This window comes from Salminus brasiliensis, chromosome 25, assembly GCF_030463535.1.
Source record: "Salminus brasiliensis chromosome 25, fSalBra1.hap2, whole genome shotgun sequence".
Taxonomy (NCBI): domain Eukaryota; kingdom Metazoa; phylum Chordata; class Actinopteri; order Characiformes; family Bryconidae; genus Salminus; species Salminus brasiliensis.
In genome coordinates, this window is record NC_132902.1 from 2,028,431 (window position 1) to 2,255,730 (window position 227,300).

A 227,300-nucleotide genomic window follows, 5' to 3' on the forward strand; every position below is an offset into this window, starting at 1 on the left:
CGCACTATGGTATCTACTTGGTGACCCATTTTCCACACATCCAACGAGACCCTCACTGCACTGTACCAACTATTCTCAAAGTATGAGTCCCATCACTCACCCCACAGGTATTTATAGCCTCATCATCCTCATGCAGGAGCCTGAAGTTACTACGCAAGGAGCTCATTTTTGTCCAGGGAGCTTATATTATATCCACTCATTCAGACTTACAGCAGTAGGGCTTGTTTTTGAATGAGGCATGATGCAGTGCAGTATAATTATTTATTATTATCAATTATTATAAATGATACAATTATAATAATTTAATAATTATTTTTACATGTTATTTATCATAGTATTTTTTGTTTGCAAAAATACATAAAAAATATAGTTATATATAAGATGCTATCATCAAATGCTTGCAAGTCAACTGTGATCTTACTTATATTAATTAAAATTATAATAATGAATTAATGTTTTGAATATTTCATAAATGAATTTATATTAAATGTACTTTTCGTTCTAAGTTTGTTGAATTAAACATAAATACTTGTTTTTAAACACACTTTTATACATTTTGCAAAGTGTATTAAAAACAACGGCCAGTAGGCCTTCTTAACAGATACTGTATATTCATGACCTCGTCGTTTTTGCTGACTTTGATAATAGACATTGTGTTTACTTAACAGGGAGAGTCCCTTAATGTAAACAAGCCTGTATGCCAACTTTTATTTTATTTATTTACTTAGAATATTTATTTATATTCCTATTCCAATATTCTGAATTCCTGATTATTCTGATTAATTAATAGTTAATTATTCTTTAAAAGGGTGTAATTGCATTATTATATTATTATATAATTGTTACATCAGTGACATAAAATTTCTTAAAATGACAATAATGTCATTAGTAATACACTGCATCACAGACCCACCAAGACCCTGACCAGGAAGAAACAGATAAATTAATAAAAAATATTTTTAATATCTAATATATGTATAAAAATAATATGTTCAATGTATACAATGTTGTAATTTCATATTTGTGGACATTTTTTGTCACACCAAAGGATGTTTCTTTTGTGTGAGTTAATGATGACTCATTAATTATGTAGTTTAACATCCAGTTAAATAAATCAATGAAATTAAATAATTTATTAATAACTTATTAATACAAAAAAATAACAATAGTTCTAAATTAGATTTCTAAAATGTAGTATTGTATTTATTTATTAATTATTCATTTTTAATAAACTTATAATAATTCCACATTTTATTTCTAAATTAATAAATATTTGAGCAATTCTGAGACGAGCACTTACCATGTGCACATGTCATGGGCCTCACCGGGGAGGGGGGCTTCGGTAACATGACCTTGAATGACCTTCAGCTAATTGCTGAATTGCATGATTTGGCGTAAAAACAAAACGGTGCCCTAAATATGAGTTATATGTTTGATATTATATATTATTATAAATCTGATTGTCGTTTACAAAAACAGGCCTGCTGTGTATGATTTTCTTTAATATTTAGTTACAGATGACACGGCAGGCCCGTCGCACCACAGGACAATTCAGAGACTCTACAGCATAGCTAGCCCAGCAGCCCAGCAGCAACGCTAACAGCAGCGCAGAACAGTCAGCAGTAGTACAGCCATCAGCAGCATCATGGCTGCAGCATTAGCGTAGCACTGGACAATACCGGAGAGAGAGAGAGAGAGGGAGAGGGCGGGAGAAGGGAGGGTAGTGGGATGTTGTTGTGGCCCCCTAACACGGCACATGCAGCGGGGCACAATAGTTTTTGGGGTTTTGAAGGGTGGGGTCGAGGGGGACCGGCCTGCACCATCTGCCATAAAGCTGGTGTGCATGGGGCGGGCCTGTAGAGGAGGAGGGGGGAGGGGTGACCCAGGACGTGTTAGCGTTGAAGATGGAGTGAGTACCCCCCCACCTCCCCCCAAATTACACACGACCCCCTGGGGTGATAGCTGGAGGAGCCAGCCAATTCCTGCCTGCTCTGCGCTGTTCGCTCAGCGGCGGGGCAATTAGCGAAATTAGAGATTCTATGTAGCGAAAAACACAACGAGCGTCTTCCTCCTCCCTTCCTTTACATCTTACTGCACCCATGAAGCCCCTAACACTGGACCGGGAACAGTCGACTGAGCAGCTGGAGGGTGTGGGCACTGCCCTCTGCTGTAGCTTCAGCCGAGCTGCCCAGGTGCAGGGGTGGAGGCAGTGGGAATGCTAGTTAACCTAATGTAGTGATAATTACTGCTAGTACTGACAGTAATTACCTCTAGTACTGACAGTAATTACATCGGGTACTAACAGTAATTACCTCTGGTACTGACAGTAATTACATCGGGTACTAACAGTAATTACCTCTGGTATTGACAGTAATTACCTCTGGTACTGACAGTAATTACATCTGGTATTAACAGTAAGTACCTTTACCACAAACAGTGACTATCTCTAGTACTACTGGTCTTAGCAGTAATTACCTTTGTAATTACTTTTGGTACTAACAGCAATTACATCTGATACTAACAGTAATTACTTCTTGTACTGAAAGTAATTCATTTTGGCGCTGACAGCAATTACATCTGGTTCTTACGGTATGTACCTCGGTTCCAAAAAAGAATTACTTTTGGTACTAACAGCAATTACACCTGATACTAAAAGTAATTACTTTTTGCACTGACAGTAATTGCCTCTGGTACTACCAGTAAGTACCTTTGTTACAAACAATGAGTACCTCTGTAACTAAAAAGTATTACCTTTGGTACTAACAGCAATTACATCTGGCACTAACAGTAGTTACCTTCGGTACTACTGGTATTTGCAGTAATTACCTTTGTAATTACTTTTGGTACTAACTGTAATTACACCTGGTACTAACAGCAATTACATCTGGTACTAATTGCAATTACCTCTGGTACTAACAGTAATTACTTCTTGTACTGACAGTAATTAATTTTGGCGCTGACAGTAATTACATCTGGTTCTAACAGTATGTACCTCTGTTACAAAAAGTAATTACATCTGGCACTAACAGTAGTTACCTTTGGTACTACTAGTATTAACGGTAATTACCTTTATAATTACCTTTGGTACTAACAGTAATTACTTCTGGCACTCTGGTACTTTGGTGAGTATCTCTAGTACTACTGGTCTTCGCAGTAATTACCTTTGTAATTACTTTTGATACTAACAGCAATTACATCTGGTACTAATGGCAATTACCTCTGGTAGTAAGAGCAATTACTTTTGGTACTAATGGCAGTTACTTTTGGTAAGTAGTAACGATGTTGGAGGATAACCACCATGCCACCTCATCCCCAAAGTACTGGATGGAGCTCCACCACCACCATCATTCCAGAGAACACAGTTCTTCCACTGCTCCACAGCTCCTCAATGCTGGGGGGCTTTATACCCCTCTAGCCCACGCCTGGCATTATTAGGCAGCATGGAGCCAATAGGGTCATGATGTTGATCTGCTCCAGAGGGTCCTATTCTATTGGCAGTACTTCTTCTCTACAGGGACTAGACAAGCTGTGTGTGTGCATTTGCACATCTGTGTCAGCAATGGGTGCAGCTTTTGATTGCACACTTTTGAAACCAAAACTACACACACACACACACACACACACACACACACACACACACACTAGCAGGTGTTTCTGTGGCACTGCTGAGTTTTCCCAGCTGTTGAAGCTTCAGTCTCCTCCCTGCTGAACTGCTTCTCAGCATCGCCACCTGCTGGACAAAGAACAAACGACCTGTATAAACAGCAGTGAAAACACTCATGTTTTAATAAGTAAAAATATAAATATAAAAAGATTATATAATCAAATTACTACAGAAATTAATATTCCATCTATGTATGAAAAAATTAAAAAAATCAAATTATTAAAAAAAATCAAAATAAAATGAAATACAACGATAATGAAAAAATATACAATAATAAAATCATTATAAAATAATTATTAAAAAATATATTAATGTTCTCTAAACAAAATATCATATCTCCTAAATGTCTCCTAAACCTTTGAATGGAATCACTGTAACAAGATATTATTGGTAGTAATTTCAGAGCATTTCTATTGGTCCATTAATCATAGAATAATATGATATTATAATATATAATAATATAGATGCTAATAAAAATGATATATATCATTTATTAATCATCCATTATTTTATTATTATTATTATTATTATTATTATTATTATTAAGCATTGTACACTGTATGTCCAAATGTTTGTGGACACTCCTTCTTATGAACGTATTCAGCTACTTGAAGTTGCTCCCATTGCTAGCCCCTGTTGAAAGAAATACTGCCAATAGAATAGGACCTAACCCCCCCCCCCCCCTTGTGTTCTCCATCCAGTACTTTTTGGGTGAGGTGGGATGATGATCTTCATCCTGACAGCATCCTGACCTCACTAACATGCGCTCTTGTGGCTGAATGCCATCAAATCTTCACAGCAGTGCTCCTCCAAACAACAATGAAGAAGTAGGTGTCCCAATACTTTTGTCCATATTGTGCCCTAGCAGTATTTCTGATGCTGTCGCCGCCGGGAAGGCCGCTGTGCTTCTGGCCCAGTTACTCCTCGACTCGGCAAACTACGCCCATCCAGTGTGTGTGTGTGTGTGTGTGTGTGTGTGTGTGTGTGTTATGCATATACCTACTTCTGATCTAAATCAGGGCTGTAAATCCATCTCCTCAGCATAAACATCAGATATCAGATATTCGCTGAGAAGGTGGAAAAGCTCTGAATGTGACCTCCATCCCACAACATAAGCAGAAACCAGCGTAAATAGACGGACGGACAGACAGACAGACAGACAGACGGGCAGACAGACAGACGCAGGGGGCTGGGTGTGTGTGTGTGTGTGTGAAGGTGCCTGTTTATGCTCTTAGCTCAGTCTTCTTTGAGCCCGATGTCATCTGGTGCTGGTCAATAACATGGCCTCCTGCTGAGCTCACATCAGCTCAACTGTGACAACATGTCTGGAGCTCGCAGCGGAAAAAAACAGCAGCGTCTGAAGGGCTACTGGTCAGCGCGTCCAACTGGAAACTGGTCCAGTATCAGATCTTTGGGGTCAGGATTACTTTAAGAATTATAACCAGAGTATCTCTGTGATTCTGGCTGTACGGCCCAGTGCACCGGTTCTGTAACTGCTTCCCCTGCTGGGTGTGCTGGTTTCCAAAGGTCCAGGCCGGTCTTTGATGGTCAAGGTGGTTGAAAAGCTGCTCGTCCAGACAGAAACAAACATACCCCATGCTGGTTAACCAGCTCTGACCAGTGTGTAGTGTGTGTGTTGTATTTGGGTCTTTCGGTCATGGTGGTTGACCAACTTGGTGATGCAAGTTGACCAGTTTTGTAATGATGGTCATGCTGGTCAACCTGCTTGGTGATGCAAGTTGACCAGCTTGGCTATTCAGGTCATGCAAGTTGACCAGTTTGGTCATGCTGGTCATGCTGGTTGACCAGTTTGGTAATGATGATCATGCTGGTCGACCAGCTTGGTGATGCAAGTTGACCAGTTTGGTCATGCTGGGCGTGCTGGTCGACCATCTTGGCCATACAGGTCATGCTGGTCGACCAGCTTGGTGATGCAAGTTGACCAGTTTGGTCATGCTGGTCATGCTGGTCGACCAGCTTGTCTATGCAGGTCATGCTGGTTGACCAGCTTGGCTATTCAGGTCATGCTGGTTGACCAGCTTGGTGATGCAAGTTGACCAGTTTGGTCATGCTGGTCATGCTGGTCAACCAGCTTGGAGATGCAAGTTGACCAGCTTGGCTATTCAGGTCATGGTGGTCGACCAGCTTGGTGATGCAAGTTGACCAGTTTGGTCATGCTGGTCATGCTGGTTGACCAGTTTGGTCATGCTGGTCATGCTGGTCGACCAGCTTGGTGATGCAAGGTGTAGACCAGCTAAACCATCAATCTCAAACCAAAACATACCTAGTGCTGGTAGTGCAAGAGCTAAACTGGTCATGCTGGACATGTAAACAGAATTTTACCTCAGACCTCACTAAAGCTGAAAACAAGATAAGCTGTGGCTAGCAGGTGCCCGCTGTGACCCAGAATGACCACTAGAGGGCACACAGCCGTAGTTTTGAAGAGGACATCCCAGATTTCCTTCCAAAACTCCCAGACGACTGAAAGCCAGCGCCAAGGCCTGCTGTCCAATAATTACTGGGCCTCCGCCGTCAGATGATGGCTGACAAGTCCAGGCTCGCCGAGTGCTTGTGCTCCGAGTGTCCGAATACAGAGATGGACGAGGGAAATGTACAATCTGCCATACTGCTCTTTCCACCCCATCCGTCAGGCCTCTCCAAGGTCAAGAGAGAGAGAGACAGGCCTAGAGGAAGGACAAGGATATGACGGTGTGGTTGTGTACCTCACGTGGGATCCCATGTTCACTCCTCAGGCGTTGAGAAACATTTATACAGTAGGCATAGGGGTCAGTCATTCAGACTCTACTGTTGACCCAAATGGTTCTGAGCATGAAGGGTAACTGTCCCAGTGCAATTTCCCACAGCAGTTCCTTATTTTGCTCCTTATTTTGCTCCAAATGCTTTAAATTCTAAAGTCTAATGATTCAAATTCTAGTTCACTGCTGTGCATTTAGTCTAATACTATACATTCATAGTCTAGGAATGAAGATTTTGGTCTAGGGCCATAAATTCCTAGTTTACAAACCTCCTAGTCTATAAATTCTTAGTATAATTATAACTTTTTATATTTTTTTTAGTTTAGTGTTATTAATTATTTGCCTAGTTTTAGGAATTCTTGGTCAAATTCTATAAATTTAGTATAATTATATATCTTTAGTTTATATACATTCTAAGTTTAGTGCTATAATTTGTCTAGTTCTATACAGTCAAATTCTAAAAAATTCTTAGTAGTATTATATAAAATCTTTTAGTGCTATTAATTATATGTGTAGTTCTATAGATGTTACTCAAATTCTTAGTATCATTTAAATTCTTAGTATAATTATATATCTTTAGTTTATATACATTCTAAGTTTAGTGCTATCATTTGTCTAGTTCATTATATAAAGTTCTTATAGTGCTATTAATTGTCTCGTACTATAAATTTTTGTCAAATTCTATACATTTGGTAGTATTATATAAAATCTTATAGTGCTATTAATTGTCTCGTACTATAAATCTGAGTCAAATTCTATAAATTTGAAAGTATTATATAAATTCTTATAGTGCTATTAATTATATGTGTAGTTCTATAGATTGTACTCAAATTCTTAGTATCATTTAAATTCTTAGTATAATTATATATCTTTAGTTTATATACATTCTATGTTTAGTGCTATCATTTGTCTAGTTCTATACAGTCAAATTCTAAAAAAATCTTAGTAGTATTATATAAATTCTTATAGTGCTATTAATTGTCTTGTACTATAAATTTGAGTCAAATTCTATAAATCTGGTAGTATTATATAAAATCTTATAGTGCTATTAATTATATGTGTAGTTCTATAGATTTTACTCAAATTCTTAGTAGCATTATATATCTTTAGTTTATATACTTTCTAAGTTTAGTGCTATCGTTTGTCTAGTTCATTATATAAATTCTTATAGTGCTATTAATTGTCTCGTACTATAAATCTGAGTCAAATTCTATAAATTTGAAAGTATTATATAAAATCTTATAGTGCTATTAATTATATGTGCAGTTCTATAGATTATACTCAAATTCTTAGTATCATTTAAATTCTTAGTATAATTATATATCTTTAGTTTATATACTTTCTAAGTTTAGTGGTATAATTTGTCTAGTTCTATACAGTCAAATTCTAAAAAATTCTTAGTAGTATTATATATATGCTTAATACATATATATAATAAAAAATGATTATAGTGCTATTAATTATTCTTTTATGAAGTTGTTGTCAAATTTCATAAATTCTTTGTTACATTATATATCAATTCTTATAGTGCTATTAATTATGTCTCATACTATATATTTTAGTCAATTTCTATACATTTTGTAGTATCAGTATATAAAATCTTATAGTGCTTAATTAATTTTATGTGTAGTTCTATAGTTTTTACTCAAATTTGGTGAATTCTTAGTATCATTCTATAACTTGGTTTAGTTTAGTGCTATTCATTATTTATCTAGTTCTATAAATGTTTTGTAAAAATGAAAAAAGAAATTTTAGGATCATTATATAAATTCTAATAGTGCTATTAATTATTTGTCTAGTTCTATACATTTTTAGTCAAAATTTACAATTCTTAGTACCATTGCATAATTTATTATAGTGGTATTAATTCTTTTCTTTTCTTGTCTTTTTACTAATTACTGTTTGTGTAAAGCTGCTTTGTGTCAACACCAGTTGTAAAAAGCGCTATAAAAAATACATTTGATTTGATATTATTTTTTTATGGTTTAAGTTTTATATGTGTAGTTCTATCATTTTTATTTTTAATTTTGTGATTGTAAAGTATCATTAGATAAATTCTCAGTTTACGGCTATTAAATATTTGTCTATAAATTATTAGTAAAATTCTAGAAATTCATAGTTATATAAATAATTATATAAACTCGTATAGTGCTATTAATTATTTGTGTAGTTTTATTTTACTCAAATTCTGTACAATTTCAAATATCATATACATTTTGTCAAATTCTATGAATTTTTTTGTAAAATTCTAGAAATTCTTAGTTTCATTATATCAGTTTTTAGTTTACTGCTATATTTTGTCTAGTTATATAATTTATTAGTAAAATATTTTAAATTCTTAGTCTCATTATATAATTTTTTTGCTTTATGTTATTATATGTCTAGTTTTAAAGTCTATTTAAAGTTCTTGTTCGTTTAATTGTATGTATTATTAGTTTAATGCTGTATAATTTTACATTCTTTACATTCTACTTTACAATCTATGTAGCATCTAACTGTCAGAAATATCATTCAGTGGAGTCTTCATTCAGCCTGAACGGGGTAATGGAGTATGTAGTGTATATGTGCTCCTGCCCTTGACCCCGCCATCAATATACAGGCTATAGGGATCGATCAATACTGCTTTGACTGTGTCATGTTAGCTTTACGAGATTCAGTGGATTAATTGCTTTCTGTCCTGTGGGGCCTTCAGTGATCGGAGTTATGACTGCGGTCTGATCCATATAAGGTCCGATCTTCTGCCTTCTGTCCCTGTCTGACCTCAGACTCACACACACACACACACACACACACACACACACACACACACACACAGTGTTCAGACACTATTCAGGGCCTGTCCGGTATTACACACCCCACATTCCTCCCATACCCCTGATATCACCCACCCTAAAAAGGGACCTCTGTCTTCATAGTAGTAATATCACCCTAGCAACCATCTGAGGCACAATCATCATTGCACCCACTTAGCTTAGCAATACCTTACCAACCACCTGGGGCTAAGCAACAGCCTAAAAATTGCAATACAACTGCCATAGCAGTCGCCTGGAACACCGTAACAACCACCTGAAATACCTTACCAACCACCAAGAATCACTGTATCAATAACATTGTATCCGCTTAGCAACCACCTGAAATACCTTACCAACCACCAAGAATCACTGTATCAATAACATTGTATCCGCTTAGCAACCACCTGAAATACCTTACCAACCACCAAGAATCACTGTATCAATAACATTGTATCCGCTTAGCAACCACCTGAAATACCTTACCAACCGCCTAGCACTCCCCTAGAAACATTCCAGCAACACCATAGCAACCACTTGGGACACCTTACTGAAATAGCATATCCACCACCATAGCAACCACCTGGAATACATTAGCAATCACCCAAGCAACCCCATGGCTTACCATAGCAGCCATTTACAACAACACCTTAGCAACACTTCGTGCACCCATCTGTTTCACACAGACAAAAAACAAAATGAATCGAAAACGACTTGAGACACCATGGCAACACCTTAGCAACCACCAAAGCAACCACCAGAAATACCTTAGCAACAGCCTCATTAACCACCCGGTATACCATAGCAGCCACTTAACACAATAACCTAGGAGCAACCTAGGGCACCTTAGCAACCAACCACCTGGCAACACCAAAGCAACCACCTAGCAAGTACCCAGCAACCCCATAGCAACAGCCTAGAAGTGGGAACTTTAGCCTAGAACTGGGTTATCTTTGTTATGCATATTTTATTTGCATATGGCATATTTTGAGCGTCATTAATATGCATGAACGATGCGAATTATTATCAATAATATTAATAATAGTGTTATTGTTAATAATAATATTAGTATGCTCACGGTTGTTAATTATAAGTCTAATAATAATAACAAAATATTCTAAATTTAAATTCTAATTAAAGTCATGTGTGAGGGGCGGTCCCGGACACGCCCACGTCGCAGTCCCAGCGTGTGCGGGGGCGTGGTTTCGCCTGAGCGGAGACAGCGAGCCGCTCGCTCTGAGGATCAGTACCGTGCGAGGCTTTCGGGGCTTATTTCGGGAGGTCGCAACAGGTTTACAGAAGACGGTCAGCGGAACACACACACACACACACACACACACACACATATAAACACATCCTACAGTGGGAATATTAGGGGTGGGGGGACGGTTCGAGGAGCTCCAGCTCCAGCTCCAGCTCCGGGGATCTGCAAGATAAGAAGCCTCCAGTATGATGCCGGTGAGTTTATCTGGTTACAATGGGGGGAGGTGCTTTTAAGGGGGGGTATTTTGATGGTGGTCGTGTTTTATATCGTGTAAATGTTGCCTAGATGTTTAAAATTGAGATTTTGATGAAGTTAGCTTGGTTTTCTGAATTTGTCCGTTCCACCTTAAATGGTGCAGCAGTTACACTCTAGCGCCCTGTGGGCGCTAGAGTGTAACTGCTGCACCATTTAAGGTGGAACGGACAAATTCAGAAAACCAAGCTGCGGAAAATGCTGAGCACAACGTGGAAATTAAAGAAGGTAGACAGGAAATTCTTTTCGGCACTCGTTCATCGTCTTTATCTCTTTCATAATCCATCTTCCTACTCATCCTAACTACTCACACCGAAGAGCCACAGGCTCGTATGTCCGCCGCGTCGCCGTGCACGCCAGCGCCAAGCTGTCAATGCACAGGTGCATGCACACGGTTTCGGCGAAATGTCACACACCTTGAAATGTGCGGTTATTAGAGATGGATCAGACCCTTAGAAGCATGCAAACAGCCATTCAAGGAAGGCTGATGCATCTAAGCTAAGCCTGTCCAGCAAATGAACAAATGGGCTAGCACTGTCTAGGCTTGTCTGGCTATGGGTGCAGTGCATGCTCACCTGCAAAGCTGTGTTGTGCATACATAAAATGTCTGAGAAGACCCCCAGAGTATCAGACCAGATCCAGTGCATGGCTTTAGGATCCAAATTGCTGGTAGCACATGATGTATTTGCAAGAAAATGGGTGCATTTCTTTCTTTTTTTTCCTATTCTGGAGGTCTGAGACCTCCAGCATATTTCAATGACCATCAGTGGGGACGCCCACGCGTCAAAGTCTGGACGTATCCCTGCTCAAATACGGCTAAATTTGGGTTAATTTAGGTCGGATGATGTAGAACATCAGGTTTTATGGAGAGTTCCCGGGTATGCAGTGGTCAGGACAGGACGCCCAGGGGTCAGCGATGCTCATGGAGGCCTGATTTTGGCTGATTGGTGTAGTCTGTGTCTGAGAAATGAACCAGATAGAGATAGCCGAGTTAACGTACAGCCTTTAAACATGGTGGAGGTAGTTTCACACACTGCTACAGCTGACAGTGAAAGATAGCCGAGTAAATGTACAGCCTTTAAACATGGTGGAGGTAGTTTTACACACTGCTACAGCTCACAGTAAGAGCTAGGCAGGCTAACGTACAGCCTTCGAACATGGTGGAGGTAGTTTCACACACTTCTACAGCTCACAGTAAAAGCTAGGCAGGCTAACGTACAGCCTTTAAACATGGTGGAGGTAGTTTCACACACTTCTACAGCTCACAGTGAGAGATAGCCAAGTTAACATACAGCCTTCAAACATGGTGGAGGTAGTTTCACACACTTCTACAGCTCACAGTGAGAGATAGCCAAGTTAAAGTACAGCCTTCAAACATGGTGGAGGTAGTTTCACACACTTCTACAGCTCACAGTGAGAGATAGCCAAGTTAACATACAGCCTTCAAACATGGTGAAGGTAGTGTTAAATGTAGATGTTATTTTAGGATAAGATGTAATTGGACGCTTCTGTTTTATTATGCATATAGGTCGGGATACTCTTCTGGTTTCAAACAACATTGAACTTATTTTAAAATAAAACAAACATTCAGATAATTATTGACTATTTTTGTCAGGTGCTTTGCCATGACGATAAGGCCACTGGAGAACCTAAAATTAGAAGCCTAAAAAGTCCTATGCATTCGAATCTATACGCAGACATCGGCAACCAAACACGCTAGGTCAGATTAGCTCAAGTGTGCTTGCTCAAATAGCCCCAGATATTCAAATGAGTGCGAGGGAAATGCAAATGGCGGCATTACATGACATGCCTACACATGGGCTACTGCAGTAGCCAGCCTGTGAGGCTCATTTGGGTATCTTATCTCGGATATTCAGCGCTAAGTAATGGTTTCCGCTTGGTGTTTGTTCCTCATGCTTCTGCCACATTCCGTCGCGCTCAGCCTAGAGCTGGGTGGTGTAACGGTCATAAGGAATATTGTGGTATTGTCAATAGCGAACTAGTTGAGTCATTCCGAATAAACAATGCAGAGCAAGCTAACCTGGACGGACCAGTCTGCAAGGTTTACCTGAAGGGATGGCTAGTCAGGGATGGAAACACATTAACGACGTTCCTAATTAAAAATTAATCACCCTTTTATCTCCTCATAGTTGCCAAGAACGTGCCCTGCCAGTTAACGTAAATGCTATGGTGGCTCAGTGCATGATTAGTGCCTCAGTTAGCTTAGCAGGAACACAAAAACACCTGTGCGTGGTGTTTGGTCTGAGCTAATCTGAGCTAAGCTAAGCTAAGCTAAGATAAACTCTGTGGCTAACGTAGTGCAGCGGTTAGCCAAAAGCACATCAGAATCCATCACTCGATCTGTAGCCGGGCTAGCTGAGCAAAGGTTAGCATAGCGGGGTTTGATTTCAGCTTTCTAGCTAGCGCAGCGGCTAGTCAGAATTGCAACTCCTTGGACTTGTAGCAAAGCTTAGCGAGGGAGCTACGCGATTCATAGCAGTTATTGTGAGATTTATGATTTAACAATTATTAAATGACGCAAACTTAAGTTTTTATAGTCAATGTTTGTGTCAGTAATCAAAGCGATTAGTCAGATTTGCCTCAGAATCCCTCTCTCGATTTGTAGCCAGGCTAGCTGAGCGGAGATTAGCTTAGCGAGGATTCTTTTGAGCTTCTTTCCAGGCAACGCAAGTTTCTCAACTTCAGTTGTTGTGAGATTGATGGTTTAATATTTATTAAATGAAGCAAACGTACGTTTTTATCGCTCATTTTTCTGTCAGTAATCGCAGCGATTAGTCAGATTTGCCTCAGAATTGCTCACTGGAACTGTAGCTAAGCTAACTGAGCAGAGATTAGCTTAGCAAGGTTTAATTTCAGCTTTCTGTCCTTTCAATACCAAACTTTAGATTTTATCCTTCATGTTTAACTGTTTATAATCTACATAGTAAAGTTTCAGTCATCCGGAATTTACCGTGTTCTGTGGTAAACAGTATGTTAAGCTAGCTGAGGTAATGCTAGGTTCTCGCTCCCATTTCTTAGCACAGTTTACCTGTTAGCAGTTGTTGTCATCAGATTGATGGTTTAATATATATAATAAATTAACGTTAACAAACGTTAAAAAGGTTTGAACGGCAAATTTTCGGTCAGTAATTGCTGCAATTAGTCAGATTTGCCTCAGAATGTAGCCAGGCTAGCTGTGTAAACAGAATTTTACCATGATGGCTATAAGCTAACTTAGTGACTAGCGACTCTCTCCTGATGTGTAGCACAGTTTAACTGTTAGCAGTTGTTGTCATATTGATGGTTTAATATTTATTGAATGATATTTTTCAAATTGATTGGATTTGGTTTTGTAATAATGAAGGATGAGATGAGAATTGGCGTAAATGTAGGTGCTATGCCCCATCGCTGCTAACATTTGGAGTAAGTGGTCTGTTTATTAGGGAGCTAGTCTGGACTTTCAGATAAGCTGCTTTGGGACAGTGCTAAAAACAGCACTATAAAGACTGAACTTGGACTTGTGGGTGTCCACTGCGCTGTCCACATAGCATTTTCACCTTTATAGCAGTTTGCTCTAAGGGTGTTGTGTTTCTGCTATGGACACAGTTTGCTTTCTATAATTAGCATAGACATGCAGGGACATGTACAACAATGATCACACCCTAGATTGGGAATCAGACACAATGCGGAACACTGGAAACCAGTATTAGCTTGCTTCTAGATGAGCAATAAAAAGTTATATGTTACCATTTACTATTAAGTCATAAAGTATTTTGCTAATAATAAGGTATATTGTATTTAGATATGACAGTTTTTATAAAATTGGTGACTTTCTTGTTGTGGGGATTGGACCTAATGACCTCCTGACAACAGAACAACAATTTAGAGAATTTTCTAACAATTTAGAAAATCTAAAATGAGAACCCAAAGCTCTCTAATCCTTAAATCAGGTGTTTTTTGTTGGCAGCTTTGCCAAGATTGGACCTCACAACCTCCTGACAACCAAAAAAAAAAACCTGAGACAGCTGTGCCACTAGAGAACCCAAACATTCCTATTACTGAAAGCAAGTGGATTTTTTGTTTCTGGTTTTGCCGAGGTTGGACCTCACAACCTTCTGATGATAAAACAAAAAAGACAGTTGTGCAGCTATGGGCCATGTTTATTCCTGTTTGTATTAGAGCTTGAAGAATATACTGGTATTGTCGATATTGACAACCCTCAGTTTAATAAATGTATTTTTGTTGGCAGCATTGTTGGGATTGGACCTCACAACCTCATGACGATAAGGAAAAATGACAACATTAACTCGGCATACATGAAGTCTACTACATAACATAAAACATTAGGTCAATTTTTTAAAATATCAGTACAGTTATGGTCCATTGTCAGGATTGGACCTCACAACCTCATGACGATAAAGAAAAATGACAGCAATTTACATGAACTCTGCATTAAACATTATGCTTAATTTTTTAAATCTCTTCAATTTAGTACGTAAATAGGAATTGTGATACATTGTTGGGATTGGAGCTCACAACCTCCTGTAGAGGATTGGTTTATATATATATATATATATATATATATATATATATATATCTCACCACTGACCCGTTCCCGTTTTTTAAGCCTATATAAGGCAGTGACGGCTATTCACAGCCTCACATCATTTGCTAGCTTGTTTGTATTCATCCGGTGCTTCTGTTCGTCTGAAAGGAAGAATACATTGTTTGGGCTGTAAATTACTCAGAGGGCCATTGTGGTGAGAAAGCAGAAGCAGGGGTTTCCCTCCTCGCTGACATTAGAGAACTGACCTTGCATTGTCTGAGCCCGGCACATTGTTCAAAATCGCATTTGTAGGGACTGAGTATTGTGAAGCACTTCCCTGGGGGGAGTGGAACAGCTGGGCCGCACCAGTCAGGATAGGGACATCCTGTGCCCTTTCGGTGCCGCCTCCGCCTGGGCTGGCTCCCTCAGAGAGGGCCACTTAGGCAGTCAGTCACCAGGGTTGATTTGACGGCTAAATGGACGAGCGTCGCCAGCAGGCTACTCTAATGTTGTTAGTGTGGCATAACTCAATTTTCAGAGCCACTTCGGTTCAAAGGCCTCTCATTTATTTTCATTTACTCTGAGATATATATATATATATATATATATATATATATATATATATATATAAATATAAATATCCACAGAAGTCTGGGGGTAGCACTTCCTTTGAAGGGTACATTCGTAGGGACTTCATAACACATGCATAAGCATGGATTAACGTTTTGAAAAAGCAATACTTAAACTGCTTATGTCACTATTCTCAAGAGGACACATAAGATTGGTCATGTCCGATCCAGTGGATCAGGATTAGCGATTAGAGATCCAGTTCCGATCCTTTGTTTTTACCGCAGTGTTCTAACAGCACAGCCTCTGATAATATCCGATCCAGTATTAGCAAATTATGGTATTGCCAATCATCTTCTGTGAAAGCATCACATCACATCATATAACGCGTCTAAAAATGAGTATCTTTTATAGGCGGCTTGGACAAAAGTATTGGGACACCTGCTCATTCATTGTTTCTTCTGAATTCAAGGGTACTGAAAAGAGCCTATCCTGCTTTTGCTGGAGTGACTGTCTCTCTAAAGCTTTCTGTTAGATGTTGGAGGAGGAGGAGCACTGCTGCGAGGACAGAGTTAGCAACACTGCTCAGCGACAGGAGTAATTGGATGGAGCACCAACCATCGTTGCAGACAGCTCAATGCTGGGGGGCTTTATACCCCTCCAGCCACGCCTGGCATTAGGCAACATGGTGCCAATAGGTTCATTAGGTTTATCTGCTCCAGAGAGTCCTATTCTATTGGCAATACTTCTTCTTCTCTACAGGGACTAGACAAACTGTGTGTGTGTGTGTTTGTGTGTGTGTGTCTGTCTATGCATTTGCACATCTGTGTCAGCAGTGGGTGCAACCTAAAGCAGCTGAATGCATTCATTAGAAGGGGTGTCCACAAACATTTGGCCATTTTCCTATTCATAAATATTCCAGTACATAGCGCTATATAAAGGCTTATGCAGGCATTATGGACTGGTGCGGGTATAGCCTTTATGTAAATATTGATAGTTTATTATTATTATTATTATTATTATTAATAATTATTATTATAATAATAAACACAGAGATTAGTGTCACACCCTAACACTGGCTCAAAATCCCCCAGATTCATTCACTACAGGCCTGTTCGCCCACCGGTCTTCTCCTGTTCAGAGGAGTCCTCCGCAGCAGCGTAAGTGACGGCAGAAGGCAGGGTTGCCATAGTTACTGTTGCCACGACGACGCCGCACACAACAACACTGCAGCCCTTCTGGCGCTGTTGCTCGGGAGCGAGTTACGTTTCATTATGAGGCTCTTTGTCATGTTCTGCGGGGCACGGGCGGAACCATTAAGGGGCTTGACCACGGCGTCCGGTCAGAACCGGACCGGCTGTGGTGTTCTAGGCTGGACAGACGGCGGTTCTAGACTGGCCCGTCTCAGTGGTCTCAGGGTGGGGTTTTCAGAGTCAGCATTTCTTGCATCTCTCTCTCTCGCGCTCTCTCGTTATCTCTCCCTCGGACGGTAGTCCTTGAGAGGTCAGCAGTGGACAAGGGTAAGCCCTTATCCTTACGTCATGTGACCTATGTTTCGTGTGGGAGCCATATGGTCAGGCCCACACACACACACACACACACACACACACACACACACACAGTAAAGTGACAGCAGGCACGCTCCTCAATCCAGCTCAGCTTTTCCTGTTATTCGCTCAGAGTGCTCCAGTAATGATATTGAGGTGCTGCTCGCCCAGAGAGAGAGAGCGAGCGAGAGACAGTGCAAGAGAGAGAGAGAGAGAGAGACACTGGGTTGTAATCAGGCCTGTGTGTTGAGTTACTGGACCCCTGTCTCCACCTGCCCTGGTTAGCCATAACATTAAAAACACCCTCAGGTACCGTGAATAGCACTGATGACCTGCTTCCAGTGGTCAGTATCCATATGGAGAAAGAAACTCAGCATAGGAGGAAGGCTGCCAAAGGGCTCAGAGAGGAGCTGGATGACCAGTCTCTGGACAAACAACCCCCCCCCGTCTCTCCGAGGTGATCTCATTACAGAAGACACTGATCTCATATCTGCTCTTAAGGAGCCCTGTTCCTAACGTCTGCCGGACCTTCTCAAACATCAGCATCGTTCCCTTTAGAGAGGCGAGTGATCCCGAAAATTCGTTGGCTGATCAGACAGTCCGCTGTCTGACTCCAGAGGTGTCTGGGATTTCACAAGGAAGGTTCACGCACAATACCCAGTGACCATGTGATGGTCTATGAAGAACCCCCACCCGGCCCTAAATTGGCCCATTGACCAAAATAGAGTTGGCGGGGAGGCAGGTCAGGTATCTCGGCTGCCGGGCTCACCGGGCTCATCTGGAACGTGTGAGGGTCGCTCATCTTGTTCACGTAGTGCAAAATGGAAATCCTCTTGAACTTAACAGAGCGGTCATTTGCATGCGCTGACCTTTTGCAGTGCCGTAATGCAGGAGCCAATAAGGCACGAGTGATGGACTGCTGTTTGGAGCCACTCGGTTTAATTGAGTGGAATTTGATCCTTCGCTTCAACTGCAGCACTTTTTACACCCGATTCTGTGTGTCAGGACTCTAAACCCCAAACATGAGGAAGAACCACCGAAAGGAACCGGGACCAAATGGAAGAACCTCCCTAAGAGGATGAAAACTAAAAATTAAGATAAATCAAGATGAAAATGGGAAACCTTCCCAAGAACATGAGGAAGACCCCCTCAGAGGAACCAAGACTCAAAAGGAGACACTCTCTAAGAGCTTGGGGAAGAACCAGCACCTGGAATAACCACTAGAAGGAACCAAGACTCAAAATGATGACTGGAAGAACCAGTGAGAAATTGGGACTCAAAAGTAGAATCTCCCTTAGAGCATGACCGGAACCAGGACTCAAAAAGGAACTTGAGAGGAACCAAACTTGTGAAGAACATGAAGAAGAACCATGATTCCAAACGAAACTAAAAAAACCAAACCAGGACCAGGACCAAATAAAGAACCTTCCCAAGATCATGAGGAGGAACCATGAAGAGGAACCAAGACTCAAAAGGAGACACTCTCTAAGAGCTTGGGGCAGAACCAACGAGAAGAACCAGGGCCAACTGGAAGACCCTCCCTACGAGTACAAGGAAGAACCACTAGAAGGAACCAAGACTCAAGAGGAAAAAAATTCTTAGAAGCATTAGAAGAGAGGAAATTGAAAGGAACCAAACTCTTGAAGAACATGAAGAAGAACCATTAAGAGGAACCATGATTCAAAATGACTGAAACTAAAAAACAATGACAGGAACCAGGACCAAATGAATAACGTCCCTAAGATCATGAGGAGGAACCATGAAGAGGAACCAAGACTCAAAAGGAGACACTCTCTAAGAGCTTGGGGAAGAACCAGAGCCAAATGGAAGACCCTCCCTACAAGCACCCGGAAGAACCACTAGAAGGAACCAAGACTCAAAAAAGACAAGCTCCCGAAGGGCATGAGGAAGAACCAGAGAGGAAATGGGACTCAAAAGTAGAACCTCCCTTAGAGCATGACCAGAACCAAGACTCAAAAGGGAAACATCTTGAGGAACTTGAGAGGAACCAAACTCTTGAAGAACATGAAGAAGAAGAAGAACGTCCCTAAGATCATGAGGAGGAACCAAGGCTCAAAAGGAGACACTCTCTAGGAGCTTGGGGAAGAACCAATGAGAAGAACCAGGACCAAATGAAGAACGTCCCTAAGATCATGAGGAGGAACCAAGACTACGAAAGACTGAGAAGACCTGAGAATCAAAGTCTTGGAAAACTCTTGAAGATCATGAAGCAGAACCACTGAAAGAACCAAGATTCAAGTCAGAACCAGACGGAAATTGGGTCAGGGGGCGTTTCTCTTCATTAGACCGAAATGCTCGTTTCTAAGGGGAAGAAGGACGTGACGGTAGACGTCTAAATCTGTGGACTTTCAACTGCTAAATCTGATTTGAGTGCGCTAGCTCCGTCTTTAGCGCTGAACCGGTTTATAATTACATCACATCCTGGAGCTTTGTTCCCAGTGAACGCAGCCTGCGGACAAAAGACTAGCTCAGGGGCCATTAGTTATTTCACCGCTGCTTGATAGATGAAGTGATGCAGTGGGTTATACAACAGTCTGGAGTGTCTGAGCTGCTGCTTTCTCAATGTCCTCTCAGAGTGGGCTAATGAACAGAGGCCCGAAAGTGGAAGCAGGGTCCGTTTAGCCTGGATTAAGCTAAGTGGGGGAGGAGGTTATGTGATCTGATGGAGTTGGTTGGAACTGTTTCATAACATAAATGCTGGCTAAGCTCTTTTAAACACATGTTGTCAGACACTACTTGACTTGATTTACTACATTTAGCTTAGAACCATTTAGCTTAGACAGTAGTTAGAACCAGTCACAGACAGGGGGAGGTCTCAGAACGAACGGGGTGGTGATTAGAACCAATCACAGTCAGAGCGAAACCTCTGATCAAATGAGGTGGTGATTAGAACCCATCACAGTGAGTCTCAGAACAGATTGGGTTGTGATTAGAGCCAATCACAGTCAGGGGAGGTCTCTGATCAAATGAGGTGATGATTAGAACCAATCACAGTCAGGAAAAGATCTTAGAACAGATTGGGTTATGATAAGAACCAATTACACTCGAGGGAACGTCTCAGAACAAACGAGGTGGTGATTAGAACCAATCACAGTCAGCAGGAGGTCAAACAGGGAGGGGGGGTTGGAACCTATCACAGTTAGAGAAAGATCTCAGAACAGATGAGGTTATGATTAGAACCAATCACAGTCAGCAGGAGGTCTCAGAACAAACTGGGTGGGGGGGTGGGGTGATTGGAACCAATCACAGTCAGAGAAAGATCTCAGAACAGATGAGGTTATGATTAGAACCAATCACAGTCAGGGGGAGTTCTCAGAACAAACTAGGTGGTCATCAGAACCAACCATAGTCATGGCGAGGCATCTGATCAGATGAGGTAGTGTTTAGAACCAATCACAGTCAAGGGAAAGTCTCAGAACAGATTGGATTGGGATTAGAACCAATTACAGCCAGGCGGAGGTTTACAATTCCAGTTTACAAATTCCGATAAAATCAGATAAAAGACTCCAGATGCTTTCCACCTGACCTGTGCTTCCTTAGTCCAGGACATGAGATGCTAGGCTAAAGTTGCTAACAAACACTCCAGTCTCTAGACTGTCACCAATCTCATCTCCATTCATGTGTACAGCTTGTTGTTGTGTCCATTTTTGAAGCAAGCGAATGCAGATTTTGGGTGTGTTTTTTACCGAGATGCGATTGGTGACAGTCTAAGCCCAGTGTTTCTTAGCAACGTTAGCCTAGCATCTCTCGTTCTGAACCAAAGCAGCACACGTCAGATATCAGCCATGTCTGGGCTGGTTGACTGAATCTGGGGTCAGGGATTAATCACGTTCATTGGATTTTCCTCCAGACTATTCCTTTAAGACGTGAAGAAGCTAATGAGGTGAGTCCTGAAGATCGCTGGGTAAATACTGAAGGGCCTCGTGCTCTGTCGATTCAGGCTGATTCCGCCCGAAGAGGAAAAGGCGGCGGCGCCGAGTTTGACTATTCAAACACACTGTAATGCCACTTTGTTTTACCCTGGCCACCATGTCAACAGTGTCCGGTTACACCTGTGACTCAGCGCTGAAGGCGTCTTCCTGCCAAGGGTTTGTTCAGAGGAACGTCTTCAGACCACAAGGCTCATGTGTCATAGGTCACATCCGTTTATTTATTTATTTATTTTTTAAAACATCGGCCGGATTTGTGTATTTATACACGCTCGTCTGTGGGAACCTAGAAGTTGTCCCTGCTGTCCATCTGTTTTTAAGCTATGCTAATGTACGTTAGCCACGTTTGGAGATAACACTGAGTCTTCCTGTGTTAGAAACCACATAAGCACGGCTATAAGATGTCAGAGATTAGCACTTGCTCAACACCTCCACATGGTCCTAGCGCAATGCTAACTGCTACACATAATCCACCATTAGTATTCACAACATTAGCCTGGTAGCTCCGGTGCTAAACGTTCCTTGGCTGATCTGCTGCACTGGCTTTGCCGAATCGTCATCGTCTGAAGGGCCGTAAGCAGAAGGAGCGGACGCTAAAAGCAGACTGACCCTCAGGCTTGTCCAGCTCGACAATCCCTTTTGTGGATTTCCAGAGCTTTCCACTGCACAGAAAGCCCCAGCTTTGTCCGGCAATGCTGGGGAGATTTTCATGCAGCTGGCCTTTGACCCATATGTCCTACTTAAAAGTGTCAGGACGTGGGTGGGTGAGTTGGGGGGGTGGTGGGCTGAAACTCGGACACGCTCAATCGTCTTTAAATTTGAAAGGTCTTGCTTCGGACTTTTGCAATGTTTTTGTCCTTTTTAATGAGTGGATCAATCACAGTCCAAGAGAAGGTTTTGAAAAAACTTAGGTGGGGATTAGAACCAATCACAGCAAGAGGAAGGTCTCAAAATAAACATGGTGGTGATTAGAACCAATCACAGTCAGAGGGAGGTGTCAGATCAAACAAGGTGCAGTCAGGGAGAGGTCTCAGACCCCTAAATCAAGGTGGAGATTAGACCCAATCACAGACAGGGAGGGCTCAAAATAAACATGGTGGTGATTAGAACCAGTCACAGTCAGGGAGGGCTCAAAAACAATGTGATGATTAGAACTAATCACAATCAGGAGGAAGGCTGAGAACAAACAAGGTGGTAATTAGAACCAATCACAGTCAGAGGGAGGTTTCAGATCAGACAAGGTGCAGTCAGGGGAAGGTCTCAAAACAAACATGGTGGTGATTAGAACCAATCACAGTCTGTGGTGATCTTCAAACAATCTTGGTCGTGATTAGAATCAATCTCAGGAGGCTCAGAACAAACAATGTTGTGATTAGACCCAATCACAGTCAGGGGGAGGTCTTAAAACAAACATGGTGGTGATTAGACCCAATCACAGTCAGGGGAAGGTTTCAGATCAGACAAGGTGCAGTCAGGAGGTATCTCAGAACATACATGGTGGTGATTAGACCCAATCACAGTCAGGGGGAGGTTTCAGATCAGACAGGGTGCAATCAGGGTAAGGTCTCAAAACAAACATGGTGGTGATTAGAACCAATCACAGTCTGTGGTGATCTTCAAACAATCTTGGTCGTGATTAGAATCAATCTCAGAAGGCTCAGAACAAACAATGTTGTGATTAGACCCAATCACAGTCAGGAGGAGGTCTTATAACAAACATGGTGGTGATTAGACCCAATCACAGTCAGGTGGAGGTCTCCAAATAAACAAGGTGGTGATTAGACCCAATCACAGTCAGGGGAAGGTTTCGGATCAGACAAGGTGCAGTCAGGTGGAGGTGTCAGATCTCTAACCAAGGTGGTGATTAGACCCAATCACAGTCAGGACAAGGTCTGAGAACAGAAGTCTCGGTCAGAAGTTAGCACGCCGATGGGCCGCAGTGGAACTGTGGGAAGGGCTGTGGAGGATTAGGCTCTCTGGGAAGCCAAGTCTAAGTCACTCTCCATCCATTATAACCTAAAGCTCCGAGGCTGAGAGATAAAGTCTGTGGGAAAGAGGATGAGAGCTGAATCACTCGGGCGACTCCTAATGCGGTCGTTTATCTGTGTTCGGCTCGAACTCGAAACTCTCTGAGATTTGAAGGACCTGTGAATGTTCTGAATGGGCCGTGGTGATCCAGCGGGGCTTTGGTCAAGACAAGTCCCTGCCCCTACCCCTTTTCAGTATATGATTGGCTAATCAGTAGCAATTGATAATCATGGCTTGTGTTTACACTTTGTTTGGTGGAAAATCTAATGAACACAACTGATCACTGACCCCAGATTCTGCCGATCAGCCAGGACATGTTTGGTATCTGACATGTGCTTCTCCGGTTCCGAACCGGCGATGCTAGGCTAACGTTGCTAACAAGCACTGGGCCCGGACTGTCACCAAATCTCATGCCGGTAAATACAAGCCTAAATCTTCGTAACCTGAATTTCATTATTTGCAAATCATGAAGGAAATAAGTAGGCGTGTTTTAATGTGGTGGTTTGAGGAGCTGGTGTTGTTATTTGGTAGCACTAGCGTTTAGCATTAGCCTTACTTTGCATCTAAGCTAGCTTGCCGTTGCTGGATGTAGCCTTGTTCAGATTTGACCTCCTTAATGACCACGAGATTCCGAGTGTTCGGTCTCGTTCGAGGGGGGAAAAGTACACCCGGACATTTTTATTTACCTCAGGAAGTACCATGAACTTTCCCACAGAGTTTCTGATACTATAGCTCGCCTGTCTGTAGCAGGGAAGGACCTTTTCATGATTTCAGAGGAAAATGAATTATGAATAATGACCAGTGTTACCTGACTTTCACAGTTTCGGCATTATCTCAATATTTGCCTGTAGTAAGTACTAATATTTTTGGTTGATTATGGGCTGTTTGATCAATTATCTGGATGGGTCTCAGTGTTAGTGGAGGGAAGCAGTACGAGGCATTATGTCCTCCCTCGGGCCATCTGTTGTGCCAGCCCACGCATCCACACACACACACACACACACACACACACTGCTGCGCGCCTTCACACTCAATCAGCAGTGATAATAACTCGGTTTGTGGTGTGTGTGTGTGTGTGTGTGTGTGTGTGTGTGTGTATAGGAAAACCCACGCTGACAGCATCTGATCGATCCTGCTTTCCGTCAATAACGCCAATGTTTACTTCCCCTGTGCCGAGGACATTTCACTTAAGGGTGAATCCTCAATTCATTAAAGCTCCCATATCAGGAAGAGCTCAAATGAATGTGGCCTATGGTGTCGACATCGTTAGAGTTCAATAAACTCCACACCCAGCTGGCCACAAACGTTGCTAGATGTTGACGGACGTTGTTATGTAGTTGAATGTACCAACCAAGGCAAAATACCAACGTTTAGTTGTGAGGTACGGAGACCCAAACCCAACGTCTGCCAACGTCACACTGAGGCAAAATACCAACGCTTAGTTGTGAGGTACAGAGACCCAAACCCAACGTCTACCAAACATCACGTCAACATCATACTAAAGCAAAATACCAACGTTTAGTTGTGAGGTACGGAGACCCAAACCCAACGTCTACCAAACGTCACATGCCAACGTCACACTGAGGCACAATACCAACGCTTAGTTGTGAGGTACGGAGACCCAAACCCAACATCTACCAAACGTCACATGCCAACATCATACTGAGGCACAATACCAACGCTTAGTTGTGAGGTACGGAGACCCAAACCCAACATCTACCAAACGTCACATGCCAACGTCATACTGAGGCAAAATACCAACGCTTAGTTGTGAGGTATATAGACCCAAACCCAACGTCTGCCAAATGTCACGTCAACGTCATACTGAGACAAAATACCAACTTTTAGTTGTGAGGTACGGAGACCCAAACCCAACGTCTACCAAACGTCACATGCCAACGTAATACTGAGACAAAATACCAATGTTTAGTTGTGAGGTACGGAGACCCAAACCCAACGTCTGCCAAACATCACGTCAACATCATACTGAGACAAAATACCAACGTTTAGTTGTGAGGTACGGAGACCCAAACCCAACGTTTGCCAAACCTCATAATGTGAACATCTACACAACGTGGAATGTCAACGCTTAACGAAGTTAATGTGTCGTTGGGGTTAAGTAACCAAGATTCAACATCTGTCAAATGTTAGGACTTAATTTCCAACCAGAATTTGACGTCTGCACAACGACGTCATTTAATTGTTGAATTGTACATATGACGTTTATTCTCTGAGGATGGCGTCTAAACCAAAACAGCTTGTTCTGTATAGGTATTTTTGAACTGAGCACAGTACAGAACCAATCGGAGCAGAGCTCATTTGCATATACATGAATAATTACAAGGGGTAAAGTGAAGCTAGATCGATCCCTGGTGATGCCATAGCCATCCATGGTCAGGAGTACAGAACTCCACAGCTGACTTCGCTCTGTCTGGGTGGGTAGGATGGCCCTCCACCCCTCCACCCCTCCACCGGCTTTTTCAAACGATGTAGTGGAGCTTCACGTGACTTAGTGGAAGCTCACACTAGCCTCTTAGTGCTGGTAGCATCGTGTGGTAGCTAATTTGCATTGGTATACTCCTAAACTCCGCCTCAGTCTGGTCTCCCGTCACCACCACCGCTCCAACTGTACATCGCACAATCAATTATGACCTCCTTATGTCTCCACTGACAAATCACACCCCATCCCATCCACCCCCCCATGCTGCTCGTGGTTTATTTTTGGGTCTAAAACCTCTCAACATGCCGGCCATCTGTGTTAGCCTGAGCCCGAGCCAAGAGAGGAACCTGCCACGCTTCCAGGCCTATTTTAACACAGAGAGCTGATGGTGCGATACAGCAGAACCACAGTGAGTTTTGGACAAAAGTATTGGGACACCTGCTCAGTCATTGTTTCTTCTGTTAAAATCAAGGGTATTAAAAAGAGTTTCTAATGGAGGATTTGATTGCATTTAGCAACAAGAGCATTCCACCTCATCATCCCTTAACTCTGCAACTCATCCCAAAAATACTGGATGGAGCACCGCCATCATTCCAGAGAATACCGCTAGTTCCACTGCTCCACAGCTCAATGCTGGGGGGCTTTATACCCCTCTAGCCCACGCCTGACATTATTAGGGAGCATGGTGGGTTTATCTGCTCCAGAGAGTCCTATTCTATTGGTAGTACTTCTCTACAGGGACTAGACGGTTTCCAGTGGCATTCATTAGAAGAGGTGTCCACAAACTTTTGGATTTTGGATTTTGCGTTACTCTGGGATACTGATCCAGATTGAGTCCCAATCTCTACAGCTCAACTGCGTTTGTAAATCGTCAACGGCCCACCTTTCCCAACAGTGATGACTTCTGGGGGCTTCGACCTTGAAGATCGACCTCATTACAGCTTGAGCCCTTATCTCCAGGGGTACGAAAGTAGGTCAGATCCAGACCAGGTACTCCATGTGCCAAATGTACTGTAGGGACTCTGACAACGGCCCTAAACCTCCACCACCGTCTGCTCCCATCCACACCACTGCTCCTACTGTGCGATCAATACGACCTCCTGCTGTCTCCAATGACAAGACCCCCAGGATCTCGCCAGGATTTTACTCAATCCCTCCCGCAGTCCGTCACTCCATCACTCAATGTCTCTCACCAAGAGGGTTCTCTGGAATGATGGTGGTGGAGCTCCATCCAGTACTTTTCGGGATGAGTTGGGGAGTCTGGGTTGATGAGGTGGGGTGGTGGTGGTGATCATCATCCAACATCCTGACCACACTAACGCTCTTGTCGGTCAATCACAGTCCTCTTAAACCTGGGTTACACTGCGATTGTTACCCCGATTGTAGCCCCGATTCCTAGTCTGCAGATCTTTTCTTGACTCGGAGTCGACAGGTGGAGGAAGAATCGAGTAGCTTGTGAGGGGTAGCTAAATCAATTCAGCTTGAATTTTCCCGTCAGACTCTGAGCAAGATCTAGTAGTGTAGACTGGTCAACGACTCAATCTGAAGGGGTCTCGTAGATAGCCAGCGAAAATTGAGCACGTAAAGGTGTTTTTTGGCGAATTTAGGGTTTTTATTTTGGTCCAACTGCAGACCGACGTCCAGCTGTTTCTAACATTGTTGTCGATGTGAAGGAATTGTATAAATGGTCAGAATTGGTATGATTCGGTGTAAAACTCTTTCGTGTTTTGTGTACGACAGATGTTTCTGACCGTGTACCTCAGCAACAGCGACAAGCACTTCACAGAGGTGCCCGTTACCCCAGAGACGCTGTGCAGGGACGTGGTGGACCTGTGTAAGGAGCCCGGAGAGACTGACTGCTACCTGGCTGAATCCTGGAGAGGATCAGGTGAGTGTTCCTTACCATTCCCTTACCATTACCTGTAGTGTTCAGGGAGCCCACTGGCCTCCTACAGTAGTGACCGCATTCTTTCCATATCTGCACCTAAATTAATACCTTTAGTCCATACCCTTGATATACCAAGTGGATTGTAGGAGGCTTGCCAGTTCGTACCCTCCTATGTGGCATACAGGCCTACCTTTAGGCCACGCAGACCGCCGGCCTGAGCAGGACTGCTTTGACTCCACAAACACTCCGATCGTTTTCAGCTGGAACTGTTCAAACTGTTCATTTTCATCATAAAGCTTCCCTGATATTTATCCCGGCTTTGATTGGCTGCCTCTTCTTCTAACAGAGCGTATGATTGGTGACAGCGAGAGGATAATTGAGGTGCTGCAACGTTGGGGGCAGCAGAGGGTTGATGTTCGGTTCGTCCTCCGCCACGACAGAGCACCCATCCATGAGACAGGTGAGAGGCAGAGAGCAGGAGCAGAAACAAGAGAACCAATTGTGACAGCACCACCAACTCACCCCACCTAAGCAGGGGGTTCGTTTGGCGGTTAGGTTGGCTGGTTGTATTTGGGGAGGGTTGAGTTTTGGGGGTGAGTTTGGCTGGTTGAGTTTTGGGGTGAGTTTGTCTGGTTGTATTTGGGAGGTTGAGTTTTGGGGTGAGTTTGTCTGGTTGTATTTGGGAGGTTGAGTTTTGGGGGTGAGTTTGGCTGGTTGTATTTGGGAGGTTGAGTTTTGGGGTGAGTTTGTCTGGTTGTATTTGTGAGGGGGTTGAGTTTTGGGGTGAGTTTGGCTGGTTGTATTTGGGAGGTTGAGTTTTGGGGTGAATTTGGCAGAATGGTTTTGGGGATTTGAGTTTTAGGGGTAAGTTTGGCAGGTTGAGTTTTGTTTAATAGGTTAGATTGATTTTTAGGAGGGTAGTGTTTGACAGGTTGAGTTTGGGAAGTTGAGTTTTGGTTTATGAGTTTGGAGCCAAGATTAAGCTTGAGTTTTGGGTTGGGGTTGAATTTGAGAAGAGAATTGAGTTAAGGGGTAAATTTAGGGTCAAGGTTTGAGAGCTGAGCAGGCTTTAGTTAGAGGTTTTGGGTGTTGAGTGGGCTTGAGTTACAGGTATTGGGTTGAGCTTTAGAGAGCAAAAAAGGGGGAATTGAATTTGGGGAAGCTAGATTTGGGGAATTGAGTCTGGAGCTTAATTTTGAAGTGGGTTTGAGGAACGGTGTTTGAGGGTGGGTTTAGTGTTGAATTTGAGCTTGGAGTGGAGTTTAAAAGTGGGTTTGTGTGATTAAGGGGTTGAGTATTGTAAGTTGAATTTGTGTTTGAGTGTTGGGGAATTAAGATCAGGAGTTGAGCCAGGATTACGCTTGAGAGGCTGAATTCGGAAGTTCAGTCTGGGTGATTGCATTCAGGGAAGGGACTTGGGGGGGCTTAGTGGAATTGAATTTGGAGGTTGTTCTGGAAGGGTTGAGTTTGGAACCAAAGTTTCTAGAGTACTTCATCTTGAGGCTTCAGACTGGCTCTGACTGAAGAATCTTCGTTGGCATTGCTTTTATGTCCAAGCAAGACCAGCCTTGAAAAATGTTCTTCTTTAATCTGTCAAAATCCAGGTGATTAGCCGTGGTCATGGGATATTTAATTACAGGCATGTCTGCAAGCTCTAAGTCCAGTGGACGACAAACAATCAGCCCTCAGTGGAGCGTTAGCACGGCCGTTTAATAAAAGAGGATTTGGCTTTGTGTGGGTACCTTCAGCCTGTGTTTAACCAGGAAACATCTACTGAGCACACGCTCTCGTTCAGACCCACGGCGTACAGCCATACAGAGAGTTGGCGGCATCCGGACACAGCTCTATGCCAAGTCGGTCATCCGTTCAGTCACACACACTTTCCGCAGACAGAGCGGAGTCAATACAGGCAGAGCTATTTAACCAGGAAGGCCACAGAGAGCGGGGGTTTCCTCTCAGATTCTGGAGGAGCATTGCTGTGAAGGTCTGATTGCACTCAGCAGCAAGAGCTTTAGTGAGGTCAGGATGTTATTGGATGATCACCACCCCACCTCATCATCTCCAACTCCCTAATTCATCCCAAACGTACTGGATGGAGCTCCACCACCATCATCCCAGAGAGCACAGTTAGTTCCACTGCTCCACAGCTCCTCAATGCTGGGGGGCTTTATTACACCCCTCTACCAGCCCACGCCTGGCATTAGGCAGCGTTTTGCCAATAGGTTCATTAGGTGTGTCCTATTCTATTGGCAGTGCTTCTCGACGGGGACTAGACAAGCTGTTTGTTTGTGCGTCAGTAGCTGAATGCATTAATTAGCAAGGGTGTCCACAAACATTTGGACGTTTAGTGATGAATGGTTGGCTAACACACACACACACACAGAGGACGTGTCCTCGTACCACCGGGGTCATTCGAGGGTAATGAGCACAGGCTCAGCCGAGTGAGTGTGTGCCAGCCCACGCCACCCTCTTGTGCCAAGCACTAGGATGCACGCTACACACACACACACACACACACACACACACACACACACACACACACACAGCTGGATGGGTCAGAGCTTCCATTAAATTTCCTCAGAAGCATTTCTTCTGAAGTCAAGGGTATTAATCGGGCATCCTCAGGGCTCCGCTTTGCTGCAGTAACAGCAGCCTCGACAGTTCTTGGAAGGCTTTGCTGCGAGGGTGTGATTGCATTCAGCCACTTCAGCTCATCGTGGAGGTAATGGGTGGAGCTCAGTACGTCCTGCCCTGGTGGTCAGTGCTCGGACAACTGTGTCAGCAATGGGTGCACTTTAAAGTAGCTGAAGTACCAATTGGAAGGGGTGTCTGGATACTTTTGGACATATTGTGCCTAGACACGTTCAGTGTCTGACAAGGCTAATGTGGCTAGCTAACTAGCGGTTGGAGGTTATAGGTTTTTAGTTTTATTAGTTTTAGTTTTTATTTACTAGTATTAGTATTATTTATAATTATTAGCTTTATTTTCTTATTACATGTTTATTATTTGATTATTAAAAAAGTATGCTAGTTATTATGCTAGCTAGTAGGGGTGCAACGATACGTGTATTTGCATCAAACTATCATCACTTTTACCGACATTCTGGCCTTTTTTACATTTTATTTATAAGATTCGACTCGTATACCTCCGTCGGATCGGACGAGGACGTTGTGTCGGTGTAGTTGGACGGTTGTAGGCTGTGTGGTGTGGAAATACATTGAATATAGCTAGCTAACGCTTACAGGCTACACTGATTACCTCATGCTACACCACACCTGGTGGAACAAACTGTACCTTAAATGACCGTCTGTTCAAATAAATAATAGATTAATAGGTAATAGGTTATATAATAGGTTATATCTTTGTGGTTTTTTAGTTTGTTTGTAGCTACCAGACCGTGGCATTTGTGTACCATTACTATTACCCCTGCTAGCTAGCTGTCTAGCCTACTCGCTATCGATTCGCTGTTTTTACCTCTTTTAAACACTGTTTTTACCTCATGTTTTGCTTGGTTCTGAGCTTCAGGCTAAAGTTTTTGTCTTCTGTGATGAATACCTCATTAATCGAAGCTGTACTGAAGCTAGCTAATGATAAAACACCCACAGATCAGCTGTTCTTAGCGTTCCTGCTAACTCTGAGGTAACATCACTTTTTTGTGCACTTTTTAGGGCCATACATTTATTACAATGTTTTTAATTATTATTTTTATCAGGAGTATAACAAATCAAGCTGAAATTTCATTAAATGATTATTTTGAGTATGCTAGTTAGCTAGATTAGCTTTTATGCTAGCTAGTAGGGGTGTGTATTTTTTATCAGACTATAATTCTTAGATGTTCTGGCCTTTTTTACATTTTATTTATAAGATTTCAGGCGTTTAACTCGATTGTTTCCTGTTGTACCAAACTGCGAGGTATAAACCGTGGTGTTTGTGTACCATTACTATTACCCCTGCTAGCTAGCTAGCTGTCTAGCCTCCTTACATTTTTTTTTTTTTAAGAAAGAACCATATTTATTACATTTATTACAGATTTTTCTATAATTACATGTTTTCCATGATCATTTTTGTCTGGAATTTCATTAAACGTTTCTGAATATGCTAGCTAGCTAGATTAGCTATTATGCTAGCTAGTAGAGGTGCAACGATATATGTATTTGTCTCAAACTACCATGATTTTTACTGACTTTCTGGCTTTTTTTATATTTTATTTTTTAGATTTAACTCATAATATCACTGTTTAATCACTTACTAACTTACTAGCTAGCTACATTAGCCTCGTAGCTCCAGTAAGGTGAGGTAAGGTCTACGTTCGAGCTGAAAGGGAAATTAGTGTAAAGTTTGCGTAAAGTTTTTTTTTTTATTATTTTTTTTTTTTTACTGTTGTTACCTCACAGAATAGCATTAGCGGTTGAGCTAATTCCTTTACGTAATGAGAACAAGCTAAAGGCCTATTTCTTTGGAGGGTTGTGTGGATGTGTGGTGTCAAGTTTCCATTAGGCCGCAAAGCTCCAGTGTTACACAACAGTGAAAGCGATAGCGCTCTCGCACACTTAGCACAGCAACAGCACTTCATTTCTTCTGTCCAGCAGATTTACGGACAATTACAGTAATCCCGGGTTCGGGCGGTACGGCTCCGAACGGCCTGGTGTTGTGTAATCAGCCAATCAGTGATTAGCCCCCCTGCGGGCTGGGATAGCGGCCTGTTTATCTAGTAGCCCATATTAGCGGTTGGGCTAACCATGCTGGTGTGGGGGTTACGTAACCGGGGCTTTCCTTTTGTTTGGTGTTCGGCTCAGCCTCATTGTTGTCGTTACGTAATCCGCTCTCTGACCACTCCTCTCCCGGTCGGTGAGCCGTACAGTGTCATTTGGTCAGCGGAAATCCATCAGGGCCTGACCCCTGCTGACCTTGCCCTTGTTGCCGTGGGTGGGTGAAAAGATAATCCCATGCTAACTTCAGCTTTAGCGGCGTCACCGTGACGCCTTTTCTGCTGGAACACCTGATACCTTGTGCTTCCGCTCACTGGCCACTTTATCGGAAACACCTACTGTATGCTTCCACACACTGGCCACTTTATTAGAAACACCTACTGTATGCTTCCTCTCCCTGGCCACTTTATTAGAAACACCTACTGTATGCTTCCTCTCCCTGGCCACTTTATTAGAAACGCCTACTCCCCTGTGCGTCCACTAACTGGCCACTCTATCGGAAACACCTACTACACCTTGTGCTTCCTCTTAATGGCCACTTTATCGGAAACACCTACTGTATGCTTCCGCTCCCTGGCCACTTTATTAGAAACACCTACTACACCCTGTGCTTCCACTCACTGGCCTCTTTATTGGAAACGCCTACTCCCCTGTGCGTCCACTAACTGGCCACTCTATCGGAAACACCTACTACACCTTGTGCTTCCTCTTAATGGCCACTTTATCGGAAACACCTACCGTATGCTTCCGCTCCCTGGCCACTTTATTAGAAACACCTACTACCCTGCGATTCCACTCACTGGCCACTTTATAGGAAACGCCTGCTACCCTGTGCTTCCGCTCACTGGCCACTTTATAGGAAACGCCTACTACCCTGTGCTTCCGCTCACTGGCCACTTTATAGGAAACGCCTACTACCCTGTGCTTCCGCTCACTGGCCACTTTATCGGAAATGCCTACTACCCTGTGCTTCCGCTCACAGGCCACTTTATCGGAAACGCCTACTACCCTGTGCTTCCACTCACTGGCCACTTTATCGGAAACGCCTACTACCCTGTGCTTCCACTCACTGGCCACTTTATCGGAAACGCCTACTACCCTGTGCTTCCACTCACTGGCCACTCTCTGTCTCTCTCTCTGCAGGTGGTCCCAGGGGTCCAGAGCTACTACTGAAGAGGACCACAGTGAAAACAGAAAGACACCTTGAGAATGGGGTGAGTGTGAAACCGTCCTCGGATTACCTCCACCTCTCAGTACTGACCACGTGAAGACCCACTGCTTCTCCCTGTATGACGTTTTGTCGGATTTCGTTGTAGATGGTTCCTCCTCGTTTGGACCTCACTCTGTCAGAGTTGCAGGAGATGGCATCACGGCAGCAGCAGCAGATAAACGTCCAGCAGGAGCTCCTGGCAAACAAGGTACAAGGCACTACTAGCCCTCCGTACATACATGTACGGCATACTGCATATTGCTCCTTTAAAGCCACTGCAGCTTGAGCGTAATGAGATTAAAGGAGCGATAAGCAATATTTTCAAGGCACTACTAGCCCTCCAGACATACATGACATACTGCATATTGCTCCTTTAAAGCCACTGCAGCTTGAGCGTAATGAGATTAAAGGAGCGATAAGCAATATTTTCAAGGCACTACTAGCCCTCCAGACATACATGACATACTGCATATTGCTCCTTTAAAGCCACTGCAGCTTGAGCGTAACGAGATTAAAGGAGCGATAAGCAATATTTTCAAGGCACTACTAGCCCTCCAGACATACATGACATACTGCATATTGCTCCTTTAAAGCCACTGCAGCTTGAGCGTAATGAGATTAAAGGAGCGATAAGCAAAATTTGCAAGGCACTACTAGCCCTCCAGACATACATGACATACTGCATATTGCTCCTTTAAAGCCACTGCAGCTTGAGCGTAATGAGATTAAAGGAGCGATAAGCAATATTTTCAAGTCACTACTAGCCCTCCAGACATACATGACATACTGCATATTGCTCCTTTAAAGCCACTGCAGCTTGAGCGTAATGAGATTAAAGGAGCGATAAGCAAAATTTGCAAGGCACTACTAGCCCTCCAGACATACATGACATACTGCATATTGCTCCTTTAAAGCCACTGCAGCTTGAGCGGAATGAGATTAAAGGAGCGATAAGCAATATTTTCAAGGCACTACTAGCCCTCCAGACATACATGACATACTGCATATTGCTCCTTTAAAGCCACTGCAGCTTGAGCGTAATGAGATTAAAGGAGCGATAAGCAAAATTTGCAAGGCACTACTAGCCCTCCAGACATACATGACATACTGCATATTGCTCCTTTAAAGCCACTGCAGCTTGAGCGTAATAAGATTAAAGGAGCGATAAGCAATATTTTCAAGGCACTACTAGCCCTCCAGACATACATGACATACTGCATATTGCTCCTTTAAAGCCACTGCAGCTTGAGCGTAATAAGATCAAGGGAGCGATAAGCAAAATTTTCAAGGCACTACTAGCCCTCCAGACATACATGACATACTGCATATTGCTCCTTTAAAGCCACTGCAGCTTGAGCGTAATGAGATTAAAGGAGCGATAAGCAAAATTTGCAAGGCACTACTAGCCCTCCAGACATACATGACATACTGCATATTGCTCCTTTAAAGCCACTGCAGCTTGAGCGTAATGAGATTAAAGGAGCGATAAGCAAAATTTGCAAGGCACTACTAGCCCTCCAGACATACGACATACTGCATATTGCTCCTTTAAAGCCACTGCAGCTTGAGCGTAACGAGATTAAAGGAGCGATAAGCAATATTTTCAAGGCACTACTAGCCCTCCAGACATACATGACATACTGCATATTGCTCCTTTAAAGCCACTGCAGCTTGAGCGTAACGAGATTAAAGGAGCGATAAGCAAAATTTTCAAGCACAGATCCTGAAACCCTTCCACGGCCTGCCGTCACTGAGCTCGTGTTGCCTGTTGCAGGAGCAGCGGCTGCGCTTCCTGAAGCTGCAGGAACAGCAGACGTCGGAGCAGGAGAAGCTGCGGCTGCTGCGAGAGAACGCCGAGAACCAGGAGGCCAAACTGCGGCGGGTCCGAGCTCTGAAGGGCCAGGTGGAACAGAAACGCCTGAGCAACAGCAAACTGGGTCAGGACCTACAGAGACACACGCATGCGTATATAGCTCAGGGCTAGGACGTGTAGCACATTAGCTCATGGTTAGCGCATTAGCATGGTAGTTACCGAACTTTTAATGAAAGTTCAGAAGGTCATGGTCACTGTCCTGCTGCTAGCCGACTTGCCTACGCCATCCTTTGCCAGTTTGCTAGCATCGCAAGTATGTCAGCTAGCATAACCACTAATGCAGCTGACGTTTTAGCAGGTTGCCGATCGCCCTGCTTTAAAGCTTAGTACAACCTAAGCAGAATTAGCTATATGTTCGCTAGCATAATAGTTAGCATACAGACCTGTTAGTTAGCATATTAGCATGCAAGATCTAGCATATTAGTTAGCATATAGGCTAACGAGACTGCAGCGAGGGAACCTTGTGTTTAGGACCTTCATGCTTTCAGGTAGTTCACGTTTACCACATTAGCTCATGGTTAGCCTGTTAGTTAGCACATTAGCATGTCCATTTTTGTTGGTGAACGGACCAACAGAAACGCTTCCATTAAAAGTTCAGAAGGTCATGGTCACTGTCCTGCTGCTAGCCGGCTTGTCCACGCCAGCCTTTGCCGTTTTGCTAGCATCGCAAGGATGCCAGCTAGCATGCTAGTTAGCATACAGGCTAACCAGACTGCAGCTAGGCAACGAGAGGGGATGGTCTGAAGATTCATTCATGGGGGAACTTCTCTCTCGCTCTGATTCTGGCTGTGCAGTGGAGGAGATCGAGCAGATGAACGGGCTGTTCCAGCAGAAGCAGAGGGAGCTGGTGATGGCCGTGTCCAGGGTGGAGGAGCTGAGCCGGCAGCTGGAGATGCTGCACCAGGGCAAACTGGACGACGGTGGACACGGCTCAGCCGGGGAACTCGAGCGACTCTACAAGGAGCTGCAGGTGGGCTATTTTGTAAACCAGAGCCGCCCGGTTAGAACCTGGACCTGGATTTCCCACCTTTCGTCCTGGCGGACCTCCTGTCCTTCACATCTGAGGACACCTGATCCAGCTAATGGGAATGGAAAGGACAGGAGGTTCTCCAGAGCAGGACCAGGTTGGGAACCACTGATCTAGGCTAACGTATCTCTCTCTCTCTCTCTTTCTCTCTCTCTCTGTGTCTGTCTCTCGCTCGCTCCTGACCGGGTCCACAGCTGAGGAACAAGCTGAACCAGGAGCAAAGCGCTAAGCTGCAGCTGCAGAGGGACAGCCTAAGCAAGCGCACGCAGGAGGTGGCCGCCATGGACCGCCGGGTGGCCGAGCTGCGGGAGCGGCTGTGGAAGAAGAAGGCCGCTCTGCAGCAGAAGGAGAACCTGCCTGTGAGTGGACGTGAGAGCCAGAATTAGCATTTAAGCTCCGCCTCCCTCCGAAACCACATCACCAATCACTTAACTGCGATTTTCTGTCTCTCCGCCTCTTTCAGCAACCAACCGACGGCCACGGCCCTCAGCCTCCGGTCAGCCAGTCCAGAGTGGCCGCAGTCGGGCCGTATATCCAGTCCCCTCCTCCTCCTCCGCTTCCTCCCAGGCAGGAGGTCCTGATAAAGCCGGCCTACCCGGACGGCACGGCCACGCTGCCCAAACCACTGGCCAAAACCGCCGGTATGCCCCAGAGCTCGACGCTCTCAGACACATGGACAGAAGTATTGGGACACCTGTTCATTTTCGTTGTTTCTTCCTACCTCTTTTCCTATCCCAGGTCTTGGTCTCCAGGCGAGTAAAATCTCCAAGCTCTCTGATTGGAGCGCCAGCGCCGAGGTCACGTCATCCCAGCGTGGCCACGCCTCCACGCTGCCACGAATGAGCAGCCATGGATCAACGGAGAAAGGTGCACACACATAGTCCAGTCTAGACCCAGACGCTGTCGATCAGCCAAGGCTAGGCTAGGCTAACATGGCTAACAAACACTGGACTTGGTCAGGTTGACCGGTTGTCCTTTCTTGGAGCACGTTTGGCAGGTACTGAGTGTGTTAGCGGTGTTAGCCTAGCATCTCTCGTGCTAAGCTAAACAAGCACACATCAGATAGCCAACATGTCTTGGTTGATTGACTGGGCTCCAGTGGTCAGCAGCTGCTGGTCAGTGTGGTGGGCAGCTAACTGGGTTTTTTTTTTTTTTTTTTTTTAGATCCTGAGATTGACTTGAAGCCGCCACCGCTTCCCTTACGCAAGAACCAGAGCAGCGAGGACCTCTTGAGGGATGGACAGGTACTACACCCACACCTACACCCAGAGTGGACCACCAGTTACCCTGAACACGTGTCTTCTGGGTTACCTCTCTCTCTCTCTCTCTCTCTCTTTTTCAGAGTGTAGGTAAGGTGCCTCCCCCGGTCCCCAGCAAACCCAAGCCGGCTGCAGGCCCCCAGTCCAATTTCAGTAAGCCCTGCTTCAACACCGGCACCTTCCCAGGCAAAGCCAGAGGAGCGCCCCCGCTCACTCCGCCGTCCACCCACAACCAGAGGCCTCCGCTGCCCCCTCCACATCACCACGGCCCGCCCCTGCCCCTGCCTCCCAAACCGGACACCCTGCCTGCGGCCACCGTGCGGCCCTTCAGCGTGGAGGGCTCGTCAGGGAAAGGGGCGGCCACCCCTCCGACCCTCCACAAGCCCCAGACGCTGGCGGCCAGCTCCATCTACTCCATGTACACTCAGCACAGCTCGCTGGCCAAGGGCTACCAGGGCCAGAGCACGCTGACTCGCTCCCAGCCACGCCGTGAGTAACTGCCAGCACTGCTAAATGTGCGGTCAGGGAGGTAATGTTCGCCCTGAGGCGGCGACGGATTAATGGCCGAGGAACAATTCACGTTACGACATGAAGTCATGAGCGTGACTCACTGTTATTGAGTGGGCGAGAGAGAGAGAGAGAGAGAGAGAGAGAGAGAGAGAGAGAATGTGGTGCAGACTGAGAGAGGAGGGCAACTGGGTGGTTTGGGGCGAGAGACCTAAAGAAAGAGAGCAAAGGAGTGAGATAGAGGGACGTATACAAATGAACAAACACCACATGACCACAGGGACCACCATAGGACCATAGGACACCACTGCACAAGACCAGATGTTATTTAAGTGCTGGACCATTCTCAGCATCCGCCCACCAAAAACGTCCATCCAGCAGGTGGTCCTGTAACCTGAGGACGGGCTAGAGCCGTGGTTTCCAACCCTGGACCCGGCGGGCCTCCTGCCCTGCATATTTTAGTAGTGTCCTGCTCCTGAGTTGAGGGTAGGGCTTGTAAGTAGTTGATTAGCCGGGTCAGGAAAGTTGGGAGCAGGACAGGGGGTCTTGAAGGACCACTGGGCTAGAGGATGGCCACAGTCCACTAGAGGTTGAATAGGGTTGCTGTAACTCTTTATCTACAAAACTGACCAGAAGGGACTGTTACTGTCCAGTTTATCAGCCTGCTTCTACCCCCTGGTGGCTCCCAGAGGACCTAAAGACTGTAGTTATCTTTTGACCTCATCAGTGGTCAGTTCTGTTAGTGTTGCAAATTTGATCGGACTCTTGTTTATCCCATTTATTTGCAGTGTATGGAAAGCCAGTCATCCCGTCCACCGGAGGACAGCACTCCTACTCCCTGGACAGTAGCCACCCTGAGCGAGCCACCGCCGCTGACCCAGACCAGGTGGACCAGGGCATCATCCTCGCCCCCGCCGGCATCCCCGGCGAGGGTCCGGAGCCGGAGCGCGTCCCACGGCCGCTGAGCCCGACCAAACTGCTGCCGTTCCTGTCGCAGACGCACCGGCTTCAGAGCGACGTCGACCTTGAGTCGCTAAAGAAGAGGCTGCACCACGCGCCGCGGCCCCTGAAGAAGCGCAGCTCCATCACTGAGCCCGAGGGACCAGCTGGGCCCAACATCCAGAAGCTCCTCTACCAGAAGACCACGCTGGCTGCCATGGAGACTCCCAACAGGGAGGGATCAGGGGCCACCACGGGGCAAGAGGACGAAGCCGTGAGGCTGCAGAAGGAGGACGACTCCATCCCGCCTCCGCTGCCCCCGCGCTCCCCTATCCCAGACGAAAGCGAAAGGGCCGAGCTTCACCCCCCGCTGGAGGAGGACGAGCAGGAGGGGAGTGGATCCAGCCCACCAGAGCCATACACGGACGAGTATCCCCCGTATCCGCCGCCACCCTATCCAAGCGCAGCGGACCAGGACGCGCCAGGGGAGGACAGCGGAAGCATGAAGGCTCCAGAGGTCACTGGACAGGTCACGTTACCCCCGGTACACACTGCTGGTATATTCATACATCTTGACCCAGAACCTGAGGGTCCCGTAGGCTTATGTCGGGGTCCTGCCGTCAGCCTGGCAGCGAACTGTACCCTTCAGTGAAGTGGTACTTTTGAAGGCTTCGTAGCCTTCATTACAGATCGAGTCAGGTCAACACCGACTCCAGTGATTGCCCCCCCCCCCCCTTCTTTCCGAGTCTGTTGCTTAGCAACTGACCACACAAAGATTCTAATCACTGCCTGCGGACTCATTAAACACTGAAGCAGGACCACAGTGTTGCGACACTTTGGGACACTTTACGGGTTTCCGTAATGCTAGCATGATGCTAACTGCGGGCTCAGACTGTGTGAAGACATTCAGCAGTCTCCAATAGACCTGGTTCTGTGTTTTTTCTGACCCCTCCGTCTCTTCTCTCGTACGCTCTCTGTCTCCCTCTGCAGGGGAAGAGGACAAACCTGCGGAAATTGGGCTCGGAGCGGATCAACCATGGCATGCGGGTGCGCTTCAACCCCCTGGCACTGCTGCTGGACGCCTCTCTGGAGGGAGAGTACGACCTGGTGCAGAGGATCATATATGAGGTGAGCAGGAAGAGAAGACGATGACGAGGAAGAGGAGGAGGAGGAGGAGGAGCTGGAAGAGCCGGCCAAACTACCTCCATTAGTTCACTAGGGTCAGCCTTGATTGGCCACACTCGGTTCTCGTTCATGAAGATCATGCTTGGTGCCCCCGATCTCATCTTAGTTGCTTAGAGGAACCCTTGGCTGATTTGCTAGCCTTGTCCACTACAGGGCTAAATGGCTACTAAGGCCTGGCGGAACCGTTAGCTAAATCAGCTAGCTCACACTGCGTCTCGTAATAATTATGCCACGCCTACAAGGCTTTATTAATGTTGCTAGGTAGCTAACGCTAGCTAACTTACTGAAGCCAACTGTAATTCCTCTGCTTTTTACAGATGGAATCTCCCTAAACCAGTCTGTCCGAAGCTCAACGATGACTTCGGCATGTAGTTAGCACTATGCTAACGGATAGCTATAGCCGTGGTTGTGGCGTAAAAGCTAATATACAGACGCAAAAGCATGGCCACAGTCCAGCACAGCTAATTCAGAAACCCTGCAGCTCGTGTGTAAGTGCCTAGCGAAGGAGCCTGGGTTGGACGGGGACGGTAGTAGACAGGCTAACGCCGTGGTGGCGAATTTGGACGAGCCCGATAGCTGAGCTTTACCGTGCAGTGGACGAGAGGCCACAGTATGATAGATTACGCTACGTTGCTAAAATACAACGACGCAAGAATGGTCATTGGGACAGGTGCACTGTCTTGCTGGTTTGTGCTGCTGTGAGTGAATGGCTAGACTTCCTCTCAGCTCCCTCAATAAAGATACCTCAGACACTGATGACAGATCTCTGACTCCGAAATTGACACAGTGTTGTCTCTGGGCAGGTGGAGGACCCGAGCCTGCCCAACGACGAGGGCATCACCGCTCTCCACAATGCAGTGTGCGCCGGACACACCGAGATTGTGAAGTTCCTGGTGCAGTTTGGAGTGAACGTCAATGCTGCTGACAGCGATGGCTGGTGAGAACGTGCAGAGTTCATCTACCTACCTGGGCTTTCCTTACATTGACCTTCTGTCGGGTGTTGACTTCTCCACTTCTCCAAAATCCAGCAGAAAGCTTTCATCTCTAGACAGTTACTCCATCAAGCTCTTTTTAATACCCTTGATTTCAGAAGAAACGAATGAATGAGCAGGTGTCCCAATACTTTTGTCCAATTAGCGTACTTTAAAAATGTTCTTAGAACAAAGCTGGGCTCGGACATCAAGGCAGGAACGTAGACCCCAAAGGTTCCTCAAAACTTGGGCTGGGTTGGGGGCGGGGTTCAAATTTTGTTGTTGGTAGCCATGGTGACCCCCAGCTCCTATCAAAATTTGAACCCTGCCTCTAACCCACCCAAATGATGAAATAGTGTTTTGCTGAAGCTTTGGGGTCTATGTTCCTGTACAACCCCACACCCCCCCCCCACCACCACCACTACCACCACCACTGTACACTACATGTCCAAATGTTTGTGGACACCCCTTGTAATGAATCTAGCTAGGCGTGGGTGGGCTTGAGGGGTATGAAGCCCCCCAGCATTGAGGAGCTGTGGAGCAGAGGAAGAACTGTGTTCTATGGAATGATGGTGGAGGAGCTCCATCCAGTACTTTTGGGATGACTCTTTTTAATACCCTTGATTTCAGACGAAACAGTGAATGAGCAGGTGTCCCAATACTTTTGTCCATGGCCATTCCTCCACCTCTTCCTCTCCCCTCTGCTCTTCAGGACGCCGCTGCACTGTGCCGCCTCCTGTAATAACGTGCAGGTGTGCAAGTTCCTGGTGGAGTCCGGGGCCGCCGTGTTTGCCACCACCTACAGCGACATGCAGACGGCGGCGGATAAGTGCGAGGAGCTGGAGGAGGGATACGCCCAGTGCTCCCAGTTCCTCTACGGTGAGCAGCCCAGCCCTAGCGTTAGCATGATGCTAACGTCTTAGCTTAATTATCACACACACTCACCTGAGTTGTGTCAATAAGCAACCTCTGTGTGTGTGTGTGTGTGTGTGTGTGTGTGCGCAGGCGTGCAGGAGAAGATGGGCGTGATGAATCGGGGCGTGGTCTACGCTCTGTGGGACTACGCAGCCGACAGCGCTGATGAGCTTTCCTTCGCTGAGGGAGACTGCATGACCGTTCTGAAGAGGGACGACGGTCAGGAGAGTGAGTGGTGGTGGGCTCGCTGCGGAGACAACGAGGGGTACATCCCCCGCAACCTGCTCGGGGTGAGACACACTGACTATTTTGGACACTTTAATAGACACGCCTACCGCCTCGTGCTGGCCACTTTATTAGAAACGCCTACCGCCTCGTTCTGGCCACTTTATTAGAAACGCCTACCGCCTTGTTCTGGCCACTTTAATAGAAACGCCTACCGCCTTGTTCTGGCCACTTTATTAGAAACGCCTACCGCCTTGTTCTGGCCACTTTATTAGAAACGCCTACCGCCTTGTTCTGGCCACTTTAATAGAAACGCCTACCGCCTTGTTCTGGCCACTTTATTAGAAACGCCTACCGCCTTGTTCTGGCCACTTTATTAGAAACGCCTACCGCCTTGTTCTGGCCACTTTATTAGAAACGCCTACCGCCTTGTTCTGGCCACTTTATTAGAAACGCCTACCGCCTTGTGCTGGCCACTTTAATAGAAACGCCTACCGCCTTGTTCTGGCCACTTTATTAGAAACGCCTACCGCCTCGTTCTGGCCACTTTATTAGAAACGCCTACCGCCTTGTTCTGGCCACTTTAATAGAAACGCCTACCGCCTTGTTCTGGCCACTTTATTAGAAACGCCTACCGCCTTGTTCTGGCCACTTTATTAGAAACGCCTACCGCCTTGTTCTGGCCACTTTAATAGAAACGCCTACCGCCTTGTTCTGGCCACTTTATTAGAAACGCCTACCGCCTTGTTCTGGCCACTTTATTAGAAACGCCTACCGCCTTGTTCTGGCCACTTTAATAGAAACGCCTACCGCCTTGTTCTGGCCACTTTATTAGAAACGCCTACCGCCTTGTTCTGGCCACTTTATTAGAAACGCCTACCGCCTTGTTCTGGCCACTTTATTAGAAACGCCTACCGCCTTGTGCTGGCCACTTTAATAGAAACGCCTACCGCCTTGTTCTGGCCACTTTATTAGAAACGCCTACCGCCTTGTTCTGGCCACTTTATTAGAAACGCCTACCGCCTTGTTCTGGCCACTTTATTAGAAACGCCTACCGCCTTGTTCTGGCCACTTTAAAAGAAACGCCTACCGCCTTGTTCTGGCCACTTTATTAGAAACGCCTACCGCCTTGTTCTGGCCACTTTATTAGAGACGCCTACCGCCTTGTTCTGGCCACTTTAATAGACACGCCTACCGCCTTGTTCTGGCCACTTTAATAGAAACGCCTACCGCCTTGTTCTGGCCACTTTATTAGAAACGCCTACCGCCTTGTGCTGGCCACTTTATTAGAAACGCCTACCGCCTTGTGCTGGCCACTTTATTAGAAACGCCTACCGCCTTGTGCTGGCCACTTTATTAGAAACGCCTACCGCCTTGTTCTGGCCACTTTATTAGAAACACCTACCGCCTTGTTCTGGCCACTTTATTAGAAACCCCTACTGCCTTGTGCTGGCCACTTTATTAGAAACACCTACCCCCTTGCGCTTCCCTTCGCTGGTCACTTTATTAGAAACACCTACCCCCTTGTGCTGGCCACTTTATTAGAAACACCTGCCCGACCAACCAAGAGTGACTTGGCGGTCAGAAGCTGAACAATGATGTTGCATGCAAAGTAGATGTTTCTTATAAAGTGGCCACTGAGCAGAAGCACAAGGTAGTAGGTGTTTCTAATAAAGTGGCCAGGGTGTGTAAATGGTAACGGGGGTCCTACCTCTTTGCTGGATTGCTGTTCACTAGTGCGCCCTCTTCTGTTCGCAGCTGTATCTGCGGATCAAGCCCCGGCAGAGGAGTTTAGCCTGAACGTCCCCTCGGGATTCCGCGGCTCAGTCCCAAACCGGTGTGCGCCCTCAAGCTCTCAAGCACACTTCACTCAAGGGAACTCAGCAGCTGAAAGGGCTGAAAAGAAAGACACTCTGAAGTGCTTGTGACTCACTGCTGGTACGTGGGTGAGCTTCACTCTGCTTCAGCTGTAACCGTGGACCGTCGGATCGTCTCGTTCAGAAGCACAACGGAGGACGGATGATGGGGGGGTGGGGTTTAATGTAGCGATGTCCAGTAAGGGTTTGTTGAGGCCTTTTCTAGGGCGTGACTGAAGTGTACAGCTCCAGAAGCAGAGGACTTGGTATTTATGCAGCTCTATTCGATTATTTTGTACAGACGTCCAGAAACGATGGCCCCCGGTGCTCCTCGTCCACTGTGGGGGGTCTCCATCAGGTTTCATGTCGGTGTCGAATGTCCTCGCTTCTTTAAATGAATGTAGCTCTGGATCACAAGCTGCTGTCTGAGGTCCTGAAGCACCCAAAATAAGGCCCGGCCAGCATGCTCATGGTGCGGGTAACACGGATGGGAGGTGGGCTGGGTGGTGCTACAGCCCACCTTAATCTATCATGGGTCCCAGCTAGACCCTGTTGGACGTCCAAATGTGTAGCCAACGTTTCTTCCCATACAGGCCCCACATGGACATGCTAGCTGGAGGTTTACAGTTCCCCTCTTACCCAGTCAGCCGAGACGTGGTTGGTGTCTGAGGTCTGTGAATTTATAAATTTGTAGGGACGTATGCAGGTCTGTTGGCGATTACTGAAGACCTCCACATGGCTTGTGGAATGCTAATTGGGGGGGTAGGAGATCTCATTAGTGCTTAATTACATTAGCCTCAGTAGCCCCAGCACTGCAGACACCAAACATGACCAAGCCTGTTCCCACCTGGTGACGGAGGGCAGAAATTCCCCACATTTCTAAAAGTATCTCAAATAAAAATAATAATTTGTATTAGAATTTATTTCAAAATCTTCAAAAACTTTCTCAAACTGTTGACTTCTGTTAAACTGTTAAAATAATGACTTTACTTTCAAGAATTTATTGGAGTATTTTAAAATAATTCCCACACTGAAATAATGACTTTTTTTTCTTTTCTTAAAACTGACCTGGGTCTCAAAATAACTTTTTTAATACTTTATTTTTTTTTAAATAAATACTCACCAATCACCATTTAAAAAAGCTTCTTTAAATTTCTTTTTAAAATTAGAATCTCAAAATAATGACTAAGATTTTTTACTTGGCATCTTAAAATGTCTTAAATTTTACTTGGTATTAAATTTCTTAAATTTTTGTCAACTATCTTTTGTCTTCTGTAAATGTATTAAAAGTATCTTAAAATGAACGAGTTCCTTTCTCAAACTTTTGACTTCTCCAAATTATCCCAGTGTTAAAATAAGAACTTCACTTTTTGAAGTCATTTCCGAACTGAAATAGTGACTTATTTCCTTAAAATTGACCTGGGTTTCAAAATAAACTTTTGGCTTCTCCAAATATCATCGTTTAAAAAGTTTTTACTTTTATAAAATTTAGAATTTCAAAATAACTACCAAGATTTTTTACTTGGTATCAAATTTCTTAACTTTTACTTTTGTTTTCTAAAAAAATAATCGTAAATGTATTAAAGTATCTCAAAAGAACGAGTTTCTTTCTGCTGACTTTATCGCCATGTTGAAATAATAACTTTACTTTTAAGAATTTAACTATTTTGAAACAATTACTTACTTCTTTAAAACTGACCTCGGTCTCAAAATAACACTTTTTGAAGTACTTTAGTATTTTTTAAATACTAAACTTTTGACTTCTTCAAGTATCAGCATTTGAAAATACCTTTTTTAATTTAGTATCTGAGTTTTCTTAAAATTTTGATTAGAATCACAAATAACGATTTTAAGTTTTTGCTTAGTATCTTAAATATTTTATCAAAATTTTTACTTGGTTTCAAATTTCTGTTTTTTATTAATTACTATGTTATTTTCTCAAAAATAAGACTTGGTCTCAAATTTATATTCCCATTTTTTTTTCTTCTTAAAACCTTTCTTAAAATTAAAATGAAATGAAGTCATTATTTTAATAAAAACTCAGTAATTGAAAGTCAACAATTTTACATTCTGCTGCCAGAAACAGAAAGAAGGGGGGGGCAGCTTTCTGTACTGGGCAGACTGGGTCAAGAAAACTGTAAATTAGATATTTTTTAATTATTATTGTATTTAATTTTTATTTTTTATAAGAAGTTGAATCTGGATCAGCAGACCGTTGCTCCAAAACTCACTGCCAACACCTCGGAGCCTGGTCCTCAGGCTCCAGTCAGGAGAGTCCAGGTTCGATTTCTGCTGGGGGTTGAAAGCAGTTTTTGGCCTCTATGGTGCTCGGCGGGACGCGGCTACAGCGCTGCCCGTTCACGCCCTCATCCCCATGAAATAAACACTTTGTACCGAAGTCCTGCTTTCTGTCGGCCTCACTTTATTTTTAGGTAGCGAAAATATTTGGACACCAGATTTGAACTGAAGGTTCGCTGCGATTCATCCAAGCTGGACTAAAATACGGCATCTTTTTCGTTGGTAAGGGGACAAAAGTAATTGGACGGTAAGCGGCTCCGTGTTCTGAAGCCGATTCAGCCACAGTGTCCAAAAACATACGGTACTGTTCGAAAGTTTGGAATTACTTGGTTATTGGTTTCCTATTTGATGATAACTTTGTTTTAATTGACAAAAATATAAAATCTAGAGACACCAGAAAATATTCTTAGATTTCAAGGACTTTATTCAATATTTTAAGGCTTGGGGGAACAATGAGGTGAATAAATCAGAATAACAAACCTTTATTATTTTTTAAACTATATTGCCATTTTCATTTTATTATGATTATTCTTTTTTGGTTGTTTTTTTTTTTTTAAATGGTAGCATACATGCAGTGTCCTCCAAAAGTATCCGAGCGGCAAGACCAGTTCTTTTACTTTTGTGATATTTGCCATCTATACACCATGCTAACTGACCAGTTACGGCTTTAGTAATTGAGCTAGTGTTAGCCTTGAAGTCGTAGTGCCAGACTAACGAACGAAACTGTCTACTAAATTAATGTACACTGGACCCTGTAACCGGTCTAACGGGGTCTTAGTAACTGTTTGGCACTGAGGTGGAAAAGAGGCCGATGTCTGGCAAGGTAACTCATGGTATTAAGTAACACCCACTGTCTGTCCTATATAAATCGGATGGAGCTGGGCCATGCAGCATGACAATGACCCAAAACACACTGCTAAAACACAACAACGGCCTTCTTCAGGGGGAACCGAGCGCAAGCCTTTAACACATCTAGCTGTAAATCAGATGCTCCCTCCACCATGCTTGACAGTTAAAAACCCACGTTTTCAGAACTGGCCTTGCTGTTCCAACACTTTCGGAGAGGCTTGCATTCCGAAGCACTGTATTTCACGCTGTGTTGTGAGTCTACAAGTGTGTGTCAGTAAGTTTTTCCACCGAAACCGTAACCATAAAACACCTCTTTATTACTTTAGCTAGTCGCAGTGCATGTTAAGTGTTACAATACAGTCAACAGAGATCCCTCCCCACCAACACCACCCAACCCCACCCAACCCCAGGATGCGAAGTGCATTCGTAGCCTCATGCACGCGTCCGTTTTCAGGTTTAATTCTACACAGAATAAGTGAATACATACGCACAGCATGCAGTACGGCGGCCTAATGCTGTGCCATGGAACGCAAGACGAAGGATTACTGCGATGGAGGTCGTATAAAACCGGGTGGGACTGGGTTAAGCTTCACGCACTTTAAGCTTCTAAACACGGCAGCGGAACGGCACGGAACCCAAGAGCCTCTAGCGGTCAAGCAACTTCGAGAGCACATCTAGGCCCATGTACGATACATTCAGTCTCAGGTTAATTGCACAAAGTGTGGGGATCGGGGGGGCTACGGGACGGGAGCGTACATCATCTTCACTCGGGCATGCACGTAGTCCCGCTGGACGCCTGCCAAGAAACAGCTGCCATTTGGTTTTTCCTCGTTAAAAAAAAACAAAAAAAAAAACAGAAATCGGATACACTTACGGATACGCTCCTCAACACCACCCCCCCCCCACACAACCCCGCCCACCCCAGCATGCTTCCCTAGCATGTAGGTATTCAGCTCCGAAGCTCTACAGTCCTTGCTTGGCACAAACAAGCAAGACGTCGGTCAAAAAAATATATAAACGAAAGCCATGACCGGTGTTTCTCAGGCACGGGAGAAACACCTCAAGAACCACGGGCCTGCACCCTAGGGCTGGGCGATACGGCGATGCGGGTCAGCGCTAGGGTGTAAAATTAAATATCACGACTATATAAAACTTAGAGCCTTAAAAACAACGACTAATCCAGTGCTGGTTAAAAAGAAAACAACAACAACAATAATAATAATGCTAGAATTGACCGGTCAAAAGTTTAGACACACCTACTAACAGACGTTAATATTTAATATTTCAGGCCCAGCCAAATCGGGCCATTCAGGGACGTCTGACGGCAGTAACGCCTTGGATCATGCGGAGTGGAGCAGGGTTGGAAGGTTGCTCTCCATAGCAAAGCTGGAGCTCAAACTAATCAATCAAATCCTCGCAGCAATGCTTCTCCAAGTTCTAGTAGAAAGTAGGATTCTTCTCTGGACAGTAGAGACGGTCACGCCAACACAAGCGGGATCAAGAAGAATCCCTGAGCGAGCAGGCGTCCCAATACTTTTGTCCTTCCATCAGTGATCCACTACACCTGATCCAACCTTTTTTGCTCCCCCCAATGACGAGCCTTTAGAAGTCACTGGTTTGCTGGGGTGAGGGGTGTGTCGGTTTTGGGTTGGAGGCGGCCTTGGAGACAAACTCGACGACCCGTTCGATAAACGTGTCCAGACTTTTGAACGGCAGCTTTTGAAACTTCAAATCTTCACGCTGATCCTAGATCAGAATCCTGTAAACTTACCTGTATCATATGGTGACATCACAGATACAACACGGCGCTCCTGCCTAGGCCGTATCACCCACCCCTAGCAGAAGCCTGGAGACGTTCTGGCTCTGAAGGCCATGGAAGAACCGCTGTTGGTTCCCTGAAGAAAGCTCTGAAGAACCATCGCGTGATGGAAACCTGCCAATCTCACAGGCGGTTCTTCTATGGCCTCGCTCAAAGAACCACTTGAAGAACCCCCCCCCCTCCTCCCCCCCCCTCTTTGAGCCTACACAGAGTTGCCAGTTTATCAGAAACCCCAAAGCTACCTGCACTACAGCCTATCGTCAGGGTACACGATCACAGACTGTAGCCTGTAGCTCCGGTAGCCTGGTAGGACCACCACAGGACCACCGCTGACCAGGACAGCAGTGACCCTGGCACTGTTGCAAAGCGCTCCCTACCATATCATATAGCTACAGGTGTGGCAGCGCGACGCGCTACGTGGCCAGAAGTCTGTGGACATCCGTTCATCGAGGCTGTCGTTCCAAAATCAAGGCTAGTCGGTGACGAATGACTGCGGTCCGCCACGTACCTGACGTCTGACGATCAGCTCTGCCCTTCCGGCCCAGCTCAAAAGGTGTCGGATGATGGAGTAATCGAGCTCGACTTCTCCAGAATGTGTGTGTGAGCCACTGAACACGTGTGTTTGCAATAAGCGCACCTTAAAAAGCACTAATGCGAAGGGGCGTCCACAAACTTTTGACCCACGCAGGTATATGGAGCAAATGGAGCTAATACACTAGCAACTCATGTGTACATAGAAGAGAGACCGAATCCTATACCAGCTTTACCCTAAAAAGAGTAGAGGGGTCTTGTCCCCCTCACTCTCTCCCTGGTGGTCTCCTGCTCTAATTGTGGTTCTGGTGGGGTTTGTGGTTCTGGTCGTGGCCGTTGTTCTGAGACGTGGGCAGCAGGTGAGTCACGTGGCCGATGCCTTTGGTCACGCCCTCCCGGAACAGCAGCTTGGCTCCGACGCGCAGGTACTCGGGGTGCTTCATGAAGCGGAAACACACCACGGCCCTCTCGCCTGTCCGCAGCTCCTCCTGCAGAGCACACACACACACACACACACACACACTATGTTAGTCAGGGCTCTATGGATAATAAGTAATTGCGTAACTGTAATCACTGAAAGACACACCTTGCCCAGTAGGCACTCCACCGTGGCCGTCTGCCGGACGTTCCCCACATGCACAGTGACCTGGAAGCCCCGGCGGAAGGTCTTGGCGTGGAACAGCAGGACGATGGCTGCCTCGAACTGCCAGCAGATGGTGGGGTTCATCTTTGGACTTACCATCACCATACCCTACAAAAACACACACACACACACACACACACACACTTTATCTTACAGTTCTGTCTGTGTTTTCTACATTTCCTCTGTTTGTATTTTAGTCTGGAAGCACAAAAAAGGCCAAAAAATAATTTATTAATAAAAATAAGAACAAATTTGAATAAAATAAAATAAATAAATAAAATTTTAAAAATCTAAAATAATACTGACAGAATAAAAATAATATTTTAAAATAAGGATAAAAACATAACTGAAAGAATAAATTATGATTAAATAAAAATAAATAAAAAAAGTTATAAATGACAAAATAAATTAAAAAATGCCAAATTAAAAGAAAAAAAAGGGAATAAATTAACAATAAAAATGATCAAATAAAGTGAAAAAATAAGATAAAATGTAATAAAATTAATATAAATGTAATAAAATGGCAAAATAGACCAAAAACAAGAGAAACAAAGCAAAAAACAAACAAATAAAGAAATCAAATTTACATTTACTTAAAAGACAAAACAATTAATCCTCAAAATAATCCACAGACATTAAAATGGTCCGTCATAAAAGAGCTCAAAGAACAGTTCGCTTGAGTCAAAAGGAAAAGTCTCTGTCCCAGGTGAGACTGTAGAGCCACCGCGGGCTGCGGGGCTGCAGGCTGTGGGAAGCGGGGCCTACCTTGCGCAGTAGGGAGCGGTCGAAGTTGCCCAGGGCGAGCGTGGCGGCCTGTCCTGCTCGGAGCACGCGGCAGGCCGAGCGGTTCCTCTGCATGCTGCACACCTTCAACCGCAGGAACTTCCCCTCGTCCGTGGGACCCACCACCAGGCGGTCGCCCTCACGACACACGCCACTAAAACACAGAAAACGCCTAAGCCAACATACGGACACAGTCTGTAGACCACCACCACCACCACCATCATCAGGCTAAAACCTACAGACTCACCTGTAGAGAGTTCCTCCGACCACCGTTCCTACATCGGGCACACTGTAAATCTCATCAACCTGCCAGAGAGGAAAAAAACGCTCACGTTAGAACTGCGAACATCTGGAACCCTACGTGAACATCTGGACGTTTGATCTGAGAGGTGACGGAGGCGATGTAGCGAATAGGTCTGTATGAGGTGATGGGATGATCATATCCAACTCCAACGGTCCTACAGTTTTTAAAGTCTCGCTCAGATGGAGCCCCCTAGTGGTCCAACGGACTAAGGCGCGGTCACTATGATCTTAGGACCACCAGTTCGAACCCGTATGGCCCAAATCGGGAGGGGTTCTCCTTGAACACCTACAATGAAAACCTGCTAGGATGGTCATAGACCTGATGTTGGTCAGCTGATCTGCATCTACAACCTCCATCCATCCATCCATCCATCCATCTTTCAGCGTCCATCACATGGAGATCCATCAAACGTCCAGATGTTCTCAAAACGCCAACGAAAGGCTTTCCCATGGGAGTTGCATGCTCACCTGGAACTCGGTTAGCTGCTGCATGAGCTCCTCCTGCTCCTTGCTGTTGCTGAGAGGGGGCAGGATGTTGAAGAACACCTTCAGCAGATCCAGGTTCTCTCCAGAAACGCTGGACAGCGTGAAGATGGGAGTGATGCTGCACAGAAAGCAGACACAGCAGCCGGTCACGTGGCTGTACAACGCTTTACAACCCTTGGCACAAAGAGAGGACAAGGTGCGGAGGTTCAGAAGAGACATCCAGGAATGAAGGCATTTCGGCGTTCAGCGCCACCTTGTGGCCAAACTAAAGATTGCAGGTTTTAAAAGACGGGTTCTATCTGATCTATCTCTCCTCATATCTCGTATGCTAAGCTATTCTGGAGCATTTCTATCGGTCCATTTATCATCAGGACATTCTGTTTAATCACGCCCTGTATACCTCGCAGACTGGGCGAACTGCTGGGCGGCGGTGACGGCGTCGTCAGGGCTGGTGACCAGCATGGGCACTTTGTTGCAGCCGGGCTGTTTGAGCACCCTCTCCAGCTGCCGGACCGTTTTCTCCACCGTCCCGCTGCTGCACAGGTCCACTTTACTCACCACGATGAAGATGGGCACCTTCAGCGCCATGGCCAGGCCCAGGTGCTCCCGCGTGGTCCCCGCTGCGAAAGAGGAGGAGGAGGAAGAGGACGGGTCAAAACATTAGTATCGGCGAAGCTGGGCGACAGACTGACTGACAGACACACAGACAGACTCTCACCGATGCCCGTGTTGGCTCCCACCACCAGCATGGCGAAATCGGGGCAGTAGCTGGTCAGACCGAAGATGGTGGTCTTCAGGTACTTATAGTGACCGGCCAAGTCGATGAAGGTGATCATTTTGGAAGAGCTCTCGCAGATTTCCTCGGCCGTGCGGGACTCGCTGTAGTTCACCACCTGAGGAAAACCATGCTATAAACAGCTGGTGCACTCCAGATGTTCATATGAGCAGCCTTTCTGCACATCTGGAGTATGAGATCATCATACGCTGTCCATCGGCTTCTCCGTTCACATTCACGCCCCCAAAATCGGCATCCGTTAAGTCTACCAGAGAAAGTTCTTGAGGCTAAAGTGGGGAAGGCGAAGCTAGAAAGGCTAAAAGCTAACGCTAGGCTGACTGAGGCAAGGGCTGACGCCGGTATCGGGAAGACACAGCTAAGCTAGGCTAGGCTAAGCTAGGCAGCTACTGTGGGCTGTTGGTTATATAAACCAGCCAATAAACCCAGAGCTTATTGTGTTTTTAATGACAAATAACAGGGTGGTAAATAGGCACCCAACAGTCACACCCATAAAAGTTCCTTAACCCTTAGAACCCTCCTTTTCCCCGGTTCTAAGGGTCAGCTAACAGTCTAACGCCGCGCACCGGTGGGCTCACCTCCCCTTTGCTGTTGAAGCCGAGGATTTCGAAGCTGATGCTGGAGGTGCGGCCCGTCTGGATCTCGTGAAGGTGCCGGAACAGGTTGAGCCTCGCCCGGCCTCGCCCGTTATCCAGCTCGCCCTGGGTCAGGACACCCAAGAGGGTGGACTTCCCCGAGTCCACGTTGCCCAGTACGGCCACGCGCAGGTCCAGAAACTACAAGCACAAGACTGGACGTCAGCGGACCGGTCCGTGCACACTCCATTAGAACAACATTAGTACCTGCGGTTCTAATAGGAGGAACCCTGGCTTTAGTCCACTTTAGTCTGTGGTCAGAGACTGACTGACTGACCGACCGACTGACCGACCGACCGACCTCCGCTGAGGGGCTAGACCTGTGCAGACCCACCGTGCAGGTCCCTGCAGGTCAAGAGCTGCCTAACCTGCTGGTCGTCGGGAACTTTCCGCACGAGAACTTCCGCGATTTTCCGGCGGGATCTGTCCGACTCGTAGTCCACCTCCCTCTCTCTCAAGAGCGTGATGTCGGCGCCGACCCTGCGGGCCGGCAAACAGAAACCTGGTTAGATGAGGTTCTTGAAACGTTCTCGATAGCAAATGCTACATTTAGGAACCTTTTACTGATCAGCCATAACATTAAAACCACCACCAGGTGTACGGGTTTTAAGGGTGGGATACAAGGCATACGATACTGGACGGCGTTCGGTAACAGGGTCAGTACTTCTCGGCCATCCTGCGCAGGGTCTTCAGAGAAGCCTTCATGTCCTCCTCGGTGAGGCCCACCATCAGGCCGTTGTCCTCCACCCCGATCTGATAGACGGCCTCCCCGCGGCCCTCCTGCAGACGCCACTTCAGCTGCGTGGCCAGGTGCTCGAAGCGGTACTGCGTGGGGTTCACCAGCTTCAGCTGAGGACGCAAGCGCGAGAGTGTGGTTATTATTATACGACTATAACAACAACACTGGCGTGTGCTATAAACGGTTCATTACAGTATGGACTGGGGGTCTGCAGTGACGGCACAGCCCCCTTCAGTTGGACACAGCGGTTTGGTAAATCAGGTGAGCTGCTGGCTGGACTGGGGGGGGGGGGGGGGGGCGTCCAGGAGAACCCTGGAGGAACCGAGCTCTGCTCTTCAGACTAGCTCACCGGCAAGATCTCACCACTTTCTTACTTTCAGAAGGAGAAAGGAGAAGGATGTTTAAGAGGGGCTCGGGGGTCTAACGCGCTGCCGCTACTGCCTGGGGCGGGAGTTTGCGAGTTCGAATCCCCAGCCATGCCACAGTAGCCGGAGTCAGAGAGAGCACAATCGGCACAAACTCTTAAGGCGTCCCTTGGCTGGTGGGGTGGAGCCGGCGCCCCGGGGCTTTCCTCAGAGTGTGTTGGCTGCCCGGCGACGCGCCGATACCGCATGCGCTTACTACTCTCCTGGAGTCGGCAGCATTGTATTTGCTAGGGGGCGCTACAAACCAGCATACCAACAAAACCAACAAAACATCGGCTCCGGTTATCGGCCCGGTAAATGATCGGTTGACCCCTAGGCCCAGGCTCACAGCCGGACAAAACTAAACTAAAAAAAATTAAAAAAAATAAATAAATAATAATAACAAATAAAACAAAAACATACCTTGTATTCAATGTTCCCCTCCTCCGCCTGAAACAGAGAACAGACAAGGTTCTTCAGAGCACAGCTCATCACACCAGATTCCTAAATGACCCGCGATACCGCCGAACCTGCCCCAACCCTAGAGAAACAGCCTAACTCGCTCAGATCTGAGGACATCTGCTTAGGCCTGAGAGCCGTCCAGAGTCCAGACCTCAACATCTCAGGAGCAGCTTCTAAAGGCTGCTCTAACTTCGGAGATGTGGCAAAAGATGTAGCCGGTCCGGCTGTACCGCTTGCCGGACGCTGATAAATCAATGACTGGGGAGGCCCTGAATACGGCCTTGTCTTCGCGGAGTCCGAGCTCCAGCTGGAGATACCGCGCCACAGTGTTGGTGAATGGAACCAGACGTCGGCAAAGTTTAACGCTCTCTAAAAGCTCCGTTCCAAAACGCTATCACTCCAGACTGCTTACAAACGTACTGCCTGATGCCCCAGACATCGTTCTGCCATCGTTTCGAGAAGATTCGGACCTAAAACGCAGTAAAAATTGCATTACGGCGGAGGGACGCGTTCGGGACATGGTTGGGCGTTGCTGTTTTTCTTCTTTTCTTCGAATCCCCCACTGTTTTACCACGTTCAGCAACACATATCTCACAGTCTTACAGGACATCCGCAGGTTCACAGGTGGAGCCTGGGTAGTAAGTAAGACTCAAGGCTACTCCCAGCGCCGTTTGGTTCCATTGACCGCCACTGTGAAGCGATCAAGACTTGCTGGGTTTCTCTCCAACGAACCACTTCACACCAAATCGACTCTGAGGCCTTGATTTGAACCCCAACCAGGGATTTTTCCAGAGATTTGGAAAACTGTGTGAAATTCCTCTTTAAATACAGCTGGCTGCGGGCCCTGTAAATAGAGGGCGCTGTTTGGGGTCGGTCCTCCATCTTCATCTCAGGGGAAAGGGCACAGCTTTTTACAAATACAGTCAAATATTAAGGTTTTGGCTTCGGTTTAGCACGAAAAACTCCACGAAAAATGGAAATGCCTTTATTATGTTTCTCTCAACGCTAAAGCAGCCAAATTAGCTATCTAGCATAGCTGGCTAATGCTAGCTAACTGTCCGCGGCGACGTCTCCATCCAAGTTAACGGGGAAACTAGCTAGCGTTAGCGTTAGCGTTAGCGTTAGCGTTAGCTAGCAGCTAGGATACCTCCGGCGGTAAAAACGGCGGCGGCTCGTTAGTTTTCTTGCCCCGTCGTCTTCCTCCCCTCCGCCTCCGGTTTCGTCTCCTCTCCCCATTATCCGAGCCAGAGCCCGAGCCCGAACCCGAGCCGGAGCCGGAGACAGGACCCGGCCGAGTGGGCTTCGGTCCGGACTCGACACCCCGGCGCTCGGCCACCTGCATCCCGGCAGCCGCTGGCTTAGCGAGCCAAGCGAAGATCTGTCCTATCGTTCCCCGGTGCAAGCGAAGGAAATCCCGGCGTGGGAGCTGTGAACCCGGGCCGTGTGGCGGCGAGCCGCTTCAGCCGGGGGGGGGGGAGCGACGGTGGCGCAGCTCGCAGCCGCTCAGCTGCGGCTCCTCAGCACCGACCGACACGCCTCCCTCAGCGGGGCTTCGTGACGACACTTAAAACACAGAGAAATACTAAAATATAATAATTAATAATTAATCAAATATGTGAAATAAAAAAAAGACCACACGCAGTTCACCTACACTGAGTTTTATTTAAAGTCAGAAATCATGACGTCATGTTTGATTCCAGTACAATTTATAATAATAATATTTGAATTATTTTAATATTAAAATTAAAATATTGATTAAAAAAACAGTTTCACTTAATATTTTATTTTGAAAAAATATTTCCTAAAGAAACAAAGCACACAACAGAGGTTGGTAGTTGCTAGGCTGTTGCTATGTAACCTAATGCGAACCTAATGTTGCTATGTGGCTTCTATGGTATTCCAGATCACAGGTGGTTGCCATGGTGCCGCTAGGTGGTTGCTATAGAGTTGCTTTGTGATTGCTAGGCTATCACAAGGCAGCTGGTACATTATCCCAGGTGGTTGCTATGATGTTGCTATGTGGTTTCTATGGTGTTGTTAAGTGGCTGCTAAGCTGTGCTATAGTGTCTCAGGTCTCCTAGGTGATTGCTATGTGATTGCTAGGTGGTTACTAGTATGTCAGTATTTTATTGTATTGTGATGTGATTTGCTAGATGGTTGCTATGGAGTTGCTAGGCTGTTGCTATGTAGTCACTAGGGCGAATCTAATGTTGCTATGTGGCTTTTATGGTATTCCAGATCACAGGTGGTTGTCATGGTGCCGCTAGGTGGTTGCTATAGAGTTGCTTTGTGATTGCTAGGCTATCACAAGGCAGCTGGTACATTATCCCAGGTGGTTGCTATGATGTTGCTATGTGGTTTCCATGGTGTTGTTAAGTGGCTGCTAAGCTGTGCTATAGTGTCTCAGGTCTCCTAGGTGATTGCTATGTGATTGCTAGGTGGTTACTATTATGTCAGTATTTTATTGTATTGTGATGCGATTTGCTAGATGGTTGCTATGGAGTTGCTAGGCTGTTGCTATGTAGTCACTAGGGCGAACCTAATGTTGCTATGTGGCTTCTATTGTATTCCAGATCACAGGTGGTTGTCATGGTGCCGCTAGGTGGTTGCTATAGAGTTGCTTTGTGATTGCTAGGCTATCACAAGGCAGCTGGTACATTATCCCAGGTGGTTGCTATGATGTTGCTATGTGGTTTCCATGGTGTTGTTAAGGTGCTAGGTGATTGCTAGGTGGTTACTAGTATGTCAGTATTTTATTGTATTGTGATGCATTTTGCTAGATGGTTGCTATGGAGTTGCTAGGATGTTGCTAGGCGGTTGCTAGGGGTGGTTCCTGATCTCACGAAGGGTCGTTATGTCTTTAAAGCCTCCACTTTGGCCACAAACTGACGGATATCGTCGGCCAGCAGCTGCGGCTCCTCCAGGGCGGCGAAGTGTCCTCCGCAGGGCATGTACGAGTAGGACACGATGTCCTTGTATTTCTGGCGGGCCCACAGGGGCGGGCAGTGGAGCAGCTCTTCTGGAAAGGCGGCCAGCCCGGTGGGCACGTACACGCTCGTCCTGAGGGCACAAAGACGAGAGCTGTGGATCCAGTGATCTAGAACAGCTAGGTCACTGAGGGTGATGGGGTTCTCACCTGGCGTCCTCCCTTTTCCAAAGGTTCTCATTGAAGTTCTCCTTGTAAAAGCGCATCGAGGACGCTATGGAGCCTGTAGTCCAGTAGATCATGACGTTAGTGAGGAGGTCATCGAGACCGAATTTCCTGGAATTGTACAGAATCCACAGTGGCCACTTTATTAGAAACACCTGCCTTATAGCTCCACCACCACCCCACCATCATCATCATCATCCCCAGACTCCCCAACTTGTCCCAAAAGTACTGGATGGAGCTCCACCACCATCCATCATTACAGGGACCACAGTTAGTTCCACTGCTCCAATGCTCCTCAATGCTGGGGGGCTTTATACCCCTCTATAGCCCACGCCTGGCACTATTAGGGAGCATGGTGCCAACCAGTTCCTCAGGTTCATCTGCTCCAGAGAGTCCTATTCTATTGGCAGTGCTTCTCTGCAGGGTCTAGACAACTTTTAATGGGCGCAACTTAAAAAAGCATTCATTAGAAGGGGTGTCCACAAATATTTGGACAGATAGTGCATGAAGGTAGGTGGAGCTCAGTAAGATACTTTACCTTTCCAGGCCTCCGTCAGGAAGATGGACGTTCTGAGAGTCGGTCCAGCTGGAAAACTTCTCCAGGATGTAAGCAGCCAAGCCAACAGGGGAGTCATTCAACCCACAGCCTGCAGGAGGCGCCAGAGCACTGCGAATTACTCCATGCTTTACATGCAAGTGAACTTGAGGTGAAAAGGTTAGGTGTTGTAACTTACGCTGTACCAAATACTCTTGTTTTTTTTTGGAGCGAAACCATAGAAGAACCCAAAAAACTTTACATCGACTTCCTTTACCCTTTAAAAGCTTCTTCCATGGCATCTTCCAACGCTTATTTTTAAGAGTGAGCAGTCAGACAGAGGGTTCTTTACAAGTACTACTGTAGGAAGGATTCGTAGGCCAAACATACTTTGACCCAATTAGAAAGAAAACAACGGCCAGAGAAACCAAGACTCCAAAGTAGAAACTCTCTAAGAGCATGATGAGGAACCGCCAAAGAAACCAAGACTCCAAAGTAGAAACTTTCTAAGAGCATGATGAGGAACCGCCAGAGGAACCAAGACTCCAAAGTAGAAACGCTCTAAGAGCATGATGAGGAACCGCCAGAGGAACCAAGACTCCAAAGTAGAAACTCTCTAAGAGCATGATGAGGAACCGCCAAAGAAACCAAGACTCCAAAGTAGAAACTTTCTAAGAGCATGATGAGGAACCGCCAAAGAAACCAAGACTCCAAAGTAGAAACTTTCTAAGAGCATGACGAGGAACCGCCAGAGGAACCAAGACTCTAAAGTAGAAACGCTCTAAGAGCATGATGAGGAACCGCCAGAGGAACCAAGACTCTAAAGTAGAAACGCTCTAAGAGCATGATGAGGAACCACTGAGAAGAACCAAGACTCCAAAGCAGAAATTCTCTATGAGTATGATAAAGAATCACTGAGCAGAACCAAGAATCAAAAGGAATAGTCTTCAGGGACATGAGGGGGAACCCATGAAGGGACCCTGGAAAAGGAAAGAGAAACTATTGAGAGGAACCAAGACTTCAATCGAAAACCATCTAAGAGCATGAGGAGGAACCACAGAGAAGAACCAAGACTCCAAAAGAAAAGTCTTCAAGGACATGAGGGGGAAACCTCTTAGAAGAACCAGGACTCCAAAGGAAAGCGCTCTATGAGCATGAAGAAGAACCACTGAGAGGAACCATAACTCAACAGGAAAACTCTCAAAGAGCATCAGGGGGAACCATAACTCAAAGGGAAAACCATCTAAGAGCATGAGTAGGATCCACGGAGAAGAACCAAGACTCAAAGAGAAAGAGGAACCACTGAGAGGAACCAAAACTCCAAAGGAAAAGTCTTCAAGGATGTGGGGGGAACCACTTAGAAGAATCAAGACTCCAAAGGAATGCTCTCTAAAAGCATGAAGAGGAACCACTGAGAAAAACCAAGACTCAAAAGAGCATGAGGAGCAACCATTGAGAGGAATCAAGAGTCAAAAGGAAAACCATAAGAGCATGAGGACGAACCACTGAGAGGAACCAAAACTCAAAAGAGAAAGAGGAACCACTGAAAGAACCAGGAACCACTTAGAAGAACCAAGGCTTTAAAGGAAAGCTCTCTAAGACCATGAAGAGGAACCACTGAGAAGAACCAAGACTCCAAAGAGCATGAGAAGCAACCATTGAGAGGAACCAAGAGTCAAAAGGAAAACAGTGAGAGTATAAGGAGGAATCACTGAGAAGTACTATAACTCCAAAGGAAAAGTCTTCAAGGGCATGAGGAGGAACCACTGAAAGAACCAGGAACCACTGAGAAGAACCAAGGCTTTAATGGAAAGCTCTGAGAGGAATCAAGACTCAAACGGAGAAACATTTGAAGATTGTGAGGTGGAACCACTAAGAGGAACCACGACAAGAAAACTCTTTTAGAAGGAACCAAGACTCAAAAAGAACACCTCCCTAGAACCACAGGTTTGCAGAGTCTCCTGGGTATGGTGACATCACAAATCCTCAATGCTCTGTCCAATCCTTACCAAACCTGACCCCCCGGTGTCTTCACAGGACAGGACAAACTCAGCATACCAGACTGGAACCATAGTTCGACAGATGGTTCTCCGACATTCCTATGATACGTCATTCGTCAGACCATGGAAGCAGCCTCACCTGCTGTGTCTGGCTTTGTGGCCTGGATGTGCAGGTAGCCGGTCTCCCTCAGCATGGAGAAGATGTTCTTCTGCATGTAAGGGTACAGGCGCTTGACGTCCTCCTGGCTGAAGCCCACCAGAGCGGGGAGGTAGGAGCCCAACAGCAGAGACAGCAGCACAACCAGGTTTCCATTGGTTACGGGAAACATGTTGAGATGGAGGCCCTTCACGCACCTGGGGGGATGCAGCAGACCTCGTTTGCTGAACCGAGACTATGGATGCGTTCACGCAGCGGGTGGAGGTGGCCCAAGTCCGATCTCATTCTTTTCGGTCATACGTGACCAAATCAGACGTCACTTCGGTTCTGATTCGGGTCTCTTATACATAGTATTGTAGTATTGAATCCAGTACATATCCAATGCGCAGCAACGTGGCTCAGTCTGAAAAGTCGGAATAGATCGGAATTTAGCGGATTTTTCGTCAATCCAACGCGTCAATCCAACGCGGGACAAGGAAAGTGGATGACGGCAGTGAGGGACAATTTTCGGATTTTTTCAGATTCCAGCTCATTGGAGCCTGTGTGTCAGTTTAGGAGTGTGACGTGATCAGACGAAGGTCACATATGAGATCAGATTTAACGAGAAAATCTGACTTGGGCCACCGCGACCTAATGCCAGTTTCGCACTACGTGATTTTAGCCCAGATTTCGAGTCGCAGACTCAGGTTGGAGGCAAATTGCCATTTGCTCGGCCGCTGGTTAGGCCGCTGGTTCGGCCGTTGGTTAGGCCGTTGGTTGGGCCGTTGGTTCGGCCGCTGGTTCGGTCACTATATGTGCCCCGCAGAAAGTACAGAGAGTTCGCAGAGTGATCGGTAACCCCCCGACAAATATCTAGCAGCTTAATATCAGGACCTGACGTGGACTCTAAAAGTGGGGGGACTGGACGTTAGCGAGTGTTTTCGTGTCAAGCATGTCTTTGGCGGCCGGACAGACTCGAGGACCCCGTGTATTTCGGGACCCCGTGCCGCTGGACGGTCATGTAGCGTGCAAGCCAACAAAGCAGCTAACAGCTAAAACCATTATCCAGAGAGACAGGCAAAGAGATGGATAAAGGCCAGAGAAATTAGCTAAGAAGCTAGCCGCTGAGCTTCAGATTGGGACAGTTGGGTTATCGTTAGCATGCTAGTCGGCTTTGGCCCTGCCCTGGAGTCTACTGCACTCGCAGTAGGTCGTTTTACTTAAGTGTACGCTAACGGGACACATGTACAAAAGTATCAGAAGATGCGGTTGAGTTAGTTGGCGTTAGTTGGAGTTAGCTTTAGCTTTAGCTTTTCCCGAAGTCCACACTTGCAGTTCATGGTTAGGGTTCCTTCAAGTCACATGAAGCTCCACTACATCTTTGGATACTGCCGCTAAGGCCGAACACGCTAAAGGCAGTGGAAGCGAGTCTTACTCAGGCTTTATCTGAGCCATGTTGGTGGCGATGATGGAGCCCCAGTCGCCGCCCTGCAGGTAGAACTTGGAATAGCCCAGCCTCTCCATCAGCTTCAGAAAGACTCGAGCTGCAGCCAGAGTGTTGAATCCTGACATAGCAACAGTTGAGCTAAGTGAGGCTACGGTAGCTAACAAGCCAGTTAGCATTGTGAAAAACATCGCTAAATGCTAAATGCTAGCTTCCATTGCTAACAATCGCTGCTACGTCATATTTCAATATTTCAAACCTTCGCGCTCTGGGGCTTCAGAGTAGCCGTAGCCAGGAATAGAAGGGCAGATGACTTCGAAGGCCAGGCCGTCCTGATTGGTCAGCAAGAGTGGCAGCATCCAGTAGAACTCGTAAAAAGACCCGGGCCAGCCGTGCAGCAGCATCAAGGGTTTCCCAAGCTGGCCAGAGGAGGCACCCGCGGGCTTACAGTGGACAAAGTGTACATCCAAACCTGCAAGGGTCACAGACCACTGACGGACGGACAACTCCACCCCCTCACACACACACATATTCTTTGCACTATATCGTACAGAAAAAGGACAAAAGTATTGGGACACCTGCACGTTCGTTGTTTCTTCCGAAATCAAGGCTATTACATGGAGTGCCTATTGCCTCTATGTCAAGGGAAGATGGCTTTCTACTAGATCTTGGACTCAACATTTGGTTCCAAAGGTCAGGCTGACCTTCGATTCTGGTTCTGAAGTGTGGGTAGCGGTTCAGGACGTTGACCTGCTTCTGCCAGTCGAACTGGTGCCTCCAGTAGGAGATCACTTTCCAGAGGTAGCCGGGGTTGAAGCCATAGCGGAAGCGGGAGTCCTCCAGAGGAGGGGGCAGCCTGGCCTTGTCCAGCCTCGCGTGAAGGTCCTGGCGGGACAGGAGAGCATCAGGTTTGCTGTGAGGATTTGATTGCATCCAGCCACGACGGCTTAAACCATTCCATACCCCCTTACCTGGATCTCTTCGTCCGAGGTTTCTACCCTGAACGGGTGGATGCGAGAGTCGTCGGACGCTGGTCTCTTCTCTCGGCTCCACCATCCCTCTTCGCCCATGGGGATGGAAGCCGCTCTCCTCTGGCCTCGCACCTGCCCTACTTGGCCTGCACCGGGACCTCCAGCTGCCATGAAGGCCCCCAGGAGCCTCAGCTTGGTTGTGTGTCTGCGGACAGACAAATACAGCCTGTAGGTAAAGGCGCTCCTTGTTTGTGGACGCCCTTCTAACGACTCTATGGAACCTATAGAAAGGTACTGCCAATAGAATAGGACCCTCTGGAGCAGATAAAGCTGATGAACCTATCTGCATTATGCTGCCTAATGCCAGGCATTGGCTAGAGGGGTATAAAGCATCCAACATCCTGACCTCACTAATTTATGCTCTTGTTGTTGAATGCAATCAAATCCTCACAGCCATGCTCCTCCAAAATCTAGTAGAAAGTCTTCTTCCCTGGACAGTACAGACAGTTACTCCAACAAAAGCAGGATCAATTCTCATTAATACCCTTGATTTCAGAAGAAAGAGTAAATGCATGAGCAGGCGTCCCAATACTTTTGTCAAATCATAAGCCTACACGAAAGGTGTAAAAAGTATGTAATTGAGTAAAAGTACAAGCAGCCAGTTCCCACAGTACTTGTGTAAATGCACTACGGGCCTTCCCTGGGCAAGGTATAGTTCATAGTCGCACCATAGCGCGTAGAAAATTGTAAATTATTGTACACGTACCTGAAAGGCATCAGAGAATGCATTCCTGCTGCGCTCTGGACTCGACTGCGATTAATCCATCCAGCTGAGCCTGAGCATAAGCTGCAGTAATTGGGGCAGCGTGTGTTCTGGGGTTAAAAGGCTGCTGCAAAACAATGTTCATTTGTTTCTGTTTCTGAGGGACCTGCTGACAGCACCACTGAGCGTTTCCCTTCTATGAGACCCCTGATTCGTCTTATGGGGGGCTTGATGAAAGGTGATAGGGGGAAAACACTGGGCTAAGCAGTGGAACTGGAAACGAGCTGGCTACGAGTCTCGTCCAACATCTGTACCACGGCCTGGCTACAGGTCTTGTCCAACATCTGTACCATGGCATTAGCACACTGGCTACGGGCCTCGTCCAACATCTGTACCACGGCATTAGCACACTGGTCTACAGGCCTCGTCCAACATCTGTACCACGGCATTAGCACACTGGTCTACAGGCCTCGTCCAACATCTGTACCATGGCATCAGCACACTGGTCTACAGGCCTAGTCCAACATGTGTAGGCCTCATCTAACATCGCTACCGCAGCGTTAGCTTGCTCTGGCTATTAGTGAAAGCTAGCATTAGCTCGGCCAGGCAAACCTTTAAATGCATGCTGTCGCCGTATATCGTCTTTCGTGCCGGGACCAGGGCTATAGCTATCCGCTAGCACAGAGCTAACAAAAACACTTCGCTAAAGTTAGCTTCAGAGTTCACCCCGGCTGTTTTGACCGCCAAAATATAATAACCAAAATATGCCCCAGGTTAGCATTGCTAGCACTGTCCCAGATTAGCATTGTATAACTACTGCTTTTACTGCTGTTGAGGTTCTGTGCAGCCATCTTGGATTTTGAACTCGGGGTTGGTGAAGCTCTCTCGACCTTCCGAGTAGGAAATCTGACGTACAGAGACGTTCCAGTTGGAAGACATTTAGACCTACCTCCTCGCCAGTTGTGGAGTTACGAGATCATCTTCTTCGCCCTGTCTTCCAGAACTTCGGTATTTGGTACTCTGGTGCTGCCGAGCTTTCCAACGAGCCATGCATGCACCGGTTCTCAACCCAATTAGCCCACGAAGCTACGACCCAGAAAACCCAGAACCTGAGCCTGAACCTCAGGCAAAAATGAAAAATATGAAGAAATGAAGATGGCGGCAACAGGTCAACGTATGTCTTTGGGGTGATTTTTATTAAAAGCATCTTACAAGAGGAACACACAAAGCAACATCAATAATTGACATTAAATTGACCTGTACAATTCGGGTTTGCAAAACATGCATCAGATACAATACAATGTTATCATCATCATCATCATAATTGTTGCTGTCGTCATTAGCATTAGTAGCATCGGAGTCATTAACTTCTTCCATCTATGCCGTTTACCTTATACATAAAACCATACGGACACAATCTTATTTAGAAATTACACTTAGTTCGCTATATTTGGGTTTTACATTCTCTCGAACCCAAACTGGACTATTAAAATAGAACAACAATGGCTATAAAAGAAAGGCAGCACTTAATAATAATAATAATAATAATAATAATAATCATCATCACTCCTACAGTACGAAAAATCCAAACGAGAAGACGAGAAGCCCTCAAAACACAAAGCTCTCCAGACGATCTCCTGCCGTATCTGCAGGGCTTTCTTTTTCCTTGCTTTTCTCGGCACCATAATCTCTTCTCGTAGATGCCACGGCCGGCCCCCTGGTGGTGGCTACATCCGGAAAGACCTTCAAGCCCTATGTAGGCGGAGGGGGGAAAGAAAGGCTACTTGATAACTTAGTGCTGTGCTGTGCTGTGCTACCTCCCGACGACCTACCTAGCCGCCTTCGCGTAAGGGCGGTTTCTTCACGCCACAGTAATTCCTAACGGTTACTCGCTAGCGTTACAGTACGAACTTCACACGGGTAAACACAGAGACTCGACCGCCAGGGACACTCGCCTAGACTGAGGGGATGTGCTAGATTTGCTAAATTGTGGAGTCAGAACACAGAGGTGGAAGGCAACACATGCTTCGCTATACCGGATGCGGACGCCTTACGACGGGGATGCACCAGAGAAGGGAGGGTCAGTGAGTCAGTGTCTCCCAGGTCTGGGATCTACTAAACGTCACCTACGAAGCTTCGCAAAGACAACCGAAGAAAAGACAAGTAAGGGATAACTACGCAAAGTAACCAGTGCTACGCAGGTCTACAAGAGTACATTTGGTCGCTAGGTAAATAATACTAGGGATAATAATAATAGTACTAGTGCAGGAATGGCCTAGGAAGTGCCAGCTGCTTTGGAAACTACTAGGCAGGTAAAATCGATCTGTTGTCCGAAAAAAAAGAAAGAAGCTAGCATCTAGAAAGACTTAGACTAGGACCAAAAACCGTCTAAGTCGTACCTACGCCATTCCCACCCCCCTTTGTAACTTCATGTGAAATGTTCCTTCATAGTGTTCTCTCCCCGAAGTTCCCAAAGGCACAGTAATTAAGATTAGCCGGGATTCTGTGGGCATGCACTGCTTAATTGGACGAGTTCTATAGTTAAATCAAGTGACTGTTTTCCGATGTCCTACGGTAGCGTCTGACATTGCGTTATCCTTCGCCACAGTTGAGTTAGCTGCCATGTGAACTTTCAATGCCAAACTCCTTGTACCGCCAGCAGGACTCGACCTCCCAACGGAAGCCTCTACGGAAGGCCCTAGGCAAGACAGATGTTGGTGTGACTCTCCGAACATCGTACACGTCTTCATCAGGTTCTCTCGTGTTTATTCATCAGGCATTAAAAACACTGTCGATGGCGGTTTTTCGGCAGGGACGCGGTATTTACTTGGACTTGCCCGACGTTCCATATGAATATCGCGAGCGACAACGCATGAAACCCTCCCACCCCCCCAACCCAGAAACAGGCCCCAAAAAAATCCCCCAAATCCCTCAAGATACATTCACAGGAGCCCTTGTGCACCAAGCTCTGAAAGAACATCCCTTAAACGAGACGACCCATCTACCTCAGCAAGAGTGGCTGACCGTGCAAGCTACGGGTTAAAGGACCAGAACGTATCATGTAGGACTGCCCCGAATAAGCCTCGTAACGTTGGTGTTCGGTTCCTGCTTTAGGACTCAAAAATGTTGTCCTTGAAGCTATGAAACTGCAGCCTAAATAAAAAAGCCCAAGGGTCTCCAAAATATTGGTGTCACTGGGGTCATCAAGACTGGCCTCCGTACATCGTCAATCCAGCGCAGCTCACGTGGACTGATGCCTTGACTACAACGGAATCGTATCCAGGACATGGAAAGATGTAAACAACAGAAAACCCCAGAAATCGTATGATGCGAACTGACCTTCAGGTGCAGCAAGCTACAGTATGTGCCCATGGCTCATTTCGGTTCATTTGCACTAGCACCGGGTTAAGCTATCAAGACACAGTTCCCACTTACTGGACAAACGTTCAACTGCATGTATGTAAATGTAAAAGCAGGGAGGTATCGAGAACAAGTATTCTAGTACCAACGAGTATTCAAAGTCTGGTACTGTTCGCTGTTCTGAATGGAGTTTTAACGCATAAAACTACGGACGTTTTAATTTTTTCAATCCCAGTTTTTTGGATCTGTCCATGCCAACACCCAGTTGGACCAGAAGCCTTTCCGTGGAACCAGTTTGAGAAGCGTTGTCGGGTGCATTTAACCGTTGAGTGTTACGAGTCCTAAAAAAAGGTTCCAACAGCCAAGGCAAGGTTGTATTTGGTTACAACTGGGCGAAATTGTCCAAAAAAGACCAAAACAAACGGTCACGCTTCTTAAACTGACTCTGCGAAACATCAACGTCTGGTTGGAACAAAAGCCCAAACACAAACTAGGGTTGGTCTGGAAGGCAATCGAAACTCCTGCAGAGGATAGAGCGTGTGGAAGGAACAGGAAAAGGCGTTACAGTAGCAAGCTTATGGTGCAGTCCTTGGCGTATTCACAGGAAACAAACAAACGAAAGAAAAAACAGCGTCAGTTTAGAGTCTTGGTGGACATAGTCCTTCGGTTATGGAGGTGGGAGAGGCAGAGCAGAAGGTCCAAACTGAGCTGCGAATACAGCTTTTACGTTGTGCGTGCATTGTGGTGGGATCGCAAGCCCATCCGGGGCGGGGCGAGAGTCTTGAGGGGGGATTTTGACGATGCATGCTTTGGCTGCTGCCAAACAAGTGCAGGTGCTAAAGCACAATCTCTATGGACTTTGTGCACTTCAAATGAAGCGGAAGTTTTAACATGTTCACGCCATGACCCTGCGTTCCTTATGAGCAACGCTGAACCTACAACCACCGACAGGTCTACGTGAATTAGCTAGCATTGAGGTTCCACTATGCTGCAGCTTTACTTCTGCAGTACTGGACTGCAAACTATACGATCAACGGGAACCCAGTCAAGGTCCTTCTTCAATTCTAGGTCCCACCTTACGGGAATGAATAAGGGTGTCGGAAATGACCTCCTTAGCCCTAAATGGCCGTAAACCAGCCGATTGGATGTCAAGAACGTATAAGCTGAAAATCAAGATTCGCTAAAATTCAAAATCCGATATTCTCATTTGGTCTGTGCTGAGTTGATGTCCCCCAAGACAGTAAAAGTCTTGACGTAAAAAAAGTTAAAGTCTTGACGTTTAAGATTAGCAAAGCTGATGAAGAAATCGTGGCATAACTGCTTACTCTAAGTATTGCATCTTCTAAGGCTTGAAGAACTTGCTGTTGTATGTTGTTTTTGTCAACGTTAGCTTTTAGCCTATTTTTGCCCCCCCCCCCACAAGGCATAAATAGCAGAAAACTATTAAAAAAGGAGACTCCAGGCGAGCGTCCTTAGCTTAGAATCAAGGCACTCTACTCGATTCGGCTCAAAAAGGCATCCTTTGATCTCCATATTGTTGACAGTTTCCTATGGTTACTACGGGACAGGTAAGGAACACAGGGTCATCGTAAACACCACAAAAGTAAACGATAAAGGACTATAATCTCTTGTGTAGATCAATGTGCGTTTGAAATGAATATCGTGGGGAAGAGCAGAGTCCAAGCCCTCGAGCATTTTACTTTTATATATCTAAAATTTATTTAAAAATATGTCTCAATTTCATTGATGGCAACTTGATTTTTTGGGGAAGCTGAATATCTTCATGGCAAGTTCTTATTGGCGTTACTGGGTGAATGAGCTACTAGCTGGAGAGGACTGGGTGGCAGAGGGGTCGGAAGAGCGGGGGTTCTTGGCTTGGGATGGCGACGGGGGCGCAGAACCTGTGGAACTGGCTCCAGGCTTGCAGAATTCCTTAATGGTGACGGTGAGGTGGTTGGTGGCCACGTCAGTGACCACCACGTTGGTGCAGCTGGGTGCCTGTTCAGGACGCCAGTCAGGGTCGCCCCTTTTCAGGGCCCGCTTTTCTGCTGCCGGGCGGGACGTCCGGATTCGCCGGCACGGTTTCCTCTTTCCACCTCTTGCCGGAGCGGGGAGAGTCTGAGCCCTCTCGTCTTCGTCTTCAAGCGACGATGAAGAGGAGGAAGAAGAAAGAGACGGCGAAGAGGGCAAGAAGGACGAGGGGTTTGATGCAGATGCAGGCTTGGCACCACTAGGGCGGTTCTGAGGGGCGTCAGAGACGCGGGACGGGGTTTCTGGACTTAGTACTGGCGGGGAGGATGGGGCAGTCTCAGGTGGCGGTGCCTGAGGTGGTCCAGGCTGGATTTGGGGCGGAGAAGAGGTGTCACTTTCAGACCCGCTTGAGCTGGAGGGTGAGGGAGGCGACTGGTATGGAAAGTCAGGTGGCTTTCTTGGGGACCTACTCGGACTACATCGTCCACCCCTGCTATTCGTTCCAGAGGTAGATCCTGCTCTTCTGCTAGTTTCGACTGGAACTGGTGGGAAGGGCTGAAGCCCGAACGGTTGGCCATACATGGGGAAGCCAAGCATTTTCATGGGAGGATGGAAGGGCCTGTAGGGCATTTCGCCCTGCCTCTTCCCAATGATGCGATTCCGGGATGGGATCTGTGCCCGTCCTTGATTTGACTGAGCTGGCCTCCTGTTGGTTGCTCTGCCACTACATTTGTCGATAACCTTTAGATTGAGGATGATGCGACCCCGCTTGACCTCTCGTGGCTTGACCCTGCGGTTGAGGATGCGCACCGTCTCAGAGAACGGAGAGATTGGCGGCCGGGAGGAAAAGGAGGAGCCGTCTGGGTCAGGCCGGGGCAAAGGCCGCCGGGACATCCGGTGGCAGCGATGGATGTCCTTCTTCAGCTTGTGTGAGGCAGCCAGGGAGTGCAATCGGGGCGTTGGCGCCAGGGAAGAAGCAGATGAGGAAGATGAAGGATTGGGAGGGGCGACGGCTGAGGAAGAAGAGCGAGGAGGAGTGTTTCGAGTGCTGGAGCTTCGGGGCGACGGTTCACCGACATGAGCTCTTGCCTAGGGGAGGGAAAACTGTTAGAATAAACAGCAAACTTCCCAGTCAACTAAACATCCAAAATTGTGTTACTTAATGATCAGGCTTAACATTAACACCACCTGCCTAATACGGAGTAGGTCCCCCTCGTGCTGCCACAAAAGACCTGACCTACTGACACATGGACTTCACAAGATCCCTAAAGATGTCCTGGGGTATCTGCCACCAAGGCAGATCTTTTAAGCAGGTCCTATAAAACCTGTATGTTGTGAGGTGGGGCCTCCATGGATCTTGGTCATCAACATCAATAAACCTTGCCCATGGTGCCCATGACCCTGTCGCCGGTTCACCAGTTGTTCTTGGACCATTCTTGACCCCACAAGACCTGCCTGATGTATGGCCCTTGTCAAAAAGGCTAAGATCTTTATACTTGGCCTATTATATGACAGATGCCACTGCATGTTATGGCCGACATACTGTGCCCGATCTTTATCTTCTCAAGTGACAGTTTGGTTTTATGAGACGGTGATATCAAAGTCGGGGTCCACATGCTCTACTTGCGCTGTTCCTCGGCCAGGTTCTTATGGCCCACTGGCAGCAAAAGAAACGACATAGTTGAACTTATGGTTCTGCACACAAGACTTTTCCCAGTGATGATTGTGGACTGAGCATCAATCCATTTACACTTAATTTAGGTTTAATTCTGCTCGTCCTTCACAGTCTGGAATCGCTTAGCAGTTGCTTGGTTTGGCATTAGAAACATGACAAAGCCTGTCGTGCAGCAGCTTTAGAGCAGCTCCAGCCTGGATCCAGGAGATGCAGCGATTCCTCAAACTCTCAAAAGAAACACTATGGCCTCACTATCATGAGCTCTGACGGTCATTTCCCTGCCGTCCTGATGTGGGTAGGGTAAATGCACACTGGGATGGGTAACTGACACAAATCTAAGACCTCCCAAAAAGAAACAAAGAGAAGCTCAAACCTTGAGGAGAAAGTTTTTTGGTTTGGGTCCTCGCTTCTTTGGGCCGTAGAGCTCTTGCTCTCGCTCCCTGTGAAGAAGGAAAAGGCAGCGTTAGAACATGGATAACCTCGCCGTGGGGCTGGGCCAACAGCACCCCTTGGTGAATGTAGCATTAGGATTCTAGGCCAACGACTCTTATTGGTGGAGAGTGGTGCGCTTGCACGGCCTACCCTAGCCTAGCACAAGTAAGGCGGGGATGGTACCCACTACACAACACCAAGCGCTTAGCTCCGATTCGGTTCGGGTTGGTTTCACACAGCAGTTTAGTGACTGAGCGACTAGGAACCCGCCCTAATCACTTATGTGGGCCAACTCCTCCTATACTTGACACTGACTGGTTTGTAGAGGGGCGTGCCCCCCAAAAAAACGAATGAACAGATTTGATTGCACTAAACTGTTGATATTACAGCATTACTACCAGCACCACCACCTTAAAGCTCAGAACGTGAGAAGAGTTCCAATTCACAGGATGAACAAGCTCGTCCTACAACAGCTATACTTTTTAAGCTACATTTCATTCTAGAAATGAGTATGGATGCAGTATGAGGCGAGTAGACGTATTTATTGAGTTGTAGCATGGGTTAAAATTTTAATTTAATTTAATTTAACATGCATTCAAGCTCCACCCACCTTCACAATACATTATCAGAAGGGGGTTTTAGTCTTTAAACCATTGAAGATGTACTGCAGAAGCTACTACGGCGAGTGTCCCACCACCACCTTAAAGCTCAGAACGTGAGAAGAGTTCCAATTCACAGGATGAATGAGCTCATCCTACAACAGCTGCATCTTCTCCCACAGACAGAATTGTCTCCACATGCTTCTTTGTCTTCTATTGTTTAGTGAACGATGATGACCTGCCTCAAATTCCTTCAATTAGTCTGATCCGTCCAAAAGATTTTGTTTCACCTTGATCCAGACCATCCAAAACCACGTCCTTTTGTTGGACCAGATTTTTAGTTCAGGCACTTTTTCCACCTGCTATCTTTGGTTCGGACCAGACTGAACAGTTCGTAGGTCCGTCCCAAGCAAGGTAGGTGTGAAAGCACCCTTATGGACTGTGGTGCTTTGTCCCGGTTGTACTGAACTTCAGGATCCAAAGCATGATAGAAACCTTACCTTGACTTTTGTGTATCGTTGCGCCCCAAATCTAAATGTAATTCACTGTCACTAGCTATGTAATTACATATACGAGTAATTATACGAGTATTTCGTACAATAGGGATGGCACAGTACCAGAAATATGTCAGTGTATGAATATAACAGAAACAGTCATTTGTAAAACGCTCTTGGGAAGACAAATAAATAAGGGTATACGTATTGATCTGGGATCAGGTTTTGCCAATTACCTCCTAACGTAATTACAGGAACATTACATCGGGATTAGCTAGAAGGTACATTACGGCTTAATGCCAGAGCTCTTTCACACATGAACTGCTGAAGTCGACCTACTTCCGCTCGAAGGCTGTGATGAGCCGATCGTCCAGGATGTTTTCCTCAGGCTCCCATGTGCTGTGCCTGTACGATAAACAGCAATAAAAATGTAATATTTAAATACAATAAAGCAAACATTTTAATAATTCAATTTGCTACATTGTTGTTTGATGCGTCGTGTACAAATCTGTAGTGCACGGTTAGCCAGAACTACAGTACCCAGCATGCATTTCACAAACTGATATATAAACACTGGTGATAGTGAACACCGGGCTGCTAGCATATCCATTTGTACAGAGGCGAATACATACAGATGTTAGCATCAGAGTAGCTACCTGGCTAACATTCAGGCTCCACCCACCTTCGAGATGCATCATCAGAAGGGGGTTTGCCTAGTTTTTCAACCAAAAAAAAAAAAAAAAAATCTCACTCCGGAAACTACTGCGGCCTCGGCAAGAGGCGAGCTGGCATGCTCACGCAAGATTTAGCAATGGGTGAAATTTTCACTGTCATCAGAGTGTCCCTTTAACACACTTTAAGCTCCACCCACCTTCACGATGCATCATCAGAAGGGGGGTTTTTGTCTTTACCCCATTAGGGATTTTCTCTCCAGGCTACTACGGCCTCGGTAGGACGCAGGTGGGCATGTTAACGCCAGACACAGCAGTGGTCATACTTTTTTTACTTTGATCAGAGCTCCCCTTTAACACACATTGACACACTTACTTCAGTGCCCATCCTTTCCATTTCACGAGATACTCAATGTGACCCTGCAAAACACAGAACAGAGAACAGCATGGGGTTAGCGGTGCAATACAGCGTGCACAGCAATGCCTACCAATGCCTACACCCCCGCGAGACACCTAATGAGCAAAAACGGTGCTTTGCAACATTCTGCACCATGCAACATTCTGCAAGGCACGAAAGAGGCATGCAAATACTGCATCGTGCAGAAAGCCTAATGCGCCCGTCCATGCAGACATGGCTGCATGCCCCCCGCCGCCTCCACTCGAGCACTTCGTTTAGCTTTAGGGCTGCAACAAACGACGTGCAGTGTTCTGCACAACCATGCTAGCTTGAAGCATCGGGCGCGCGTGCGTTCGTGCTTCTTGTTTTTAACTTGCACCCACGGTTTTTTACGGTTAAATATGGACGGCTTAGTAGCCGAGCTGCGAGTAGGCCTCCCTCCCACCCACCTCCGAGACCCCTCCACCCTCCCTCCGTTTTCCGTCCCCGTCCTCGCAGCTTCGGCGCCCCGCGAGCTAAAAAGAAAAAAGGCGCCCGCCCCGCGCGTCTTACTTTCCGCACGCGCCGCTTCAGGATGGCTTCGGCGGCGAACACGCGGTCTCCCATGGCCGACAGCTCCATTGCTTATCCAGATTCCGGGCGCACCGTGCCCGCACCACCACCACCACCACCGGCCCTCCGCCTCCTACCCTCCTCCACAAGCACGGTCTAGCCGTCGGAGGCGCTGCCTAGGCAGGGAAGGAGTCTCTGACAGCAGCGGCGACAGCAGCAGCAGCAAAACAGCCCGGGAAGCGAATCGTTCTTGTGAACCGGTTCTTCTCAGCGAATCGACTGACTCGATTCGCACGCTGAGGCGGGAATCGAGCTAGTTTGTAGCACGCATGCCAGCTAGCTAACGTGAAATTCAGAACTATGGTCATAAAACCATAAAACGCCACAGAATGACCTTCTTAACTTGCCATTTGTAGCATGTTCAGTGTGTATATCTGTTCTGAAGGCTGAACGATTCGAAGGAAGTTCAAATATTTATCGTAAAATAGTAAAAAATCAGAAAATACACGATGTACTTTTCAGTGAACAGATTGAGCCGATTCATGTGTCACAATAGAATCGAACTTTTTTTTTTATTCGAGGCAGCTAATCGTTACATGGAAATATGCTCATGTATGTTTGAACTTTATTTAAATTGTTGATTTGTATTATTTTGTTTATTTTTATTATAAGTTTAAAATTATAGCTCAGACAGTCGTCGTAAATAAACACTGTTGTATCGTCATAATGTTTATATTTGCTGGATTCAGATGATTTTATGTCATTTATATCATTGTTAAATACTACATCGTAACATGCCTCTCAAAACTCACTCACGTCCGTGTTAAAGGCTGATTCATTATGAAATACAGATTTAATATAATAAAGTTCATAAAATCATGGCGAAACATATTTAAATCAGCTTTTTAGAATTAAATGACATTCCTGTGATGTTTATTTCTGCACACTTGATAAAGTTGTAAAGTTTATGAAAATTTGTGAATCAATGAATCGTTGAGTCGGATGAAACGTTCCGAACCCGTGAACGAATGAATCGAATGAATCGAATGAATCGAATTGAAACATCACCAGCCCGGGAGAGAAGAGGAGTCACGTGGTGCAGGGACTTAGCAACGGTGGAGGGGCTCGAATACAAAAATCTAACAAAAGTGCAAATTTAATTACAATTAAATTACAACATAATGCGCAGATAAAAACAATTTAAACAATAAAAGCCGATGACATCGTTTGTGGGTTGAAGAAATAAAGTAAAGCCTGGACACACAAACTCACTTTTTTTTTAAGTACTTTTTTTTATTATATTTGTGTGGATATTTTTAATATGTTTACTTTATTTATTTCTTTATATTAAAAAAAAAAACTCGTGTTCCTGCTTTGCCTGGGACTTTTATTTAGTAAATGTACTTCGGCAGCTAGCTTCGTAAATCCATTTTAAATAAATGCATTAAATAAATGCATGATACCGTGTGATATAATTTATTATTTATTTAATGTATTATTTTTGTATATTAATATATATTTTTGTGCCATCAAGCTGTTTATTGTGGGTTTTGTTGTTGTGTTTTTTTGCCTCATGCTAAGCTAAGCTCCGGCAAAGCGACGCAGACGCGCAGACGATGCTCTTCGATAGTCCCGCCTTTTGCTGCCAGATACGCGCCGCTGATTGGCGGAGCTGCGAGGCCGGGAGCACTTCCTCGCCAGCTCATTGGGTAAAGCACACGCCAGTCGGCCGTGAGGGTGGTTCGGTTGAAGGGGAATCATGGTTGTTGATGTCCCGTCAAAAAGTCAGCGGGGAGGCTTGGTGTGTTAACGCGGGGCGGCCGAGGAGCCGGACTTGAGGTGAAGCCGGCAGTGGGGGGCTGTTTTTAGGGTCAGAGAGAGTGTACAGTGGCGGGGAAAGGCGTTTGCAGGGCGTTTTGAGCTCGGTGTTGACGGTTGGAGCGAGTGTTTTTGCCCCGTGCTCAGAATGGGCTCGCGGTTTTAGGGGGAAATGGACGAAAATGTCCCCGAAAATGTCCCGAAAATGTCGGGTTTACATTGTACGACATTCGTTTGACTGGTACGAGTCGACTGCGTGCTGACTGCCGCTGTTTGGGAGCACTTTCGGTTATAAGGCTTCACGTTACTTCAGTTTCTCGATGTCAGACGGATAAACGCAACGCCAGGACCGAGCCGTGTGGCGACCCGTACTTGTAGTTCTTCCGGCTTGTAGTAGTACGTCAGCTTTAGGGGAAGGGGAAGGGGAAGGGGAGGGGGAGGGGGGGTAGTGTAGTGTTTGACAGCCGTCTGCAGTATTGTACTTCGAGAAGACCCTCATATCAGTAACCTTTGACCATTCAGGACCTTTGCCCCCCCCCCCTCCCGCCCCCCTTAATCAGCCCTGAGTGACCGGTCTACTACTCAACAGGCCGAAGCTGGTCTCCTCTGACCCCCCCCCTCTCTCTCTCTCTCTGTCTGTCTGTCTGTCTCTCGGTCTCTCTCCATCCTTTTTTCTCCACCCAGGTCAGAATGCAGAATTTCCTAGGCCGCATCTTGGACACCGTCACCTCGGTGTCCAGCCTGTTCAGCAACCCGTACCGCGTGCGGGACGTCCAGCTGTCGGAGTACAGCGGCAAAGTGCGGCTGAAGCAGGAGGGGAGGATGCTGCTGTACAGGAACGCCTCCAGCCAGTCCTGGGACTGCGTCCTGCTCCTGCCGGAGAGCTCGTCCATGGCGTTGAGGTGAGCGTTCCTAAGGTCACGGGGTCACAGGCCGGTCACTGCACTGCACCAAGCGCTCCACCCAGATGTAGTCGGTCAGAGCTATGGGCGGCCAGGTCTAGCTGGACACCGGTGGAATGGCAGGGGGCAGGGGGCAGGGAGAGGTCTTGCTCAAGGGGGTATCGAACCCACAACCATCTGTAGCCTAAGCTCTCGTGGCTGAGAAGAATTGGGTGGCTGTTGACCGTAAGGCCTGGCTCCAGCTGACCGCGTCCTGCCTCGCTGATTGAGGCCGTGAGGCTCCTGACCGGGTGCCCGTCACAAGACTGCCGCGGCGCTCTGGTTCTCAGCTTCATCACAGAAGGTCCTTGTCTCGTCCGGCCAGCCTGACATACGCCCCAGTGTTTGTACCAACCACAAGCTAATGCTAGCATATTAGCTTGGGGCTAGCGCGTAAGTTCAGGGCTAGCACATTAGCTTGCAGTTTGTGTCTTAGGGGGCTTTAGGGCTGACCCATTAGCTCAAGATTGAGTCATTAGCTTGGAGCTAGAGCATTAGCTTGTGGTTGGTACATACGTTCAGGGCAGAGCATTAGCTTGGGGTTGACTCATTAGCTTAGGGCTAGCGCATTAGCTTGCTCTTAGTTCATTAGTTTAGGGCTGACACATTAGCTTAAAGTTTTGTAGTTCTACCTTGGGCCTGGCACATTAGCTTGAGGCTAGCACATTAGCTTGTGGTTAGTACATACGTTCAGGGCTATCACATTAGCTCACAGTTAGTGCATTAGTTTAGGGCAGAGCATTAGCTTGGGGTTGACTCATTAGCTTGAGGCTAGCACATTAGCTTGGGTGGAGCATTCATTTGATGCATTAGCTTGGGGCTAGCACGTTAGCTTGGGGCTGCCGCATTCTGTACCTAACCTCCTCCTCTTCCTCAGGTTGTTCCAGGTGGCGTCGGAGGAAGATGCCATGAACTGGTTTCCCCAGTATAGTTTGAAGCTCCGCCCGTTTTACGAAACGCTCCGCCCTCCGCTCAAAGCAGAGACGTTCCAGCCAATCGTGGACTGCCTGCGGAACCACCCAGACTGGAGCTCCGCCCACATCGCCGTGGATACTGGCCTGCGGGACTGCCTGAAGCACAACTATGTTTTAAGGTGAGCGGTCAAGGGTTACGCTGACCGAGAACTGGACCGTCAGATTAGCCCCGCCCATTCACGCTGAGGTCATACGGATTGTGTCAGCTGGTTTAAGATTACTTAAAGCAGCATTGTGGGAGAAGTGGTATTGTTAGCTCCAGGGCTCCCCCTACAGTTAGGAAGTGCAAATCACGCTCTTAGCGCCCCCTCATGGACAGGCAGCTGTCCACATGCATTTCTGGACAAGCTGAGAGATCCAGAAGCAGGGTTCTACGCTAGTATGACTCTATAGGTTCTACCCTGGAGGTTCTCCTCCTGCAGCTCCACCATTATTGACCTGTGGCCTTGCCTCTCCCCCTCGGCTGCAGCCAGATGAACATGCGGGACGCTCAGGGCCAGACGCCGCTGCACGTCGCGTGCGAGAGGAGCGAGGCAGGGTGCGTCCGGGAGCTGCTGGAGGAGTGCCAGGCTCGCACCGACATCAAGGACAAGAACGGGGACACGCCCATGCACTGCGCAGCCAAGCAGGACTCCGCCGCCATCGTAGAGGTGAGGCTCGAGTGATGCCCGGTCTGCGTTAGCCGACCTCCAACCCTTTATCGGTGGTCAGTTCCTGAACCGGAAGCTGCTATTGGCCGGTATTTTTGGTTGGTCGACCCACTCTGTAACTGGACACCTATAGAGTAGGTGTTTCTAATAAAGTGGCCAGTGAGTGGAAGCTGAAGGTAGGCGTTTCTAATAAAGTGGCCAGAGAGTTCGAACCACAAGTTAGGCGTTTCTAATAAAGTGGCCAGTGAGTGGAAGCTGAAGGTAGGCGTTTCTAATAAAGTGGCCAGTGAGTTCGAACCACAAGATGGGCGTTTCTAATAAAGTGGCCAGAGAGTTCGAACCACAAGTTAGGCGTTTCTAATAAAGTGGCCAGTGAGTGGAAGCTGAAGGTAGGCGTTTCTAATAAAGTGTCCAGAGAGTTCGAACCACAAGATGGGCGTTTCTAATAAAGTGGCCAGTGAGTGGAAGCTGAAGGTAGGCGTTTCTAATAAAGTGTCCAGAGAGTTCGAACCACAAGGTAGGCGTTTCTAATAAAGTGGCCAGTGAGTGGAAGCTGAAGGTGGGCGTTTCTAATAAAGTGTCCAGAGAGTTCGAACCACAAGATGGGCGTTTCTAATAAAGTGGCCAGTGAGTGGAAGCTGAAGGTAGGCGTTTCTAATAAAGTGTCCAGAGAGTTCGAACCACAAGGTAGGCGTTTCTAATAAAGTGGCCAATGAGTGGAAGCTGAAGGTGGGCGTTTCTAATAAAGTGGCCAGTGAGTGGAAGCTGAAGGTAGGCGTTTCTAATAAAGTGGCCAGAGAGTGGAAGCTGAGGGTAGGCGTTTCTAATAAAGTGGCCAGAGAGTGGAAGCTGAGGGTAGGCGTTTCTAATAAAGTGGCCAGTGAGTGGAAGCTGAGGGTAGGCGTTTCTAATAAAGTGGCCAGTGAGTGGAAGCTGAAGGTAGGCGTTTCTAATAAAGTGGCCAGTGAGTGGAAGCTGAAGGTAGGCGTTTCTAATAAAGTGGCCAGAGAGTTCGAACCACAAGGTAGGCGTTTCCAATAAAGTGGCCAGAGAGTTTGAACCACAAGGTAGGCGTTTCTAATAAAGTGGCCAGAGAGTGGAAGCTGAGGGTAGGCGTTTCTAATAAAGTGGCCACTTTATAAATGCTACTCTGTTGCACCTTCACAGGTGCTGTGCTCTCAGATGTGCGCGGGGATCAACGAGGTCAACGTTGCCGGGGAAACGCCGCTGCACGTGGCTTGTCGTCTGGGAAAGGTGGAGACCGCCAAGGCACTGATGGGAGGCGGGGCCTGCTGTGACATCATCGGGGGCGCAGGCTACCCCATCCACACGGCCATGAAGTACAGCGAGAGGGGGTGAGGAAAGGGGTCACGAAAATCAGCACGTTCACACAGTATCTACGCATATTTAGCCTCCAGCTGTTTAGCCCCACCCACTCATACTGAAGTTATAAGTAGCGTTACAGGCCGAACTGCTTATTGAGTGAGAAGCCAATCAGAGCAGGGGCTATTTACATATGGCTGTCTGAAAAGTATGTTAGCGTATCTGTTTAGTCCTTAGAAATGAAGAAGGGTTGGACAATGATCACGATATGCACTTAATTATAATAATAATGTGTGGTTGCTAAGGTGTTGCTATGCTACGCTAAGCCGCTATTGGCCGGTATTTTTGGTTGGTTGACCCACTCTGTAACTATAGAGTAGGTGTTTCCAATAAAGTGACCAGTGATTTCGAACCACAGGGTGGGCGTTTCTAATAAAGTGGCCAGTGATTTCGAACCACAGGGTGGGTGTTTCTAATAAAGTGGCCAGTAATTTCGAACCACAGGGTGGGCGTTTCTAATAAAGTGGCCAGTGATTTCGAACCACATGGTAGGCGTTTCTAATAAAGTGGCCAGTGATTTTGAACCACAAGGTAGGCGTTTCTAATAAAGTGGCCATTGACTGGAAGCTGAAGGTAGGCGTTTCTAATAAAGTGGCCAGTGATTTCGAACCACAGGGTGGGCGTTTCTAATAAAGTGGCCAGTGATTTCGAACCACAGGGTGGGCGTTTCTAATAAAGTGGCCAGTGATTTCGAACCACAGGGTGGGCGTTTCTAATAAAGTGGCCAGTGATTTCGAACCACAAGGTAGGCGTTTCTAATAAAGTGGCCAGTGATTTTGAACCACAAGGTAGGCGTTTCTAATAAAGTGGCCATTGACTGGAAGCTGAAGGTAGGTGTTTCTAATAAAGTGGCCAGTGATTTCGAACCACAGTTTGGGCGTTTCTAATAAAGTGGCCAGTGATTTCGAACCACAAGGTAGGTGTTTCTAATAAAGTGGCCAGTGATTTCGAACCACAGGGTGGGCGTTTCTAATAAAGTGGCCAGTGATTTCGAACCACAAGGTAGGCGTTTCTAATAAAGTGGCCATTGACTGGAAGCTGAAGGTAGGTGTTTCTAATAAAGTGGCCAGTGATTTCGAACCACAGTTTGGGCGTTTCTAATAAAGTGGCCAGTGATTTCGAACCACAAGGTAGGTGTTTCTAATAAAGTGGCCAGTGATTTCGAACCACAGGGTGGGCGTTTCTAATAAAGTGGCCAGTGATTTCGAACCACATGGTAGGCGTTTCTAATAAAGTGGCCATTGAATGGAAGCTGAAGGTAGGTGTTTCTAATAAAGTGGCCAGAGAGTTCGAACCACAAGGTAGGTGTTTCTAATAAAGTGGCCAGAGAGTTCGAACCACAGGGTGGGCGTTTCTAATAAAGTGGCCAGTGATTTCGAACCACAAGGTAGGTGTTTCTAATAAAGTGGCCAGAGAGTGGAAGCTGATAGGTAGGTCAGCACAACTTGGCTACCGTTAGCATTGTGACCATGACCAACGGGCTCTGTGATTGGACTGCGCCTGCGGTGGGCGTGTCAGACGGGTAATGTGTATGGCTGAGGATTTGTCCATGCTGCCCATGCTTTGTCTCTCCGTCTCTCTCTAGCTGCGCCGAGGCTATTCTGGCTGCTAATCCCGCCCAGCTGCAAGCGGAGGACCCTGTGTATGGGGGAACCCCACTCCACTGGGCCAAGACAGCTGAGGTCAGCAGCTCTCTACAGATAGAGTAGTAAAAGCACACGGTCAGCTGTGGTGCTCACACACACACACACACACACACACACACATGGTCATATCAGAATATTGTGACCGCCCCTGGTTTGGATTGCACTGGGCCCCTTCCAGCAGCTCCACTGACCACACTGCAGTCAATCTCACCCTGTATGTTCTTCAGTGCCCCTGTATGGTCAGTGGAGCTGATGGACTATGCGTGTCGTCTGCAGATGAGCCGCCTGTTGCTGGACCGCGACTGCAACGTGAACTACCTCAGCAAGACCGGCGAGAGTCCACTGCACATCCTGACCAAGAGGGGGCGCTTTGAGGCAGCCATGACGCTGCTCACTCACGGGGCTGACCCCAACATTAAGGGCGAGGATGGCAACACGGCACTGCACCTGGCCATGAAGGTAGGCTAGCAGTGTTCGTTAGCGACGTTAGCCTAGCATCCCCGGTTCTGGTTTACGTAGCTTTGCGTAGAGCGTCCGGAACAAATAAACGTAGAAGCTTTTGGACGGAGCTGAGATTGCTGACCGCTCAAGCCCAGTGTATGTTAGCGACATTAGCCTAGCATCTCGCATTCTAAGCATGGCTTTGTCCGTGTGCTTGTGCCGCAGCTGGACCACATGGATCTGATCAAAGCTCTGATAGTCTTCGGAGCCGACGTGGAGATCCATAACGACCTGGGGGAGACGCCGGGCCTCATCGCAGCCCGCACCAGCAAGGGTGAGGGGTCAGGGATGTATGTGTACGCTGGGAAGGAGTTCCGGAATGTTCTAGAGGGCTTTTGCATAACTTTATGAGGCATGTAAAAAAAAATAACAAATTAGCATGTAATGCTAATTACAGTTATCGTGTAATACAGTGTTTATAAGCCATTATAAATATTGTAATTCATGGTACATTACTCACAGTGCAGACTTTTCCAGGGTTTCCAAGCTTTCCTTAATTTCCTTCAAATTTGATTGGCGTCATACTTTTTGCTGGTCTTAAAGGGAAAGTTCAGTGGGACATCAAATTACACATTTTTCACTTTTAGCCAAGATGTTTTCAATGTCTGAAGTTTGACTCTTACAAGGCTAATGATGCAAACCAACTTAAGTCAGTTTTGGTGCCGGAGTCACTCTGCATGTGGCTCGGATGCTCTCCTAGTCCGGCTGCCAGACTCGCTTTACATCGTGGCTCGGATGCTTTCCTAATCCGGCCGCCAGAGTTGCTTTACGTCGTGGCTCGGATGCTTTCCTAATCCGGCTGCCAGACTCGCTTTACATCGTGGCTCGGATGCTCTCCTAGTCCGGCCGCCAGAGTCGCTCTACGTCGTGGCTCGGATGCTTTCCTAGTCCGGCTGCCAGACTCGCTTTACATCGTGGCTCGGATGCTTTCCTAGTCCGGCCGCCAGAGTCGCTTTACGTCGTGGCTCGGATGCTTTCCTAATCCGGCTGCCAGACTCGCTTTACATCGTGGCTCGGATGCTCTCCTAGTCCGGCCGCCAGAGTCGCTTTACATCGTGGCTCGGATGCTTTCCTAATCCGGATGCCAGACTCGCTTTACATTGTGGCTCGGATTCTTTCCTAGTCCGGCCGCCAGACTCGCTTTACGTCGTGGCTCGGATGCTTTCCTAGTCCGGCCGCCAGACTCGCTTTACGTCGTGGCTCGGATGCTTTCCTAATCCGGCCGCCAGAGTCGCTTTACGTCGTGGCTCATCGTTTGAGCGCCGAACTAAAGAGGCAAACTTTGGACCCCAGACCTGTCTTGCTTGGTTGACTATATCTGAGGTAAATGTCGAATTGGGTGTATTTGATTGTTTGCCAGACTTCCCCTTTAATTATGAAAGGCTTAATGGGCAGGTTAAGGCTTGGAAACCCTGAATACCAGTATTTGCATGTTTTGGATTTGTACTCTCACACTCATTCCATTGATCCTCTCTCTCTCTCTGTCTATCTCTACTCTCTCTCTTTGGTGTGTGTGTGTGTGTGTGTATGTGTGTGTGTGTGTGTATGTGTGTGTGTGTGTGTATGTGTGTGTGCACGGTTTGGACTCATTAACCCGTGGCTTTACGTTTAAGGCCCGAACCGTAAGGTGTTGTTAAAGATGCTGTGTAGTGTCGGGGTGGAACGCTGTCACCCTCCGCTGTCCCCCGACATCCCGCTCCCCAGCATGAGGAGAGCTCCACCTCCTGCCATAGGTAAAACCCCAAACCCTGAACTCCCTCTGAGTCTAGAACCCTCCTGCTTCACGCTTTCACACACAAAGCTTCATCCCTTTCCTCAAAGGACTTGTTCAGCAAAAATCGAATTTCCACCTTTTCCACAGTTACAGTTGCGCCAGATGTGTAGTGTCCGCATATAGCTTCATTAGTACTGTTAGCTTAGAGGCTAACGTGGCTATCAAGAGGTGGACGTAGCAGTCCAGTCCAGTTCATTACGGGTCCGCCTCAGTCCACATGCGCAAAAGTGACTTTTCCCACATTAAATTGTCCACCCTCCACATTGAACCTATGAGGTTTCCCAGGTCTGCTGCTGCTACATCGCAACTTGGATGTTTTCCAGGCCTACATGGTGTCTATGTCATGGTTCAGAATTGTCCATAGCCTGCTGCAGGAATGGGTGTGAATGTGACCACAGTTTGCTGCCGGAGTGACTTTACATCGTGGCTCGGGTGTTTTCCTAGTCCGGCCGCCGGAGTGACTCTACATCGCAGCTCGGATGTTTCCATGGACCGCCACCAGAGTGAGTCTACATCCCGGCTCAGATTTTTCCATGGCCTGTTGCCAGAGTGCTTCTACATCGCGGCCCGGATGTTTCCATGGACTGCCGCCAGAATGAGCCTACATCCTGGCTCATATGTTTCCACGGTCCTAATGCCAGAGTGACTCTACATCCTGGCTCATATGTTTCCACGGCCTGCTGCCGGAGTGACTCCACATTGCAGCTTGGATGTTTCCACAGTCCTAATGCTGGAGTGACTCTACATCCTGGCTCATATGTTTCCACGGCCTGCTGCCGGAGTGACTCTACATTGCAGCTTGGATGTTTCCACAGCCCTAATGACGGAGTGACTCTACATTGCAGCTTGGATGTTTCCATGGACCGCCGCCAGAGTGAGCCTACATCCCGGCTCAGATGTTTCCACGGCCTGCTGCCGGAGTGACTCTACATTGCAGCTTGGATGTTTCCACAGCCCTAATGCCGGAGTGACTCTACATCGCAGCTCGGCTGTTTCCATGGACCGCCACCGGTGTGAGTCTACATCCCGGCTCAGATGTTTCCACAGCCCTAATGCCGGAGTGACTCTACATCGCAGCTCGGCTGTTTCCATGGACCGCCACCGGTGTGAGTCTACATCCCGGCTCAGATGTTTCCACGGCCTGTTGCCGGAGTGACACTACATTGCAGCTTGGATGTTTCCATGAATTTCTGGCAGAGTGAGTCTACAGCACGGTGGATGTTTCACAAGTCTGCTTGCAGAGTGGCTCTGCATCACAGCTCGGACGTTTCCAGGTCTACTGTCGGAGTGACTGGACATCACAGCTTGGATGTTTCCACTGCTGCTTCCAGAGTTAAGAAGATCTGAACCGGAAAACCGGGCCTTGAGCTGCTTAGTGGCATTCGACAGGGTTCTAGCACTGTTTTTTGCTGAACTATTCCCTTACTGTGAGTTTTACTGTGGCAGATCTCCTGCATGTCTGATCCCTGCTGCATGTTTAATTAACGTGTTTTTTTGTTTGTTTTGTTTTATAGCCCAAGGTGAAATGTTATTGGGACTGCCTGACGTTTACCATTTCTCCTGCTAGATTGATTTCTTCCTTTTCTCAGCCTTTCAGAACCGTTCTCCCTCCAGGAAGTTTGTTTCAGCACAAGCTGCTAACTAGCAGGAACAGGAGGTTCCTACTGTGTTTACAAGAGTAAGGCTAAGAATTTGACTTTCGGCCTGATTTCTCACCTGTGATTGGCTGGCAGGGTTTGATGACATCATGTACACGGCTGCTGCCCTCTCCGCCATGAGCCGAGGTCACATGGAGGTGGATGGGCTGAAAGCAGGAGGCCGGAGGTGGGTTAAAATGTATTATTATTATTATTATTATTATTAATAATAATAAAAGTGTGCGCCAGACCTTTTGATGTGTCCCAATCTTGAACACTTGCGCCCTCTCCCTGTAGGATGGACAGACTGCTGTGTCTGGATGGAGGAGGCATTAAGGGCTTGGTTCTGATCCAGCTGTTGATTGCATTGGAGAAAGCGTCAGGTCGGCCAATCAGAGAGCTCTTCGACTGGGTGGCTGGAACCAGCACCGGCGGCATTCTGGCCCTGGCTATAGTTCACGGTGTGTGTGTGTGTGTGTGTGTGTGTTTTAAACTGGCCATTTTATCCGAAACACCTACCTTTATGCTGTTGGGCTATGGACCAGTAACAGGCCTAGTATCCTATATGCACGTACCAGCCCCCTCTATTCCACTGACCACTGGTCAGCTTCTCACCCCCGGACCACTGTTGACCAGATAGTGTTGGGGTGGTGGACCGGTCCCAGCACAGCAGCCACCCTGACGTAGAGACTCGGTGCACTCATACCAGAAACACACACACTGCTAGGTGTATACTAGCCAGGTGGCGCTACGAAGTAGGTGTTTCCAGTAAAGTGGCCAGTAAGTAACTGACCTTCTGCTTACGATTTTATTACCTTTACGTTACGTAAATGTGTGTGTGTGTGTGTGTGTGTGTGTGTGTGTGTGTAGGGAAGTCAATGGAGTATCTGCGGTGTCTGTACTTCCGGATGAAGGAGCAGGTGTTTAAGGGGTCCAGGCCGTACGAGTCGGCCCCCCTGGAGGACTTTCTGAAGAAGGAGTTTGGAGAGAACACCAAGATGACCGACGTTCAACACCCCAAGTACTGTGATGTGTGTGTGTGTGTGTGTGTGTGTGTGTGTGTGTGTGTGTGTGTGTGTTCGTTCCCTTATTCTGAATTTTTGTAATGTTTGTAGTGTTTCTAATTCTCTCTCTCTCTGTCTTTCTCTCTCTGTCTTTCTCTCTCTCTCTCCCCTTTTCTCTCTGTCTTTCTGTCTGTCTCTCTTTCTCTCTGTCTTACTCTCTCTCTCTCCCCTTTTCTCTCTGTCTTTCTGTCTGTCTCTCTTTCTCTCTGTCTTTCTCTCTCTCTCTCTCTCTCTCTGTCTCTGTCTTACTCACTCTCTCTCTCTCTCTCTCTCTCTCCCCTTTTCTCTGTCTTTCTGTCTGTCTCTCTTTTTCTCTGTCTTTCTCTCTCTCTCTCCCCTTTTCTCTCTGTCTTTCTGTCTGTCTCTCTTTTTCTCTGTCTTTCTCTCTCTCTCTCTCTCTCTCTCTCTCTCTCTCTCTCTCTCTCAGGGTGATGGTCACCAGTGTTCTGGCGGACAGGCACCCGGGGGAGCTGCACATTTTCAGAAACTACGCACCGCCCACCCTGACCAGAGACCCCCCATACGCTTCTACCGCCACCTTTCAACCACTTACTGTACCGGAAGGTAAAACACACACACACACACACACACACACACTTAGTCTCATCTTCAAAAAATACCTAGATCTGTCTTTAGGGGGCGCTACAGCACATACTGCATTTATTTTCTACACTCTGTGCAGACACACACACACACACACACCTACAGCTTTTCAGTTATTCATGGCTTTGTCGCCCCCTTCTGGCGAAAACCGTCCTAGATAGACTGAGGTAACTCCAGAATGAATGCCTGTTGCTATGGAGAATAACGGCCAATGATCACTTTAATCAGGGAATGATTGATCAGTCAGGATGATGAGAGTTTGTTTACTTGTTTGTTTACCTATTTAAACAAGCAACATCCCTCTACATATAATATGAGTCTTGCTTCTCCAAGTGCCCAAACTGTATGTACTGTATTTCTGTGTGTGTGTGTGTGTGTGTGTAGCATCTCAGTGTCCGTGTTACTCTTGCAGGCTGGGAGGATGAGGATGTGTTGATAGTGGGATACACTCGGGAGCCTCTCAGAAAGCGTAGAAAGGTGACAGATGAAGGTGTGTGTGAGAGAGAGAGAGAGAGAGAGTGAGCAAGAGAGAATGGAGAAAGGGTCACCGCACACGAGCGAGCGAGCGAGCGAGCGAGGGAGAGAGACACGCACTTGGTGAAAGTGATGTAATACCGCACAGCATCTGGAACCCTAATAAGGTTCCATGTGTATGATGTGTATCAGGTTCTCATATCTCTCTCTCTTTTTCTCTCGCTCGCGCTCTTTCTCTCGCTCTCAGAGCAGGTAGTGTGGCGTGCCGCCCGCTCCAGCGGCGCCGCCCCCACCTACTTTCGGCCAATGGGGCGCTTCCTGGACGGAGGGCTGTTGGCCAACAACCCGACGCTGGATGCGATGACTGAGGTCCACCACTATAACAAAGCTCTGAAGACTCAGGTATCGGACACTGCACCCTGCTCACACACTGCTTCCACTGAATCTGACCACCATTACGGCCCCTGGGAACCTAAATCTGGGTTAGTTTTCTCTCTGATGAAGTGAATCGGGCTCCTCGGGCCCTCAGTGTAAATGTACGGAGCAATCGCAGAGCTGACACTGCTCCGCCCTTTCTGAGTGACCTGCCGAGCCCTCAAGTCCAGCCTGGGAGATCCGCTGTCCGGACGGGAGGGACGAGGAGGCATGCAGGACGGCTTGCAATCTATACATGGGCTTGAGTTGCCATGGTAACGTAAACAAATAGTGTGTGTGTGTGTGTGTGTGTGTGTGTGTGTTTCAGGGTCGAGGGGAGGAGGTGTGCAAGCTGGGTGTGGTGGTGTCTCTAGGCACAGGCAAACCTCCACAGGTGGTGGTGAATTCCGTGGACGTGTTCCGACCATCCAACCCTCTGGAACTGGCCAAAAGCTTCGTAGGGGTCAAAGAACTGGGCAAGATGCTGGTGGACTGTGTAAGTACACACACACACACGCACACGCACCACCTGCTTTCACCCTTTTTGTTCTTCAATGGTCAGAACCCCACAGGACTGACCATTGACCACAGAGCAGGCAGGTAGGTAGGTAGGTAGTATTTGGGTGGTGGGTCATTCTCAGCACTGCAGTGACGCTGACTGACCCGGTGGTGGTGGCGGTGAGTGTGGGCAGCAGCGTCCTGTGGGCACTGATGAAGGACGCCTAGACAGGCATGGTGTTTAAACACTCCAGCAGCACTGCTGCGTCTGATCCACCAGATCCACACACTCGCCGCCGCTGCCACCACCAGGTCAGTCAGTGTCACTGCAGTGCTGAGATTGACTGCCCACTACCCAGCTACTACCTACCTGCCTGCTCTGTGGTGGTCAGTCCTGTGGGGTCCTGACCACTGATAAACAGGGAGGTGAAAGGAGGCTAACAGAGTACATGCACTGTAGAGTCCTCCTATATGGTCACGGAATGGGCAAAGTGCCAAATATCTTTGTGTATGTAGTTTGTTTGTTTGTTTATTTATTTGTTTGTTTGTTTTGTTTTTGCAGTGCACTGACTCAGATGGCTGTGCTGTAGACCGAGCCAGAGCCTGGTGTGAGATGACCGATATAAACTATCACAGGTAATCCATTGCTCAGGGAGTGGACCGGACCGGACTGGACCGGACGTGGTATATCCTGCCGTATTGCTAATCCTACCTCTGTCTCTCCTCCAGGCTGAGTCCTCAGCTGTCTGCCGAGGTGATGCTGGACGAAGTGAGCGACGCCGTGCTGGTGGACATGCTGTGGGAGACGCAGATGTACCTGTATGAGAACAGGGAGGTCATCCAGACCCTCAGCCTGCAGCTCCTGCAGCCATGACCCGAATAGAGTTGGGGGGTGGGGGGGGGGGGCGTAAAGGAAAAGAGTGAAAGTGGACTGGACATTACAGACCTATACAGATAACCAGTAATTGGACCGATGACGCGGTCAGTACACATGCAAGCGCTCGTTTTCTCGGCAGCGCTCCGTTTATAATTAGAAATGCTTGATTGGATGCTGCCGGCCCGAGTGGGACGCTCTCACCGGGGCCTTCCAGCACAAACTAATTGCGAAGGGCCCCAGTGCAATTTCAGTTGGGACGTGATTAAGTGGGAAGGGCTGATAGCTAATTAGAGAACTAGAGTTAATTGGATGATCAGCCCATTCAAAGCCGAGTGTTTTATTGATAATGGTCAGTGGAGCTCTGCTCTCGTGGGATCGGCTAGAATGGTGCCAGTACGCTTTAGCCAGTAGTTGATATCACTTCGGAAGAGGCTTTCGATTGTTCTGCACGTTTCGAGGTCATTCAGAGTTCTTTACAGTGGTGGCGAGTGGAACGCGGAGTTATCTACGACACGACTGTAGCCAGTTTGTTTACTAACTGAGCTGAAGAGTGATCCTACGTGATTCTTCTCCGTTTTATTGCAATGTTGACGATGATAATATAATGATAAATATGGAAATGAATATGGAAGAAAAAAACATTTCGTTTGGGGATCAGTTTCTGTTTTCCATTTTTAAGTTTCCATTTTGTTTGGGGGCTTGTTTCAGTTTTCTTTAAGGAATAGTTTGTATTCTTTTGGGCGCTAGTTTCCGTTTTCTTTCGAGGTTTTTAGGACTACTTTCTGTCCTTTAGGGAGTAATGTTCTTTAAGTACAAGTTTCTGTTTCCTTTGGCCGCTAGTTTCCGTTTTCTTTCGAGGTTTTTAGGACTACTTTCTGTCCTTTAGGGAGTAATGTTCTTTAAGTACAAGTTTCTGTTTCCTTTGGCCGCTAGTTTCCGTTTTCTGTAAGGACCAGTTTCCATTTTTTTTGGCCGCTAGTTTTCCGTTTTTTTGGGGCGCTAGTTTTAGTTTTTTTGGGGGCGCTAGTTTCCTTTTTTTTTTTTTTGGCCGCTAGTTTCCGTTTTCTTTGGGCGTTAGTTTCAGTTTTCTTTAAGGACTAGTTTACATTTTTTTTAAAGGACTAGTTTACATTTTTTTTAAAGGACTAGTTTCCGTTTCCTTTGGGCGCTAGTTTCCGTTTTCTTTGGCCGTTAGTTTCAGTTTTCTTTAAGGACTAGTTTCCATTTTTTTTTAAAGGACTAGTTTCCGTTTCCTTTGGGCGCTAGTTTCAGTTTTCTTTAAGGACTAGTTTCCATTTTTTTTTAAAGGACTAGTTTCCGTTTCCTTTGGGCGTTAGTTTCAGTTTTCTTTAAGGACTAGTTTCCATTTTTTTTTAAAGGACTAGTTTCCGTTTTCTTTGGGCGCTAGTTTCAGTTTTCTTTAAGGACTAGTTTCCGTTTTTTGGCCGCTAGTTTCCGTTTTCTTTGGGCGTTAGTTTCAGTTTTCTTTAAGGACTAGTTTCCATTTTTTTTTAAAGGACTAGTTTCCGTTTCCTTTGGGCGCTAGTTTCCGTTTCCTTTGGGCGCTAGTTTCCGTTTCCTTTGGGCGCTAGTTTCCGTTTCCTTTGGGCGCTAGTTTCCGTTTTCTTTGGCCGCTAGTTTCCGTTTTCTTTGGCCGCTAGTTTCCGTTTTCTTTGGGCGTTAGTTTCAGTTTTCTTTAAGGACTAGTTTACATTTTTTTTAAAGGACTAGTTTACATTTTTTTTAAAGGACTAGTTTCCGTTTCCTTTGGGCGCTAGTTTCCGTTTTCTTTGGCCGTTAGTTTCAGTTTTCTTTAAGGACTAGTTTCCATTTTTTTTTAAAGGACTAGTTTCCGTTTCCTTTGGGCGCTAGTTTCAGTTTTCTTTAAGGACTAGTTTCCATTTTTTTTTAAAGGACTAGTTTCCGTTTCCTTTGGGCGTTAGTTTCAGTTTTCTTTAAGGACTAGTTTCCATTTTTTTTTAAAGGACTAGTTTCCGTTTTCTTTGGGCGCTAGTTTCAGTTTTCTTTAAGGACTAGTTTCCGTTTTTTGGCCGCTAGTTTCCGTTTTCTTTGGGCGTTAGTTTCAGTTTTCTTTAAGGACTAGTTTCCATTTTTTTTTAAAGGACTAGTTTCCGTTTCCTTTGGGCGCTAGTTTCCGTTTCCTTTGGGCGCTAGTTTCCGTTTCCTTTGGGCGCTAGTTTCCGTTTCCTTTGGGCGCTAGTTTCCGTTTCCTTTGGGCGCTAGTTTCCGTTTTCTTTGGCCGCTAGTTTCCGTTTTCTTTGGCCGCTAGTTTCCGTTTTCTTTGGGCGTTAGTTTCAGTTTTCTTTAAGGACTAGTTTCCAATTTTTTTTAAAGGACTAGTTTCCGTTTCCTTTGGGCGCTAGTTTCCGTTTCCTTTGGGCGCTAGTTTCCGTTTTCTTTGGCCGCTAGTTTCCGTTTTCTTTGGGCGTTAGTTTCAGTTTTCTTTAAGGACTAGTTTCCATTTTTTTTTAAAGGACTAGTTTCCGTTTCCTTTGGGCGCTAGTTTCAGTTTTCTTTGGCCGCTAGTTTCCGTTTTCTTTGGGCGTTAGTTTCAGTTTTCTTTAAGGACTAGTTTCCATTTTTTTTTAAAGGACTAGTTTCCGTTTCCTTTGGGCGCTAGTTTCCGTTTCCTTTGGGCGCTAGTTTCCGTTTTCTTTGGCCGCTAGTTTCCGTTTTCTTTGGCCGCTAGTTTCCGTTTTCTTTGGCCGCTAGTTTCCGTTTTCTTTGGGCGTTAGTTTCAGTTTTCTTTAAGGACTAGTTTCCATTTTTTTTTAAGGACTAGTTTCCGTTTTCTTTGGGCGTTAGTTTCAGTTTTCTTTAAGGACTAGTTTCCATTTTTTAAAGGACTAGTCTCTGTTTCCTTTGGGCGCTAGTCTCTGTTTTCTTTGCGCGCTAGGTTCCGGGTTTTTTTTGTTTGTTTGTTTGTTTTTTTTTGTTTGTTTTTTTAAGTTTCCGTTTTCTTTGGGGACTCGAGCCTTAGGTAGGTCCGATGGGTGGGTCCGTTCACCACCACTGTGAACAACTCTGACTGGGTAAGTTTCTCTTAAGACCCCGAACAACTCGGAATGACTTGGTTTACAGTTTCATTTAGAACAATGCAGAAATTCTTTCGCTTTATGGACAAAAGTATTGGGACACTGGGGAGTTCTCAGGAGTGATTGAGCTCCATCTAGTACATTCAAGGATGAGTTTGAGCACCAGAACTAATCATCCAACCTCAGTACCTGACTTACCTGATGCTCTCGTGAGGCTGAGGGGTAAAAGTAAAAGGGCCTTTATTGCCAGGCCCTTATTAATGCCCATGATAGGCCAAGATACGATGAGCAGGTGTCTACAAACTTTTGGACATACAGCTTATACAAAATGCACTATGCTGCAAACTTGAAGTACTGCCCCAGGGGCCCTTATTTATGAAGATTTGATAAGAAAAAGTGCACAGAAGGCTGCCAACAGGCTGGTCGTCTGCTGTGGTCAGCTGAAGAGTAGGTGAGGTCCACCGTGTTGCACTTGTCGTTACATGACCAGTAGCTGGACAGTGACGTGAGACTGACTAGCACAGTGTTTTTTTGTTTATTGGACCAGTAAACTGACGGACTAACTGAAGGCCAGACCCTAAACCCAGTTTACTGCTTTCCTGACTCGCGCTCTGGTTCGGTCAGAGCTGGTAGAACATTGAGAACATCGGACAGAAGTTCTGCGGTCAAGCCGAAACCAGTAACGGACCCATTATACCCACCATGGTTCTGCTTATTCCTTGCTTTTGTTTACCTTGAGAAAGACTAGCCTCCTGCTCAACCCCCGCTGCATAGCACCGCCCCCACAAAGCCAAGCCGGAAACATCATGGTTGACCTCATGCGAGGTTATGAGTGACGTCCATTAAAGGAGTAGTCCCATGTAAAATCAACGATTATGATTGGTCACTGAATCTGGGTTCAGCTGATCGGCCAAGACGCGTTTAAAATCTGGACTGTCACCAATCTCAATTGGCTAAATACATGTTAAGTAGCTCATCTTCTGATCTAGTGTTGGACGCTTGAATAGCCTCAAGGCAAACACACTCGTATATACACACCCACCAGCCGTAACGAGACGAGAAGCACCAAGGCTTAGCTTAGCAAGATGCTAGCTGCAGAGCTTTTTTAAGTCCTAAATAAATTAAAAAAATGAATAAATGAAGACTCTGACTCTGATAGGCCGAGGGTCGCGAGTTCAAATCCCAGGTCGCGCTGCTTTGCCATCAGCAGCCGGAGCCGGAGAGAGCACAACTGGTCTCTACTGGGTTGGTGGGTGGATGGCGTTCTCTCTGGCTTTAAAAAAGGCCCACAATGCCTTGCGTTTTAAATGAATAAATTCCTATACATTAATGGCATTATTCTTCCTTGAATAACTTGTTACTGCCAATAAATAAACTATAATAAACTAAGTAATTCAAATAAAATAAGAATCATTACAATAACAGAAAAATATTAAGATAATATAAATAAAGATTTTAAATAAAATAATAATAATCATATTTTTTTAATATTATTATATTTAAGCTGTAGCGGTTTGAGCTTTTATAGATGTAGATGCAGTTTATATGAATATTTTTAAATTTACATTATCTTAATTTTTAAAAATAATTAAGTCAAAAAATATTACGATCATAAAAATCTGCATCAACATCTTTTATAAGCTCAAACTGCTATAGCTTATTTTATTTATATTATCTCAATATTTGTTTATTATTATTTTATTTACATATTTAAATTTTCTTAAAATATTCATATAAAAAATCATATTTAATGTTAATATTTTTAAAGAAAATCTAAAAATGTAAATGAAAATAATAATAATAATAAAAAAAATATTAAGATAATAGCTTAATAATATACCTTATAACTGTTAGGCCTCATTCTCTAACCACACTGACCCCGCCAGCCGATCTGCTGACCGCTCATTTATAGCTAAACTGAAGGATCTGATTCCATTCCTGTTTTTATTCATTTAATTTACTGAACTTGAAATGATATTTTATTAAAACGCTGTACCAGCATATGGCGCATCAGTGTGCCTCGATTACTGACTCCACCCCAAGCTGCCTGAGGCATTAATACATGTACACTGTTTACCTGTTGTTGTTGTTGTTGTTGTTTTTTAATGTATTTACCTGACCTGGGTTTCCTGACCTGTCCAGCGTTATAGCCTTGTGTTTATGTGATGAGCTCGGGTTACATGAGCCCTGACTGACTGACGGACTGGGATTTAGGCCGTGTGCCTCGCCCGGGCCTGTGTTTTATACTCCTCTATTAAGGCTGCACTGAATACAGAGCTATTCATTAAGTGTAATTTATATTAACTATAAATCTCTTCATTAAAGGGCGTCATTAATTCTGTGTCCGTGTGTGTGTGTGTGTGTGTGTGTTCGTTCAGTTGGATGACTGCATCTCCGGGTTTCGAAAAGTCTGGAAAGTCTGAGATTATGTAGGAATCGGTATCGGACTGTAAGAGAGGCGGGGGAACTCGGACTGGGGTGCTCTACTCTGATATGTGGAGCCAGGAATGGCGTGACGGGGTGGTGGAGGGTTGCGCAGACATGCCGTAGACACGTGAACAAGGTAGAGGTTAAGTCGATTAAGAACATTAGACGAAGGAAGGGGGAGGGGCCTCAGGCTTGCTCCTCCTTCTCAAAAATAGCTAGAACCTAGAACCGAGAAACAAGTACTGCCAATAGAATAGGCCAGATCAACCGGATGAACCTGTTATTGCCAGGCGTGCGCTAGAGCGGTGTAAGAGCTGTGCCACATGACGATGATCCATCCAGTTCTTCTGGAGTGGTGATCACCGACATCCTGATCTCGTTAACGCCGCAATGCCGCAACATGAGTGAATTTGCAGTGTCCCAATACTTTTGTCTGTGCAGTTTACGTTATTTAGGGGTTTACTGCCCGTCCACAATGAGAAGCAACTTCCGAAGGCCAAAAAACTTCCCTCTGACCGTAGCGTTAATAAGTAATCGGCGCTGATTTCGGGCTATTTTCTTCCTCCAGACGCTGATCAAACCTCATCCCGGGCCTAAATGAGTCTAATGGAAAATTCCGTCATTTAAATCGACGGCCTGATTTGGTCTGGAGGAATTTCTCTAATTTAAACCGACAGTCTAATTTAGTCTGAAACTCGAGGTGGTTAATTTGCCCTTCAACGCCGAGGTTATGAAGGCTCTGATAATTACCCAATGAGCTGTATCTGCTGTCTTGGGGGGGTGGACGGACTTCACTGCAGTGCTGCTGGACTGTCCGGCGAAGTCAGTAGTGTCCGATTCCAACTCTGCTAACACAGAGTGTCACTGTAGCCCAAAAATGCTTGGACACAATGGACAAAAGTATTGGGACACCTGCTTTACCTGAGCTTATCATGCTTTTGTTAGAGTCCCCCCCCCCCCCCCCCTGTCCAGGGAAAAAGGCTTGGGTGGTCAAACAATGGGTGAACAAACTCCTGTGAACAGAGCTTACGCTTAGACAGCAGGGCCACCCAGGAGCTTCATGTATATCCGAGTTCGGTCCCTAGTGATGCCACAGCCGTCCGTAAATTGCCTCATTCTCTCGGGGTGGGTAGGCTGGATGCCCCCACCCCCCCGCCCCCACCACTCAACATGGGTGATGCTGGCTCGGGTGGGCCCACTAGCCTTCACCCTCCCAGCACTGGTAGCATTGTGTGGGATTGGAAAATCCCAAAATTTGGAAAAATGATTCCTAATAAAAACTAATGCTGGTGGCCTTTTATAATGTGTGTGTGTGTGTGTGTGTGTGTGTGTGTGTGTGTGGTTTGTGGTCGAGTGCGTCAGTGCCATTATCAGGTATAGTTGCGCTTGCCCAGGTGTGATGGCAGATCTCAGGTGGAGCGGAGCTTCCTGCCAGCCAGCTGCTTAATAATTCACCACCCGAAGGTGTATCAGATACACACACACACACACACACACACACACGCTCTTTTTCTCTCTACTATGATACTAGGTGATAACAGAGAGTTGAAAAGACCAATTACAGAGATAGGGTGAGCGCATCGGCGCTCAAACAAGCACACACACACACACACACACTTACCGAGACAACAGAAGGGGGTAATTGCAGCACAGTGACTTTCACCATCCACGGTATTTCTCAGCCTGAATTGCACTCGCGTCCACTCGTCGGGTCATCATGTCTGGAGCCAACAGTGACCAACTGCACAGGTCCACTCTGAACATCTACTCGGTGAGTCCTGCTTTTATCTAAGTGGCTTATATACTGTGTATATATGTGTGTGTGTGTGTGTTTCAAGCATTGGAGTGTGGCACATACAAGTGCTGGTGGTCTCGTGAGGCTAAGTGCAATCAAATGCTCCTCACAGCAATGTTCCATCAGCAACATCTAGTAGAAGGCCTACACTGAGGAGTAGGGGCCACATGGTCTTCAGGCATGGACCTGAAGACCACAAGCCTGTGGCCATGACCCTGTCGCTGGTTCCCCGGTTGTCCTTCTTGGAGCGCTTTTGGTATGTACTGACCACTGCAATGCACGGCCTGATGGGTTCAGAGATGTTCTGACCCAGTCAGCCCATGCTGACCCCTTGGACCAATGAAAGAAGGCGGCCTTTACTTTACTAACGCTTGACCCTGAAACTTTGAAGAGTGCGTTGGAAGTTCTGGAAGAAGAAGTCTGATCCATGACAGGAATTATTCGATTAGAAGGATCTTCTGGAACGTCTTGCTGGCTGGTCCCACAGGTACCACCTCCAGAGGTCTTCTAGAGGGAGCTTTTTGGTGACCACCAATTCTATGGAATTCTTTCCCACCAGAGCTTTTTTTCAGACCCAGGTCAGCTTGATCCGTGAGTCCAGTACGCCAAGTCCAGATATACCCCTCTAGACCTCACTGTTAACATGGTAGAAGACCTCTGGGACCTCCCTATGGGATCAGGCAGCAAGACGTTGCAGCAGATCCTTCTAATCTGATTTTGGTGTCCGGGTTTTCGTGGCTGATCATGGTGTCCGTGTGCTTTTCAGAACCTGATGGAGCAGTTCAACCCTGGCCTCCAAAAGCTGGTCACTTTAGGAAACAACTACGTCCAGGCTTTTCAAGGTAAGAGCTTGAGGGGTTGCCTCCCTAGTTTTCGCTTGTTTGATGGTCTTTCTGCATTCTTTGGCAAGTTCAGGGAAGCCTTCAGAAGCTCTTGAGTTGCTTAGGGGACATGCGTTTAGGGAAATATCCATCTATAGTATGGCTAAATGACACAATTTCTGTCACTGTCCACATACTTATGTCCAAATAATCCATAGATTGTGATAAATGACCCTCGTTTACCCCATCCATGCTTTACGTGCGTCACCTATCTATATGGATGGTGTACAGAGGGAAATTGACACAATGTTTGTCACTGTCCACATACTTATGTCCAAATACTCCATTCATTGTAATAGATGCCCCTTGCCCCCCCCCCTCCCCCCCGTCCACGCTATACACATCCTAAACCTATCAATATTGGTGATGTTCAGAGGCAAGATAACACAATATCTATAACTGTCCACATACCTATGTCCAAATACTCTATTTATTGATAGATGACCCTCGTCCCCCCCTCCAAGGTATACCTGTCCCAGACCTATCAATCTAGTTGGTGGACATAGGCAAAATTCCACAATTTCAGTCACTGTCCACATACTTATGTCCAAATACTCCATACATTGTGACAGATGACCCTCGTCCCCCTGTCCATGCTATACATGTCCTAGACCTATCAATCTAGGTGTTGGACAGAGACAAAATGACAATGTCTAACTGTCCACATACTTATGTCTAAATACTCCATTCATTGATAGATGACCCTCGTCCCCCCGTCCATGCTATACATGTCCTAGACCTATCAATCTAGGTGTTGGACAGAGACAAAATGACAATGTCTAACTGTCCACATACTTATGTCTAAATACTCCATTCATTGACAGATGACCCTCGTCCCCCCGTCCAAGGTATACCTGTTCTAGACCTATCAATCTAGGTGGTGGACATAGGCAAAATTTCACAATGTCTGTCACTGTCCACATACTTATGTCCAAATACTCCATACATTGTGACAGATGACCCTCGTCCCCCTGTCCATGCTATACATGTCCTAGACCTATCAATCTAGGTGTTGGACAGAGACAAAATGACAATGTCTAACTGTCCACATACTTATGTCTAAATACTCCATTCATTGATAGATGACCCTCGTCCCCCCATCCAAGGTATACCTGTTCTAGACCTATCAATCTAGGTGGTGGACATAGGCAAAATTTCACAATGTCTGTCACTGTCCACATACTTATGTCTAAATACTCCATTCATTGACAGATGACCCTCGTCCCCCCGTCCAAGGTATACATGTCCCAGACCTATCAATCTAGGTGGTGGACATAGGTAAAATGACAATTTCTGTCACTGTCCACATACTTATGTCTAAATACTCCATTCATTGACAGATGACCCTCGTCCCCCCGTCCAGCTATACGTGTCCTAAGCCCGTATGTCTTTGGGAGTGTACTGATGTATATTTGATGTTCAGGGCTCTTCATGTAAACACCATTACTCACACCGATAGCAATGCGATGCCGGGGCCTTGAGCTATTTCTGTCCCAAACTCAAGGTATCTTGTGTGTGTGTGTGTGTGTGTGTGTGTGTGTGTGTGTGTTTGTTGCAGCCTTGGCGTTGACAAGTGAGGCCTATTTCAGTGCTCTGGCGAAGATGGGCGAGCACGCTCTCCACACACTCTCCTCTCGCTCACTTGGTAAGAAAAAAAGTGTGTGTGTGTGTGTGTGTGTGTGTGTGTGTGTGTGTGTGTGTATGTGTGTGTGTGAGTGTCATTGATCTGTCCACTCGGCGGCCCGTCCTCCACAGTTTTACGGCCGCCGTTAAAAGAACACCAACAATAAACCCTCCAGCCCGCCGCGTCCAACCCCGCCCACCCTGCCGAGCGTCACAAAAAGAGGAAGTGACATCATTGGTGCCTTTGGAGCAGCCAAACGTTAAAAAGTGTAAGAGGGTCTCAGTCAAGCTCAACCACACCACCCCGTAACGCACAGTATATAGAGAGAACTTCAGAACCGCCTAGCTGAGGCTAGCTAGATCTTAACTACTCCACCTGATGTTAACTAGGCGTTAACTACTCCACCTGGTGTTAACTAGGCGTTAACTACTCCACCTGATGTTAACTAGATGTTAATTACTCTAGCTGATGTTAGCTAGGTGTTAACTACTCCACCTGATGTTAACTAGATGTTAATTACTCTAGCTGATGTTAGCTAGGTGTTAACTACTCCACCTGATGTTAACTAGGCGTTAACTACTCCACCTGATGTTAGCTAGATGTTAATTACTCTAGCTGATGTTAGCTAGGTGTTAACTACTCCACCTGATGTTAGCTAGATGTTAATTACTCCACCTGATGTTAGCTAGGTGTTAACTACTCCACCTGATGTTAGCTAGGTGTTAACTACTCCACCTCATGTTAACTAGATGTTAATTACTCTAGCTGATGTTGAATAAATGTAAAGTAATCTAACTAGCGTTAGCTAGATGTTAACAACTGTTGCTGATGTTACTTAGAAGTTAAACAGTTTGGCTGATGTTAGCTAGATGTTAATCAGTCTAGCTTATGTTACATGGGTAGATCTTAACTACTCTACCTGATGTTAGCTAGATGTTAACTACTCCAGCTGATGTTAGCTAGATGTTAACTACTCTAGCTGATGTTGGATAAATGTTACTTACTCTACCTGGTGTTAGCTAGCTGTTGACTACTCTACCTGATGTTGGGTACATGTTAGCTACTCTATCTGATGTTAGCTAGAGGTTAACTACTCTAGCTGATGTTGGGTAGATGTTAACTACTCTAGCTGATGTTAGCTAGATGTTAACTACTCTACCTGATTTTTGCGAGATGTTAGCTACTCTATCTGATGTTAGCTAGATGTTAACTATTCTAGCAAATGTTAGCTAGATGTTAACTACTTTACCTAATGTTAGCTAGATGTTATCTACTCTAGTTGATGATGGATAAATGCAAAGTAATCTAACTAGCGTTAGCTAGATGTTAACTACTGTTGCTGATATTAGTTAGAAGTTAAACCGTCTGGTTGATGTTAGCTAGGTCTAAAATCGTCTTGCTGATGTTAGCTAGATGTTAATCAGGCTAGCTTGTACTGAATGCTGGTTGCCACTGAAATTTGATTCGCTTTTATGGCTTTACGATTCTGTGGCTGTAATCCATCACGCGTTAGAGCTGGTGTGTAAGGGGACGAAACACTGCAGGAGAAGCAGGAGTGTGTGTGAGAGAGGGCGAGCGAGAGAGCTGGAGAGACAGGTGGAGAGATGGAAAGAGAGAGAGAGAGCGAGAGAGATCGGGTAACAGTGTGAGCGCTCTGGCTGAATAATTGAAGTACGGAGTCATGCACCCCCTCAGTACACTCTGCTGGGTCTGGGTCCAAATGTGAGGGGCTATGCTACACTATATGTCCAAATGTTTGTGGACGCCCTGCTACCTTAGGTTGCCTCCATTGCTGCACACACACGCACAGCTTATCTGGTCCCTGTAGAGAAGGAAGTACTGCCAGAAGAATAGGACCTGCATTACTGAGCTGTGGAGCAGTTGAAGAGCTGTGTTCTCTGGGATGATGGTGGTGGAGCTCCATCCAGTACTTTGTCCAGGATGAGTGAGGTGGGGTGGTGATCATCATGATCATCCAATATTCTGCTCTTGTCACTAAATGTAATAAAATCCTCTCAGCAATGCAGAAACCCTTTCTTCCCTGGACAGTAGAGACAGTTACTCCAACAAAAGCAGGATCAACCAAGCCAGGTTGGGCAGGTGTCCCAATACTTTGTGAAACCTTTTTTTTTAGCCTGGATCTGTGCTGGCATCACTGGACATCTCCACCCCCACAAGCTTGACCTCTCCATCAGGGTCCCTTCTCCAGGTATTCCTTGGAGAAACTCTTGTATTGCTGCTGGTCCTTCTCTTGACTTGTCCCAGCCTGTGGAATCACCAAGCTACCGAGATACATGAAGGACATCTTCATACCAAGGTCTCTCCTCTGAGCTAAGCTTTGATGATTTCTCCAGCATTGTCAATCATTAGCGATATCCAGGGGTCAAGTTGGATCCAAAGAATCCACTGGATTCCCAGACTGGCGATCCAGTCTTAAGACCAGGGCGACAGAGGACATCCTTGCCTTGCTCCTGTCTTGACAGTTGCACTAGATGGGCTGTTTCCCTATGATGCAATGATCTGACGCCTGAAGACCACCATCTTTCTGGGATTATCCTGGGTTCTAACTGGGAATGTTGTGTAAGAAACATTGAGGCAAAACATTATTATTGCTGTTACGTTACAACCGAGTATCCAAATGTTCCTATAGGGTTCCTGGCAGCTCGCCGGGGGGAATCTCCAGGGCCCAAAAAATGGTATTGGGGCCAGCCCTAGTGGTGAGGTATTGGTACAAACTAAACCAAACAGGGAGGGTAGGAACTCCTCAAGCTCCCAACCTTGGGATATATAACATTGATGAAGATGAAACCCTGGTCAAGCCGTTGATGACCCATCAATAGACCCATGTCCTGTCCTGGCCAGTAGGCTGTGGAGCTCATTATTGTTTCACTTGTTGACTGATTGGCAGGTGATGTGCTGATACAGATTTCGGAGACCCAGAGGAAGCTCACAGCAGAGGTGGAGGGACTGGTGAGTGGGGTTTTTTTTTGGTCACACTGCATCTTCTCAGCACATCTGTCGGGCGTAGTTTGGCTTCTGCAGTCGCGGCCTGTTGTGTCACCTTTGCAGTTCCGCTGGTTCCACGTGGAGGTGTTGCAGGCCCTGGATAAGAACGTGAAGCTGGACGAAGAGTATATAGACGTGAGTACTCATAAGGATGCTGTTTTGTTAATGTTTACATTTACTGCTGACATAGGCTGTCTAGGCAAGCCAGGCATGGGCTAGAGGGGTGTATATGAAGCCCCCCCGGCATTGAGGAGCTGTGTTCTCTGGAATGATGATGGTGGTGGAGGAGCTCCATCCAGTACTTTTTGGGATGAGCTAAGGAGTTCTCCGCAACGATTCTCCAAAAGCTAGTGGACAGCCTTCTTCTCTGGACAGTGGAGACACTTACTCCAACAAGATTGTCAATTAATGAGCAGGTGTCCCAATACGTTTGTCACATATTTGTCTTTTTATCCACAGGGATTGATCAAAGTGAACCAATTTTAAGGCGATTGCAGATACCCCCTAGTGGCCATTCTGAAAATTGACTTGGATATTTTGGATTATTATAATCTAATCTAATTTTTTTTTTCCCTGGCATCTGTTATCAGATAAGCCAGGACCCCGTTGGCTCTCTGGGCGCCATATGCCATGACTCTTAGTTGAGCGGTAATTGAGGATCATTCATAATACAAGAAATCTTACCTTTGTGGGGGGTTTTGTGTATTATTTATAAAAACACAAAGATCGGATCAGATCCATTTGATATTGGCCTATAATCAGTATTAGGAGACTCGGATCGGATCGGATTGGTGGGGGTAAAAAACCTTGCTCAGGACATCCCTAGTGAAAAGTTGTTAAGAAATCGGTTTAACAGGTAAAAAAATAACTAATAATAACCTGAATAATGGTGTAAAACATCTCCGCCAGTCTGATCATGAGAAGTATCTGATATTCTGATCAGATTTAAGACGATCTCACCTGTCCCACAGCATATTTCCCACAGTATCCAACCAGCATCCAACCATGTTAATACAGTAATACAGGAGTGGGTGTATTTATCAGCCCTTCTGCATGTGTGTGTGTTTGTGTGTGTGTGTGTGTGTGTGTGTGCAGGGCAGCAGGAGAGTGTACGAGCTGGAGGTCAGGAATCAGGCTGCAGCTTTGGAGAGGCAGTTGAGAAGAGGCGCTTACAGAGACTCTCTGGTGAGGCCTCACTTGTGAGTGTGTGTGTGTGTGTGTGAATGTGGGGGGGGGTGAGTGGTGGATGTGAAAGTGTGTGAAAGTGTGTGTGTGTGTGTTTTGTTTTTTTGTTCTTTGAACCACAAAGATCTGCGAAGTGTCTTTTGCGTGTTATGCGTTGTGCTTTTCAGACCCAGAATGGAACCATAACACTACGCCCACAGCGATTAGCCGAGCTCCGAAAGGCAGAAAGTCAGAGAGGAAGCTTTTTTTTGTTGTTGTTGTTGTTTTTGCAACAATTCAAGCAATTTTAGTGGATTTAGAGAGAAGAAAAGAGCACCATGCAAAAGTTTGGACACCCAAACCCAAGCTTTCACCAAACTCTCGGGCCTTAATTAGCCTGTTAGCTGGTCGTCGTGAACAAGAACAAAGGGGGACAGGGGGTGCCCGTTTCATGCTTTGTTTATGCAAAAGAATGGTGAATATATGCAGTAATTTGCAGTATGTGTGTGTGTGTGTGTGTGTAGGAGGGCAGCGAGTATATGCAGTATCTGAGGCAGAGCCAGCATGAAATTCTAAGAGAGGAGGAGAGGCGGTACCGCTTCCTTGCCGAAAAGCACTGCGGCCTGACGCACACCCTGCTGTTCCTCATCAATAAGGTATATATACACACACACACACACACATACTCTTTCTCTGACCCTCTTGGACAGTACAGCAATGCGTTGCGGTCCAGTCATCTAAGCACTGGTCTTGTCATTGAAAGATCACGACTGGGAAGAGAGCATAACTGGCCTCGCTCTCTCTTTTCTAGGTAAGTAGGATGGTCCTCCCTCTCCCCCATCGCGCAGTGTGATGCTAGCCAGGACTCGAGTCTGTTAGCTGGTGTAAAAGGACTGGAGGTTAGGACTGGTTTTCCAACGAGCGCGATCAGCCGTCCAACGGCGTCACCATCTCCTGCATTTCACCCCTGAGGAAGGGTCATACCGCTCTCTGTTCTCCACCTCATGAATTCGTTTCTCCTCATTCGGTTTTGGCTGGTTGGATCATGTTCTAATGAAAAACGGCGGCCTCCTCCACTCCACCAGTGTTTTGGCGTTGAGGCCGACCATCGGCACAAGGTCGTGCTTCAAAAACAGAAGCGATGGATCCTGCTGTACATGGAAGGCAGTGGTAAAGTGCATAAAGGACCTTACGCTCTCTTCTCCAGGGAGGTAGGATGGTCCTCCCTCTCCCCCATAGCTCAGTGTGATGGTAGACAGCATTGGCGCAGTCTGTTATCTGGTGTAAGAGGACTGGAAGTTGGTGTTCGAGCACAATCAGTGTCCAGCGACGTCACCATTCAGACCCAGAGGAAGGGTCATGCAGCTCTCTGTTCTCCACCTCATGGATTAGTGGCAGGACCAACCTGGTGGCAGCTGGGAGGAAGTAGGGAAAGGATGAAATGTCAGCTCCCCCTATAGCTGTGGAGTTAAGTTCACTTTGACTCCACTGCTGTAAATACAAATCCCTAATGGACAGCTGTAAATGTATGTGCATTTCTGGACAAGCTGAGAGCTCCAGAAGCTTGATCTGAAGGTAGAGAAGCATGTGGGCTGAGGCGGTAGAGTAATACTACAGGATTTTACGCTAATATGACTCCGATTTAAGGGCCAGTCCGACGGTATGTGCATGTATGTTGTCAGACAGGGGTGTCTCTGCAGCAGAAAGCCGAAGGATGGAAGGAGAGAGTGAACGAGAGTCGGAGCTCCAGACCCCGCACCCCAACTCCGCTAGAACAGGAGGCACTGGTGAGACAACATTAAAAGCCTATACCCCACCCATATATACACTTACACTGTATGGACAAAAGTATTGGGACACCTGCTCACTCATTCCACATCTCCAAAGTTCAGTCCTAAATGTTTAGGAGCATTTTCTGCACCTCACCATCCACGTTCTCTCAAACACATGATCTCTACGATGTTGAGATCTGGACTGGATCTGTTGAGTACATTGTCCTGAGAGCAGCTGCAGCTTCTTTGCTTGATCAGCTCCACATCCTTTTTATTGGTTTATCAAATTTTTCCCCTTTTGCTCCCAATTTGGTACTGTCAATTAACTCATTAATCAGGTCTGGTGGAGGTAGTGTCATGACCTGGACCCATAAGTCAAAACATGGTGGAGGTAGTGTCATGACTTAGACTCATCAGTAAAAACATGGTGGAGGTAGTGTCATGACTTAGACTCATCAGTAAAAACATGGTGGAGGTAGAGTCATGACCTGGATCCATCAGTTAAAACTTGGTGGAGGTAGTGTCATGACTTGGACTCATCCGTCCAGTATGGTGGAAGGAATGAACATTGGCCTTGTAGCAAAAAATAATTCTTTTAGTTTGTTCTTAATGTTTTTAATGGCTATGATTATGCTTTGATCTCCCCCCTTTTGTTTGTAGTTGAGGACATCTGTGAGCTCTCTCCTCCAGACCGGAGACAATGTGGAAATGTGGGCAGGGAAGGATCATCAGCTGTTGGGCAGAGTGCCCTCTAGAGGTGAGCTATCCCCCCTGCAGCCTTGCTTTCGCATGTTAACTCTTTAGAGGAGACCTGATCCACCGAGGGCCGCCGTATCAGCCATTACCTAATCATTACCAGACGACGACACTAATGAGCTCTTCTCTGAAACAAAGAATGAAATGTCCTAGGTGGTGTCACTCAGGGAGTTCTGTTACATAGCAGGATCATGTGGACCATGGCCTTTAACGAACATGTGAGAATGAACTACAGATCCAAAAACAGCAGTCATCACCAACAAGCTCCACAGGGCAGGGGTGAAGGTATCATGATCCACCTTTCGAAGCCTTTTGACCTAAAGAGACAAAATATAAAGGCCTCACGACAAGATGCAAAACACCATCAGTCAAGCATGGTGGAGGTAGTGTTATGACCTGGACCCATCCGTCAAGCATGGTGGAGGTAGTGTTATAACTTGGACTCATCAGTCAAGCATGGTGGAGGTAGTGTTATGACCTGGACCCATCAGTCAAGCATGGTGGAGGTAGTGTCATGACCTGGACCCATCAGTCAAGCATGGTGGAAGTAGTGTCATGACCTGGACCCATCAGTCAAGCATGGTGGAGGTAGTGTCATGACTTGGACCCATCAGTCAAACATAGTGGAGGTAGTGTCGACTTGGACCCATCAGTCAAAACATGTCATGTCTTGGCTCCATAAGTCAAAACATGGTGGAGGTAGAGTCATGATTTGGACCCATCAGTCAAGCATGGTGGAGGTAGTGTCATGACCTGGACCCATTAGTCAAACATGGTGGAGGTAGTGTCGACTTGGACCCATCAGTCAAACATGGTGGAGGTAGTGTCATGACTTGGACCCATCAGTCAAACATGGTGGAGGTAGTGTCGACTTGGACCCATCAGTCAAACATGGTGGAGGTAGTGTAATGACTTGGACTCATCAGTTAAGCAAGATGAAGTCTCACAACAGTCCCTATGAAAAGACACTCTGGTGGGCGGAGCCTGGATTGGTTGACTAAAGCCACAAGCTATCTACTGTTTCATTCATTGTAATTGTCTCTTTCTCCCTCTGTCCCTCCCCCAGCACCCTCCCCTCTACCGAGTCGTTCGCGCTCCAGCTCCGTGGGCGAGTCTCTCGGCCTGGGCGGCGGCCGATCAGTGAGAGCACTGGTCTCTCACCCCGCCTCCTCCAATCCAGTGCTGCTGCCGTTTTCTAATGGCGAGACGCTCACCGTGCTCATAACGGAGCCACGCAATGGCTGGCTGTACGGTCGCCATGACGGCAGTCTGCGGTGAGAACTAGCAAATCGTTTCCACACATAATACAAATATTATTATTAATAATGAGATTCTGGCTGAATTTCTAAATAATTAATTATTTTCCTCTAATTCTGATGGAATATGTTGAATTAACAGCTATTTCTTTAGATTCTGACTGAATGTTAGAACTGTGGTATTATCTGATTATGTCAAAAATAATAGTTAATTTTATTCAGGTTCTGACTAAATTTTTTTTTTTTACTAATTATGTCAGAATCTGAGGATAATAAGCCTTTATTTTGACAAACGTTCTTCTGACTCTGACCAAATTACACAATAATGGTATTTCTTTTGGATTCTGACTAAATATGTAAAAATAATAGCAAATCTTTTTCAGGTTTTGGGTAAATATGTAAAAATAATGGCTAATTTACTTTAGGTTCTGGGTAAATATATAAAAATAGTAATTCATTTCTTCAGGTTCTGACAAAATATGTCAGAATAATGGTATTTCTTTTGGATTCTGACTAAATATGTAAAAATAATGGCTAATTTACTTCAGATTCTGGGTAAATATGTAAAAATAATGATTCATTTCTTCAGATTCTGACAAAATATTTCAAAATAATGGTATTTCTATTGAATTTTGAATAAATGTGTAAAAATAATAGCTAATTTGCTTCAGATTCTGACAAAATATTTCAAAATAATGGTATTTCTTTTGGATTCTGACTAAATATGTAAAAATAATAACTAATGTACTTCAGGTTTTGGGTAAATATGTAAAAATAGTGACTTGTTTTTTCAGGTTCTGACAAAATATGTCAAAATAATGGTATTTCTTTAGAATTTTGAATAAATGTGTAAAAATAATAACTAATGTACTTCAGGTTTTGGGTAAATATGTAAAAATAATAGCTAGTATACTTCAGGTTCTGGGTAAATATATAAAAATAGTGATTCATTTCTTCAGATTCTGACAAAATATGTCAAAATAATGGTATTTCTTTTGAATTTTGAATAAATGTGTAAAAATAATAACTAATGTACTTCAGGTTCTGACTAAAAATGCCCAAATAATGATGTTTCCTTCAGATTCTATGTTGAAATAAGGTATTTTTCTGACTATGATGGTTCTTTAGGCTCTGAATCAATCTGTCAAAATAATGAAATAATGATTTAGTGACTGATTGTGTAAAAATGATGTTTTCTTTATTTTTTCCTGAGAATGTTGAAAGGTTTTCATCAGATTGAGACTGAATCTTCTCCTCAGACTCTAAGACCCCATTTACACCTGGTCGCTTCAGGCGACCTTGAGTATCAGGATTATTTCAGGATCAGGCCAAACCACATAAAACTGCAAGTGTAAACAAACCCAAGACTCTTTCAAACCAGATCCAAGTCCAATCACTCAAACCACTTCAGGAGGTGGTCTGATCCGAGACTCATTTCAGCCACAGCAGTGTGGACACATCCATCCTCTCCAAGACACTTCCCACGACCAAAAACCCCTCCTAGCACAGCCCAGACACCAGTAATAATTGAACGAATAAATGAATTTGCATATTTCGTCCCACACAGCAGTCCGATTTCGGTCTGACTAACTGGAGACACATTTGACTAGTGAGATGCTAGTCACAGATGCTAGTCACATGAACTGACCAAGTGTAAACGAGGTCTGTTAGCCCCATGCTAACTCCTAGGGTTTAGGCTTACACATGTTAGCTAGACTAGCTTAGATTAGCTCCAGTGCAGCGTTTTGGCTGGACTAGCTACGCTAATGTTAAGTGGTAATAAAACGTTTATCAGTGTGCTTCGGCTAATCCTGCAGGCAGGGATGGTTTCCTGCGGCTTACGTCGCTCCCGTGGAAGACTTCCCGTCCCTGAGCTCAAGGTAGGGGACAGTCCACCCTGTTTCAGACTGCTCATGGTTGCACAACAGGGTAATTGACGTGAAACTGACCTCTCCACCCTTCCTGTTGACTTGTCCTGGTCTTCCAAAGTGGGGCGTCGCTCCGAAGCCACAGCATGAACAACCTCCTGGAGCCCACGAGCCAATCAGAATTCGTGGATATGAAGAGCGCCTCCGAAATCCCGCCACCGGCTCCGCCCATTCGAAGAGCCTCGGCCGACCTACGCCCGATCTCTCCCCTCCCTGACAGGAAGCCCGAGTCCACATACGAGACCAAGACCAGTCAAAAAAGCTACAATGAGATCCCGCCCCCAGCCCCGCCCATCCGAAGAGCTTCGGGTGACTTCCGTCCTGTCTCGCCTCTCCTGGACAGGAGGGCGGAGTCTCATTTCGAGAGCAAAGTCGAGCCCAAGGGTTACTCGCAGATCCCGCCCCCTGCACCACCCCTTCCCAGGCCAGCTGATGTTCGCCCGGTCTCGCCCCTCCCTGAGAAAAAGGCGGAGTCTGGCTCTGAGGTGAGTTTGGGGAACCATCTCTCTGGAGTCTCCTGAGAATTAACCCGAATTGCTCAATTGTTACAGGGATCGGACGCTAAAAATTTGAAATGGGTCCAATCTGGATATCTGTCCGATGCCAGTCTTCATAAAGGAATTTTTATTTTAATAATTAATGTAATTATTAATCTTTATTTTTATTTTTTTTCCAGAGAGGAAAACTTCAAGGACAACCTCCAGAGCACCCTCTCTTTCCCAGGTGACCTTCTCTATATCCAAATGTTTGTGGACACCTCTTCTCATGAATGCATTCAGCTACTTTAAGTGTCACCCATTGCTGACACGGATGTGCAAATGCACACAGCTTGTCTAGTCCCTGTAGAAAAGGAATGCCAATAGAATAGGACCCTCTGGAGCACCAAGTCTAATGCCAGGCGTGGGCTAGAGGGGGTATAAACGCCCCTCAGCACTGACATTTGTCATTTGTCTTCAGACATAAACTGTGACGGGGTGGTAAATTCAATCCTGACGGCACACAAGTCAGTCAGTTAAATAAAACAAACAAACAAAAAATGTGTGACGGGGTGGTAGGGTTGAGCTTGACGGACCCTCGGTCTAACATGAACATGACAAAGCAACAAATAAACATCGTACAAGACCGTCAGAACTCAGATGATGTCACTTCCTTCTTTTTTGACATCATTTAAAGCAACAGTATATTATTCTCAGTCAAAATGAGTTAGTGTGACGGGGTGGTAAGTCACCCGTTCCTTACAATGACTTCTAACGGTTACCTGGCTGTTGCCTCCTGCTCTTTTCCAGGGGATCGAATCCGTTCGCCACAGTGAAACTCCGGCCCACGGTGACCAATGACAGATCAGCACCGAAAATCCACTGACCCTTCCCACAGCAGCTACAGTACGAGCACCAGAATAAGACTGACCGGTCGAGGCTGAACAGACGTAAATTCCCTAAATTCCAAACCTCCGGTCACACTCGGCCCAAACACACAACTCGGACACTGGCCTGGCGAGAGCAGTTTGTCGCTGTTGGAGAGGAGCAGAAGCTTCTCGCTGTTTCCGCTGGGTCTGTTGGTCTCGCCGGTTCACTTTTCTGGACATTTCGAAGGACCATTCAACTGGGAAGGCTGCTCAGTTATAGCTGCTGAACTGTGTGTGTGTGTGTGTGTGTGTGTGTGTGTGTGTGTCAGTTGAACCACTTGTCACATGTTTGAGAACACCTCACCTTACCGTCATTCCATGATTTTCACCTTTAGTTTTTTAGTCAAGTAAGGAAAAAGGGATGTGTTTGGGAGATGCTAGGCTAGGCTAATGTTGCTAAAAACACTGGAATTAGATCACACTAATCTTATATCTTATCTCGCTCCACAAAAATCGACCGCAAAGCTACGGAACCAAGGAAAATCTCACCTCCCCGTCCGGATTTCACTCCTCATGGACCCTCAGGCAGTTCTTGCGTACTCTTCAACACAGCTATTAAGAATTGCAATATGAGCTACGGTTAGCCTGTATTTACACCTGTTAGCTAGAGTTAGCCTGTCCTAGTTTAAGGTAAAACCAGCTAACAGGAGTTAGCCTGTCTTAGTCTGAGGTAAAACCTGTTAGCTAGAGTTATCCTGTCTTAGTCTGAGGTAAAACCTGTTAGCTACAGTTATCCTGTCTTAGTCTGGGTTAAACCTGTTAGCTACAGTTATCCTGTCTTAGTCTGGGTTAAACCTGTTAGCTACAGTTATCCTGTCTTAGTCTGAGGTAAAAAGCTGTTAGCTAGAGTTAGCCTGTCTTAGTCTGAGGTAAAACCTGTTAGCTACAGTTATCCTGTCTTAGTCTGAGGTAAAACGTGTTAGCTAGAGTTAGCTTGTCTTAGTCTGAGGTAAAACGTGTTAGCTAGAGTTATCCTGTCCTAGTCTGAGGTAAAAAACTGTTAGCTAGAGTTAGCCTGTCTTAGTCTGAGGTAAAAAGCTGTTAGCTAGAGTTAGCTTGTCTTAGTCTGAGGTAAAAAGCTGTTAGCTAGAGTTAGCTTGTCTTAGTCTGAGGTAAAACGTGTTCGCTAGAGTTAGCTTGTCTTAGTCTGAGGTAAAACGTGTTCGCTAGAGTTAGCTTGTTTTAGTCTGAGGTAAAACCTGTTAGCTAGAGTTAGCCTGTCTTAGTCTGGGTTAAACCTGTTAGCTGGAGTTAGCCTATGCTAGGCTGTGCCCAGTCTTCCTTTCCTGTCTGCTGTCCTTGGTCTTGCCTGTGGTTAGCATGTGGCTATCTGATAAGGTTAATGTAAAGTTTGTTTTACCTACTGGGATTTGATTCTCCTCATGCTTTTCCCAAATAAACATATAACAGTGTCATGATGGCAACATTAGCTTAGCATCTCCCCTTCTAAACTAATGGAGCACGCTTGACGGTGTCCCCAAACGTTTGCTAGGTGGTGTAATTAAGTATTTGTTTGTTGAATTTTATGGAAAAATATCCATATTTTCCATATTGTGATCAGTCCCGGAACCCAGTGCTGAGTGTTCTCCTCAGAGCATGTTGAAGCATGTGACTGTCCAACCAGCTAAAACCTTCTCCAGATCTTCACGTAGGTGCCCACACTGGTCAGGGTTGTGTAGGATTGGAGCTTGGCTGATTGACTACGTCCAGGATAAGTAGGAAAATTTAGATTTTTTTTTTGGTGAACCTTTCCTTTAAACCGATTTCCATAAAATGTATACTTTCAAAATAATAATTAATAAATAATGCACAAGTATGACTGATAGCGGGCTTCTAATTCTAAGTGTAAACATACACGCACTGGCCGCTTTATCAGAAACACCTACCTATTGTCCGTCCAATCAGTGAACCAGTAAGTTAGAAGCTAGAGCTAGGAGGTAGGTGTTTCTAATAAAGAGGCCAGCAAGTAGACACACAAGGAAGGTGTTTCTGATAAAGTGGCCAGTGAGTAAAGGCACAAGGAAGGTGTTTCCGATAAAGTGGCCAGTGAGTAAAGGCACAAGGAAGGTGTTTCCGATAAAGTGGCCAGTGAGTAAAGGCATAAGGTAGGTGTTTCTGATAAAGTGGCCAGCGAGTGGAAGTGCAAGGTAGGTGTTTCCAATAAAGAGGCCAGCAAGTAGACACACAAGGAAGGTGTTTCTGATAAAGTGGCCAGTGAGTAAAGGCACAAGGAAGGTGTTTCTGATAAAGTGGCCAGTGAGTAAAGGCATAAGGTAGGTGTTTCTGATAAAGTGGCCAGCGAGTGGAAGTGCAAGGTAGGTGTTTCCAATAAAGCGACCACTGCGTGGACACAGAAGGTAGGTTTTCTAATGAAGTGGCCAGTGAGTAAAAACATAAAGTAGGTGTTTTCAATAAAGTGGCCAGCAAGTAGATGCACAAGGTGTTTCTAATAATGTGGCCAGTGATCGGAAGCTCAGGGTATGTGTTTCTGATAAAGTGGCCAGTGAGTGAAAGGTATGCGTTTCTAATAAAGTGGCCAGTGAGTGGTAGTTGAAGGTAGGTGTTTCTAATAAAGTGGCCAGTGAGTGGACACACAGGGTAGGTGTTTCTGATAAAGTGGCCAGTGAGTGAAAGGTATGCATTTCTAATAAAGTGGCCAGTGAGTGGTAGTTGAAGGTAGGTGTTTCTAATAAAGTGGCCAGTGAGTGGACACACAGGGTAGGTGTTTCTGATAAAGTGGCCAGTGAGTGGAAGCACAGGGTAGGTGTTTCTGATAAAGTGGCCAGTGAGTGGACACACAGGGTAGGTGTTTCTGATAAAGTGGCCAGTGAGTGACAGTGCAAGGTAGGTGTTTCTGATAAAGTGGCCAGTGAGTGAAAGGTATGCGTTTCTAATAAAGTGGCCAGTGAGTGGTAGTTGAAGGTAGGTGTTTCCATTAAAGTAGCCAGCAAGTAGATGCGCAAGGTGTTTCTAATAAAGTGGCCAGTGATCGGAAGCTCAAGGTCTGTGTTTCTGATCAAGTGGCCAGTGAGTGGTAGTTGAAGGTAGGTGTTTCTGATAAAGTGGCCAGAAAAAGGACACAGAGGGTAGGTGTTTCTGATAAAGTGGCCAGTAAGTGGTTGTTGAAGGTAGGTGTTTCTAATAAAGTGGCCAGTAAGTGGTTGTTGAAGGTAGGTGTTTCTAATAAAGTGGCCAGTGAGTGGACACACAGGGTAGGTGTTTCTGATAAAGTGGCCAGTGAGTGGACACACAGGGTAGGTGTTTCCGATAAAGTGGCCAGTGAGTGGACACACAGGGTAGGTGTTTCTGATAAAGTGGCCAGCGAGTGAAAGTGCAAGGTAGGTGTTTCCATTAAAGTGGCCAGAAAAAGGACACACAAGGTAGGTGTTTCTGATAAAGTGGCCAGCAAGTGAAAGTGCAAGGTAGGTGTTTCTGATAAAGTGGCCTGTGGACTACTAATGGAAGTCTCTGAAATGAAGGCAGTCTGGACGCTTGGTACTCAAGGCTTGATTCCACTTTATTTCTCTCTTTGTTTCACAGCTCGTCTTGTTTTTTTGCACGTGGTCGAGTTCGCCAGCTCTGTCTGGAGCGAGGAGGGATGGGATCAGAGAGGGAGGCAGAGAGGGAGGCAGAGAGGGAGGCAGAGAGGGAGGCAGAAAGGGAGGCAGAGAGGGAGGCTGAAAGGAGGTGAGAGGTGTGGCTTCCCCCAGTACCAACAAAGTACTATACCGGATATACATTTCAATATATTTCAGTTATATTTTGGAATATATTGACCCCGAGGGGGGTCAAGGGGGGTCGAGGGGGGTCGCGAGGGGGCACGGATGAGACGTGGGGCGGCAGCTCAGATAAGACTGGTCGAGTGAGCACAGAGTTTGTATAAAAAAAAAAACAAGTAAATAAATAGAGATGCAGATGAGGTTCCTGCCCGTGGCTTGTGGCTGCAGGGGCGGAGTTTGTGTGTGTGTGTGTGTGTGTGTGGTGGGTGGGGTTAGGAGGGTGGGCTGGGTGGTGTTGAGAGGCATGCAGAACAGTGTATCAGCCTGCAGGTGTGCACAGAGGAGAGAGGAGGTGTGTCGGGTTGCCAGGTGTGTTCCTTTTACGCGTGGACTATGGCTTCGAACTCTGCAAGAGAAACAAAGGCATTACAGCATTAGAGAAGCGCAAGGTGGGTGTTTCCGATAAAGTGGCCACTGAGTAAAAGCACAAGGTAGGTGTTTCTAATAAAGTGGCCACTGAGTAAAAGCACAAGGGAGGTGTTTCTAATAAAGTGGCCACTGAGTAAAAGCACAAGGTAGGTGTTTCTAATAAAGTGGCCAGTGAGTAAAAGCACAAGGTGGGTGTTTCAGATAAAGTGGCCACTGAGTAAAAGCACAAGGGAGGTGTTTCTAATAAAGTGGCCACTGAGTAAAAGCACAAGGTAGGTGTTTCTAATAAAGTGGCCACTGAGTAAAAGCACAAGGTAGGTGTTTCTAATAAAGTGGCCACTGAGTAAAAGCACAAGGTAGGTGTTTCTAATAAAGTGGCCAATGAGTGGAAGCGCAAGGGAGGTGTTTCTAATAAAGTGGCCAGTGAGTGGACGCACAAGCAAGTCTGTTGCCGTGTCTTACCGTCAATGCCGATCTTCCCGTCTCCGTCCTTGTCAGCAGCGGCCAGGAATGCTTTGGTCTCCTTATCGGTCAGATCCCTGCCGTCTTTGGAAAACCCCTTCAGCACGAACCTGACAGAGATACAGGAGAACTGGGCATTCGGGGAGGTGGAGAGGAACTATATGGACAAAAGTATTGGGACACAGTCTCTACTAGCTTTTGGAGGAGCATTGCTGTGAGGATTTGATTGCATTCAGCGACAAGAGCTAGAATTACAGCGTCTAGACAGGTGCGTCTAGACATGCACATCTGTGTCAGGGTGCCAGTAGTAGCTGAATGCATCCAGTAAAAGTCTCTGTAGCCTTTGATTTGCTGGCTGTCAGCTCTGGTTAGCCAATCTGGCAACCCCATGCTGGGGTCAGTCTCTGATGGTCTGACAGTCTCTCTCTCTCTCTCTGATGTTCTCTCCAGTCTGTCACTGTGTGTGTGAGTGTGTGTGTGTGTGTGTGTGTGTGTGTCTGTGTGTGACGTGTTAGTGTCTCACTTTAGCTCATCTTCCTCAATGAAGCCGCTGGCGTCGACATCCAGGACTTTAAAGACCTTTTTGACGTTCTCTGCAGACATGGCCTTCAGGCCCACAAGCTCAAAGAACTTCTTGTGGTCGAACGACTCGGCAGCTGCACACACACACACAGAGATTGAAACATATGACAGCCAGTAGATTCCTTCCTTAAAGGGACTGTCCGTTTATTTCCTGAATTTCATAATCTGTAATTCCAAACCTTGGAATGCATCCAGGGCCTTCTTGATGTCCTCAGCTTTCAGTAACTCTTGCATTGCCATCCTGGCAGCTAGAAATCAGACAGAAAGGGAAACCGGTTAGTGAAGACTTCTCGAAGTGAGACTACAGTAGAGGGGATACCCTGCTGAAACCACAAGGTCAGCATAGAAACAGCGCAGACTGAAATGAACGCCAGTAGTGACGGGTAGTTTCTCACTTGGTCTCTTGGTGATTGATCTTGGATTCTGTCAGGCTAATTGTGATGGTCTACGGTCAGGGCTTGGACAGAATTTGGTCTACAGCCAGGTTCAGACAGACTTTTAGCGGTCTACAGTCAAGCTTAAACAGAATTTTGATGGTCTACAGTCTGGTTCAGACAGAATTTCGGTGGTCTACAGGTGGTCTTCAGTCAGACCCAGACAATTTTGATGGGCTTCAGTTGGGCTTAAACAAAATTTTAATGGTCTACAGTAGAGTTCAGACAGAATTTTGATGGTCTACAGGCGGTTTCAGACAGAATTGTGATGGTCTACAGGCGGTTTCAGACAGAATTTTGGCGGTCTACAGTTGGGCTTAAACAGAATTTGGAGGTCTACAGTCAAGCTTAAACAGAATTTTGATGGTCTACAGTCAGGTTCAGACAGAGTTTTGGTGGTCTACAGTCGGGTTCAGACAGAATTTCGGTGGTCTACAGGTGGTCTTCAGTCAGACCCAGACAATTTTGATGGGCTTCAGTTGGGCCTAAGCAGAATTTTAATGGTCTACAGTCGGGTTCAGACAGACTTTTAGCGGTCTACAATGGGATGCAGACAGAAGTTCGGTGGTCTACAGTCAGGTTCAGACTGAATTGTGGTGGTCTACAGGTGGGTTCAGACAGAACTTTGATGGTCTACGGTTTGGTTCGGACTAATCTTCTTAATCCAGTGTCCAGACGGCGAGACATCGGTTGCTACAAAACAATAGCGAGATCCCTGAGCGAGATGGTGGTCAGTGTCCAGCGGTCCCAGAGGCCACTGCCGTACAGTCTATCGCTGTCATCTCAGAGGCAACTGCATCTGACCACTAAGGGCCAGTGAGGTAATTTATCACTCAGACACCCAGGCTGAAAGCTGGGAGCGTGTGGTTTGTAGGGGGGGGTTCGAGTGGGTTTTGTCTCTGAAGTGTTGGTTGAGGTCAAGCAGTGGGATCCCTGAGAGGGTATCGAAGCTTTTGCACCACCACTTGAAATGTCACCTCGCTTATAGCCAGTGATCTCACACATACGCACACCTAAGATTACAGCCGTATAGAGTTTCTCAAGGGTGTAGACGTATTCTTCAGCCTCACACACTCGGGCCCAGCACACACACACATTCCGAGTGGTTCTGTGATACCACAGTCTGTAAGTCCAGGGGAAAGCTTTATCGCTCTCATTTGACTCACGAATCACTTTACAGTTCAAAAGGTCATTAGTTATCTACCTCAAGCTGAAACACCATTTAAAATGACTATAGTGACAAAAGTATTGAGACACCTGCACGTTTATTGTCTCTTCGGAAATCAAGGGTAGAAGGCTTTCTACTAGGTTTTAAAGATGCATTGCTGTGAGAATATGATTGCATTCGGCAACAAGAGCGTTAGGGAGGTCAGGATGTTGGACAATGATCACCACCCCATCTCATCATCCCCAACTCCCCAATTCATCAAATCCAAAAGTTCTGGATGAAGCTCCACCACCATCATTCCAGAGAACACAGTTCTTCCACTGCTCCACAGTTCAATGCTGGGGGGCTTTATTATACCCCCTCTAGCCCACGTCTGGCATTATTAGGCAGCATGGTGCCAATAGGTTCATCAGGTTTGTCTACTCCAAAGACTAGACAAGATGTGTGTGTGCATTTGCACATCTGTGTCAGCAACTTTTCTCTGTCCAATCTGAATCACTTTTCCTAAAAGGAACCGCTTGAATTCAAAACTACATCACTTTATATACAACAAATCTTTCTTATACGAACCTGAATCAGCTTATATACAATGAATCTTTATTGTATGTAAGTCTGAATCACTTTATATACAACAAATCTTTCTTATACGAACCTGAATCAGCTTATATACATTGAATCTTTATTGTATGTAAGTCTGAATCACTTTATATACAACAAATCTTTCTTATACGAACCTGAATCAGCTTATATACAATGAATCTTTATTGTATGTAAGTCTGAATCACTTTATATACAACAAATTTTTCTTATACGAACCTGAATCAGCTTATATACAATGAATCTTTATTGTATGTAAGTCTGAATCACTTTATATACAACAAATCTTTCTTATTCGAACCTGAATCAGCTTATATACAATGAATCTTTATTGTATGTAAGTCTGAATCACTTTATATACAACAAATCTTTCTTATACGAACCTGAATCAGCTTATATACAATGAATCTTTATTATATGTAAGTCTGAATCACTTTATATACAACAAATCTTTCTTATACGAACCTGAATCAGCTTATATACAATGAATCTTTATTATATGTAAGTCTGAATCACTTTATATACAACAAATCTTTCTTATACGAACCTGAATCAGCTTATATACAATGAATCTTTATTGTATGTAAGTCTGAATCACTTTATATACAATGAATCGTTCTTATACAAACCTGAATCAGCTTATATACATTGAATCTTTATTGTATGTAAGTCTGAATCACTTTATATACAGCGAATCTTTCTTATACAAACCTAAATCAGCTTATATACAATGAATCTTTATTGAATGCAAGTCTGAATCACTTTATATTCAACAAATCTTTCTTATACGAACCTGAATCACTTTATATACAATGAATCTTTATTGAATGTAAGTCTGAATCACTTTATATTCAACAAATCTTTCTTATACGAACCTGAATCAGCTTATATACAATGAATCTTTATTGTATGTAAGTCTGAATCACTTTATATACAATGAATCGTTCTTATACAAACCTGAATCAGCTTATATACATTGAATCTTTATTGTATGTAAGTCTGAATCACTTTATATACAGCGAATCTTTCTTATATGAACCTGAATCACTTTATATACAATGAATCCTTCTTATTTTGATCTGAATCACTTTATATATAAAGATCTTGAGGACTCCTGAGAAGCTTTACAGTCAGATGATGATGATGAAGATGATGTGCAGGTCATGAGGAAGAGCTTTGTGCACGACTGTAGGTTTTGACAAACAATACTCACAGGCTAAGTGTGTGTGCAGCTGTGTGTGTGCCGTCAGAATGTATTGGACAGAGCGTTGCATCACTCCTAAAAACAACCTGGTGTGTGTGTGTGTATCTCTTACACACCCTGAGTCAATGAATCTCATTTAATTAGCTTTGCTTTGATTTAAGGCAAACAAACTGCTTTGTTATTGTTTTTCAAAAAAAAATATATATAGAATTATATTCCAAAAAATGATATCTAAAAATATTATTTCTAAAAATAATAAATAAAAGGTTTAATTAATTTCTATTAAAAAATTACTAATGGATATATTTAGGCTTTTTGCAGTAAATAATGCAATTTATTTATTCATATTTTATAATATGGATCATTTTGATTGTTTTAGAAATAATAATTTTGCCTTTCTTTGTTTCTTGTTTTTAATTTTGTTATAGAAATGTTTACAAAAAAGAACAGAATATTTTTTCTTTTGATTTTAAGAGATTAATGCAAATAAAATAGCTTTTTACTTATTTTAAAAATAAATATCAGAACTTTTAAGAAGTTTTTAGATTTTATTTGACATAATGCTTATATAAATAAATATATGTTTACGCCTCTCCTGCAACTTTCATGATTTTTAAATTAAAGTAAATAAATAAATAAGTAAGTAAATAAATAAATTTCTAATAAATTGTCTTTCTTATTTATTCTTTATTCAAATCCATATTTACTATAACACGTATTACAGCTGTTTTCTAACCTTTTATAAAGTAAATCTAGGATCTGATACATCTGTACTTTCACTCTCACACACTTTCATACTTATGATATTATGTATCGTAATCCAGACCCACATTTTTTAGCAGAACTGAAAGTACGCTGTTGTTGGAATTCTAAAAATCCCAAACTTTTTAACCCGTAGATGAGTAATGTGATAAAACCCAAAACCTCCTGACGAGATTTCAGTCCTCACAAACACAACCTCCACCAGCTCCTCCTACACACAACATAGTCAAGGCCAAGTCCAGTCAAGCCTGAGTCTAAAGGGGGCTAAGACCAAGTGAAGACCAAGTCTTAAGGGGGGTGGACCAAATCAGGATGAGTCTAAGGGGGACATAGACCAAATCATGACCATATGTAAAGGGGGCCTAGAACAGGTCCAGGCCAAATCTAAAGTCTTAAGGGAGCTAAGAGATCAAGCCAGGACAAATCTAAAGGGGGGCAAAGACGGAGTCTGAAGGGGCCCTAGACCAAGCCAAGGCCAAGTCTGAAGGGGCCAAGGTATATAAAGCCGAGATATTTCTAGAGGGGCAATGACCAAATCAAGTCTAAGTCTAAGTCTAAGTCAAGACTCAAAAACAAAATGCAAATTAAAATTGCAAAAAAGTCTAATCTTGTTTAATCTAACATAAACAGAAGCAGTGATGGTATCGATTGGTTTAGTGACAGAAAAATGGAAACTAGGGAGAATTAAGGCCAACCCTGAGAGACCCCGAGAGACTTGGACCGATAGATCGGACCTGAGCACTACAGCCTTCTCCGTCAGCAAGTTTCTGGACTTACCTGTGTGAGAGGAGGGAACGCCGGCAGAGCTAGGGAAGCGTGGGATGAACAAAAAGACTTGGCGGGAGAGAGGGAGACGGGAGAGGTAGGAGAGGAGGGTCAACCGTCCAGTCTTATATATACACTGGCCAGCTCTTCAGTCTATTTCAGGAGAGACTGGGTCATAATGCGAGCCAGAGTGGAATGGACGGGGCGAGCGTTTGAGTGGGCAACAGAGGATCAATTTCTCAGTGGCACCAACGAATCAAACTATTAATAATCAGCTACTGCTTGATATCTCCTCCTCTCTCGCCCTCTCTCTCTCTTTTCTGCCCCCTAAACTGGCCAGTTTTTTCAACATGTCTCTAAGTGATGCAGGTGTCCCCCCTGCTCCATCTCCACGCGACCACATTTGGTCCCAAATTAGGTACGGAGACAAGGGCTGGGTGTAACCAGCTGGGTGTCCCCTGGGAGGGGCTATTTGAACTTGGGGTCTTGAGGTTGGGTGTCTCGGGTACTAACCACAGATTCCGAAAGTCCAGTTTGACAGCCAGGGCACTCAGTGGGAGTGGGGAGACTGTGTTTACCTCTGTGGAATGGGACGTTGTGGCCCTTGCTCATTGCGGCTGGCGTTAAGAGTGATTGACAGCCAAACAAGCCATTGGTAGGGAGTCACTGTGAGGTGAGGGGACAACCCGGAGAGACCCGGTTGAAGTCTTGGGGGACAAAGGACAAAGGCTTTGACTATGGATTTGTCCTCACGGGAAGAGCACCTTTGAATATTTGGGGTTGGGGTATCATTTTGCATATGTCCAAATGCTTGCCTAGTCCCTGTAGAGATGTACTGCCAATAGAATAGGACTCATCAACCGATTGGCGCCATGCTGCCTAATGCCAGGCGTGGGCTAGAGGGGTATAAAGCCCTCCCCCAACATCCCATACTTTTGGATGGGATGTTGGGGATCCAACATTCTGACCTCACTAACAGTGATGTTGTCACTGAATGCAATCAAATCCTTACAGCAATGCTGCTCCAAAATCTAGTGGAAAGCCTTCTTCCCTGGACGGTAGAGAGTGTTGGAGTGTTACGCCAACAAAAGCAGGAGAAACTCTTGCGTGAATGCCTTTGATTTCTGAAGGAACAGTGGATGAGTATTGGTGTCTCAATACTTTTGTCACGACTTTGGTGAAGTTTTTGGGTGATTTTTAGAGTGCCTTATAGGAATCATCCTCCCTAGAGAGTCGCCCAGGTGCTCGTTCAGTCTCTCGTTACTTCAAGACTTGACCACTGCGACTCTGTTCTGGCTGGTCTTCCTCTGTGCACCATCAGGCCCCTGCAACTGATCCAGAACACAGCGGCACAGGTCGGGTCGTCTTCAACGTTCCTAAATTCAGCTATATCTCTCCACTGCTGGGTTCTCTCTTCACTGGCTTCCTGTAGCTGCTGCCCAGGTCATCAGATTCAGAACCCTGACGCTGGCCTACAAAGCCAAGACTGGACCAGCCAGCCCCTCCATACTTGATGGCGATGGTCAAAAGCCGACCTGCACCGAGAGCCCTTCCAGCTTCAAGTACGGCTCGTCTCGACCCGCCATCCTTTAAGATCCACAGAAGACAAGCATCCAGACTTTTTTCTGTCCTGCACCGAAGACTTCTCCTGGGAGTCCAACGCTCGATGTCTTCAAACCCTCCTTTTCTCAGAGTACTCAGGCGAAGAGAAGAGTACTATGGTCTCCATATTGACTTGTGTTTAGTAGAGTCTAAGATTAGAGGAGCTTTGAATTTTTAGTCTATTCAAACTAGCTGAGGTTTTTCTTGGGTAAATATCAAAGCACTTTTGTAAGTCGCTCTGGAGAAGATGTACATGAATCTCCAGTCCTGCTTACAGTTTCTGCCATGGACTCTTCTGCCAAAGAACCGTCCGGTACCACTGTGTTGAAACCTGGGTGTAGGGTAGTCACGAGTGTTGCCCAATGGCCAAAAAGACTCAAGTTAGGGATACAATGATGGCAACAGCCATCATCTGGCCAATGGAAGTGTCTGAAAGTCGGACAATGGGACGTCTAAGTACTGGATAATGTGATAGCCACAGACTCAAGGATCCATCTGGTAGCATTGTGACGAAGCTCCGTTATTATATATTCTTGTAAGACCAGACTGCCTGTTCGTGCTCTGTCTTCGGGGCCTGAAGTTGGATGGCAGTCCGGTGCGTGAATGTCCTACACTATGTGTTTATAGCTCGCTGAGAACTCCAGCAGAGCTGCATCAATGTTTCTTCAGTTTAAGTGTGAATCAAAGGCTAAGCTGTAGGTGTTGATGTATGGAGTGGGAGGGTGACCCTAACACTATATCACCCCGATCTGTCAGCTAATTAAAACTCTTGTTGACAGCTTGAGAAGATGCTAAGAAGTCATACTGAGAAGACTGAGAGTGTGTGTGTATATATATCTACATATATATATATAAATATATGTGTGTGTGTGTGTGTACACTCCCTACTCGTCGCCTGTAAAAGTAAAAATACAGTATCACTCCACCTCTAACCAATGCCAGCCAAGGCCACGGGCCAAATTCATCTCTATTACTCCTTCAGTGTTTGTTTGTTTGTGTGTATATGTGTGTATATATATATATGTGTGTGTGTGTGTGTGTGTGTGTGTATCATCTCCATCTTGAGCAGTATGCTAGTGTATGCTAATCTGTGAGGAGGTTTAGCATTTAGCTAGCGCTGTATTCCGTTTGAAGCCCCGGAGCAATCTGTAAGCCAAAGGGTATTGTGGTATATTCACAAAGGCCGCTACTGAAAGAGGTGAGTAGGCATCTTAATGGTTGCAGAGAGCCCCTTTAAAAACCTTTAGCATTGGGCCACTGATTCCTGGGGGTCTCTGGTTGGACTTTTGGTGGGTATCGTTTGAAGCCCCGGAGCACTCTGTAAGTCGAAGGGTATTGTGGTATATTCACAAAGGCAGCCATTTCGACTGTAACGAGCTTGTGTATATAATTAGATTAGAATATAATTTGTGGCTTGTCCAGAGAGCCCCTTTAAGCATGTTCCTACCTTCGAGAGACATGGTCAAAAGGGGGCTTTGCAAGATTTTAACGGGAAAATCACTCTCTAGAGGCTACTGTGGCCACTGAAAGAGGTGAGGAGGCATCTTAATAGCAGACGTAATGATAGTTGCAGAGAGCTCCTTTAAAAATCTTTAGCATTGGGCCATTTATTTTGGCTTCACTGATTCCTGGGGGTCTCACTTTGTACGTCGAAGGGTATTGTAGTGTATTCACAAAGGCCGCCATTTCTACTGTAACGAGCTTGCGTATGTTATTATATTAGAATATTATTGTTATTATTATTAGTATTATTATTACTACGTGCACAAGACACACACACACACACACACACACACATATATATATATATATATATATATACAAATGAGCCTGGACCAGGCAGCGGCGTCTGTCAGCGCTTCAAATCCGGCCCTGGACAGTCTCGGCCTCAGACTCGGCCGAATCATTTGGCCGTGATTCCTGCATACGCTGGCTCCCGGTGAGCAGATCAGATCTCTGAGGTGAGATGAGATGAGTGGAGAGAGAGAGAGGGCAGTAATTCGATGAAGCTCTGAGCTCTTTTAAATTAGCCACAATCCCTGTGGGCCCTTTCACAATAACAGCTTTACTGGTTAATGTGCTTTCGGGCCAGGAGGCCGAGACTGAGAGGATGATGGGTGGTTGATAATTGCAGACCTGTATGTACGGCTTTCGCTGTTCATCTACAGTGCGGTGGACTCATATAGCAAGCACACATGGACACCCTAACCAATGGACCCGGGCGCCTGGGTTAGAGTTAGGGTGTTCATGCTGGAGGGATACATGCAGGAAGTTGTACGACAAAATAGTCCCCCGAGAAAACTTTGACTGATTCTACTACGTTACAGTTGGGAAATATTATACAGTATATTTTGCTGCTAAAGTGAAGTGCTAACTCTTCTCATTCAAAAGCTCCTCCCACTTTCAAGACACATCACCAGAAGGCGGGTTTTCTAGATTTTAACTGGAAATTTGCTCTCTAGAGGCGACAGCGGCCACTACAGGAGGCGAGTAGGCATGTTTATAATAGACACAGTGATGGTTACATTTGTGGCTTGTCCAGAGAGCCCCTTTAAACATGTCCCTACCTTCCAGAGACATGGTCAAAAGGGGGCTTTTCAAAATTTAACGGAAAAATCACACTCTAGGTTTTTAACTGGAAATTCGCTCTCTAGAGGCGACAGCGGCCACTATAGGAGGCGAGTAGGCACATTTTTACGTTGACCGGAGTGTCCCTTTAAGACACATTCATGCCCTAAAACACTTGTAGTTCTCCACAAGCTCCTCCCACCTTCAAAACACATCACTAGAAGGTAAGTTTCCTAGATTTTAACTGGAAATTTGCTCTCTAGAGACGACAGCGGCCACTACAGGAGGCGAGTAGGCACGTTTACTGTAGACACAGTGATGGTTACATTTGTGGCTTGTCCAGAGAGCCCCTTTAAACATGTCCCTACCTTCGAGAGACATGGTCAAAAGGGGGCTTTCTAAGATTTTAACAAGATCACACTCTAGAGGCTAGTGTGGCCACTGAAAGAGGTGAGGAGGCATCTTAATAGCAGATGTAATGATAGTTGCAGAGAGCCCCTTTAAAAATCTTTAGCATTGGGCCATTTATTATGGCTTCACTGATTCCTGGGGGTCTCTGGTTGGACTTTTGGTGAGTATCGTTTGAAGCCCCGGAGCACTCTGTAAACCGAAGGGTATCGTGGTATATTCACAAAGGCCGCCATTTCTACTGTAACGAGCTTGCGTATGTTATTATATTAGAATATAATTTGTGGCTTGTCCAGAGAGCCCCTTTAAACATGTCCATACCTTCGAGAGACATGGTCAAAAGGGGGCTTTCCAAGATTTTAAAGGGAAAATCACTCTCCAGAGGCTACTGTGGCCACTGAAAGAGGTGAGGAGACATCTTAATAGCAGACGTAATGATACTTGCAGAGAGCCCCTTTAAAACCCTTTAGCATTGGGCCATTTATTATGGCTTCACTGATTCCTGGGGGTCTCTGGTTGGACTTGTGGATATCACCACTTGTGGGTCTCTTATTCCATCTCTCTCTCTCTCTCACCCCTTTCTTTCCATGACCCTCTGTTCTCTGTGGTTACAAGAGTGCTATTTCTTCTGCCGTTATTACATTACCCTACCTCAGCACTCTTACCCTACACACACACACACACACACACACACACACACACACACACACATATGCACACAGGGCTGCCCGTGGAGGAGTGAAGAGGAAGAGAAAGACAGACAGACAGAGAGACAGAAATAGACGGAAGAGGATCTGCGGACCAGCCGATGTCCAGCTAATAAATAAGGAGATGTATGAGAGGGACAGCTAGAGGACACTACAAAGACATAAGAGAGAGAGCGAGTGAGCGAGTGAGGGGGACAGAGAGTGCGGCCTTGCGAAAGCTTCCCTCAGGCCTGCCAGACAATGTCTTTCTTGACAGTGAAGGTATTTATGTGGTCATTACAGGTGTTTTGTGATCCTTGGCCCCTCGCTCACATCACCTTTATGGGATCTCCTTCGTCCACTCGATGTCTTCCCTTGAGCTGGGAAGCCCTGGGTTATATATAGCCGCTGAACATTATTCAGAGGCCTACGGTGGTTGGCACTGTGTGGGCCTGATGCTTCGGAGGCTGCTGGGTGATGTCTGCAACAGCTGGAGTATTACACACCACAGCAGGTGTGCATATGCATGAGAGAGAAAAGCCATGGTATCTCCCAATGGTATCCCCCAGCTAATGTGTGCGCTGGGGTTCAGTTGGAGTTATGGCCATTATAGTGCAGACTATGGAACTGACCTGTCCAGGTTTTCATTGATGCCCACTGTTAACCCAGCTGTACACAACGTCTAAAAAGCAGGGTTAGCAGGGTTGCTTGAAGGAGCCTTGACTACGCTGACCACTAGGGGGGCCTAGTGCTCTGAAAAATACAACTTAGAACTTCTTAGATGTTGAAAGTGGCTCTTGCATCTTTGCTCTTGCATCCACACTTGCAGCAAGACAGGTCGTACTGAGAAACATAGCACGAAACAGGATACCACTGCAGTGCCAGGGCTGCCCCAGCCGACCGTAAGTGCCATTATTTTGCATTGGCAGCCTCAACAGATTGGTGGTGGACCCTGCTTCAGTTCCAAAGCGCCTCTGGAAGCAACGTCAGGACAAGAACTTGGCATCGGGACATCTAATTTCTCACAAGCTGCATTCTAAGCATTGCCACAAGGGGAGCTACAGCGCAAGCCAAGTTGTCTTGTACCGCTGTCATGCTCCTAGGTCCCCCTAGCACTAGCAATGCTTCGGACACTAGGAAGGTAAGGCCCTAACACATGCCCCCTCCGATACTCTTTTCAAACTGCTGCCAATGCTGGCGGCTCGGTGGCTCTGAAAATAGCGACGGGTCCCCAACTGACAGACAACTGCACTGGCTAATATCGCTGGAGAGATTAAGAGGAGAGAGAGCGCCATCTACCCACCTGGAGCGAACACGGCCAGTTGTGCTCTCCCAGATTCTGGGCGCTGATGGCAAAGCGGCATGGCTCGGGATTCGACCTTGTGACCCCCGGGCCATAGTGGTAGCGCACTGCGCCACTAGGATCCCCATGGCGGACCAGTTTGATGAGTCTCTCTCTCTCTTTTTCTCAATATTAGTTGGACATATTTGGATATATTTTATGTTGAATATCCAGTGAGGTACTTAAAGAACACAGTTTTGAGGCCTACAAGATCTGTCCTACCTATTAAGGTTACTGGAGGAACCTTACTTCCACCATACCACCACCTTCAAGCACTTAGAGAAGGTCCTAGAAGGTCTAAACTCTAGACGTTACTAGAGGAACCCTAGACCTGGATCCTAAAGGACATAAAAGTCAAGGTTCCTTGAAGAACCTAAGGGTTTATAAGTGGTTCCTTGAAGAACCTAAGGGTTTATAAGTGGTTCCTTGAAGCACCCTGAGATCTTTCAGACCAGGACTTCGACGTTTTACAGAATATATATACATTATGCTAACACTAGAGGTCTCTCTCTCTCTCTCTCTCTCTCTCTGTGAGTCTGACGTTTCTAAGGAAACATTGTATGGGGGCTTGTAAACACATGTCGTGTGTGTGTGTGTGTGTGAGATTGTTGAGCATACAGTATCCCCTGACCTTGAGATCACTGGATCACAACACACTCGCTATTTTGCAAGTCACACACACTTAGCATCTCTCTCTCAGAGAGAGAGAGAGAGAGAGACAGCAGCTGCGATGGCTTTAAACTCAAGTGTGGTGTGTGTGTGTGTATGTGTGTGTGTGTGTGTGTGTGTGTGTGTGTGTGTGTGTGTGTGTGTAGAACTGTGTATCTGCCTACAGTAGTTACAACAACAATGGGATAAGTGAGTGTGCATGCGGGGCTCCGGGTGGTCCCGTGGACTAAGGCCCTGCCACTGTGACACAAGGATCGCTGGTTCGATTCCCAGGTCATGCTGCTTGCCATCAGCAGCCGGAGCCAGAGTGAGCACAACTGACCTCGCTCTCCTTGGCGGTGATGGTGAATCTAACCAAAATATGTTCCATTTTTTTATGTCCCAGGTTAGCATTGTTAGCATTGTCCCACATTAGCATTGTTAGCATACTGTTGATGTGGAAATCAGTTCAAATCAGTTCCTAGTAATCATAAACAAAGTGTAATCTTCCATAGTCTGTATAACACCATGGTTCATTCGTTCCCTTATTAATTACAGGCCAGGCCGGTTCTCCACATTTACCCCAGGACACACCAGGGTCATTTCCATGCAGCTGCTTTAGTGCTGCCCCCTAGCGGCAGTGCGGTGTAGAGCGCGAACCCCACACAGCAGGAAAAACAGGCCTTTTCTCTTAGCTGTAAACGTTTTATCGTAGCCGCTATCAGCCTGTGAAGTGGGTCATGTTTATCAGCCACGTTATCACACACTCCCTTCCCGAGAACGAGGGCAGACACACACTGTACAGGTCTTCAGGAACTACTTTCTCTTTTTTGTGTGTGTGTGTGTGTGTGTGTGTGTGTTATATTACTGAGGGCCGCCTATAAAGGAGCGCTTTAAAAATCTCTCAGCCTACATTTTAAACCAGGTCACATGGAATCGGGCCGGGAAGACGAAGACCCTGAGCTGGAAACCCTGTTTTAGCAGCGCAGGTGCATGTTGGGTTCCTGATGGAACTGACCATATGTCCAGATGGGGCTCATGCTGGTCATGACACTCGTTATCCACCTGTTCTAGGTTGCCTTTGATCTGCAGACTTTCTTCATTCTCTAGTTTTGCCTTTGCTTGGTTGTAGCCAATGGGCTTTACTGGAATGCTACACTATTGCAATATTACACTATTACAGACAATAAACAAACAGTAACAGTAGTAATAAACTTTGTACAACAATATCCTGATTTATATATATTCAATTATTATTATTATATTATTATTACATTTAGACGTGATTTGGTGTGAATCCGTTCTGCCCAGATTTCTTGACAGTATTTTGGGGAATGGAACCAGACGTCTGTGAAGTTTGATGCCTCTTATAGCGGCCTCACAGAAAGGTATTGCACTAAATGATTATGGGCATTATACTTAAAATTCAGAAGAAACGTTTAGTAAAACAATTGGCAATATTCCAAGTAAAAAAAAAATGGTAGGATAGGAGCTGTAGTCTTGGTGACCTCTGGTTCCATTCACCACCACTGTAAAGAAATCTGAGTTGGCAAATTTCTTTGTAATGAACCACTTAACACCAAATCAATGAACGACTGTGTTAATAATATTATAACGACAGAATTATGCAGATGTTAAAAAGAAAAGGTGGACTTCCACTTTAAGGATACATTTTTTTTTTTTATAAAAAAAAGAAGTAAAATTATTGAGCATAAATTGTAATAATAATAATAATATGTATTGTTATGTAACTATTAAATTAATAGTGTTGATTATTATTATTAATAATAATAATTAATAAATAAATAATTAAATTATTACGATAAGGAGCAAACGTCAAAACACGTCGAATTTTATAGGAAGTCGGATAAACAGCCTAAAAACTCCAAAAACGCCTCTAAAGCTCTAAAAATAAAGAAAAACGCAATTTCACCCTTTAAATACTTTAAATTAGTGCTAGCTGGCTAATATGCTAACGTGCACCTCACTGTTATCATAGGTTTCCCCGCCCGTATTCCGTCAAGCTCAGCTGTCCTGCGCTAGGATTGGCTCTTACTGTTCGTGTGGTTGAACTTCCCGCCAATCATAGCGCAAGCTGAGGGACGCTGCGTGCACGGTCAGCCAATCCGAGCACGGGGGCGGGCTTTGTCGCAATACGGGCGGGTAAAAAAAAAACAAATAACGTAACTTTCGCTTCCCTAAAGCTCCTAATCTGTCAAAACGCCCCGGAGCCTTTCTTCTCCCCTTCTGTTGCTCGTCTGACAGGGTCATAGACGTCCTGGAATTCGCCATGTCTCTCCCAAAACAGCTGAGAGAGGAGAGGTGAGGAGAAACAGCAGCACAATACAACTTTACTCTAGCTTTTAGCTTTAGCTACGTAAAGTGCGTAAAACACGCGAGCCGCACCGGCGCTTACGCTTCTGTGGCGTTTCGTGAATAAAGCCGTGAATTAACAGTGAAAACAGTCGATTTTAGGTCTTTAAACCCAAAGTTTGTCGTTTATGTGTTCGGATAATCCACAAGACCGGTGTCTGCAGCCAGTCTGGTGCGTTTTGACCAGTTTTGACCCTCTTCCAGACCTTCTAACCCTCTTCTTTGGTTCCCCTCAGCGATTTCGAGCAGCTGCCGGACAACGTCCCTGTCAGCGCCACCATCGCAGACATCGAGGAGAAGAGGGGCTTCATCGTTTACTACGTGAGTAGACCCCCCGGGGTGACCCCTCATCTACACTCACTGCCCACCATGCCAAATAATGCCAGGCGTGGGCTGGAGGGGTATACAGCCCCCTAGAGTTGAGATGGTGGCGGTGATCATCTCCAGTTCTTGTCTCAGAATGCAATCAAATCCTCACAGCAATGTTCAGAGCTCTAAAATCTAGCAGAAAGCCTTCGTCCCTGGACAGTATGAACAGCTACTCCGACTATATACCCTGGATTTTCTGGAGAACCGGTTCATTGAACAGGTGTCCAAATACTTGTGACCAAATGAACCAAGATTCCGCTGGAGGCGAACCTCAGACCAATGATTTCAGGAGGACCAGAGATCTGATGAGCCTGAAAACGCTGGTGTCTACACTGAATTCATCTACACTCACTGCCCACCATGCCAAATAATGCCAGGCGTGGGCTAGAGGGGTATACAGCCCCCTAGAGTTGAGCTGTGGAGCTAACTGTTATAATCTCTGGATTGATGGATGATGGTGCTCCATCCAGTACTGGTGTATGGGGGGAGATGGGGATGATGAGGTGGGGTGGTGGTGGTGGTGGTGATCATCTCCAGTTCTTGTCTCAGAATGCAATCAAATCCTCACAGCAATGCTCAGAGCTCTAAAATCTAGCAGAAAGCCTTCGTCCCTGGACAGTATAAACAGCTACTCCGACTATATACCCTGGATTTTCTGGAGAACCGGTTCATTGAACAGGTGTCCAAATACTTGTGACCAAATGAACCAAGATTCCGCTTGAAATAAACCTCAGACCAATGATTTCAGGAGGACCAGAGATCTGATGAGCTTGAAAACGCTAGTGTCCCAATACTTTTGTCCTTTTAGTGTGGTGGTTTTCTTGCTGGATTATGATGGCTTTTACAGCTCGCTCTCTCTCTCTCTCTCTCTTTCTCCGGTAGAGCTTTGTGATTGAGGTGAAGACCAAGGGAGGCAGTAAGTACCTGATCTACCGCAGATATCGCCAGTTCTTCTCTCTGCACCAGAGCCTGGAGCAGAAGTTCTCCCCGGAAACCCAGCCAGGACCCTATGCCTGCATACTGCCCACTCTGCCTGGTGGGTGGCTCTTCTGCAGCCCTTCTGTGTTTGTGTGGGGGGTTTTGTGCTGGGGGTTGGGGGTTAAGGGGGGGTCCTTCAACAAGCCAATTCCAAAACCCCAAAACTGTTACATCACAGTCTTGACGTTTACATAAACCCCGCCCACTTGAGAAAGCCTTAGGGTGTTTTTTTTTTACACTCGTCCCGAACAGGTAAGTCCACACCCAGGACTGATTCTGGGCTTGTTTGGGGGAGGGGCTTAAGAATTCCACTCGAACCACGGGCCGAGTTACCATCCTAAATATATAGATCCGAGCCCGAACCACATGCCCCGTCGTTTCATCGTAAACCGTATACGTAATACGTAACCTTCATATCCCATAGAGTCATATTAGTGTAAAATCCTGTAGTATGACTCTACCGCCTCAGCACACATGCTTCTCCACCTTCAGGTCAAGCCTCTGGAGCTCTCAGCTTGTCCAGAAAGGCATGTGTACAGGGGGCACTGAAAACCTGATTTGTATTTACAGCAGCGGAGTAAAAGTAGTAAAACTATACTCCCCACCTGTAGAGGGAGCCCAGGAGCAAAAAAAAAAACCCCAAAAAACAATCAATTCTCACTTAATTCTGCCTTAACATACACGACATGGACAAAAGTATTGGGACACCTGCTCATTTTCACCGTTTCTTCTGATCACACACCCCATCAACGCAACAGCAACAGCGGTTTGAGTTTACGTAATTTCGATTAGGTCAGGCGGTTGCAAGCGAAGCCGATGTTACGTCAGAAGCAACGGTTCTCTCCGAAACAGGTGGACAGAGAAGAAGGTCTTGTCAGTGTTTTTCCTGTTCCGCACTCTGCTGCCTGACCGGATAATCGAATCTGTCCGGCTGCAGTGGTCGTTTGTAGGGCGCTGGCCGAGCTCTCTGATGCACTGCGAGCCGTCTGACTTCAGTTCCTCTTCTGTCTGCCAGCGTCCACTTCACCTTCCCTCACCGTCCCTCACTGTACATCACTGTCCCTGTACTGTCCCTTACTGTCACTTCGCTGAACTCACAGTACCCAACAGGAACCGCAACTGGCAGGCCGAGCTTTGGTGCCTGAAAAATTCAGGAGCTCAGCTCTTCTCCTGAGGGTTCTGAGGTCAAACCGTAGCTTCGGGAGTCTGCTGCTGTTGATTTTTTAGTCTCCACCCACTTGCTAGCACCTACACCGCAACACTAGCAACACACTAGCACTCAAGCTACCCGCCCAAAAGAGAGAAAGCCAGGCTAGGCCAGGCCAGGCCAGTTGTGCAGTCTTGGACTCCTGGACACGGATGGCACGGATGGGGCACTCCAGGTAGGACTGGCCACTCCCTCAATCCAGCACCCACTGGGAGTGCACTGGGAGCGCCTGTGGCCCCTGTTTAGCAGCCTGACTGTATGAGTCCCGCTAACTAGCTCGCGGATTAGCCTCGGCCGAAAAAAAACACATGATCAGAACCGGGGCGGATTAGCGGCTTAATTGGTGGGCGAAGATTGTTTGATCTGAGCGAAGTAATGTTGAAACAAGATAATGGCTCTGCCTCTGTCCTACTCTCTCTCTCTCTCTCTCTCACTCTGTATCTATATCTCTCTCGCCCTCGGGTGTTAAATATAGAACCCTGGAGCTTAATTAGGATTATAGGCCGAGTCCATTAGCAAAGAAGGAACCAGAGAGAGAGACTGATGGAGAAGGAGGGCGAAGACGGCAGGCTCGTTAACGCCACCGGCCCGATCTGATTCCGATCTGATTCCTAACGACTCCAACGGGTTTTAAATAAATGACAAATCGTGCAGTGATTTCCTGCAGCGCGCCGGCGTCTCCGGCTCGGGCCGTAATTAGAGGAATCGCAGATCTTCGGGGAGCCTCGGGCCGGGCTTTGATTGTTTTCTTAGCTTCATAAAGGAGTGAATCGCTGGCTGCAGATTACAGCGCTCACCTCGCCGCTCTTCTTCTTCGTCCCGCAGGGAAAGTGTTCATGGGCAACAAGCAGGAAATAGCAGAGACCCGGATCCCCGAACTCAACACCTACATGAAGGTGAGTGCCCTCACACCGCCTCGCTTCCTCCAGCTCACTGACCAGTCCACTGACTAATCAGACCTCTCTACTACTGTCCGGGGAAGAAGGACCTTTCTCGCCTAGATTTCGGAGGAGTATCGGATCGGTACGTCCCTAGTCTGATCCTGAGTTATGAGGCCTAGAAAACCGGCGATGCAAGGAATCGGGTTCAGAGAATTAAAAAATGTCTGATTATCTGAAACCGGCTCCAGCTAATTTAGCTAGTATCGGTACCGATTTTCAATTATCCAATCATAGTATCGGATCGGTGCACCCCTAGTCTGATTCTGAGTTATGAAGCCTAGAATACCGGCGGTGCAAAGAATCGGGTTCAATGAATAAAAGACGGCCTAATTATCCTAGCTAATTTTGTCAGTATCAGGACCGATGTCCAATTATCCGATTATAGTATCGGATCGGTGCACCCCTTAGTCTGATCTTGAGTTATGAAGCCTAGAATACCGGCGATGCAGGAATCGGGTTTAGGGAATAAAAGATGGCCTAACTATCCGATACCTGCTCCAGCTAATTTTGTCAGTATCAGGACCGATGTCCAATTATCCGAAACCCGCTTCTGCTATTTTAGCTAGTATCGGGACGGTATTCAATTATCCGATCCTAGTATCGGATCGATGCGCCTCTAGTCTGATCCTGAGTTATGAAGCCCAGAATACTGGCAGTGCAGGAATCGGGTTCAGGGAATAAAAGACGGCCTAATTATCCTAGCTAATTTTGTCAGTATCGGGACCAATATCCAATTATCCGATCCTAGTATCGGATCGGTGCACCCCTAATTTGGACGTGGTGCAGCTGTGAAGAATCCGGCTTTTTAGAAGGACTTTTTCATGACTGCTGGTGCTAAGCTTGACCGGATTAAGACCGGATTAAGACCTTTCTATATCATTTCTACACTTCCAGTCAACTCTGTATTAATTATCGATTAATAACAGTTATTCATTTTGGACTTTTAGCTAGCCGCTAGGTGCTACGCTGCGAGCTATGTGCACTTTCGGGCCCCGTGTGACTGAAGCGTGTCTCTATCTGCCTGCTTTCGGTGGCTTTGGCTGCTGTTGCATCTAACAACCGAAAAACCCCACAGTTCCTCTTTCTGGAGCGAGCTTCTCCTTTCCGTCACGTCCTCCCTCTCTCTCTCTCTCTCTCTCTCTCTCTCTCTCTCTCCCACTCGCCCGCTCACAGCGTCGGAGTGTTCATTCAGCGAGCTGTCCATCACGTCAGGGTGGAGACAGGCTGTGCAGCTGTACTGTGATCTGACTCTATCTGCAGTCGCTGCACCCAACCCCCACCTCTCTCTCTCTCTCTCTCTCTTCCTCTCTCTCTCTCTCTCTCTCTATTAGAAGTTGCTGTGCTTGCCGACCTGGGTCCTGCTGGATGATTTGATCCGGATGTTCTTCTACCAAACGGAATCGGACAGCCAGCAGGTGCCCAAAGCCCTCCGGCGCCTCCGGCCCCCCACGCGCAGAGTGTAGGACCCTTTCTCCTTACCCTCACCTCCACCTCCAGTACTGATGTAGAACCGGTTGAAAAGAACAAGGTCCACAGTTTCCAAACGCAACCCGGGGGGCAGCGTGGTCCCAGGTTCTAGATTTAAGACATAGATATTTATAAGGAGAAAGAGGGAGAGAGGGAGGGGGGCAGGGCTGACCTGTCGTTTGGGACCGTTTTAGCCTCATTACAGCCCCCCGCTGCAGAGGCAGTGGGCAGTGTGTGTAGGTCACAGCGTTAAACACTCTGTAGGAGAGAGACAGACGGGTTTACATAATCAAGCCCCCACACGTCCACCGCCCTCCCACCATCAGCCTGCATTCTCTGTCTCTCTGTCTGTCTCTCTCTCTGTCTGTCTATCTGTCTCTCTATGTCTCTCTCTCTCTGTCTGTCTGTCTCTGTCTGCCTCTGTCTCTCTCTCTCTCTCTATCTGTCTCTCTGTCTCTCTCTATCTGTCTGTCTGTCTCTATCTGTCTCTATGTCTCTCTCTCTCTGTCTGTCTTTCTCTGTCTCTCTTTATCTGTCTCTATCTGTCTCTCTTTCTGTCTCTCTCTCTCTGTCTGTCTCTCTCTCTCTGTCTCTCTATCTGTCTCTCTGTCTGTCTCTGTCTCTCTATCTGTCTCTCTCTCTGTCTGTCTCTGTCTCTCTATCTGTCTCTCTCTCTGTCTGTCTCTCTATCTCTATCTGTCTCTCTCTCTATCTGTCTCTTTCTCTATCTGTCTCTCTCTCTGTCTGTCTTTCTCTCTCTCTCTCTCTCTCTCTCTCTAGTGCTTGTATGAAATTAGTTTATGAAATATCTTACATTTTTACAAATGAGCAGGAAAAACCCTCTGAACTTCCAGTGGAAGTCAGTGTGTGTGTGTGAGAGAGTGTATGTGTGTGTGTGTGTGTGTGTGTGTGTGTGTGTGTGTGAGCTGCAGTGAAACAGTGTGTGATTTCTCTGTTTTTGGCTCTTTCTCTCTTCCCTCCAGCAAAACGGAGAAGCCCAAAACGGACCTTCTCTCGTCCCCCAGAGCGGAGGTACAGTAATTGTTTCCTTGGTAACCCTTTCTCTACGAGCCCACACACATACACACATACACACACACACACACACACACACACACTCTTACACACACACACACACATGCAAGCGCTGCCAAAACACTTGCAGAACAGCTCCAACATGTGGTCGGAGGGTTACGACACACAAACCTACACTTTTGTGGAAGTAAGTGCAGCCGTAGCGCTAAAGTAGCACAGTCACGCTCCCCCTCTCACACACACACACACACACACACACACACACACACACTCTCACGAAGCGGTGTGATTTTCAGCTCCAGCGTTCTTCTGAAGGGTTAGAACACAGAAACCTACACTTAACTTTGTGGAAATAGAAGTGGAGTACAGTAGCGTTTCCACACACACACACACACACACACACACTCTAACACACACACACACACACACACACACACACACTAACACACACACTCAAGGAGGTGATGGTGCAGCCTACAGGAGGAATGATGACTTACTAGTCAGCTGTGTAAACTGGATTGCGTATGATTTACGGGAAGCTGTGTGTGTGTGTGTGTGTGTGTGTGTGTGTGTGTGTTAGGACTTCACAACATACTGGGACAGACTCTTATTTGGACAGTGTAGCTGTCCTCTTTGGGTCCTCTTGTTGTCCAGTCGGCAAGGAGTGCAGCTAAAGAGGCACACACAAAGACTGGCGTTAGCTTTTAGCCTCTCCAGAGTTGTCCCCTCACCAGATAACAGCATCAGTTAGCCTTCAGATGTGTCCCCTCACCAGATAACAGCATCAGTTAGCCTTCAGATGTGTCCCCTCACCAGATAACAGCATCAGTTAGCCTTCAGATGTGTCCCCTCACCAGATAACAGCATCAGTTAGCCTTCAGATGTGTCCCCTCACCAGATAACAGCATCAGTTAGCCTTCAGGGGTGTCCCCTCACCAGATAACAGCATCAGTTAGCCTTCAGATGTGTCCCCTCACCAGATAACAGCATCAGTTAGCCTTCAGAGGTGTCCCCTCACCAGATAACAGCATCAGTTAGCCTTCAGAGGTGTCCCCTCGCCAGATAACAGCATCAGTTAGCCTTCAGAGGTGTCCCCTCGCCAGATAACGGCATCAGTTAGCCTTCAGAGGTGTCCCCTCGCCAGATAACGGCATCAGTTAGCCTTCAGAGGTGTCCCCTCACCAGATAACAGCATCAGTTAGCCTTCAGAGTTGTCCCCTCACCAGATAACAGCATCAGTTAGCCTTCAGATGTGTCCCCTCACCAGATAACAGCATCAGTTAGCCTTCAGATGTGTCCCCTCACCAGATAACAGCATCAGTTAGCCTTCAGATGTGTCCCCTCACCAGATAACAGCATCAGTTAGCCTTCAGAGGTGTCCCCTCACCAGATAACAGCATCAGTTAGCCTTCAGATGTGTCCCCTCACCAGATAACAGCATCAGTTAGCCTTCAGAGGTGTCCCCTCACCAGATAACAGCATCAGTTAGCCTTCAGGGGTGTGCCCTCACCAGATAACAGCATCAGTTAGCCTTCAGATGTGTCCCCTCACCAGATAACAGCATCAGTTAGCCTTCAGAGGTGTCCCCTCACCAGATAACAGCATCAGTTAGCCTTCAGATGTGTCCCCTCACCAGATAACAGCATCCCCCTGTCACTACCCACAGTCCATTTCAGTCCAGCTTGATGGTGTCGCGTGGGGGGGGTGGGGGGGTGGGGACAACACTGGCCTTTCCTAATGGTGGACTAGGGTTCGATTCCCTGGCCAGGCAAGCTTACCGCACTACACCAGTAGGGGGCCTCGATAAGGAAAGAGGTTATGGGCGTGTTTCCGCATGGACTGCTGTTTAAATACAAGGCAATACAAGGCAGCCAATCAGAAGAGAGCTCATTTAAATAAGGCACAAAGAGAGGTCGGAAAACGGTTGCATAGAAGTGAGTCGCTGTATTGATCTGGTCCGATCCGTGGAAATAGGGGAAATAGGGGAAATAGGGGTTTCGGTAGGAAGATTGTTGGCAAGGTGTGTGTGTGTGTGTGTGTGTGTGTGTGTGCATGAAAGAGAGAGAGAGAGAGAGAGAGAGATACACACACAATACGGAGAGTTCATGGCTCTGCTAATAGCATTCATTTGTACATACTGACCTTGACATACTAAAATACGACACACACACGGACACAGATGTAGCCTGTGGGCTTAGGACAGCGGTAGGGTGGATGTGGTGTGTGTGTGTGTGTGTGTGTGTGTGATTGAGATAAAGGGGCTGTTGTAGAGGATGAATGAATGAGAGCTGAGGACATTAGTCTTTCTGAGAGGGAACAGGACAGCGTGATTCAATACGCTCATTTACACCATATCAAACACATTACCTTATCTGTGTGTGTGTGTGTGTGTGTGTGTGTGTGTGTGCAGTGGCCATTTTATCAGAAACACTTAGCATACAGCATAGTGCACTTTTCAGGACCACCATAGTACCACCACTACAGTATATCCGCATTACCCATCACTGTCCCCACTCAGTACCACCATCTACATACAAAAAAAACACATTACCCATCATCGTCCTTGTCCCATAACCGTATTACCCGTCACTGTCCTCACCCCATTACTCTATAAAACCCATCCCGTCCTCACCCCATAACCACATTACCCGTCACTGTCCTCACCCCATAACACCTATAAAACCCATCTCCGTCCTCACCCCATAACCACATTACCCGTCACTGTCCTCACCCCATAACTCTATAAAACCCATCCCGTCCTCACCCCATAACCACATTACCCGTCACTGTCCTCACCCCATAACACCTATAAAACCCATCTCCGTCCTCACCCCATAACCACATTACCCATCTCCGTCCTCACCCCATAACACCTATAAAACCCATCTCCGTCCTCACCCCATAACCACATTACCCGTCACTGTCCTCACCCCATAACCACATTACCCGTCACTGTCCTCACCCCATAACACCTATAAAACCCATCTCCGTCCTCACCCCATAACCACATTACCCATCTCCGTCCTCACCCCATAACACCTATAAAACCCATCTCCTTCCTCACCCCATAATTGCATTACCCATCACCGTCCTCACCCCATAACCGCATTACCCATCTCCGTCCTCACCCCATAACCGCATTACCCATCTCCGTCCTCACCCCATAACCGCATTACCCATCTCCGTCCTCACCCCATAACCGCATTACCCATCTCCGTCCTCACCCCATAACCGTATTACCCATCTCCGTCCTCACCCCATAACCGTATTACCCATCACCGTCCTCACCCCATAACCGCATTACCCATCTCCGTCCTCACCCCATAACCGCATTACCCATCTCCGTCCTCACCCCATAACCGCATTACCCATCTCCGTCCTCACCCCATAACCGCATTACCCATCTCCGTCCTCACCCCATAACCGCATTACCCGTCATCACCACCCCATAACCGCATTACCCATCTCCGTCCCATGTATTAAAAATATAGCTCTTCATAATCACCTAGGACATCATGTTCTGGGCCTCAGTCTCAGGTCAGTGATAGCGTACTGTAAGCGCTCGTGGGACATGCCATACCCAGAGAGAGTGAGCGAGGGAGAGAGAGGGACCGAGATGGAGAGAAGCATTACCCTCCTGGGGATGCGTGGTTATTGGACCTGCCACAGTCGCACAGATGAAAGTGCCCTTGCCCTCTTTCAGAAAGACCCATTAGAGATAGATTAGATGCTCTTTAGATCAGGTCTAAATCCCATTACACGCTGTTATCCTGTCCTCTGCACAGTGTCCTCCTTACTAGGGCTGGTTCCTTGTCCAGGGACGAAGGCTTTCTACTAGATTTTGGAGGAGCTTTGCTAAGATTTGATTGCCTTCAGCCTTAGGTAGATCCACCCAGGCCAATGGGTACAACTTGAAGGAGCCGAATGCACTGATTAGAAGGGGTGTCCACAAACTTTTCCGTCTCATCTCAGAGGACCTAGGCAGCTTTGCAGAGAGCTGACAGCCAGGGCTGGGTTTCCCGAAAGCCTCTCAGCACATCACTGTCCACTCTATCAGATAATGTTTATGTAGACGACATTTGAGCACAGCCTTGAGCTGTTTGGACGGGGGCCTTCGGGCTACCTCAGCATGCAGTCCCAACATGGCGGTGTGCTTTTGGTGGACCGTTTCCACAACGGCAGCCGCATATCATACTGATATGAATCTGACCCGACCTGGCTGAGGGGCAAAGCTATCCCGTTGACCGTACAGAAATATAAAAATCCATGAAGCACTCAAAGCCTAAGCTGGGATTAAACTGTTTGGGCCATTTGCTTCTTGGTTCTTAGCTTTACAAGACCCTGAGATGCACTGGTGCCCTGTCCAGGGGGTATTCCTGCCTTGCGTCCCTTGATTCCAGGTAGGCTCTGGACCGACTGCAACCGGACAACCTGACCGTAAAGAAGCCCTCGAGAAGATGAATGGATGGATGGACAGCTTCACGTTGAAAGAATTCCCGGTAGCTGCTAAACCAACGGTGGTTGTTAAGTAGTGCTCAATCTCCAACAGACAAGGGTGTTAGAACCCCCTAACCTCCCAAGTGACTCCAGACCTGGCTTGGCTAAATTGTCTTTGATGTCTGGACTTTTGCTTCTACAGTTTTGCCCTGAAGCTACGAGGCGACCCGGTTAATGGGTTGGAATCAAGGCTCGCTCCGGCTCCTTGATAGGAAGGAAGACCTGCAGCCACGCCGGCCCTTTCTGGGTACGACTAGCGCCCCCTGGTTTACGTGATCGCTGCGATACTTCTGGGCTCCAAAAAGAAAATCACGCCAGTCGCCCGCTTTTCAGACTTTTTCGGACGGATGCGTCCGTCTCTTATCTCTCAGTGGGCCGAACGCTTCCTCTGGTAAGTAGTGCGTGAAATGTGGGAGTTGCGCTCGCTGCATTTCAATGAGTTGTCTGACACCAGCGGCAGTCGAGCTCCTGAGGGCAGCTGGCTTGTTTCGACACGGTTTGAAACGCGGCAAAGTCAGTTTAGCCACGCCGGTTTCAGCGATTTCGGGAGGGTCACGTATCACATAGCGTGGAAATGACACTCCGTCTACAGTACTGGCCCAGAAAACAAGCCCACGTGGGGCCTGCCTGTATAACTGCCTGGGTAACTGGGAACTGGAAAGGTTTGTCCAAGGGTTCCATGTTGGACGTGGCCTCATTTTGGAGCGAGGCCATAGAAGAACCAGTTTGTAACGGAGAAGCTTCACTTGAGGTCAAAACGTCAGGCAGGTCTTGTTGGGTGTTCCTGGTATGCAGTGGTCAGTACCTACCAGAAATGCTTCACGGAAGGACAACCGGTGGACCAGCCCCAGGGTCATGGCGACCCACAGCAGGACACCTTCAGACAACTTCTCCATCCAGACCTCTGACCTTTGGCTCATTACTTTAAGATACTACTCCAGAATTTGGTCGCCACTTGGTCCCGGAGTCATAAGGATTGTAATTACACATTAATAAGCTTCCCTCCGTGGGGATCCGAGCGGAGGCTTTATTATTTTAGCATCCCCCCCCCCCGGAGCAAACCGGTCCTCTAGTTATATCACCCCCTGTTCTCCTGGGACGCCCCGAACCGAAAGTGTGTCGCTCGTTTAACCGAAGAGACCTATCTTCTTCCTCCCCGGGGGGCTAGCATGTGCTAAACGAGTTCGTTTAGCAGGTCGCCGACTCCGTAATTGGAATCAGGGGCTTTTTATAAAAAGCCTCTAAAGTTAGGCTTGTTCTCTCTAGTCTCTGTCCAGAACAAGCCGGTCCTGAAACCAACCAGCAGCAGAAGCCTGGGCTCCCTCCAGCCGTTTAAAGAAAGCTTTGCTCATTAGCATTACATGTATTGAACTGGGGAGGAACTTGACCACTTAACACCAATCAGCCGCAGCGCTAAACCCACCCACTGACCGCTGAAGCGAATAAGACTGATGACCTGGTTCCGGTGGCTCCTGCCAGTGGGGTGGGATCTACATAGTAGGCAGCAAATGAACAGTCTTGAAGTTCTTGAAGGTGAAGTAGGCAAATTGGGTAGCCGGCATGCTCGGAGGACTCAGGGTCAGATCTGTGAACCCCCCGAACGCCTCCGCCGGTGTGGCGGCGATGTCTTCAGGGTGGAGGGGGGCTGGTGAGGAGGACGAGGACGAGGGTGGTGTGAAAGGGGCTTTTTTCAGGCTGCAGAGAAAGGCTAATGCATCTGCGTCCTGCAGAGTGGGCCGGTGTATTGTGGGCTTTCACCTTAATGAACGCAGCGCAAGCTTTTAACAACACCGTCCCTGAGACTCGGCACACACGCTGCCCACGGGCCTCAACACACACACACACACACACACACACACACACTCCAGTATAATTGCCAAGACATAATTAGCTGATGGCATCTAACAGCGTCTCACCTACTCACTCCTACTCCAGCAAAACAAAGCCACAAAACACTTCTTTACTGTAGCACCGCAACACACACACTCACACACACACTCACACACACACACACACACACACACACTCACACACACACACACACTCACACACACACTCTTACACACTCTCTTCACTAACACTGTGCTTTTCGCTTTTCCTCCTGTGCTGTGCTGACAGATCTGTCTGTGCCTAAAACCCTTTATTATATTCATCCACTCACTTTAACTCACTCACACACTGACTCACTCACTCATCGACTCACTGACTCACTCCCTCACTGACCAACTCATTCACTCATTGCCTGACTCACTCACTGACTCACTCACTCATCGACTCACTGACTCACTCCCTCACTGACCAACTCATTCACTCATTGCCTGACTCACTCATTCACTCACTGACTCACTCACTCACTCACTAACTGACTCACTCATTCACTCACTCATTGACTCACTGACTCACTCACTCACTGACCAACTAATTCACTCATTGCCTGACTCACTCATTCACTCACTCACTCACTCACTGACTCACTCATTTACTTACTGACTCACTCACTCATCGACTCACTGACTCACTCCCTCACTGACCAACTCACTCATTCACTCATTGCCTGACTTACTCATTCACTCATTGCCTGACTCACTCATTCACTCACTGACTCACTCATTCACTTACTGCTTGACTCACTCACTCACTGACTCACTCATTCATTCACTTACTGCCTGACTCACTCATTCACTCACTGACTCAATCATTCACTTACTGCCTGACTCACTCACTCACTCACTGACTCACTCATTCACTTACTGCTTGACTCACTCACTCACTGACTCACTCATTCACTTACTGCCTGACTCACTCATTCACTTACTGCTTGACTCACTCACTCACTCACTGACTCACTCACTCACTCACTGACTCACTCATTCACTCACTGACTCACTCATACATTAGTCCTCTTCAGTATGTATAGTGTGTGTGTGTGTGTGTTATTATCCTACACATTAAGCAGTGTTTTAGTGAACATTGGAGGGCATGGGCACACACACACACACACACACACAAATCTTCCATATTACACACACATCGCTATCTGATCCAGCTATTAGTCTCTCTCTCTCTCTCTCTCTCTCCTCTCCTTTATTCTCTGCTGGACTTTTTAATTTTTTCTTGGCTCTGGAGCAACACAGAGGTACTATTTTTATAAACACACACACACACACACACACACACACACAGTACAGTTAAATGCAGGAGATAACTCAAGACAAAGAGCTAGATTTAATACACCGTATGGACAAAAGTATTGGGACACCTGCCCGTCAAGGGTATTAGACAGAAGTCGATCCTGCTTTTGTTGGAGTAACAGTCTCCTATTGTCCAGAGAAGAAGGTTCTCTACTGGTCCTGGATGGAGCTCCACCATCCATCATTCCACAGAGCACAGCTCAGTGCTCATGGTGCTGATAGTGGGTTCATCAGGTCCCTCAGGTCCTATTCTATCGGCAGTACTTCTCTACAGGGACTAGACAAGCCGTGTGTATGTGTGCATTTGCACATCCGTGTCAGCAATGGGTGCAACTTATCTCAAAGTAGCTGAATGCATCCATTAGAAGGGGTGTCCACAAACTTTTGGACAGGTAGCGTACAAAGGATGAATAGTACTGTAGTACTGTAGTACTGTAAATGCAAACCCCTTCTGTCATTTTCTCTCTCGCAGTCTCGCTCACACTCTCGCTCGCCCTCTCGCTCGCTCTCTTTTTCTCACACTTTTTGCCTCCCCCTTTTTTTTACTCACTCACTCCCTCACTCCCTCACTCCCTCTCTCACTCCCTCATCAGAAAGTTACAGTAAGACCACAGTGTCCTACCTTGTGCGTTTTCACACTCTTGACGCGTGCCGTTCACTCTTTGTCTCTGCCCGTGTGTGTGTGTGTGTGTGTGTGTGTGTGTGTGTGCGTATGTGTGTATGTGTGCGTGTGTGTGTGTGTGTTGTAGGCGGTGTTTGACTTCAGCGGGAGCGGGAAACTGGAGCTGAGTCTGAAGGCTGGAGACGTGATCTTCCTCCTGCGGAGAGTAAACGCAGACTGGCTGGAGGTGAGCTGAAGGAGAGAGAGAGGGAGCGGGAGTGATGGAGAGAGAGAGAGAGAGAGAGAGAGAGAGAGGAAGGGGAAGAATGTAAGAGAGAGAGGGAGAGAGAGAGAGAGAGGGAGGGAGGGAGGTTTGTAGGAGGGCGGGATGGGAGTGTGTAAAGTGTGTAAACGCTTCATAGCACACTGATCTGAGCCTGAGCGCCCGGCTGCACAGGTTTGGGAATGTTGGCGATAAACCTGACGGATTCCGGTGATATTTAATAAAGTATTTATGATGTCATAATAAACCGATACTTCAAATGAATTCAATTAATCCATTTTACATTCATTAACCAAACTCTTACCTGACACAATCACAACAGCAAAGGTAAAAAGTCCAGATTCATAAACGTATTATTATTATTATTATTATTATTAATATTAATATTATCGCTGTACATCGCTACAATCGACTGGATCAGCGCACCTGTGTTTAACTATCAGACTTACGGGACGATACCATGACTGTATTAAGGTACTCAGCATTGGGGTACTCAAGGGAGGTCAGATTGGACCAGTATCGGACGGTACTCAGCGTCGGACCCAATTGATGTTGGCTGATAATCTGCATTAAGGTACTCAGCTCAGATCAGACTGGACCAGTATCAGACGGTACTCGGCGTCGGACCCGATTGATGTTGGCTGATACTCTGCATTAAGGTACTCAGCTCAGATCGGATTGGACCAGTATCAGACGGTACTCTGCGCCGGACCCGATTGATGTTGGCTGATACTCTGTATTAAGGTACTCAGCTTAGATCGGACTGGACCAGTATCAGACGGTACTCGGCGTCGGACCCGATTGATGTTGGCTGATACTCTGCATTAAGGTACTCAGCTCAGATCGGATTGGACCAGTATCAGACGGTACTCGGCGTCGGACCCGATTGATGTTGGCTGATACTCTGCATTAAGGTACTCAGCTCAGATCAGACTGGACCAGTATCAGACGGTACTCGGCGTCTGACCCAATTGATGTTGGCTGATAATCTGCATTAAGGTACTCAGCTCAGATCAGACTGGACCAGTATCAGACGGTACTCGGCGTCAGACCCGATTGATGTTGGCTGATACTCTGCATTAAGGTACTCAGCTCAGATCGGATTGGACCAGTATCAGACGGTACTCGGCGTCGGACCCGATTGATGTTGGCTGATACTCTGCATTAAGGTACTCAGCTCAGATCGGATTGGACCAGTATCAGACGGTACTCGGCGTCGGACCCGATTGATGTTGGCTGATACTCTGTATTAAGGTACTCAGCATTGTGGTACTCTGAGGAGATCGGACTGGACGAGTATCAGACCCGATTCATATTACCTGATAATCTGCATTAAGGAACTCAGCTCAGATCGGACTGAATTGGTATTGGCTGATGGTCAGCATTAAGGTACTCGAATCTGATTAGACTGGATCTGTATTGGCCAACACTCTGCATTAAGGTATTTAGATCAGACTAGTGGGTTATCAGCTGATACTCAGCATGAAGGTGCTTGGACCTGATTGGACTAAATTGGTATTGGCCGACACTTTACATTAGGGTTTATTCAGATCAGACTAGTGGGTTATCAGCTGATACTCAGCATGAAGGTATTCGGACCAGATTGGACTGAATCGTATCGGCCAACACTCTACTCCACTGTATTGAGGTACTCAGGTCAGATCAGACTGGATCGGTATCAGACAATACTCAGAGTAAGATTGGACTGGATCAGTATCGGCCGATCCTTAGTATTGAGGTACTCGGATGAGATCAGACTGGATCTGTATTGGCCAATACTCTGCATTAAGGTACTCGGAATCGGATTGGATCGGACAGGACCGGATCGGTGTCAGCCGATACTTGGCTTTAATGTATTCGGATCAGATCTGGACATCCCTAATATCAGTATGTATTGCATCTGTAGAATGGGTTGGGCAGCCGTTGGAACTGTGTTTGGGTATTAGTGCCGAGGTGGACGGGCGGCGGACGAGCGAGAGAGAAAGGGAGGAGAGGGCGAGTGTGCAGGTGTTTGATGTGGGAGTGTGCAGAGGAGTGCAGCGTCTGAAGTGGGCCTATCTACTACACTCACTCTCTGATGCTCGTCGCCGTGGGAGATCCACTTATAGGCATTTATTTTTTATTTAAGCAGCAGCTTGAAGAGAGTGGGAGCGAGAGACTTAGCTATAGAGGAGGAGAGAGAGAGCCGGAGTAAATGTTATCCATGGTAAATACAGAGGAATGAGGGCACTTTAAAACTCTGATATACTGCCTCAGAACTGCCCTAATGCCCCCTAAACCCTCCCCTAACACTGCCTCAAAACTGCCCTAATGCCCCCTAAACCCTCCCCTAATACTGACTCAAAACTGCCCTAATACCCCCTAAACCCTCCCCTAACACTGCCTCAAAACTGCCCTAATGCCCCTAAACCCTCCCCTAACACTGCCTCAGAACTGCCCTAATACCCCTAAACCCTCCCCTAACACTGCCTCAAAACTGCCCTAATACCCCTAAACCCTCCCCTAACACTGCCTCAAAACTGCCCTAATGCCCCCTAAACCCTCCCCTAATACTGACTCAAAACTGCCCTAATGCCCCCTAAACCCTCCCCTAACACTGCCTCACAACTGCCCTAATACCCCTAAACCCTCCCCTAACACTGCCTCAAAACTGCCCTAATACCCCCTAAACCCTCCCCTAATACTGACTCAAAACTGCCCTAATACCCCCTAAACCCTCCCCTAATACTGACTCAAAACTGCCCTAATACCCCCTAAACCCTCCCCTAACACTGCCTCAAAACTGCCCTAATGCCCCCTAAACCCTCCCCTAACACTGCCTCACAACTGCCCTAATACCCCTAAACCCTCCCCTAACACTGCCTCAAAACTGCCCTAATACCCCCTAAACCCTCCCCTAATACTGACTCAAAACTGCCCTAATACCCCCTAAACCCTCCCCTAATACTGACTCAAAACTGCCCTAATACCCCCTAAACCCTCCCCTAACACTGCCTCAAAACTGCCCTAATGCCCCTAAACCCTCCCCTAATACTGACTCAAAACTGCCCTAATACCCTCACTAATATCTCCCCAGAACCTCACTAATATTTTCTCAAAACCTCACTAATATCTCCCCAAAACCTCCACTAATACTGATATCTCCCCAAAACCTCACTAATATCTCCCCAAACCTCCACTAATATCTCCCTAAAACCTCACTAATATCTCCCCAAACCTCCACTAATATCTCCCTAAAACCTCACTAATATCTCCTCAAAACCTCACTAGTATCTCCTCAAAACCTCCACTAATACTCATATCTCCCCAAAACCTCACTAATATCTCCCCAAAACCTCCACTAATATCTCCCCCAAACCTCCACTAATACTCATATCTCCCCAAAACCTCCACTAATATCTCCCCAAAACCTCCACTAACATCTCCCCAAAACCTCCACTAATACTCATATCTCCCCCAAACCTCCACTAATATCTCCCCAAAACCTCCACTAATATCTCCCTAAAACCTCACTAATATCTCCCCAAAACCTTCACTAATATCTCCCCAAAACCTCACTAATATCTCCCCAAAACCTCCACTAATATCTCCCTAAAACCTCACTAATATCTCCCCCAAACCTCCACTAATATCTCCCCCAAACCTCCACTAACATCTCCCCAAAACCTCCACTAATACTCATATCTCCCCCAAACCTCCACTAATATCTCCCCCAAACCTCCACTAATATCTCCCCCAAACCTCCACTAATGTCTCCTCAAAACCTCCACTAATATCTCCCCCAAACCTCCACTAATATCTCCCCCAAACCTCCACTAATGTCTCCTCAAAACCTCCACTAATACTCATATCTCCCCCAAACCTCCACTAATATCTCCCCCAAACCTCCACTAATATCTCCCCAAAACCTCACTAATATCTCCCCAAAACAGTGGGTAACACCAGCTGTGTCAAAAGAGAGACGTCGCAGGTTAGAGGTGTGTGGGGGTGCAGTAGGCCTTGTTCAGCAGCAGGTGGCAGTGTGGTGCAGTGGCGAAGTACTTACTCAGTACATGCTGAATATTGTCTGTGATTTGTTTGTGGCTTAATGTGTTTGTTGTTCTCTCTCTCTCTCTCTCTCTCTCTCTCTCTCTCTCAGGGTACTGTTAAGGATCGGATTGGGATTTTCCCCGAGTCGTTTGTGAAGATTATTAAACCCCTTCCTGAGAGTGACTCGGATGAAGAAGGCAGAGGATCCAAGAGTAAAGAAGGAGCTCAGAGCTCCTACAGCTGCCTGCACTGTTATCTGCTGGAGCCGAGCGGCGTAGACACCAGGTCTGAAAGACAAGCAAAGCAGGATTATGATCCTATAATCCTAATCTCAACATATCCACCCTGTTTTATTAACTGATTAAGCAGCATGTCGTTACTGTAGTGGGTTCCTCATTTCAGTGTATTTATCTCATCAACAAATACTTAAGGATCAGGTATCGGTATCTGATATCAGCATACTTTTAAGAATCAAGTATTGGTGCCTGGTACCGGCACATCCTTAATAATCAAGTATCAAACCTGGTATCAACAAATACTTTAAAGAAATCTAGTATTGTATTTGGTATCAACAAATACTTTAAAGAAATCTAGTATTGTATTTGGTATCAACAAATACTTTAAAGAAATCTAGTATTGTATTTGGTATCAACAAATACTTTAAAGAAATCTAGTATTGTATTTGGTATCAGCAAATACTTAAAAATCAATTATTGACACTATCCATGAAGTCTAATATTGTAATATTTAAAAATCTACTATCGTATCTGGTATCAGCAAATACCTTAAAATCAATTATTGCAAATATCTAAAAATCTAGTATGGCACATACCTATAAATCAAGGTAAAGTTCCTGGTGTCGAAATATAATTAAGATATAAAATACTTAAAAATCTAGTATTGTATTTGGTACCGACAAATACTTAAAACTCAAATATCGGCACATACCTAAAAGTCTAGTATAGTATCTGGTATCAGCAAATACTTAAAAATGTAGTATCATATCTGGAATCGGCACATATTTTAAAATCTAGTATTGTATCTGGTATCAGCAAATACATTAAAATCTAATATTATATTTGGTATCAGCAAATTCTTAAAAATCTATTATTGGCAAATAACTAAAAATCTAGAATTAGTTCCTGGTGTCAAAATATACTTAAGAATCAAGTCAAAACAAAATACTGACACATACCTAAAAATCTAGTATTGTATCTGGTATCAGCAAATACTTACAAAAATACTTCAGTATAAATATAAGATATATATATATATATATATATATAGTATAATCAAGTATTAGTAAAATCAAGTATTAGTTCCTGGTGTCGAAATATAATTAAGAATTAAGTATCGATATCTAGTAACGATATATACTTAAAAATCTAGTATCGTATCTGGTATCAGCAAACACTCAAAAAATCAATTATTGGCACATACCTTAAAATCTAGAATTAGTTCCTGTTGTCAAAATATACTTAAGAATCAAGTGTTGGTATCTGGTCAAAACTAAATACTGGCAAATACCTAAAACTCTAGTATTGTATCTGGTATCGGCAAATACCTAAAAATCGATTATTGCGAATACCTCAAAATCAAGTATTAGTTCCTGGTGTCGAAATATAATTAAAAATTAAGTATCGGTATCTGGTATCGATATATATTCGGTATCAGCAAATACTAAAAAAAATCTACCTAAAAATCAATTGTTGTATCTAGTATCGAAATATACCTGAGAATCAAGTATCATTTATGTATATATGTATATATATATCGTATATAAGTATCGGCACATGGTATCGGCACTACGATTGGGGGGGGTCTTTTATTATGAAGTTTTACCACAGTACGAAGTATCTGATGGTGTGTCTGTTTTGCAGGGATGTGTGTGTTGAAGAAGACCTCTCTATCCAGCCATCATATTCTGATCTTCTGGCACGCATGAGGTAGAACACAACACACACACTCATACACACACAAACCTCACTTAAGTCTGGTCATTCTGCACTTTTCACCTTTCCACACTCTCTCTCTCTCGCGCTCTCTCTCATTTATTTTCTCATTTCGCCGGCCTTCATTTCGTTTTCAGTTGCTCATTACTCTATTATACCAATTTGTCATCTGCTCATTTATTTCCCCGGCTTTGTAATCATCCTTATTATTGCCCCCCCCACACCCCCCTGCGGCGCCGAGCGCAGAGGAGCTTAATGGGAAGCGGGAGGGGAGTGGGGGGCTTCTCTTCAGCGTTCAGGTCTGGCAGTTTGCTTTACGAGGAGAGAAAGATTACTAACTATGAAAAGGTCAAGCAGACAAGCCGTCTAAAGAGGAAGTTTGGAACCCCTGTGGCTAAGCTGCATATGTTCTTCTGTAGAAAACACACAAAACACAAACACACACACACACACACACACACACACACACACACACACACATTTCTTGGAAATTAACCCAAAGCTTTTGTTTGACCACGAGTACAATTTCCAAGAATACCCTGATTTAGAAAGAAAAGCTCTACTGATGCTGCTTCAGTTGGTGCCGCAGTAGTAAAGTGGAATCCCCCAAATCCTGGTCTGTGCATTTGAAGGTCAGCAGTGAAGGATGACTGGGCCGCGTTGTGATTAGGGCTGGACGACATTAACCTAAACCCTAAATATAACCCATTACCCTAAATATATACCCGAAATGTGACCCTAAACCCAACCCTGAAAAAAATGTCAGCTGAGCATCAGCACGGCATCTACAGTGGACCGTCCAGGTTGCGTGATGCCCTTTTGGATGATTTGTTAGGGTTTAAAGGGAGAGTTAAGGAGTTGTTGTGAACCAACTTTGTATAACTGTCTGTTAGTTGTTCGCTAAATTAGCTTCGTACCTTCAGTGAGGATGTGAGAGATATTCAGACAAGATTATATACTGAGGTCATAAGGTAATATACTGAGGTCATAAAATAATATATTGAGGTCACAGGATAAGATATTGAGGTCATAAGATTATATATTGAGGTCATAAGATTATATACTGAGGTCATAAGATTATATACTGTGGTCATAAGATTATATATTGAGGTCATAAGATTATATATTGAGGTCATAAGATTATATATTGAGATCATAAGATTATATATTGAGGTCGTAAGATTATATACTGAGGTCGTAAGATTATATACTGAGGTCGTAAGATTATATATTGAGGTCGTAAGATTATATACTGAGGTCGTAAGATTATATATTGAGATCGTAAGATTATATATTGAGGTCATAAGATTATATACTGAGGTCATAGGGTAATATATTGAGGTCATAAGATTATATATTGAGGTCATAAGATTAAATATTGAGGTCATAAGATTATATACTGTGGTCATAAGATTATATATTGAGGTCATAAGATTAAATATTGAGGTCATAAGATTATATACTGAGGTCATAAGATTATATATTGGGATCCTAGCATAATATATTGAGGTCATAAGATTATATACTGAGGTCGTAAGATTAAATATTGAGGTCATAAGATTATATATTGAGATCATAAGATTATATATTGAGGTCGTAAGATTATATACTGAGGTCGTAAGATTATATATTGAGATCGTAAGATTATATATTGAGGTCATAAGATTATATACTGAGGTCGTAAGATTATATATTGAGATCGTAAGATTATATATTGAGGTCATAAGATTATATACTGAGGTCGTAAGATTAAATATTGAGGTCATAAGATTATATACTGAGGTCGTAAGATTAAATATTGAGGTCATAAGATTATATATTGAGATCATAAGATTATATATTGAGGTCGTAGGATTATATACTGAGGTCGTAAGATTATATATTGAGGTTGTAAGATTATATACTGAGGTCATAGGGTAATATATTGAGGTCATAAGATTATATATTGAGGTTGTAAGATTATATACTGAGGTCACAGGATAATATATTGAGGTCACAGGATAATATATTGAGGTCATAGGGTAATATATTGAGGTCATAAGATTATATATTAAGGTCATAGGATAATATATTGAGGTCATAAGATTATATTTTGAGGTCGTAAGATTATATATTGAGGTCATAAGATTATATATTGAGGTCATAGGGTAATATATTGAGGTCATACGATTATATATTGAGGTCCTAGGATAATATATTGGGGTCATAAGATTATATATTGAGGTCATAAGATTATATATTGAGGTCACAGGGTAATATATTGAGGTCACAGGATAATATATTGAGGTCATAAGATTATATATTGAGGTCATAAGATTATATATTGAGGTCCTAGGATAATATATTGGGGTCATAAGATTATATATTGAGGTCATAAGATTATATATTGAGGTCCTAGGATAATATATTGAGGTCATAAGATTATATATTGAGGTCATAAGATTATATATTGAGGTCATAGGGTAATATATTGAGGTCATAAGATTATATATTGAGGTCATAAGATTATATATTGAGGTCATAAGATTATATATTGAGGTCCTAGGATAATATATTGGGGTCATAAGATTATATATTGAGGTTACATGTGCTGAGGCTGAGATAATATGAGATAATAAATAAAGACCAGAAGGTAATATATAAATAAATATATAGGCCAGAAGATAATAAATATATTGAGCCCACAAGAGAAAATCTAATCTTGTCTCTTCTGTAATATTTATATATTTTTGTATTTATGTATGTTCTCTCTCTCTGTCTGGTAGGGATGTTTTCCAGGTAGAGGACATCGCTCTGAACTACCGAGACAATGAAGGAGATCTGGTGCGGATCTTGGACGACGAGGACGTTGCTCTGATGGTCAGGGAGGGCAAGAGCGGGTCGACGGTCAAGAGACCTGTCAATCAGTTTCCATGGGAACTGCACGTCACCTATTCCAGTGATCTGTCCGTGTACAACACAGAGTACTGAAGACTGTGTGTGTGTGTGTGTGTGTGTGTGTGTGTGTGTGTGTGTGCTGAGGGACTTTTGGAGGTTCTTCAGTTTAAAACTGTGGAGGGTTAAAAGCAGTGTGTGTGTGTGTGTGTGTGTGTGTGTGGTGTTTTTTAAGCTGTCTGTTTGTTTGTGTATGTTAACCGCCAGTGCCCACCATGCCCACTTCCCTCTTTCGATTCCTTTCTGCAGAATATTTGCCCTCTGCAGAACTGCTGTCCATCAGCGCTTTGTTTTCTTAGAGACAGAGCATGTATACAAACACACACACACACACACACACACACACACACTGACACCCAGCACACACACACTCCACTGCACGTGCTGTGCCAGTTAAAGTTCAGTAAACTGTCTTCAGTAAAAAGTTTTTTATGACGGCTCGTTTAGTAACTTCTTAAGTTATTTTTGTATCAATTCTAATTAATAATCAAATTTTTAAATATGAATTATTATAATAAAAAAATCCTCCCAATTTTTGGTGCTGCCAGTTAACCCACCCGTTCATAGCTCCCCCCAGCGCAAGCAGTGTCCCCAAAATGCAGAGGGTGAGGGCACTTAGCGCTCGTCTCCTATGATACATGTAAAGCCAGGCTCCGCCTCTTTTCCAACTACCACAATGCAACGTGGCATCGCCAGGCAAAGCGTCGGGTCTGCAGCTCCACCGTTAACGCCAGCCAACAGACGTCTGTGCTGGCCAACCTCGCCCAAGAACGCCATGCAGCCACCCGAAGAGAGAGCGGCCAGTCGTGCTATCCCCGGCTCCGGCTGCTGATGGCAAAGCGGCACGACACGGCTCGGCCCGAAGCGGCAGCGCATCAGCCCGCGGTGCCAACCGGGCCTGCCTCACACCTCTCTCCGGATAACTTCCAGCTAGCAGGCTAACAGGCTAACAGGCTCCTCCAACAGAAAGTCCGAGCAGAAGTACATTTATAGAAATTCTGTAATATTCAACAATACGTCTGATATTTGTTTGGACAAAAGTATTGGGACACCTGCTCGTTCATTGTTTTCTTCAGATGTTGATCCTGCTCTCGTTGGAGTAACTGTCTCTGCTGTCCAGGGAAGAAGGGCGAGGCTTTCTGCTAGCTTTTGGAGAAGCATTGCTGTGAGGATTTGATTGCATTCGACAAGCAATAGCTTTATGTACAACACAGTTAAGCACTTTTTTCATGTGTATCATTTATGGTTTTAATTAGTGTTAATTAAAAAAAAGTTTTTATTGTCTTCTTTTCTGCTTGATTATAATAACAATATAAATCATAATAAATCTGCATATTATAATAAATGTGTAAAGGTGGCTATGTGAGTAACTTTCCTGTTGCTAATAAATGACTGGTACACTTACAGGAGGCAGCCAAGGGGAGCATCGGGTCTATCAGAAAAGTGTCGGAAGGGAGGGTCCCCCTGCAGTCCCTCGTACTCCTAGGACCAGGCTCGAGAAAATTCTTGATTTTAATATGCAGGGTCGCTATGGAAACCAGAAAGACTTCCATCCGCACGCATCCTTAATTTCCTGACTTGCATAGTGCACTACTTAGGGAGCAGAGTGTAATTTGAGACTAAACCTCTGTGGTGTTTTTGGGGTACTCTCATCCCATACGGGGCCAGCATGCTTTGGAAATACGTGTGGGCGTGGCCTATGCCATTTTCAGCATGCCCCAGGGGGTTGCCAGATTTGCTATTATCCTTGAGCCAACATGCTCAAGTGGGGCTAGGTAGGTTCCAGGAGGGCTCCATGAGGACATGGGCTCTGAGTGGGTTTCTACATCTGTTGTTTCCAGGATCCAATCGGGCTCCGTCGTTACAGCCCATCCCAATCCCACATGGATCCCATCTAGGCCCCAATATGCCCATATTTAACCCCTCCTGGTCCCATTACGATGACCCTGGAGGGCGTCCATATGTGGGGCATGGAACCCTTGTACCAAACGTTCTGGTTCCAAGTTGGGCTACTGCCCATACAGGCCCCACATGGACATGTTAGCTGGGATGATTAGCTGACACTCCGTCTCGGAGTGTGGGTGGAGCTTCTGAGGCCCAAACCGCACACCGCCTTGCTGCTGATGAGTGTGTAGTAATAGTACGGCAGGATTTCCAGCATGTTCGTCGGTACGCTCAGTATAGTAGCGTGTGGTTTCCTGACAGCGTTTACAGATTTACAGGTTTGGTGTGGAAATAGTGCGGTGAGTGGACCACGTTATTGCGACATCGCAACTTGCTGGAGGGACCAAAAAAAGAGTGGCACACAGTGTTTGAAATCTGAATTCAGAGCCTGAGATGGAAATTCAGCTACTAGCAAAAGTAGTGGAACGTCTTTTAAGGGACTATTTTGTCTTGCGTGTATCCCTCCACCTTCTACATTTTAGTTTAAAACCCTCTGAAGGGCTCCCGGGTGGCCCAGCGGTCTAATGCGGCGCCACTACGGCCAGAGGGTCGCCAGTTTCAATACCGAGCCACGATGCTTTGCCATCAGCAGCCGGAGTCTGAGAGAGCACAACAGGGCGGGCTCTCTCCGGGTGGGTAGATGGCGCTGTCTCCCCTCACCACTCTCCACCAAAGCGATGTTGGCCGGCACAGGCGTCTGGTATTCTTCTCGCTACCAGTTAAATGTTTCCTGTGCCCCTGGCTGCAACACAAACCCAAAGCATGATGGCCTCCACCCCTGTGCTTACCAGTTGGCAAGGGGTTCTTCTCATTAAATATGACCCTTTTTTAAAACATGGCTTTACTTGCAGCCGCTGTTTCACCTTCTTCAATCTACAGGACTTGTCTCCAAAATGCGTCAAGCTTGTTTAGATGTTCCTTTGCAAGATTCTGATGCGATTCTATGATGGTGAAGATGTGGAAATGGTAATTTATGCATACATTTGAATAAACTGGTGGTAATTTATGCATAAATTTGAAGATATGGATGGTAACATGGGTAAATTTGAAGAAACTGGTGGTAACTTTGGGGTAAATTTGAAGAAATTAATGGTAACTTTTGGGTAAATTAAAAACTATGTGGTCATTTATGCATAAATGTAAGGAAATTGAAGAAATTGGTGGTAACATTTGGGTAAATTTCAAGAAATTGTGGTAATTTATGCATGAATGTAAGGAAATTGAAGAAATTGGTGGTAACTTATGCATAAATTTGAAAATAAATTAATAATATATGCACAAATGTAAGGAAATTTAAAGGAAATAATGGTAACTTTTGGGTAAATTTAAAGAAATGTGTTAATTTGTGCATAAATTTAAGGAAATTGAAGAATTTGGTGGTAACTTTTAGGTAAATATTAAGAGATTGTGGGTATCCTATATGTAAATTTGAAGTAATGTGGTAATTTATGCATGAATGTAAGAAAATGTAAGAAATTGATGGTAACTTATGCATACATTTGAAAATAAATTGTAATATATGCATAAATGTAAGGAAATTTAAAGAAAATTATGGTAACTTTTGGGTAAATTTAAAGAAATTGTGGTAATTTATGCATGAATGTAAGGTATTTGATGAAATTGGTAACTTTTGGGTAAATGTGATGAAATTGGTGGTAACTTATGCATACATTTATGAGTTAATTTAGTGACATTGGGACAATTTATGGGCAAATTTATGGGTAAATTTAATGACATTGGTAAAACATTATGCATAAATTTAAAGAAATGTGGTAATTTATGCATAAATGTATGGAAATTGAGGAATTTGCTGATGACTTATGCATTAAAAAGTGTCTCGACTGAGAAGAAGATTTAGGACACCGGGCTCTGGAGGGGAAGCAGTTCTGAAACTCGTGTCTTTATTTATGAGTCTGCAAAATTCAGACATGTTCAACTTGTTCAGGGTCAACATGACCATGCTGGAGTGTGTGTGTGTGTGTGTGTATGTGTGTGTGTGTGGTCGTGGTCATGTATAAATCGGGAACTAAGCCATGCTCCCAAAGAAGAATCGAGCAGAGTAATATTGACATTTTACTGTATGATCTTCAGCATGGGAGCTCTGATGCTGATGGTGAGTTCACTGTGCCGTTCTTTTAAGTTATTAATAATTTATAAAATAATACATTTTTGATCAGTAAATTGTTATATTAAGGGTCTAATGTACTGATGTGAACGCTGCACGAATTTCTACTTTTATATTCATGTTAGAGAGAATCTTTTTTGTTTTTTCTCAGAAGTGTTTGTTTTTCTTCTGTAATTAATGATAATAAATATTTTGTTTATTAAGATTCTTGTATTTCTGAAATCCATGTCGATACATTTGCGAGTTGTGAACTGATTGCTGCAGAGTCCAGATGTTGTGAAGTCTGAAACAAATCCGAGAACAATTCTATCAATTCAAAAACAAGTCTGAGTACAAATACTTTCAATTACAAGCAAATTCTAAATACAAATATTAAAGAGTCCGAAACAAGTCTGATCACAAATACTAGAGTTTAAAACAAGTCTGATTACAAATACTAGAGTCCAAAACAAGTCTGATTACAAATACTTTCAATTACAAACTAATTTTAAATACAAATACTAAAGAGTCCAAAACAAGTCTGAGAACAAATATATTAATAATAATAATAATAATAATTTTATTATTATTATTATTATTATTATTATTATTAATATTATTATTATTATTGTTGTTGTTGTTGTTGTTGTTGTTATAATGATAATAACAATAATAACACCCCTGTTTGTTTAATGGGGGAGTGAACATAATTATCTCTATTGCAAAACATGGTTCTTTTGAGACAAATCTGAGTTTTACAAATCCAAGTCCAAGACGAGCTCAAGTTCACATACGAGTCCAAGACAAATCTGATTACAAAAGTCCAAAATCAAGTCAGAGAACGAATACGCCTTAAGCCGAGTACAATCAATTCCAAGAGAAGTCCAAAGCAGGTCTGAGTATACTAGTGTGTCCAAGACAAGTCTGATTACAAATGCTAGTGTTTAAAACAAGTCTGATTACAAATACTAGAGTTTAAAACAAGTCTGATCACAAATACTAGAGTTTAAAACAAGTCTGATTACAAATACTTTCAATTACAAACTAATTTTAAATACAAATACTAAAGAGTCCAAAACAAGTCTGATTACAAATACTTTCAATTACAAACTAATTTTAAATACAAATACTAAAGAGTCCAAAGCAGGTCTGAGTATACTAGCGAGTCCAAGACAAGTCTGATTACAAATACTAAAGAGTCCAAAACAAATATGAGTGTGCTATCAAGTCCAAGACAAGTCCGATTACAAATGCTATAGTGTCCAAAGCAGGTCTGAGTATACTAGGAAGTTCAAGACCAGTCTGATTACAAATGCTAGTGTTTAAAACAAGTCTGATTACAAATACTAGAGTTTAAAACAAGTCTGATCACAAATACTAGAGTTTAAAACAAGTCTGATTACAAATACTTTCAATTACAAACTAATTTTAAATACAAATACTAAAGAGTCCAAAACAAGTCTGATTACAAATACTTTCAATTACAAACTAATTTTAAATACAAATATTAAAGAGTCTGAAACAAGTCTGATCACAAATACTAGAGTTTAAAACAAGTCTGATTACAAATACTTTCAATTACAAACTAATTTTAAATATAAATACTAAAGAGTCCAAAACAAGTCTGATTACAAATACTAGAGTTTAAAACAAGTCTGATTACAAATACTTTCAATTACAAACTAATTTTAAATACAAATACTAAAGAGTCCAAAACAAGTCTGATTACAAATATCAAAGTCCAAAACAAGTCTGAGTACAAATACTAGAGTCCAAAACAAGTCTGATTACAAATATCAAAGTCCAAAACAAGTCTGAGTACAAATACTAGAATCCAAAACAAGTCTGATTACAAATATCAAAGTCCAAAACAAGTCTGAGTACAAATATTAGAGTCTAAAATAAATCAGATTACAAATACTTACAAATACAAATACAAATACTCAATTCCAAACAAATTCTAATTACAAATACTAAAGAGTCCAAAACAAGTCTGATTAGAAATACTAAAGATTCCAGAACAATGAATTTCTAAAGTCATATTAATTGTAAAGGCTGGGCAGGAATTTTTCACAGTAACTTTTGTTTATTAAAACTCACATATTTCTGAAATCCATGTCGTTACATTTGCAGGTTGGCATTTGATTGCTGCAGAGTCAACCTTTGACTGTGGGTCAATTCGAAGACTGGAGCTTTTCTGTTAACAGGTGCAGTGTGTTCAATACTACTTTGTCCAGATCTGCATAATAATAATAATAATAATAATAATAATAATAATAATAATAATAATTATTATTATTATTATTAATATTATTATTATTGTTGTTGTTGTTGTTGTTGTTGTTGTTATAATGATAATAACAATAATAACACCCCTGTTTGTTTAATGGGGGAGTGAACATAATTATCTCTATTGCAAAACATGGTTCTTTTTTTTTACAAATCCAAGTCCAAGACGAGCTCAAGTTCACATACGAGTCCAAGACAAATCTGATTACAAAAGTCCAAAATCAAGTCAGAGAACGAATACGCCTTAAGCCGAGTACAATCAATTCCAAGAGAAGTCCAAAGCAGGTCTGAGTATACTAGGGAGTTCAAGACAAGTCTGATTACAAATACTAAAGAGTCCAAAGCAGGTCTGAGTATACTAGCGAGTTCAAGACAAGTCTGATTACAAATACTAAAGAGTCCAAAGCAGGTCTGAGTATACTAGCGAGTTCAAGACAAGTCTGATTACAAATACTAAAGAGTTTAGAGCATGTCTGAGTATACTAGCAAGTTCAAGACGAGTCTGATTACAAATACTAAAGAGTTTAGAGCATGTCTGAGTATACTAGCGAGTCTAAGACAAGTCTGATTACAAATACTAAAGAGTCCAAAGCAGGTCTGAGTATACTAGTGTGTCCAAGACAAGTCTGATTACAAACACTAAAGAGTTTAGAGCATGTCTGAGTATACTAGCGAGTCTAAGACAAGTCTGATTACAAATGCTAAAGAGTCCAAAGCAGGTCTGAGTATACTAGCAAGTTCAAGACAAGTCTGATTACAAATACTAAAGAGTCCAAAGCAGGTCTGAGTATACTAGCAAGTTCAAGACAAGTCTGATTACAAATGCTAAAGAGTTTAGAGCAGGTCTGAGTATACTAGCAAGTTCAAGACAAGTCTGATTACAAATGCTAAAGAGTTTAGAGCATGTCTGAGTATACTAGGGAGTTCAAGACAAGTCTGATTACAAATGCTAAAGAGTTTAGAGCATGTCTGAGTATACTAGGGAGTTCAAGACAAGTCTGATTACAAATGCTAAAGAGTCCAAAGCAGGTCTGAGTATACTAGCGAGTTCAAGACAAGTCTGATTACAAATGCTAGAGGTTATGACAAGTCCGAATACAAATACAAAGAATGCATCCTAGGTCAAGACCAGTCTGATTACAAATATTACTGATTACAAATGTCTGATTACAACAAAATCCTGTCCAGGACAAGGCCGTCTTTATTTTATTCATCTATTTAATATGAATGATAAAGTGGTTAATTATTAGTCCTACTTTAAATAAATGTAACATCTCGTCTCTTTATTTTCACCTAATCCAGTTCACTCGCTCCACTCGAGGGAATGGGGACCCACATTTGGTCCCTGCGGAGTGCACTTCTCCTCTGGGCTTTGTGCTCAAGTCCTGCTTTCACCGCGGCACCTGGAGCTTCAGGATGTCCAAATCACGGCAGCTCCGCCCCCGGTAAAGCTATTCACATCCGAACGCAATCTCCTTCCAAACTGTGACAGCTTTAAATAGCGGAGTGCTGGGCTGGCTGGAGGCTACCGCGGAAAGCTGGGGGAATAGAGAGGCGGAGTGAAACCAGGTTTCTGGAAACACCTACTACCTTGTGCTTCCACTCACTGGCCTGGCCACTTTATTGGAAACACCTACTTTGTGCTTCCACTCACTGGCCACTTTATTGGAAACACCTACCTTGTGCTTCCACTCACTGGCCACTTTATTAGAAACACCTACCTTGTGCTTCCACTCACTGGCCACTTTATTGGAAACACCTACCTTGTGCTTCCACTCACTGGCCTGGCCACTTTATTGGAAACACCTACCTTGTGCTTCCTCACTGGCCACTTTATTAGAAACCCTTTCCTTGTGCTTCTACTCGCTGGCCACTTTATTAGAAACATCTACCCTGTGCTTCCACTCACTGGCCACTTTATTGGAAACACCTACTTTGTGCTTCCACTCACTGGCCACTTTATTGGAAACACCTACCTTGTGCTTCCACTCACTGGCCACTTTATTAGAAACACCTACCTTGTGCTTCCACTCACTGGCCACTTTATTGGAAACACCTACCTTGTGCTTCTACTCACTGGCCTGGCCACTTTATTGGAAACACCTACCTTGTGCTTCTACTCACTGGCCTGGCCACTTTATTGGAAACACCTACCTTGTGCTTCCACTCACTGGCCTGGCCACTTTATTGGAAACACCTACCTTGTGCTTCTACTCACTGGCCACTTTATTAGAAACACCTACCTTGTGCTTCCACTCACTGGCCTGGCCACTTTATTGGAAACACCTACCTTGTGCTTTCTTACCGGCCACTTTATTAGAAACCCTTTCCTTGTGCTTCCACTCACTGGCCACTTTATTAGAAACATCTACCCTGTGCTTCCACTTACTGGCCACTTTATTTTTTCCCAGCATCTCCTGTTTTGGAGTCGCTGGAGTGCCGGAGTGACTACGCCACCCATATCCGATGTAGCTGGACGGAAGCCGCGGGCTCTCCTCTTCTTCTGTTGCACAGGAACCCACATGACCTCAGGTGAGAAAGTCCAGCACAAGCGATCGGACCTTAATGCAAGGTGCAAAAGTTTAGGCACCCCGTCAGATGACACGTGATGCTGTGTTTGTGTGGTACACAGTGAGTTGCCGTGCCTCCAGGACCCCCTGCCGGCCCGGAGCGCTCCTGCGAACAAGCTCCGTGTGCAGTGCCGGTACAACACCGTCCTGTTCGCCATCGGCTTCGACGACACGTTCCTCTTCCATGCCCCACACTCCCCGGGCTTCTCCGAGAGCGTCCGCCTCACACAGCACGGTCAGTACACTCTGCAGTGAGGTGGTCTTCCAGGACAGTGCTCACATCTGGTGTTCCCCCCCCTCAGTCTTCCTTGTGCCTCCTCAGCAGGCCGGACACGCGGTCGGCTCCACCCTGAACCCTCCTCACCGCTGATCACCCCGACCGTAGCTCAGCCCTCATACCGCCATCTCACCCCCTGGACGAGCTCGGGACGTTCCAGACGGGAGCGGGCCGTGAGTACTCCGCTACGCTGCTGGCCTTGGCCTGGGTCAAAGGGTCAGAGGGTGCTGATATTGAGGAGCTGGTGTCATAGAGGCTGACTTCCTCTCTCACGTCTCGGCTCACTTCCCAATTTCACACACAGTCAGGATCTATGATCCGGTCGTGACGTCTGGGCCGTCTCTAGACTGCTGGTTGTTACTGGGGCTCACAACAGGATATAGAGGGGCACAGCTGTACCCCTCTGCTTGCCTAATAATATTAATATTAGCTAATATACTGCTGCTAATAATATGGTTATAATTATTATATATGTATATAGATGTAACTACTTATTATTATCATTATGTTTTATTCTTCTTCTTCTAATTATTATTATTATTATTGTTGTTGTTGTTGCTGCTTTATTATTATTATTTATTAGTATTTTTTTTTTCTTATAATTATTTATATATGTTTGAATTGTTGTTATCATATTATTATTATATTCTTACTATTTTCTTATAATAATAATAATTATTATTATTAATATTATTAAAATATATATTTTTTATTCTTCATTTTTGTAATACTAATTGCTATTAGTATTATTGTATTTTATTATAATTATTTTTACTGCAATAGTATTATTGTTATTATTATATTTTACATGAGTAAGATAATAGTTATTATGATTATTGATATATGTTTGTTATAATATTTTATTATTAATAATATCAATATATATATATATATATTTAATTATTTGACTTGTAATTATTATTGTTATTAGTATTATTGTATTTTATAATAATTGTTATTGTCACTATAATAGTATTCTTATTTTATTTTATTCTTGTCATATTTTATTACTACTAATAATATTATTATTATCTGACCTTATTCTGTTTCTAGTTATTAATGTTTAATAATTATATTATTATTATTATTATTATTATTATTAGATATTAGTAGTAGTAGTAATAATATTACTGTCACACACATGCACTAAATATGCTGTGCTGGAGCATTATGGGAAATAGTATTACTGTCTTCAGTGAAATTGCATGGTGTGTTCCTGTAGTCATGCTCAGCAGTTCAATCACAACACCCTAGCAACCACCAGATATACCATAGCAAAACCCTAGTAACCATGCCAATCACTCAGCAGTATTCTCACAGCAACCACCCTGGCAACCACCAAATGCAAATAGAAACAACCTAGCAACCACCTAGCAATATTCAAGCCACCACCCTCACTTAACAACTTAGCAACCGCCTATGGTTAACTTGTGTACTTGCGCCCTCTGCCAATCATTTCAAATACCATGGCAGTTGCCTAGCAATATCCTAGCAACTATGTCCACCTTTCAAGCGTTAAGAATTGCTTTGTCAATCAAATATAAATATGAATAATCATGCGTCTATTGTATGATTTTTTTTTTAGCATGTTGAGGTGGAAAGATCTGAACCAAGCAAGGAAGACGGGAGGATGGGGACGAAGGCGGAGACGAGTAGAAGACTGGAGGAGAGGGGAGGAGCTCAGATAGAGGCGCCTGGCCTGGTGCATGAGTCTGAGCCTGAGGCCAGTGGGTGGAGCCTCATCTTGTCGAGAAAGAGCAGTAAAGGCGAGTACAGCTTTAAAGGTTTAAAGGACTGGATGATCGTGACTGATCACTGACCACATATACAGTCGATTGGCCAAGACATAGTCCAGAATAGGAGATGCTAGGCTAACGTTGCTAACAAACACTGGACTTAGACTGTCACCGATCTCATCTTCATCATAAATGCTCTGGCACTCTGGCAAAGTGCACCATTAAAACATCCAAGCAACCATCTAAAACACCACAGCAACCATCAACCTGGCAACCACCTTAGCAACTGCCTAGCAATACTTTAGCAATCACCACAGAAACAACCTAGCAACGTCCTAGCAGTCATTTGAATCATTTAAAAAGATTCGACTGAAACCAGTCTCGTCTCCGTCACAAATTACAACGTCCTAACTAGCAACCATCTAAAATACCACAGCAACCACCTAGCCACATTCTAGCAACATCCTGGAAAACACCTTAGCAACTGCCTAGCAATACTTTAGCAATCATCATAATAACAACTGAGCAACATGATGGCTAGGAGGTGCTAGGTGGTTGCTGTGGTGTTTTGGACTGTTGCTAGGCTGTTGCTAGGTTGTTTCTATGGTGTACTTTGATTGCCAGAGCATTTATGATGAAGATAAGATTGGTGACATCATGACAAAAGATTAGAACGCCATGCTAGGCTATCGTTGCTACCGTTGGATTTATGAAGCAAGTCCAGTGTTAATTAGCAACGTTAGCCTAGCACCTCCTGTTGTAAAATTAAAGAAGCACATGTCAGATACCAAACATGTCTTGATTGGAGTGAATTTGGGGTCAATAATCAATACATTCATTTGATTAAAAAGCGCAAACCAAGCTAAGCTAAGCTAAGCTAAGCTAAGAAGCTTCAGATTTGTCCATTCCACCTTAAGTGGTCCTGCAGGTCAGCTGCCTGTGCACCTTTTAAGGTAGCTGCTGCATCGCTTAAGGTGACAAGAAGTCAAGTTCAGCCATGTATGCTATGCTATGCTAAGCTAAGCGTCTCAGATGGTCCACACAACAGTCTCAACTCCATGTCCATGTGGCTTTGCATGTGAGTGTGTATTGATCTTATACTCTGATGATGAAGTGTGCACACTAAAATGTGTGTGTGTGTGTGTGTGTGTGTGTATCAGACAGTCTCCCTGGCCCCTTTATCCTGCAGTGTGTGTATGATGGAAAGAGTGAGGTGAGATGCAGATGGGAGATGATGAGGGAACTCGCACAGTTGGTCCTCTACAGTCTGAGCTACCGCACACACCCTAACGCAACGTGAGTAAAATAACAAGTATTAATAGAGTGTTTCCAAACTTTTGAATAGCAGTATATATTGGATCAGGAGAGCTGGAGGTACTAGGGGCAGCGAACATACACACTGTAGTGATCAAGGGGCTGTGAACATACACACACTAGTGACTAGGGGCAACGAAAATACACACTGTAGTGATCTAGGGGCTGTGAACATGCACACTAGTGATCTAGGGGCTGTGAACATACACACTGTCGTGATATAGGGGCTGTGAACATACACACTGTAGTGATCTAGGGGTTGTGAACATATGCACACTGTAGTGATCTAGGGGCTGTGAACATACACACTGTAGTGATCTAGGGGCTGTGAACATGCACACTAGTGATCTAGGGGCTGTGAACATACACACTGTCGTGATATAGGGGCTGTGAACATACACACTGTAGTGATCTAGGGGTTGTGAACATATGCACACTAGTGATCTAGGGGCTGTGAACATACACACTGTCGTGATATAGGGGCTGTGAACATACACACTGTAGTGATCTAGGGGTTGTGAACATATGCACACTGTAGTGATCTAGGGGATGTGAACATACATGCTGTAGTGATCTAGGGGCAGCGAACATACACACTGTAGTGATCTAGGGTCTGTGAACATATGCACACTGTAGTGATCTAGGGGCTGCGAACATACACACTGTAGTGATCTAGGGGCTGTGAATATACACACTGTAGTGATCTAGGGTCTGTGAACATATGCACACTGTAGTGATCTAGGGGCAGCGAACATGCAAACTGTAGTGATCTAGGGGCTGTGAACATGCACACTAGTGATCTAGGGGCTGTGAACATACACACTGTAGTGATCTAGGGGCAGCGAACATACACACTGTAGTGATCTAGGGGCTGTGAACATACACACTGTAGTGATCTAGGGTCTGTGAACATATGCAAACTGTAGTGATCTAGGGGCTGTGAACATGCACACTAGTGATTTAGGGGCTGTGAACATACACACTGTAGTGATCTAGGGGCTGTGAACATGCACACTAGTGATCTAGGGGCTGTGAACATACACACTGTAGTGATCTAGGGTCTGTGAACATATGCAAACTGTAGTGATCTAGGGGCTGTGAACATGCACACTAGTGATTTAGGGGCTGTGAACATACACACTGTAGTGATCTAGTGGCAGCAATGGGATTCGAACCCACGCTCTAAAGAAACCGAGCCTTAATCCAGTGCCTCAGACCAGAGCCGTCCAGCTCCAGCCTAAATGTACCACTGTGTGTATCTCTCTCTCTCTCAGCTCAGAGAGGTGTTGTGCAGGGTTGGATGATGATGATGATGATGATGGTGCTGTTGTGGGGTTCTCGTGTTCGTTCTCCGTGCTTGGAGCTGAACTGCTGCTGTTAGACCTCAGACCACAGCCAAGAACCAGGGTCATCAAGTCTTACAAACACAGTAAGGATAAACATCCATCCACCCACACCCACCCACACCCTCACATACCCACACACATCATATGCACCATAGCAACACCTTAGCAACCACCTAGCAAGACCTTAGCAACCACCTAGCAACACCATAGCAACCTCCTTGCAACACCTTAGCAACCAACACCTATACCATAGCAACACCTTAGCAACCACCTGGCTACATCTTAGCAACTGCCCAGCAACATTTTAGTAACCACTTAACAATGCCCCAGCAACCACCTAGCAACACCACAGCAATCAACACCTATACCATAACAACACCTAGGCAAATAACACCTATGCCATAGCAACATCTTGGCAACCACCTAGCAACACCTTAGCAACCAACAGCTATACCAAAGCAACACCTTAGTAACCACTAACAACACCTTGGCAACTGCCTTGCAACACCTCAGCAAACACCTAGGGACACCCTAGCAACCATCAACTAGACCATAGCACCAAACACCTTAGCATTCACCAAGCAAAACTTTAGCAAACTCTCAGCAACACCTTAGCAACCAACAGCTATACCATTGGCAACACCTTAGCAGCTACTTAGCAACACCTTAGCAACCAACACTTATATGACAGCAACACTGCTGCCATCACACTCATAGTTTCCCTCTAGTTATTATTTATTATTATTATTATATAAAATTATATATATTATATTATATATATTATATAAAAAATTAATAATAATGTTATTAATCATTATTATTAAATTATATTATTATTATTGTTATAATACACATACTACTAATAATTAATATTATCATTATTGAATAATTATTAAATTATTATTATTAAAATAAAAATATTACAGTAAAAAATATAATAATCATCATAATAATAATTAATTAATTAATTAAATAAATATTATTATTCATAATTGTTCATTTTTAAACATTCATCATTCATCATCATTATTATTATTATTATTATTATTATTATTATTATTATTACTCTGTTCTAGTTGAACCTGCAGCTCCAGTGGATTTGAGTGTTGCGTTAATTGATGAGAACTGGTACCTGAACTGGACCATCCCTAAATCTCCCAATGTACGCCTCGTCTCCGAACTCCAGTACTGGAGCACACACTCCCCTGTGAGTAACACCATCCTTTCTGCCTTTTGACTGAGTGTGTGTGTGTGTGTGTGTGTGTGTAATACAGTCTCTGTAAATCTCTCTCTCTCTCTCTCTCTCTCTCTCTCTCTGTAGGAGGACGTGAAGGCCGTGCGTCTCCAGCCGATGGCTAATGTGTATGCGATGGCGGAGCGCTCCCTGCTCGGCTCCACCCGTTACGTGGCTCAGGTGCGCTGCAGCGTGAGCTCCCTAATGGACCCTGGCACTAAGTACGCTGGATATCCCTCAGACTGGTCCGAACCGGTCCACTGGACCACCCGTCCCGGTAAGAGGCAGAGCGCTGACACGTGTCTCAGCTCTATTCCCAGCCCACGTGCATCACGTATGGTGATGTGTTGGTGCGTGTTCGCAGATCCTGCATCAGCTGTGCGCCGGGTCTACTTCTACCTGGCTGCGAGTGTGTCTGTTACTGTGATCCTGACGTACGTCACCCTCCTGGCCTTCCACAGGTGAACACACACTCTTACACACACACACACACTCACACAGCTGTAGCCGAGCTACCTAAGCAAAGCTAGCTTTTAGCGAGTGGCTACAGCTCCAAAGCCGGCAGCTGCTCGATCATCAGCCAGGCTTGGTTTAGTGCGCCGTGTAACTCCCCTGTGTCTCTCCCCTCTCGCGCTCTCGCTCTCTCTCTCGCGCGCTTCCTCTCGCGCTTTCTCAGGAAGGTGAAAGTGTGGGAGGTATCTCTCCCCTCTCCTTTTCAGAGTACAGCGCTGAAGGCAGTCTGCCAGGTCTGTTATACTACCTCACTCTCTACACATCTACGCTCAGCCCGTTGCTATGCAGGGCTCTGTATCTGTAACCACATGATGCTCACTGAGTGATTCGCCCCGCCCCTGCAGGCCCGCGGCGAGCGCCTGTCGTCCTACACGGAGGTGGACAACCCGTGCATGAGTGAAGTGCGCGTCCTGGGGGACGTCAAGCAGCTGAATCTCAACGGACCGTGAGTCGAATTGCTGAATTTGCCAAGTTCTTCGGGTTCTTCAGAGCTTTAAACGGTTCTTCAGACTCGTATTATGGATCCAAAAGAGGTTCTTCTATGGGAGGTCTGGGACCTGTACGTCCTAAAACTTCTGGGTTGAGCCTGCGGGGTCATTTTTTTGGGTAGGTCCACTTCGCTAGGTGGGTTCGGGAGCAGTTGTCAGGTAGCCGTGTCTTCAGTTTGTCGTTTAATTAAGAAACTCCATGAGCAGAATTTCATGAGAAGAACACCTTGCCAACTGTTAAGCATGGGGGTGGATGCCTCATGCTTTGGGCTTGTGTTGCAGCCAGTGGCCCAGACAATTTTTTTGTAAGCCAAGATCTCATCATCTGTAGAAAAGCTGAAGATGAGAAGATGAAGAGGACCAGGCTGAAGGTTCTGCCATGGCCCTCACGGATCCCCCCGACATCTAAACATCTGTGGATAGACGTAAAAAAAAGTGACGAATGGCCGGAAATCCCCTAATACAAGAACACAAAAGGCATTAGGGACAGATCATGCAGGGTGTCCAAACTCCAAACTCCTGTCCATCCTGAATGGATCAGCTCACTACTTAGGGAACTTAGGGGTTGATTTGAGACACAGCCTTGTTTCCATATTCTATAATGTAATATCTTGTTCCTTGTAGTGACCAGGACTGCGAAGATGCAACAGCGCCCTCTGCTGCCGGCAGCACTTCCTCACACTCCTCCCTGCCGTCCCGGGAGGGTGGCTGCGTGACCGGATTTCCCCAGTCAGCCAAAGAGAACCAGGCCAAAGACACGTGGCACTTCAGCGTCCCTTACCCTAGATTTCCAGCAGGTTCTTCTGGACTCCAGGGACCCCTGGGAGTGGAGGACCTCTTGTGCCACGGCAGATTCATGTGCCTCGCTCCCGACTCCAGTGATCAGCTGGAGCCTTGCTCAGACGGGTACCAGCAGAATCCCGGGTCCAGTGGCGGCGCTGTCTGGGACGCTTTGGAAAATGTAGAAATGCATGATGGATACATGGACTGCCCAAAGTGAAATGACCGTGCAGTGCTACTGTTCTCCACCAGATGGCGGAGCAACACTGCATTTCCCACCACTGAGCTGAAGCTTTAAATATGAAGGCACATTATGGCCAAAAGTTTGTGGACTGCTAACTAACGCCTGCTCGTCCAGTGTCTTTCCAAGAGTTTTAAGAGTAATCAATGTTTCTACCCCTCCCTTTCTTTTGATGTTGGAACTTTTCTGTGAGAATTTGATTGCATTCAGCCCCACAATAGCATCAGTGAGGTCAGCTAACATTTGGACATGTTATGTATGTAATACGTTGTTGGAACTCATTAAAGCAATGCATTGACCTGTATATCGAACCAACAACCTGCAGGCGGTGTTTTCATTGGTTTTGGGTAATCAACCCTGGGTAGGACCTCCTGCAGACCTTCATTCCTAGGGTTTATCTCCCAAAGCACCCTCAAGTAACTCAGGGTACTTAGCGAAGTTTCCGCTTCCCAAAACCTTATGGTTAGCTTGTTTTGTGATGGTGGCTAACAGCTATCTAACTGGGTTTAGATAGTCAAGCTACAGCCCTGTTTCAGGACTGTGCTACCAGCTAACAACAAAGCCAACTGCTAATTCTGTCGCATTATCAGAAATACGCTTGCACTGGCTAGCAAGCATGGAAACGACCTAGCCACCCAGAATTAGCGAGGGCAGTTATGCTCTCTGGGACTCCCGGCCCACGGATGGCTGTGGCATCGCCGTTGGCGTCGATACTGTGCTTTAACATGCCCTCGCCGCTCTTAGCATGCTAATCAGCTAGCCATGCAGTGCACTTTAATTTGAGACGTGTAAACCTTAAAGTTAACATGACCGACAGAACCACGTTGCTTGTCTTTTGCTTGGCTGTTGCTAGCTATGTAGCTTGCTAACTGGCGTAAGCTAGCGTAATAGAATATGGAGGTTGTAGCAACAGATGGAGTAGTTCGAAACATGAAGCCCAGCAAAATCGGGGATCTGGGTATGAGTGCAATTCCTGAACTTAGCCTGCCATAGCGCAGGTTGCCGCGGTAACAGAGCCCAGAAAAAAACGTGAAAATCCAGGCTTAGGTTGAACAAAGCTGAGTATTCAGTGGCTTTCATTCAGAGCGAGATTTTAGTGTGAAATTCGAAACGAACCAACCAAGCTTTCTTCACAGTGGCGGTGAATGGGACCAGACGTCGGTTGCCATGACTACAACACAAATATGGCCATTTTCTTTACCATCCAAACTCACCAGTGAAGCTGAGCACGAGTCTACTGCGTTTGATACGGATTATCAATGCTAGTAAAATAATGGAAGAATAATTTGGGAACTACTTTTCTGTACAACTCCCTGCATGTATCCCTCCACCCCGCATGTCTTTTATTCAAAAAATTAACAACGTTTCATGCCAAAAATTTCCCTAAACTGGCCTAAAATGATGTCTCGGGCATCAGACAGTGCTTCCATTAGCATTTTGTGTGATGACTCGCTGTGAGGGAGCTTTAAGAGAGCATTAAACTCTTCAGACATCTGGTTCCATTCACCACCACTGTGAGCCTCTCTGAATTGCTGCATTTCTCCAGAACGGAGCGTTTCACACCAAACCCAGTCTGATCTCCTTGTTTACATTAAAACCCTTTAATTAATCTGAACTTTTGAACATTTGATGAAATTTCACTTTAACGTTGATTCGTGTGGAGGACCCTCGATGGCTTACCTGCATGCCTTTCTGTGTATGTGCGTACCTGCATGTGTTTGAGTGTGTTTTTGTAGGTGTGTGTGTGTGTGTGTGCGTTGCTTCAGGCATTTAGGGTCTGTCTGTAAGCGAGGGAGCAGCTGGAGGAGTCGGCTTCCTCCCGAAACAGAGAGAGAGAGGGATGGAGGTGGAGGTGGAGGTGGTTGTACCATTAAGGAAAAAGGAGACCTAAGAGAGATAAGAGACAGGGAGTCACTTTCAGCCCAGCAGTTGTAAACTCTGTTCTCACACACACACACACACACACACACACACACACACTCACACACACTCTCACACTCCCCCGTGTGAGTATGTTGAACTTCATACTGAGCAGCTTTTGATGTTCAGCTTTGTCTTCTGTGCACCTGGAGCTGGACTCGGTGCCAGATCTCATGCATATGTGTTATTCTCCATGGCAACAGCAGGGTATGGAGTCCAAACGACGGGGGCGTGGGTTCGAGTAAGAGCAGAGCATGAGCAGTGCGACCGGGTTGTCTTAGCAGGTTCTGGTGAATAGGGAGGCCCTGGTCCACAACACCTCGATATTGTGTGCAGGACGAAAGTATTGGGACACCTGCTCATCCGCCTCGCCCAAGGGCATTTAAAAAGGGGCGCCCTTGCTCCACTCGACCCTGTCCAGGGAAGGCATGGCCTGGTGCTGCCACCACCATGCTTCACTGCTGTGATGATAATGATGATGATGATGATGATGAAGGTTTGGGTTGGGATGGAGTTGCAGCAAGCAGCTGTTATTGTTATTGGAGACTGACCTGACCTTAGCCAACTTTAACACTTGGACAAAAGTATTGGGACGCCTGCTATTGAAAAAAGAGCTGATCCTGCTATTTTTGTTGGAGTCTACTCTCTGCTGTCCAGAGAAGAAGGCTTTCTGCTAGAATGTGGAGGAGCATTGCTGTGAGGATTTGATTGATTGCATTCAGCGGCGAGAGCTAGAGTTAGGGAGGTCAGGATGTTGGAGGATGAGGTTGCAGGTGTCCCAATACTTTTGTCCTGGAGGTTCTCCAGTCACATCGTGGTGGAACGTGAGGGAATGGCTTCCAAAGAACCGTACATGTTTGTACCTGCAGTCTAATGTCTCTCGCTCTTTCTTCCTCCCTCTCTCTCGTTTGCTACATCTGGTGTGTTGTGGAACAGATGTGTACGGTGGAGTCCCCCAGGATTTATTACCTTTCTCTCCTCACCTCTTTCTCTCTCTGTCTCTCGCTCATCATTCCATCCCATCTCTGAGGGCCTCCTTCAAACCTGCCACCCAGGACACTCCTTATCTCTCTCGCCCTCTCTCTCTGTCTCCCCTACCACCAGCACCCCATCTCCTCTATGATCAGCTGTCTTTCTCCTCTCCTCTCTTCTCTTCTCCTCTCTTCTCCTCTGTTCTCCTTTCATCTCCTCTCTTCTCTTCTCCTCTCTTCTCCTCTCTTCTCCTTTCATCTCCTCTCTTCTCTTCTCCTCTCTTCTCTTCTCCTCTTTTCTTCTCTCCTCTCTTCTCCTCTCTTATCTTCTCCTCTCTTCTCTTTTCCTCTCCTCACTTCTCCTCTCTTCTCCTCTCTTATCTTCTCCTCTCCTCTCTTCTCCTCTCTTCTCTTTTCCTCTCCTCACTTCTCTTCTCTTCTCGTCTCCTCTCTTCTCTTCTCTTATGATCTCCTCTCTTATCTTCTCCTCTTTTCTCCTCTCTTCTCCTCTCTTCTCCTCTGTTCTCCTCTCTTCTCTTCTCTTCTCTTCTCTTCTCCTCCCTTCTCCTCTTTTCTCCTCCCTTCTCCTCTTTTCTCCTCCCTTCTCCTCTCTTCTCCTCTCTTCTCTTTTCTCCTCCCTTCTCTTCTCTTCTCCTTTTTCTTCTCTCTTCTCTTCTCCTCTGTTCTCCTCTCTTATCTTCTCCTCTCCTCTCTTCTCCTCTTTTCTCCTCCCTTCTCCTCTCTTCTCCTCTCTTCTCTTTTCTCTTCTCTTTTCTCCTCTCTTCTCCTCTCTTCTCCTCTCTTCTCTTTTCTCTTCTCTTTTCTCCTCTCTTCTCCTCTCTTCTCTTTTCTCTTCTCTTCTCCTCTCTTCTCTTCTCCTCTCTTCTCTTCTCCTCTCATCTCTTCTCCTCTCTTCTCCTCTCTTCTTTTCTTCTCTCATCTCTTCTCCTCTCTTCTCCTCTCTTCTTTTCTTCTCTCTTCTCTTCTCTTCTCCTCTCTTCTCCTCTCTTCTCTTTTCTCTTCTCTTCTCCTCTCTTCTTCTCTCCTTTCGTTCTGCTGACCTCAACATATTCTTCTGTGCATGCTTGTTCTCTCTCTCCACCGGGCTCATCCAACATCACTACTGTGGCATTAGTGTGGCCCGACTACCAGGCTCATCCAACATCACTACTGTGGCATTAGTGTGGCCCGACTACCAGGCTCATCCAACATCACTACTGTGGCATTAGTGTGGCCCGACTACCGGGCTCATCCAACATCACTACTGTGGCATTAGTGTGGCCCGACTACCGGGCTCGTTCAATATCACTACTGTGGCATTAGTGTGGCCCGACTACCGGGCTCATCCAACATCACTACTGTGGCATTAGTGTGGCCCGACTACCGGGCTCATTCAACATCACTACTGTGGCATTAGTGTGGCCCGACTACCGGGCTCGTTCAACATCACTACTGTGGCATTAGTGTGGCCCGACTACCGGGCTCATTCAACATCACTACTGTGGCATTAGTGTGGCCCGACTACCGGGCTCATTCAACATCACTACTGTGGCATTAGTGTGGCCCGACTACCGGGCTCGTTCAACATCACTACTGTGGCATTAGTGTGGCCCGACTACCGGGCTCGTTCAACATCACTACTGTGGCATTAGTGTGGCCCGACTACCGGGCTCATCCAACATCACTACCGGGTGGTTCACTACTGTCCAAGTGCCAACGCTGCTACATTAGCAACAGTCTGAAAAGATATTGTCGAGGTTTGGGAGGAAGCACATGCGAACCTGCACCCGCCCACACTTGGTATCGGGCACGCTGACCTGGGCAGGCGCCCTGTTCTGTTGGTCGCTGCTTTCCTCTGGAGATTATGCAGTTGAACCCAAAAAATTTGCACAGATTAGATTAGATCTCGGATTGTCTCCACAGGTTCCGAGTCGGAGCTAAAGTTAGCGAATGTATGCAGTATTAATACCCCTTTCTCTCTTCCTCTGTCCCGCCCTCTCTGGCGGGTAGGGTGATGGAGTAGGGCCTTTATATAGCCACTCAGAGACTGATGAGGACTGTTTAGTGTGTGTGTGTGTGTGTGTGTGTGTGTGTGTGTGTGTGTGTGAGAGAGAGAGAGAGATAAAAAGAGAGAGAGAGACAGACACATTCATTATGACCAAGACACCCCATGTGCAGGAAAAGAGGCGATTAGCCCCGGCGCTAATGATCACTTCATCACTTCTAATGGAGCTATCACACTAAATCACACCGAGCCAGAGCGAACTTTCTAAGGTCGTAGAGGCGCTGTGCTGCATGCTGCATTAAATACCAGCTAGAGTTACGTACTGATTTAGCATTGCACACTGATTAGAGCTACATGCTACATGCTAATTAGAGTTATGCACTGATTAGAGTTCATTACATGCTGATCAGATTTGATTAAAGTTATATGGTTATTAGAGTTTACTACATGCTAATTAGCGTTATGCACGGATACACATACTGATTAGAGTTATATGTTCATTAGAGTACATCCTGATTAGATTTAATTGTACCTTTATGTTGATTAGATTAGATTTGACCTACATGTTGATTAGAGTTGAATAAAGTTACATGTTGATTAGAGTTGATTAAAGTTGGTTATTAGAGTTTATTAGAGTTACATGTTGATTAGAGTTGATTAAAGTTGGTTATTAGAGTTTATTAGAGTTACATGTTGATTAGAGTTGATTAAAGTTAAAGTCAGTTATTAGAGTTTATTAGAGTTACATGTTGATTAGAGTTGATTAAAGTTGGTTATTAGAGTTGATTGAAGTTACATGTTGATTAGAGTTGATTAAAGTTAAAGTTGGTTATTAGAGTTTATTAGAGTTACATGTTGATTAAAGTTGGTTATTAGAGTTGATTAAAGTTACATGTTGATTAGAGTTGATTAAAGTTGGTTATTAGAGTTGATTAAAGTTCCATGTTGATTAGAGTTGATTAAAGTTGGTTATTAGAGTTGATTAGAGTTACATGTTGATTAGAGTTGATTAAAGTTGGTTATTAGAGTTGAATAAAGTTACATGTTGATTAGAGTTGATTAAAGTTGGTTATTAGAGTTTATTAGAGTTACATGTTGATTATAGTTGATTAAAGTTGGTTATTAGAGTTGAATAAAGTTACATGTTTATTAGAGTTGATTAAAGTTGGTTATTAGAGTTTATTAGAGTTACATGTTGATTATAGTTGATTAAAGTTGGTTATTAGAGTTTATTAGAGTTACATGTTGATTAGAGTTGATTAAAGTTGGTTATTAGAGTTTATTAGAGTTACATGTTGATTAGAGTTGATTAAAGTTGGTTATTAGAGTTTATTAGAGTTATTAGAGTTTATTAGAAGTTACATGCTGATTAGACTTCATTAGAATTACAAGATCATTAGAGTTACATGCTGATCAGAGTTGAGTTTACTACATGCTAATTAGAGTTATGCACTGACACACATACTGATTAGAGTTAATTAGAGTTACATACTGAATACATTTAATTATACCTACATGTTGATTGGATTAGATTTGACCTGATTAGAGTTCATTAGAGTTTTTTAGAGTTTAATTAGAGACTGCACTGTCTGGAAATCTGAGAATCGACTCTTTTCAGGAACAACTCAACTCAGAAAGAAGGGGCAGGGAGGGGTGGGAGTCATATTTAGGAGCACAGCTGACTGGGCAGATGCCTGGGCAGAGGCTTTCTAGGAAAATGACGTCACTGGAATGACCTGAGAGAAAAAGAAGAGAGAGAGACTCAGAGGTGAGAGACACAGGGACACTGGAGGGGATGATGTGGTTATGCAAGTCCACAATATGGAACATCGTTAGCTTATTTCCACGCTACGGGAATGTCTGCGCCTCCGTTCGGACAGGGTGTGCTTTCAGCTCCTCCCTGACTGCGATTTTAGGAGAAGTAAGGAAGATAACGAAGGAAATGACGGATAACACAGAACTAAATGAGGATGTTGGTGATTAACCCGAAGCACTAGCTCATCGCTGTGATGTCAACCAGTCAACGCCTCCTGCTTTCACAATTCACCCACCGTTCTGCCTTCAGGCACCACTGGTGACGCTGAGCTATTTCTGAGTGAGAAAATTCCCACATGCCATCATCTGTCTCGCATATCCCACAGCCAAACTCCCGCCACCCGATTCTGTGATCCGCTTTCTGGGCTAGTTCTTCACTTAGTTAGACCTAGTTTTAGTCCAGTGTTTCTTTGGGCCAAAGTTCTGACTGGGACAGATTTTTACTGGTGCTGGTGCTATTGATTTAGACCAGGGCTTTGTTTCGGCCTACACTGATATGAAGGGTGGCTTTTTCTACATCTTAAGTATGTAATGCTTTTGGGCCACACTTCATTTGGGTCATGGTTCTGTTTGGGCCACAATTCATTTGGGCCACAGTTCACAATGACTTTGAGCACAGTTCTTTTTAGGCCAGCATTCATTTAGGTCATGGTTCTGTTTGGGCCAGCATTGGTTTGGGCCACAACTGTGTTTGGGCCAGCATTTATTTTGGCCATGGTTCTGTTTGGGCCAGCACTAGTTTGGGCCATTGTTCACAATTAGTTTGACCATTACTTTGACCACAGTTCTCTTTGAGCCAGCATTAGTCTGGGCCTCTGTTCTGTTTGGGCCAGCCTTCATTTGGGCCAGCATTGGTTTGGGCCACATTTCTCTATTACTTTGTCCTCAGTTCTCTTTGGGCCAGCATCAGTCTGGGCCACTGTTTTGTTTGGGCCAGAATTCATTTGGGCCACAATTCTGTTTGGTCCAGCATTTATTTGGTCCAGCATTTATTTGGTCCAGCATTGGTTTGGGCCACATTTGTGTTTGGGACAGCATTTATTTTGGTCATGGTTCTGTTTGGGCCAGCATTTACTTTTGCCATGGTTCTGTTTAGGCCAGCACTAGTTTGGGCCATTGTTCACAATTACTTTGACCATTACTTTGACCTCAGTTCTCTTTGGGCCAGCATTAGTCTGGGCCACTGTTCTGTTTGGGCCAGCATTCATTTGGGCCACAATTCTGATTGGTCCAGAATGTATTTGGGCCACAAAGTTTGTTTGGTTCTGCATTCATTTGGGCCATGGTTCTGTTTGGGCCAGCATTGGTTTGGGCCACATTTCTTAATTACTTTGACCACAGTTCTCTTTGGGCCAGCATTAGTCTGGGCCACTGTTCTGTTTGGGCCAGCATTCATTTGGGCCACAATTCTGATTGGTCCAGAATGTATTTGGGCCACAAAGTTTGTTTGGTTCTGCATTCATTTGGGCCATGGTTCTGTTTGGACCAGCATTGGTTTGGGCCACATTTCTTAATTACTTTAACCACAGTTCTCGTTGGGCCAGCATTAGTCTGGGCCGCTGTTCTGTTTGGGTCTGGATTATTTTGGGCCATGGTTCTGTTTGGTTCTGTTTGGATCTGCATTTATTTGAGACATTTAGTTTGGGGGCATGGTTTGGTTTTGGCCTAGATTATTTTGGGCCATAGTTCTGTTCGGCTTTATGGCCCAGGGTTCTGATTGCGTTCATTGTGTGTGTGTGTGTGTGTGTGTGTGTGTGTGAAGATGGCATAAATGCTTATGCGGCCTGTCTTTGGACACACTGTTCTATGGATACACACTTTTCTGATGTTTGTCTTCATAGCCAGCGCTGTGTGTGTGTGAGAGCTATTGTCTTGCACATTTTTGCGTGTGCGATGGTCAGTCTCCTGAAGTGTGTGTGTGTGTGTGTGTGTGTGTGTGTGTGCGTGCGTGCGTTGAGACAATGCTGGAATGTGAGGAACGCAGTTTGGACTTCCTGTGTTTTCATCTAGTCGCTAGGTACTGCTTCCTGTTCCAAGGGGTCGAAAACACTCTGGACCCAAATACATATCTGTACACACACACACACACACACACACACACACACACAGTCGTAAGCAGGTTTTGAGGGTCTGTATCTGTCGTCCTGGTGGTCAGTGAGTGACTAATAGTTGTTTTTTTCCGGTGTGTCCTCACTTCCCCTCCATGATCTGTTGTCCCCCACCTCACACACACACACACACACACATACATACACACTACCAAAACACACACACACACACACTGCCGACACAAACAGAAATCCTCTTTATTATGAACATTATGTTCATGTTTTCCAACCTGCATGGAAAAGCATGCACCACCGAGCCTGAGGTGTGTGTTGAGTGTGTGTGTTGAGTGTGTGTGTTAAGTGTGTGTGTGTGAGTGTGTGTGAGTGTGAGTGATTGTTAGATAAGACTGTTAAACAGTAGCACCTGCGTTCTTGCGTAACTTTGCTCTGAGCGCTCTGAACTCACTTTGTGTTTTCATTGTTTCCGTGGCAGCGCTGATGTGGAGTGTGTTCTCACCACTGATACTGACGGTCACTTCTGAACCAGACTTACTGGACCACTTGGGCCACTGTGTTGTTTGGGCCAGCATTTTTTTAGGACCACGGCTCTATTTGGGCCAGCATTGTTTTGGGCCAGAATTCTGTTTGGTCCAGCATTCATTTGGGCCACTGTTCTGTTTGGGCCAGCATTCATTTGGGCCACTGTTCTGTTTGGGCCAGCATTCATTTGGGCCATGGTTTTGTTTGGGCCAGGAATCATTTGAAACACTGTTCTGTTTGGGCCAGCATTCATTTGGGCCATGGTTCTGTTTGGGCCAGCATTGGTTGAGCCACAATTCTGTTTGGTCCAGCATTCATTTGAGCCACTGTTCTGTTTGGGCCAGCATTCATTTGGGCCACTGTTCTGTTTGGGCCAGCATTCATTTGGGCCAGGCTTCCATTTGGTCCAGAATTGTTTTAGGCCAGAATTCTGTTTGGTCCAGCATTCATTTGGGCCACTGTTCTGTTTGGGCCAGCATTCATTTGGGCCACTGTTCTGTTTGGGCCAGCATTCATTTGGGCCAGGCTTCCATTTGGTCCAGAATTGTTTTAGGCCAGAATTCTGTTTGGGCCAGCATTCATTTGGGCCACAATTCTGTTTGGTCCAGAATTCATTTGGGCCATGGTTTTGTTTGGGCCAGGATTCATTTGAGACACTGTTCTGTTTGGGCCAGCATTCATTTGGGCCATGGTTCTGTTTGGGCCAGCATTGGTTGAGCCACAATTCTGTTTGGTCCAGCATTCATTTGAGCCACGGTTCTATTTGGGCCAACAGTATTTGGGCCACAATTCTGTTGTTCTGTTTGGACCAGCATTGGGCCACAATTTTGTTTCAAGCAGCTTTCATTTGAGCCAGAATTCTGTTTGGGCCAGCATTTCTTTGGCCCAAATGAATCATTGGCCACTTTATTAGAAACACCTACCATCAGTTTCAACCTACTGGACACTTTATTGGAAACACCTTGCTGGTGTTCTGTTCAAGACTGTAGCTCATCTGTTGATGCCCAGTTTCCTCTCACCCGTCATCAGCGGTCAGTCTCTGACCACAGAGTCACTCTTGGCTGGATATTTTTGGTTGGTTTTCACACTCTGAACCGAGTGACCCTGGCCACTGTGCCTAATACAAGGGCTACTCACACACACACACACACACACATACATACAGACACACACACACACACACACACACACATACACACACAAAAGCATACCAGTGTTGCTGCTGTGCTCAGAACAGCCCGTGAAAGCACAAGGTAGGTGTTTCCGATAAAGTGGCCAGCGAGTGGACGCACAAGGTAGGTGTTTCCGATAAAGTGGCCAGCGAGTGGAAGCACAAGGTAGGTGTTTCCAATAAAGTGGCCAGCGAGTGGACGCACAAGGTAGGTGTTTCCGATAAAGTGGCCAGCGAGTGGATGCACAAGGTAGGTGTTTCCGATAAAGTGGCCAGCGAGTGGAAGCACAAGGTAGGTGTTTCCGATAAAGTGGCCAGCGAGTGGAAGCACAAGGTAGGTGTTTCCAATAAAGTGGCCAGTGTGTGAAAGCACAAGGTGGGTGTTTCCGATAAAGTGGCCAGCGAGTGAAAGCACAAGGTAGGTGTTTCCAATAAAGTGGCCAGTGTGTGAAAGCACAAGGTGGGTGTTTCCGATAAAGTGGCCAGCGAGTGAAAGCACAAGGTAGGTGTTTCTGATAAAGTGGCCAGTGTGTGAAAGCATAAGGTGGGTGTTTCCGATAAAGTGGCCAGCGAGTGGACGCACAAGGTGGGTGTTTCCGATAAAGTGGCCGGTATTCTGGACGGTGGTGTTTGGTGTTTGGGTGGCTCGAGCGTCGTCCTGCTTTAACAGCAGATCCTCTATGGCAACCAGAGCAACCCAAATAAACACAGTCTGCTGATGAGGACCTTCTTTCACAACAGCGTTTCAAAACACTTCCAGAAAGTCCAGGACTTTATTTAGAGCCCCAGGGAGCCGTTCCTCTTTTCTCTTCATGTGAGCGTTCGGCGGAGCAGCAGTTATTCCCCGCGTGCCCTGCCGCTCCCTCGCCTCCTTCCTCGGAAGAATGGAGGCAGGGAGGAAGCGGAGGAGAAGCTGTCCGAGCGCTTTTCACTTCTGCAAAGCCTCTGGAGCCGAGAGGAAACACGCGGCCTGTTCCTCCTTCACATCCTGCCAGAGAGACACGGGGAGAGAGCCGAGCCCCTCGCAGACCTGCAGCAGACCAACCCAACCAGCACGGCCAACCAGTATCACCAGTATAACCACACTGGTTAGGGTTTATTCACATGCCCGTGTTGGTCGACCAGCAGGATTAGCATGACCAAGCTCGCTAACCAGCACAACCATGCTAGCCAACCAGTATGACCACACTGGTCGACCATTATGATTAGCATGACCAGTATGCTAACTAGCATGACCACACTAGTCAACCAGCCTGACCAGTATGACCCTGTTAGTCGGCCAACATGATTAGCATGATCCCACTGGTCGGCCAGCATGATTAGCATGACCAAGTAGGTTAACCCCTCTAGTCAACCAGACTGACCAGTAAGACCCTGTTGGTTGACCAGTACAACAAGCAGCCTGACTAGTACGACCATGGTGGTTAACCCCCAGGATTAGCATGACCATGCTGCTTGGCCAGCATCACCAGTCTGACCACACTAACCATGCAATATGCTAACTAGCATGACCGCCCTAGCTAATCAACAGAATGACCCTGTTGGTCGACCAGAACGATTATCATGACCAAGCTTGCTAACCAGCATGACCATGCTAGTCAACCAGCCTGACCGGTATGACCACACTGGTCGACTAGTATGATTAGCATGACCAAGCTTGCTAATCAGCATAACCATGCTAGTCAACTAGTATGACCATGCTAGTCAACCAGTATGACCACAGTGGTTGACCATCATGATTAGCATGGTCAATATGACAACCAGCATAACCACACTAGTCAACCAGCAACCAGCCTGACCAGCATGGTTAGCATGACCCCACTGGTCGACCAGTAAGATTTGCATGACCAAGCATATCAACCAGCCTGACCAGTATGACCATGGCGGTTAATCACCAGGATTAGCATGCCCACACTGCTTGGCCAGCATCACCAGTCTGACCACGCTGATTCATGATCACCTTGACCAAACCAGTTTGACCAGTTTGAAGACCAGCTTGGTCAAGTTGGTCATGCTGATGGAGCTACCAGCTAGTCCATCAACCTCTAATGACACTCTAATGACACTATACTGGTCAAGAGTTGTAAACAGCTGGCTGACCAGTATAGGGTATGTACCTGGACATTGCACCTGGATGACCAGCTTTCCAAACCAGCTTGACCATCAAAACCAGCAACCTGCAGAGAGAGAGAGAGAGAAGCCAGTCTGCTGGGTTTCTGAGGTTGAGCGCAGGGCTGCGGTTGTGGTCAGACTGGAGGTCAGGTTTAGGGTCACTGGTGGTGGTCAGGGTTTGAGACATGGGTGAGAAAACAGTGAGAGGAATGTGGAAGAGTGAATGGGAGAAATGTGTGTTTATGAATGATATGGAAACCAGTAGCTACAGTGCAGTGTGTGTGTGTGTGTGTGTGTGTGTGTGTGAAAGGGGAAGGACGATCACAACAAGCACACGCACACACACACACACACATGTCAACAGTCTGTTACTGGGAACTGAGTTGAGAAAGCATGAGAAAATAGGAGAAGTGTGAGAGAGATATGAAAGCATTGTTAGGCCTGAGGGATTCTGCTGAGATAGCAGGTGGACCTGTTTGTGAGTGTGTGTGTGTGTGTGAGTGTGTGTGTGTGTGTGTGTGTGTGTGTGTATACATATGTGTGAGTCATCAGTATTCATAGAATATTTGTGGTGGCATACACCCCCCCCAAAGGAAAAACACACAGTGTTCAGTTCAATGCTAGTTGAGTGACAGAAACTTCACTGGTGAGCCAGACCAGTATACCAGACCAGTACCAGACCAGTATAAACCAGCATTTGTGGTGTTTTGGACACTGGTATACTGGTCGACCAGTACCAGACCAGCACCAGACCAGTATAAACCAGCATTTGTGGTGTTTTGGACACTGGTATACTGGTCGACCAGTACCAGACCAATACCAGACCAGTACCAGACCAGTATAAACCAGCATTTGTGGGTTTTTGGACACTGGTATACTGGTCAACCAGCTCCACTCCAGCAAAAAATGGCAAATGGTGAAGCTGCAGACATACAGGAACAGACCCAGAGACTAAACCAGCTGGTAAGACAAAATACACCCCCCACACACACACACAAACACACACACACACACACACTCTCTCTGACCATGCGGGTCGGAAGCATGTCCAGATAAACTGGGTGGACTCGGTGGGGCCGATGATTCGGAGACAAAAATTTCAGAAAGCAAATCGCAAAGCGACGGAGAGAGACAGACAGATAATATTTACACAAGCTGACAATGAGAGTGCACAAGAGTGCACGAGAGTGCACGAGAGAGAGAGAGAGAGAGAGAGAGAGAGAGAGAGAGAGAGAGAGGGGGGTTGGGAATATAGGGGAACTCCCGGGGGGCCGTTGAAAGCAGAAGTGGTAGATATAGAATCATGATTTTAAAAAGGAGACGCTGTCCTGAGAAGCTGCTGTGTCATCTGGTCATAAAGTGTGTGTCACTCTCCAGGACAGGGCTATAGAACACACACACACACACACACACAAGATTACATCAACACACACAACACACACACACGCACCCAACCGCGACTATTAGAGCTAGGCCCTCCGCTCAGGCTCAGAGTGCATTCATTAGAAGGGGTGTCCACAAACTTTTGGACAGGCGAGGTATAGCTGGGTAAACCGTGAAGGGTCCGGAAAGGCCTAGAGGGGAGTGGAAATTCAGAGCATGCCTAACTGATTGAGCTGGTGGTCAATCTTGGACTTCGGGCCTTCGGTCCAGCTCCTGAAGTCCTAACCAATAGGGGAGCTCCTCTGGCCCATTGGTCTTGCACACAGTCTGTAGATCACCCCCACCACCCCTTCTCTAAGTGATGAGTCAGCAATACACTGAAGGTGTCCACCCTCCCTTAGGATGGTCCAGCTGGCGTTTGGTGGTCAAGGGTTTGAAGAGCTGGGAGGTTTATATATATGGGATTCCCTTAGGATTGCCTTATATCCAACACACATCATGTGACAAAAGTATTGGGACACCTGATCATGACCTCCACAGTTCCACTTCTACATCTTCTTAAAGTGAGAGCGTGTGTGCTTGTTTGTCTCGGTGTCTGGGTTTACATGAATGAGAGTGTGTGAGAGGTGTGTGTGTGTGTGTGGTGGTGGGGGGTGTATTAACGGCTTGTGCGTCAGTGGCGGAGCGTGCAGATTGAGGCCGCTCAAGGGCCGTCGTGTGACTCACAGGTTGGGAACTTCGTCTCAGCCTATAGCTTACTGATTAATCAGCGGTGTGGTGTAGTAATGCTCGGTGTGTGTGTGTGTGTGTGTGTGTGTGTGAGCGTCTGCACACACATACACACATACACACACTTGCACACACCACCACCACCAACAAAGACAGCGGAGTGGGTATGAGGTATGAGTATGAGGTTTATGGGTTTGGGGATGTACAGTGCTTTTTTCGAATGAGGGCAGCCAATCAGAACAGAGCTCATTTGCATATATGAGTCTTGCAGGCACAGTGACGCCTGTCACTGTCAGCCTGTTTTTAATTTTAAGGCAGAAAGAGAGGTCGTATAACGGCCCTCCCTTAATGTCCAACATAGGTATAACACTATATGGACAAAAGTATTGGGACACCTGCTCTGAAATCAAGAGTTTCTCTCTCTACTGTCCAGGGAAGAAGGCGAGGCTTTCTGATAGTTTTTGGAGGAGCATTGCTGTGAGGGTTTGATTGCATTCAGCGACAAGAGCGCCGACCCTGACATCATTCCAGAGAACACAGTTCTTCCACTGCTTCACAGCTCAGTGCCGGGGGGCTTTATGCCCCTCTATAGCCCACGCCTGGCATTAGGCAGTATGGTGCCGATAGGTGCATCAGGTTGATCTGCTCCAGAGAGTCCTATTCTATTGGCAGTGCTTCTTTATACAAGCTTTGTGTGTGTGTGTGTGTGTGTGTGCATTTGCACATATGTGTCAGCAATATGCAGAAAAGTAGCTAAATGCATTCATTAGAAGGGGTGTCCACAAACATTTGGACATATTGTATGTGTGTATGACATGCGGTACATGTCCAAATGTTTGGAGACACCTGCTCCTGCCTTGAAGTTAAGGGTAAAAATAGGGAACTCGCTGGCCACTTTATTAGAAACACCTACACTGAGCTTCCACTCGCTGGCCACTTTATTAGAAACACCTACATTGGGCTTCCACTTGCTGGCCACTTTATTAGAAACACCTACATTGAGCTTCCACTCGCTGGCCACTTTATTAGAAACACCTACATTGGGCTTCCACTTGCTGGCCACTTTATTAGAAACACCTACACTGAGCTTCCACTCGCTGGCCACTTTATTAGAAACATCTACCTTGAGCTTCCACTCGCTGGCCACTTTATTAGAAACACCTACATTGGGCTTCCACTTGCTGGCCACTTTATTAGAAACACCTACACTGAGCTTCCACTCGCTGGCCACTTTATTAGAAACACCTACATTGGGCTTCCACTTGCTGGCCACTTTATTAGAAACACCTACACTGAGCTTCCACTCGCTGGCCACTTTATTAGAAACATCTACCTTGTGCTTCCACTTGCTGGCCACTTTATTAGAAACACCTACACTGAGCTTCCACTCGCTGGCCACTTTATTAGAAACACTTACCTTGTGCTTCCACTTGCTGGCCACTTTATTAGAAACATCTACCTTGTGCTTCCTCTCACTGGCCACTTTATTAGAAACACCTACCTTGTGCTTCCTCTCACTGGCCACTTTATTAGAAACACCTACCTTGTGCTTCCTCTCGCTGGCCACTTTATTAGAAACACCTACATTGGGCTTCCACTTGCTGGCCACTTTATTAGAAACACCTACATTGGGCTTCCACTTGCTGGCCACTTTATTAGAAACACCTACACTGAGCTTCCACTCGCTGGCCACTTTATTAGAAACATCTACCTTGTGCTTCCTCTCACTGGCCACTTTATTAGAAACACCTACCTTGTGCTTCCTCTCACTGGCCACTTTATTAGAAACACCTACCTTGAGCTTCCACTCGCTGGCCACTTTATTAGAAACACCTACATTGGGCTTCCACTTGCTGGCCACTTTATTAGAAACACCTACATTGGGCTTCCACTCGCTGGCCACTTTATTAGAAACACCTACATTGGGCTTCCACTTGCTGGCCACTTTATTAGAAACACCTACATTGGGCTTCCACTCGCTGGCCACTTTATTAGAAACATCTACCTTGTGCTTCCTCTCACTGGCCACTTTATTAGAAACATCTACCTTGTGCTTCCTCTCACTGGCCACTTTATTAGAAACATCTACCTTGTGCTTCCTCTCACTGGCCACTTTATTAGAAACACCTACATTGGGCTTCCACTTGCTGGCCACTTTATTAGAAACACCTACATTGGGCTTCCACTCGCTGGCCACTTTATTAGAAACACCTACATTGGGCTTCCACTCGCTGGCCACTTTATTAGAAACACCTACCTTGTGCTTCCGCTCACTGGCCACTTTATTGGAAACACTTACCTTGTGCTTCCTCTCACTGGCCACTTTATTGGAAACACCCACCTTGTGTTTCTACTTACTGGCCACTTTATTGGAAACACCAGTTCCCCCTCATTCCCACAGCACTGTCTCTTTAAGGGTGCGTCTTTACACCAGAGTGCTAAATCTGGCACAGCACCGTGTTTAGGTTTACCAGCCCAGCGCGATTTGACGGTGCATGGTGAGCGGAGGCCATCCGATCCTGTTCGTCCTACACGCCGTCCCTGAGCCAAAACACACTCAGCTCCGGGCGAGCAGCTGACTCTCTCTCTCTCTCTCTCTCTCACACACCTCCTGTTATACAGTGCACTGACCTGGGCCAGAAGATCCACATGTGTCCAAATATTTGTGGACACCCCTTCTATTGAATGCATCCAGCTACTTTAAGGTGTGCCCATTGCTGACACAGATGTGAAACACACACACACACACACACACACACACACACACATACAGCTGCCAATAGAATAGGACTCTCTAGAGCAAATCAACAAACATGAACCTGTTGGCACCATGCCACCTAATGCCAGCCATGGGCTAGAGGGGAATGAAGCCCACCCCCCAGTGTGTTCTCTGGAATGATGGATGGAGTTGGGGAGTCTGGGGATGATGAGGTGTGTGTGTGTGTGGTGGGGGGGCGATCATCATCCAGCATCCTGATCTCACCAACTCTAGCTTTTGTTGCTGAATGCAGTCAAATCCTCACAGCAATGCTCCTCCTAAAAATGAGCAGGTGTCCCAATACTTTTGCCCATGTTGTGTACTTTTGTGCTTCCACTCACTGGCCAGTGTAATGCAGTGCCTTAGCCGGGGTCAAAAGGACACATGATATTAGCATAGATGAGTGTGTGTGTGTGTGTCTCATCCCTCACACAGATACACACATACTTATACAACCTGTGTGTGTTTGTGTGTGTGTGTGTGTGTGTGTGTGTGTTTTGTAAGATGGTGTGGATAGCAGCATCGGCTGAATGAATATGTGAATAAATGTTTGTATATGTGTGTGTGTGAGTGTGTGTGTGTGTGTGTGTGTGTGTCCGGGTCAGTGGACTGAGGGCCAGCTGTAGCCCAGGTGTGAGAGGGGTCAGTGGGGCTAGGCAGCAGGGTGGGCCAACGGTCAGCTGGAACAGCTGCACTGACACCGCTGTACCAAACCACAGCATCACACACTCCACAGCTACAGCACAGCGTACTGTAACACACTTCCAAATACTGGCCACTTTATTAGAAACACCTGTTTTCAGCTTCCACTCACTGGCCACTTTATTGGAAACACCTACCTTGTGCTTCCACTCGCTGGCCACTTTATTAGAAACACCTACCCCGTGCTTCCACTCGCTGGCCACTTTATTAGAAACACCTACCCCGTGCTTCCACTCACTGGCCACTTTATTAGAAACACCTACCTTGTGCTTCCACTCGCTGGCCACTTTATTAGAAACACCTACCCCGTGCTTCCACTCGCTGGCCACTTTATTAGAAACACCTACCCCGTGCTTCCACTCACTGGCCACTTTATTAGAAACACCTATTTTCAGCTTCCACTCACTGGCCACTTTATTGGAAACACAGATTCTGCTTCTAATCACTGGCCACTTTATTAGAAACACCTACCTTGCATTTTCAATCACTGGTCACTGTCCCAAGGTCATTAAAGACTCTTCTTTGAAAGAGTAGCCCCCCAGACTGAGGCCCCTCGGACACACACTCTCACACACACACACATACCACAGCTTGTCACCCTGGATGATTACACAGCACTTATGAAGAGGAGTAAATGTCTCAGTCTCTCACCCCCTACACATTACACCCTACTCAGCACTCCCACACACACCGGCATCCCCCCCTCACTCTCTGTCTCGCTCACACACACACACACACACACACACACTTACCCTACTTTTTTTTTTATCAGTTCATCTCTCTGCTCTCCATTTCACCACCTGATCCCTGACTGTGTACATGTCTGCCTGTGTCGCCATGGCAATGGCCCATGACCAGCACACTGGACCCAGATCCAAACGCATGGGGGCGTGCACACACACCCACACACGCACTCACACACACTCCTAGAGCAGTGGTCTGACTTTTGTAACCCACTCAGAGCCCACCTGGACCTAGGCCACGTTCCACCCACGCGAGCCCCACATGAGCGCGTTGGCCGGGCAGGTCGATCGCCCTGGTAGACCAGCTAGACCCGCCGGTCTAGACCCCAGCGCACATCCTTGCTGACCGCGGTCATGTCTGGACACATGAAAGCCGAATTGGGGCTGGAATTAGCTTTCTCCGGGCTGGTTGGCCGTCTCGGATCCTGTTTTGGTTCCGCGGCTTCCTCTCCTTAAAGCCACGTAACGTTCACTAAATGCTTCTGGTGGAAGTGAAAGCAAAGCATGGTGGCGGTCACTTGAAAGCCAGGCGAAATGGCCACCACACACACACACACACACACAGACTCGTACACACACTTTCGTACTGAAAGGAACGGCGCTGGAGAAGTGGAGATGTTTCTTACTTCTTATATTTATATTAAAATAGCATTATTACATTATTACAATAATTATCATCAAAAACAAATAACATTTCATTACTCTTGGAAGCAGATGGGCAGCGCATCTACCTTTTCTTCTTCTTCTTCTTTTTTATAATATAAATAAGTTAAGAAAAACAAACCGCAGATAAAAATAAAAATTTATAACATTTACAGTGTGAAGCCTTTCGCGTTACGGCGCAATTCAGACAGTAGTTTAAATACGGAATTTCCCGCTAGCAACTGTAGCATCAGTAGTTTAAGCCGTAGTTTTATCGTGACAACGCACACAGTCCGGGTTTCCGTTCTCCATAGCGCCCCCTTCAGGTGCAGAACGGTCCTCTGCATGCAGTATAATCCAGTCATGCTACGTCTGGCGTTAGTGGGTTTGCTAATAGTACACTGGAAGCACATGGCACATTTAAAAAACAAACAAACAGCAACATGCTAACATGGCTAACAACAAATGGAAGTTAGTAGCCACCGAGGACAGACCGCAAATGATCGTCTAGCGGTTAAATATGCAAATCTCTCAATTTGAGAATGTCATACGAGTACAATATTATGTTTTCTGACTAATTATCATACGTGCTCTACCTGTTTACGCTGTTTTTTCCACGGAAAGCGGCTCAGCCGGTTAGCATTTAGCATTATTTATATAAGCTATAAGTTATCTGCCATTAAAGTTGGTAGAAAGTGCTGAAAACAGACAGAATGTGGAGAATATCTTACGTATGACCAGATCTGAGATGCAGTGTTTACTGGTAGCTACTCCCGTTCATTCACTGTTAGCAACATTAGCGCTTTTTTCGCTTTATTCGACTTTTCTGACAGGATTATTTCTTCAGCAGAATTCCAGTGTGAGACTTTACAGTGTGTTGAGATTAGCTGAAACCAACTGCGACAGATTTGAACCTCCAGGGATTTTTCTTCCATGTTTTTTACCTCAGAACTTCCCCTCAAACCGCCTAGCCTAGAACCGATCCCACGCCAAAGCTGCCACTTTCCAAGAAGCAGTGCTTGGCGTTGGCGGGCTTGGCAGGGTGTTGCGTCGGGTTTGAGAGGTGTGTGTCGTATTTCACACTCCCGGTGAGTTCCAAATAAAAGTCCCGCCAGTAGCTTCCAGGTTCCATATTCCAAATGCAGGTTCCGTGTCGTTCCGTTTCAATGGCGTCCACAGAACCCACTTGCATCCCACTTGGGTTTTTTGGCAGCTTATAGTCCAGTTCGGACTTCAGTTTTTTTTCCGTTTTATTTTTTTTGCAGACCGGACGCCTCGCCAGCCACCGACTGGTAATTAGAGTCAGAATTAGACTGCTTGCTCACTATTTGGCAGATCGGTGTCTGGCAGATCCTGCATCTACTGGGATTACAGTTACGTCTCATTATTTGGCAGGCGGCGGCTACATTGTTTGAGGTACAGTCTCGTTATTTGGTCGGCTGTTCCAGCAGAGTCCGATAAGCTCCCAGGATTTTCCGAGATAATCCAGCCTCCAAACAATCCCCCCTCGCCCTCCCCCCCCCCCGCCCGCCAGATCGGCCGCGCCGGACGCTGGGAAATGTAGTCAGTCGGAGCTTATTTGGCAAAGATCAAAGACGTTTCCAGTTATTGTGAGAGATATTTCCAGTGTGTCGGGGTGATGTCCTGTGTCCGCCCTGCGTCCGGCCTCTCCGGCTTTCTCCTGGTCCGAGCCGCCGGCTGGTTTAGGACATTACCCTGGAGAACAGAGGGAAGCAGAATTGCTGTTACACATCAGAATCAGACCCAGACCACACAGCGAGGGTGCCCCTCGACAGATAAAAAAGGGGCGGGGCTAAACTGCTCACTCTCTCTGACTGTTATAAGGGTGATGACACTAGAGCTCTCGCGCTCTCTTTTTTACTCTCGCTTTACATTCTCTTTTTCCGTCTCGTACACTTTTTCTCTTACATTTCATCTGACTTTCACTCTCTCTCGCCTTATAACATTCTCTCTCATTCTTACATTCAAACACTCTCTTACATTCTGCCTCACTCTCTCACTCACTCTTACATTCTCCAACACTCGCTCTTACACTTTCTCACTCTTTATGTTCTCCCTCTCTCTCTTACATTCTCTCCTACTCTAACACTCTCTTACAGTCTTTCTTACTCTTACACTCACATTTACATTTTCTTACGCTCACTCTTACATCCTCTCACTCTTACACTCACATTTACATTTTCTTACGCTCGCATTTACATTCTCTCTCACTCTTACACTCGCATTTACATTCTCTCTCACTCTTACACTCGCATTTACATTCTCTCTCGCTCTTACACTCGCATTTACATTCTCTCTCACTCTTACACTCGCATTTACATTCTCTCTCACTCTTACACTCGCATTAACATTCTCTCTCACTCTTACACTCGCATTTACATTCTCTCGCTCTTACACTCGCATTTACATTCTCTCTCACTCTTACACTCGCATTTACATTCTCTCTCACTCTTACACTCGCATTTACATTCTCTCTCACTCTCACTCACATTTGCATTCTCTCTCACTCTTACACTCGCATTTACATTCTCTCACTCTCACTCACATTTACATTCTCTCTCGCTCTTACACTCGCTTTTACATTCTCTCTCACTCTCACTCACATTTACATTCTCTCTCACTCTTACACTCGCATTAACATTCTCTCACGCTCTTACACTTGCATTAACATTCTCTCACGCTCTTACACTCGCATTTACATTCACTCTTACATGTTCTCTCTAACTCTTACACAAACCCTTACTCATACATTCTCACTCTCTAACTTGCTTTCTTACTTTGTCACTCGTTCATACACTCTACATTCTCCCTCACTCTTACATTCTTTCTGTAGCACTCTTATACTCTCTCTCTCTCTCATTCGCTCTTGCTCTCGCGCATGCTTTCTCTTACATGATCATGGCTCTCATGGCGGACTTGCTGATCCTCCTTCGGTGTTTCCTCCGTCGTCTCCGCTGAGGGATGGGTGGAGGGGGAGTCTGAGGTGCGGGCGGTGCGGTAGGGGGGGCCTTCATAACTGTAATGCGAAGTACAGAGAGAGAGAGCGCGAGAGGGAGAGAGAGCGCGAGAGAGGAAATTGTGTTAAAGCGATGATGGCGTTTACACAACTCTCCAATCAGTTGACCTTCTAATTCAGCGTCAGTAATGCCGCTGGGAAAGTCGGGGGAAAAAAAACAGGACACAGACGCTACGCTAATTATAATACACTGAGGACACACACACACACACACACACACACACACACCTGCTCCTGGTGTGCTGCTGTGCTGCAGACTGCTAGCTTGTGTTGGTTGATGAAGATGATGGTGGTGGTGGTGATGATGGCCCTGCTGGGATTGCTCTTGTCTGCGCTCCGGATCCTTTTCTATCCCGTCTTGATGATGTTCAGCGCGATCGGATTGGCTGCGATGGTGATTTGCTGCTTCTGATTGGCTGAGGTGAAAGCTGGGCGTTGCCGGTTGGCTGGAAAGATGGCCGGGCAGCTCCGTCTGTCCGCTGGATTGGCCGATCACCTCTACGTGGCTATAGCTGAGAACAGGCGCCTCCAGTTGTCCGCTGTGGTGAAGGTTCACGTCTGATTGGCTGAGACGATGATTGGAGCCGTGCGATTGGCTTGAGTCGTGAACGGGCTTGTCGTGCTGTGGTTGCCGTGGTGTCGCCTCGTCGTGCTGTAGGTGTAAGTGATGCTGATGACGGTGGCGCTCCAGTGGTGGTTGGTGTTGAACTTTAGCGCTGCCGTCGCCACTGCCCAGGTGTGTGCCCAGGTGTGTGCCCAGGTGTGTGTGGTGTTCCGGAACCTTCTCTGTCTTGGATAGGTGGTCTTGTGGCCCGTCCTGGTGTATGAAGTGTTGGGTTGTATCGCTCAGCATGTGCGGGACCCCCAGCGTGGTTCTCCTGGTCGATGCCTCCTCCGCACTCACATACGACGGCCCAGCCGGAGTGTGTGTGAGTGTGTGTTGGACCGGGCTGGGCCGGTAGCCCTGTGTGTGTGTGAGTGTGTGTGCGGGCGCTCCCTGCGTGTGTGTGAGGGTGTGTTTGGATTGCCACTGCGCTTCCTGAGTCTCCCGGTCCTCCAGATGGAATCTCTGGTTCTGCTTGAGGTCGTCGTGGCGATGCAGCTCTTCCTTCGACTGGATCTTCGGCAGGGAGGCTTTGGGGGGGAGCCTGGGTGGAGGAGGAGGGGGCGTGGCCTTGGCTCGAGGGGCGTGGGCCGCTGCGCGTGACTGACAGCTGCAGCTGAGGTGATCCTCCACGGGTATGACCACCTTCTCATAGACCGGCTGTCTGTTGATGAACTGGATCTTGGTCATCTGGAAGCCGAGGAGAGAAACCAGTCAATGGAGAAGAAGAAGGTGTTTCCAATAAAGTGGCCAGCGACTGGAGCTACAAGGTGGGTGTTTCTAATAAAGTGGCCAGCAACTGGAACCACAGGGTAGGTGTTTCCGATAAAGTGGCCACTGAGTGGAAGCACAAGGTGGGGGTTTCTAATAAAGTGGCCAGTGAATGAAAGCACAAGGTAGGTGTTTCCAATAAAGTGGCCAGTGAGTGGAAGCACAAGGTAGGTGTTTCTAATAAAGTGGCCAGTGAGTAAAAGCACAAGGTAGGTGTTTCTAATAAAGTGGCCAGTGAGTGGAGCTACAAGGTAGGTGTTTCCAATAAAGTGGCCAGTGAGTGGAGCTACAAGGTGGGTGTTTCTAATAAAGTGGCCAGCGAGTGAAAGCACATGGTAGGGTGTTTCTAATAAAGTGGCCACTGAGTGGAAGCACAAGGTAGGTGTTTCTGATAAAGTGGCCAGTGAGTGAAAGCAAAAGGTGGGTGTTTCCAATAAAGTGACCACTGAGTGAAAGCACAGGGTGGGTGTTTCCGATAAAGTGGTCAGTGAGCGTGTACTAGTGTGTAATGTTCCCGGTGTTTCATGTACCTGTAACTGCCGCGTTTCCGTGGCGACGGGAACACACTGCAGAGTGCGAGTGTTGCAGCAGCCGGAACAGCGCTGCACCTCCACACACAGCGGCCACAGCAGGAAGTTAGCATTGCGGCGGTCCAGCATGGCCCGGGTCACCTCCATCACCTCCGTCCGCACTTTACACATCGCCTGCTGAGCCACCTGCACGCCCGCTGAGAGAGAGAGAGAGAGAGAGGTGGAACATTAATTTAAATAAAACACACACTTATACAACACACACACACACACACACACACACACTGCTCAGACGTCTGACTCTCTGGAGGTCAGAGACAGTACGGACTAACCGCAGCTCACACACTCCACCCTGTCGAAGTGTGTACACAAGTGGGCACAGATTCTAGAGAGTGTGTGAGAGGGTGAAGAGGATGTGTGTGTGAGTGTGTGTGTGTGTGTGTGTTGAGGAGGTGTCCTAAGGACAAGTGGCTAGACTAGATGCTGCCTTGGAGACACACAGATGGAGTCCCACAAAGAGACTAAAGACACACACACACACACACACACACACACATATATATGAAATGTGTAATATGAAGAACTGCAGTACAGACAGAGATAGTGAGAGAGTGTGTGAGTGTGTGCACTCACCGAGGCTTCTGGGAAGGCGTTTGTGTGTGCCGTTCGGATGGACCTCATCTTCTTCTTCTTCTGGAAAGAGAACATCAGAGTCAGTCACAGTTTCAGAACCTCAGGACATGTCTAATAACCTCAGACCCTCAAAACAGAAAAAAACCCACTAAGGAGGTTCTTGAGTTTTTTCCATGACTTGATGCCTACAGAACCAGCACCCTGCGCAAGGTCACCCTGAGCAGGGCAGGGCATCTTGGGAAGGTGGGCTTTTTGGGCCGGTAGCTTTTTGGGTAGGTAGGCTAGTAGCTATTTAGGCTGGTATCTTCTTAGGTTTCTTTTGGGTTGGTGGGATCTATTTGGGCCTGTAGCTTTTTGGGCTCATAGCTTTTTGAAATGGTAGCTGTTTGGGTTGTTAAGTTTTTTAGGCTGGTAGTTTTTTGAGAAGGTAGGCTTTTTGGGCCGGTAGCTTTTTGGGCCGGTAGCTTTTTGGGAAGGTAGTTTTTTTGGGCCAGTATTTTTTTTAGGTAGGTAGGCTAGTAGCTATTTGGGCTGGTATCTTCTTAGGTTTGTAATCTGTTGGGTTGGTGGGATCTATTTGGGCCTGTAGCTTTTGGGGCTCATAGCTTTTTGAAATGGTAGCTGTTTGGGTTGTTAAGTTTTTTTAGGCTGGTAGTTTTTTGAGAAGGTAGGTTTTTTGGGCCTATAGTTATTTGGGCTGGTAGCTTCTTAGGTTGGTAATGTTTTGGGTCAGTAGGATTTTAGGATAACAGCTATTTGGGTCAGTAGATTTTTGGGCTGGTAGCTGTTTGGGCCTGTAGCTTTTTGGGCTCGTAGCATTTCTGGGTCAGTAGGCTTTTTGGGCTGGTAGCTCTTTGGGCCTGTAGCTTTTTGGGCTCGTAGCATTTCTGGGTCAGTAGGCTTTTTGGGCTGGTAGCTCTTTGGGCTTGTAGCTTTTTGGGCTCGTAGCATTTCTGGGTCAATAGGCTTTTTGGGCTGGTAGCTCTTTGGGCCTGTAGCTTTTCGGGCTCGTAGCATTTCTGGGTCAGTAGGCTTTTTGGGCTGGTAGCTCTTTGGGCTTGTAGCTTTTTTGGGCTTATAGCATTTCTGGGTCAGTAGGCTTTTTGGGCTGGTAGCTCTTTGGGCCTGTAGCTTTTTGGGCTCGTAGCATTTCTGGGTCAGTAGGCTTTTTGGGCTGGTAGCTCTTTGGGCTTGTAGCTTTTTTGGGCTTATAGCATTTCTGGGTCAGTAGGCTTTTTGGGCTGGTAGCTCTTTGGGCCTGTAGCTTTTTGGGCTCGTAGCATTTCTGGGTCAGTAGGCTTTTTGGGCTGGTAGCTCTTTGGGCCTGTTGCTTTTTGGGCTCATAGCATTTCTGGGTCAGTAGACTTTTTGGGCTGGTAGCTTTTTGGGCTCGTAGCATTTCTGGGTCAGTAGGCTTTTTGGGCTGGTAGCTCTTTGGGCTGGTAGCTCTTTGGGCCTGTTGCTTTTTGGGCTCATAGCATTTCTGGGTCAGTAGACTTTTTGGGCTGGTAGCTTTTTGGGCTCATAGCATTTCTGGGTCAGTAGACTTTTTGGGCTGGTAGCTTTTTGGGCTCATAGCATTTCTGGGTCAGTACGCTTTTTGGGCTGGCAGCTCGGGTTGACAACTTTTGGGGTCTCTTTGGGACCAGGGTTGGGGTCCACTGGTATGGGCAGTTTTTTGAGTCCGGTATGGGGCGGGGAGTGAACGGTACATTTTGACCTCACTCTATTTCAGTCCTGCTCTCCAGGGTATCGGAGTACCCTTAATGCTGTAATGAAGGTGAGCTGAATCTTGCTGGACTTGTCGCCAAGCCGAAATGGCGTAAGGGCAGCCGGAAACGTCAGCCGTCAGGATTGTGCTATTTGGGCGAATGTTCTGGGTGGGTTTCTATACTAGGGTGATGTGTGTGTGTGTATGGGGGGGTCTAACAGTGACGATGGCGTGAACTGGAGCCTGCGGGAGGCTTTTTTTAGCTGCATTGTTTAAAACGGCACAAAGGAAACTGTGTTGTTCTTACAATCGCTGCTATTTCGCCCCGGCCTAAAGTCTCCAGACGGTCGGCGATACGAACAAAGGGGTCAAACACGCCAATAAAATAAGGCTGTAGGGCTGCTTGGTGTGTGTGTGTGTGTGTGTGTTGAGATACATACTTAAAATAAGTCTAGACGCTGCTCTGAGGTCATGTGTGTGTGTGGAGACTCTCCTCGTGTGTGTATGGGGTGGATTGGGTGGGTATGTATACGTTATGGGTGGGTGCTGAAAGAATTTGCTCACTGACAACATGTGGACACACACTGTGTGTGTGTGTGTGTGTGCGTGTGTGTGTGTGTGCCGAGTCACCAAAGAGGAGACTCCCCTCGTCCTCTGATAAATATGGCTACAACGATCATTGTTGAACAGAAAAGAGGCATGGCAGTGCAACACACACGTACATACACACACACACACATACAGAGGATTCCGGTGCAGGCGAACAATGGAATGGCCTTGTGTGTGTGTGTGTGTGTGTGTGTGTGTGTGTGTGTGTGTGTGCACAAGTCTCTTCAGTAAACCAAAAGCCGGAGTAGGCCCAAGGTCACCACTATTGTCCATGTCTGCAGCGACACACTGACTTTCCATGTAAATATTACCATTCCACACACACACACACACACACACACACACACACACTCACTCACACACACACACACACAAAGATGCAGCATTCTCCCACTACTGAGTCACACCCACCTTTCCCTCAACCCTCTTCTCCTTCTAGCCGTTATCACACCATACCTGAACTGCCCTCAACTTTAACCTGTGGAAGGCCTTTAATCACTAGCTTTTTGGGCCAGTGGATTTTTGGACTGTTAGCTTTTTGGGCCAGTAGATTTCTGGACTGTTAGCTTTTTGGGCCAGTGGATTTCTGGACTGTTAGCTTTTTGGGCCAGTGCCTTTTTGGGATGGTACCTTTTTGGGCTGATAGGCTTTTGCACCAGTATCTTTTTGAGATGGTAGATTTTTAGACTATTAGCCTTTTGGGCCAATGGCTTTTTTGGTCTGATAGTTGTTTGTACCAGTAGTTTTTCTGATGGGAGTCTTTATGTTTAGGCTTTTGGACCAGTTGCTTTTAGGATGGTAGCTTTTTGGACCAGTAGGCTTTTGCACCAGTATCCTTTTAGGATGGTAGATTTTTTGACTATTAGCTTTTTTGGGCCAATGGCTTTTTGGACTGTTAGCTTTTTGGGCTAGTGACTTTTTGGGCTGTAAGCTTTCTGGGCCAGTGGCTCTTCTGGGCTAGTAGTTGTTTGTATCAGTCGTTTTCAGAAATGTTAGTTTTAGTTTTAGTCTAATGGCTTTTTGGGCCAGTAACCTTCTGGGATAGTAGCTTTTTGGGCCGGTAGGCTTTTGGACCAATTGCTTTTTGGGATGGTAGCTTTTTTGACTGGGATTTTTTGCTTTTTGGGCCAATGGCTTTTTGGGACTGTTAGCTTTTTGGGCCAGTGGCTTTTTGGGGTGGTAGTTGTTTGTACCAGTAGTTTTTAGGGATGGTAGTCTTTTAGTCTAATAGCTTTTTGGGCCAGTGCCTTGGAACTGGTAGGGTTTTGCACCAGTATCCTTTTGGGATGGTAGATTTTAAGACTATTAGATTTTTGGGACCATGACCTTTTGGACTGTTAGCTTTTCGGGTCAGTAGTTGTTTGTACCAGTAGTTTTTAGGGACGGTAGTGTTTAAGTCTAATAGCCTTTTGGGCTGGTAGGCCTTTGGACCAGTATCTTTATGTAATGGTAGATGTTTGGGATGGTTTATTTAAATAAATGTATATTTGTAAGAATTTAGCAAGCAGCGCCCCTCCCCCTCCCTCACCTAAAGCCCCAGTTTATATATAAATATTTCACATTCCACCTTAAATATCCACAGTTCTGTCCCATAGTCTGCACAGCTGAGATTTAAGGTGGAACAGGAACATGAATGTGATATATATGAAATTCAGGGCAGCGGTGGGAATGTGGGACTGGTTGAACAGGCAGTGTTCTACAGAGTGCACCACTTTGTTTTTGTATTACACACACACCTGTATACACACACACACACACCTATACACACACACACACACACACTGCATTCTTAGCCGGCCGTGAGCAGGGGTGTCCAGACTTTTGAGTGTTTAGGGCTGTGAGGGATCAGGATCAGCTTTACCTACGGATTCAACGTCCAGCAGCCTCTGCAGGTCCTGCATGGAGGAGATCGGACTGTTCATCACCAGATCAACCAGAGACGGCGGGAGAGACTCGTCCTGAGAGAGAGAGAGAGGGCGAGAGAGGGCGAGAGAGGGCGAGAGAGAGTTACATATATCTGATTTATGATTTAACAGCTTTTAAACAACTCAACTAAACCAGACCCACACACAGATCACTACTGCACTGAGCGAGAGAGAGAGAGAGAGAGAGAGAGAGAGAGTGAGTGTGAGTGAGAGAGAGAGAGAGAGAGAGAGAGAGAGAGAGAGAGAGAGTGAGTGAGAGAGATTAGTAAAGAGGTAACAGTAGAGGAAACAACCTGGGGGTAAATGTTTTAAAGGTTCTTTTTGCACACACCTACACACTCACACACACACACTCACACACACACACACACACAAACACACACACCTGTCTGTTTGAGTGATGTTCTGCTGAAACATCTGCGAGTTTCCATGATTAACAAACAGTTCAGTTCTGTGATGAAGAACCAGAGGAAGAAACAGATGGCCGTGTGTGTGTATGTGTGAGTGTGTGTGTGTGTGTGTGTGTGTGTGTGTGTGAGAGTGTGTGTGTGTGATTCCGCAGGCTTCTGAAAGTTTATTGTAGACTGTGCCAAAGTACAGGCAGCCAAAAAAGCAATTACACCACTTAGGCATGTGTGTGTGTGTGTGTATGTGTGTGTGTGTGTGTGTATGTGTGTGTGTGTGTGTGTGTGTGTGTGTGTTTGTTGAGTGCTCATTTGCATGCTGACCATAATTAAAATAACTTCACACACAGATCCTCCCTAATGGAGCTTCAGTGCTACACTGATCACACTTCTGTGGAAGTGTGTGTGTGTGTGTGTGTGTGTGTGGGTGTGTGTGTGTGTGGGTGTGTGTGTGGGGGTGTATGTCCACTCTGCTTGTTTGGGCAGTTGCTAAGCGTGTGTTGTATTTTTATTCTAACACTGCACTGATCACATGATGGTGACCATACAGAACAAACATTAAAACACACACACACACACACACACACACACACGTACACACACACACGTACACACACACACAAGCCTGATCGTGAGTAATGTAGCTTATTAAAGAAGAGAACAAACAGCAATGATAAATAAGGATCCTCACATCTGCCTTTCTACTTTACCACACACACACACACACACACTCTCTCACACACTCTCACACACTCTCTCTCACACACACACACACACGAGGGCTGTAGTCAAGACCATCTTTGTTGATTCCAAGATCATGACTAGTCAAGATCAAGTCAAGTCTGAGTTCAAACACTATCAAGTCTGATTACAAACACTATGAAGTCGGAGTTCAAATACTATCAAGTCTGATTACAAACACTATGAAGTCAGAGTTCAAACACTATCACGTCAGAGTTCAAACACTATGAAGTCAGAGTTCAAACACTATCAAGTCTGATTACAAACACTATGAAGTCAGAGTTCAAACACTATCAAGTCTGATTACAAACACTATGAAGTCAGAGTTCAAACACTATCAAGTCTGATTACAAACACTATGAGGTCAGAGTTCAAACACTATCAAGTCTGATTACAAACACTATCAAGTCTGATTACAAACACTATCGAGTCAGAGTTCAAACACTATCAAGTCTGATTACAAACACTATCAAGTCAGAGTTCAAACACTATCAAGTCTGATTACAAACACTATCAAGTCAGAGTTCAAACACTATCAAGTCTGATTACAAACACTATGAGGTCAGAGTTCAAACACTATCAAGTCTGATTACAAACACTATCAAGTCTGATTACAAACACTATCAAGTCAGAGTTCAAACACTATCAAGTCTGATTACAAACACTATGAAGTCAGAGTTCAAACACTATCAAGTCTGATTACAAACACTATGAAGTCAGAGTTCAAACACTATCAAGTCTGATTACAAACACTATGAGGTCAGAGTTCAAACACTATCAAGTCTGATTACAAACACTATGAAGTCCAATTACAAACACTATCAAGTCCAAGTTCAAACACTATCAAGTCTGATTACAAACACTATGAGGTCAGAGTTCAAACACTATCAAGTCTGATTACAAACACTATCAAGTCAGAGTACAGTTACTATCAAGTCTGAGTACAAACACTATGAAGTCAGAGTTCAAACACTATCAAGTCTGATTACAAACACTATGAGGTCAGAGTTCAAACACTATCAAGTCTGATTACAAACACTATCAAGTCAGAGTACAGTTACTATCAAGTCTGAGTTCAAACACTATCAAGTCTGAGTTCAAACACTATCAAGTCAGAGTTCAAACACTATCAAATCTGAGTACAAATACTATCAAATCAAGTCCAAGAACAGTGTGTGTGTGTGTGTGCGCGCATACTCATACGTGCCTGACCATGCATATGTGCATCTGAGTGTGTGTGCATACATATGCATGCATGGCATAAGAAAGTGTGTGTGAAAGTGGTCAGTGCCACGCAGCACACACACACACACACACCTGTCTGAACTTTTAGAGTGACCCAGTTTAACAGCTCGCTCACATAGTGTATGAGTCACCCAGTCACCTCTCGACAGCAGCCAACACACACACACACACACACACACACACACATGCTCAGTTCATTAATGAACTCCCTCTATTCTAAACCCACACAATGATTTATCACACTGTACTGCAGCCTCCCGTCGTCATGTGATCAAGGGCCGGTGCTTCAACCAATCCGGTTCTTTGAGAGAGGTGCACTCATATATACACACACTGTATATATGTGGACAAAAGTATTGGGACATCTCTTACTCATTGAATCCAGGTGTCTGATTCAGCCCCATCGCCACAGGTGTGTACTATCAAGCCCCCTAGCCCTACAGTCTGCCTTTCCACACATTAGTAAAAAGAATGGGTGGTTCCAAATAGGGGGCGCTAGATCTTCCTCCCTTCCGACCACGTAAAGTTACAGAGCGGGGTCAGGGGTCCGAGCCATGCCGAGCTCTGCTGACTCAATAACTGCAGAGCTCCAAAGCAGCTCCATATTAATGATGCCTATGGGTTTAGAATAGAATAAGGCGAAGGCGTCCCAATACTTTTGTCACACACAAATATACGGGCTATCGGCATCAGCCCACATTCCCGACGCAGGACTAAAGCTCAGGTTAATAATAGACAGGTGTAAAGCAGACTATGGGTGTGTGTGTGTGTGTGTGTGTGTGTGTGTGTGTGAGAGAGAGAGAGAGAAATTTTGGCACTTATCAGAACGTCCCCCATGTCCTCACCGCAATGCCCACCTGAATCATGGGATAGCGTAGCCACAGGAATGCTAATAGTCTGCAGAGGAAGAAAGGTGAGGGGGGTGCAGGCTATAATTATGGGCCTGATTTACTGCACACACACACACACACACACACACACACATTCACACACACACACACAGCGCACTCGGTGCACCTTGCCCGAACATTAGACCCACCCTGGCAACACGCCAGCACGCTGAACCCAGACATAAAGAAATACTGTATTCTGATCTTGGCAGGTGGCGCAGCCGGAGCGCGAGGGCAGCCGGCGCGGATTCCGGCGTCCCGGCACGCAAACAGTGTGGACAGATGATGGACGGATGATGGACGGATGATGGACGGATGATGGACGGATGGATGGGTCTGATTCAGGACCGCGGTTCCGGTCAGTCCGCCGAGACTGCAGACGTCTGCTAGGCCTCAGCAGAGACCTGGCTATTACAGGACAAAAGTATTGGGACACCTCATTTATAGTTTCTTCTGAAATCAAGGAGCTGATCCTGCTTTTGTTGAAGCAACTGTCTCTACTGTCCAGGGAAGAAGGCTTTCCACTAGATTTGGAGCTACTGGAGCATAGCTGTGAGGATCTGATTGCATTCAGCGATGAGAGCTAGAGTTCGTGAGGTCAGCGCTGGATGGAGGCCCATCCATCATTCCAGAGGACACGGTTCATCTGCTTCGGAGAGTCCTATTCTATTGGCAACACTTCTCTAGACAAGCCTAGACTAGCATTTAGCATTAGCATAAACAAGGACATAAATGCTACGCTGAATGCTACGCTTCGTTCCGTGTGCTTTGCAGCATTTGGACGACTCTAACTCCAGCTACGAAGCTAATGTAGCGAACAAACGTGCTAGCTACCTTCTGCTAGCGCTGGCTTAAGCTGTGCTAATGTACGTCATACGTCTCCAGCTGAACATCTCCACACGGTCTGAGAAGAGTGTGTTGACCTAGCTTCTGCTATATTTTTTGAGGGCTTTGCTTTGTCTACCTGTTAGCCAGCTAGAGGCTAATTACATTAGCCTCACAGTTTACGCGTACAGGGTACGCGTACAACCAGCAAACTGTCCGCAGTCGAAATATGGAGGAAATCTGTGGCCGAACTGCTGCTAATGTTGTCCGAGCCTGTTAGCGCTAATCTTCCCTCCATCCTATAGAGCGAGAGACTGAGGGGGAAAACAATACGAAGCCCAAGGGTTCGATTACAGAACTCATATAAAGGGCCGAGATAATGAACCAGCAGATGAGTCGAGCTGATTTTGGTGCTGAATGATGGGATTTAAACCCGCAACCTTTGCGCTAACGGGTTTGGAAAATCACCAATGCGTCCACTCCACTATAGCAGCCGGCCAATTAGCCCAAAAGCAGGCCATCATCTCAGACAGGCCTGGCGTCTAAACTGTGCTTGGAGCTTTGAGGCTAACGTAGCAGACAAGCAACGGGAGTTAGCATTGTGCTAACCTCATGACTGAGGCCCAGCCCACATGAAAGCACTGTTTCTGGTCACTGAAAAGTGACCGAGGTGGAGATTTGTGAAAGCTTCGTGAAAATGCTAGCACCACAATGCTAGTTTCTGGCCGAATCTCAAATACCTCCATACTCCCTACGTAGTGAACTACATAGCTCACAAAACGACAGCCTCCACACACAGATAGCCCTAGATTTCGGATGTCCACTTATGAGTGAACGTAAATACGGTTCTATGTCCGTCATTTCCTGACTTGTGTAGTGCACTACGTAGGGAGCAGTGTGTAATTTGGGATTTAACCGCTGTGGCCTTTTTCTTGCCCATATCTCTCTTAATGAAGTACTATCGTCCCATACAAGGCTAGCATGCTCGTGCTAGCGTTGTCGTCTCTGACGGAGGGAGGGAACTGTCCAGATATATGTGGACGGGGCCTAAATCCTTAGCCGCTTAGCTCCCTGTAGCTGTAGCTACCTAGGCTAGCTAACAACTCGATGCAGCTTAGCTTAACACTTCCTCTTAGCTGGTGTTTTCGTAGCTTAGCAGCTAGCTAGTACTTAGCATGAGCGTGTTAATGTTAAGTGGGGTTTTTTTAAAGTTAGCTCGGAACCAAGACTTTAGCGAGCATGCTAGTTAACTTCACTACACTCAACTGTACGGTATGTGTCCAAAAGTTTGCGGACGCTCCTTCTAATGAATGCACCCATTGCTGACACAGATGTGCAAATGCACACACACACACAAACACACACACAGCTCGTCTAGTCCCTGTAGAGAAGTACTGCCAATAGAATAGGACTCCCTAGAGCAGCCTAATAATGCCAGGCGTGAGCTTAAGAGGGGTTATAAAGCCCACCCCCCAGCATTGAGCTATGGAGCGTTGGGGGAAACTGGAAAATGAATGAGCAGGTGTCCCAATACTTTTGTCCATATCGTGTGTTTGGGTTTATTTTACATTGTTATTAGGTCAAACAGTTAGCACCATGCTAATTTTAGGTTGGCTAATTTTAGCGTAAACCTGAGGAAGCATAGGCTCCTCGTTTCCAGGCTAATCGGCTACATTTCCTGCCGAGGTCTGGCCGAAGTTTCCCTCCCCGAGTTTAGCTGAGTTGGTCGGCACGCTATTAGTGCAGGTGTCAGATGATCTGAGCCCAGTTTGACCCTCTGACCCCTGCAGGCCTGCTGCGATTGGCTTCTCCACGCCGTGATTCACGGTGCAAGCCGTGACGCGCAAAACCTCACGGAGGATGAAATCCAAATCATCTTAGCGATTGAGCTGCTGTCCGCACATCTTTCAAATCGCTGGGAGATTATCTTTTCCTTATATAACGCTAACGGAGGCCTTCTGCTGCAGGCGGGCGTTAACCAGCACCACCCCGGCCCCCCCCCCCCGGCCCCCACCCGGTTTAGAAAGGAGGGACAAAGAGAGGCAGGGAGAGTGGAGCTGGTGCTGTGGCTGTCTGGCTGTTTCTCAGTGGCAGATGAGCGCTGGCTGTGCGATGGCGGCTGTATGGCAGCTGAGTGGCGGCTGTATGGCAGATGAATTGTGGGTGGATGAGAGATGAGAGGTGGCTGTATATAGCAGTGAAGTGGTGGCTCTACAGTGGCTGAGTGGCAGCTTTACAGCATCTGAGTGGCGGCTCTACAGCAGCTGAGTGGCGGCTCTACAGCAGCTGAGATGCGGCTCAGTGATGGCTCTACATGAATCTGAGTGATGGCACTACAGTGGTTGAGTGGCGGCTCTACAGTGGCTGAGTGATGGCTCTACAGCGACTGAGTGGCGGCTCTACAGCGACTGAGTGGCGGCTGTATAGCAGCTAAATGGCGGCTCTACAGCAGCTGAGGGACAGCTCTACATGAATCCGAGTGATGGCACTACAGCGGCTGAGTGGCAGCTCTACAGCGGTTGAGTGGCGGCTCTACAGCGGTTGAGTGGCGGCTCTACAGCGGCTGAGTGGCGGCTCTACAGCGGCAGCTGTGCGACGGTGACGTAATGGTGAATGTGAAGCAGAAGGATTAAAAGAAAACCATCAGTGAGGGATTTAGTTCTGAGTAGTGTGTGTGTGTGTGTGTGTGTGTGTATGAGTGTGTGTGTGTGTGTATGAGTGTGTGTGTGTGTGTGTGTGTATATGTACATGTGGGTATAACTCTGCCAGCTTGTGTCCGTCCCTGAGACCGGTCATGAAAGGCCAGGTGGCTTAAGGTGGAGAGAGAGACAGAGACAGACACACACACACACACACACTCACACACACACACACACACACACTCACACACACACACACACACTGTCCTCCTTCCACTCTCTCAGATAGACAGAGATACAGAAGTCCGGTCAGGGTTTTAATCCCTGAGGCTTAAAGACGGACAGGCCGTGACTGACACACACACACACACACACATACACACACACACACTATAACGGACATGAGGGCTCAGCGCTGAGTGGAGAGTGTGTGTAGGAAAGAGGGAGAGAAAGATGAAGATGAAGCTGGGGAGAGAGAGAAGTAAGGGAATACAGAGAGAGAGAGAGAGAGAGATGAAGATGAAGCAGGGCGAGAGAGAGATGAAGAGGAAGCAGGGAGAGAGAGAGAGATGAAGATGAAGCTGGGGAGAGAGAGATGAAGAGGAAGCAGGGAGAGAGAGAGAGATGAAGATGAAGCTGGGGAGAGAGAGAAGTAAGGGAATACAGAGAGAGAGAGAGAGATGAAGATGAAGCAGGGCGAGAGAGAGATGAAGAGGAAGCAGGGAGAGAGAGAGAGATGAAGATGAAGCAGGGGAGAGAGAGATGAAGCAGGGCGAGAGAGAGATGAAGATGAAGCAGGGAGAGAGAGAGATGAAGATGAAGCAGGGGAGAGAGAGATGAAGCAGGGCGAGAGAGAGATGAAGATGAAGCAGGGAGAGAGAGATGAAGATGAAGCAGGGCGAGAGAGAGATGAAGCAGGGCGAGAGAGAGATGAAGATGAAGCAGGGAGAGAGAGATGAAGATGAAGCAGGGCGAGAGAGAGATGAAGATGAAGCAGGGAGAGAGAGATGAAGATGAAGCAGTGAGAGAGAGATGAAGATGAAGCAGAGAGAGAGATGAAGATGAAGCAGGGGAGAGAGAGATGAAGATGAAGCAGGGGAGAGAGAGATGAGAGAGAGATGAAGATGAAGCAGGGAGCGAGAGATGAAGATGAAACAGGGGCGAGAGAGAGAGATGAAGATGAAGCTGGGGAGAGAGAGATGAAGCGGGGAGAGAGAGATGAAGATGAAGCAGGGAGAGAGATGAAAATGAAGCAGGGGCGAGAGAGAGAGATGAAGATGAAGCTGGGGAGAGAGAGATGAAGATGAAGCAGGGGAGAGAGAGATGAGAGAGAGATGAAGATGAAGCAGGGAGAGAGAGAGATGAAGATGAAGCAGGGGAGAGAGAGATGAGAGAGAGATGAAGATGAAGCAGGGAGAGAGAGAGATGAAGATGAAGCAGGGGAGAGAGAGATGAGAGAGAGATGAAGATGAAGCAGGGAGAGAGAGATGAAGATGAAGCAAGGAGAGAGAGATGAAGATGAAGCAAGGAGAGAGAGAGATGAAGCAGGGAGAAAGAGAGAGAGAGAGAGAGAGAGACTGTCCTGTCGCTCTTACCTGCGCGCCCCCGAACCGCAGACACGCCGCGAGCAGCAGCAGCAAACTCCAGCGCGAGCTCAGACACACCGAGCGCGAGCTCATCTTGCCGCCGGGTCTCGAGACCCCTCGGGCGGCTGCGCATTTAGGGAGCCTCCGGTCGGTCAGTGCTGCGCGCGCGGAGGGTGGGGAGACCTTCACCGAGCCCGCGCGCACGACACCACGCACATCCAAACGTCCGCGGTGCGAGTGAGTGTATGTGTGTCTCCTTCACGCGCTCGCACACCCGAGCAGGCAGACAGACAAGTACTTACGCACGCACGCAAGCACGCACACTCACTCACAAGCGCGCGCGCACAAACACTTTCGGCTCGCACTCGCTCGCTCGCTCTTCTTGTTGTTCTTAAACTTTTATTCCAGAGTCCCTCGTGGGACTGGCAGCGCGCGCGAGCAGCAGCAGCAGCAGCGTATTTCACCGGGGGTTGCACGCGAGCACCATTACGGCATTACGACACCGATGAAGAGCCTCCGATCCACGACTCCGAGACGAGGCGTATCCGAGTCAGAACCTCCCGCTGATAGACAAAACACATGTGAAGGTAATAAGGAGGTAAATCCTGCAGCAGCTCCGAGTACAGGTCTCTCGCTCACTCTCGCTCTCTCTCTCACTCTGGTCTGAGCGCTGCGCTCACTCTACCAGCTCCGGGACTCTGTCTGCCAGAGAGAAACGAGCCTCCCTCAGCTCCCTCTGGCTCTCCGCCCCCTTCGAGGCAGGGCTGCGGTTTCCATATTAGGACAGTTATTCTTAAGGAGGGAGGGGGCTGAGGAGGAGGGCTGAGGAGGAGGGCGGAGGGCGGGGGGGTGGGTTCCTCCTTGAATGAAGAGCTTCTTGGGTCAAGTTCAGCTGTAAGCAAGTCAAGGTTAAAGGGGAAGTTCGGCGACCAATCAGAAGGACGCGATGGATCGCCGACCTCGGACACTTCGATTGGTCAAGACGAGTCCGAGATCTGCCGAGTGCTTCTTCACTCCGGAGCGGGAGATGCTAGGCTAAGGGTGCTAACAAACACTGGACTTAGAGTGTCACCAATTATCAGCGAAACACTGTGTCCAAAAGTTTGTGGACACCCCTTGTAATGAATGCATTCGCGCCCATTGCTGACACAGCTTGTCCGGTCCCTGTCGACTGCACTGCCGACGGAAACAGGGACTCTCTGGAGCAGAGCCTACTGTTGGCACCATGCCTAATGATGCCAGGTGAGGATGGATGGCGGTGCTCCATCCAGTACTTTTGGATGGGATGAGTTCTTGATGCTGATGCGATCAAATCCTCACAGCAATGCTCCTCCAGAATCTAGCAGAGAGCCTCGCCTTCTTCTACTCCTGGACAGCAGAGAGTAGAGTGTCCAAATACTTTTGTCCAACGTCCAAATGGTACCTGTTTTGTGGGACGACCCATGCGCCATATGGACGAAAGTATTGGGACGCCTGCCGCTACCTTCATGAGTCGCATCATCAGTAGAGATGAGTGAGCCGGTTCCAGAAGAAGCCGTGCAAGGTCAAGCCTTGACACTACCTCCGCCATGCTTGACAGATGTGCTCGCTTGGACTGTCCGAATACATATGGTGATCTCCCAGTACTGTCCTGGAGAGGTCATTTTTGATGTATTAGGTATTTCTGGACACTTGTCAGCCAAGCAGTCATGTTACGCCGGCCCCCTGGTTTCCCAGGGGATCACACATCACACGCTCCGCTAGAGGTCAGGGGTCATTAGAATGCAGCACTAGCAACCAGGCCACTGCAGCAGAGTCAGGAAGTGACACGGGCATTCGAACATCTCGGGAGGCTATTTATAACCCCGCTGACCTTTCATATCCGCATACGACGAATGATTGACATGACAGGCGTAGTTGTGAGAGACAGGGCTGACCTTAAGTGGAGTAATCACCTGCAGATGCAGCTGCACTGCTGTCCACTCACTGGCCACTTTATTAGAAACACCGACCTTGTGCGTCCACTTAGTGGCCACTTTATTGGAAACACATACAATGCACTTTCACTCACTGGCCACTTTATTAGAAACACCCACCTTGTGCTTTCACTCACTGGTCACTTTATTGGAAACACCAACAATGCACTTTGACTCACTGGCCACTTTATTGGAAACACCTACAATGCACTTTGACTCCCTGGCCACTTTATTAGAAACTCCTACCCTGTGCGTCCACTGGCTGGCCACTTTATTGGAAACACCTACCTTGTGCTTTCTCTCGCTGGCCATTTTATTGGAAACTCCTACCCTGTGCTTCCACTTTATTAGAAACACCTATCTTGTGCGTCCACTCACTGGCCACTTTATTGGAAACACCCACCTTGTGCTTCCACTCGCTGGCCACTTTATTGGAAACACCTACAATGCATAATCCATCAGTTCCTTCTACCCCATTGATCACTGGTCAGTGTCCGATCACAGGCCCACTGTTACACAGAGATGGGTGGTGGGCCGTTCTGTAGGGTGGAGCTACAATGTGAGTGTGGTTCCAATAAAGTGGCCAGTGGATGCACAAGGGAGGGGTTTCTAATAAAGTGGCCGGGGGGTGCTATTTCTGTACTTGGCGTGTCTGATCTCCTGCTAATGCTAGTTCTGATGCTGCGTGTGGGAGCCAGAGACCAGCAGACCGGGTTTCAGTGGCGGACAGCGAGCAGCGGCCTGCCTCGCACATGCTGGTTCCTGCGTCAGTGCACAGCCAGCGCTAACGACCTGGGACCTCTGCAATTAGCTATTCCTCCACCCCAGCTACACTGCATTTAACCTGTGTGTGTGTGTGTGTGTGTGTGTGTGTGTGTGTGTGTTTCAACATGTACAAAAACGTCAGAATGTGATACACAATGCATCACTCTTGTGATTGACCTAATGTGTGTGTGTGTGTGTGTGTGTGTGTCTGGATGTGTTTTATTTGGTGTGTGTAATTGGTGGTGGTGTCTGGCGGTGTTTGATGCTAAATGCACTCATGCTAATAGTGTCTGAACTGGATAGCAACCGACACACACACACACACACACACACACACACACACACATTCACACACATGCTTTTAGTGCAATCAGTGTGGTGTGATGCTACTGTAATTAGCTAAATGCTATAAATGTGGTGTGATGCTAATGCTATTGTAATAGCTAAATGTTCTAAATATGATGTGATGCTAATGGTATAAATGTATTGTGATGCTAATGCTATTGTAATAGCTAAATGCTAGAAATGCGGAGTGATGCTAATGCTATTGTAATAGCTAAATGCTATAAATGTAGTGTGATGCTAATGCTATTGTAATAGCTAAATGCTAGAAATGCGGAGTGATGCTAATGCTATTGTAATAGCTAAATGCTATAAATGTAGTGTGATGCTAATGCTATTGTAATAGCTAAATGCTATAAATGCGGAGTGATGCTAATGCTATTGTAATAGCTAAATGCTATAAATGTGGTGTGATGCTAATACCATTGTAATAGCTAAATGCTATAAATGTAGTGTGATGCTAATGCTATTGTAATAGCTAAATGCTAAAAATATAGTGTGATGCTACTGTAATAGCGCAATGCTATACATGTGTTGTAATGCTGCTGTAATTAGCTAAATGCTCTAAATATGATGTGATGCTAATGCTATAAATGTAGTGTGATGCTAATGCTATTGTAATAGCTAAATGCTAAAAATATGGTGTGATGCTGCTGTAATAGCTAAATGCTCTAAATATGATGTGATGCTAATGCTAATGGAATAGCTAAATGCTATAAATGATGTGATGCGACTGTAGGAACTTGTCACAGCGTTAGCATCGCTACCACACCAGCCACCAGCCTCGCCCAGCATCGCTACCGTGACGGCTGCCGGCCTAACCCTGCCCTGGCCGGTCTGCAGTGGTCTCAGGGGCCTGGGGGGAGGACGTACAGCATGTCGGACTGAAGAGACACAGAGGAGATCATGTGTCTGAAGCTACTGGTGTAAATTAAAGTCTGTCTGGCTGTCTGTCTGATTGGACCGATAAGGACAATTACCCTCCACCCTCGTCTCGTCAGCCTGCCAAAATTCCTACACCCCCCCCCAACTCTGAAGCTCAGCTGCCTCCCCTCGCAGTGTGCTGAGGTGAGTGGAGGAATCTGAATTTTTCATGGAATTTGTCAATGAACGTGGGACAGGGAAAGACATGCAGTGCCTGGCTGAAGGAGTCTGCAGGCCTGGGGAATGAGAACGTGTCCCAGTGACGCAACATTAAATACTGGATGAGGTGGAATAGTGGTTATTGTGCAGCCCAGCCGATGGGTCACTCACTAAACCACAGTGAGCTAATTATTAGCGTTAATTAACAGGAAGCTCATTGGAACAGAGGCAGTTAAACAGCTTGTCTCCAGGCAGCGGCATGGAATCACGACGGAGTAAACGTCCATAAAACTCACAGGTAAGTGAAACTGTGGAACCCTTAAGGTGACATGACGGCTGGTCCACAAGGCAATATGTTGAGGCCACAAGATAATAAATTACATTTAGGCCGTGAGATAATATAGTGAGGCCACAAGATAACATATTGTGGCAAAGAGATGATATATTGAGGCCATGAAATAATATATTGAGATCACAAGGTAATATTTAAAGGCCATGAGATAATATAATGAGGCCACAAGATAATATATCGAGGCCATGAGATAATATAATGAAGCCACAAGATAATATAATATAAAGGGCCTGAGATAATATGTTAAGGCCAGAAAGTAATGTATTAAGACCACAAGATAGTATATTGAGGCCACAAGATAATAAATTACACTTTAATTACACAATAATACACAGAGGTCTCGAGATAATATATAAAGGCCATGAGATAATATAATGAAGCCACATGATAATATATTGAGGCAATGAGATGATATATTGAGATCACAAGGTAATATTTAAAGGCCATGTGGTAATATAATGAGGCCACAAGATAATGTATAAAGGTGATGAGATAATATGTTAAGGTCAGAAAATAATGTATCAAGACCACAAGATAATAAATAAAGGCTGCAAGATAATATATTGAGGCCACAATATAATACATTATCACTACAGGATAATATATTGAGGCCACAAGATCATTTATTGAGACAATGAAATAATATAATATACTGAGGCCACAAGATAGTACATTAATGCTACAGGACAATATTTTGAGGCCACAAGATAATAAATGAAGGCTACAAGATATTATATTGAGGCCATGAGATAATGTATTAAGGCCATGACGTAACATATTGAGGCCCCACAATAATATATTGAGGCCACAATATCATTTATTGAGGCCACAAGATAATATATTGGGGCCACAAAAAAATAAATGAAGGCTACAAGATATCATATTGAGGCCATGATTTAAAGTATTAAGGCCATTAAATAACATTGAGGCCCCACACTAATATATTGAGGCCACAATATAATTTATTGAGGCCACAAGATAATATATTGAGGCCACAAAATAATAAATAAAGGCTACAAGATAATATGTTGAGGCCACAAAATAATAAATGAAGGCTACAAGATATTATATTGAGGCCATGAGATAATGTATTAAAGCCATGACATAACATATTGAGGCCCCACAATAATATATTGAGGCCACAATATCATTTATTGAGGCCACAAGATAATATATTGGGGCCACAAAAAAATAAATGAAGGCTACAAGATATCATATTGAGGCCATGATTTAAAGTATTAAGGCCATTAAATAACATTGAGGCCCCACACTAATATATTGAGGCCACAATATAATTTATTGAGGCCACAAGATAATATATTGAGGCCACAAAATAATAAATAAAGGCTACAAGATAATATGTTGAGGCCACAAAATAATAAATGAAGGCTACAAGATATTATATTGAGGCCATGAGATAATTTATTGAGACAATGAAATAATATAATATATTGAGGCAACAAGACAATAAATTAAGGCTGCAGGATAATATACTGAGGCCACAAGATAGTACATTAATGCTACAGGACAATATTTTGAGGCCACAAGATAATAAATGAAGGCTACAAGATATTATATTGAGGCCATGAGATAATGTATTAAAGCCATGACATAACATATTGAGGCCCCACAATAATATATTGAGGCCACAATATCATTTATTGAGGCCACAAGATAATATATTGGGGCCACAAAAAAATAAATGAAGGCTACAAGATATCATATTGAGGCCATGATTTAAAGTATTAAGGCCATTAAATAACATTGAGGCCCCACACTAATATATTGAGGCCACAAGATAATTTATTGAGGCCACAAGATAATATATTGAGGCCACAAAATAATAAATAAAGGCTACAAGATATTATATTGAGGCCATGAGATAATGTATTAAGGCCATTAGATAACATTGAGGCCCCAAACTAATATATTGAGGCCACAAGATAATTTATTGAGGCCACAAGATAATATATTGAGGCCACAAAATAATAAATGAAGGCTACAAGATATTATATTGAGGCCATGAGATAATGTATTAAGGCCATGACGTAACATATTGAGGCCCCACACTAATATATTGAGGCCACAAGATCATTTATTGAGGCCACAAGATAATATATTGAGGCCACAATATCTTTTATTAAGGTAATGCAAATTGTTATGTGACCTTAATACATTATCTTGTGGCCACGCTTTATTAAAAACAACCACAACATCTGGGATGGCTCCTGAAATGGGTTGCCATGTCTTCAGAAGAGGGTTTTTTTAGATGCTCACATGGATATCAAGTGTTAAAACACCTGGAAAATAACGAAGCATTCCGATCTTTTGCATCACCACTAGTAAATCCTACTGGGGCTAGCTTACCAGGAATCACGCTAATGCTTATGGAAGCACCAAGAGATCAAGAGGAGAATTGAAGATGGATGATGTTTCTCTTAAGTAAACCTTTCTAAAATACTTTAGAAGCCTTTTTGGGGTGGTGCCAAGCTGCGTTCTGGGGGGTGGTGGTTAAAGTCAGCGGCGGTTGCGCTGCTAACGATGTTGCACAAGGGAGTCGGTACAGAAAACAATGGCAAAGCGGCGGCCTCTGTGAATCGGCCCCAGCTTTCGTTCTCAAACCGGAGCTGGCTGGGGGGCACAGACGGTGCTGTGTTAGGGGGGTGGAGGTGGTGGTGGAGGTGGTGTTGGTTTGTCGGATCGCATTGTTTGTATTTTCCCGAGTCAACAGAAGAGGAAATGAACACAGCGGCTAAATATACAAGCGGCGCATTGTGCTAGCGCCTAGCAGCTGCTCGCAGGAACACACTAGGGCTAGCGGCGGATATGAGGAGCTGCTAACGTACGAATGAGGGACGGGTGGATGACTGGATGGATGCATGAACCAGGGGTGAAGGAGAGCGAGGCACGTGTACACGGGACAGCATGACCGTTAGCCTGCGCCTACATGGGTAGAACGTGGGCTGGGACCCGGTTGGGCTTCCCAAATGGGACCCCATGGCTACAGCCCACCCTAATCTCACATAGGTCCCATCTAGGCCCACGTATGCAGTGGATAACCCGGATGAGGTCCATGCTAAACCACTCCTGACCCTGGCGGGTGTCCATATGTGGGGACAACGTGGTTCCCAGTTGGGCTGCTGCCCATACAGACCCCACATGGACATGGACAATGTGGTCCCAGCAGTGGAAAAGAACCGGCGACAGGGTCATGGCACTCCTGAGAAGACCCCACCTGTCTATGCCAGGGTCAGAGGGTCAGAGCAGGACTTGCAGCACAATATTAGGCAGGTGGTTTTAATGTTATGGCTGATTGGCTGATTGTCATTTTCAATAGCCCCGCCTCTCTGGTTGTGGCCCTTCCTTATCGAAATGCCTCTAGCAGTCACATACGCACTGATTCAGTGGAATCACTGATGATGTTTCCACACACACACACACACACACACACACACTCCTACACGTAGGGCCGTACACAGTCATACACCCACGTCCAGAAACAACACGGAGCGCTGCAGTCGTTTCCACTCTCAAACATTTACGCAGGCCCTAAAAATACAGGCTTCATTAGAAATAGCAAAGTAATGTCATTTTCCACGGTTACACACACACACACACACACACCCTCACACACTCTCACACACATGGGCTTGTGTTTCGGTAATGACATGCTCATCCTGGGCTGACCACACTGAGATAAGGTCAGTCAAGATCAGAGGCAAAAGGAGCACCACTATAACTGACTCGTATGAGAGCAGCTGTTTCTAATAAAGTGGCCAGTGAGTGGAAGCACAAGGTAGGTGTTTCCAATAAAGTGGCCAGTGAGTGGAAGCACAAGGTAGGTGTTTCTAATAAAGTGGCCAGCGAGTGGAAGCGCAAGGTAGGTGTTTCTAATAAAGTGGCCAGTGAGTGGAAGCGCAAGGTAGGTGTTTCTAATAAAGTGGCCAGTGAGTGGAAGCACATGATGGGTGTTTCTAATAAAGTGGCCAGTGAGGAAGCGCAAGGTAGGTGTTTCCAATAAAGTGGCCACTGAGTGGAAGCACAAGGTAGGTGTTTCCAATAAAGTGGCCAGTGAGTGGAAGTGCAAGGTAGGTGTTTCTATTAAAGTGGCCAGTGAGTGGAAGCACAAGGTAGGTGTTTCTAATAAAGTGGCCAGTGAGGAAGCACAAGAAAAGGGGTGTTTCTAATAAAGTGGCCAGTGAGGAAGCGCAAGGTGGGTGTTTCTAATAAAGTGGCCAGTGTAAAAGCACATGATGGGTGTTTCTAATAAAGTGGCCAGTGAGTGGAAGCGCAAGGTAGGTGTTTCTAATAAAGTGGCCAGTGAGGAAGCACATGATGGGTGTTTCTAATAAAGTGGCCAGTGAGTGGAAGCGCAAGGTAGGTGTTTCTAATAAAGTGGCCAGTGAGGAAGCACATGATGGGTGTTTCTAATAAAGTGGCCAGTGAGTGGAAGCGCAAGGTAGGTGTTTCTAATAAAGTGGCCAGTGAGTGGAAGCACAAGGTAGGTGTTTCTAATAAAGTGGCCAGTGAGGAAGCACATGATGGGTGTTTCTAATAAAGTGGCCAGTGAGTGGAAGCGCAAGGTAGGTGTTTCTAATAAAGTGGCCAGTGAGTGGAAGCACAAGGTAGGTGTTTCTAATAAAGTGGCCAGTGAGGAAGCACATGATGGGTGTTTCTAATAAAGTGGCCAGTGAGGAAGCACATGATGGGTGTTTCTAATAAAGTGGCCAGTGAGGAAGCGCAAGGTAGGTGTTTCTAATAAAGTGGCCAGTGAGGAAGCACAAGAAAAGGGGTGTTTCTAATAAAGTGGCCAGTGAGGAAGCGCAAGGTGGGTGTTTCTAATAAAGTGGCCAGTGAGGAAGCGCAAGGTAGGTGTTTCCAATAAAGTGGCCAGTGAGTGGAAGCACAAGGTAGGTGTTTCTAATAAAGTGGCCAGTGAGGAAGCACAAGAAAAGGGGTGTTTCTAATAAAGTGGCCAGTGAGGAAGCGCAAGGTGGGTGTTTCTAATAAAGTGGCCACTGAGTGGAAGCACAAGGTAGGTGTTTCCAATAAAGTGGCCAGTGAGTGGAAGTGCAAGGTAGGTGTTTCTATTAAAGTGGCCAGCGAGAGGAAGCACAGGGTAGGTGTTTCTAATTAAGCAGACAGCGTGATGGCGCACATGATCAGTGTTTCCAATAAAGTGTCCATTTTAGCAGCCTGTCGTTGCGAATGTTTGTAATTGCTGGTTTTGCCTGCAGTCGTAAACGTCTCGTAACGGACTAATTCTCGACACGTGAGAGCAAAGCCGGCTGGATCCCAGAGATCCGTGGACCGACTTCAAGAAGCTGCTTTGATTTTGGAAGCTGGGGGTCTTTGATGAGCTGCGCTGTTGGAACGGAGGCCTGAGCCGGGCTTTAGGGCTTTAAGGACAAACTCAGCGTCTTTTATCTCTCTCCTTTCATTCCGCTTCTTGGCGAGCGTCCGCGACACTGAGGTCATATTTCAAACATATTTTCAAATATGCGCCTCATGATCCAGGATTAGTCTCGAGCCAGAGCGAAATCTCGCCCTTTCTGACAAAGACACGCCCGTTTGGCTCGATTTGGCACGAGCACGTCCCGTCTGATAGCTCCTATCTTTGTGGCTGCCTGCCCAAGTGTGTGCACTGCTGAGGGGCGAGAGATAGTCTGTCAGTCCAGGCGTCTTCGCACTGAAATGCTAGCGCCTAGTACTTCACAAAAGTGGTCATAGCGCCAAAACCGAGCTTCTGCAACTGTCAAACTCGACTGATCTGAGGTAAATGTTTATGCATTGTACAATTCTAGACATCTTCTAGAACTCTAGGCCACCTCTAGGCTCTTGAACTGGAGAGTCTAGAACCCTATAGCCACACGCTAGCATACTTGTCAAACTCGACTGATCTGAGGTAAATGTTTATGCATTGTACAATTCTAGACATCTTCTAGAACTCTAGGCCACCTCTAGGCTCTTGAACTGGAGAGTCTAGAACCCTATAGCCACATGCTAGCATACTTGTCAAACTCGACTGATCTGAGGTAAATGTTTATGCGTTTTACAATTCTAGACATCTTCTAGAACTCTAGGCCACTTCTAGGCTCTTGAACTGGAGAATGGAGAGTCTAGAACCCTATAGTCACATGCTAGCATGCTTGTCAAACTCGACTGATCTGAGGTAAATGTTTATGCATTTTACAATTCTAGACATCTTCTAGAACTCTAGGCCACTTCTAGGCTCTTGAACTGGAGAATGAAAAGTCTAGAACCCTATAGCAGCACGCTAGCATACTTGTCAAACTCGACTGATCTGAGGTAAATGTTTATGCATTTTACAATTCTAGACATCTTCTAGAACTCTAGGCCACTTCTAGGCTCTTGAACTGGAGAATGAAAAGTCTAGAACCCTATAGCAGCACGCTAGCATACTTGTCAAACTCGACTGATCTGAGGTAAATGTTTATGCATTTTACAATTCTAGACATCTTCTAGAACTCTAGGCCACCTCTAGGCTCTTGAACTGGAGAGTCTAGAACCCTATAGCCACACGCTAGCATACTTGTCAAACTCGACTGATCTGAGGTAAATGTTTATGCATTTTACAATTCTAGACATCTTCTAGAACTCTAGGCCACTTCTAGGCTCTTGAACTGGAGAATGAAAAGTCTAGAACCCTATGGCAGCACGCTAGCATACTTGTCAAACTCGACTGATCTGAGGTAAATGTTTATGCATTTTACAATTCTAGACATCTTCTAGAACTCTAGGCCACCTCTAGGCTCTTGAACTGGAGAGTCTAGAACCCTATAGCCACACGCTAGCATACTTGTCAAACTCGACTGATCTGAGGTAAATGTTTATACATTGTACAATTCTAGACTGCTTACAGAACTCTAGACCACTTCTAGGTTCTGAAATTGAAGAATGGAGAATCTAGAACCCTATAGTCACATGCTAGCATACTTCTCAAACTCGACTGATCTGAGGTAAATGTTTATGCATTTTACAATTCTAGACATCTTCTAGAACTCTAGGCCACTTCTAGGCTCTTGAACTGGAGAATGGAGAGTCTAGAACCCTATAGTCACATGCTAGCATGCTTGTCAAACTCGACTGATCTGAGGTAAATGTTTATGCATTTTACAATTCTAGACATCTTCTAGAACTCTAGGCCACCTCTAGGCTCTTGAACTGGAGAGTCTAGAACCCTATAGCAGCACGCTAGCATACTTGTCAAACTCGACTGATCTGAGGTAAATGTTTATACACTTCAGTATTCTAGACTGCTTCTAGAACTATACTAGGCCACTTCTAAGCTCTTGAACTGGAGAATGGAGAGTCTAGAAACCTATAGTCACATGCTAGCATGCTTGTCAAACTCGACTGATCTGAGGTAAATGTTTATGCATTTTACAATTCTAGACATCTTCTAGAACTCTAGGCCACCTCTAGGCTCTTGAACTGGAAAATGAAAAGTCTAGAACCCTATAGCCACATGCTAGCATGCTTGTCAAACTCGACTGATCTGAGGTAAATGTTTATACACTATTACGCTATTTCGCTATTTCTAGGTTCTTGAACTGGAGAATGGAGAGTCTGGAACCCACACAGTTTTAAGGCAGGCTAGCATTTTTGGAGAAGCTTTTTTTTTAGCTTCGGCTGCCGTGCATGAACAGGCAGTTAATGTGTGACTGCAGGAGCCACATTCACCAATAATGAGGTAATTCAGGCTTAATATTAATCCCAGGACAGGCTGGTTCTTTCATGTTCACATTTCTGTTTTGCAAGCCTTTAGCATTTAGCAGGAATTCCCCTCGCGCTGCTCCCTCTCGCTCCTCGTCCAAACATACTATGTAGGTCTGTGTGCTAAAGGTCGCCATCTTGTTTTAAAGTCAATAACAAAGATTCTATTTAAAACTATTTAAAGGTTCTTCATGTTTACGATAAAATTAGTTCTTTATGGAACAAAACGTGGTTCTTCTATGGCATCATTCAGACACCTTTACCATGTTGTTAGCATTGCTATTACAGCGGCCTGGCGCCCTTGCCCAGCATTGCTACCACTGCGCTAGCATCGCCTTGTTAGCATTGCTATTACGGCGTTAGCACCGCTACCGCACCTGGCTGCCGCCTTTGCCCAGCATCGGTACTATTTTGCTAGCATCGCTACGCTGTGGCGTTAGTCAAAAGCCATGTTGATGAGGTCCTGGTCCCTTCACAACCGTGAAGCAGTTAGCGAGTTAGCGCTGGACATTTGCTTAGAGTGTTTGGGTGCTACGCGTGGGACGCACCGTCCAGACACTTGCGCACCTGTTGACCTTATATATTTAAGGGCTGGTCATACCCCTGGTACTGGTACGGTGCTGGTACGATGCTGGTTGTCCAGCGTACCAGCGCTGTTTTTGCTGCTGACCAGCTATGCTAGCCATGCTTAGCAGGGACGGTCAGGGAAACAACCACAGGCCTGGGGGCTGGTGGAGACGCTAGCTGGGCGTTATTAGCGCGTTGGCCGTCTGTCCTGCCTCTCCTGTCCACAGGTTTATCAGGTGTGTACACAGCTAATGGGAGGTCGCGCTCAGGAATGCAGAGGTCACAGTTGTACATGTTCAGGTTTCAGAGTTTCAGGTTCAAATCTGCTGTACATAGCTGGTAGGCGAGGCTGTGTACACACACACATACACACTCTGAGAGGCCAAAAGTATTTGGACACCTGCTCGTTCATAGTTTCTTTTCCCGAAATCAAGGGTATTAAAAAAGAGTTTATCCAACTTCCGTACAGTTGCAGCTCCTATACGCCATATGGACAAAAGTATTGGGACACCGGCTAATTGGGACACTGAGAGTCGACCCTGCTTTTGTTGGAGTAACTGTCTCTACTGTCCAGGCAAGAAGGGTTTCTACTAGATGATGGACCTATATGCAACATGCCTGCCCATGCCTATCCCGAAAGCAAGGTCATTAGCCTGGGATTGGGTGATTGAGCAGGTGTCCAAATACTTTTGTCCGTTTATATAATCGTATTGGTACCTTTACATAAGTGCTAGCCTGCCTGGCGCTTGAACGTTAGCTAACATCACCCACAAGGGTGGTGTTACCCATACCTCATGGGCTCATGTAGCATTTTACGCTAGGCTAAACCTCGTTTAGCTGTTGTAGAACCTGGTCTACGTGGTTTTGTCACGTTTTCGGGAATTTCAGAGGTGCTGCTCCGCAAGGCCAAGGTCACGGCCAGGCTCGCGGCGAGCCGCCGCATTGGGAATAATGGTCAATTGGGTGGGAAAAGGGTAATTGAGCGGTTCATAATTCAACGCTGTCGACACCTGCTGTCAGTCCGGCCCAGCTGGGCCAAACGCCCTGCATTCCAAGAGCTAGACCTCACTCCTGCACACACTTTGGACTGTTAAACACACACACACACACACACTCACACTCACCTGAAGGGGATACTTAAAGGCACAGTGCTGGATTTCTTCATCACTGTCGCCAAAAATACTTAAAGGGGCACTCCGCCGAACATGACATATGTAAACACTGTTACAACACATGTAGACGTGCCCACTTACCTTCTATAACCTGCCTATAGAGTGCTTATAGAGTGCTTATAGAGTGCCTATTAGTGTTGAAAGACACTAAAAAGCCCCTTCTTATGATGCGTTCTGAAGGTGGGCGGGGCACTTTGGGGCAAATACTAGAGGGCGGGCTGCTCAATTTTTTTTGCTGTTGCCATAGCAAGGAGTAAAGCTAGCAGTCGGGACGTCATTCCTCACTGTGGAGGAATGCATGCTGGGTATTGTAGTCAGAGGATACTGACGTATATGGTTATGGTGACGGCGAGGGAGGCGGTGCTGCTCTCCAGAACATTACACAGCATGACACATAACAGCCTATCACCTTTAATACTCACTCACTGGCCACTTTATTGGAAACACCTGCCTTCTGCTTCCATTCGCTGGCCACTTTATTAGAAACACCCACCCTGTGCTTCAACTCGCTGGCCACTTTATTAGAAACACCCACCTTGTGCGTCCACTCACTGGCCACTTTATCAGAAACACCCACCTTGCGCTTCATCACTGGCCACTTTATTGGAAACACCCATCTGGTGCTTCCACTCACTGGCCACTTTATCTGGTGCTTCCACTCACTGGCCACTTTATCGGAAACCCTTAGCTTGTGCTTCATCACTGGCCATTTTATTGGAAACACCCATCTGGTGCTTCCACTCACTGGCCACTTTATCAGAAACCCTTAGCTTGTGCTTCATCACTGGCCACTTTATTGGAAACACCCATCTGGTGCTTCCACTCACTGGCCACTTTATCAGAAACCCTTAGCTTGTGCTTCATCACTGGCCACTTTATCGGAAACCCTTAGCTTGTGCTTCATCACTGGCCACTTTATCGGAAACCCTTAGCTTGTGCTTCATCACTGGCCACTTTATCGGAAACCCTTAGCTTTGTGCTAGGTGGGACTGAGATCCTGTAGAGGTGAGCTGCGGAGTGAGAGGCGGAGCTTCAGAGGAGACTGGGAAAGTCCCACAGTACGGAGGGTCTCTCGCGCTCACTCTCACACGCTCTCGCGCTCTCTCTCTCTCTCTCGCTCTCTCTCTCTCTCGCTCTCTCTGAAATAATCATACAGTATAAAAGCTCTAAGGGCATCCGCTTCACTGTTCCACTGCTCCGTCTCTTCCTGCTCCAAGTCCTCAGAGGCTCAGGAAGTGCTGCCTCGGGGGGTCAGGAGGACTTTGGCCGCCCTCGCTCCCACACACACACACACACACACACACACCTTCCCTTGTTCTCCCAGGCTACCCTCCCATCCTAAATAAAGTGCACTCACGTGATCCGATTCTTTGGTGGGACCCAAAGGTCAGCTCCTTCTCCTGAAGACCAGCATGGAGCGTTTTATGGTGGTATGTTCAGAAGGCCGCAGGTACGCTAAATTGACAAAAGTATTGGGACACCTGCTCCCATTAGCAGCAAGACGACCCATGAATCTCACAGAACTAGAAGCCTTGTGTGTGTGTGTGTGTGTGTGTGTGTGTGTGTGATAGCTTGTTCGCAGAAGAGTTAGCCAGAAGGTAAAAGGATATCCACACCTGTTCAGGTATTAGTATCCATGTCATTTTTCTGTCGTTAAAGCAAATTACTGAAAGAATGATCACTTACCCTCAGTCCAGACCCCATCACTGCTGTTCATCCCCCTAATTCCGTCCCCCGTATCCCGTCCCACCTGAGGGATTTTCCCGTAAGCGTGAGGTGGGATGATCCCTGCTGAGAGATATATAAGTAAACATATAGGCTCCGTTGACAAAAGTATTTGGACACCTGCTCATTCATTGTGCACTGTTTCTCTACTCCCCCTTTTTGGAACATCAGGTTCAGGATGCACCCTGCCAACATGCTCATGTGGGTGTCTGGAACATGGCTGGAACCTGGGCTAGGTGGGTTCCAAGTGGGTTCCAGGTGGGTTTGTACATGCATTGTTACTGGGTCCCAGTCGGGTTTCCCAGCCTAGGCAGCCCACCCTAATCTCACCCTAATGGGTCCCAACTAGGCCTCAACCCAGATGGGGCCCATGTGTAACCCTTCCAGGTCTCATCACGATGAACCCGGTGGGAATCCATATGTGAGCCCAACATAGAACCCGAGCACAAGGTCTGGGCCAGTTTTTTTTTTTTTTTAAGAGGGGGGGGGGTTTGGGGGCTGGTTTGCATAATTCGTTCATTCAAAAGCCAAAATAGGCCGCGCTGAAGCCGAACGCTGTAATTTCTGTGGGCAGCTTGGTGTCAAAAAGGAACTGAGGGGGCGTCTGACTGTCACACCCTTTTCTAGCAATGGCATCAGGAAACAGGAGGGGGGTTTATAGGGCGAGGAACAACGAAGAATTGGTTATTTCGGGTGACGCTAAGAAAAGTCCCGCAGCGCCATGGGTGTGAAGATTGCGCACAATCGTAGGGGGGGGACGGGTTGGCTGCTCAGAACTACTTCATAGGAGGGCACATATCTAACCATGGATAGTTTAATGCCTCCAAAAGCTGCCTCCCGGAAGGGGCGTCAGTCTGTGGACAAAAGTATTGGGACACCTACGCATTACACACCTACGAGAGCTTTTTTCACGGCATCCCGTTCTAAACCCAGACAGCAGCAGCAACTTTATCGGAAACCTTTCGCTTGTGCGTCCACTCACTGGCCACTTTATCGGAAACACTTACCCTCGTGCTTCCACTCACCGGCCACTTTATCGGAATCACCTACCTTGCGCTTCAAATTACTGGCCACTTTATCGGAAACCCTTAGCTTGTGCTTCACTATGCTCCGAGAGCTCAGCACTGATCGCTCTGGTCGGACCCTTGGTGGCTGAGCTGCTCTCCTTCCACAGCTGATGCTTCAAAAAGGTGTGTCCCAATACTTTTGTCCATACAGTGTACTGCACGAAATGGGGATGGATCTTTAAAAAAAGAGCCTACATTCACTTTCAACTGATACTCTGTGTGTGTGTGTGTGTGTGTGTGTGTGTTTGGCATGGAACACACTCTGACACACACCCAGCATAATTGCCACTGTGAATGGGGTAGTCATTTCGAGACATCTTGGAAAATTATATTTGCAGTGTGTGTGTGTGTGTGTGTGTGTGTGTGTAGGAGAGTTCTCACTTCTCTAGGGGAAACCACACAGGTCTATTACCGTCCGCTGGTAGCTAGCATTCCCTGCTGTGCGGTTGATCGGATGGCCGGTGTTTACACGCCCGGTTCCCACATCTGGCAGGTGTTCCAGGCCTCAGGGCGAAGATCTCCTTCGCGGGCTTCTGTAGCTTAGCTACGAGGCTAACACAGCTAACATGTAGGGGAGGCTTATAGCCCGACGGTTAGCATCGCTTAAATCTTGATAAACAGTACTATACGTAAATCCGCTAGGCGGAAAACATGGGAAACGTGGGTCGTAGCCTAGCGTAGCTAATGTTAAACCGCCACAATATACAGGCACCTAAGCCCACCAGCCGAAGCCTTTTCGCGGCTAAAAGCAACGGCTAAACGCAACGGCTAACTGGGGAGAATCTGGAAGCAAGGCTAAAATGTCTGAAAGCTGCAATGCTAGGCTAGCTGCTCCACACTGGCCGAAGTAGAAGATCTCCTTCATGGGCTGAGCGGCAGAGCTCAACGTTTATGCTTCAATAGCTTAGCTACGAGGCTAACGCAGCAACATGTAGGGGAGGCTTATAGCCCGACGGTTAGCGCCGCTTAAATCTTGAAAAACAGTACTATCTGTTAATCCGCTAGGCGGAAAACATGGGACACATGGGTCGTAGCCTAGCGTAGCTAACGTTAAACCGCCACAATATACAGGCACCTAAGCCACCAGCCCAAGCCTTTTCGCGGCTAAAAGCAACGGCTAAAAGCAACGGCTAACTGGGGAGAATCTGGAAGCAAGGCTAAAATGTCTGAAAGCTGCAATGCTAGGCTAGCTGCTCCACACTGGCCGAAGTAGAAGATCCTTGAGGAACGTCTTCAGTGCTTCGAGGAACCTTCGAGGAACCTGATGTCTTTAATGCCTCTAAAAAGCCAGGCACTGTATTGACAAAAGTATTGGGACACCTGGACATTACACCTTTAGGAGCTTCCATGGCATCCTGCTCTAAACCCATAGGCATTAATATATATTTTAAGGAGCCTTGAAGGAGGTTCCTCGAAGCATCTGAAGTCGGTTCCTTCACTTAGAGCTTCAAATTAAAGAACCTCCAAAGGTTCTTCAGCAAGGCTAAAATGGCTAAAAGCTGCAATGCTAGGCTATTCTACCTGTGGTCCCCTGAAAGCTGTCCCACACTGGTAGAAGTACAAGATCCTACAAGAGTTCAATGCCTCTAAAAGCTATTCACCTTTTGGACAAAAGTATTGGGACACCTACACATTACACCTACAGGAGCGTTCCTGATTTTAGCAGTTAGCAGCATGCTAACTGAGGCAGTAGCCTATGAGCCTCAATGACTTTGCTAAGTTAGCCTCGTAGCTCCAGTGCTACACTACAGAAGCACACCAAACACGGCTTGGCTGATCGGCTACATTTGGGGTGGGGGGGCGGGCGGCGGGGGGCTGCAAAGTCACGCGGCCGTTTCAGGCAAAGTCACTTAAGTCCGACTTTTAGGACCGACGTCACGTGGAGCTGCTTCAGTGGCGTCACACGGCTCCTTGCCAAAAAGTGTGAGCTTTCATGTTGGGTTATCTTCATCGTGGCTCGAGGAGATGCCGTATTCGGGGGTGTGATGAAGGACGGCAGTTACACAAACAGGCTTCACACCCTTTTTTTTTTTGCGTTGACCACACAGCCTTCTCTCCCTTTCGTCTGACATAAACCCCTAGGTGTCTGACCACTGCCTGTTTCGGCCTCTTCAGTCCCGCAGATGCCAAAGTGTCATTTCTCTGAAAGCCCTGATATACACAAACTGGCCATTTTATTAGAAACGGCA

General features: G+C 45.9%; 10 protein-coding genes across 16 annotated transcripts; 5 read left to right on the forward strand and 5 right to left on the reverse strand.

Annotated features, from left to right (window-relative positions):
* Positions 1–10,433: 10,433 nt before the first annotated feature.
* tp53bp2b (tumor protein p53 binding protein, 2b) lies at positions 10,434–45,494 on the forward strand. Of its 2 annotated transcripts, XM_072671514.1 has the most exons (18): positions 10,434–10,667; positions 27,544–27,691; positions 28,038–28,151; positions 33,545–33,615; positions 33,718–33,819; positions 35,386–35,548; positions 36,279–36,454; positions 36,706–36,870; positions 36,975–37,152; positions 37,250–37,378; positions 37,676–37,755; positions 37,854–38,259; positions 39,066–39,760; positions 40,207–40,344; positions 41,205–41,338; positions 42,085–42,251; positions 42,378–42,577; positions 44,271–45,494. In XM_072671514.1, exons 1-18 carry the CDS (start codon positions 10,659–10,661, stop codon positions 44,310–44,312), a joined length of 3,117 nt encoding a protein of 1,038 aa, XP_072527615.1. In that variant the 5' UTR covers positions 10,434–10,658; the 3' UTR covers positions 44,313–45,494. The 2 variants fall into 2 exon arrangements, with proteins under 2 accessions (XP_072527615.1, XP_072527616.1); XM_072671515.1 differs by lacking the exon at positions 28,038–28,151.
* A 1,575-nt stretch (positions 45,495–47,069) lies between these two features.
* Positions 47,070–56,636, reverse strand: gtpbp2b (GTP binding protein 2b). Its single transcript, XM_072671519.1, has 12 exons — positions 56,261–56,636; positions 55,075–55,101; positions 54,173–54,357; positions 53,877–53,988; positions 53,452–53,649; positions 52,799–52,973; positions 52,481–52,700; positions 52,063–52,198; positions 51,539–51,597; positions 51,274–51,445; positions 50,452–50,616; positions 47,070–50,353 (listed from the first exon to the last, which is right to left on the reverse strand). The coding sequence occupies exons 1-12, from the start codon at positions 56,453–56,455 to the stop codon at positions 50,159–50,161; spliced, it is 1,839 nt and encodes a 612-aa protein (XP_072527620.1). The 5' UTR covers positions 56,456–56,636; the 3' UTR covers positions 47,070–50,158.
* A 1,329-nt stretch (positions 56,637–57,965) lies between these two features.
* On the reverse strand, positions 57,966–63,521 carry LOC140548117 (epoxide hydrolase 1-like). The gene is made up of 8 exons (XM_072671512.1): positions 63,351–63,521; positions 63,084–63,264; positions 62,639–62,851; positions 62,371–62,500; positions 60,939–61,153; positions 58,803–58,911; positions 58,250–58,375; positions 57,966–58,173 (listed from the first exon to the last, which is right to left on the reverse strand). Exons 1-8 carry the CDS (start codon positions 63,519–63,521, stop codon positions 57,966–57,968), a joined length of 1,353 nt encoding a protein of 450 aa, XP_072527613.1.
* A 1,769-nt stretch (positions 63,522–65,290) lies between these two features.
* Positions 65,291–74,520, reverse strand: cbx6a (chromobox homolog 6a). The gene is made up of 5 exons (XM_072671509.1): positions 74,265–74,520; positions 73,692–73,735; positions 72,984–73,049; positions 71,493–71,559; positions 65,291–70,533 (listed from the first exon to the last, which is right to left on the reverse strand). Exons 1-5 carry the CDS (start codon positions 74,331–74,333, stop codon positions 69,277–69,279), a joined length of 1,503 nt encoding a protein of 500 aa, XP_072527610.1. The 5' UTR covers positions 74,334–74,520; the 3' UTR covers positions 65,291–69,276.
* Positions 74,521–76,005: 1,485 nt separating this feature from the next.
* On the forward strand, positions 76,006–94,083 carry pla2g6 (phospholipase A2, group VI (cytosolic, calcium-independent)). 3 transcript variants are annotated; one of them, XM_072671436.1, is made up of 17 exons: positions 76,006–76,103; positions 76,767–76,984; positions 77,901–78,116; positions 78,467–78,647; positions 79,815–80,002; positions 81,616–81,712; positions 81,953–82,135; positions 82,343–82,451; positions 83,791–83,910; positions 85,685–85,775; positions 85,886–86,049; positions 86,459–86,609; positions 87,080–87,216; positions 87,977–88,131; positions 88,472–88,639; positions 89,204–89,277; positions 89,371–94,083. In XM_072671436.1, the coding sequence occupies exons 2-17, from the start codon at positions 76,773–76,775 to the stop codon at positions 89,513–89,515; spliced, it is 2,391 nt and encodes a 796-aa protein (XP_072527537.1). In that variant the 5' UTR covers positions 76,006–76,103; positions 76,767–76,772; the 3' UTR covers positions 89,516–94,083. The 3 variants fall into 3 exon arrangements, with proteins under 3 accessions (XP_072527537.1, XP_072527536.1, XP_072527538.1); XM_072671435.1 differs by having other exon boundaries at positions 76,006–76,984; XM_072671437.1 differs by lacking the exon at positions 83,791–83,910 and having other exon boundaries at positions 76,006–76,984.
* Positions 94,084–97,489: 3,406 nt separating this feature from the next.
* On the forward strand, positions 97,490–112,407 carry baiap2l2b (BAR/IMD domain containing adaptor protein 2 like 2b). Of its 2 annotated transcripts, none has more exons than XM_072671407.1 (13): positions 97,490–97,638; positions 99,236–99,322; positions 102,210–102,271; positions 102,371–102,442; positions 103,403–103,492; positions 103,996–104,127; positions 105,154–105,258; positions 105,904–106,000; positions 107,066–107,273; positions 109,073–109,135; positions 109,245–109,668; positions 109,860–109,906; positions 110,470–112,407. In XM_072671407.1, the coding sequence occupies exons 1-13, from the start codon at positions 97,569–97,571 to the stop codon at positions 110,543–110,545; spliced, it is 1,533 nt and encodes a 510-aa protein (XP_072527508.1). In that variant the 5' UTR covers positions 97,490–97,568; the 3' UTR covers positions 110,546–112,407. The 2 variants fall into 2 exon arrangements, with proteins under 2 accessions (XP_072527508.1, XP_072527509.1); XM_072671408.1 differs by having other exon boundaries at positions 105,172–105,258.
* A 1,677-nt stretch (positions 112,408–114,084) lies between these two features.
* pvalb7 (parvalbumin 7) lies at positions 114,085–144,916 on the reverse strand. The gene is made up of 5 exons (XM_072670943.1): positions 144,645–144,916; positions 115,960–116,028; positions 115,722–115,854; positions 115,199–115,308; positions 114,085–114,713 (listed from the first exon to the last, which is right to left on the reverse strand). Exons 2-5 carry the CDS (start codon positions 116,018–116,020, stop codon positions 114,688–114,690), a joined length of 330 nt encoding a protein of 109 aa, XP_072527044.1. The 5' UTR covers positions 116,021–116,028; positions 144,645–144,916; the 3' UTR covers positions 114,085–114,687.
* Positions 130,176–154,259, forward strand: ncf4 (neutrophil cytosolic factor 4). Its single transcript, XM_072670942.1, has 10 exons — positions 130,176–130,286; positions 130,574–130,658; positions 131,589–131,742; positions 133,717–133,787; positions 135,164–135,291; positions 136,283–136,331; positions 144,772–144,870; positions 149,045–149,220; positions 150,816–150,881; positions 153,653–154,259. The coding sequence occupies exons 1-10, from the start codon at positions 130,255–130,257 to the stop codon at positions 153,855–153,857; spliced, it is 1,065 nt and encodes a 354-aa protein (XP_072527043.1). The 5' UTR covers positions 130,176–130,254; the 3' UTR covers positions 153,858–154,259.
* Positions 154,260–168,488: 14,229 nt separating this feature from the next.
* Positions 168,489–170,636, forward strand: LOC140547738 (uncharacterized). Its single transcript, XM_072670872.1, has 6 exons — positions 168,489–168,608; positions 168,723–168,912; positions 169,000–169,096; positions 169,312–169,381; positions 169,493–169,593; positions 170,261–170,636. Exons 2-6 carry the CDS (start codon positions 168,753–168,755, stop codon positions 170,634–170,636), a joined length of 804 nt encoding a protein of 267 aa, XP_072526973.1. The 5' UTR covers positions 168,489–168,608; positions 168,723–168,752.
* Positions 170,637–191,718: 21,082 nt separating this feature from the next.
* Positions 191,719–209,033, reverse strand: pdgfba (platelet-derived growth factor beta polypeptide a). 3 transcript variants are annotated; one of them, XM_072671093.1, is made up of 7 exons: positions 208,356–209,033; positions 199,953–200,049; positions 195,772–195,831; positions 195,139–195,335; positions 193,462–194,527; positions 193,110–193,233; positions 191,719–191,912 (listed from the first exon to the last, which is right to left on the reverse strand). In XM_072671093.1, the coding sequence occupies exons 1-7, from the start codon at positions 208,437–208,439 to the stop codon at positions 191,900–191,902; spliced, it is 1,641 nt and encodes a 546-aa protein (XP_072527194.1). In that variant the 5' UTR covers positions 208,440–209,033; the 3' UTR covers positions 191,719–191,899. The 3 variants fall into 3 exon arrangements, with proteins under 3 accessions (XP_072527194.1, XP_072527195.1, XP_072527196.1); XM_072671094.1 differs by lacking the exon at positions 208,356–209,033 and adding an exon at positions 203,264–203,287; XM_072671095.1 differs by lacking the exon at positions 208,356–209,033 and adding an exon at positions 200,402–201,393.
* Between the last annotated feature and the right edge of the window lie 18,267 nt (positions 209,034–227,300).

Coding starts and splice junctions, on each gene's coding strand:
- tp53bp2b (XM_072671514.1), top strand. Junction 38,260..39,065: donor GACTCGCTCCCAGCCACGCC/GTGAGTAACTGC, acceptor ATTTATTTGCAG/TGTATGGAAAGCCAGTCATC. Junction 41,339..42,084: donor GCTGCTGACAGCGATGGCTG/GTGAGAACGTGC, acceptor TCTGCTCTTCAG/GACGCCGCTGCACTGTGCCG.
- gtpbp2b (XM_072671519.1), bottom strand. CDS start 56,455: ATGCAGGTGGCCGAGCGCCGGGGTGTCGAGTCCGGACCGAAGCCCACT. Junction 52,701..52,798: donor GGGAGCCAACACGGGCATCG/GTGAGAGTCTGT, acceptor CCTCTTTCGCAG/CGGGGACCACGCGGGAGCAC. Junction 50,617..51,273: donor ACCGCTCCCTACTGCGCAAG/GTAGGCCCCGCT, acceptor GTGTTTTTGTAG/GGTATGGTGATGGTAAGTCC.
- LOC140548117 (XM_072671512.1), bottom strand. CDS start 63,521: ATGGCAGCTGGAGGTCCCGGTGCAGGCCAAGTAGGGCAGGTGCGAGGC. Junction 58,912..60,938: donor CACAAAGCCAGACACAGCAG/GTGAGGCTGCTT, acceptor CGCCTCCTGCAG/GCTGTGGGTTGAATGACTCC. Junction 58,174..58,249: donor TGGAAAAGGGAGGACGCCAG/GTGAGAACCCCA, acceptor TTGTGCCCTCAG/GACGAGCGTGTACGTGCCCA.
- cbx6a (XM_072671509.1), bottom strand. CDS start 74,333: ATGGAGCTGTCGGCCATGGGAGACCGCGTGTTCGCCGCCGAAGCCATC. Junction 73,736..74,264: donor TGAAGCGGCGCGTGCGGAAA/GTAAGACGCGCG, acceptor TGTGTTTTGCAG/GGTCACATTGAGTATCTCGT. Junction 70,534..71,492: donor CAAAAAACTTTCTCCTCAAG/GTTTGAGCTTCT, acceptor TCCCTCCCCTAG/GCAAGAGCTCATGTCGGTGA.
- pla2g6 (XM_072671435.1), top strand. CDS start 76,773: ATGCAGAATTTCCTAGGCCGCATCTTGGACACCGTCACCTCGGTGTCC. Junction 83,911..85,684: donor AGCTCCACCTCCTGCCATAG/GTAAAACCCCAA, acceptor ATTGGCTGGCAG/GGTTTGATGACATCATGTAC. Junction 89,278..89,370: donor ACCGATATAAACTATCACAG/GTAATCCATTGC, acceptor TCTCTCCTCCAG/GCTGAGTCCTCAGCTGTCTG.
- baiap2l2b (XM_072671407.1), top strand. CDS start 97,569: ATGGAGCAGTTCAACCCTGGCCTCCAAAAGCTGGTCACTTTAGGAAAC. Junction 102,272..102,370: donor CAGCAGAGGTGGAGGGACTG/GTGAGTGGGGTT, acceptor TCACCTTTGCAG/TTCCGCTGGTTCCACGTGGA. Junction 109,136..109,244: donor TTCCCGTCCCTGAGCTCAAG/GTAGGGGACAGT, acceptor GGTCTTCCAAAG/TGGGGCGTCGCTCCGAAGCC.
- pvalb7 (XM_072670943.1), bottom strand. CDS start 116,020: ATGGCAATGCAAGAGTTACTGAAAGCTGAGGACATCAAGAAGGCCCTG. Junction 115,309..115,721: donor ATTGAGGAAGATGAGCTAAA/GTGAGACACTAA, acceptor TATCTCTGTCAG/GTTCGTGCTGAAGGGGTTTT. Junction 114,714..115,198: donor CGGGAAGATCGGCATTGACG/GTAAGACACGGC, acceptor TTTCTCTTGCAG/AGTTCGAAGCCATAGTCCAC.
- ncf4 (XM_072670942.1), top strand. CDS start 130,255: ATGTCTCTCCCAAAACAGCTGAGAGAGGAGAG. Junction 144,871..149,044: donor TAAACGCAGACTGGCTGGAG/GTGAGCTGAAGG, acceptor TCTCTCTCTCAG/GGTACTGTTAAGGATCGGAT. Junction 149,221..150,815: donor CCGAGCGGCGTAGACACCAG/GTCTGAAAGACA, acceptor TCTGTTTTGCAG/GGATGTGTGTGTTGAAGAAG.
- LOC140547738 (XM_072670872.1), top strand. CDS start 168,753: ATGGCTAATGTGTATGCGATGGCGGAGCGCTCCCTGCTCGGCTCCACC. Junction 168,913..168,999: donor CCACTGGACCACCCGTCCCG/GTAAGAGGCAGA, acceptor GCGTGTTCGCAG/ATCCTGCATCAGCTGTGCGC. Junction 169,097..169,311: donor ACCCTCCTGGCCTTCCACAG/GTGAACACACAC, acceptor GCGCTTTCTCAG/GAAGGTGAAAGTGTGGGAGG.
- pdgfba (XM_072671093.1), bottom strand. CDS start 208,439: ATGAGCTCGCGCTCGGTGTGTCTGAGCTCGCGCTGGAGTTTGCTGCTG. Junction 194,528..195,138: donor CGGAAACGCGGCAGTTACAG/GTACATGAAACA, acceptor CTCGGCTTCCAG/ATGACCAAGATCCAGTTCAT. Junction 193,234..193,461: donor CAGCAGCACACCAGGAGCAG/GTGTGTGTGTGT, acceptor TTCGCATTACAG/TTATGAAGGCCCCCCCTACC.